This window comes from Cupressus sempervirens, chromosome 3, assembly GCF_028749045.1.
Source record: "Cupressus sempervirens isolate cs-2001-9-10 chromosome 3, ASM2874904v1, whole genome shotgun sequence".
NCBI classification, from domain to species: domain Eukaryota; kingdom Viridiplantae; phylum Streptophyta; class Pinopsida; order Cupressales; family Cupressaceae; genus Cupressus; species Cupressus sempervirens.
The window spans coordinates 363,080,769-363,369,126 of NC_143120.1; the positions used below are offsets into that span (position 1 = coordinate 363,080,769).

Sequence of the window (288,358 nt, forward strand, 5' to 3'; positions counted from 1 at the left end):
AAATTTTGGCTTCTAGGTTTTGCTCAAATGGGGTTTTAGATCACTTTAGTGTACTTATTTTCCCCCTTTTGATGATTTATACCTTCTTTATTGCCAAAAAATTTCATACATTTGAACTCCTTCTACCTCTTCTATCTAAAATCCCAAGGAACCTGTGTTGAATCGTGTCATTAATATTTGTGTAAGATGAGGAACCTATTCTAGTTTATGTGTACAACCTCTATATCTTTGATCTTTTTTTCTCTCCAACTGCTCTATCCTTCCTGGTGAGAGATTAGGTGATCTAGATTATCAAAAATGATCAAATGTTTAAAACTTTTTCACAATATTTTCTAGGCATTTTAAATGGCTTTTTCAGAGGTCTTCTACTCAAAATTTCAAGTTGAAACTTTCATTGGTCCCTAAAACTAGGCAACCAAAGGCTCACTATTTTAGAGATTAAAATTAGGTTTTTAGTTCTTCTTTCCAATGGTGTAAATGGTTATGAATTTTGAGCTCTAGGTCAAAAGTTATGACCCTGACAAGTTAAGGATGCCCTTTTATCTACACAAAAATGATGCCCATTAGTTCAAAGTTCAAAAAAATTATTAAATCACTAAAACTAACATGACAAAACCATAAAACCCTAATCCACCTTAACAGATAAAAAACCTAATTTTAACCCTTGATTGGAAAAAAAAAGAAAAAAAAGAAAGGCACACCTGATAGGTGTGCCATTATTTGTTTGGCAAACCTCTTAAAAATATAAGTGCACATTAGTGCACCTAATGGGGTGCGTTGATGCGCACCCAATTATGAACTTAGCACACAAATAGGTGCATAGTAGTGTGCCTAATCAGGTGCACTATTGCACACCTTGAATGGTTTTTTACTTGTTTTTTACAATTTTTAAGTTTTTAAAGCAAAAACTAAGGTGTGCAGCAGCACACCTAAATAGGTGCTTTGTTGTGCACCTTATTTTGTGTTTTAATTTTGTTCATTTTCATGAGTGCATGTAAAATGGAGGAGACTAGGCGGAAGTTGCACCTAATTGGGTGTGGTGGTGTGCTCAGTATTTAAGCTTAGAAATAATAGAGTGAAGGTGAGGGAGTGAGGAAGGTCTTTGCATATTCTAGCCTAGGGTCCAAAGAAAACCTTGGTGCTATGCAGCTCTGCATCACCATAGGTGATGCCCTAGGTTAAAGTTTTTGGTGCGCAAGCACACCTAATTAGGTGTGTTGGTGTGCCTTTCTTTTTTGCAAAAAAGGTCTTCTCCCTCTAAAACTCTAATTTTTAGAATCTGGGTTCTCCAGTTGAGATCTAGACTTTACCAAAACAATAGATAAAACCCTAAAAAATACTTAGAGCTTGGACTAGGGATCTAGAAAGCCAAAAAATAAAATAGGGGGTCCCCATTTCTAGGCAAAATGGGGCGTGCATTATGAAACTGCAACAAAAGTGATCCTCAAGGATTCACTCCTCAAGAGAAACCAATGTAGGGAAAGATAGCCATATGAAATAGGTTTTGGATAAGCAATGGATGAAATGAGAAAGATACCATATAGGATAAAGAAATGAAGCCAATAGCATGAAAGTGTGTAGTCCAAAAGAGTAGGCTTGCGAAGAGACCTATGTGAACCATGTTTTTCTATATTGTGATCAAGACCAAGGGGTCAAATAGATAGGATAGAGATGGGATAGAGCAATAATAATGAAGCTAGATATGAAGGCTATGAATGAATGAGAAGGATGGGATTAGTGATAGATAAGATAGCCAATGCACTTGGATAGCTCAACAATGTCAAGATCAAAGAGGAAGAGGGAATGTGTGGATTTTGAAAGAATTACACATGATGCCTATTTGCAAAGTTTTCATCATGGTATTTATCTAAGGCACCATGAGATTGATTTTGACCAAGGCACATTTTCAAAAAAAAAAAAAAAGTTAATTAATTTTTATCTTTTTGCTTTTTGAATTTTTAGAAAGATCTTAAGTTGTTTGAATGTAGATAGTGCTCCTATAGGAAAGATAAGTCATGATAGGCCAAGACCATAGAAAGGTATGCTCAAAGATGTTGATAGGGTGATGAAAGAGAAATGGTAGTAGGAAGAGTTTATGGAAGATGAGAATTCATGTATAGAAAGTAGTTGTAAGCTTTAGAGGATTTCATGAGTATAGCTGAAATATTGGACAAGATCAAAATTGACACACACCTTGAAGGGTGTTGGAATGATGGAGGAATCATGGATGAAATAGCTTGAGGTTTAGATATATGAGGTGGTAGAAGAGATTTTGAAAAAAGTGAAGTGGAAGGCTTTGGAATATTTCTAGGAAGATTTTTTGGAAGAAGATGGAATGGAAGCCTTTGGAAGCTTGAATGTCAACTTTGATTTCTTTTCAATGTTCAAGTCTTTTAAGAGAGACTTGGGAATCCATATAGCTTTAGATTTTCCTTTGGATACTTCAAAACATATTTCTTCAATAATGGGTTTACGAACCCATATTTGATTTGATTAAGCTTTTTTAATAGTGGGCCTTTGTGGTCTCTTGAATTTCTTCTTTGCATTCACATGTTGATTAGATGGAACATACTGATTCTAATATTTCAATGGATTCTTATGTTTATTCTTGCTTCCAAAAGACTTTGGATTTTTGGATTAAAAAGGTTGATATGACTATTTTAGATGGATAGATGGTGAAAATTCATCAAGGATGAGTGTCTTTGTTGATCTTGAGGTGTGATGGGAGAGCTAGGAGTGGAAAATGTAGGAGATAAAGGAACATAAGGTCCCAATATAGATGGAAGGTTTGAAGGCTTTAGCTTTGATGGATGAGGACCAAGGATAGAGTTAGGAGATGCAAATGGCTAGTGGAAAGGGATACCAACATCTTTAGAGTGAGCAATATGGTCAAAACCACCAATAGACTCATGAGTAGCTTTGATATGAAGAACATTTTTAATAGGAGCACTTAAAGCTTGAGCACAATTTTGAAGTGGATATGGAGAAGTAGAATATGAAGGGATGCTTTGATCTTGACAAGTAGCTTTAGATAGCATAGGAAGAGAACTTTTCTCATAATTTTCATTAAGCTCAAGGAAAATGGTGGAAGTAGTGTCTTAATCATACTAAGGAGGTGAAAAAGACATAGGATATGGAGGAGTGACATCTTGAAGGAGATGAAGGGGTTCTTGATCTTGATCATTCTTGACATTTTTATTTTTATCTTTTTGAGAGTCCTCTTGACATGGGGCCACTTCTAAGGACAAAGGGAGTATATGAGCTTTTTATGTTAGGATCTTGAAGGGGCAATGAAGGACTAGCTAAATTAGGCATAGTAGACATAGCACCACATGAAGGCTAAGGATCTTTAGTCTTAGAAGCATGATAAGGGTTTTCAGCCAAGTGTAGATTAGCTTGAGTTTGTTTAAGAGGTATCCCTTGAGGATAACTATAGGGAACTGCATGAAAAGCATTAGGACATTTTTTTGATGGAAGAATGTTGGATAGATTTAAAGTTTTGGGAGATGCATAAGTATTGGAAGAAATGGAGGTATCAAGGAAACCATCACTAGACATAGGTTCATTAACATTATCTTTCTCAAGAGAGGCATCTTCATTATATAGATCTTTAGGAATTTCAACATCAATGATTCTATCATCAATAAGATCTTGAATTATACATTAAAATGTAATACAATCTTTAGTTTTATGACTTTTTCATGTATGGTAGCCACAATAATAATCATCTCTCCACCAAAAAGGTTTTACCTCAGGTTCATAAGGTGTAGAATATTTGTATGGTAAAGTAATGATCTTTTTTGCAACTAAGGTCTCAAGCACCATGTCATATGGAAATCCCAAAGGGACAAAAGTTCTCTCAAAAGTATATCTAGGACCATTTTTGTCACTCTCAGTCAAAGATAGGCCTATCATGAAATATTGGCATATTATCAAAGGAGTTATTAATCAATTTCTCTCTTAGTAGGTCTTTGGATCTATAAAATGGAGACAATTGATATCTTGGAGTAGAAGATGTAGACCTAGAAGAAGAGGATGACCCTAAAGAAGGTGACTTGTGTACATATAGAGAACTAGAATGATAATCATTTAATAATTTTTTTTGTTCCTCAACCATTTTCTCAAATCTAGCATATATTTTTATCATGCCCTTAGTGAGACTAGTGTAAGTAGTGTCAAGGGTCTCTTCAAGTTTATTCTATTGAGTGTATAAGCTTTGTAATTCCCTCAAGAGCTCAAGCAACTCTAGAGTATCTAGACTTGGTTGAGATCTAATAGCACAAGATTTAGATCCCATAGTTGCAGATGCAAAGCCAAGCATAAAAGGGCCTAGAAGATAACTTGATGTTCAAGCTATAGGAGGCAGAATGTTCACTTGTGAAATAGAGGGTAGCAATGAGAGAATGGCTTGTCAAACAATGTGTCCAAGAAACTTACAACATGAATGACTCAATCCAAGAGTTAGGCAAGAATCCAAATATCCAAGTATCTGAGAAGATAAATAGGTAAAGACAAGTGAATGACTCTCCCAACCAAGCAAGACAATCAAGGGATCAAGGTAGTCCTTTTAGCAAAACATACTCTATGATGTAGCTTCTAGACCCAAGAAACCATGGTAAACCAAGTATAGATACTTTAGACAACCTAAGAACAAGTTTGGAGCAAGAGAAATCTAGTTTAGCAACTAGGCGAGACAATATAGTAACTCAGGTGATAGCTTGATAGTGTAAAATGTTGTATGATATTATTCACAGTAATAGATGACACTTTTTCTTGGTACAACACTTTTTCTTCAACAATGTGACATAACTTAGTATAAGTAGGAGATATTAGTCAAACTAACTAGGTGATAATTTTTTTGGACAAAAAATTTCATACGATATATCTCTAGAAAGGATGCGACAGTTTGTTAGTGAATTGTGAAAAAAAGATAGTGTTGACCCAAAATATTATGTTTTAGTTTGACAACCAAGTAGTTTTCAGATCAGAAAGTGTGAGTTTTTAGTTTGTGTCAAAACAACATGGTTTGTAGAGAATAAAGGTATTTTGCATGTCTCAATTAGTTGAACAAGGAACAAAGAAACCTTGCTAACACACATATCACATGATATCAGAAAAAATTTCTACCATGCTAATGAGATGTTTGATGTGAAAGAACATTTACATAGGTTGACACATTCAAAAAAATTAGCCAAGCAATCTACCTTAGAGTCACGGTTCATTACTCAACAACTTGGCCCATGCTCGATGCTTCTTCACCTCACACCAAGTGGTTGCTCACAAGAAATATTGGCTTTTTCATGAAAGTGCCATAAGCACAACCAAGGGAACACATATGGTGAGTGTAAATCTTGGGGTGATCTAAGTAGTCCACTAGGATCAATCCTTGCATCAAGAAGTTGAGTGAAAAATAGGGTAGATACTAACTTAGGGTGTTTAGAAAGGGCTTCCATTTGTAATTTTCCTCTTGCACCCAATTAAGGGACACCCCACCTTGTGGTGGGTAACAGACCTCATGGCCACAAGAGCACCTTAAGTATTCTTTCCTAGTGATCTCTTTATGGTCGAAATCCCATAAGTAATCACACTAAGTGAAGACAAACATTATGTCTACCAAGATTTTGTTTCCTTGATAGCCTTGAGTTTATAGTGGGTTGGAAGAGTTGAGCAATTTTCTTGTCCCCACTTGGGTCATTCCTCTTAGCTTGTCCAAGAGTAGGCCCTCTAAAGGATCCTAACTATAACAGATTGGATCCACTCTCAAGGGTCAAAATTTATGATTCACCTCAAGGGTGAAGAGCATACTCTCCTACCTTGATTGCTTCCCCCAAACATGCCAAGAAGATCCAATTACCCCTTGCTTTCAAAATCCAAAGGTGGGTCAAGATTTATGATTCATCGCAAGGGTGAAGAGCATACTCTCTTATCACTAAAGAACCCCAATCACAAGTTTAATGTGCCTAAGAAATGAAAGAAACTAGTAGAGTGCCACACATGAAAGTGAATTAACCTAGGCTAGATTTTGAAAATAAATGCCACAATTTAAGCAAAATCAAATGTTTAGGCTTACCTTGTTTGAAGCTAGCAAAGGCTAGGTGCATTTTTAAGGGTCACACTTCTATAGACCCTTATATCCAAGGTACTTAATGAATTAGAGAACTTAGATGACAGCCTATAGCTTCCTATCCATGACATGTGGGATATGCAAATACAGCTCTCAAATGAACCAAGCACACAAATACATCACAAGGTACACCACAAAATGGAAGATTCAAAGATGCAATGAAAGTAAACTATAAATGATGTGCATGATGCAAGCAAGAATGAGAGATTACCAAAAAATCCCCTATTTAGATTAGGTACCAAAAAAAACCTTATTTAGATTAGGTGTGTTAAGCTATATGCCTAAATAAAAGATAAAATGAGAAGCAAGAAGCATGAGAAATGAAGACTATAAGATAGAAGTTCTTCACAAGCATAAGTCTTCAATCCTATAACATAACAGTAGCAAAAGTGTGGATGTAAGAATGAGACAAGAAGCAAGAAGTTCTCCACAAGCAAGAAGGTCTTCAAATCTTGCAACATAATATTAGCCAAAATGAAATCTCTTTAAGAGAGGAAGAGCCTCCATTTTAAAGGAAAATGGACAGTTGAGATCAAATTTAGGGTACTCATGATCAAGGGTGGAGATTCATGCAAAGATGAGTGGAGGGGTCCATTTTTATTATTTAATTCAAAATGGAGGAGCATTTTTTAATTTTAAAATGAGCACTTTGAATATTAAAATATTAAAGTGAGCATTTTGATTATTAAAATGAGCACTTTGATTAAAAGAATATATTATGAATCTACTTTGAATATAAAATGAATATATGAACTCCACTTTGAATAAAATATTAATCTCCACCCACCATGAATAAAATATTCATTTCCTTAAACCCACCATGAATAAAATATTCATTTCCTTCAATCCACTATGAATAAAATATTAATCTCCTTGAACCCACTATGAATAAAATATTCAAAATCAAATAAAGGTCCTATTTTGAATATAAAATTCATTTTTATAGTTAAATGTCAATTTTCAATTTATTTGAAATGAATATTCATGTGTATTTCTCAAAAGGGGTTCAAATTTGAATTTGAATAAGAATGTATAGCATTTGAATAAATTCAAATGTCTAACATCTTATAGAAATGAATAAATGATCAAGGAGCATGAGTTAGATGAAATTCTATGATTATCTGAATTTGCTTGAGTTCATCAATAGAAGCAATGATTAAGCAATTTGAGATTATGGGTTAATTTTGGGTGATTACAATATTTAGTTTATTTAAAATTTCCACTTGCAAAAATGGACCAAAAGTTAAGTTCTCATTTTAATAATTTATAATAGAAAATATGGAGCTATAATAAACTCAATAAAAAAGATACAAGATCAAGGATCTAATCACTTACAATTAACAAAATAGGTCAACACAAACCAAATACTAAAAGTGATATTCTCACCCAAATAAGTTTTGAATATAGTAATGAATATAGAAACTTATCGAAAAAAATGCACTTCCAAAATAAATCACGTGTAAAAATTAGTCTAATCTGAGCCCAAAAAAAGCTTCTAAATTTGTAAAAATAAGAAGCATACATGTAGAATCATCAAAATTTGCAAATCCTTAGAGATTTAGGATAAAATAAAATAAAGTATCAATGAAAATGGACCCTAAATTACCAAGTTATGGCCTATCAAATTTTGACTTTCCAATAAAATCTGCATATTGTGAGGGGTCTAGATTTTAAAAAGTTGATGATATTTAAAAACTTGTAGGCTCAAATTTCACTTTTGCTGAATACCTAAGTAAAGTATTGTCAAATTTTACTAGGACAACCACATAGACACCATGGTCAAGTTGATATCACACATGAAGAAAAATGAGATAACAAATAACCTCATCATAAGTGTATTTATCCTATACCATGTGCTAAACTGTTATGGATAATATTATATGTCTACATGAGAACTAACATGAAAATTTAGTATCCTAAGTAAACTTAAGTAAAGTGCAATTAGTGAATATTTTATAAGAGTAATAGTTTCTTTATGCTATCATATTTGATTTATCATGTAATCACTACAAATTTAAATTTTAATGTGTTAGAAGATGATAAAGAATGGCTTATTTTTGCTATATCAATTAATGTAGAATGCATCTATGATATACATATGTTGGCCTTCCATTCTTAAGAAGGAAATTGTAGTCTTGTGAATTAAACTATTTTAAAAATTAAAAAACATCTTTCCTAGAGAAGAGAATTTGTCCAAGTAACTATATTTTTTATGATCAATATTGTATCCAAAAAAATTCCTATAAAATATATTATGTTTCAGTCATCTCAACTTATAAAAAACTAAAATAAAAATCTATTTTTTTAATTATCTACATATGAAAGGAAATCTTGTATATGTAAAGTTGAATTTCATTAAGTGATTTTTTAATCTTCAATGCTTAAATATTTTCTTAAATAAATGAAAAATTATATCCAACTTTTTCAAAAGTATTTAATAAATTCAAACATAAACTATACTAAGAAATTCATTATATCATTAGTTACTATAGTTTTAAATTTTTTAAGAAAGTATATTTGTTTTAGGTACTCCATGTTGAGAAAGATTTTCTTTTGTCATTTGTGTTAAAATTTATTGCATATTCAATGATCTTAAAATATAATATGGGATTGTTAATGGCAATATTTTCTCCCTTGTAAACATTATAGAGTTCAATTTTCTAACTTATATGTAAACTGGTATAGTTTACCTATTTGGCATGTGAGAAAATATCATGCAATATTATAACATTTGCATGTCAATTTGTAGACAGCCCAGATCTAGGTGGAATGTGAAATAGAAAGAGAGTAACTTGTATTACTTAAAAAATGAAATAAAAAAAGATAGCTTTAACTTGACTAGATTGATAATAATTACTTTGAATTCTGCTTATTTATATAGAGAATGTAAACCCATTGCAATGAATGAGACAATGCAAAGTGTAATTTTTTTATTATATAATATGATAATAATCAATAGATAATTGATTATCCAAGGAATGTTGAATAAAATGTCAAACATAGGTGGATTATTCTCCATTATGAAATAAAGAATGTGCAACAAGGATGGAAGGTGGTAAAGCAATAAGATCACAAAAAATGATATCTACATCTGTTATAAGTGGATATAATAAATAAATGCATGATAAGTCCACATAAATCAAAATTCTCTAATTAATATATTATATATAAGTAAGCTTAAATAAAGTGTAATTATTAACTAGATGTGATAAGTAGGTGATATTTTCTACAATTCAAAATTTGATATTGTTATTTTATTCAAGTAGAGTGGGTTTAACGATGGAGAAAACTTTATTGTTAAGCATGCTCAAGCTAGAGCAGTGTTGGGATGGGTGACCTCGTGGAAAGTCTTGATGTTTCACCTCTGTAAGCATCATCTAAATCCAATGGGTGCTACATGCTTTGTTTATTCTCATAAAAGATGGATTCATGTGAATCGCTACTCATGAAATACGGATCAATGAGTTTGGCTTGAAAACTATACAACTAAATCATGATAGCAATATCACAATTTGATTTGCTATGGAAAATATCTATAACTTATCAATTGATGAGCTTAAGAGGATTTCTAATGAATGGTTCATAAGGCACAACACTTGGTGAAGGTTTGCAAATGGGATTGTAAGTAGAGTGGGTTTAACCATGGAGGAAAATCCATTGTTAAGCACACTCAAGATGGAGTAGCATTGGGATGGGTGGCCTTGTGGGAAATCTCAAAAATTCTCCTCTTTGAGTATTACCTAAATCCAATGAGTGTTAAGTGTTCCATTTATTCTTATGAGAGATTGGTTCATGTGAGTCACTAGTTATGAAACATGGGTCAATGAGTTTGACTCAAAGACTACATAGTTAAATCATGATAGCAATATCGCAATTTGACTTGCTGTGGAAAATATCTCTTACTTATCAATTGTTATTAGGTTTCAATAGTTATTTGAGTAAACCTCATTGACAAAAATTCATGAGCAATGGTTTACATGAAAAACCCATTTCTAATGAGAATAAATGAAACACATAGTTAAGCACTCTCAAGTTGGAGTAGTATTGTCACAGAATCCCTCCTCAAAAGTCATGATGAATCACCTAGATTGAGTGAGTTATAAGTGAATCCTAATAGAAATATCACAAGTAGGTGTGAATTATCTAAGATAAAATACCTTAACTACACCTAGAACTATTATACAGCTTTATTTGGAATTCATGATTAATGCATATCTATTACATATTTCACTACTTATAAAACTCAAAATGAGAATCTTAGTGCTAGTATATGCCATTCCAATCAGTTGTATACAAGTAACACAAGAAATTAAAAGAGGGGGTGATCTATAACACATTATTTATGTAAATACAATCTAGATGTAAGCATGTAAGATATTGAAGAATGTGTAGTAATTTTGTAAAATGTGTCATGTACTAATCTAATAAGTACTTTTATAAATTATCTATAAAAATATTATCTAAAATAAATACTAGAGTAAAGAAAATAAGGCTACACCTAATGTGGAAAGTAAAAAATATGATGTTTGATTCCACCATAATCAAAGATATCAGTATAGGTGTATAGACCTCTAATCTAGAATTAAGAAATTAGGACAAGATTCTTAACATAAAGCAATAGGTCCATATTGTTGAAATAAATTCAGGTATGATATTTAAGTAAAATGGTGTAATGCATTGACTTGATTTAAATAAAATACAATAAATATATAGGAATAAATAAGTAGTAAAAATTATCGTCAAAGATGTATAACATATACATTATGAATCCAAAAGTATCAAGATCTTTCTTTTTCATTAATGTAGTAGAATCAATTAATTTTATCAAAAGAAAAAGGAAAATACACAATCAAAGAAAAGAAAAATAAAACTACCCTAACTAAGAAATTTAAATTATTCAATTGTAATAATGAAAAAAACTAATCATAAATTATATCTTTCACTTTAATTCTTTATAATCTAAGAAATAAAAACTAGAGACTGAATTCTAATATTTATCCTGAACAATAAAAATTTAGCATCACGAAGACCACAAGAGGTAAACCATTATTTAAATTTTCAAGTTCAAAATTCGCTAAATTTCTGAAAAAAACAACTTCAACATTTATACGAATAACCAGCTCATGTAAACCCTAATTAAGCTGGTTTATTAATGCCAAAAGAAATACATGCATTCTTTCAAATCAAAATATGGTAACGTTTGAAGGAGCTATATTAAAGTGACTAGAGTCACATTCCCATTCCATTCCTCGTTGTTTTGAACTCCAAGGCACAATAATTTGAAGGCAAAAATGGACATAATACTTGCTCCACCCAGAAGGAAGAGCACGGAAGAGATCAATCCAGACACAATACTTCCTCCACTCCAATCTCAGAAAACGAAAACAATCGTATTAGACTTGGACAACACCCTTATCAATGCAACATTAATCTCTGCCACACCTTCCCACTACGACTTCACTATTGTTGTCGAACAACTTCAAGAACACCCAAATCTCTGCTACGTCCAGAAGAGACCCTCTGTCGACACCTTTTTACTCCAACTGGCAAAACACAACTTCGAGATCATCATCTTCACTTCTGCCGCTAGAGATTACGCAGACGACATTCTGAACAGACTGGACATCCATAACACCATAAGACATCGCTTGTACAGAGACTCGTGCAGTCGTAGCAGAGGACTCGTTTATAAAGATCTCACTAAGTTGGGAAGAGACCTCAAGAACGTCATAATTGTTGATGATAATCCCCGAAACTTCAAATTGCAGCCAGAAAATGCATTTCCCGTTAAGCCTTTCTACGGGGATTTATCAGACAGGGAGCTTTGGAGGGTCATGGAGTTTTGTAACATGGCTGCAAAGTGTGAAGATGTAAGGGAGGCCATTGCTATACATTATGAATTGAGTAAGACAGCTGATGTAGAGATTCAGTACTTGAGGGCGTGTGAGAGGGAAAGAGAAAGGCCAGTGAGTTTTCTAGGGCTTAAGTGGAATCTCAATTTCAAAGCCCAAGAAAGAAGAAATCATAAGACAAAACCCAAAACAATTGTTGTGGGATTGTTTGATGTTCTGATCAAGGCAAGCCTTGAGCCTCTTCAGAGAAATGACTTCGTAATTTGTGCCCAGAATCTGCCATACCATGTCATGAAAAGGCCCGGGTTTGACAATTTTCTGTCAGAATTGGCAAAACTTTACGAAGTCGTGGTCTTTACTCAGGCACCCAAAAAGGATGCTGATGTTTTTCTGGATAAGCTTGATGTCAATATGTTTATTGGCCGGCGGCTGTATAGAGACTCTCCTTGGACCAGTAAAGATCATGTCAAGAGTTTGAGCAAGGGGACTCTCAAGAGTGTGTTGGATGTGGATTTGAAGGACGTTTTGGTTGTTGATCATGAGGGGGTTGGGTATAAGTTCGCGAAGGAGAATGCAGTTTTGGTAAAGAGATTTGATGGAGATTTAAAGGATGGAGAGTTGTCTGAGGTTTTAGAGATTTGTAACGCTGCTGCTGGGCATGAAGATGTGAGGGAATTTAGAAAGGAATTAACCATCAGATTTAGAAGCGAGAATAGACCTCAGAAAAGAGCTTCAAGTTGTAAAGTGCAGTGATTGGGCTTGTCTGAAACGTGTTACTACAGATTGTTATTATGTAATGTTGGCATGCACCCTGCCAAACCAATCATGATACTCGACCATTTGCCTTCTGGTTTTGATTTATAATGTCTACAATGATGAAATTATATACTAACTTCTAAGTTTTCTGTGCCCCTTGAGGAAATATTTCCGGCATTTTTTGAATTTGTTGACATGGGTCAAACTATAACGAATCATGGTTCTTTTTTCTGTTCTGGTTTGGTATGATGCAAATTAAATTAGGTAGTTTGAAATCTGCTTTTTAATTATATAGAACAGTATTAGTTTTTATATTTTTCATAGTCCCACTTTCTGATAGGGATGAGGTGTAATACTATTATCTTTTGGTATTTGGCTAATCTCCAGACCAATTGTACGAAAGACCAAAAAATGGTCAAACATTTTTTTTCAGTTATAGAAATTTTTATTATTTTTCATCACAAAATATGCAGATCATAAAAGATCAAATGTTAAAAAAAAATTGGCTGCTTCTTAGTTTCAAAAATAATACACCAAGTTTATTAAAAGATTTAGATTATAGACTTAAATATAGTTCCAATTTTATCCCTTTAATATTATCCAACTAGATTTATCTATTTTAGATCTAATTTCTCATCATGGCCCTCTACTATAGCAGCAATCCTCAAAAATTGTACAGAGTCAGCCTTCCTTTTTCCTGAGTTGTATGGTCTATGACTAACACCAAATAGAATATAGAGGGATTAACAACCGTGTGTCATTTTCTCTAATGTATTGGGATATACCTTTCATTGAACAAATTGCATATGAAGAATTGGGTATGTAATTTATTGTTTAGTGTATACTATAATTGGTGAGTAAATATTATCCCTTCTTATTTGTAGAGTTTTATATTGTCATCAAATATTTTGAATCTTTGCTTCAAATTGATGGTTTTGGTACAATTCCATAATGTTGAAGAGCCTCATGTTTCTAAGTGTGTAATTTATGGTACTATTCCATCAAATTTTCTTCATGTCGCCATGCAAAAATTTGACTTGTCCCATGCGAAGGGTTTTATTGGTGGGTCGTTCCCACGAATATTTTTTTCTTGAGAAGCCTTTGTTTGTTTATATGTATGAGAACATTAAAATGGCATTTAAGTTCTAAATTTTAGGGTAATAAAGGATGTTGATATGTACAATCATATAGGGTTACTAATTGTTGGTCTAGGCTTAAGTTTTATCATTTTCACTCTTTTATATTAACATGATAATGACCATGTTCATATTATACGAAATAGAGAGCTTCCTAATCTAAATGAGGAAGATTTTCATATTTAGGTCGTTGATGGCAACAATGGGAAGCTTAGAAAAATTATGGAAATGGATTCAATTGATGATATTCATGATGATGATTTGTATATGGCCATGTCCATTGAAGACTAGGTCATGATTATTGTATTTTTTGTTCATAGTCTCTTGGTCGTTTTCATAATGAATGATGAAATACTCCATAACAAGTTAGTTTAATGTAATATGGATGAGGTCATTATGCTTTGTATTAGTCCCTATTGTCTAAGGCAGGACTAATGTTTCCAAATCATTTATCTGTGTTAGTTGCAGCCTACAAAAATTCAAAATATTTGAGTTTATATGGTCTCAACAAAATTTATGGATTTTATTCTCTACTTCATTGGTTCTTCTCATTTTTTTCCTGGTAATTTTTTTAAATTTACTGTGCAAGAAATTCAAATAGATAGTAAGGCTTCCAAAGATTCATGTCACTTTGTAAACACGTCTCTTTCTCGGGACTTCCTATTGCGTGGTGTAGGCTACTCAATATGTCTAAAGAAAATGGCATCAATGTGGAATGGTATCTTATAGTCAAGACGGTTTTCTACATTTACTTTCCAAGTCTTTCATATTTTTTCAGATTTCTATTTGGGTTTTACAATTAAGGCTGAGTTAAGTAAAATAATAAAACCCTGAATTCGTGTTTCATTATGTTCTGTGGATCCCAGTTCAATGCACAAAATTTTTAAGCTGATAGGTTTATTTTGTATGGGACTTTGGTCAGAAAATTTAGACTTGCCGGCAATGTCGGACGCGGTCAAAATTGAAAAATGATAGAAAACTTTTGGGCAGGTAAACGAAACAGTGCCAGGACAGTGGGGTCAAAAAAAATGCTTGCTCAGAGCAAGTCGTTGAATCCATCTGTTGCGTCTGCCCCAACATCATTGAATCCCACGTTTAGCTTTAGTCATCTTCCTCTAACCATAACATCCTCTGGGTTAGTACACCTTAGATCACAAAAATTAGACAACAAAGAGAAGAAAATGACAAGAAATTTACCCACCATTAAAACATAATTTCAAGCTTTTCTTGACAGAAACATAGTTATCCAAACTATGCCAAATATTAGTGTTATTAGCAGTGTTGTGATGATTACCAATGATGCCCAGAACTGTATGATTTTTATCTGGTTACTCCATTACTGCAAATATATCCTAAGAAGATTAAAATTCTAAGACTATGAATATCTCCTCAAAGAGAGGAAAAAGAAATGGTTCTGTTGTTTTGGGTGGTGTGAATATGTAAGAGATGAGTGGTATATTTTTCTTAGTTATAACTAGATATCTAAATTGTTAAATTCTATATGCTTTTATTTTGCCACCAAATTTACTGTGAAAAATGATGGACAGAAGGAAATGCAAAAAGATAATAACCAGTTCCCATTCTGTCAGGTAGCAAGAGTAGAAACAACAAAGTCGTCTTATCAAAGAGTAGAAGCCCACATGAGAGCAACACTTATGTAATGCCACACATAGTGTGGATTTTCCAGGGGTGTGTAGCCCCTCTATTTTTTCTAAAACTCCACACCAAATTATTCACATCTAACAACCAGATCCTTCAAATACTACATCTTGGTCCATGTGAACATTGTTATTATTATTATAAAAAAATTTAACAAACAATGACAAAGCCTAGTTATAACTTCCCAGGCATGAGACTTCCAAATTACAATGTATATCAGAAAAAGAAGATAAGAAGAAGCATTTAGTTAGATTGTACAATTTACAATATGACTAGAATGTACAAGTATAAAGAAATATAATCTATATAAAGTGCCACCAAATATCATCTGAAGAGTGCTATGAAACCAAGCCAAAAACAACCAAACCATCTACTGATCAGAAGTCTAATGCAGCCCCATGAAAAAAACCTGCACACAAAAACTGTAAAAAACACAAAACCACCAAATACCAACCAAGAAAAAAACTTACTCCTCCATGTCCCCTGCCATAGGAACAAAACTACCCATCTTAAGAGTAAGATCGAGAGTGGCAATAGTAGGATTAAATGAAGTAGCAGTAGTTGGAATAGATGCCTCAAATGAATCATGTTCTAGTAGATCTAATAAAGCAAAAACAATCTAATGCACATTGTTTATACAATTTTTGGGTAACCCATTACCAAATTGCTGCAATGCATCTTTCACCAGACAAAAAGATTGCCTCTCAGGAGATTTTTTAATACTCTCATAAACCATGTAAACATTATGATTACTAAGGAGAGCATGGTGGTGAAAAAAACCCCCAATGAGGGAAACACCACTCCAAAGATCATATTTCTAACAAGCTTTAGTAAGCTTACCCTCATGCAAATAAACCAGTCTAATAAATCTAGTAGCTATTAGCTCCACATGAAATGGAGACTGTAATAAATACATAGCATTGAACAGAAAAAATGAGAGAATGTGGGAAGGATAAATTAATCTTCTACCAAAAGGAAATAAAACCTCATGACCAATAATCCTATTGATTCCTCTAGAATGTGAGGACGATCATAGAAGAACAATGTGGCTAACATCTTATCCTTAATATAGCCAAGAAAAGGTTGCTCCCAATCTTTCGGCTCCAAAAACATCTTAAAATTCCTAAGATTATATTCCATATGAAGAGAAGAATAGGTCAAAAAGACATCCACTGGGTAACTAACTCCAACCAGCGAACTTTTTCGACTCGACACGATGAAGCAACAAGCAACAATGAAGGCTGACACAAAGCAATAGAATCCAAAAACACCACCTAGAAGACCAGATAGCCAAAGAGGAAAGAAATGCTTCCACAATGATAATCAACTCAAAGAAATTGTAGACTCAAAAACAACCACCCAAAAAACCATGAGAATATCAAGAGCCAATACGCTAAAAAATCACAATGACAAATGATATACAATCGAGCTCATTTAAAACACCATTTTGGCCACACATGTAGAAGATATGAAATAAGACCTACATAATGAAAATACAAGAAAGCTCCCACAAATTGAGTACATATCACTAGAGTGATACACAAGAGAATAATTAACCACACATCCCAAGTAAATGAAATAGATGTTAGTTATGGAATAAAAAATAATAAGGCACAAAAACTTTGTAAGATTAAATCCCAAGAAGAACAAGAATCACAGACATGTGATGAAGAATGATACCATGAGGGAATATGACAACAACTATCCTGTTACATAATCAAGGATGTTACCAAAGCCATCTCACAAAAAATTCTAATAAGGTACAAGTGATAGATCCTCAAAAATTAATTGAGAACATACAACCCATTATTAAGACAAATTGATCTTCCCCACTTGATGTCAAATACTAAACCAATACTATAATGAATAATACAGAAAACTCACTTTCAATTAGGATATGCATAAAAATCATATCGAAGGGCATTGAACATTATAGCACTAACTTAATACTTCACACCAACTAGGAAAAACAAAATAACTCCTAACATACACCTCCCCTGCTTGATGCCAATTACTAGCCCAATGCTAACATGATTAATACCACCATTATATATGCACACATAAACCAAAAAAAGTTATATATGCATATGAAAACCATATCTAGTGATATTAACCATCTAACCACAACACTAGTAATTCCCACCAACAAGGAAATATTTAAGATTCATTCCTAATGATAGAAGCAATACAAGGAAATTTGTCTAGCATGCAATTAGATGAGCAAGAACCCAAGATTGTACCATCATAGCCAATATTTGCTAGACTATCAGCCATAACATTGCCCTCCTTGAACACATGAGATATCAAATAACTATTAAAAGAATCAATGAGATCTCAAATATGCTAGAAAGTATAATCCAAATACTAGCTATTGATCTTCCTATGTATACATGTATTAATAACTACAAAAGAGGCACCTTATATATGCAAGCAAGTAAAGGACATATACTTAGCCAAGATCAGCCCCTCCAATAGAGCTGTGGATTTTGCCATGTTATTGGTGGCAGCCATAATCAATTTTGCATAAAAATCTAGCAGTACACTGAATTAATTACGCAAGAAAATCCCAATGCCTGATTCACCAGGATTCCCTCTTGATGCCCCATCAAAATTAAGCTTAACAAATAGAGGATTAGGGGGCTTCCATTTAATAGACTTTATGCAAATTGGCATAGATCTAATGTGAGGAAACATAGGAGATAAAGGCAAAGAAATAAGCTTCCAATTATGAAGAATAAAGCTATCCCATGAAGAGATCATGCCATTACACTTGAAATGACTATTAACAAAGTTATTGACTAATTTAGAAATAAGCCGCTCAATTGTGTCAATCACACTACTGACATCAGATGTCTCTTTACAAAAAAATATCTTATCCCATTCCCACCAAATGGACCAAATGATAGATGAGGGGAAAATAATCCATAGACATGCAAAACTAGAATTGGAAAACAGAATTGACCAAGATTGGAATAGTTCCATAAAGACTTAGGAAGAGGTAGCTGAAGAGGCAATTTACCCAAAACTGAATACCAATATTGCATGGAAAAGTGACAATGCACAAAGAGATGGTCAGTTGATTTAATATGAAGACCACACAAGACACACTTGAAAGGTTCTACAATGTGTAATCTACTAAGTCTATCACTAGTCAAAACTCTACCCTGAATGGCCAACCAAGAACAAGCTCCCACTTTCAGCAAAACACTCTTATCCCAATGAAACTTGAAAGCTTGCTTTGAATCATGTTGTTCTGACATGCCCAATAAAGTCTCGTATCCTGATTTAACTGAGTACAACTATGTCTTAGCAGAACACCACACAATCCTATCACAACCTCTAGACAAGAAAACCACTCTGCTAGCTAGGATGACATCAAAATTCTTAGCCAATTCACTACCAGTAGGCAGCGAGAAAGGATCTTTCCAACAAACCTTATGAGACACAAGGTCAACATAATCCACATAGTCTACTAAATGAACTCCCCAAAAACTACACGCAATCTCCATAACTTCATGCAAAGAAGAGTTACAACACAAAAAAGGATTACCATTCCAAGAATCTTTCCAAAAGGAAACATCATAACCAAAATGAACTTGCCAAGACAAGAATTTAGTGACAACTACCCTAGATAACAAAATTGTTATTATTATAATAATTCATGCGAAATTTGTTATTATTATTATAATTATTCATAACAATAATGTTATTGTTATTAGTACTTTCCCATAGGCTAAGTACTATTGTGATACTTTGTAGATTTTATGCTTTAACTATTGATTTTTTTTTTTTGTTTTCTATGACTTGAAAATTAATTGATTTTTAAAAAAATTATCAAACTAATATTTTGCATAGCATAGATGCATGATACAATTTTAAGAAACTATTTTTCTAAGATTTGATTCATTGAATTCATTTAGCTCTTATATTGGCTGGGTTGAATTCATTTAGGTTGTATTAAGGTGAATATGATTCAATAATGTTTGATGTATTTTAGTATAAATGATTTGGTTTAAATTTTTTATATTTTAATATTGCATTTTTTTATAATCTAATATATTTTTCATTCAATTAAAAAATACTAAAATGTACCTTTTGCATATTATATAATAGTTTAAGAAATACTATTATATATTATTATTTTCATATTTCAATATATTTCTAATATAATATTATCAGATGACATATATACAATAGAATATATATATATTAATAATTATATTTATAAATAAAATTTAAATTTAAATTATAATTAATATCATTATAGAAAACTATAATTATTTAATATTTTTATTAATTAAAATATTTTATAAACTATAATAAATTTATTAAATTAAAACTATATAAAATTTAAAGGAAAGTACTAAGCCACTATGTGGCACTTGTTATTCATCTCTCAATCTCATGAAGTGATATAGATATGTATAGCCAATATATTAGATTTTTTGACATAGTTTATAACATTTATGGTCATAATTAATACTCTACCTTCGTTTTAGAGCTTTGACATATTGTTTGTCCCTATAGGGAATAAATTATTTTTCTCTAAGGAATAAACCATTATTTATTTATTTGGATTGGTAAATAGCCATAGCCATGATTAATTTTATTAAATTAAAACTTAGAAATACAAGTAGTCCCCTGTTCTGATAGGCACTGGTAGGAAAGAATAGGGGAAAAAACCTTCAATCTTGCTTAGGATCGAAGTCCTATATTATACATTAGTAAAATGGGCATACCCCAGTTATTACATCATAATGGTGTCAAAAGACAATATCTTTATCTTTCTTGAGGAGTTCCAAGAGATTGGAGAAAATGACAGTCTAAAATCTGCCAACAAGTCACCACATCCAACAACACATTAGGGGTTAGAGATAAACATAATCCTCAAAACCTCTTCATAAGATTGGAGTGAGCTTATTTCATAAAATATTTAAGTTAAGAAATTTTAAGGAACTAAGTAATTAATTAAATAACAAATTTCATTACAATTATTAATCATGGTTAAATTTGGTATGTTATAATTATAGATTGTGAAATTAATTATTAAATTAAGAGTTTGGGTTTAGGAATCATTAAAGCTTAATATGAGTAATAGTAGTGATACCTATAAAGAAGATAGTTATCAATACAAAAATAAATATTTTTAAAAACTGAATCCAGGGGGAGCAAATCGAGAATAGGGGCACTAGAATAATGAGAAGAACACCCAAGCCGTAATGTAGGAGTAATAAGAGAGACAAAATGAAGGGTGTGATAAAAGTAGTACTCATTCTCTATTTACCAATTTAAGTAAATTCTTAAAACTTAATGCATCAATATACATAACCCAGACAATTAAAGAATTGAGATAAACCAAAATTAATCTAGAAACTTAACCAAAAGAGCTGAAATGATATCTAGATCAAAAGTGAAAGCAAATCCATCTAATGAGGCTAGATTATAGCTTTAAAATTATTTTCATTAATATATAGATCGATATATACAAAAAAAAAAAAAAAAAGTTACACTATTTAATATTGATAGGGACACTATAGTTAAAATGTGCCCTGTATACTAATTTTGACTGAAAGTAAAGGTAGAAAGGCTATCTATAGTGGTATCCATACTAATGGCATAGCATTAATAACCAAAATTTTGGGTCTCAATTTCATAAAAAATGACCCAACTTACATATATTTATCATATTTTCCTAAAAACCATAATGATTTCTACAGCTTCATGCAGAGAGGTGGCCTTAGATCATGGGAGAAACTCAAAAGTTGATCTTCCCCTACTTGTCTTATCATAATTCAGTAAATAGAATTTTGCATCCTCCAAGTTATTGAGGTCTACATCTGGATGAATTTAAGCATCATATGCTTTCAGGTAGTTGAAGAGCCAATCCCTACCTAGGTCTTTGATAATTCCCCTCCATCTTAACAGAAAGTTGATACTTGATTCCATTTGCGGCCATTCCCAGAAGAACTAAACATTATCCCTAATTACCAAGCATGATCACCTTGGACTTCTCCCAATTTTAGGGCTACCCACTTCAAATTCCATGTAGGCTTTAGGGAGAGGGATATGAAGCCTTTCATCAATGTTTGCAACTGCAATTTCCAGCCTAGCTAACCAATAGGGATCTAAAATGTTTTGGGTGAGCCTAATAATATCTCAGTTTTCTACTCCAGCCCTAGCCAAACAACCTACCCAAAGCCCTACAATGTCGTTATTGGTCCTCCATGAGTATTCATAGCTAAAACTACCCTCTCCTAAAGCTCGATTGATTGCAACATGACTCATATCATCTATGGGCCGAAGGAGCCGATTACATCTCTCCTATTTAATCGGCCCACAGAATGCCATGGTATGATTTTCATAAGCATGGAATAGACTTATATTGGAATCCATAAAACCTAGCCCAAAGTGCTACCTATCTCATAGGTGAAATCAATTTGCAAGCTAAGATGAAATGCGAGTGAGTCCCAATTTCACTTATAAATATGTGAAGGTGAAAATTCTAGATGCATAATAATGGTGATGGCATTCTAATGATTAATAATTTTCCTCTCAAATTCATCATTTAAAGGATAATATTACTTGAGTGAAATATTTATCTCAAATTTGGTACTCTATCCAATACATTTGAAATCACTTCACACTCAAGAAATAAAGGGAAAGGAATTATACCAAAATCAATGAAGATTAAATGATATGATTAAAAGTTAAGGTATTAAAAACATCGGTGCCTAAATTGGCTAATTTAGCAGCCTCCTTGTTGCGTTCTCTATAAATGTGTGCATATCTTACTTCTTCAAATACTGAAAAGGATTTGATGATAGTTTCTAATTTGGAATTTAAGACCTAATTTAGGGTTACTCATTTTCTGAGAGCGTTAATGATAATTTGGGAGTCCCCTTCTATTATAAATTTTTTAATTTTAAGTTTAATACATAGTTTGATTCCCTCTTCTACTGCTTCAAGTTCAGAAATATTATTTGATGCCATATCTAAGGACTTTGATCTTTTTATAATCCACTCTCCTGAGTCATCCCTTAAGATACATCCAATTCCAGCTTTGCCTGGATTTTGTATTGATGCCCCATCAAAATTTAGCTTCTTCCATCCTAGCGGGGAGGGGGGGTTCCCATTTACATGTTTGTCTAGCTAGGTCGTTCTTCTTTTTGTAATATAGGGGGCTTGATTAATAGAGGCCATCATTTTTTTAATTTCTACATCCCACTCAGAGAAGGATCCTTCTTCTCTTGGTCTCTTCCTAAGATCACTATTCATAACTTCCAAAATTGCCACTTCTATTTTCTCATAAAGAGCTTGTTCAAAAAGACATTGATTTAAGAAAATTTAGTGATTTCGTTCTTTCCAAATTTCCCATAAAGAAATTTTTGGGGTGATATTCCAAAGCTTACCATAGATTTTCTTTGGATCATTTTTAGGCTAGCCCAATAAGTGGTCAATCCATTTTCCTACTAATGGGGAGGACCAAGATAATTTACTTTGGAGCCACCTCCAACATTCTTGAGAAAATTTACATGCATATAAGAGGTGTTCTACATTTTCCTCTTCTTCTTTGCAAAGAATACACCTTGAGGGCCCTTCGAATCCCATTTTCTAGATTTTATCTGTTGTTAGTATTCTCGTTTACATGGCTGCCCAGAGAAACATTCCTGCTTTAGGAAGACCAGCTAGATACCAACATAAGTTCATGGGGAGGGTACTAATTTCCCATTTTTTTGAATTTGTGATCATTTTGTATCCTTCTTTAACTTTGTATGTCCCATCTTTTGATACAGCCCAAATTAACTTATCCTCCCTATCTTTAAATGTAATAGTTTGATTCTTTAGAGTGTTTTCCAATTTCTCTTTATCCTCCCGGTTAATGCCATAGTCTGGTAATGATTTCCATTTCCATATCTTACCCATGTCTAAGTCAATTTCCTCTATGTAATCTTTCACCTTAGTTCCCCATAAAATTTTTAGGAGAGATATTGCTTCTAAAGATAAGTTTGTCCTAATCAGAGGGGGATTTCCATTCCTAGAATCTTCACAAAACAATGCTTCATCTTCATTCCCTATGTCCCAAGTAAGGTATTTGGAAATCAAACTTTGGTTATTCATAAGGAAATTCCAACCTGTGGATCCTTTGGGGGCGGGGGGGGGAGGGGAGGAGATTTAGTTCTGAATAATGAAGTTTTGTCTAAGGGGTTAAGATATTTATTAAATAATATTTTAGCCCATTTCTTATCCCTTTATTGATAAAGTCTCCAAACTTGTTTGGCACCTAATGCTTCATTCTGCTATTCTAAATTTTTTATTCCTAATCTACCAAATTCTTTCAGTTTGCAAATTTTACTCTAGCTGATTAAGGTTGTTTTTTTCTTGTCCTCTAATCCTATCCAGAAGAAGTTACATAGTTTACTTTCCAATTTAGTGTTGATATTTTTGGGTAGATGTGAGAAAGAAAGTTGGTAAGATGGGATAGCTACTAGGACTAATTTGATCTTTGTTGTTCTCCTTGCCTTTTTTAACCATCTTCCTTTCCAAGATTCAGTTTGGTTATCGATTTTCCTGAGGATATGTTCCCATCCCGATTTAGAATGATTACTCTTGTCAAGGTAGATCCCTAGGTATCTGAATGGTAATTCACCTTTTTTGAATCCTAATTTCTGATAGATTTGATCTTCAACTTCTATATCAGTATTTAGGAAAAAGATTTCTGATTTCTCAACATTGATCATTTGCCCAGATGCTTTTGTATATGTCTCCAGGATGTTTTGTATATGGTCTGCCTCTTGCAAGGTGCTAATTGTAGCAAGTGTAGTGTCATCAGCAAATTGTTGGTGGGTAGTGTTGTCAACTTCATTCATGACTTCCACCCCTTTGATTTTACTTTCCTCTTATGCTACCTTGATTGCCCTTCCCAATTCCTCTACCATTATGATGAAAAAGAATGGGGAGATCAGGTCTCCTTGTTTGATGCCCCTTAAGATATCAAAGAAACCGTTCGAGGTTCCATTAATGAGAATCAAAATTTTGGGGATTGAGATACATTGAAAAATAATGTTGATCCATTGTTTAGAGAAGCCAAATGCCTCTAAGGTTTTATAGAGAAATCTCCAATCTACCTTATCATATGTTTTTTGGATGTTTAGTTTAAGCAACATATAGGCTTCCTTATTTTTAATTATCGAATGAATAGTTTCCTATATAATTGAGATGCCATCTAATATAGATCTACCAAGGACAAATTCAGTTTGTTCTTTGGAAATGAGTTTAGGGAGGAAACTTTTGAGATGAGTAGCTAGGAATTTTTAGAACACTTTATATATAGTGTTACATAAAGCAATAGGCTTGAAATCCCTAAGCACTACACTTTCATTCTTTTTGGGAAAGAGAGTTAGAAATGTATGATTATTTTTTGTTAAAATTGATCATCCATTATGTGTGGCTTCTAAGCCTCTCCACAACTCCTCTCCTAGAATGTCCCAACATTGTTGAAAAAAGAAGGCTTGGAAGCCATCTGGACCCAATGATTTATCCAAATTCATACTAAAAAGTGCAGATTTCACCTCTAGAAGTGTAAAGGGTTCGTTAAGGAATTTATTATCCTCCACTAAGATCAACTTGGGAAAGTGATTTAACATCTCATCTTGGGCAGATTTGTTTGATGAGTCAAAATTATTGAGCATATCATAGAAATATTTGGTGAGTGTATCAGCAATTTCCTTTGGATTTTCAATTTGCTCACCCTCTGAATTCCTGATTTTGGAAATGCTTATATAATTTCTATTGTTAATAGTGCTATTATGAAAAAAAAAATTGCATTTTGATCCCCTTCTAGAAGCCATTTTTCTCTAGATTTTTGTCTCCAGAATATTTCTTATTTAAATAGAATTTCTTCATGTTCTAAAAGGCACTCTTTTTCTAATTGGTAAGATTCATTATTCATTCCTTTCAGGAGGATCTCTTTATTTAATTACTCATTTTTTCTTCAATTTTAAGTTTTTCTTTAAAAATATTTTTAAAATGTAGGTTATTCCATTTTAAGATCTTTTGTTTTATACTTTTCAGTTTAGAGACTAGGCAAAACATTTTTTAACCCTCAAATTGTTCCTCCTGCCACCAATCTCTAATCTGGTCCATAAAACCTTTATCCATAAACCACATTTTCTCAAATTTAAAGGGGTTTCTGGTAGGTTTTATCTGCTCTTTGATTTCCATTTTCACTGAGAAGTGGTTTGATCCAGCCTTTGGTAATATTTCCGCATTTATCAAATTATCCATACTGAGTTCTCCTTTTAGAAGAAATATGTCCAGCCTTTCTGCTATATAATAGAATCCTTTCCTTCGATTATTCCAAGTGTAGATGTCATTCTTTGTTTTAATATCCATAAGAGAGTCTTTTCTAAATCCACTTTTTAAAATCTTCCATAGCTTTGCTTATTTGATTATTCCCTCCTTGTTTTTCTTCCTTGCTTAAGATGGCATTAAAGTCTCCTCCTACAATCATTGTTTCTTGGTGAAAAAAATTAATAAAGGTACTGATCTCATTCCAGACTACAAGCTTGTCTTCTGTAGGTGTCGATCCATAAACATTAATTATAACTGCCTGCAAGTTATATTTTGTATTGACAACTCTAACTCTCGTCCAATTTATTTGTGAGGAGAGTACTTCAAGATTGATTTGCCGAGGATTCCATATTATACCAAGTCCTCCTGAGGCACCTTGTGACTACTAAAATTATGATTTCCATTTTCCTAATTTCTAACTCAGCTTTATTCCTTCTTCTTTGTTTAATTTAGTTTCTTGTAATAATGTAATATTTGAATCAAATAAAGTGAGATTACGCTTTAACAAGTATTTTTTGCTAGGGGTGTTAAGGCCCCTAGCATTCCAGGTTGTGATTTTCATTGCTCCTTGGGAAGGAACTTCCCCTTCCCACTACAAAGTATATCAAAAATCTTTTTCTAATCCTTGACTTGCCCTGTAGCCTCTCTGAGTTCTTTTAGTAATTTCCTGCCACATTTCTATTTTGATTTTCCACAAATTAGTGTTTTTATTCCTTCCTGATTTATTGTTATACCAATTCTTTCAAGATTTTGCTCTTCTAATACCTTTTCTGCAATAGCAGAGACCTCGCTCTCCTAGTTTTCTTCCAAGGTGATTTCCTTGATTAACTTTTTGTTGATTTTTTGGTCCTTTCCTTTTAATACCTTGGCCTCTTTGTAGCAATCCTTTTTGTTAGGACTCTCCATTGACTCACTCCCCCAATTTTGTTCTATGTCTATTGAATGTAATGATTCTCTTAAAGTTGATATAGTGTTATATGTTTCTACTGCAAACATATCTTTTCCATCATTAGGTGTTTTCCAAAATTTATAACTTTTCTTTTTCCCTTTCTTCTTGATGGTTATATTGCCCCACTGGGCAGAGTCTTCTGGTGGGATGATAACTGCTTGCTCTGTCACTCCCTCTTGAGTAGCCTCTTCTTGCAATATTTCTAAATCTTGTTCTACTCTTCTTTCTGGCCTTTGCTCCTTTTTTCTTGGTTCATTAGTTCCAATGTGGTCAAATTTGTCCTCCTACCTCTGATCCTTATTCTAACTTGCACAAATTCCTAATGTCTCCCCTATTATTATGATTTGAATCCTCTTCCCTTTATGTTCCTTATGTATTTCTTCTGCTACTAGACTTTGATCAATTAAGTCATTTTGAATGAAGAGGGATTCATGGAGGAGCTTGTTTAATTTGATGATATTCAAGTCCATTTCTTCAATGAATTCTTTTTCCAACTAACAGTCCTTGCATTTCTTGAATTTATTAAGTGAATGTTGGTAGCTAATATTATCCTTCCACTCTATTTCCTTTGATCTATCCAAAACCTTCCCATTATTTATTGGTTCTATTCTGCTATTTGTAGATCCTTTTTCAAGAGTGTCTGCTACTATTTCTTCATTCAAATCTTCTTTGAGGTTTGAAGTTTTTATTATAGCCTCATCCTTCCTTTCTAATTTTTTGCCTAGTCTTCTTTTTGTGGTTATATAGTCTTTGATGTTTTTTTTAATACAAGATTTTGAGAAATTTGCATCTAACATTTTAAGAATTTCTCCTAAATATTCTTTGAAGGTTAAATTGTATATAGATCTATTTGTGATGATCTTCTTACTGACTGGATTATTTTGGTCATTTTTAACCAAAACCCTAATTTTGTTGGTTTTATTTAGATTATCATCAAATCCAACTACACTTCCTAATGAGTTACCATTTTTTTTATTAGTGGTCTCCTCCTTTAATTCTGACAGAATTTTTGTGCTCTCCATCCATTTGATATTTTCTATATTTTTAATATGGTTTTGGTTAAAGTTTGGTTTCCATCTTAGAAATTTAATATGATATCCTTTATAGAAGAGAAGATTTGTTTTCCAAATTTCCTCTTTATCCTATGTATTTTGACATAAAATGAACCAAAATTTATTTGCAAATGAGTTAAGAGTACTTACCTTGTTGCCCCAAATCTTAGAAATGATGCGTACCAGCCTAGAACTTTTCCTTGACAGATCATTCCAATACATGTAGATGCCCTTATCCTCACAATTCATCCACTTTCTTTTACTGTGTGAATTGTTGATGATTACTTCTTATTTGAGAAACTTTTCTTTGACCTTTCTATTATTCTTCCTTTCGATGTTGTTTGATCTATCTTTCGGTGTGGCAGGATATAAACTGATTTTCCTTTATCAGAGTTATTAATTCACAGATTCCTATCATGTGATTTCTTTGATGGAGCCATGACATTTTTGGGGAAATTTTCCAGACCCTACCCTAAGGGGATAGCATTAGCTTCAAAAATCCATCATGGGCTTTCTGGCTGCTCCTTCTGATTGAGTTTTTTTCTAACTTGAAGCTAGGGTTAGTCTCTGGTTTTGATGCATATTTGGTTTGACAATAGAAGACTTTTTGTTTTTGGATTTTTTCTCCCATTCCTTCTTGTTCATGCTGAATTTGGGGCCACTTTCTTCTTCTATGCATAGATTGCCAACCATCTTCTTTTTTGTGGATTTGAATGTCACAAATTTCCAAGTTTTGTCTGGTATGTTGCTTGATGAATGATTCAAATTTGTTTTGGTCAGCATCACGAGTTTCTCCTTGATCTAAGTATCATTGTGAAAGGGCTTCATATTTGTTTTTAATCTCTAGAGGAGGTTGGGGATAAGTCTTCTGTTGATATGCAATGAATCTTGAAATGAGGTGACTAATTTTTTATTGAAATTTCACTTTTTTCGCCATTATAATAGAGCAGAGCATTCTGAAATTAAAATATTGGAGTAAACCATTTTAATATGAGTCTATTTAAATTTATTTATTTTAACAAAAAAATGTTTACAAGATTCAAAGATGTCATTTTATCAAGTGTCTTTTTCTATATTTTTTAAAATTAAAGTAAAATATAATAATTTGAGAAAATAAGTTTTATTTAGATTGGTCAAGTTTATTGAATTATTTTAAAATCATTGTTATGGATTTAGGGACTACTTTGTTATGCAATTTAATAAATAAAGCAGTTTCAATTGTCTCAATGTATAATAAGAAATATTTTAAGTGATTTTTAATATGTAATTTAATAAATAAAGTAATTTAGATTATTTTTAATATATTATTTGATAAAAAAAATAATTTAGATCCTCATTTTTAAGGTAAAAATTAATTAGTGATATCAAAAACTTATACAAAAGTTTGCTTAAAAATTGGTATGCATATTTTTTTTTGATTATTTAAAAAGTATTGATATTAATGATAGGATTACTTTGTTATGTAGCTTACCAAATATAGTAATTTAGATTGTAGATAAGTCATCTAATTGGAGTCTTGAAATGTGGTAATTTATATTACATTTTTAATTAAAAAGATATGATAAAAAAAATATTTAATGAGAAATAAATATAAAAAGACTCAAATTTTCATTTCCTAGGTGTATTTTATTAAGGCCTAAGCCAAGAATTTTTTTCAACATTTGTACATGATACCTTTATCCCACCTTAAGGGTTTTTGTAATTATAGTTTTCCAACTAAGCTACTCTTGATCCTTGACTGCATGATTTAGCCCACATACAATACTTTTTAGCCAAGATTGTTGTTAGCTTAGTCCATGAAACCATTAGAATATGTTATTAAGATTCCAATTAAAGGCCTAATCTAACAAAAAAATTATCTTATCCATATTCTCTTTAACAAAGCAACATCTTTTTTAAACAACATTACTAAATCTAAATAATATTATAGTATATCTAATCCCTAAAATCTCTAATATCATAGTAAACAAAAATAACAATATGAGAATGACATTCAGAATGTCTTTTATATTGATTACCTTAAAGATAAATAGGTAAGGTTTTCTTAGTTGAGAATAATATACATAAAATTTAAGTTTGAACATGTATTTTAAGTAAAAAAATATGAATATATTCCATCAATATATTTTATATAAAAATAATATATTTATAATTAATTCTAATTTAAATCTTTGTTCATTGGAAAGCTTTGTTTTATCAATTAGAGGATTTTTTTGTATTTATTTTCCTATCCCATACTTATAAAGAATTACATTAGGAGTATTAAAATTTAGAGGTACATATTATAAAAAGTGTTGGATATAACTCTAAGCTTAACTTTTGTATAATTATTATAATTGGACACTATAATATAATTTAATATATGTTAGAGTAAACATCAACCTTGGCCAAGCAAAAACAACTTGTGAACCATCATTGAGAAGCTGCAATTTATATCTAGGGGTTGTAGATTAAATTTTAGGGCCTGCAATTTTCCCAAGGGTTTGCGATTTGCATTTTTTATTTGGAAAAGGTTTACATCACGAATATTGGATGATTTGATTCAAATTCCATAGAGGAATAAAAGAGGATTAGTTAAACAATAAATGTAATTTTATAGTGAAAACACTGAAAAATGGAACCCAGAGCAATTTTTTTGCAATTTGCAAAATTAACGAACAATAACAAATAGTAAAGCAGACATGACCAACCTATGAAGAAATCAACAACTATGGTAAATAGCCCAAAACATAGTTCTCAGGTGCTCCATAATCATCCAGGGCATAAGCCACAAAATCCATCACAAGGACCTTGTAGAGAAATAGAGAAGTTTTGGGATCACTGCATCATCCTCCTCCTCATTCTATAGATTTAAGGTTTATAGTAAAAGTATTGAATTCCTTTGAGGGCCTAACTAGGCACAGTGATTTCAAACATAATATGATACAGTAGGAAAATCACAACCAGCAGGTTAGTAATAAATATTTAGGTGCTCCATTCAAGAGGTATCAAAAAAATCAATGGAAAGGTTAGGGTTTCAACCAGTGAAAAAATTCAATACGAATAATAAAGAGAGATCTAAATTGGAAACAAACCAGGGAAACACACTCCAGTTCTCAGCAATGCATATTAAGACAAGTAAGCCTCAGATTTTTTCTCAAAAAAGAGATGATTTCCCCAAATTAGTAACACCTCTATTAGAAAAGGCTTTTGCCCTAATATAATTTTCTCTACTAAAATCTTTGAGAAATGAATCTTTTTCTTTAACCAAACTAAATATGTATATCATAATAGATTACCTTTTTAATCCCAATACATAGGATTTCTATCTAAACCCGTTGTGAGATCCCTCAATTTGTGTGGAGCAAATCATCGAAAGAGTGAAAATTCTAATCCCAAAACTCCCCATAAACATTCTAATTAATATATCCTCACCCATCATAGGATTGGTAGCACCATGTCTCCTTCTCATCCCCCTAATCAACCCATGGCTCTCTAGCCCTTGAATAATAAAATTGAAGAAAAAATCTTGATTATTAGCAATCAAGATAGTGAAGATCACTAGTAGAAATGCAAGAATGTTGGTATATTCACATTTTGGAATGGGCCAAGACAAGAGATGATCAATCTCATTAACTAGTTAAAGGATTTTTGCAAAAAATAGATAACTACATCTCACCATTCAAATAGATTGTTATGTATACATTGCAATGATGAATGTGTTAAAAAAGATTTCCTCTTTGTCTCTAATTTTTATTTTAAAGGATATGTTGTTAAATTCTTTGAATGGATTCCAAATTGTAAGGAAGAACAGTTAAACTTCCTTATACCTACCTGGATCTCCATTCAATCACTCCCTCTTGAACTTATGCATGTAGAAATTCTTAGGAAATTTGGATTTTCAATTGGGAATTTGATAGGAAAAGATGCCTCCTATAAATATTGCAATAAAGTTAAATTTTGTATCATCATTAAAAATAATAATCAAAAATTCAATTCTATTAAGTTAATTCCAAATAACTCCATCTATAAATTGAAGCATTATATATTTGAAGGCAAAATCATGGAAATAGTCAGATTAAATAATGAGAGAGAGATCAGATTTAAAAAATTTCAACCTACATCCAATCTTAAAGATACCTTCCCTATGATTTAAATTATAAATAAAAAAGAAAGCCAAGGGAAGAGCATAAATGTGATAGATCCTTTGGTGTCAAGTAAGGCTACAATGGGAAAAGTAGTTGCAGAAATGGAGGATGGAGAAATCAAATTAGAAAAAAATAAAACCACAACTGTAACTACATAGATTAGTAAAAGTCTCATACATATCTCCAAGGAAGATCAGGAGAGAGAAATAGAAACAGTTCAAGATTCAAAAGAAAAATATTCTCAAAGCAAAGAAATGGAAAAGGTTTTAAATCTAGATAACAATAAAGAAATCACTTAATTGTTAGATATAGGAAAGTGTAAAGGTACTCATCTATAGATGAATCTAGATTTATCTATGAAGATCAAAACTAAAAAGAAATCAATAGCAGGATAAGAGGAATTAGAGCATATAATATGGAAAGGGCAATTAACAATAGTAGAAGACTAAACAAAAAATAGAAGAAAATACAGAAAGCTAAGAAAATAAAAACAATAAGATGGAAAGAAAAATTGTCAGAAAAAGGACTCAAGATCTCAGGATAAAAAGCTCCCAATAGGTACCAATAAGACTCTTGAAGAAACAGGAAAAAAAAAAAAAAAACTCTAATGTTCTCCAAAGTGAAGAAATGTTGAATGCATAAAAGAAATAATAGAAACTCCATTGCAAAAGATGGAAGAGCCATTGAAGGAGAACATAGAATCCAAAAAAGAGGAATTAAAATGATGTACCAAATTTTGGCAGACACCCACCACAATACAAGATTCTCCTTTTTTATAAAATGAGTGAGGACAATGCAAGGGAGAAGGATCAAAGTAAGATAAAAAATGAATTATTAGACAAGATTTTTAGGTCTTCCTGAATACAGATTTATCAAAGAATGATGATATAGAAATGGTAATTTTAGATGAGGCAGAGAAAGAGGATTTGGAAATATTAATTGAGGAATTGATCCAAGTTTTTAACTTCGACAATATTGATAAAAGTAGTGAATCGTAGAAAATGATTTAATATAGTGAGTTCTAAAATAGGTGGAGAGAATTACACTTTTAAAGATTTGAGTAGAGATATGTTAACCATTGAGGAGGAAGATAAAAGAAATAAAGGCCTACAGACAATCAAATCTAGAACAATAATAGTACAAGGAGATGGTATCGATTTGAGAAGTACACAGAAGTCACCAGATTTAGCAGATAATATATATACTGATAATTAGATAAGTCTTGTAGAATAGATAATGAAAGAATTAGTGAATGAAGAAAAAATTGAGAATGAAGAAATAAAATCTGAAAGTGCTTCAAATTCTCAAGAGAACATAGAACATCTGGGTATTTTGATGAATCAAGAAGGGATAAATACCTTGAAATATGGTAGATTGAAAGCTAAAAGAGAAAAGAAGTCTCTTAAAGAACTTAGAGAAGTAGATGGGCAGGCAAAAGAACAACAAAAGATCAAGTGGTTACTTAATAGAGGAAAGGGGAAGAACCTTCCCAAGGCAGCATGAAGATCACTACTTGGAATGCTAGGGGCTTGAATGCACCTAGCAAGAAACAATTACTAAAACATAATTTAAAATAATTTGATTATGGAATTATTATGTTACAAGAAACAAAACTAAATAAGGAAGAAGGATTTAAACTAGAAAATAAATTTGGTAGTTGGAACATTAAATTACATGAATCTAGAGGAGTCTGAGGGGGATTACAAATGATTTGGAATCCTAGAAAAGTAACTCTAAATATACTAAACTTAGACTATTCATGGATGAGTAGTAGAATTAAAAGCATAAAGACTAACATACAACTAATTCTAATAAACATATATGGCCCAATACATAACATAGATAAAAAACTACTATGGGAAGAAATAAGTCTATTAATTAATAATCATAGCAATGAATTCATTCTTATAGGTGGAGATTTTAATACTATCACAAATATAGATGAAAAATTTGGAGGCATCCAAAAAATTTCCTAAGCATCTTTGAAATTTAAAAAATGAATAAACCTTAACAACCTTTTTGATATTCCTATTAATAATGGTAAGTTCACATGGAATAATAGAAGGACGGACTTCTCCTTTATAGATGAGAAATTGGATAGGTTCTTTCTCAAAGAAGAACTAAGTGGACTAGACCAACCCTCAATCCTACCTATAGCCGGATCAGACCACTATCCTATCAGGATTGAATTTCTAGAATCTTCTAAACCCATAAGAAACCCCTTTAAATGTGAAAAATGTGGTTTTTAGACAAAAAATTTATGGAACTCATTAGAGAATGGTGGGATCAAGGCAATTTTAAAGGTTCCAAAATGCATATATTTGTCTCTAAGATGAAAAAGATTATAGAAAATACACTTAAGTGGAGTAAAGAACATTTCAACAATATATTTAAAGAGAAATTAGAAATCAAAGAAAGCTTTAAAAAATTAAACACAAAAGTAATTAAAGAAGGTGTGAATAATGAGAACTTCCTATTAGAAAAAAAAACTCCTCACCAGAGAGGAAAACATCCTAGCAAAGGAAGAAGTCTTTTGGAGACAAAAATCTAGAGAAAAATGGCTAGACGAGGGAGACCATAATACAAAAAAAAAAAAAAAAAAATCATACTACCACTTTATATAATAAAGCTTAAAAAAATATTATTAAAACTAAAGACTCCTCAAGATCTATCACTGAAAAACCTGATAGCATATCAAAGATTTTTGTAAATCATTTGAATATTTTACTAAACAATTTCAAGAGTTCAAATATGACATCTCAAGCAAAAATGCTTGAAGTTATTCCAAGAGTAATTTCTATAGAATATAATAAAGCATTAAACTCTCCTATATCTTTGGATGAAGTCCGATCTATCTTATTCAACATGAACCTTGATAGCTCTCCAAGTTCAAATGGATTCTAGGGTTTCTTCTTTCAAAAATGTTGGATATTATCAGAATTGATCTTTGGAAAGCCATTAAAGTATCAAGAAATAGTGGGTCACTACTATTAAAAATTAATATTATCTTTCTTACTTTAACTCCCTAAAAAGATGATTCTAAGAACCCAGGGGATTTTAGGCCTATAGCTCTTTGCAACACCATTTATAAAAGCATATCTAAAATTCTAGCCAACCAAATGAAAGTGTTTCTCCCTAAGCTTATTTCAGAAGAACAAACAAGTTTTGTACCAGGAAGATCGATTCCAGATGGGATACTCATTATACAAGAAATATTACACTCTACCAATAAAAATAAAATGGGAAGCATGTTCATGAAACTAGATATTAGGAAGGCATATGATATGGTTGACTAGAGGTTTTTATGCAAAACCTTAGAAGCATTCAGATTCTCTCACCAATGGATTAATCTTATTTATCAATGTACTTCAATAACTAAAATCTCCATTCTTATTAATGAGACCCCTAAAGGCTTCTTTGACACATCAAGAGGTATACTACAAGGAGATCCCATATCTCCTTTCCTACACATTATCGTGGCAGAAGCCTTTAGTCAGAGAATTACCAAAGCACACTCTATAGGAAAAATTAGGGGTATTACTGTAACCCAAAATGTCTCTAATATAACTCGCCAACAATGCGTAGATGATACAATTTTACCAGGAGAAAGTACAATAAAATTGGCCCTAAACATCAAGACAATCATTCAACAATATATTGAAGCTTCAGGTCAAAGAGTTAATGTTGTAAAATTAGAAATATTCTTCATTAACACCAAACCTAAAATGGAAAAAAAATCTGTAATATTATGGGATATAAAAGGGGCACATTCCCCTATAAATACTTAGGAATAGAGTTAGAAAAAGGTAGTAAAACTAACAAAGGATGGCACAATATCCTTGATAGGATGGATAAAAGGATAGGAGGCTAGAAAGATAAATGGCTTACAAAAGTGGGTAAAGTTACTAAGATCAAAGCAGTTTTATATGCCCTCCCAATATACACCATTTCTTGCTTACCTGTATCTAAAAATATCAATAAGTGGCTTGAGGCAAAAATCAAAAGCTTCCTTTGGAATGACACTAATGAGCATAAAAAGTTGACTCTTATAAAATGAGAAAAAATATGTAAACCAAAGGAAGTAGGAGGGCTAGGTATCAAAAATTTAAGCTGGAAAAATAAAGCTTTAGGGGCTAAACAAGCATGGCCAATTTTTCTCGAAAGAGATTTTTAAAATGGGCTAAAATTATGTATAACAAATACCTTAATGTAGCTGATCCCTACTCCTTGTTTAGAATGAGGATCCTTCCTAAAAGATTTGAAAGCTAGAATTTTATAGTAAAACAAAGACCCCTTATTAGTAAATATCTCATGTGGGATGTTGGTAATGGTGATGAAACTCTATTCTAGGAGGATTCATGGGATGGTCACTCCCCAATTGATAGCATGGGGATTCTAGCCATCCCTAAAGAGCAATTAGTCAAACTCTTGGGGTGTAAGGTTAGCAATTATAAAACTAAAAAAGATAATAATAGCAATATAAGTTGGGAATATAAAATATCTGAACAATATTGACTTAGAACTAGTAGTAAAAAAGGTTTATGAAAAAATCATCCATAAGAGGAAAATAAAGCAGTTAGAGAGAAATGAAAAACTCATATGGGTAGCATCAAAAGATGGCAAGTATAAAGTTAAAAATGGATATAGAGTAATCATCCAATCCCAAAGGTGGGAAGAAGTGAATATCCACCTTGAACTCTGTTGGGATTTGTTTTCTTTACCAAAGGCGGGCTTCTTTTTGTGGATTGCCTCCAAGAAGAGGATTTTAATGACAAACAAACTTAGGAAGATGGGCATTGAGGGACCATCAAGATGTGTGCTATGTAAGAAATACAGTGAAAATTTTGATCATCTCTTATATAAATGTCCATATACACAATACTGTTGGGATTGGCTCAGACAAATGTTGGGCTAGATGGCTCCTTTGCCAGAATCATTGGATGATCTCTTTAGGGGATGGCCAACTGATAGTAGTAATTGTATATATTACAAACTATGGAATATTTGCAAATCTATCCTTGTTTGGAAAGTTTGGAAAGAAAGGAACAGAAGAATATTTCATGATCAGGCTACATCTACAAGTGAGATTATTAATAAAATTGAGGCCTATATTGCTGAAGCCTTAAAATCTCACCTTAGGAAAACCTAGAAAGAGGAAAGATCATTTTCAGAATGGGATGATCTAATGAAAGAGAGTTGGAAAAACCTAATTAATCCCCCACTTATGTATAACCTAAAGAGTAAAGAGGAAAGGGAAAAATGTAGATAGATTCTTCCACCCAGTGGTTGGACCAAACTAAATTTTGATGGAGCCTCAAGAGGCAATACTCGTATCGTAGGAATAGGATGCATCATTAATAATGATTCAAGAAATTGGATAGTGAAAAGAACTAAATTTATAGGATTAACCACTAACAATATAAGTGAACTATAAGCCCTTCAAGAAGGTCTACAAATGTGTTTAAATCTTAGTATATCAAAACTCATTATTGAAGGAGATTCACAAATTGTCTTAAATGCCATTAGAAAAAGTGGGACTTCAAATTGGGTTTTAAATTTGAAACTGGGAGAAGTTTTTAATCTCTTGGATCTCTCCAAAGATTTTTAAATTCTACATATATTCCAGGAAGGTAATAAAGAGGTAGATCAGCTAGCAAATAAGGGTGTTGATGGTGAAAATATATTAACCTATAATTAAGTAATTTAACCAGAAATTAAATAGACATCTTAATCAAACTAAGTAATGTAAATCTCATTCTTATTAGCAAAAATAGCTTTGACTTTATGCTAAAGATAAATCCAAATGATTAAACAAAGCATCAGATTGTCAACAGATCTTAAGAATTTTTTTCAATAAGATATAAGATAGAATAGTATACCATCAAATATAAACATCAAGTGAGAAGTAGCTAAACTAATTTTAGAGTTAGTAAACAAAGGGTTAGGAAGTAGAAGTGATAATTTATGTAATAGTAGATGTTAAACAATATTGGCAAATGAGTCCAAACGAAACAAAGAAGAAAAGGAAATTATGTTTTATTATTCCCCATCTGATCTTGATCAAGTACTATCATCATGAGATGATATGCATCATATCAGAATGGGCAGAAGCATCTTTATTAAGGAAGCAAACCCTTACTCTGATAAAAGATAGGAACTTGTAAATTATAATGGAGAATGCTATCTTTAAGAGACATATCAAATGACTTAATACTTAGAAGTATAGAGTACTTTTAAACATTAGAAAGATGGAAATTATAGACTTGTTTATTTATATAGTTTTATAAGCCGACTTCTAACCTTAAGTGGAAATTAGTAGTGTTTTGGATGCAACTTCCAGCCTAATCTTGAAATCTAGAGAGCAAAAAAGTAGCTATGAATTCTAATTCCAAAAAAATCTTTCTAGTCACATTACAAGAGGGTCATGTTTCCATTTAGCAAGATATATTGATTCAGGTTGTAGAAGATAATCTATAAGAGTTTGTAGATTAAGTTGTGAATGAGAATATTTAAATAGTCATAGATGCAAACAATGTTCAACTCAATCCATTTTATTAGGATGGGAAGTGTTCTAAGGGATACAAAAGAATGTTAGAAGATGCAAGGAGTTTAAAACTTTTCAAAACTACATATTCTTTACATAAAGGTTAAAAATCACTAGTCACTAATTGTGTCCCTATGAAAATTGACAAAAGATAACCTACTAAAAAATGAATTCTAAAGAAGGAGTTGATACAAGTTTTCAACATGTGTTAAACTTATCATTTAAGATAAGAAAATATTTAATAATATTATCTAATTCTAATTCTCAACTAGTTATTGCCAACATGTATATCTAGTTAGTCTTCATTGTCTGATTACTTAGAATGTTATGGACACAAATAGCCATAAAAAGTTACATTTCATAAAATATAAAATTGATACTTGTGAGGTTGAAAGTCCTCCTCCAATAGATAAATATATTTTCTGAAGCATTATGTTGAGTGTTTTAGAACTTGGGATCTTTTGTCTTATAAGAAGAGTCGATCAAATGGATCGTCATTTTATGAAAAGGCTTAAAATTTTGAAAGTCAATGGTCAATACTAAAGATAATTAGATATTAGTAAAACTCTCAATTATGTATTTGTATTTAATTTTTTAAGTTCAATGCATACATTACATCAAATATGGTTATCAAAAAGAGGTTGTGTACTTCTTCTTTTATTGTAGCTGATTCACAATTAGGGTCAAATTAAGAATAAATTAGATGGATATTGCAGTGAAACATTATACTCTAAAGATAATAAGTTAAGGGTATAATTAATTTTTCAAAAATGTTAATTAATATTTTATCTATTTTGTGTCTTAAATATATTATTTGAGTGGATGTATAACAATAAAAATAATTACCTAGAGAAATCTTTCAAAAGGTCTCTCCCAACTATGCAACATTATAACCTAAAGATAATAAATTAAGGGTATAATATTTCTTTTTCAAAAGGTTAATTAGTGTTTTATTTACTTTGTGTCTTTAAAAAAAATTTGAGTGCATCTATAATAATAAAAATAAATACCTAGAGAAACCCAAAATAAGGTATCTCCCAGATTAGAGTACATTTGAAGAGATGGTGCAAATGTTACATATATCATGCTAGAAAAAGTTTCTTCTATATTGGACTACATTAGAACAAATTGTTTGTCAACCTATAATAGATTTTAGAAAAAGCTTGTCATCATAGATAAATTTTGGGTGTACGTAAAGCCAAATATTTTCTTCTCTTCAAATGTATAGTCAAATTAAGGTCTACTTTTAAAGTTGAAAGGATGTGGTTTAGAGGTCATTCCTTTCTTGCATTTATTAAACATTATTTTTAACATAATTAAGTTTCTTAGTAATTCTAAACACAGTCATCCTTTCAACTTTCATATGCCACCAATCTTGGACAAGAGAATAAAAAATGGGGTATTCGATACACATACTTTCAAACCTAAAAGGACAGTTACACTTGATAGCCAGAGGTTCAACCAATAGAGAAATTACAAAATGATCTGATCCTAACTTGGTGAGAGAAGACAGAGAATAATTTAAGCTATTAAACCAATCACCCAATATAAGAGCTATGTCTAATCTTACCTCAATCAAATTGTTACCCTTTGTTGGTCTCATATTGGTTTTGACAATTGAGTGTCAACACACTTAAGAAAATTTCTTAGTTGATGTCGAGTATAATATAGATGTTGAGTTATAGTATGTTCCGAGCCAAAAATTCAATAAGTGCCAAGTCAGATAGATAGTGTTGAGCAAATTTCAATTGCTAAGTGACTAATAGATGCTAAGAAAGTATATGTGCCAAGTAAAATATAGGTGTCGAGAAAGACAAAAATTTTATATATGTCAAGAATCAATAATTAGTAAGTGTCGAGTAACACATAATCAGCAGAAGAGTTTATGCCCTCACAAAGTAAGATGTAAACCATTTTTGGGCTGACATATGATAAATCTCAAAGGATTAAAGGATAAGATCAAATCTATTTGATTCCCTATGCAATCAACATGCAACCAATCAAAAAAATGGAAAGATTTGAGCATGAAAGATGGATGAATCTCAATCGTAGATTCATACCTAACCCTAAGTCATGAAAACTTTTTAAGGAGGTTGAAACCCCATAATTCAATAATGCATGAGAGAGTATGCAAGAAGAGAATATTAAAGAGAAGAATGACAGAGTGAAAGAGAGTGAAGAATAGAAGGGTGAAGAGTACATTCAAGGTGACTTAGAAAAAAAGAGGAAATGCTAGATTAGTGAACATCAGAATAGAGTATCAACACTTCATACAGAACCATATTAGATCAAAGAGGATCAGATCAGAATGGACTGAAGATTGATCTAAAATTAGCAATTGAAGATTGTAAGTTATCAGGTCAACACATTTTACTATAATTTCTAGCCATTGTATTAGGAGAATGAAAATCCTATGAAGATAGGTTGGTTTAATATCCATTTTGTAAATCCTTTAATAGGGTGACATTCCAAGTGAATGTTTTGTAAATCCTTTAGATAGATACACTTTTAACAGAGTGTTAGAGCCTTTAATAGGGTAGGCCTATCACAGGGCAGACCATTGATGATGGTCAAACTTTGTAACCTTGACAAGTTACATATTGTTGTAGTGATAAGTTATGGGTGTCATCCCCACCCTACTTTTACCTTCTCATTTTGGAGGGTTTCTAGGTGATCAAATATTGTGTTATCTATTTTCATGCATGCCTTTACTTTCATGTTAACTAGAAATGTTTGATGCATGTATTAGGGTATGTGCAGGATCATTGTGTGCCAAAAAGAGGCAATGTGAGAAAAATAGAGTTTGAAAATGTTTTAAAGAATTTCAAAATATGCTTTGACTTTTTTCCACCCATTCTGGTACCAAACTTGGAAAGTAGGCCCCCAACCCTTATCAGGTATCTGATTTGATATCGGATACTCGATATTATTAGATAATCGATATAAAATTGGATATCCGATAATTGTACTATTATTTTTAGAAAACACGACCCGAGGGTTGCTATTTTGACAGTAATTTAGCAATTTTCAAGCTTGGATATCCATTTTGGAATCAGATATGCAATAATAGGTTTTTTTTTTTTAATCAATTTTAGTATAAATTTATCAAATTTTATTATAAATCTATTAGTTTTAGTTAAATTTATTAGAATTTAGGTTTTTTTTATAGAAATTGTTAAAATTTAGATATTTTTAATATAAAGTATGTTTTGCAAATTAATAGGTATGGCTGACCAAAATGATGATACTATAAGGGAAGGAATATTGTTCCTTGTCACCCCCCACTAAACAATCTAGTGCCCCCACAAAATGATCCACCAAATGATCATTTATCCCCTCAAAACCCTCCTTGAATCGAGGATTTGATATTTGAAAATCTCACCAAATTGAGGGTTTTGCAAACAACATATAATATTGTACCTGCATTGGCTCCTCTGTTATCCACGTTAAACACCATAGTGGATAACATTGAAACACTTACCAAGGAAAAAAATGCCACTCTTCATTGGCATGACAAAATGCATGATATGTTTGATGATGGGTTGGACTATGATAAGGTTGCGGCCCTCAATGTAAGTAAAGATGATTTGGTTTCCCTTTTTGCAAACCCAAAAACCAGTTTACTAGTCAATCGCAAAAAGCCCAAACTATCAATTAAATGGTGCACAAATGACACCATACATGTGAATTCTTGGGATCATTGGTGGATGGTTTTTGACATTCCTCCACAGCAATTTAGAGGTGCCATTTTATTTCCTTAGAAAATTGTATGTAGAATTTTTGTTAAAACTCAAGGTGAACTATTGTAGCATGAAGCCCAAAATGCGTGTAGGACTAGGAGCTCCTTAGGATAGACCATCTTCCTAGCAGAAGAAAGCTGGCACTTTTGTTCCCCAAACTGATGTCTCCCCTCCTCCTCGAGTGCAGCATCTTTATATTATCATAGAGGCTAGCTCTCAAACCATTAGAGCCATCCATAGACTGAGTAACCTATTGATATCTCAAGCTAGGTCAATCCTGCCTCCTTGTGTTGATGATGCTGGCGCGAGTTCATCATCAACTAGCTCATCACATGTTTGTGTGCCTCATACTTGCATTAAATGCAAAAATATTTTTTTGTGTCCCATAGGTGATCTTCTTGAGTATCAATTTGTATTAGATGAGGATACACCAGATGCACATGCAGAGGCTACAGACCCTGATGTGAGATAGGAGGTGCATGCAGAGGAATGGACTCATTCTATGTCAGTACATGTATACATTTTTTTGTTATGACATGCGATTTAAAGTTAATTTTTATAATGAAGTAATTTTAATTTTTAAGCCATACTGACTTATACATGTATATGATCTTCATTCATGTTTAGTTGATGATGGAGGAAGAGTTGAGATAGGTTGATGATGCCATGCTCTCGGCTATTTCATTTGGCCTTGAGACATCTATGGTACATTATGTTATGTTCTCATTGTTTTTTTCTATTTGATATTGTAGCATATATAGTTTCTAATCTTTCTTTTATCTTACAGGTACCACCTGTCCTTGGGGGACAAAGTGTGAGGCATGAGCTAGGACCCATTGACAAAGGAAAGGTAATTAGGTGCTTTCTATTTGATTAAATATTGATGCATTCTTATAAAATTTTTGTGATAATGAAATTTAATCACATTATTTATTGTATAGGGCATGGCTACTAGTGATGAGCCCATGCAATTTCCTCATCGTAGACACTCAGGGATTTCCATTCGCACTGAGAGCCCCATTGTATGTATAAGTATCAAAAATTTATCTTTTTCCTTATCTTCATAAATAAATTCAAAAATGATTTTCGTGATATTAACAACTACTATTTTGTATCTCATAGGAAACTCCTAGTGCACACGAGGTTGGACAAGAGAGTTTTGTATCTTTGATGATGCAGCCACTATAACCTGAGGAGGAGCCTACACTAGTAAGTTGTAGTTTGAATTCTTGATTAAATATGTTATAAATTTAGCATGCTATGAATTATAATGTTCTAGTTTAAGTTGTAGATTCATCTGAAAAACATATTTGAACATACACAAGCCACAATCAGTGAGGTACAAGTATTGCCAAGGGCATACGAGAGGACCGCTGATTAGTGTAGGACATCAACAAGAGAGGTATTTATTATGAAGGTTTAATAGTATAAAAGATTATTTAAAAAATATATCATTATTCATTTGAGTAATTCAATGTTAGATACAAAGAATCATATAAATTTAGTAGTCTAACTTTGGATTTTCTTTTTTTGTTTATGTAGGAGGCATCCAATCCACCTAATGTAGCGAAGAGGTTGCATTTGATCATCCACCAGTAGCCTAAGATAGTATAGTTGTCATAGGATGCATCATAAGATATTTTGAGATGGAATATACCACATTGTTTATAGAAACATTGATATTATACACATTCTGATAGCATGATCAGCCACATTTTTTATATGGATCTATGTATTTTGATATATATTTGTGTAATTTGTCTATGGATACATGAACTTTGATATATATATTTGTATAATTTTTCTATGGATACATCTATTTTGATATATATTCTTGTCATTTATGTGTACAATGATATACATATTAATTTAGTATCTAGTATTGTTCAATTTATCGTGGATCATGTGTATTGTTCATGTTTATGGAATATCATTAATTTTGATCATGTTTGTTATATTCGATTCAAATGAAATAATTTGTGAATAACATTTTAACAAGCTTTATTATCAAATTTGGATGCAATGTTTAATTTGAAGTGCTATCATGACATAAACACACTTGTTAACCTCCTATACAAGGTTCACATAACTCCAAATCTAATTTTAAACTCCACCTTCAACCTTGAAACTAACTCTTGGCTTCAAATCTAATCTCAACACACTTAAGGACTCCACTTCTCAACCATGGAGTCTATTCCGAACCATGAACTCATTCCTAGACTCATAATCTTTAATAACTAGCCCTTCACTTTATTACTATCCTCACACTACAACTTTTCAATTTCAACATAACCTCAAAATATCCCAAGTTATATGACTTAATTGGATCAAACCTTTTTAATTTGGTTCCCCAATTCCATATCCATATGAATAACATCTATACATTTCTCAAATTAATCAAATTACCCATATTGATCCACTTAACAAAACTGGCTTCATTAATGCATGCTATCATTTCACACCTTATATAGGTGTTTCCAACATTGCATGGTCATGCCCAAACCCCTAACTGACTCTTTGCACTCATTTTCACTTTGCAAGAAAAAGTTGCAAAAGTTGCAAAATTGCAATTTTGCAACTTTTGAAATTTTGAGAAATTTTTGCTATAACTTTAAATTATTAATTAGAAAAGTTCACCAAAATTGGTAAGGGGCTATTGATAACCTGCACAAGCTTCAAGTTATGACCCTCAGAAGATTGACCTCGAAATGCACTTAGAGTACCTTAGAATCACCTCGGTACGAGGTAGTCGCGGATGATGGATGGTCTCCACAGCCAAAACAAGAGTGTCACTAGGGTTCACCCACCCATCTAGAGATAATGGTGCAGATGATTTGATGCCAAGATCAGTAGTTTTAAAGTTATGATATGGTGCACCTATGAACTGAGGCACACTGCAAGTTTTGCAATCGAGTGAGATCACTATGTTGAATCCAAATGGAATGTGATCTCTCAAAAATGACATAGGTTATTTTAGGCCTTAGCATCACTATCCTATAGAATTTGACATTTCATTGATAGCCCACATGAGCTTCAAGTTATGACCCTCAGAAGATTGACTTCAAAATGCACTTAGAGCACCTTGGAGTCTCCTCAGTATGGGGTGATTGTGAATGATGGATGGTCTCTGCAGCTAGAACAAGTGTGTCACTAGGGTTCACCTACCCATCTAGAGCTAATGGCACTAATGATTCAATGCCAAGATCAGCGATTTCAAAGTTCCATTGTGGTGCACCTATGAACTAAGGTACACTGCAAGTTTTGGCATCGAGCAAGATCACTGTGCCAAATCCAAACATAATGTGATCTCTCAAAAATGAGATAGATTATTTTAGGCCTTAGGATCACCATCTTATAGCATTTGATTTTTCATCGATAGCCCTCAAGAGCTCTAAGTTATGACCCTTGAAAGATCAACCTTGAAACGCACTTAGAGCACCTTGGAGACTCCTTGGTATGGGGTGGTTGTGGATGATGGATGATCTTCGTGGCCAGAACAAGGGTTTCACTAGGGTTCACCTACCATCTAGAGTTGATGGCACCAATGATTTGATGCCAAGATTAGTGGTTTCAAAATTACGTTGTGGTGCACCTATGAATTGAGGCACACTACGAGTTTTGGCATCAAGCAAGATCACTATGTCGAATCCAAAAAATATATGATTTCTCAAAAATGAGATATTTTATTTTAGGCCTTGACATCACTATCCTATAGCATTTGATATTTCATCGATATCCCTCATGAGCTCTGAGTTATGACCCTCAAAAGATCAACCTCGAAATGCACTTAGAGCATCTTAAAGACTCCTCAATACGGGGTGGCCGCAACAAATGGATGGTCTCTATGGATGAAACAAGAGTGTCACTAGGGTTCACTTGCCCATCTAAAGCTAATGGTGCTGACAATTTGATGCCAAGATCAGTGGTTTCAAAGTTATGATGTGGTGCACCTATGAATTAAGGCACACTACAAGTTTTGGCATCAAGTGAGATCATTGTGCCAAATCCAAATAGAATGTGATCTCTTGAAAATGAGATATTTATTTTACACCTCACCATCATCATCTTATAACATTTGGCATTTCATTGATAGCCCTCACGAGCTCTAAGTTACAACCCTTGGAAGATCAACCTCAAAACACACTTAGAGCACCTTGGAGACTCCTTGGTACGAGGTGGCCATGAATAATGGAGGGTCTCTACAGTTGAAACAAGGGTGTCACTAGGGTTCACCTACCTATTTGGAGCTAATGGCATTGAAAATTTGATGCAAAGATCAGTGGTTTCAAGGTCACGTTGTGGTGCACCTATGAACTGAGGCACACTGCGAGTTTTGGCACCAAGCGAGATCGCTATGCCGAATCCAAATGGAATGTGATGTCTCGATAATGAGATAGGTTATTTTAGGCCTCAAAATCACCATCTTGTAGCATTTTACATTTCATCGATAACCCTCACAAGCTTCGAGCTATGACCCTCGAAAGATTGACCTTGAAACACACTTAGAGCACCTTGGAGACTCCTCGGTATGGGGTGGCTATGCATGATAGATGGTCTCCATGGCTAGAAAAAGGGTGTCAATAGGGTTCACCCACCCATCTAGAGCTAATGGCACTGATGATTTGATGCCAAGATCAGTGGTTTCAAAGTTAAGCTATAGTGCACCTATGAACTAAGGCACACTATGAGTTTTGGCATTGAGCAAGATCACTATGCCGAATCCAAATAGAATGTGATCTCTCAAAAATGAGATAGGTTATTTTAGGCCTCAGCATGACCATCCTATAGAATTCAACATTTCATTGATACCCCTCACGAGCTCTGAGTTATGACCCTCGGAAGATCGACCTCAAAATGCACTTAGAGCACCTTGGAGACTCCTCAGTATAGGGTGGCCACAAACGAAGGAGGGTCTCCATAGCCAAAACAAGGGTGTCCCTAGGGTTAGTATTAAAAGAAAAAACATTATTTTTTACCTCTCTCAAGTTTTCGGCATTTGGCACAATGCAATTTTGGTGTTAATATGTATAAAAATCATCATTTTTTAGGTCCCACCACATAAATTACATTAAGTAAAATCATCTTTGTTTCTTACATTAAATCAAAAAGTTTACATTTAAAATATATCAAGTCTTTCATTATTATTACATCAATACACAACTACAAAAAATCACTGTGTCAAAAATAGTAGTGTCAAAAATCGTAGTATCAATAAAAGTATTGTCAAAAATTGTAGTGTCAAAAATAGAATAGATTTTTCTTCATTCTGCTCCTTATTTAGATTTTTATCTTCATGCATGGCTACTCTTCATGATGTACCTACATTCCAATATCATAAAAACTATTAGTCACTTATTTTTTTAAACAAGCTAATCATCAGTTCACTAAATCATTATGAACAAAATAACATAAGAAGTAAATATACCTAGTCGAGTGTTCCAGTAGGGTCCCCTCTTTATTTTAGGGTCTCCAATAGGGCTTCATGTTCAGCATTAGTAATACTTAAAAGTTCTTTTACTTTTGGTCTTCCTTTATGCTTCAAAAACTTTACATTTTTTTCTATAATAAGATGTGAATATATGAGAATTATTTTGTGCTTCTAATAATCTTTGAATGTAGAAATTCCATTCCTTCTAAGCATGTATGTTCACAGAAATGTTCCAGTGACACCCACTAAACCAGTAGGATATGTGAATCCATCATCATCTATGATTGATTGTGCAAGCTATTTTTTACCTCTTACACAACAAGCTAACCAATAATCAGATTTCTCATCATTCCCCTATGGTGCAACCAATGCAAAGACATGTCCTAGTTGAAGAAGATCAAATAGATGGTTATGCTCAAATGAACTTTCAATGTCATCATTTTTATAGAGGGTATGATAGACAATGGAGTAAGATAATGTGGAGCCCATGTGTCCACCCACTCACTCGACTCACAGTGATCCCAATCACACTAAAAACAACTAGGACAAAAGCAAGCTAGCTATCATGTCCAAATCGTCCATGTACTAGAATCAAAGCTTTGGAATGTATGCATTTTTAATGAGTCTCTCACTGTGGAACAATCTGATCTATCACCTATGAACCCTTCCTCAACCAACCAAAAGAACCTATGTACCACTGAATCAAGAGTCCCCCCTTTGATCATGTTAAACTATACCAATCAATAATGCTACGAGCATCAAGAAGCTCTGCTCCTAAAATCTTCAATTGCTCCTTAACTAGAGCTCTCTTCACACATGCCGCTACTCCATCATGTTCCCCTTTCCCATGTATAGACTCAAAAAAACTCCAAATATGAGGCACCCCCCTCTCTATGTGCATCCCACACAACCAATAAAATATGTAAGAATTCTTGAATTGACTTATATAGTTATCTGACCAAATGATATGTCTATCCATAGAGATTGCATGCTCCTGTAAGAAATTAAAATAATTTTTGAAATATTTTGCATAAACTCATGAGAGTGAGATCTATCATTACTCATATAAAAAATGATACTCTCTAATAATCTTTTGATTATCTTCTGCACTATCAGGGGCATACCTATATGTTATGTGGACAAAAATAGAAATCTGAATGGAGATGTAATACTGAGATTGTGTCTCATTTTGAGGTTGCAATGTGGAGTTCTCAACAAAGTCAACAACTGATATAATAGTGTCAATGAGAAAAGTCTCCTTACACATTCTAAATTGTTGATCCAACCACTGAGACCTATGACTATGTCTTGCATACTTGTAGAAAAGATTTGTCTTGAAATCTGAAATAAAACTAGCCACACTAATTTCTTTTGCAACCAATTCATGTCTAGAGCCCTCATCCCCACTTTTCAATGTGTATTTCACTATTTCATATACCTTTTTTTTAACTATTGTCTTTCCAAGATCTTGTTTGGACCCCTCATGGAAACATGTGTCAAATTTGAATAAGCCAACACATTCTAAACACCTCTGATCTAAGCAAGCATTTCTATAAAAGAAACAACCATCAACTCTATGACATAAAAATTGATCTAGCAAGTCTCTTGATGATTTTGGAAGCCCAGTAGCACCATGATTCTTTAACATTTCTTTACTATGCAAAGTAGAATGGATGGAGCATAATAGTTCATGGTGCATACAAAACTCAACATGATATTCGCAACAACATGTATTTCAAATTTTAAGTGGCACACAATAAAATGGCTTCAAGGATTCAAATTCCTTTTTTGATAAATGAAGACTTGGATGACTCTCTCTAAATTTTTTGAACAACATAGTTTGACTTATCTCCAAATAATGTTTAGGATGTGGCATGCGGTCTCTGATGCAAATTCTCAACTTTAACATGTCTTTAGCATTGGGTGATACTCTTGAGCTAAAGTGCCAAAATTGTGTAATTTCTTCCTTCACATCATCAGATAGCTTCTTTTTAGAATGTGGAAGTCTCCCACAAAAATTCCATGTTTCATTTTGAAGAAGATCATCAATTCTCCCTCATCTACTAAGTGCTCTTTTCAAAGTAGTACAATTTAGGTTCAAGTCAATACAAGTTTGTCTCATATATCTACCCTTTCTCAAATGATGACTTACCAAAGAGGTTGCAATAACCCTTCGAGAAGCTCTCTTATCCTTCTCCCTACTATCTTTTCCAATTCTATTGAGAGCACTAAAAAGATTCTTCACAATAATGGCATTTTTTTCCAATTTTTTATTAACATGAATCTTCAATTTGGAAAGCATAGGTCTCATCTTTTGCATCTTTACTAAGTGCATAAAAAGTTGAGATTGCTCCACCACTGTCTTGTTGCCAAAAAACATCTTATATAGTCTTGAAGCCCATAATCGAATGGTTCTTTTTTATTTTTTTCCTTCCAAATTGGTAATTATCATTTCATCAATTTCAATTATCCATTTTGGTGTTCTAGAACCTTTGTGTCAATTATAATTAGGAGATATGTAAGGTTCCTCTACATTGTCATGTTCGGCATGGTCGATCATGCAATTTACACTATGACCTGATAGCATTTCATCCTCCAAATTTTCATTCTCTAAATTTTCAATCCCGACATTATTGTTATCAATTGGTACATTTTAATTTCCCAACTGCATATATTCATTATCTAACTCTAAGATTTCATCTTTGACCAATTCATTATCAACTTGACTCACATTTAACATACCTTGTATTTTCCTTGAGTGATTTACTTTGTCCCTTTCCCTATATGCCACAATGTCTTCATTGGATACCTTCCTTTTGTGTTTAGCATTTTGATGACTACTCCTCCCCATTCAAATGACAATATTGGACACCTAATGATATATTATCGAACCTTTTTCAATCATTTGGGCCCCAAAACATGAGTTTTCCTAAGACCTATGAAAATGGCCCACAAAAAGAGATGTTGTCAGGTCTGAAGTGACAGGGAATATTTTGGAAAAATCATGCCAATTTAATTAAGTATCTAATCTAAGATTGGATACCCAATAATAAATTGAGTATCCGATTTCAAATCAGATATCTAATTTTAGATTGGATATCCAATATAGATGCCAAAATTTTGGAGGGAATTAAGGGGAATGTATGATGAGTAATATTATTTAGGATTATTGTTATGTATTATATGTTATTATGACATATTATTATTATTATATGTGATTATTATTATAATCTATAAATATAATAATAATATATATTATATTATAATTATATATATATATTATAATTATATTATAATTATATATATATTATAATATATATATATTATAATATATATATATTATTATTATAATATAAATATAATATATTAATATTATATTATTATTTTTACTATATTATTATTAAATATAATAACGCAATATATTATATATGTTATTATTATTATTAAATGTAACAACATATATTATTATTGTTATTATTATTATTATGACCTATGATCCATCTGGTTGGTTCTAAAATGTGTCAAAAACCTATGACCCCTATTGATGCATTTCATGACAGTGTATGTCCCTAGGGGCCCTAGGACCCCTAAGGACACATGTGGTTGGTTCTAATGCATCAAGAGGGGTCATGCATTTCATGAAAACGTATGTCCCTAGTGGCCCTAGGACCCCTACGGATGCATTTGGTTAGTTCCAATGCATTGAGAGGAGTCATGGGTTAACCTATGACCCCTCTTGATGCATTTCATGATAACTTATGTCCCTAGTGGCCATAGGACCCCTAGGGTTGCATGTGGTTCATTCTAATGTGTCAAGAGAGTTTTTAGGTTAACCTATGACCCCTCTCGATACATTTCACAATAATGTATGTCCCTAGGGGGCCTAGGAACCCTAGGGATGCATGTGGTCCATTCTAATGTGTTGAGAAGGGTCATAGGTTCGATGCATTTTACAAGAACGTATGTCTCTAGGTGCCCTAGGACCCCTAGGGATGCATTTGTTGGTTCCAATGCATCGAGAGGGATCATAGGTTAACCTATGATCTCTTTCAAAAAATTTCATGACAATGTATGTCTTGAGGGGCAATAGGGCCCCTAGGAATACATGTGGTTGGTTACAATGCATCAAGAGGGGTCATAGGTTAACCTATGACCCCTCTCAATGCATTTCATAATAGCCTATGTCCTTAGGGGCCCTAGGGCCCCTAGGGACACATTTGGTTGGTTCCAATGCATCGAGAGGGGTCATAGATTAACTTATGACCCCTCTCAATACATTTCATGAAAAAGTATATCCCTAGGGGCCCTAAGACCCCTAGGGAAACATTTGGTTAGTTCTAATGAAACAAAAGGGGTCATAGCTTAACCTATGACCCCTCTTGATGCATTTTATGAGAACATGTGTCCCTAGGTGCCCTAGGACCCCTAAGGATGCATTTGGTTAGTTTCAATGCATGGAGAGGGATCATAGGTTAACCTATGACCTCTTTCAACAAATTTTATGACAACGTATGTTCTAAGGGGCAATAGGGCCCCTAGGAATACATGTGGTTGGTTACAATGCATCGAAAGGGGTCATAGGTTAACCTATGACCCCTCTCGATGTATTTCATGACAATATATGTCCCTAAGGGCCACAGGACTCCTAGGGATGCATTTGGTTGGTTCTAATGCATCAAAAGGGGTCATAGGTTGACTTATGACCCCTCTCGACAGATTTCATGACAACCTATGTCCTTATGGGTCATAGGGCCCCTAGGGATGCATTTGGTTGGTTTCAATGTGTTTCTCGACACATTTCATGACAACATATGTCCCTAGGCACCCTAGGACCCCTAGGGACACATTTGGTTGGTTCTAATGTGTCAAGAGGGGTCATAGGTTAACTTATGACCCCTCTCAATGCATCTCATGACAATGTATGTCCTTAGGGGCCCTATGACCCCTAGAGACATATGTGGTTCATTCTAATGTGTTGAGAGGGGTCATAAGTTAATCTAGGACCCCTCTTGATGCATTTCACAACAACATATGTCCCTAGGGGCCCTAGGACCCCTAGGGACACATTTGGTTGCTTCCAATGCATCAAGAGGGGTCTTTTTTAATCTATGACCCCTCTCAATGCATTTTATGACAATGTATGTCCTTAAGGGTCCTAAGACCCCTAGGCATGCATGTGGTTGGTTCTAATGTGTTGAGAGGGTTCATAGGTTAACCTTTTACCCCTCTCAATACATTTCATGACAACATATGTCCCTAGGGACCCTAGGACCCCTAGGGACACATGTGGTTGGTTTCAATATGTCGAGAGGGGTTATAGGTTAACCTATCACCCCTCTCAACACATTTTATGACAACGTATGTCCTTAGGGGCCCTAGGACCCCTAGGGATGCATGTGGTTGCTTCTAATGCATTGAGAGGGGTCATAGGTTAACCTAAGATCCCTCTTAATGTATTTCATGATAGCATATGTCCATAGGGGCCCTAGGACCCCTAGGAATGCATTTGTTTGGTTCCAATGCATCAAGAGGGATCATAGGTTATCATATGACCCCTCTCGATGAATTTCATGACAACCTATGTCCCTAGGGGTCCTAGGGCCCCGAGGGACGCATCTGGTTGGTTCTAATGTGTTGAGAGGGGTTACAGGTTAACCTACAACCCACCTTGATGCATTTTCATGACAATGTATGTTCCTAGGGGCCCTAGGACCCCTAGGGATGCATCTAGTTGATTCCATTGTGTCAAGAGGGGTCATAGGTTAATCTATGACCCCTCTCAATGCATTTTGTAACAACCTACATCCCTAGGGGTCCTAGGGCCCCTAGAAATGCATGTGGTTGGTTCCAATGCATTGAGAGGGGTCATAGGTTAACCTATGACCCCTCTTAATGCATTTCATGACAACATATGTCCCTAGGGGCCCTAGGACCCCTAGGGATGCATTTGGTTGGTTCTAATGTGTCGAGAGGAACCTATGACCCCTCTCAATGCATTTCATGACAACGTATGTCCCTAGGAGCCCTAGGACCCCTACAGACACATGTGTTTGGTTCTAATGCATTGAGAGTGGTCATAGGTTAACTTATGACCCCCCTCGACACTTTTCATGACAATGTATGTCCCTAGGGGCCCTAGGACCCCTAGGGATGCATTTGATTGGTTTCTATGGGTCTAGAACTATCATAGGTTAACTTATGACCCATCTCAACGTATATATTATTCTAGGTTAACTCTATTATTCTAGAACATTACATAAGAGGAGGGGTGACCCAACAATGGTCTGGATCCATCCCAAGAAAAGATCTTAACATAAATATCATGATTGAAAATAAATCTCACAAGTCGGCTTGCAAAAATCACGTCCAAATGTTAACACTCGACATACACTGGGTAACTCGACACATGAAGAAACACTCGACATACACTGGGTAACTTGGCACATGAAGATTCACTTAGCATACACTAAGTAACTTGGCACATGAAGAGTCACTCGGCATACACTGGGTAACTCAACACATGAAGGAATTGCTATAGTAACTCGGCACATGAAGTATTGCTAGGCACATGAAGGACTTCTAGGTACATGAAGGACTACTAGGCACATGAAGGACTTGCTAGGCACCAACTTGCAAAATGAACAAAAATAAGCAGGATAACAAGGCAACCCAGGATGCTCTTGCATTAGAGTCTATCATGCTAGCTTATTTTATATCCTTAAGGATACAATAGTTAACTATAGGTATTCTAATATTTCTTTTAAAGAGTAATTTTAATTAGGGTCTTATCCCATAGTTCAAGAATCACAAATATGCTCTAGAAGATCATCTTTCAATGTCTATCCTCATAGATAATCAAGATCATACTTCTTCTAAGTTTTTCTTTGTCCCTACATTGAGGTAAATGGGGAGTCTTCTTCATATGAACATCTTCATGGATCTCTCACATGCATATATACTTTTTTTTAACTTTTAGGATGATATTCTTAGGTTTATGAAAACTTTTACATGATTCCTCTCAATCCTCATAGGTGAACTATTGTATGATAGTGTTGAATTCTCTTCATCCTTGGATTTTTATTTTAGTAGGGTGCTTGAGACCTTCATTTTATTTGTATCATCACAATCATGACCTCCCTCTAAAAATGATAAAGAGTCAGGGAATAATTATCTATTGATTGATGTTATATAAGAGTAGTACCCATTTATACATGTTTATATTATAGTATGTTTTCATGTGTTCTCGAATGCTTATATTTCACAATTTTCCCCTCTCAAGGGACCGTTGTACTTTATTAGTACCTAGAAATTGGATTTTCCTATTGTCTACATTTTATTTTTGTTTCATTCTTCTATCTATTTTGTAGTGTCCTACATCCCTTTAACTTAATACCATTGTCAAATTTTCAAGGAAGTACTAAATTTTGGTGTATTTTTTTCTTTCAGGTAAAGTAATGCAAGAAATAGAACATGATAAAATATAATAAATTCCTATGCATACATGAAACTATGTGTCAACTCATGTGAAAGACTACATCACATAACTATTTTTGTTTCTTTCCCAACTACTATTTAGCACTAATAATCCTGCATTTAATAGGGATTAATCAATCCATTTAAATGACATTAAAATGTCTAACACATTTATTTGAAGCTAGTGTACACTAGCATGCCTATTTTAACATTGCATCATGTATCAAATAAATTATATTTCCCTTCCTTTCATTACTATAATGGAATCTTACAAATAGTGGTTACAATTGAATTAGCAACATTTCTAGTAATAAATCTACAACTGCAATAAATTAGAATAGGGAATACATCATTACAACTATCTATTTGTCACATAAACTAAAAACTAGACTCCATATAATACTTGTCAACAAAACACCAAGACAGTACACTTAATGGGGAGACTCTCCCATTTACAATACACAACAATGGTTGAACTTTTGGCATGAGACAATGATAACATCAACATTCATCTCTTCCAATCTTCAAGAATCCATAAGATCCTACAATGTAAATACACATGTACCTATGAAAATTCTCTCATCCTAGACATAGGCTTTTTTAAGGATGCCCCTAATCTAGGAGAACCTTTACTGGACAGGGAAAACAATATACATTACAACCATTTACACAACCAAATTTACATACATATTTACACAATACATTCACATCAATACAATCACACAACTCCCAACCAACGCTTGCACTTAGGATCTATATTGATCCATTCAAGGGGAAGGTGAAAATGAACACATGGGGAGACTCCACTTTTCAAACATAACATATGTCTTCACAAGGCTACACATACACCTCCATATTCCTTCACAAGGTTCTCATCACAACCCTTATGGTCCCCAAGAAAATGTAGCATATGGGGCCCATAAAACCCTTATGACATCCCTCTCCTTCACAAGGATAGACTCTCCACCCACATGCATTCCCCATCATCCTTCCCCAACAAGGTTCTTTTCCCTCCCAAGGGTGAGGCTCACCTTGTGAACACACATACACAAAATCAAAAGCAAGAAAATACAAATATCACAAAAAAAACTTACATATGATGCGATAAAATTTATTCAATCTCCAAGGGAGAAACAACACATCTGAACAACATTTTACAAAACATAGATTCATAAGATAGTTGTACCAACCTTATCTCTAAGCTTTCACAAGGCTGGTTTTTGAGCTCCCTTTCCTTCTACCCAAGCTTTCCTTCCTTCCTCAAGCTTCTTCCCACACTTAGTCAAATCTTCAAGATATATAGGATTATCTAATTCTACTAGTCATCTCCAAAATTGGAGAGTGGACATTAACCTACCATTTCCTACAAAACCCCTCTAAGAAGGTCCTCAACCACTCTCACTTACTACCTATCATGAGACAAAATTTCCTTGGTTGTTTAAAAGATTTTTTTTCCTATATCCTAGATCATCACTCTCTTCTAAGGAAATTTTCAAATGTCATAATTGATCTCCCCTAACTCATATTGCACCCATGGGGAAGGTTAATTTTGGCCTAAACTACCCCCTAGAGTCACGTTTTACCCTTCAAAAGATCACCAAGAGTTGACCTACAAAAATGGATGATGGGGAAAATCTTCTTGGCTCTCTAAACAAGTCTTACCTAGGGTTTATATGTATCGTCACTCAAAGTTCATCTTACCTAACCATCCCAGCCAGGATGCCACATCACAACATGTGTCAATTACCACCACATTTAACGCATCACTTTTGCAAACACTAGGCATATCACATAGATTATTCACAATTGCAATTAACAAATTACATAATTCACACAAACAAATTTTCCATGATTGGATATTCAATTATGATTAGGTTGTATCCCTCCTTAGGGTCAACCTTGGCTTTACAAGGATATCACAACAAATCACTTAGCAAAGGTTCTATGTATTTTCATGGTCATACTACCTAGATACTTAGGAAAAATATCAATAGTCCAATATGAGGCAAATACATATATAAAATCAACATACATGCTAGTATAACCATTCTTTCCATAATCCTAATATCCATGATAAGATAACAATATGTAAACTTGCATCTAGAATATCTAGAAATAAATCACATAAATTTAACATTACATGTTATTTGTTCAATCCCATTGATCAAGATCATTTCTTCTTATCCCTACTATAGAGTTAATCATGTGCACCAATATGGGAAAATCAAATGTAAATACAAATTTCCAATTCTTCTCATTAAAACCATGACATATGAATTGTAATCCAAATGCATAAGTATGCTAGGACATGAGTGATTAACATCGTATGGCAACCATGGTGTAAATAATCAAAATACCACTATGAATGTATCAAGATAATAGCATCATGACATATAGATCATAGGTCGAAATATATAAGCATGTCCAAAGTAACACCACATGAAATCATCACATAATCTAAATGATCAATTAAGTGTCAATATTGATGAAATCTAAATGTATCAAAATAATACATTGCTAATATAATCCAAGTAAAATTATCATAAGTGCTAGGATGGTTCAGTGTGGGATGTCACAATTGTATACTTACTTTTGACATTTTGGGATGATGCATTGTCTTGGGGGTATTCGGGGACTCCTTTCATGTTGACCTAATTTATTCTTTCCTTTGTATGTGTGTGTTTTTCTTTAGATATGAACCATGGTTGGGAGCGATGATATATCCCCTTAGATCATGTATCATTTATCTTCTAGGGTCTAATATTAATCCATCAAATCCCTTTGTCTCTATGCAAATATTGTGGAATCATATGTCATTTATGAGTAAGTAGCATTCCATGGAAACAACTTGTATGTTTGCATGCAATAATGTCTCTTCTTTTCATTCCACTTAAAGGAGGGACTATTTTGTCTATGTGCTTGATTTTTCTTTATCTAATGATCATGACGTCTCTACATTAAAAGATTTTATCATTAAAAAAATAAAAGTTTGATCTAATTATGCCTTTGTGGTGACTAGTCCACTATCTTTAGGTGGAAATGTTTCCCTATCATATTATTATCTATCTTAATGATACACATCAATATAATCTTAAGTTTCCCTAGAAATTTCCTATCTATCTTTTGCTATACATATCGATGCATATGCCTAAGATTCCCTACCACATGCCTATCTAATATCTAGTATGCATGTAGGCACACTATCAAATCCCATATATCAAATTCATATTTTTCATTCACTAAACATTCTAGACCACTATAAAATACAACCCTATCATATGACTATCTATCATAACAAGAATTTCCACCTATATTTTACATACCATCAATGGTCTTATATCTATAGGTTATCTTCATGGTATATCACACTCACTTACAAATTAAGTATTGGATGTGGCTTAATAATCATCCAAGGTCTCATGTATATGGAAAACCCCATGTGATTGAATCTCCACAAGGAAGTCATGTAAGTATTTCTTACTTTATCTCACATCTCTCTATATGATATGATATGCCCGCTAAAGTGGTAGGGAAATGTAATGGGCTAAATTCTCATCCTTGTGTACTTTTACATTTACCATGACCCTCACCTTACCCTAAGATGTTAACTCCACATCATTCACTTGTATCTATTCTCCATGCCATATCATTATCAATTTCATCATCTCAATCATGCATCCTAAAAAAGGGATATGTATGCACCACAAAGACATTTGCATAGGGAGATTTTGTCTATGAATATATAGACATTAGGTTTTCTTTGAGGCATTATAAAGTGTCAACTGGTAATTATAATGCTTGATTCCATTGTGCATAGATATGGGATTCACCCCTGCATGAATATAATCTCATTTTGAATCATAATTTGATCTTCTTATTGATATTTTTAACTCTTCTTGAAAATGTATTAGACAAACTTTCTCATATTTTTGGTATTCCATTTATTGATCATCTACTTTCACAACTTAAGTATAGGGTTTTTGTGATAAGATATTTCTTTTAGGATATTTGGTATTTTCTCATGCCTCTATTTCACCTCACATGGTGTTGACAGGAGTTAATTCACTGTCTCCAATAATTTTTTTTTTTTATCATATCAACTATTATCTTGATCACTTTCTTAATATTTATTATCATATACCCTTAATTATCAATTAAATATCATCATTTTTTCTACTCATATTATGTGGGGGTGGAATCACCAAAGAATGGATCTAACTAAGGTTGGTATCCAAACAACCAACTCCAACACTTTTTTGTGTGTTGAGGCTCCTTGGGGGAGAGATCTCAAATTTTCTAATTCATCAAACTTTGAATTTGTGTTATTCCTTCCTTCTCTTTTGTTTTTTTTTATATCCATAGGAAGGTGGTCATCCTTCTTATTAGATTATTTTGTCACCTTTATTTTACTACATTAGTTTATTATTCATTTTATTTATTTTCTTTCTAAGAACATCCACTATACTCTATTTGTACATGATTCTAGTGTGTTGTATTATCATCCTTTATTGGATCTATCATCTACAACCTATGCTAGCATCTAGGATAGTGAGCTTTTGGATATTAGGGTGTCTTTTTTGTAGTCATCTATTTTCATTTTTTCAATCTAGATTGTAAATATTTTTATCATGTAATATGCATGAACTATTTTCATTTTCTTGTATTATGATTTTCCTTAGTCAAAGTTTCTTGAATGAAATACACCTTAGATTAGTTAAAATGTAGTAAACTCTTAAAATAATGAAACCTAATTCCCCTAGCTTTGTGTTCTAGTTAAAGTGAGGAGGTGCAAGTGAAGGTTTTCCACTTGAGACTTTAACCAATATCTAAGTTGATGCATTTTTTTCTTCTATACATTTTGGTTAACCCCATGTGAATTACTAACTTTTGTCTTAAGTGAAAGCCCCATTAGAGGCATGGGGATTAGCACTTTGATTTCTCCACCATCCTAGAGGATGCTAGAAACAACCATCACATTCACCCATCTAGATGAAACATATAGTGGAGATCCTTCTCCCCTGTATGTCTTGAAATTGATCGATGACATCTTATTTAGATATTTCTTGGTTGACCCTACTCACTAGGTTGACATGATTATAGTGGAGGTCCTCCTTGTCAATGGTATAAAGTGAAAAAAATGTAATAGTATTCTACAACCATAAAGATGCATGATTGGTTGTCCCTTCCCCCCTTTGGGTTCACCACCTTGATTTATCAAGAAGTTCTCGAAGTATCCTTAGAAGGGGACTATTCACAAAATTCAAGATACTAGATACCATCCCTTGGTAACTTGTGAGCTTTTGTCCTTTGACCATTCACGACATGTTCTACTAGGGCCCTCTATTTTCCTTTAAGATGTATCATTTATTTCCTATAAAGAATATACGGAAAGGGATATGATTTTATGATTTGTATAACCTTATCTTTCTTAGAACCCTCATAAGGCTTAGTGTGATTCACCTTTTATCTATTCCTTATTAAAGGCTCAAGGAAATATTGTATCACATGGGAGTCCTTTTTACCTAGCTCAAGCCACACAACCTTCAATGATCTCTTCTATGCTAAAATCCAATTCTAATGTATATAAAGGAGAGGAACCCATGTTGTCAAAGCTCAATGTGTGTCTTCCCCCTCATATACATATTTTTTGAAACATACCTCTCCCTATAATGTATGGCCCATGTATGAGATCCCATAAGATGATGCAATGCCCTCTAGCACCTTTTCCTTATCCTTCAAGGGAAAATTGTATTCCTTCAACTACCCAAAACTTAAAAAGAGGAAGGAAACCTATGAAATGGTTAATGCGGTGTTCATTAACTCTATCTCCTACTCCATTTGTAGGACCCCATCCTTCTCTATAGACTACATAAATGGCCTCTTGCATGGAGTAGGATGGTATTGTACACTTGCAAGCTTCCTCACCTAGCTTGTGTATACATCAAAAATATCTCATGTATTATCATAATACTCATTGGCAAGAGTGGCCTCTTCCTTGTGAGGCTATTGCAAGAGTAGAGGGTGTATCTTCCAATCTCATATATATTTTTTATTTGTCTTTCAACTTCAAATTCACTCTTTCTTTAGTTGTAGCTACATAATATCCTCACCATACTACTACCACCCCTATTATGTTTCACCCTATAATGGTAAATGGATATCAATGGTAGACTCCCACTTCACTCATATACATTGGAAAGGGGATCCTAAAATTTGATCCCTTTGAGACTAGATATTATTATCAAAACCTAAGTAGATGAAGGGGAATTAGTGCAGGATCTAATGTAAAAAGATATGTGAATTCTAGGGTTGTTTTCATATATATATGGATAGAAAAATATAGATAGAAGGAAGTGTAATGTATATCCAAGTAAATTAAGATAAAAACTCATACAATGACAAAATATAAGATATCATATCTAGTATATCAAAGTAGCTACTATGAAAGAAAGATGATGAAGGTGTACTACCTTAAGGGATAGTAGAGGAAGTGTTTTGGGGAAAATGGAAGAGGTGATTAATAGGGTAAAGGTCTCCACTTTTCATGCAAAAGTATTAAAATGTGTGTGCAGAGAAGGAAAATTTCCAAGCACAATCCCTTTTGGATCCAAATCAAATTAGCAATACCCAAGTAAAGGAGGGATGTCAATACTAAATTTGAATTATTAAAAGGAATGTAATGCAAGGAAATTTTCTTTCTCATGTGTGATATGTGAATGTGATTCTGTAATTGAACTAATTGACTAAGTATGAAATAAATTGTGGATTTAAATGTTAAATGTATGCAATCAATCCAATTAAATATGCAATTGTGTTTAAACTAGAAATTATAATGAATAATAGAGTACTTACTATGAAATGTGTAGAGGAAAGTGTCTCTTTTCTCTAAAAAGTGTGGATATGGGCTTGATTCTAAAACTTCATCTCCAAATACCAAAAAATAAATAAACTCAAAAAAAATTGAAATGATTTTTCCTGCCAAAGCTCTGGGAACAGGTTCACCTAAAGCAAAGGTGATTAGATGTCATTCCACAAGTCATCATGTTCCCAAGACCCTGTAACTAGGTTGGCCTATTTTTTTCAAGATCTCTTGGAGAGTTATTTCTAGATCTGCAACCACAATTTTGTTGTGATGTGGAGCCTAATTAGACTCAGAGGTTAACTTTTCCCTAGTTTTTTCCAATGTGATTTCTCCCCCAGATTATTACTATGAGGATTTGGGGGTAGCGTCCCCAAGATGGGGTCAAGGGGCAGAATCCTAGGCATGCTTCCTATCACAATACAGGGTGGGTGGAGGGGCAATGCCCTCGAAGCCAAAAATGAATTACTGTTATAAAAGGCATCAGCTGTTATTTTTCTATTGGTTGACTTATTCTAGCCCTAATTTTGTAAGTGACAAAAAGCTTGTATAAAATGGCTTAGGGTTAGGGATTTCATAATGTATGATGAGATTATACATAGCTTCTTTTGGCAGTATTGAGTTGTGAGGGATTGTGGATTGTAATCATTAGATAATAATAATATTGGACTTTTTTTTGGTGGACATACCCCAGGGATTGGGTGAACCACGTTAAATCCTTGTGTATTGTTTTCTCTTCTGTGCAATTTATTATTTTTTGATATTGGGTATATTTACATGTAATTGTTATTTATGTCCTTGGTTAATCTTAACAAATTTTTCTACCCTACTCTTGCACACAGTAAGTCTAATTTTTATTTTTGGGTAGATGAGGGCTTACCTTGGTTAAGCCCTAGTTTGAGAAATCAACCTTAAAATTGAAATGTAAATGTATATAAAGGAAACAAGATAATGTAAGTATTCACCTTTCTTATAGAACCCTTGTTAATCATGATTATGCATTTCTTGTGTGTTGTAAATGTTGAATTTTCTATGTTGAATGTAGGGTATCTCAATGGATCTAACAAAACCACATCATGTAATCATGGATGTAAATGTCCATCAATAAAGAATATGGTGAATGCTTCAATGTAGATCTCCTCCCTTGATGGTCAAAAAAATGCTAGATCTTGAAAAGGAAATGATCACAACGGATCCTTGAAACAATGAGTTCATTGAATGCTTGATGAAAACTTTCATGCTTGAATGCCTTGAGCATGTGTGTGGATGTATGGATGTCTTGGAAATTCATGGATGTCATAATGAAGACTCCAAGGCTCCTTTTATACTAGTTTCTTGGTAGGAAAACAAAGGAAGTCGACTGGAGATTAAAAGAAAATAATTGGAAACCCTGAGACACCTTGAGCCCCAAGGCCTCATTCCCATGAGGAAGAGATCAACTTGGTCAACCTCTTCCTAGGAATAGGTTGACTAGGTCATACTTATACCAAGAAAGGGCCTAGCAAAAGATATTTGAGGTCTCGGAGAGAGTGCAAACAAAATCAGGAAAGGAAGAAAAAAATAGGAGAATAAGCACATTGAGCATGGGTCCATCCATGGCCAATGAAGTCAATATGGAATGGGTGCTAAAAGGTCTTAAATGATGGATGTTTCCACTTTAAGGTGGTAGATTTAGTGCCCACTTTAGCAAGAGTATGATTTGTCTCAAACTTTGAATAAAGTAGATTAATAGAAAAAACCTAAACTCATCATGACTAAGGAGACAGAGAAACCATCAAGCCCCTAAGAGGCTTGAGTCCTCATCATATTGACAATCACAATAAGGGAGATGCCACAACAAAAAAAGTGTAGAAAACTCTCCCAATAAGGTTTGTCTACCTTATTGTGAATCACATGAGAGAAAAACAAAGAAAAAACAAGGTGTGTTGCATCAAGGGATGACATTGAACAATCTAACAAGTGTGTGTTGCATGCTAGTCAACTCTTCAAAGATGAATTTAATGGCCTAGAAATTGCATGTGACATAATAGTAAATCCATCAAAAAGGTCCATCTTCAAGGGAGCTCCATGTCCCAAAAAGGAAGAATTGGAAGATGACCCAAACATAAGGAGTTGTGTGTCCTTAAGGGATCAAAAATACGATCAGGCTTCCTAGACTGTCAATAGTCCAAAGAATGATCAAGCCTCTCAGACTATCAATAATCTAAAGGGAGATCAAAAGAAAATATTAGGCCTCCCAAATTATTAGCAATCCAAAGAGAGATCCCAAGTGAGTAATACTTATCAAGCCCCCTGTGAACTATTAGTAGTTCAATAAAGGATAACAAACTATCAATGTATGTGTGTGCGCACATGTAAGTGAGTAGAGTGTATGCCCCAACATTAAAGAAATTGAAAATTTCTTATTGGGATAATTATCTTTAAAAAAAATATACATGCATCCACTAAGAATGTTTCTATGATGAAATACCCCCAATAGAGAACATGTCAAGGGAAATAAGCACATGATAAAAGAGATAACAAGAATGGATCACCAACTTTGGGGTCAATATGATCATATGTAGTATTATAGGTCAAATATGAAATTTCATCATTCCTCAAACAAAGTAGAACTATAACACAATGGAGGGAAAAAGTGTAAGAAAGATAAAGAAGATTATTTTGGGCTAGCAACATAGAGACCAAAAAGAATTGGTGCTATGATCTTTTAAGAAACCAAGAAGACTATACAAGGGCACATGTAAAAATAATAACATATATGCAACATAAAAAGTAACAGCATATGGAGGAAGAGAGATACAAATAGAAGAATGTGTACAATGTGTTTGATTACTTTATCCTCTTGCACCAAGAGATAAACAAGGATTGTCTAAAGAAATCTAGATAAAATATATAACAAAGAACACAACACGAAAACAAAAAAGACTACAATGGTAGAGAAGTCAACTTCAAGTGTTGTGCACGGCCCCACCTCCATATTGGTCTGAAATGTTAGGGGAGGGATAGTGAATCATAAGAGGAACAATGTCTAGCATAGTAGGAACCACAACCATATCCAAGTAAGGACTTGTTGTCACAGAGGTTTGCACCCTTGTCCAAAGTCTTACCTAAGGACAACCTTGTGAAACATGGAAAAAACCTCCAAGCTGTGGGACTTGAACTGTGAGGTTGAATCTCTGGAGAAGGCCGGCTTCCTCTTACTATCAGGGTGCACCTAACTATTCTTGGAGAGGAAAAGGAAGAAGGAATGCATGAAAAGAAAATCTACCTATTCTAACCTAAGGGGGTGATGCACCAAAATAGAGTGTTCAAACCAATCTCTGCCCATACATGCACTATTGAAGCATTATGACATCAAAAGATATACACATTCAGACTTTTTTTAATCTAACAACCACATGCAGATCAAAAAAAACCAGAATGAATGACACAAGGAAAGAGAAGATTCACATATATATCATTCATAGACCAAAAATAGATATAGTCATGCAGATTGCAGATCTCTACAAAAACATCAATGAGAGGCAAAGGATTCTTGCACTTTCACATTAATGGTTGAAGGAGATAAGGCAAAATGTCATACAGCTCAAAGGCAAAGGGAATTTACACTAAAGATTTGCAAAGCAATATCAAAGAAATCAGAGAAGGTCTGACCTTTACAAAATTTACAAAATTTGCCTCTATAGTTCAGGCATAACTGAGATGTCCTCTAACTGAAGTTACTTCGCAACTACCTACCATTAATTCTTGCAGAGAATGATCATGGGGATCCAGATGCAATGATATCTAATCTTGTTGGAACAAGGTCCTGAGACGACAGAAATGACACCATTAAATCGTTTGGACAAGTAGATGGATCAAATCAAAGGTGGTGGAGTGTTCTCCTAGGGGTAGCATTCATTTCAGAGTGGTTGGGATCGATCACAAGGATCAGATTGTGCAGGAAAACTTAATTTCCCCTGTTTTAGCTTGTGGATCAAAAAAGTCAGCAGGTCAAATGAATCCTACAAGCAGAATGAGCCACATGGGCCAATGATCTTCCATTTTTTTGCCACCCTGCAAAGTCTCCACTTGGTTGACCAATCTTTTAACCAACCCTGCCACCTCTTCAAAACCCTGACTGTGATAGCCACATAACCGCCGGCCCAATTGTCCATGCTAACTGTTAATACCTTGGCTGGGTCTGCTGGGACATGTGTCCCTTAGGTACTTTCCCACATTTTAAACTTCCCTGCAACTCTAGAAAGTAGAAAAGCCTTGATCACTTGCCACTCAAAAATTCTAGGGGCCCACAAAACACTTGGCACAACCTGGCATCCAACTGGCACCACCCGAAACAAAATCAACCCCACAAAGACACGCGGCAACAAGGCGCTTGCCCGCATTTCTTATCTTCCTCGCATCTTGTTAATGCGGAGAAGTGCCAGCCCTTGATCTGTTTTGAATCTATGGTGATTAGAGATTTGCGTGACTACATACCTAGTCAATGAGATCGACCAATGAGATGCCCCTATTGTACTCTGACTCACCTGATAGATGCCATGGAAGACGGGCCGTCATTACCTCTTTTAGAAGGGTGGGCCCATGACGTTGCACCAACCACATGTCGCAAGGGCACATACCTGCATTGTTTAATTTCCTCGCAACTCTTTATTGCAGGTATGTGCCAGCCATTGATCTGATCACATCGAACGGTGAAAGGTGGAGCTAGGAACATGTGAGGTCATGGGACAGGTATCACCAGGGTGCATGCCTGCATTACTTAATCTTCTTGCAAATTCATACTACGGGCATGTGCCAGCCCTTGATCAGCTTGCATCGGACGGTGCACATAACTTGTAACTTCTAAACCTCTGCAACCATCTTTCATGACGTCACCTGGATGCATGTCACCAAAGCACTTCCTCGCATTGTCAGAAAGTCTGACAAAGTTCAAAATGCGGGAAAGCGGGCACCAATCAAAATGCCACCTCACCTTGCCACCCTACGGCCCATAAGAAGGACATGGACCCACCTGCCATGCATCGCTAAGGGGCTTTCCCACAATGTTTAAAGATCATGCATTTGGAAAATGCGAGAAAGTGCCTACCATGGATCTGGGTAAGATCTGACGACACGGAAAGTTGCAGGCCGATGGAACAAAACATAAGGTTTTATCATTTTATTTTTTAATATTTCCACGACATTTAAATAATGTAAAGATGGGAAGTAGCCATTGGGCGGGCTAAACTTTTGAATTCAAACTTTGCAGGGGGCAAAATAAGATAACAGGACTCTAGTGGCAGTCATAGTGCTTGTCACTAGGAGTGGGTTTTACTTACATAGAAAGCATGTTAGGAAAATCATAATCCATATTGATATTTTTATATTCATCATCATTAGAATGTGAATTAGAATTATCATCAAGAGTATCTTCCATATCAAGATTAATAGACTCAATACAAATAGAATCATTTTGTTTATCCATTTTCATATTTTCACTTTGATTAACTTTTTCCAAAGGTTAAAGCATGGGTTGATCAAAGGAAGGTAAAGGTTGAGATGAAGATGCAGTTTGAGAAGCAAGAGAGTAGACCATGGCCTTAGCTTGATGATTCTTGAGACACTTGTGAGCATGTTGATTGTGAATTATTTTAGGAGATAAACTTGAAGGACTAGGATTGACTATCATATGTTCTGAAGAGGGAACAACTAAGGGTTAAGGAATAGTAGTTGGAGGAATAGATGGCGTAGGTAAGATAATAATAGGAGGATCAACCTTAGGAAGGCTAAGCTCAAGAATCTTTTCTACCTTATATTTCTAATAGGATCAATAAAGATGATTAGGACAACTAGGTGGTGTTTAAGGGAGAGATGACTAATAAAAATCTATATCAATACAATCTCAAGGACATAGAGGTTTATAAAGAGAATGATTAATGGTAACAACTTCTCCATTGTGGGAAAATTTGATGCATTTAGGAATGGGGGAAGCTACAACTTGCATGGAAGAAAGCCATAGAATACTAAGTTTAACTTGAAATTGGTCAAAAGTAGGAATGACAACAAAGGTAGTATGAACCATCCTATTAGCAAGAGTAATTGTTACCACATTTTGTTTACCCCGCCAAGTTTCAAAATTTGAATGTTACCCCGCCCAACGGTCACCTCCCCAATTACTAATATTTTAATACCCATGAAGATATCAAAATTACCTAAGTTCCCAACCTTATGATATTTTTACGCCTCGCAAGTTCTCCGCCGTCAGATCAGGGCCGATCAATGGTTGTTGCCATCTTGCTATGATAAAGTTGTGCGAGGGTTACTATAGCGATGTAGCGACAGGGCGCCACGTGTCCAGTGGGTCCAGCTTGCAGGGCAGAGGATGGCACGGGTCAGAAAAGTTTTATTGTGGGTCGAAAATGTTCTGCGACGTCATAGGCGCTATGTCGCTATCACGCGTTGGCCGAGAAATTCCCATGGCGACATAGCGCCCGTCGAAAAAGATGTGCTAACGATGATGAGTCAGCAAGTTCGGCCGCAAGGTTTGGCGAGCCGGAGAAGATAGCGGCGAGGTTTCAGGAAAGCGGTTGGGTTACGTCAGGTACTTCATCTGCCCAATTGGCAAAGTTTGGTGTCACAAAGGTGAATAAGAGGGAGCCACGTGCGCCAGATCTTCAGTTCAGCCAGCACAGCACAGAGGCGAGTCTTCACGATCATCAGATCTGCAAAGATCTACGGCTAGCGCTATCTCGCCATTAGAAACTGCTCAGGAGATAACATCGGTGACGTAGCGACAGGGCGCCACGTGTCCTGGTGGGACCGTATTTTATGCCGCCAGTGTAGTAGGGATCAAATGACTGATAGACCAACAAGGAAGTGCCACATGTACCACGGGCCCAGCGAATTACGAGGAAAGTTACAGGAAGGTAGGTCTTCATGACCATTAGATTAGAGAAGATCAACGACTGTTTCCATATCGCCATGGTGAAGATGTGCGATCTTTACCATAGCGACGTAGCAACAGGTCGCCACGTGTCAGTGGGGCCAGGTCTCACCAGGGTGCGGTCACTGAGGTATTGCCAGGTGTCGGTTGTATAAGACAAGGTTGCAGAGGTGACACCAATTATGATGGGCCCGAGGTAGGGATAGCGTGGAGTATGACGAGTCTTCATGATCGTCGGATCTAGGTCGATCGATGGTCGTCGCCACCTCGCTATGGGTAAGTCGCTCAAGGGTTATGTTGGCGACACAACGCCTTGTTGACACGTGTCTCGCTAGCTCGATCAGAAAGGACGGTCAGTGGCTGGCGGTTAATGTAATCATCATAGTTAATATGAATATCTGCAAGGGTGGCGCGGTTAGTTCGATGATGAAAGGTCAACCACGAAAGACTCCCCAGGTGGCGGGACGAAGAAAGGTGATTGGCCCGCATGACCCAGCTGGCTCGTATAGCCTATTTGACTTTCTTCAACCCTGTTGATTCATGAACCAGGAAGCAAAAATAATCAAGGTTATCTTGAGATTTGATCTTTGCGATCAATTCTGACCTACCTGAAATGAATGCAAGGCATAGGGAAACACTCCACCATCTCAGTCGATCCATCTACTGTGTCAGGATCATTCATTGGTGCTGCTTCTGTCTACTCGAGGCGTTCTTTCAGTCAAATATCTGATTTTGTACTTCACAACCATGCTCAAGTGTGATCTTTGATCAGCTATTTTGGGGTTCAATGGCAGTAGTTGAGCAGTTAATGCAGAATCATTTCCCTCAGTTATGCCTAAACTATAAAGGCAATTTTGTAATCTTTTCCAAGGGTCAACTCTTCCTGATTTCTCTGATATTGCTCTGCAACTCTCAATGTAACATTCCCTGTGCCTTTGAACTGAATGATTCTCTGTTTTATCTCCTTTAGCCATCAATGTGTATGTGCATCCCATTTTGCCTCTCATTGGTGTATTGTCGAGATCCGTAGCCTGCATACTGTATCTATTTTTTGCCTACTAGATAATATATGAGTGACATTCCTCTTTCCTTGTGTTATTCAGTTTGGTTTCTTGGTCTGCATGAGGTTATTAGATCAAAACAAGCCTGTATGTATATATCCTTAGTTTCATTCTGGTTCAATAGTGCATATATGGGCAGAAATGGGTCTAAACACTCTATTTTGGTGCATCACCTCTGTAGTTTAGGTAGGGTAGAGTTGTTTTCTGCATCTCCTTCTTCCCCTTTTCCTTTCGAGAGTAGTTAGGTGTGCCCTGATAGTAAGAGGAAGTCGGCCTTCTCTGGAGACTCAACCTCGAGGTTCAAGTCCCACAGCTTGGAGGTTGTTTCCATGTTTCACTAGGTTGTCCTCGTGCATAGGCCTTGGACAAGGGTGCAAAACTAAGTGACAACAGTTTTTGGCATGCCCAGTGGGACAATCCTATTGAAGATTTAAAGTCTACTAGTGTCAAAGAAGGAAGAATTTCAGAGATTAATGTTGAAGAGGCAGTGTTGGCTTCAGTATTCAAGCCTTCGAGAGGTTGGTCCTTCAAAGTACTTGGCAACTCTGAACATCAACAAACCTGGTTCCAGGCCAAAGTTGTAGTGATTCATGCCCAGAGTTGAAACAAGGGCATCTTCTAGAGGTAAATTTCAATATCAAGAGCTTTCCCTTTCAAATCCTAGAAGAAGGAAGACTAGAATTTCATTATCACCAGTTAGGGGTGAAGAAATAGTTAATATACCTGTAAGGTTCGCCTCTACTCCTCCTACTACTCGAACTCAGCCTAGATTGCCATCAACGCTCATTAATAGAACACTTGTTTATATGACACAGCCAAGAGTTCATGCTTTTTCCACCTTTAATGGTGGAAGTCCTCTGTTGTTAGCCCAAAGACATGATATACTAGTATCTGCACTAAAAAGCATACCTGATTTTACTGGCAAGACTTCTATCTCCCCTTTAGAGCATATCCAAGAAGTAGCAAATGTTTGTAATATTCATGGTATTACAGAGGATGATCTTGCTGTCAGACTTCTAGCCTCATCTTTAAAAGGAAAAGCATTACATTGGTATAGGGGCTTAGCTCATGGTTCTATAACTAATTGGGATGAACTAGGAGCAGGATTATGCAAACAATTTGAGGATAAGAGTGACCATTTGTCACTATTACAATAAAAAGAGCCCCCCATGAGTGTATGACTAATTTTAATTATAGATTCCAAAAGACATGGGATAGAATACCTACTGCAGTGAAACCTACCCCTGGTAATGCCTTCTTGCATTACCTTATAGCTTTTAACAATGATATTGCCACTACAATCCAAACTATGGGAGGGGATACCTTGCCTAATGCTTATGAGATAGCCATAAAAGTTGAGAACATCCTAATACAAGGAGGAAAATTGGCTCCAAGGCCCCCTATGCCTTTCTTTCCTGATGTTCCTAATCACTAACCAGCAATGGCCCCTCTTCCTACAATGTCTACATCACAAACCCTTACTCCAGTCCCTCGAGCTTCTACATCCTAAAATGGGATAGATGAGCTCAAAGAAATGCTCCAAGGTCTAGTGTTGAATACAGATAAAAGAGAGAAGACCCTGGATAAAAAATTGCAAGAGCAAGGGAGGGAGTTGAAGGACCAGGGGAAGAGATTAGAGGATAGTCTCTCTATGATACAAAAGATGAGTAACAAGGTGGTGGCCTTAGAAAGGCAGCAAGCTCAAAGTGGCAAGCCTCCCCAACTGCAATATCAAGCTCCAAGTGGTGGTAGGCTTCCTAATCAGTGGAATAGCTCCTTTGATTAGGGTAGCCAAAATAGTCATGCTTCTTCTTCAAGCTCAAATCAGAACAAAGCCATAGTCCCTCAAAATAACTTGGCCCAAGATCAAGATTTCTGCCCTTGTTGCAACTATTCTTATACCTATTGCATGTGCCAGAAGGCAGAATCTTATATGGCCCTAACTATCCAAGAACTTGCAGCAAAGCAATCATACAAGGAGGATCATCCCAAGGAGGCATCATATATTCAAGGACGTGATGATTGCTCTTTCATGAATCATCAGGATGGGAAGCATTGTAATATAAACCAGGATTCTGTTGTTCATAACACAAGAAGCAAGAAGAGAGCTATGGAACATGTTGCCCCTCTTTCTCCTAAGCAGGCCTCAACTTCGAGTGCTACACCTCATATACAAGCAGCAAATGAACAAGCAAGTACTTTACAGCAGCAAGAGCAAGATCCAAGAAAGAAAGATGCAGGTGGCCCTTATGTTGCCCCACCTCAACCTCTTATAAGTGTAGCTCCCAAAGTTTCTACCAAAGTTTCTAATGCACCTTTCAGTGTGGTAGAGAAAATGAAGAAAACCAATGTGAATATCTCTATGTGGGATGTTGTTGCTACCATACCAATGCAGAAGAGGATGTTGCAGCAAGAATTAGAGAAGATTGAACTCAAGGATCAGCCATCTATCATGGAGAATGCCACAAGTCTAGTACAACCAGTTGGGGATGTGGAGACAAATAAAAGGGTTAGACCTCTCCCATTCTATGTTTCCCTGATTATAGGAGGCAAATTAGTCCACAATTGCATGATAGATTCAGGGGCTAGTAGCTCAGTAATGCCTAGGTGTGTTGTTGATGCTTTAGGGATGAAATATGAGCCCATTGTTAGGGATGTGTTACAACTAGATGGTAGTACTGTCAAAACCATAAGTATCCTTAGGAATGTGGAGATGGCCCTACATGCATGCCCCAGTTGCACTGTGATTCAAGATATATCTGTTGCTGAAGTCAAGCCCTATTTTGCCATCTGTCTTTCAAGAGACTTCACTGCTCAGATTGGTGGATTCATATTTGCTGATTGGTCATATATGTCATTTAAGACCAGATATGGAGCCAATGCCTCAATTAGAGCAGAACCTCAAGCCCTTCATCACACTGAATCTTACACCCCCAATTTCATCAATATGAATTGCCCTATTCTAGAGATGGATGAAAATGACATAGTAAAGGAGCCTGTCACTTCCATAGTAGGGATTCCTGATTTCTTCTTGGATGAATGGGCAAATGCATATCAGTTTGAGCCTATGTCAGAAATTCTTGAGACAAGCCTTAGTACATATTGCATAATAGAGAAATAGGCTCAAGCTCCTGATCTTGTTGGGACTAATGATGATATAAATGGAATATGGAGTATGTACTTTGATGGCTCAAGGAATAGAAATGGATCAGGGGCCAGTGTTATGTTGGTCTTCCCTACACAAATAAGATACTACTTCTCCTTTAGGCTCCAATTCAGTTGAACCAATAATGTGGCCGAGTATGAATCCTTGATTCAAGGTCTCCTACTTGCCCAAAAGAGGGGAATCCAAGTCTTGAAAGTATATGGAGATAGTGACTTGGTAGTGAATCAGGTGAGAGGCCAAAATATCATCAAAAATGACCTGCTCAAGTCTTACAAACACAGAGTCTGGGATTTGCTTCAGGGTTTCAATGCATTTAATATTCAGAGCATTCCTAGGAAAGAAAATAAACATGCTGATAGACTTGTAGTGGTGGCTGCAACTTATGATGTACCAGGGAATCTTGAGGAGGAGAAGAAGCAACAAATTAGGATGGTAGTGAGGCCTGCCATCCTTGACAAAAACACTCATTGGCAAGTGTTTGACTCTGATGAGAAAATTGTGAGTTTCTTGCAGAATGAGGCAGAATTCTCAGGTAGAAACCAGTCAAGGCTACAAGATCAGTATGGTGATCAGATCATTCACCTTAGTTCTAACAAGTTGCCCAAGGGTCTCATTACTTTGGAGAGTGTTTTTAATCCTGATGATCAAACAAGAGGAAAAGGAATAAATCTAGCTACAGAAAAAGATGATTATGCCCCAGTTACAATTGCTGATGGAAAATCTCTTAATATGGGGAAGGTATGTTGTGAAACTGAGCAAAAAAACTTCATTCAATTATGTCAAGAATTTAATGATGTATTTTCTTGGACATATGATGACTTAAAAGGGTTTGACCCTAGTTTGTTTCAGCATACTATAGATCTAGTTGATAAGGCCAAACCAGTGAGGCAAAAACAAAGACCAGTGAATCCTAACATTGAGCCCCTAATGAGAAAAGAATTATCCAAGTTGATAGAGGCCAATATAATATTTCCTGTCAAACACTCATCATGGGTAGCTAACCTTGTCCCTGTAAGGAAGAAGAATGGGGAAATCAGATTGTGTGTGGACTTTAGGAATCTTAATCAGGCTTCTCTTAAAGATCACCATCTTCTCCCTTCCATGGAGCAAATTCTATCCAAGGTCAGTGGGTCAAGGAGATTCTCTTTTCTTGATGGATTTTTTGGTTACAACCAAGTGCTGGTTAAAGAATCCGATAGACATAAAACAGCATTTACTACTAAATGGAGCACCTATGCTTACTACAAGATGCCATTTGGACTAACAAATGCAGGCACCACATTTCAGAAGGCAATGGAGATGGCCTTCAAAAAATTAATTGATAATTTTGTCTTAGTATACCTTGATGATATAACTGTATATTCAAAAGATGTAGAAGATCATTTTGATCATCTAAGGCAGGTGTTTCTAAGATGTAGAGAGTTTGGGGTTTCCCTCAACCCAGCCAAGTGTGCCTTTGCTACAAGCCAAGGAAAATTATTGGGACACATTGTATCTGAGGATGGTCTGACCAGTAATCTAGAAAGAACAAAGGCAATACTTTCCCTTCCTCTTCCTAAACACAAGGGGCTGCAAAGTTTCCTTGGTAGAATAAACTTTGTGAGGAGGTTTATCCCTAATCTCGCTACCATGGTGAAACCTCTTACATCAATGCTTAAGAAAGACATGGTTTTTCTTATGCACCAAGGAGGGGAAGGAGAGTTTTGAAGAGATCAAGACAGCCATAGCCTCAGCCCCTACTCTCATGAACCCAAATTTTGAGAAAGATTTCATCCTCTACACTTTAGGTGGTGAGTCGAGTATCTCTGCTGTCTTGACTTAGACAAATGGCAAGGATGAGGAGTAGCCCATAGCTTTCTTTAGTGAAGGGCTCAAAGAATATGAAGATAAGTAGAGCTTTGTTGAGAAGCAAGCCCTTGCAGTCATTAGAGCCTTGAAGAAATTCAAGCACCTCTTATGCCACAATAGGATCCATTTGTTGGTGCCCCATGCCAGTGTAAAGGATTTTCTGTTAAGCAAGGATATCAGTGAAAAGAGAGCTGGATGGATCACTAGGGTAATGGAATATGATGTTGATATTCAAATTACCAAGCTGGTAAGAGGGAGAGGATTGTGCAAAGAAATGTTATCAGGTCAGGATTCTGATGAAGAGGCTGCTATGGTATTAACAGAGAAGCGGGAGGAAGGAAATGTTAATGGCCCAAAGAGCTGGATAACTAATATGAAGAGCTTCTTATCAGGGGATGGATACCCTCAGGGATTGGACAGAGCTAAAAGGAGACAATATAGACTGCAGTCCATTCCCTACATTGTGATTGATAGTATCTTATTTGGGAGGGATTTTAATGGGACCTTGTTGAGATGCATTGAAGAGGACTAGGCTAAAAGGATGATTAAAGAACTTCATGATGGCCCTGATGGCGGCCATTTCTCTGCAAGAACAACTGCTATGAAGATCATGAGGGTTGGTTATTATTGGCCATCTCTATTCCATGATTGTTATAGGTATGTGAGAAAATGTGAGAAATGTGCTTTCTTTTTAGGCAAACAAAGGCTTGCAGCTCTCCCCCTTCATCCTATTTAGGTGGATCAACCGTTTACCCAGTGGGGGTTGGATTTTATAGGCCCTATTAACCCTCCATCTAGTGTAGGTCATAAATGAATTTTGGCTGCTACTGATTATTTCACTAGGTGGACAGAAGCAGTTGCCTTGAAGGATGCCGCAGAACCATCAGTTGTTGAATTCCTTGATGGGATTGTATCTAGGTTTGGTGCTCCTTCTACTATCATCTTAGATAATGCTAAATCTTTTTTTGGAACCCAGATTTGTGCATGGGCAATGAATCACAATATCTACCTGAGCACATCGTCAAATTATTATCCCCAGGGCAATGGTTTGGCTAAGTCTTCCAACAAGAATCTGATCAGAATCATGAAGAGGACAATAGAAGACAATTAGAGGGTCTAGCATAAAAAATTAAAGACTACCCTGTGGGCTGATAGAATAACACCCAGGAGATCTATTGGAAATTCACCTTTTGTGCTGGTATATGGTAGGGAGGCTAGACTCCCAATTTCACTGGAATTCCCTTCCTTGGAGTTGGCTCATCAGCTGGAATTGATTGAAGATAGTGCCATGTCAGTAAGAATGGTAGAGCTGATGGAGCTAGAAGAAAAAAGAGATAAAGTTATGAAGACCCTGGAGTTGCATCAGCAACAGGTGAAAAGGAATTTCGACAGAAGGGCCAGGGACAGGACTTTTAAAGTGGGGGATCTAGTTCTGAAATGGGATGCTGATAGGGCGAAACCAGGAAGACATTCTAAGTTTGATGCATTGTGGAGTGGACCTTACCTAATTGCCAGTTGCAAACAGGCTAATGCATTCCAACTGAGCAGACCCAACGGTGAAGTTTTGCCCATCCCAGTCAATGGGATTTATCTTAAAGCTTGCTTCTGATGAAGATTGTGAATCCATGTACATAGTTAGTCTAGTTCCTTTTTTGTTATTTCCTGCCTTTCAAGAAGTGCGCATGCACAGGGTTCTCCTTTTGAGTTGCCAGCTTTCGAAGTTTTGACAGTCTCAGGTTACAGAGGAAGTTTTGTTTTTCTTCAGTTACAGAGGCAAATCTAGGGTTTTTTAATGTTTTGATTTCCTTGCAAAAAAGGGTTAGGGTTTTGCAGTTCTAAAATTTGTACCTTTCAGACCCATTTTGGACTCCATAGCCCAATGGATTGTTTACAGGCACTGGTCTTATGCATCGAGTAGGCTCATGCCCCCTATGAGTCGCCAGAATGTTACCACATTTTGTTTACCCCGCCAAGTTTCAAAATTTGAATGTTACCCCACCCAACGGTCACCTCCCCAATTACTAATATTTTAATACCCACGAAGATATCAAAATTACCTAAGTTTCGAACCTTATGATATTTTTACGCCTCGCAAGTTCTCTGCCGTCAGATCAGGGCTGATCAATGGTCATCGCCATCTCGCTATGATAAAGTTGTGCGAGGGTTACTATAGCGATGTAGCGACAGGGCGCCACGTGTCCGGTGGGTCCAGCTTGCAGGGCAGAGGATGGCGCGGGTCGAAAAAATTTTATCGCGGGTTGGAAATGTTCTGCGACATCGTAGGTGCTATGTCGCTATCACGCATTGGCCGAGAAATTCCCATGGTGACATAGCGCACGTCGAAAAAGATGTGCTGACGACAGTGAGTCAGCATGTTCGGCAGCAAGGTTTGGCGGGCCGAAGAAGATAGCGGCGAGGTTTTGGGCAAGCGGTTGGGTTATGTCAGGTACTTCATCTTCCCAGTTGGCAGATTTCGATGTCACGGCGGCAAATCAGAGGGAGCCACGTGCGCCAGATCTTCAGTTCAACCAGCATAGCATAGAGGCGAGTCTTCACGATCGTCAGATCTGCAGAGATCTATAGCTGGCGCTATCTCGCCATCAGAAACTGCTCAGGAGATAACACGGCGACGTAGTGACAGGGCGCCATGTGTCCTGGTGGGACTGTATTTTATGCCGCTAGTGCAGTAGGGATCAAATGACTAATAGACCAACAGGGAAGTGCCACATGTACCACGGGCCCAACGAATTATGAGGAAGGAAGGTTGCAGGAAGGTGGGTCTTCGTGACCGTTAGATTAGAGAAGATCAACGACTATCGCCATATCGCCATGGTGAAGATGTGCGATCTTTACCATAGCGACGTAGCGATAGGTCACCACGTGTCAGTGGGGCTAGGTCTCGCCAGGGTGCGGTAACTGAGGTATTGCCAGGTGTCGGTTGGATACGACAAGGTTGCAGAGGTGGTGCCAATTATGATGGGCCCGAGGTAGGGACAGCGTGGAGTATGACGAGTCTTCACAATCGTCGGATCTAGGCTAATCGATGGTCGTCACCACCTCGCTATGGGTAAGTCGCTCGAGGGTTATGTTGGTGACACAATGCCTTGTTGACACGTGTCTTGCTGGCCTGGTCAGAAAGGACGGTCGGTGGTTGGTGGTTAATGTAATCGTCACAGTTAATATGAATGTCTGCAAGTGTGGCGCTGTTAGTTCGATGACAGAAGGTCAACCATGAAAGACTTCCCCAGGTGGCAGAGTGAAGAAAGGTGATTGGCCTGCATGACCCAGCTAGCTTGTATAGCCTGTTTGACTTGCTTCAACCCTGTTGATTCACGAACCAGGAAGCAAAAATAATCAAGGTTATCTTGCGATCTGATCTTCGTGATCAATTCTAACCTACCTGAAATGAATGCAAGGCATAGGAAAACACTCCACCGTCTCAGTCGATCCATCTACTGTGTCAGGATCATTCATTGGCGCCGCTTCTATCTACTCAAGGCATTCTTTCAATCAAATATCTGATTTTGTGTTTAGAACCATGCTCGAGTGTGATCTTTGATCATATATTTTGGGGTTCAATGGTAGTAGTTGAGCAGTTAATGCAAAATCATTTCCCTCAGTTATGCTTGAACTATAAAGGCAATTTTGTAATCTTTTCCAAGGGTCGACTCTTTCTGATTTCTCTGATATTGCTCTACAACTCTCAGTGTAACATTCCCTGTGCCTTTGAACTGAATGATTCACTGTTTTATCTCCTTCAGCCATCAATGTGTATGTGCATCCCGTTTTGCCTCTCATTGGTGTATTGTCGAGATCTGTAGCTTGCATACTGTATCTATTTTTTTCCTACTGGATAACATATGAGTGAGATTCTGGAGGTACTTTGGCAACCATACAAGGGGCATTGCCCTAGTGATTAGGAAGCTCTTGAAGGTGGGCCACCTCCAAAGCCACCTTTTTTGCTTGCACTTGGATCTACATCATTACATTATTACAAATGCACACTTTAGTGTACATAGCAATATTTATATCAAGAAAACAATGAGTGAAAAGAACAGCATTTCTATCTTTTCATAAAGTGAACAAAATCTCCATCCTAAAGATATGCCAGATTTAGGTAAATTTTCTAGGGATCTTGGGGGAATCACCCAAAATAATCATATGCCAAGAAAAGGGCTTAGGCTGAAATAGCTTAAAAAATCATGAATCCAATGCCAATAATTTTGAGCACGTCTACAGAACTAGAAAATATGTAGGAAAGACTCTAGTTGACCACAAAATGGACAATAAGGATCTAGAAACCCAATATGCTTAAGTCGAGGCCCAAGGGGAAGACCTTGAAAAGCTAGGCACCAAGCGAAATGAGCAATCTTGGGTTCTATAATGGCACTCCAAATAGTGTCAAACTGCTTTCTCCACTAAGAAAGGGAAGATTTCAAATGCCATCTCTGATTGAGGGTATCGACCATCGGTAGATGGGGAGAAATCCATCTATATCCCAAACTTGGCTTGTAGCTAGTGAAAGGAGTGGCAAGATACCGCTTCTAGTCAGTCCACCAAAGTCGAACAGACTGAATACCCACTTTATGAATTAAGTGACCTAAAATTGCAGAAAGCAACAAGTGAAAAGTCGATCGATTTGAATGCGCAAGACGTATTGGACTTGCATATCTTCCCAAGATCTGAGACTCATGGAGACCCTAGAGAAAAGACCTTTAGGAGTCTTGATGCCATGTTTGAAAAAACATAGAACACTAGCACCTTGAGTCTTGGCTAGGGAAATACCCTAGATGGAAAATAGAGGAGACCACCAAATATTCTGCTGGTTCAAAGAGAACCCATCACGGAACTCATCACCAAACAAGTGAAGCCAAAGCTTAACAGCTTCCCAAGCTTTCCATATGTTCTTGATAACAAAATAGCCTTGTATCTGCATGGGTTCTCGCATGATGAGAAGGGTTTGAAAGATAATCCCCTTCCATGCATGTCTATTAATAGGAAACCCAGAGGAAATGCAATGCCGAACCAAAATCTTCCAAGCTTCATCTCCAGTGATGGCACGAATAATCCATTTTGCACAAAGAGCAAGGCCTTACTTTTGTGTGGAGAGAAGGCCAAGGCCTCCAAACTCTTTGGGAAGACAACAAAAATCCCAAGAAACTCTGTGAAAGCCATGATGGTCGAAACTAGAAGTCCAAAGAAAATCACGGAACAGTCGCTCTAATTTATGATAGGAGGCTTTAGAAGGAGCCCAACAGAAAGAATAATAAACATGCATAGTTGCAAGAACTTAGAGAAAATCTGAAATTTTCCCATAAGAGAAAGTGGTTTCATAAGCCAATAGTCTAGCTTGTTCATAATCTTAGCAAGCATGACGTTCTACAGATCCAACGGCAAAGCCTGAAAGGAAAGAGGAATGCCTAAAAAGCAGAAAATATCCCTGTGTGTGACCCATTTCCATTCAAACCGGTTAAGCCAAGGTGGAGCTGGAAAAAAAGACTGGCGACAATAGAGCATTTTATGCCATTGAATAGCAGAGCTAAAGGCTTGACAAAAAGTGTCAAGGAAATTCAAGGCATTATTGATGTTTTCTTCCTCCTTCAAAAGAGTGAGAAAAGAATCATCAACAAAATGACCATTGACCTACTGCAAGAAGACTCTAGTAAAGAAATGCTATGAACCAAACCTGAAGAAACAAAGTGGGCTAGCAAGTAACCAAACCCTTCAACAACAAGAACATATAACATTAGAGCCAAAGGGCAACCCTGCCTGATGGAATGAAAAAGCCCAAAGGCGTCAGATTGGGAGTTATTGATAGTAATGCAAGCATTAGCATCTCCACAGACTGCAAAAAATTGGGACCGAAACCAAGAGCCTGGAGCATAGCCAAGATGAAAGGCTATTCAATCCAGTCATAGGCTTTAGCAAAATCTATTTTCAAAAAACTAGACATCTGATTGGACTTGTGAGCCCATTCCATACCTTCCCAGACATCAATGATATCAAGAATATACCTCGATTTGATAAAGCCAGTTTGCTCGAACCACACAATTAAAGAAAAAAGATGGTGAATTTTAAGAGAAATTACCTTAGCAATAATCTTATATGACACATTAAGAAGGGTAATGGGCCACAAATTACAAATATCCTCAGGGTCACTAGCTTTAGGTATGAATTTGATGTTTCCTTTGTTGATAATAGCTCCTAGGCTTTTAGAATGACTGGCTTCAAGATAAACTTTGTGCAGGTTGAGACTAATATACTCCAGAGGTGTTTGTAAAATTCACAATGAAACCCATCACACTCAGGGGACTTGTCATTAGCCATGGAGAAAACTGCCTCTTTAAGGTCTCGGAGGGTAAGTTGCTCACAAAAAGAACATTGCTCAACTACTAGGCAGTTTGGAGTAACAGAAATACACTTTATGAGGCTTCCTCTAAGCAACCAAATTTCCCTGCGAAGCAAACACATTTTCATAATGATGAACAAAAGCTTGCAAGATGTTAGGGAGACTGGAGAGAACAAAAGTGCCTGCCTTGATTTTTTTGATCCCAAAATTGGTATGACAAGCTCAAAGAGTCTGAAAGAACTCCTTCAAAGCTTTATTGCCAACTTCCAACCAATGGAGGTGAGCTTTGATTCGGGCCCCTTGAGTAGCATAATTATACGAAACCTACTTGTCATGGCACAATTTGGCAAGTTGAATATGCAAATCAATATCAAAAGGGTTAAGAGTGAGAGCCTTAGAAGCTTTCTTGAGAGTAGTGGTAGTGGATTCATAAGACAACCTTCTAAAAATTGCCAACTGCCACCCATAGATGTGTAGAAAGTGAGCAGTTCTAGTAATGGCATCATTCCACCACTGAATCCACCCTGTCGGAGAATGCAGACATGGCTCCAAATTCTAGACACGTAGGATGAGCAATAGTGGAAGCATGCATTGGCACTAACATATTGAGAAAAAATTGAGTCCTAACAGCTCGTTGGATAGTTGTGTGCCATGAAATAGCAAAATGAATGGGATAGTGGTCTAATAACGTCACATATGGCAAGGGAATGACAAATAAATCTCAATCCTCAGAAAAGGAGAAAAAAGATTGTGTAGTAATCATGGCACGATCGAGATGTTTTAAAATGCGGTCAAAGCCAACTCAAAATTTGAACCAAGTGTGCGAAACCCCACTATGTTGGCAATGGTTGGTATTGGGATAAAAAAGACCCAATTTATTATGCATGTAGTACCAAGCTTCCCTTTCCCCAATTGTCCAATGAAAAGGTAAAATGTCATCTTTATTAGAGGTCAACTTAACCATATTGAAGTCACCACACATAAACCAAGTAGCTGGAGGCAAGTTGTTAACCAGCCAACTCCACAATTGAGATCTTTCCACAACATCATTGGGAGCACAAACATTAATGACTCCAAAAGAACAATTTTTAATAGAAAGAAAATTCCAAATGATTTTGTCCATGGGATTAGAACCATGCAAAATAATAGCAGAACGAAGATGAGGTGATAGAAGAGTAAGTAAACCACCTCTGCCAGAATCGTGTTGAGAGAAAAACATAATGCCATTCAGCCAAATGATGCGACATGCAAAGGAAAGCATGAAACCAGAGATCTTAACTTCTTGCATATAGAGAAAATCTAATTACTACGTCTATGACAAGTATCCCTGACATAGTACTTTCTGGAAAGGTCTATAAGACCTCGCACATTCCATGATAAAAAATTTATGAAAATTCTTCCATATATTCTTCGTCCTCGAGAGAGGAATAGCTATTCTGCAAGAAAGTTGAAACTTGGTTAAAGCCAGAAGGAAAATCCTCTAGACTGATGGCTCGACATTTCTCCTCTAATTTTTGTTATCATTTATTCACCCGCCAAGGATTCAAATTTTAAATGTCCAGCCCGTCCAACGGCTAGTCCCAAAATTAATATTATTTTAATACCTAAGAGACATCAAAAAATCTAAACGATCAAACCTTGTAAAAGTTTCCATGGCCCGCAAGTTCTCTACCGTCAGATCTAAGTCAGATCTACAGTTGGCACTATATCGCCATCAGAAGCTGCTGGAGATTTACATTCGCGACATGGCACCCTTTCGCCACGTGTTCGGTGGGTCCAATGGGCCAAGCAACAAGTTTGGCGGGTCGAAAAAGTTTTGCGGCACCGTGGGCGCTATGTCACTATAGTGTGTGACATAGCGCCCAACGGAAAGGTCTGACGGCGGACAAGTTGCGTCACCAGAAAAGTTTTCGCGACGAGCAGTCAGTTTCACGGGCAAGAAAGTTTCAAAAAGCGGCAAGGCGCCAATGGAAAACTCATGAGTTTTTTGTTAGCGACATAGCGCCTGGTTGACATGTGGCGTGGCCAGGATTAAACAATACCAGAATCTGCTAGGTTGATGCTTCGAATGCCAATAACGAGATGTCAGGTTAGAATACAGTCAGCACAGCCAGTGCAGTCAAAGGTTAAGATCTCCACCATCGGATTTGTAGAGATCAATAGCAGGCGCCATCGCGCTATGGATAAGCCGCACGAGTTTTATGTTAGCAACATGGCGCTTGGGGGACACGTGTCCTCGTGGGTCCAGGTTCGAAGGCGTAGGAAATACAGACAGCGATACGTGGTCGGTTTCTATTGATCGATGCACAGAGGAGCAGTATATCTTGCTTGCCATCGGATTAAGTCAGATCGACGGAAGACGCCATGTCGCCATGGTGAAGTTGCACGACCTTTACCATAGCGACATGGCGCCCTCTCGCCACGTGTCAGCGGGGCCAGGTCTTGCAAGGGTACGTCGATCAGATATTGCCAGGTGTCGTTTGGGCGTAGTACGGTTGCTGATGCGACGCTAGATATGATGGGCCTGGGGTAAGGACAGCATGCCGCATGACAAGTCTTCACGATTGTCAGATCAAAGCAGATCAACAGAAGGCATTGTCTCACTATGGTAAAGTTGTGCGATCTTTACCATAGCGACATAGCGTCTTGCTGACACGTGTCTCGCTGGCAAGCCAGAGTTGATGGTTAGCGGCTGGCAGTTAATGTCGCGATCAGGTTGTAATCGCCACAATTAATAATAATGGTTTGGGGTGGTGCGGTTAGTTCAATAAAAGGGTGGTCAACATGGGAAGACTTAGCAGGGTGGAAAAAGGGTAAAAAGCTATTGGTCCACGCAGCTCATTCTGATGCCAAGGATACGTTGACTTGCCGGCTCTGCTAATTCATGCACCAAAAAGGGAAAATCGAGGGATATCTTGCTGATCTGATCTTCATGATCAATCCCGACCACCGAAAATGAATGCGAAACATAGAAAGACACTCCACCGTCTCAATCGATTCATCTACCTGGTCAGAACGCAGTTATGGTGCCGTTTTGTCTTCTCTAGGCTCTTTCTCAGAGGAATATCAGATTTTGGTACTCAAGGCCACCAGATCTTTGATTGGATTTTCAGGGTGAGAAGTTATTGCCAGTAGGTGAGAAGTAAATGTAATGAAAAAATCCTCAATTATGCCTGAACTATAAAGGCAATTTTGTGATCTTTTCTTAAGGGAGGACTCCTTTTCTGATTTCTCTACTACTACTCACAGGTCTGCAGTGTAAAAATTCCCTTTGTCTCTGAGCTATATAACATTTTGTATCATCTCCTTCAGCCATCAATGTGTATGTGCATCCATCTTGCCTCTCATTAATGTATTGTTAGATCTGTGGCTTGCATACTGTGTCTATTTTTGGCCTATTGGATAATATATAAGTGAAATCCTTTTCCTTGTGTTATCCAGTTTGGTTTCCTGATCTGTATGTGGTTATTGATTGACATAAGTCTGGGTGTGTATGTCTTTTGAATGTTATCTTGGTTTTGTAGTGCATATATGGGTAGAAATGAGTCTGAATACTCTATTTTGGTGCATCACCTCGTTAGATTAGACTAGGTAGATTCGCTTTTTGTGCTCTTCTTCTCCCTTTTCCTTTCCAAGAGTAGATAGGTGTGCCCTGATAGTAAGAGGAAGCCGGCCTTCTCCGAAGACTCAACCTCGCAGTTCAAGTCCCACAGCTTGGAGGTTGTTTCCATGTTTCACTAGGTTGTCCTCGCGCATAGGCCTTGGACAAGGGTGCAAACCTAAGTGACAACAATTTTTGGCATGCCCGGTGGGATACTTTTTCAAACAAATTTAAAGTCTACTGGTGTCAAGAAGAAAGAGTTTCATAAATTAATGCCGAAGAGGTAGTGCTGGCTTTAGTATTTAAGCCTTCAAGAGGCTAATTCTTCAAAGTACTTGGCGACTTTGAACATCAACAAATCTGGTTCCAGGCCAAAGTTGCAGAAATTCATACCCAAAGCTGAAACAAGGGCACCTTCTAGAGGTAAATTTCAATATCAAGAGCTCTCTCTTTCAAATCCTAGAAGAAGGAGGACTAGAACTTCATTATCACCAGTTAGGGGTGTGATAACAGTTAATATACCTGTAAGATCTATCTCTACTCCTCCTACTGTTCGAACTCAGCCTAGATTGCCATCAACACTCATCAATAGAATACTTGTTTACATGGCACAGCCAAGAGTACATGATTTTTCCACCTTTAATGGCGGAAGTCCTCTATTGTTAGCCCAAAGACATGATATACCAGTATTTGCACTAAAAAGTATATGTAATTTTACTGGTGAAACTTCCATCTCTCCTTTAGAGCATATCCAAGAAGTAGCAAATGTCTGTAATATTCATGGTATTACAGAGGATGATGTTGCTATCAGACTTCTAGCCTCATCTTTAAAAGGAAAAGCATTACAGTGGTATAGAGGCTTAGCTCATGGTTCTATAACTGATTGGGATGGACTAGGAGCAGGATTATGTAAACATTTTGAGGATAGAAGTGACCATTTGTCACTTTTAGAGTAGCTGACTACTATAAAAAGGGCCCCCCATGAATGTATGATTGATTTTAACTATAGATTTCAAAAGACATGGGATAGAATACCTACTATAGTGAAACCTACCCTTGGTAATGCCTTCTTGCATTGCCTTAGAGCCTTCAACAGTGATATTGCCACTATAATCCAAACTATGGGAGGAGATACCTTGCCTAATGCTTATGAGATACCCATAAAAGCTGAGAACATCCTGATACAAGGAGGAAAGTTGGCTCCAAGGCCCCCTATGCCTTTCTTTCCTGATGTTCCCAACCACCAACCAGCAATAGTCCCTCTTCCTACAACTTCTACATCACAAGCCCTTACTCCAATCCCCCAAGCTTCCACATCCTCAAATGGGATAGATGAACTCAAAGAGATGCTCCAAGGTCTAGTGCTAAATATAGATAAAAGAGAGAAGACCCTGGATAAAAAGTTGCAAGAGCAAGGGAGGGAGTTGAAGGACCAAGGAAAGAGATTAGAGGATAGTTTCTCTATGATACAAAAAATGAGTAACAAAGTGGTGGCCTTAGAAAGGCAGCAGGCTCAAGGTGGCAAGCCTCCCCAATTGCAATATCAAGCTCCAATTGGTGGTAGGCCTCCTAATCAGTGGAATAGCTCTTTTGATCAGGGTAGGCAAAATAGTCATGCTTCTGCTTCAAGCTCAAATCAGAATAGAGCTATAGTCCCTCAAAATAACTTGGCCCAAGATCAAGATTTCTATCCTTCCTGCAACTATTCTTATACCTATTGCATGTGCCAGAAGGCAGAATCTTATTTGGCCCTAACTGACCAAGAACCTGCGGCAAAGCAATCATACAAGGAGGATCATCCTGAGGAGGCCTCATATATTCAAGGACGTGATGATTACTCTTTCATGAATCATCAGATTGGGGAGCATTGTAATGTAAATCAGGATTCCATTTCTCATAACACTAGAAGTAAGAAGAGAGCTATGGAACATGCTGCCCCTCCTTCTCCTATGTAGGCCTCAACTTCAAGTGCTACACCTAATATACAAGCAGCAAATGAAAAAGGAAGTACTTCACAACAGCAAAAGCAAGATTCTAGAAAGAAAGACACAAGTGATCCTTATGTTGCCCCATCTCAACCTCTTATAAGTGCAGCTCCCAAAGTTTCTACCAAAGTCCCTAATACACCTCTCAGTGTGGTAGAGAAAATGAAGAAGACCAATGTGAATATTTCTATGTGGGATGTTGTTGCTACCATACCAATGCAGAAGAGGATGCTGCAGCAAGAGTTGGAGAAGATTGAACCCAAGGAGCAGCCATCTATCATGGAGAGTGCCACAAGTCTAGTACAACCAGCAGGGGATGTGGAGACAAATAAAAAGGTCAAACCTCCTCCATTCTATGTTTCTCTGATTATAGGGGGCAAATTAGTCCACAATTGCATGATAGATTCAGGGGCTAGTAGCTCAGTAATGCCGAGGTGTGTTGCTGATGCTCTAGGAATGAAATATGAGCCCATTGTTAGGGATGTGTTACAATTAGATGGTAGTACTATCAAAACTGTGGGTATCCTTAGGAATGTGGAGATGGCCCTGCATGCATGCCCTAGTTGCACTATGATTCAAGACATATCTGTTGCTGAAGTCAAGCCCTATTTTGCTATTTGTCTTTCAAGAGACTTCACTGGTCAAATTGGTGGATTCATATTTGTTGATTGGTCATATATGTCATTTAAGACCAGATATGGAGCCAATGCTTCAATTAGAGCAGAGCCTCAAGCCCTTCATCACACTGAATCTTACACCCCCAATCCCATCAACATGAATTGCCCTATTCTAGAGATGGATGAAAATGATAGTGTAAATGAGCCTGCTACTTCTATAGCGGAGATTCCTAATTTCTTCTTGGATGAGTGGGCAAATGCATATCAGTTCGAGCCTATGTCAGAGACTCTTGAGACAGGCCTTAGTACATATTGCATAATAGAGAAAGATGCTCAAGTTCCTAACCTAATTGGGACTAATAATGATATAAATGGAACATGGAGTATGTACTTTGATGGCTCAAGGAATAGGAATGGATCAGGGGCTGGTGTTATGTTGATCTCTCCTGCACAAATAAGATACTACTTCTCCTTTAGGCTCCAATTCAGTTGCAGCAATAATGTGGCCAAGTATGAATCTTTGATTCAAGGTCTCTTACTTGCCCAAAAGAGAGGAATTCAAGCCTTGAGAGTATATGGGGATAGTAAGTTGGTAGTTAACCCAGTAAGAAAGTAGAATATCACCAAAAATGGCCTGCTCAAGTCTTACAAAAACAGAGTCTAGGATTTTCTTGAGGGCTTCAATGCATTTAATATTCAGAGCATTCCTAGGAAAGAAAATAGACATGCTGATAGACTTGCAGCAGTGGGTGTAGCTTATGATGTACCAGGGAATCTTGAGGAAGAAAAGAAGCAACAAATAAAGGTGGTAGTGAGGCCTGCCATCCCTGACAACAACACTCATTGGCAGGTGTTTGATTCTAATGAGCAAATTGTGGGTTTCTTGCAGAATGAGGCAGAATTCTCAGATATAAACCAGTCAAGACTGCAAGATCAGTATGGTGATCAGATCATTCATCTCAGTTCTAACAAGTTGCCCAAGGGTCTCATTACCTTGGAGAGTGTCTTTAATCCTGATGATCAAATAAGAGGCAAAGGGATGAATCTAGCTGCAGAAAAGGATGATTATGCCCCAGTTACAATTGCTGATGGAAAATCTCTTAATATGGGGAAGGTATGTTCTGAAACTGAGCAAGAAGACTTCATTCAGTTATGTCAAGAATTTAATGATGTATTTTCTTGGACATATGATGACTTAAAAGGGTTTGACCCTAGTTTGTTTCAGCATACCATAGATTTAATTGATAGGGCCAAACCAGTAAGGCAAAAACAGAGGCCAATGAATCCTAAGATTGAACCTCTAATGAGAAAAGAACTATCCAAGTTGATAGAGGCTAATATAATATTTCCTATCAAGCACTCATCATGGGTAGCTAACCTTGTCCTTGTAAGGAAGAAAAATGGAGAAATCAGATTGTGTGTGGACTTTAGAGACCTTAATCAGGCTTCTCTTAAAGATCACCATCCTCTCCCTTCCATGGAGAAAATTCTATCCAAGGCCAGTGGGTCAAGGAGATTCTCTTTTCTTGATGGGTTTTCTAGTTATAATCAAGTGCTGGTTAAAGAATCTGACAGACATAAGACATCATTTACTACTAAATGGGGCACCTATGCTTATTGCAAGATGCCATTTGAACTAACAAATGCAGGTGCCACATTTCAGAAGGCAATGGAGATAGCCTTCAAAAAATTAATTGACAAATTTGTCTTAGTATACCTTGATGATATAACTGTATATTCAAAGAATGTAGAAGATCATTTGAATCATCTAAGACAGTTATTTCTAAAATGTAGAGAGTTTGGGGTCTCCCTCAACCCAGTCAAGTGTGTCTTTGCTACAAGCCAAGGAAAGTTATTGGAACACATTGTATCTAAGGATGGGTTGACCATTGATCTAGAAAGAAAAAAGGCAATACTTGCCCTTCCTCTTCCTACACACAAGAAGGAGCTGCAAAGTTTCCTTGGTAGAATAAATTTTGTAAGAAGGTTTATTCCTAATCTTGCTACCATGGTGAAACCTCTTACAGCTATGCTTAAGAAAGGTATGGTCTTCTCATGGACCAAGGAAGGGAAGGAGATTTTTGAAGAAATCAAGGTAGCCATAGCCTCAGCCCCTACTCTCATGAATCCAAATTTTGAGAAAGATTTCATTCTCTACACTCTAGGTGGTGAGTCAAGTATCTCTGCTGTCTTGACTCAAACAAATGACAAGGATGAGGAGCAACCCATAGCTTTTTTCAGTGAAGGGCTCAAGGAATATGAGGATAAGTATAGCTTTGTTGAGAAGCAGGCCCTTGTGGTCATTAGAGCCTTGAAGAAATTCAAACACCTCTTATCCCACAATAGGATCCATTTGTTGGTGCCCCATGCCAGTGTAAAAGACTTCCTTTTAAACAAGGATATCAGTGAAAAGAGAGTTGGATGGATCACTAAGGTAATGGAGTATGATGTTGATATTCAGATTACCAAGCTGGTAAGAGGGAGAGGATTATGCAAAGAAATGTTATTAGGTCAGGATTCAGATGAAGAGGTTGCTATGGTAATAATAGAGCAGCAGGAGGAAGGAAATGTTAATGGCCCAAGGAACTGGATAAATGATATGAAGAGCTTCTTATCAGGGAATGGATACCCTCGGGGATTGGATAGAGTTAAAAGAAGACAATATAGACTACAGTCCATTCCCTATGTTGTGATTGATGGTATCCTATTCAGAAGGGATTTTAATGGGACCCTGTTGAGATGCATTGAAGAGGATCAGGCTGAGAGGATGATTAAGGAACTTCATGATGGCCCTGATGGTGGCCATTTCTCTACAAGAACAACTGCCATGAAGATCATGAGGGCTGGTTACTATTGGCCATCTCTGTTCCATGATTGTTATGGATATGTAAGAAAATGTGAAAAGTGTGCTTTCTTTTCAGGCAAACACAGGCTTGCAGCTCTCCCCCTTCATCCTATTCAGGTGGATCAGCCCTTTACCCAGTGGGGGTTGGATTTTATAGGCCCCATTAATCCTCCATCTAGTGCAGGTCATAAATGGATTTTGGCTGCTACTGATTATTTCACTAGATGGATAGAGGCAGTTGCCTTGAAGGATGCCACAGAACCATCAGTTGTTGAATTCCTTGATGGAATTGTATCTAGGTTTGGTGCTCCTTCTACTATCATCTCGGACAATGCCAAGTCTTTTGTTGGAATCCAGATTTGTGCATGGGCAATGAATCACAATATCTACCTGAGCACATCATCAAATTACTATCCCCAAGGTAATGGTTTGGCTGAGTCTTCCAACAAGAATCTGATCAAAATCATGAAGAGGACAATAGAAGACAATCAGAGGGTCTGGCATAAGAAATTAAGAACTGCTCTGTGGGCTGATAGGATAACACCCAAGAGATCTATTGGAAATTCACCTTTTGTGTTGGTATATGGTAGGGAGGCCAGACTCCCAATTTCATTGGAATTCCCATCCTTGGAATTGGCTCATCAGCTGGAATTGATTGAAAATAATGTCATGTCAATAAGAATGGCAGAGCTAATTGAACTAGAAGAAAAGAGAAATAAGGCTATGCAAACCCTAGAAATACATCAGCAGCAGATAAAAAGGAGTTTTGATAGGAAGGCTAGGGCTAGAACCTTCAGAGAGGGAGATTTAGTTCTAAAGTGGGATGCAGATAGGGCAAAACTAGGAAGACATTCCAAATTTGATGCACTATGGAGTGGCCCCTATCTAATTGCCAGTTGCAAATAGGCTAATGCATTCCAGCTGAGCAGACCCAATGGTGAAGTTTTTCCCATTCCAGTCAATGGGATTTATCTTAAAGCTTGTTTCTGATGATGGTCAAGTTCCTATATATAGGTAGTTTAGTTTCTTTTCTGTTGTTTCTTGCTTTTCAAGAAGTGTGTGGGCACAGCTGTCTCCCTGTGAGGTAACAGATTTTGAGGTGTCTCAGGTTGCAGAGGAACTTCTGTTTTTTGTTTCTAGTTGCAGTTGCAGAGCTAGGGTTTTCAATGTTTTGATCTCCTCACAGACGGGTTAGGGTTTTGCAGTTCTCAAATCCATACTTTTTTGACCCTATGGCCCAATGGATTGTTTATAGGCACTGGTCATACACATAGCAGGCTTGTGCCCCCTGTGAGTCGCCAGAAATGTTATCATTTATTCACCCGCCAAGGATTCAAATTTTAAATGTCCAGCCCATCCAACGGCTAGTCCCAGAATTAATATTATTTTAATACCTAAGAGACATCGAAAAATCTAAATGATCAAACCTTGTAAAAGTTTCCATGGCCTGCAAGTTCTCTGCCGTTAGATCTAAGTTAGATCTATGGTTGGCGCTATCTCGCCATCAGAAGGTGCGCAAGATTTACGTTCGCGACATGGCGCCCTTTCACCATGTGTCCGATGGGTCCAACGGGCCAGGCAACAAGTTTGGCAGGTCGAAAAAGTTTCGCGGCACTGTGGGTGCTATGTCGCTATCGTGTGTTGGCCAAAAAATCTTCATAGCGACATAGCGCCCGACGGAAAGGTTTGACGACAGACAAGTTGCGTCACCGGGAAATTTTCGTGGCGGGCGGTCAGTTTCACGGGCCAAAAAGTTTCAAAAAGTGGCAACGCTCCATGGCGCCAATGGAAAACTCACGAGTTTTCCGTTAGCGACATAGCGCTTGGTTGACACGTGGCGTGGCCAGGATTAAACAATACCAAAATCTACCAAGTTGATGCTTCGAAGGCCAATAACGAGATGCTAGGTCAGAATACAGTCAGCGCAGCCAGTGCAGTCAAAGGTTAAGATCTCCACCGTCGGATCTGCAGAGATCAACGCCAGGCGCCATCGCGCTATGGATAAGCCACACGAGTTTTATGTTAGCGACATAGCGCTTGGAGGACACGTGTCCTCGTGGGTCCAGGTTCGGAGGTGCAGGAAATACAGACAGTGATACGTGGCCAATTTCTATTGATCGATGCACTGAGGAGCAGTATATCTTGCTTGCCGTCGGATTAAGTCAGATCGACAGAAGACGCCATGTCGCCATGGTTAAGTTGCACGACCTTTACCATAGCGACATGGCGCCCTCTCGCCACATGTCAGTGGGGCCAGGTCTCGCTAGGGTACGTCGATCAGATATTGCCAGGTGTCGTTTGGGCATAGTACGGTTGCTGAGGTGGCGCCAGATATGATGGGCTCGGGGTAAGGAGAGCACGGGGCATGACGAGTCTTCACGATTGTCAGATCAGAGCAGATCAACGGAAGGCGTTGTCTCGCTATGGTAAAGTTGTGCGATCTTTACCATAGCGACATAGCATCTTGCTGACATGTGTCTCGCTGGCAGGCCAGAGTTGACGATTAGCGGCTAGCAGTTAATGTCGTAGTCAGGTTGTAATCGCCGCAGTTAATAATAACGGTTCGGGGTGGCGCGGTTAGTTCAATAAAAGGGTGGTCAACACAGGAAGACTTAGCAGGGTGGCAAAAGGATAAAAAGCTATTGGTCCACGCGGCTCATTCTGATGCCAAGGATACGTTGACTTGCCGACTCTACTGATTCATGCACCAAAAAGGGAAAACCGAGGGATATTTTGCCGATCTGATCTCCATGATCAATCCCGACCACCGAAAATGAATGTGAAACATAAAAAGACACTCCACCGTCTCAATTGATTCATCTACCTGGTCAGAACGCAGTTATGGTTTCGTTCTGTCTTCTCCAGGCTCTTTCTCAGAGGAATATCAGAGTTTGGTACTCAAGGCCACCAGATCTTTGATTGGATTTTTAGGGTGAGATGTTATTGCCAGTAGGTGAGAAGTAAATGTAATGCAAAAATCCTCAGTTATGCTTGAACTATAAAGGCAATTTTGTGATCTTTTCTTAAGGGAGGACTCCTTTTTGATTTCTCTGCTACTGCTCACAGGTCTGCAGTGTAAAAATTCCCTTTGTCTCTAAGCTATATAACATTATGTATCATCTCCTTCAGCCATCAATGTGTATGTGCATCCATCTTGCCTCTCATCGGTGTATTGTTGAGATCTGTGGCTTGCATATTGTGTCTATTTTTGGCCTATTGGATAATATATAAGTGAAATCTTTTTCCTTGTGTTATCCAGTTTGGTTTCCTGATCTGTATGTGGTTATTGATTGACATAAGTTTGGGTGTGTATGTCTTTTGAATGTTATCTTGGTTTTGTAGTGCATATATGGGCAGAAATGAGTCTGAATACTCTATTTTGGTGCATCACCTTGTTAGATTAGACTAGGTAGATTCACTTTTTGTGCTCTTCTTCTCCCTTTTCCTTTCCAAGAGTAGATAGGTGTGCCCTGATAGTAAGAGGAAGCCGACCTTCTCCGGAGACTCAACCTCGCAGTTCAAGTCCCACAGCTTGGAGGTTGTTTCCATGTTTCACTAGGTTGTCCTCGCGCATAGGCCTTGGACAAGGGTGCAAACCTAAGTGACAACAATTTCTCAGCACATCCGGGAGGACTACGAGAACACCGCACATTTTGAGTCACTATGGAGGAAGCATCAAGAGGGATGTGAATCATAACCGAGGTGTTATCCCTGGCAGCTGCCTTAATCCCCTGTGAACCAAGTTTTGAAACCTATGAAACACCAAGGTTTGGTTCTGAAAAAACCGCTTGCATCCCTACAATGGATGGGGTTTGCACTCCTATTGAAATAGGAGGAATCGAAACAACGATCGCATAAGACTGTTTAGGAGCCAAGGGAGCCTTTCCCTTGTGCCCAATAGTAGTCCATTCTTCTTTTTGCTTCCCTTCTATCGATTTGATAGTGGCCTCTTTAGGTGGGGATTTAACCCTAGGCACAACCAAAGGGCAATCCCTAATCTTGTGTTCTGCTGACTAGTACCTATAATATGTGTTAGGTAGATTCAAATAAAGCACCTTTTAAGAGAAGGTTTGGAAAGCAATTTGTATCTCCACAAAATCCTTAAGATCCTTGGAGAGATCAACCTCAATGCAAACACAAATCTGAGGATGAGCGTTGAGAAAAAATTCATGTTCCTTTGTAATAACTTTGCCAAAAGTATTGGCAATGGACTCAATAAACGGCCAACATGGCAAGCGTAAACACGAGAACTCTACCCACACAGGAACCCTAAGCTTTTTCTTGTCAAAGACAGTGAAATCTCTCGACCATCTTTGAAAAACAAGCAGGGAAGAACACACAAACTAAGGACCATTACTAAAAACCATGTCTACCTGCAATAGGTTGGCAAAGTGAAATTTAAAAAAAAAAAACATTTGGTAAGGTTTTGCACAGCGCCAAGGTGGACTCCCGTCAAGGTGGACTCCATGAGGAGTCCATCTCTTGTTAACCCATTCTCGGAGCATAGCTTTAGAAGGAGTCCTACCCACAAAATACCCTATTAAGGTATGTTTTCTAACCAATCACAAGCAACATCAAATTCTTGCAAAGGATAATATTAGGATTACCTTGTGAAAAACCTTTGGGACGAACTTGCGAGGATGTTTGTTCAATGGAGGCACCATGGCTTTTCGAAGCAATAGCGTAAACACCAATATCAACAACTGGGTCACCATTGGCCAAGGCCATTATAAACTAGCCTAAAAACTCCCACAGTAAATGTGGTTTGACAGGTGGAAAACACAGAAGGAAAGCTCAGACAGAAAGTCATACGCAAGGAAACTCAAAAATCGCATGCAAACCTAGCAAAGCGAAAAAACCATACGATTACGTTTCCCTATATATCCTAGTATCTTGAATATAATAAATTATTATATAAATATTCACTAATAAATATTTGTCACTAATAATGCAAATGAAAAAAAAATCATATTTTTTTCCCATGAACTCTCCTGTTAAAGTCAAATTTGAAATATGATGATATTTGTTATTTTTTATATCCCTTTGCTCGTTTTGAATAAATATTAAAATTAAAATTAAAAAACTACAAGCAAAGGCAAAAGATTTTGACAATAAAAATTGTCTATTATGTTAGGTTCGAAATTGAAATGTGATTATATTTGTGCTTTCTCATAAATCTTTACTTGTTCTCAACAATATATATATATATATATATACACATACACACACACACACACACACACACACACACACACACACACACACATATATATATATATACATACATATATATATATATATATACACATACATATATATATATATATACACATACATATATATATATATATATATGTATACACACAATAAGGCTAAACACTAGGACAACAAAATCACCTAGTCGATTGAGACATTATTTTAAAACTGTTCCATACCCCTATTTTTGCCAAAATATTCTCAAAAGTGCAAATGCTTATTCTCAAAGATGCAAATGCTTATGTTCTGATGAATAAAAATCTCTCACAGGTAATGATGTCAATGGACAAAGTGACTCCCACTAGCAATGTAGTGTCAAGGTTGTTGATGATCATTATAGCAATTAACATAAGGTCTATTTCCAAGCTACAATCAAAATAGTATTGTCAACATTAAGGGTTGTGTCTAATGGGGTTTCCAAAAAACATTTAGTGAGTGTTGCTGAGAGTTTTTATTATTAGTAGCACTGATTCCACAGACTTTTAGTTCAGCTTATACTTCAAATTTAAGCTCCAAAATTTATGTACATGGGTGGTGTCATAGAATGTATTATTTAACATCAAATGGTAGAAAAAACTGGTGGACCAAATTCTAGTTCCCCACCTCTTCAACCTTGTTACATTTGCAATCCTAAAAATGGGAGCTGCTAATTTTGAAGAAATGATTCTAATTAATCTTTTTGGCATTTTTATCATCCTATGAGACCTCCTAATCCTTATAATAGATCCAGATGCCCCTCCATCAAACCCCGCCCTCAATTCAACCCAAAAAAGTCCCACTTATCTGCAGTTAAAACATTAGAGGCTTATATTATCAAAACTAGCTTTCACCAAGTAAAAGTAACATGATATGCCAGTTACCATAATGATTTCAGTTATCTCTAAAATTACTTTGGGCTGGTACTTTGAATTCCCTTTATTAGTTTAAAATTACCTCAGAATGATGCTGATTGTAAAACGTATTTTATTTTTAAAAAAGATTATGGTTTCTGGTCTTTTCTTGTACCTGAGTACACAGCATCTTATAGCTGCTTTTAAATCTATTTTGTTTCAAAATTAAAAAAATGAACAAACAGAAATAAATTCCTATATACATAGTATAATATCACCGAGTGAGAGAACAATCATAAATGGTAGCACTTTAGCAGATTAGTCAAGGAATACAACCTTTGCCTTCCAGAAAACTTGCCTTCTTTTATTTACAAAACAAAGTCCCATTTTAATGAATGCAATATATTTTCACTTTAGCCCTTCAGTTTGTAAAGGCTTTAAAATGTCTAATGAATATGACACCATTTCTGTTCAGAATCCCCCTTTCCATTTGTCTCTGAAGCATTTATGCTGATATTATGGCAACCCTAATCATAATCCCTGAGAAAGGAAGTAGCATGGGTTATAGCTTCACTGTCATTGAATCCATCAAAACACACCCTTAGGTGGTTGTGCGAAGCCCCAAATCCTAGCATTAAAATTTTCAAATCACAAGTGTGGGCTCAGGACTTGCCAACATCATACAATTGCTGCTTATAGATGTTGAGTCTTGGAAATGGTTATCAGGGAAGAAATTTGTATGCTGCAACTTATTCATTAGTAACAGATTGCATACATGCACAACCAACTGGTTGCTTCTGCCTGTGCTCTTCTTTTCCAAAGAGGAACACCCTTAATGAGGTTCTTACTCTTGGAATATATGCCTTCTTGCGTCGTTCAGATATTGATATTTTTGAATCACCTTGAAACTTCAGTAGAATCTTCTCCACCTCAAATTCTAAACCACGTGCTTTATCTGATCCAGCCCGTAGCAAATCTGCAATTTTGCTTGTTTGTTCCTGGATGCTTAACAGTTCTTTTTGTGCATTTTCTCCCTGGCCAAAGACTAACTCTGTATCTTCACTTTCCTCTGTTAACTGACCTCCTTCAGCAGCAACTTCTGCCTGCAATCTATTCGCAGAGGCAAACTTCTTCTGTGCCTCTTTAGTCAGCATGTCATTACATTCCAACCAGAGAAAAAGTTCGTCTTGCAACTCTCGAAACTGTTTCTCAATGGCATTATTTTCTGTTTCTGTTTGTCCGTCAACTTTACTTTTCTTATTATCTTTCCTTGTTTTCCATAATTTTTCTTGTAATTCTTGGAAAGTAATCTGGAGCTTCTGCAGTTGTTGAGTTGCAGAGTCTAAACGGGTCCAAAGCTTTTGGCTTTGTTCCTGCAAATGATACATGTCATGCTTGATTTTCTCTTGGAAACTTTGAGTACTCCATACTCCTTCGAGAAGAACCTCCTTTTCTTCTTGAACATCTGAGGATCCTTCAAGCATAAATTTAGCATTTTTTTTTGTAACTTCTGGATGATCTTTTCCCATTATGCTGCAAACTGCACTGTTCTTCCATCCCAGGAATTTCAGTTCATTATTTTCTTGGTGGACATCTCTCACTAAATTCTGTAATTCTGAGATCTGTGATTGTGGATCATATGCCTCACTCTTAGCTTTGGTACCATGCACAACTTCAGGTACTGGCAACATCTCCTTGGACTTTGTTTCCAACCCTGTTTCAAGTCCTTTTTGTTCTCCAGTCTTTATATTCAAAAGATCTGCATTAGACAGCTGAGATGGAAAATCATCTATGGGCATCCTTTCCTTGTGAAACTGAAGAGTTTTACATTTTGTTTCCATTTGCACATTATTGTTTTCTATGTGCTCTGAGCTGGCTTCATCATCACAGAGTTCTTTAAGTCTGTATTGACATCCATCTTTTGAAGGTTGGCTCATTTCTTCTTTTTCATTTGTGAACAGATATATTGCTGGAATATCTGACTGCCTCTTCAGCATGTTTTGAGCTTGAGTTTCTACCTCATGATTCACTCCTGTCTCTCCTTGTTGGAAATTCCTTACATCAGCTTGGAATTGCCTCCTCCAGTGGCCCTGAAATATGGTTCATTTTTATATGAAAAAATATTTAGCACTAAACCGGAGTATGCATGTAACTATTGTTAGAATTTGCATAAAGAGTTGTATTTAGAACAATAGTATTGCACAAAATTATTACCTGTTTTATTAATTGCAGAAACATTCTGTGTGTTCTTAGAACAAAAGAAAGAGCAGTGATCCAACAAGCTTTAGTAACGACAAAGATGTTAAATGGCATCTTTCCATATCTCAGGGAAATTGAAAAAGAAAAGTCATCAGTTTATTTAGGAAAGAATAGTTCTGCCAGATGCAAAACCGTATTACTGTAAGGCTGTGATGAATTGTTCTCCTAGCAACTCCAAAAACCAAACATACAGTCTGTGGTACCAGTGCAATTGATGTGACATGACATGTCTAATAATCAGAAGTGCTTTGGGAGTCCGCTAATTAGTAAATGATAGTTTATGTACTTTCATATTATTATATATTTGAACAACGCTGTGCAAGCGGCAAAATCCAAGCCCTTTGTCAAGTCAACCATCATATGGTACTTAACTGTTTAGAGTCTAGACCACATGGTACTTAAATGACATCTTCCCATATCTCAGGGAAATTGAAAAAGACAAGCCATCAGTTTATTTAGGAAAGAATAGTTCTGCCAGATGCAAAACCATATTATTGTAAAGTTGTGTTGAATTATTCCCCTGGCGACTCCAAATGCCAAAGATAGTCTGTGGTACCAGTGCAATTGATGTGACATGACATGCCTAATAATCAGAAGTGCTTTGGGGACTACGCTAAATTAGTAAATGATAGTTATAAGTACTTCCACGTTATTATATATTTGAACAGACGCTGTGCAAGTGGAAAAATCCAAGCTCTTCATTAAGTCAACCAACTATCATATGGTACTTAACTGTTTAGAGTCTAGACTGCATTTTTATCTCTTCAACCTTATTGAATGTACTGAGGCTATGTGATGATTATCAAAAAAATCTAATCATATTCAAAGGGAGATCTGTATTGTTCTTAAAATAACACATGTAACAGGACAGATTCAAAGCTAGAAAAGTGGTAAAATAGCTTTGTATTTGATGGGTATGAAGTAGGAGGCAACTATTTGACCACTCTTAATCATCTTTGAGCGAATGAATCATCTCTATTTTGTTTAGATTCTAGCATTGAATAGTAAACTCTATATGAAGAACTGTATGAGATCTCTGTAACATTGATAATCAGGAGTCTGTTTGCAGTATATTTGCATCCTCTTATAATTGTCTCTACTATTGACCCTGAACTACATCACATTCTCTTAAAATATTATTTTCCAATGAACATAAGTACATTTTCTAGATGTAGTTGTATTTAGTTATTGCCTTTGAGATGAAAATCCGATCTGGTCTTGCAAGGCTCAGAAGGCAATAGCATGCAGAAATGTAGGGAAGAGAGCCAAGGACAGAGACATTTATTTTCTTACAACACAGTTTGTCACAGAGTGAAAAACTGAAAAAATGAAAAATGAATTGTAGAAGTTTAGAGCAGTACAAAGTTCTCTGAGAAAGCCATGGACCAGCTAAGGCTCAAGTCTACGACCTCCTACACTATGTTCCATGTGGAGGGGTTCCCTGAGGGTAGCATTTCCCTTGGAAAACTGTCCCCCTCTTTGGATACCTATTGAGGGCATCCTGCCCATGTTTTTCCACCCATTCACTACACAAATGTCTCTTCGAAAGATACTAGGCTTTCTAGATCATTTAGAAGATAAATATACATTGCAGAGAATTGAGTTGCCTCAGTTGTGTGGCTCACTTTTCTCGAGACTAACCAATGCAGGAGCATCGAGGTGTATGTGTGATCCTCATCATTAAGGAAAAAAAAAAACATAGTTAGGTACAGTTGTGGTTTCAGTTTAAGTTTTGATTGGATTCAGTTATTAGTAGCGATTGGGAGCCATCAAGAGCAATCAAGAGGCTTTCGGAGCTGCAATCTAGATGGAATCAAGAAAGTTTCCTGAGCTGATTGTTCAGGGTTTCTGGGACTTATCACGAGCTGTTAGGAGCGATCCGGAGCAACTGGAAGATTTTCTGGAGCTATCTGGAGGTAGTTCAACAGAGCCAAGGCATTAAAATCAGAAAAATTAAAAATGTATTAAGTTTCAATTATTTGTGGTTGCTGGATTTCCTTCCAACTCTTCAATTCAACTTTAGAATGACTATTCACTTTCCTCATGTGTGTCTGTGTGTGTGTGTGCATGCACGAGTGATCAGAAGCCATCAAGAGCAATCAAGAGGTTTCCAGAGCTGCGATCTAGGTACAATCAAGAAGTTTTCCTGAGATTGTTCAGGGTTTATTTAGGAGTCATCACGAGCCGTTACTAGCAATCCAGAGCAATTGGAAGGTTTTCTCGAGCTGTCTGGAGGTAGTTCAACAGAGCCAAGGCATTAAAATCAGAAAATAGAAAATATATTAAGTTTCAATTAGTTGTGGTTGCTGGATTTCCTTCCAGCTCTTCAATTCAACTTTAGAATGACTATTCACTTTCCATGTGTGTGCGTGTATGTGCGTGTGAATTCAATAGAAAGAGAGTTCTTTTTGGAGAAAAAATGTTTCTTCCTGTTTCATAGGCTGTAATTCAAATATCTGAAAGAAGTTAAAATTCAAATGATTGTTCCAATTTGTTTGTGAGTTGTGTGTGATTTATTGTGAGTTTGGGCATATCTCTAGGCAAGACTGCTCCAAGTGGTATCAGAGCAGGTTTGAATTGAATCGACTGTGTCAAAAGCAGAGAAATTTTGAAGGAGATTTTGTTGTGGGTAAAAATGATATAACTATTCCTTTTGTTAAAACTTACAGCCTCTGCAAATTTTGATATATGATATGGTGCCTTTCATTGTTTCAATGAATTAGATCTACAAATTTATGAAATTGAAGATGCCATCCTATTTTCCTAATCTATGATGATTCAAGTTGATTCATTTGAATTTTGATGCTATGTAATTCTGAAATTCATGAATATATTTGAAATTTGAAATTTACTTGTTTACACACACACACACACACACATAGTTGCCCCCTGCTTCGGGAAGAAACAAAATTCTAGAACCCATTTTCTTGTCCCCCCATCCTGAAAACTTGGGCTAACATAAGCTGAGAGGAATAACGATAAGATACACACACACACACACACACACAGAGTTGCCCCCTGCTTTGGGAAGAAACAAAATCCTAGAACCCATTTTCCCGTCCCCCCATCCCGAAAACTTGGGCTAACATAAGCTGAGAGGAATAATGACAAGATAGAAACCATTGAAACATCACAAAATAGATGTATTCATGTCGAAGATCTAAGGGATGAGGAAGATGGACAAGTTGAGGCAATGAAAGAAGAAACACAACTTGGGCTCAACCAACGAGAGGAAAGGTTTATTTGAGCCATAACCAAAGTAAACACCAGAAACCCTTTTGACACTCCAAAGTCCAAACTATAATAGCAATTTGAATCCAGATGAGTTACTAGACTAGGTCTCTGAAATGGAGAAGTACATTGAATTTGAGTGTACAAAAGAAGTTAGAAAGGTGAGGTATGCATGCGCAAAGTTGAAAGCTCGTGCATCCTTTGGTGGGATCATTTGCAAACTGATAGACAACAAAGAGATGGGGATAAGATAAAATCATGGGATAAAATGGCAACAAAGGTGAAGGCAGAATTTCTGCCAATGGACTACCATATATGCTTGTTCTGAAAATTGTAGAATCTGAAACAAAGAGAAACAAGTGTCAAGGAGTACATAGAAGAATTATATTGATTGAACATATAAGCAGACCATAATGAAGATGAGGTACAGCAAGTTTTAAGGTATTTGAATGGTCTGCTTATGTCAATACAGGATGAAATAAGTTTACAAAGCTTGCAACATATTATAAAACTCTATCAATATGCTTTAAAGGCTGAAGAGAAGTTGAATAGAAAACAACAGAGTAATACAGAGAAAGAGGCAGAGATACACATGGTAGAGGTCAGAATAGTGATGGAAGTGGAAATTCTACCAAACGAGATGAAGTTGGTACCCCTCACACAAGTTCATACACTCAAAAAACGAGAAGTGGAGGAAATTTTAGAGGAAAAGGAGAGTCCTTCAGATGACATGAAAATTTTGGAAGAGGAAGAGACTTCACTAATACATGCTACAAACGTGGAGAAAATAGGCTCAAAGACTTTGAATGTCTACAAATACAAAGAGATGTAGGTAAAGGAAAAGAGGCCAAAGTTCATATGGCCCAAGTGGGAGACAAAGGTGCAGGAACCTTGAGAAAAGAAGAGGATTCGAAGCATGAAGAATCTTTAATTATGAAACAGATTTTGTAAATCCAGAGATGGCACAATCTGAAGCAGTTCAAAGGAGAAGTTTGTTTAGAACCAGATGTAAGTCAACTGGAAAATGTTGTAAAATGATTGTCAATAGTAGTAGCAAAGTCAATATTGTGTCCGAAGAGATGTTAAGGAAGTTAAAGCTGAAACTATTAAAACCCAGCCCATTCAATGTTTCATGGGTGCACAAGGAGCATCAACTGTTGGTAGGAGAACAATATTTGGTCGATTTTTAAATTGTTAACCATAAGGATGAAATATTATGTGATATAATGCCAATGGATGCATGACAGATATTTCAGGGTAGCCTGTGGGAATAAGACAAGCAGGTTGTTCGGGATGGAAAAATAATACTTATTTTGTCAAGAAGGATGAACAATCATTTGTGCAATGTCCCTTTTTTGGGGGTTTTCCCTAAATGTTTCCCTCAAATCACAAATTCCGTTAAAAAAGATTTGTGCAATGGTTTAAAATATAACTTTACCAATTAAAGTGTCTTTTAACAAGACAGATCCTGATTTAGATCTTGTAATCACCAAATAAGAAACAATGCACATATATTCATACATACAAATTAATTATATCGTTAGACTCTGTAATGTAATCAGTCCTAAGCTTTACAAATCCATATAAATAGATGTATAACTGTACCTAGTGATTTGGTAACAATAAACAATACATATAGCATTGCTCTACCCTACACACCCTATATAATTAGGGATCACAATAATTCTTTCATATGGTTTGAGGGAAGGATTACAATAGGGTACCCTTAACTTGACCCTAGGCCTAGGAGCGGAATCTCTTGTCCCTCTTTGCCTCATGCTTCATAAGGTGGTGTAACTAGTGAGCCCTTATTGCAATTACATCTCATCCATATGGACTATCCTTCACAAATAGTGTCTTTGTCTAATGGAGCCAATAACCATCCCACTGCTGGACTTATCCCTTTCCTTTGTATGATGTAGCATGCCCAATCCAACACAGGACTTATCCCTTGCCTTTTAATGATGTAGCATGGCTCATTTCACCTATCTTGGGAGGTATTAATATAATGCAATAAGTACACCCAAGTTGCATATTCCGTATGTCCATATATCAAACTGTAAATATGAATTAGCAATTATCTAATTGAATGCAGTGCATTCTTGTCCCTCTTTGCCTCATGCTTCATAAGGTGGTGTAACTAGTGAGCCCTTATTGCAATTACATCTCATCCATATGGACTATCCTTCACAAATAGTGTCTTTGTCTAATGGAGCCAATACCCATCCCACTGCTGGACTTATCCCTTTCCTTTGTATGATGTAGCATGCCCAATCCAACACAGGACTTATCCCTTGCCTTTTAATGATGTAGCATGGCTCATTTCACCTATCTTGGGAGGTATTAATATAATGCAATAAGTACACCCAAGTTGCATATTCCGTATGTCCATATATCAAACTGTAAATATGAATTAGCAATTATCTAATTGAATGCAGTGCATCCTATCTTAGAGGTACTATACTATATGGATGTCTATCATGAGTAATAAGAGCATTCACAAGTATTAACTACATGCATTGAGCAGTAATGATTATTGTGTCATGAATATCAGATAGTTGTACCAGATATCAAAGTCAATCTTTTCCCTTTCCTTTGTATGATGTAGCATGGCCCAATCCAACACAGGGCTTATCCCTTGCCTTTTAATGATGTAGCATCACCTATCTTGGGAGGTATTAATATAATGCAATAAGTACACCCAAGTTGCATATTCCATATGTCCATATATCAAACTGTAAATATGAATTAGCAATTATCTAATTGAATGCAGTGCATCCTATCTCAAAGGTACTATACTATATGGGTGTCTATCATGAGTAATATAAGCATTCACAATTATTAACTACATGCATTGAGCAGTAATGATTATTGTGTCATGAATATCAGATAGTTGTATCAGATATCACAGTCAATTTTTACTAATGATTATTGTTTGTACTTTTCCTTTTTTATTTCTATTCAATAATAATTTCCTTGTCTCTGGTGATGGTTCTCTTCTGATCTTTGATTAAATATGTTTCTTTGTTGTGTTTTCTGGATCTTCCCTGCTTAGCTTCCTGTCCTTTGGCAATGAAGTTCTTCTCTTTTATATCTCCTTTGAATGCAAGGAGTCACACCCTTGTATTTTTAAATGCCCTTATGATATTCGAATCTCCCAATATTTCCCCAATATCTTTGAAATTCATATTATGAAGTAATTGGTAAAATACTTGCTTGTTATTAATAGAGACCAAGAGGTCTATATATACAAGAGAAAAGACCGTGTGTCCTTAGGAAACAATCGTAAAGAATAGAAATTTTCTATTCTAGCTAAGGGAAAACTAATAGTTATCTACAGCTAACTAAATATTAGAAACATTTTAATATTTACAATAGATTACATTCAGATTACCATTAACTAATAATAAACATTTATCTGTTATTTAAATACCTCCCTTAATGGTTAATCTATCCACAACACCAAGTTGTCCTCTGAATTTGACAAACTTATCAAGACCAAGAAGCTTGGCGAGAATGTCTGCAGTCTGATCTGTGCTAGGAACATACTGCAAGTCTATTGTCTCGTCTTCAACCAATTGTTGTATGTAGTCATAGTGAACATCCACATGCTTGGTTTGTTCATGGAAGCTTGGATTTTATGCTAACTTGATAATGCCTTCATTATCAACAAACAAAGTAGCCAGTCCTATTGGTGACATATGCATATCCCCAAGCATCTGATGAAGCCAAACAGCTTCACATCCTACCTTAATAGTCCCTCTGTATTCAGCCTCTATAGAGGAGAAAGAAACTGCCTGTTACTTCTTACTAGTCCATGTGACGGCACCGGATCCCAAACTGAACACATATCCAAAAGTTGACTTTTTATCGTCAACAGAGCCTACCCAATCTGAATCTGTGAACCCACTAATTCTAGGATTAGAACTTAAAGAGTAAAAAAGTCCATAATCTGAAATGCCCTTCACATATCAAAGTACAAGCTTTGCTGCCATCTAATAATCAGCCTTGAGAGCTGTCAAAAAGTGTGAGATGTAGTTGACTGCAACGCTGATGTCAAGCCTATAGTAGTAGAGAGGTAGATGAAGCTGCCTACTAGTTGCTTGTCTGTAGTATCATCAACCGGAGGAGAATACGACTTGGCTGATAACTTGAGACCTTTCTCCATGGGTGTAGATGCAAGCTTGCAATCCTGCATACCCAAGATTTGTCATATCAAAAGACTGGCATAAATTTTGTTTGATTCCCTGAATCAAAGATGTCGAACTGCCAGTAATGATCAAATCATCCACATAAATAACCAGAAGGATGATGTTGCTGTCAGTAGTTTTAATGTACAAATTTGAGTCTAAAGAACTCTAGAAGCCTTGATCACTAAGGTACTTATCAATTTTTATGTACCATGCCCTAGGGGCCTGCTTCAAGCCATAGAGAGCTTTCACCAAATTGAGAATCTAATGGTCTTTACTAGGAACCTTGAAACCAGGAGGTTGCATCATGTAGACCTCTTCATGGAGATCACCATTCAAGAAAGCACTCTTTGTTGTCATAAAGGTCAATTTGTCTATCAGTGACTCAACACTTAGTCAATTGATTACATTGCTACCGAGCTCTACAGTTGCTATCGAGCTTATCATTCAGTTTGCAGTGTTAACCAAGTGATTTAGTTGTTCTCGAGCTAAGTAGTCTAATTCCAGTGTCTATCGAGCACCTGAGTTAGTTTGCAATGTTTGTCGAGCTACACCATATTTACTGAGCTTCAGAGACAAAGTTTAGTGCAAACCGAGCGTAGCAGAGGCTACCAAGTTAGTCAGTGGAAGTGAAGAAGATCGTAGTGTTAACCAAGTCCAACAGTGTCTATCGAGCTAACAGGGTTAACAAAGTGGACCTAATCTTGACCGAGTCATGTAGTGTCAATCGAGTGATCTAGTTGCTATCGAGTTTCTCAGAGTTCACTAAGTCACACAGTGTTGACAGAGTTCAAGCTACTTGGAAGTGATTAGTACGGACCAAGCTTCAAGTTCAACCAAGTGCCAAAGATTGTCGAGCATTGACAGTGTTTTCCATGTATTAGAACATCACCAAGTTTGTCTTTAGAACCTGAGTTACAGCAGTTGAGCCGACCTTGTGAATTATGATGAAATTGGTATTGTAGCTGACTCCAACAAGATGTAATTTGGATTGGTATATATGTAATACATTGTATCATATCCAAAAAAGATAAGAGAAGAGTGCATGATGAGCAAAAGTGCGAAATGAAGAAGGCTACAAGCAGTATAAGAGACAGTAAAGTATTATCTATCATAGTAAGGTGATCATTGTAATACAAGGAATCTCAACCAACAAATCAGAGTTGTAGATCAGAGATCAGCCACTGGTTCATCCTAACAAGTGCATCAGTCAAATCCTTTAGCAAGATAGACTTAACAATCTTTGCTAAATCTCTTAACCGAGTTCATACTTCATTGTATGTTTGTAAATCATTTTACAAGGTGGACCTCACAGTCCTTATTACTCCTAACAAGGTAGATCACAAAAAGTGGTCAATTGTAAACTTGAACAGGTTAACTTTATACTGCAATACTAAAGCTTGTGGGTATCATCCCCACCCCAGTTTTACTTTCTAATTGGAAGGTTTCCGGGTCACCATATCTAGTGTCAAATTGTTACGAATGTTTATTTTCTTTCATTCTTTCATGCATATAATTAGATCAGAATATTATATGAAGGATTAATTGGTAAATTAAGATAAAGTTGTATTGGTCCCTGATTCACCCCTCCCCTCACAGTAACCTTGCCTACCTTATATTTCCAACAATTGGTATCAAAGCTACTCAAGTTCTCACATCAGAAGTTTAACAACTTGAGAAAAGATCAGAGGCAATGGAGGTATACAGGCTAGATAAGGCTATTAACAATGAAAAGTTGGATCTTGAATTGGCCATTGGGCAACTAAAGAAAGAAAAGAAGCAACTCTCTCAATCATTGAAAAGAAAGAAAGATCTTACCATAAAAATGAATGACAATCTCTACACTAAAGAAAGAATTGATGATATATATCCTGAAAGAAGTTCAGATGAAGCTCATGAAGCAATCAAAGATCTATTAGAAAAGATATCCAATCTTCAAGAAGTCAGAAAGCTGAAAAGAGAACAAGAAATCCAATTAGTAAGATTATGTGAAGTCATGGAAGAAAAAGACAAAGCCAAAGAAGAGATAGAAGAAAAGAACAACGAAATTCAGCAACTATCCCTTCAACGAGCAGACTTCATTTATCAACTCATCAATGCAAATGAAGACTTCAGAATGATCTCAACACTGAAAAGCAAACCTATGAAAGAATGATGAAATCTCAGGAAAGAATGAATCAATCAAATGAACAAAGTCGGTACAGACACAAAGGCAAAGTTGGAATAGGATACACAAAAGAAAGTGAATCATCTCAGTGAGGAGCTCAAAAGAATCAAAGACCTACTTGCAGTCATTATGATAAGATAGGTTATACATCAAACAAATGTTGAAGTAATGACAAAGAAAATTCAATGGAAAGTGTTACAGTTGCAATAAGCAAGGTCACAGAGCAAGTGAATGTAAAGAGAAACCTAAGTTTGAAGATAAATGTCACAATTGCGAAAAACAAGGATACAAATCTTCGGAGTGCAAACCCAAGCAATGGAACTCAACAGAACAAATTGTGAAAGCAATATTTGGATGGGATCACAATACATGGTGCAGATGTCACTACTGTGGTGAATTTGGAGTCTGGACACATTGGAGCAAATTGTGTAAAACATCATATGAGAAAAAGAGACACTACCAAGAGATGTTTTATCTCTACAAAACTTGAACATGCCAAGAACTATATGAATACAGGTAGAATTGAAGAGGAAAAGAAAGCCAAAGCTAACAATATAGAAAGTAAATTTGGCAGCAATGGGTACCAAAATCGCCAGAGAATGCAAACCAAGATCATGAAGTAAATGACACCCAAGTCAATGACTTGGGTGGTCCAAACACTTCAACTTAGTTCCCTATGAAGATCACTAGAGCTGTGATTTGGAAGAAGAAATCTAACGTCAATTTCAGCCAGCAGGAAGAATGATCCAATCAGCATTCAAGATGCATAGGGATCACCGAGCATAATGAAACGCAGGAGACCTTATCAAGCAAGGTCAGGTTACATATTGTTGCAGACTCAAGTTGGTAGTTCCTACCGAGTGATGGTGACTCTACCGAGCTGTAGATGTCTTTCGAGCATTAAAGACTAAGCCGAGTGGATGACAGCCTATCACCAAGCATGAAGTACGAAGCATTAATGGTGACTGAAAGTAAAAATTCATTAAATGGAAGTAATTGAAGGCATTGCTTCATTGTGAATTTCCAGAGCTAGTTGAGAAGAGCGAATTCAGAACCCCTAAGCGATTTAAGTGTTTGTTGTTGAAGAATTTCGAAGTTTTTAGAAACCCTAACGAGCAATGGCATCTTCCAGCAACAAAAACAAGAAAGGTTCTGAAATGTTAGTTTGTGGAGTTGATTGCAAGGCACCAAAGTTCAAGTTGAGTCCAGCAATTGCAGAGGCAGTTGACTCAACTGGTTCACAATCAGAAATTCTGCCTAAGGTATTACTCGTGCACGACATCTGTTATTTTTATCATTGCTTAATCCAAAAACTTGGAACCCTAGAAATGAATGAAGCATTCAGGGAATTATGTGTGGATGGTGCATTAAAACCCGAACATCAGCATTTGGAAACCAAGGGCTTGACTCATATCTCTCATATGCCAAGAGACTTCTAGGTCAAATGGATGAGATATACTCTGAGTTGTGTGCATAATGGGTAGTTATGGTTGGAGCAACCTATTCAGATAACCAAGAAAATGATTCATAGAATCATTGGACTCCCAATGCTTAATAAAGAAAACCCTAGGTTGGGTAGAACTGGAAAAGAGAACTCTTGCCGAGTGGGATGGAAGAGGAATGAAGATTAGCAATGTAACTGACATGGAACTGAAGTTTGGCATTCATATCATTGCACATAAGATTTATAGTTAAAATAGACTAAATAGCGTATCCTATGAAGCTGCTGATCTCACATACAAGGTTGTGAAGAATAACCTATCCTTCGACCTTGCCGAGTTACTATTGAACCAATTCAACAAGAATATGGAGAGCATCAAAGGATCAAAGAATAATCCATGCAAGTTCGAATCTCTTCTAACATGTTTATTCTTCTTTACTCAGAAATTTTTCCCTTCCAAAGGTACAATAGTATGGAGAAAAGATGTTCCTATTTTGTATCAGATTAATGAGTATATAGCAGAGAAGGGTGAAAATTTGAAAGTATCATGGATAACTACTTTGAAACATTCAAGGAGAAGATGAATAATAGATATAGGATCCCCAAGAAACTTGTTGACGATTACAAGGATGATATTTGTTTTATGGTGGACTATGAAAAACTATACATTCAAGCAATCAGACCTAGAGTGGCATGGGTTAAGCCTCTAGAGTATGAGGTTAACATTGATGACACCAAAGATATCATAGAGGCTCTGTTGAATGAGCCTGTGGATCTCAAAGCTACATACTTTGGCACATATGATGAAGCTAAGGCAAGAATAGAGCTTGAGATTAAGTTACCTCAAGTAGTCAACAAAGGAAGGAAAAGAGTAGAAAAGATACTGAAAAGCACTAAGCAAGAAAGTTCCCCTTTAATGCTTACCGAGGGAAAAGGTGATGATATTGAAGAAGAGAATGCAGAGGATGAAGAAGAAGAAGCAAAATCTGAGGAAGAGAGCCTCTAAGGAAGAAAAGAAAGGTTATCATAACCAAACCTGCCAAGTCATCACCTACTATATTCAGAAGAAGGGAAGCCAAGTCAAGAAAGAAATTGAAGTTAGGTGAAGATGAAGTCAAGTAGATAATCTTCAAAAGATCTCCACCTACACTTTAGGAAAGATTAAAGAAAATGGAGGAAGGAGCTGGCATGGAAAATTTTTAATTCCTCAAGTATAATACAAGGAATGTGGATGAGAAAAGGTAGATTGAGGATGCTGTTATGACCAAGCTAGGTAGATGGAAGCACTCTCCAGATGAGCTTGCATAGCAGATTCCTAATGAACTTATGCAAGTAATAAAGCCAAGATGGAAAATGCACAAAAGACTGTCAAGGATATCTATGAACAGACCTTGAGGGAAGTGATGCCAAATCTCAGTAATAAGGAGGTCAAGGAATCATTGAAGAAAAATGAGAAAAAGTTCACTCTCAAGATGAACACATGTCTGATATTGTTAAAAGACATTGAATATGTAGTGAAGGCAGCAACAACTACATGGAAAAACATTTATAAGTTGCATCAACCTAGTGACTTTATTGTACATGTTGATGACAAAGATGACGAAGATGAGGAAGAGGACATAGAAATAAAAGATGATGAACTTGATGATGCCAATCTGGATGATGAGGAGGAAGAACAAAAAGCTACTGGAGGAAGTCTTCCAGAGATACAAGGTATTGAGGAGAATGGTGCAGAGAAAACTGCAACAGCTATCATGGCCTCATTTCCTCACTCTCCGAGAACAGCCTTAGTGCAATCTAGCTCCGAGATAGCTTCTACCGAGTTGGTTGTGGATAACACTGCTACACCAAGCACCCAACCAAGATTTGAATCTGTTCAGCTGAATGTTACAGTGAAAGAAGTTCCCAACACTTCATATGCCAAGCAGCAAGGTCCTCCATCATCAAGCTGAACCGAGCAGCAACAAGGTATTCATGTTGTTAATGCCATTTCAACTTTATTGCTAGTCCATCATTTTTAACTATTAATTATATTCCAAGTATATCTATAGCAAGTACAATGACAGTTGAGAAAGAGTCTCAACCGAGTACTGAAGTCCTAGACAAGGGGAAACAAATCGTTTCCATCATTTTGAAAGAAAAGGGCAAAGAAAAAGCAACTATTGATCTCGATGAGGATATAGTTATTCCAAATTAGGATATCTCTACTCTCACTCCTGATCAAATGAACACCATGAGCGGATTACTGAAGAAGAGAGCTAAGCAATAGAACAAAAGAAGAAAGAAAACCAAGTCTTTGAAGACATAAAGAGCATATTTGTTATATTTGTTGATGCTTTAAGTATTGAGGTTGATGGCACTCAACCTATTTTGGATCAATTAGCAAATATTGTCCACAAATTCAATAAATACTTGAATAGACAGGAGAAGCTACTTCAGAGAGAAAAAAGGAAGTTTGAGAATAGAGTGTTAGAATAAATTGCACAAAGAATTGCAATAGACCAAGTAGAGTTAGCTACTATTCTTGGTACACTAGAAACATTTGTTAACAATGTCGTATTATTATTTGTCAAGTGACACATCTATCTTTACCAAGGATATCAAGGAGAAATTGTCCAAGATAAATGAAGACACGAAGGCAAGTGCACACCTATTGTCACTTGACCCAGGCTATAGTTTTGCACATTATTCAAAGATCATATCTCTGACAAATCTGCAGGCAGAATTATTAAAGGAAGAAGCCAAAATCAGGGCCACACTTGCAGAAATCCAAGACATGATTCTTCGAAACATGGATGCATTGTAGAAACATATTGCACATGCAAAGACACTCATCCATGATAACAACTTCTCAATAGCTGATCACATGATGGAATTATCAGCAGAAGTTCATATTGCATTACATGCAAGCAAGGTACTACAAGAAAATTGGGACAAGACAATGGTACTCATTCTGAAGGTACATTCTAAATTCCTTTCACATTTTGGTATCAACATATAGTTATTATACACCTTTGGCATTTATGTCAAAAAGGGGGAGTAGTGTATATATATATAATATGTAGAGGAGAAATATACTATAATCCATGTGTATGTATATAAGGGAGATATATGTATGAGGGAGCAATATAGTGTAGTATGAATAAGCAAAAAATAGCTTTACAAAAGCAATTTTGAAAAATAAAAAAAATAGAGTATGTTACCGAGCCATGGCAGATGGAAATCAAAACTGAGTTGAAGACACAGAATGATGGCAAAGGAGGTTTTGACTTACACTTTTGAATGATCAGTTTTCGTTTTGATAAGTGTTTTTGTCACTAATGCCAAAGGGGAAGATTGTTGACATAAAGATCAATTTGTTTATCAATAACTCAACACTTAGTCAATTGGTTACATTCCTACCGAGCTCTATAGTTGCTACCGAGTTTATCATTTAGTTTGCAGTGTTAACCAAGTGATTTAGTTGTTCCTAAGCTAAGTAGTCAGAATACAGTGTCTACCAAGCACCTAAGTAAGTTTGCAGTGTTTGCCAAGCTACACAGTGTTTACCGAGCTTAACCAAGCGTAGCAGAGGCTACCAAGCTAGTCAGTGGAAGTGAAGATTGTAGTGTTAACCGAGCTCTATAGTGTTAACCAAGTCCAACAGGGTCTATCAAGCTCACAAGGTTAACAAAGTAGATCTAATGTTTACCGAGTCATGTAGTGTCAAACGAGTGATCTAGTTGCCACCAAGTTTCTCAGAGTTCACCGAGTCACACAGTGCTGACCAAGTTCAAGCTACTTGGAAGTGATTAGAATGGACCAAGCTTCAAATTCAACCAAGTGCCAAAGATTGTCGAGCATTGACAGTGTTTGTCGTGTATCAGAACATTACTGAGTTTGTCTTTAGAACTCGAGTTGCAACAATTGGGCTGACCTTATGAATTATGATGAAATTGGTATTGTAGCCAATTCTAGTAAGTTGTAGTTTGGATTGGTATATATGTAATACATTGTATCATATCCAACCAAGATAAGAGAAGAGAGTATGATGAGTAGAAGTGCAAATTGAAGAAGGCTACAAGTAGTATAAGGGACAACAAAGTAGTATCTATCATAGTAAGATAATAATTGTAATACAAGGAATCTCAACCAGCAAATCAGAGTTGCAGATCAGAGATCAACCACCGGTTCATCCTAACAAGTGCATTAGTCAAATCCTTTAACAGGGTAAACTTAACAGTCTTTGTTAAATCTCTTAATCAAGTGCATACTTCATTGTATGTTTGTAAATCTTTTTACAAGGTGGACCTCACAGTACTTATTGCTCCTAACAGGGAAGATCCCCAGAAGTGGTCAATTGTAAGCCTTAATGGGTTAACTTTATACTACAATACTAAAGCTTGTGGGTATCATCCCCACCCCAATTTTACTTTCTAATTAGAAGATTTTTGAGTCACCATATCTTATGTCAAATTGTCATGAATATTTATTTGCTTTCATTCTTTCATGCATACAATTAGATCAGAATATTATATGAAGGATTAATTGGTGAAGTAGGTGAAGTAAGATAAAGTTTTATTGGTTTCTGATTCACCCCTCCCCTCTTAATAACCTTGCCTACCTTATATTTCCAACACTCTTGACATCCATCTAATGGACCTTCTAGCCAAACTACACCGCCATGGCTCTTTGTAGTAGGAGCAAAGGTCTCCTCATAATTAATGCTCTGATGCTGAGAAAAGCCCTCTGTAACTAAACAAGCTTTGTACTTATCCAAAGTATCATCAGATTTGTATTTGATTTTGTAAATTCATTTGCAGTCAATGGGTTTCTCCCCTAATGGAAGATCAAAAAAGGACCCAAGTGTTATTCTTCAACAGGCTCTGATGTTCAAATGTCATGGCCTGTTCCCACTCTGGAATTCCTTTAGCATCGGAATATGTTTGAGGTTCAAACACACTGTGAATGTTGGCCATGAGAGAAAAGTTAACAGAATTTGTAGGTTTTCTTTTTTTTCCGAGCAGTTCTCCCATCAATGAGCTCATCATCATGAAGATTAGCAAGTGTCTTAGCCCAACACTTAGGTCGAAGAGGAGAATGTCCAACAATAGAATTAGGAGATGCTTGGTGATCAGTTTCCTTGTCAGAAGAATCCGGGTAAAACTCAGGTGAAGTGTCATGTCCCCACTCTAGTTCAGTCTAACAGAGACATGTGAGTCAGCTTATTATGGGGTCTTGTAGGCTGACAGGGTTGGATAGAGACCTAGTATGGTTATTCAGTGTTGGGGACTTGGTTTTCTGGTGGGTATTGATCAGTTGGGTGACGTTCCTTGTTTTTAGGAGGCAGTTCCTACATTTATGGGGTTTATTCCTACTTTTTAGGAGGTATGATCATGCCCAAGGCAATTTCCATGAGATGACCCTTTGGGTTCAGTTTCAGAGGGATAGGGCTTGTTTCCTAAATTTTAGGATCATCCCTAGATTTTAGGGATGAGACTGCCAGTGGATCCTTGATTTCCGACTTCAGTCACAGACAGGTGACAGGATGATTTTATGGTTTGTGATGTCAGTTGGGAAGTTTGTGGCTATTTGGGTTATATTTTTTATATTTCCTAAGTTAGCGTTTAATATTTAAATAAGGCTAAGTTAATAGCCATTTTGGAGTAATAAGGGAATTTTGGCCTCATCTGGATGTGTATCCCATGTTATGATAGCTCGTTGGAAAGGTCTTGAAATTCTCTAAATCTTCCTCTTTGGTCTCAGGGCAGTTTGATGAGCGGATTTATTACTATGGTGGAAAAGGTCATTTTCTAGTGACATGGTCACTTTAAAATAAGATTTAATTCATTTTTATAGCCAACGGCAATTGGGGGTCACTTTAGGGTTCGAATTGCTTTGCAAGGGGTTATAAGGAGATGGGCGCCATTTCTCATGATTATGCATATTTTTCAAACACTTCTTTTCAGATTTGCTCTGCTTGAGCGATTTGCATTCTAGGACGCAAACCCCAGGGTAATTGCTGGCTGGGACGTAACCCTCAGCAACATTGGGTATTGGTTTGTCAGTAGTTTCAACAGTATTCAGGAGGAAGGTAGACGCCACTTCAGCTTGGGCCTACAGTTTGTTTTGTTGGGCATGTTCTTTGGCGTATGGGAGGCGAATTCTAGCAGTCGTACACTGCCATTTCTTGCAGCCGTACTCTGTCATTTGCAGCACTTGGATACATAGAAAAATCGGTTACTCAGCAGCAGATTCTTGCATCTTATCAGCCCGTTTTCATCAGCCAATTGTGGCGTCATTGTTAGAGGAAATGTATTGGATCTTTTATTTGGCTCTATAATTCAGAGATCTGCCTGGTACGATTTGTATCAACTCTGACTTTACTGCATATTGTTATTTATTTTCAGACTCTTTTCTTGCCATTTTTACTTCTCATTTCTATGTGGAATAATCATCAAAAACACAAAAACAAACAAACTCTTCTGCATTTCCGTCTAGTTCTACAAGAAAACATTAATAAACAGGAAAAAACAAAAATAAAATAAATCTACAGCAGATTTGCAGCAGAGATCCATCAGGGATCTTTCATGAAGCATCTACAAATTTGAGTGATCCTACAAGAGAAGTTGGAGGTATTTGTACAAGGACCACAGGTATAACTAGAGCTACAGGAGCTACTGGAGCCCTCCCATCAGGTGGACCTAATGGAAGCCTAACTCTTGAATCATGAGCCTTCATAAGCTGGTTTGCTGGATCAGGAACAAGAGAAACAAACATGAATGGGCATCGATGCTCATCAAAGACTACATCACCATTGTATAGGAGACAAGATGTCTTAGTTTTCATCAAGCAGTAGGCTTTGTGAAGACTGTTGTATCCAACAAGCATGAGTTTCTGACTGTTGGCATCCAACTTGGTGCATGACTCAACAGGGTTCCAAAAAAGAGCAAGGGAGCCAAAAACCTTTAGGTGACTGATTATGGGCTTACAACCTGACAAGGCCTCTTCCGGGTTTTTACCTTTAACCGCCATTGTGGGTGACCGGTTCAAAATATAAACTACAGTGTTAACTGCTTCTGCCCAAAACTTCTTCAGAACATGTCTGTGTTCGAGCATAGATTGAGCCATCTCGGTGATTGTTTTGTTCCGACATTCAACTTCATTGTTTTGTTGTGGTGTGTGGCATGTGGTTAACTGGTGTTTGATGCCATGAGTATCCAAGAAGCTAGAGAACTCATAAGAACAAAATTTCCCCCATTGTCTGATCTAAGAGCAATAATAGATTTCCCAGACTCTTTTTCAACTAAAAATTTAAACTTCTAAAATATGGGAAATGCATTTGATTTCTTTTTAAGAAAATAAACCCACATTTTTCTACTGAAATCATCAACAAACAACAAAAAATACCGGGACCCGAGAACAGAAGTGGCCATAGGGCACCCGAGAACAGAAGTGGCCATAGGGCCATAGATATCGGTACAAACAAGCTGAAGTACCTGAGAAGCTCATCATGAATCGCCACTGGTGAAAGGTGAGCGATGTTGATTCTCAGCCCAGCATGCATCAAAAACTCCAAGCTGTTGAGTCTGAACCTCTGGCAAACCAAGTACAAACTCTTCCCAAGCAAGCTAAGAGAGATAATGTACATTTAAGTTCCCGTATCACTGATGCTAAAGTGTGCTAATAGAAGACCGCCAAGCAGCCATAGCTAATTCCCAAGAATGACCAGAATCAGTAAGTCGGAAAAGACCATGATCCTCAAGACCCAGTGCAACAATTGACTAAGTCACCCTATCAGTGATGGTACACTAATGTGAACTGCAGGTGACATCCAAGTGTGGAGAATGTTGCAAAAACTGAGTGACTAAGAGTAGATTTAGTTCCATCCCTAAAACATAGTACACATCGAGGAAAACAAGATTCCTCTCAGCAGACCGAATTTGAATGTTGCCTTTACCGACAACAATGTACTCTTCTCCACCACCAAAAATAACAGAATCTAAATAAGGTTGGTAGTCAGTAAACCAATCTCTCCAACAGGTGAAGTGACAAGAGGCACCTGAATCAGTGTGCTCAAACTTGTGGCAATAGTTGCATTGAATTGTTTTCTTCTAGGAGCCATTTGAAGCTGGAGCATACTACTGAGACTTGCCTTTATCCTACTAAAAGGATTTGGCAACAAAGGCTTTCTCTGTGGAGGTAGAGCTACAATTTGTACCAAACTATTGTTTCCACCAATCTTGCTGAAGCAAAAGTGTGTATAGATCAATGAACTTCAAATCAACACCAGAAGACATGATGTTGAGAGTCTCGATAAAATGCTCATAAGAACTTTGGCAAACTCTGGAGAGTGATAAACACAATGTCCTCTTCATCCATTTTGCGACCGATGGCAAGCAATTGATCATGTATTTCTTGAATCCTATTCAGGTGAGCCTGGAACGAGGTTCGCTCATTCGTGATAACAGAATACAGCATATTCTTCAAGAAGGCTTTGCTTTTGTCAGAAGTCTCATGAAGACCTTTGAGATGTGCCCATATCTTGTCTTGCCGGGTCGAACTTTAGAGAGTTGATCATCAGCCATGACTAATTTGAGAAGCATCACTGCCTCTCGATTATTCAGATCCCATGAATCCTGATCAGTGCCAAGGGCAGTCGGATGCTGTGTAACACCCAGAAAAATTTAATCAGTATTCAAATATTCAAAAATTGCTATGATCCACTTGCTTCCAAGTGCCATAATTTTGACAATTGAATTTTGATTTTCTCTCGAGAAGAGTATTTGTCAAAGATGCAATGGCACGTTTTCAAATGAAAAAGCATTAATAACTATGAAGGCACATTCTTCGAGGCAAAAAATGGACCCCAAAAATTTGAAGGATAACCCAAAAGAAAGCTCAAAAAACCTAGAAAGAATTTGTTGTCGATTTTGGATCTGTTGGCTCCAAAATTGAGGCACCCAGAAAAATTGAGGTAAAAAAATCTAGGGTTTCAAGCAAAAAAGCAAATTGGTGGCCATGGAGGTCAAATATGCAGAAAAAATGGCAGATTTTAGTACAGAATAGAGGCATTTGTGCAAGAAACGTGAAGGATCCGAATAATGGCAAGTGTAGTAGTCGAAAAAACCCTAGCATGAGACGCAAATTGGAGCAAAAAACCATATGCGATTTGGAGCAAAAACAAGATGCATTTCAAATGCGATTTGGAGCAAAAAACAAACCCGTTTTAGACGCGATTTGGAGACGTGTCTGATGAGAAACAATATTAGATGCAAACCAAACGTTTTGCACATGATTTTAGTCGTGATTTTAGTCGGATTTTACATAGAAAAACATTTTTCTTGTATGCTAATTTGCACAACAAAAGCATGATTTTTAGCATTCGAATTTCTCAAGGCAAAATCCCTAAGTGGGTAGTAGAGAAAGCGACTAATTTTATTTCAAAAAATTTGAATACATAATTTCAAAAGAAATTATAAATTTGTCGAAAAAAATTAAGTATTGGCTCTAATACCATTTTATGAAGTTATCAGTAAAATACTTGCTTGCTATTAACAAAGACCAAGAGGTCTATATAGTATATAATCAAAACAATGGAACGATATTTCCTTAGGAAACGATCGTAAAACATAGAAACTTTCTATTCTAGCTAAGAGAATACTAATAGTTATCTACAACTAACTAAATATTAGAAACATTCTAATATTTACAATAGATTACCATTAAATAATAATAGACGTTTAAACTTTATCTATTATTGCAATAATTCATGGTATCTTATATCTTATAATCTAAGCATTGCATTGTTTGAGGTGCTAGAGACTTGTCTAGTTCTACACAAGTTGGATCTTTACCTTGAAAATATCATAATCATTGCTTATTATTCTAGTGAACTAGTCATTAGTAAGATGTAGTTAAGGATGTTGTTCATATATTAGTAGTTGTTCTTAATACTATTTATAATATTACTAAGGATGTATAGTAATTCGTGTCCCCACTATACATATTATTCTCCCATATAATTTCCTTTGATAATGAGAATCATTATCAAATGAAAATGCAAACTACTCTTTACTTACCTTTCTTTAGTGATAATCTCCAATCTAACGGGTCTAATTATCATTTTCACCTTCATAACTATCCCAATGGTCTTCTTAAGTCAAGTCACCAATATTATTAATTTGACATTGATTATCATCCTCCATTTTTAGAATCCTATATGGATTATTAGTCCACTACACAAACTATGATGTATCTCTGGTACTAGTCATCGACTCATCAGTTTTCCAAAATCTAGTGGTTCATAGTTGATAGCTTAGTGGCTAGACTAAAATGTTGTTTATTATTTTTCCTCTTCATCAATGGTGGTCAAAAAGTCTTGGACCATAAGCGATGTCTTGGACTAGTCTTAGATTTGTTCAAGTCATGATTCTGTAACTCATTTAGGAAACGATGATATGTTTCAATATTAATAAAGGTTCTAGTTTTTGGGTTAAAGAACAAATACCTTTTGATTGTATCAACTTCTTATTAAAAATCACATGCTATGCTCAACAAAATCAATAATTATATATAATTGATTAATACCCTGATTAGGGCTAGATCAACGTTGTTCGTCCTCGGTCAATGGTAAACATAGCTTCTTTGTATTGTGCTCTTTTAGAGGATAATTAATAATTTTATTAATAATGTAGGTGATTTATATATCATTTATTTATATTATAATATTATTATCAATTAACAAATTTATAATATTATTAATTAATTAATTATTTGAAAATTTTATTTCTCTATTATAAGTTGAATATATCATATAATTAATTAATAATATATATTATTAGATTGTATTGATAATAGATTTCATTATATCATTAATAGTAGATTTCATATTTATTTGTTTATCTATTTATTTAACTTGATCATTTGTATATTTAATTTAACTATTATTTATTGAGATAACTATTATTAATTATTGTTTAACTTTAACCTAGGAAGCAACATTACAGTCCACCTTTCCAAATTGCTTGTCCTCAAGCAATATGAACCTTCGATGAGAATGTGTCTCTGGTTTCTCCTCAAACAATCTTGAAATTATAATTTCATCTTAGGGTTAGAATTGCTGTAGACTTACAAATATACATGAAAATATTTCATCATATTATTTAAGAATATTTCGAAAAGATGAAACTTATCTTGATTGGTTGTGGTAATTCTTTGTTGTAGATGTTGCTTTATTCCTTGATGAACAACCACATAATGTCATTGTTCTCGACACTCACTAAGAATTTCCTTGGCACTCACTAAGTGTGCCTTGAGAGTCACTAAGAATGTCGTGGATCTTGGCATTCACTAAGAATGCCTTGATTTGGTTTGACACTCACTAAGAATGTCCTTGACTCATGGCACTCATGAAGAATACATTGAATCCCTGACACTCACTAAGAATGTTCTTGGTGCTCACTAAAAAAATCCCTCGATCTTGACCTTCACTAAGAACGTCCTGATCTAGTTTCGACACTAACTAAGAATGTCTTGGATCTCAACACTCACTAAGAATGCCTTGATTCAATTCAACATGCACTAAAAATGTCTTGTATCTTGGCACCCACTAAGAATGACTTGATCTCTTTCTAGATGTTTCTTTATTACTCAATTCATCCATCTTTATCCACTGATGATTATGTCTCTATGGTTCTTTACATTTGAAACATAAAATCTTCTTTATTAATTCATCTCTTTCTTGGCATTGATGTTCTATAATCCATTTTCCATTACAACATAACATTTTTTTCCTCTCTTGTCCTTTGAATCTTCGTGCTTGTATTTTGTCTTGATTTTGAAGGATTTGATTCAACTTTCCTTGCCTTTTTGATGGCTTCCTTCGAGTTTTCAGGTTCAAATGGATTTACAAAGTTTTTGGTGGATTCTTTAAGTCCTATAAACATATAAGTGAGCCTATTTAAGGAAAGATTTGGGACCATAACGGATAATCCTTGAAATTTGTGGGCAAATTCTTCCATAGTTCCAAATTGTTTGAGGTGGGTTAGTTCTTGAAAATACTATTCAGAGTCTCTTTTGTCAAATCTACTAATAAGCTTTTGGGAAAATTCCCCATAGGAGTTTATATTCTTTGGCCTAGGGAAACAAACCCATGATGCCACCATTCATGTGTTGCCCCCTTCTAAATGAAGTATTGCAAACTGGAGTCCATCTTCTTCTTTCATGGTGCTTGAGGTGAAGAAGGTATTCAATTTCGGAAATCAAGCATGAACTGTGATTTTATCTGATCCAACGAAGTTTGCAAGTGCTACTTTTCTTACTTTGTGCTTAAGTTCTTTGTTCTCATGCCTTCTAGGTGCCTCTCATCTCTCATCTTCACAAAATTCTCTAAATTATACAACCTCTCTAATGTGAGGTTCTAACTCTGCATAGGTTCTTGCAGTGTTCTCAATTCTCGTCATTGGTTGATCTCTTCCATCCTCAATATTTCTTCCTTGGGTAGAAAGGGGGTATTGGGTCTCTAGATGAGGATGGCTCGTTATTTTCTGAATGGTTGGATTTTATATCTCTCTCATTGGAAGAATTGTTTTTGAGGTTGTTAATTGATTATCCTATATTTTGTAAGGCTTGTACTAGAGCCTGATTAAACCTTTCTAATCTTTCGTTTTGACTCATAATACTCTGATTAGGCAGATAGTTACAGATAATGCAGTAGATTATGTTGCTGCAGGAAAGCTTCTTATGGAGAGACACCCTCACATATTTTGGACCCCTTCTGCTGCTCACTGCATTGACCTCATGTTAGAGATCTTGGTAAACTCCCTTAGATAAAAACAATTATAGAGCAAGGAAGGAGTGTATGCAAATTCATATATAATCATACATGAGTCTTCAACCTCATGAGGAAACACAATGACCAAAAGGAGTTGTCTCATCCAAAGGTCATAAGATTTGTAGCCAATTTTCTCACATTGAAATCTTTGCTTGACTCAAAGAGAGGTTTGAGACGCATGTTTGTTAATGAGTGGATTGCATCATCATATGCAAAGACCACTGCAGGGATTGATTCAGCTGATCACGTTTTTAATGAAGCTTCCTTTTGGACACCGATTGCTAATATTGTGATGATAATTTTCCTTTCTGTCCTCATTTCAACCTTATTTTGTTTATGAAATTATGCTATAAATTATTGTTCATTTTTTAAAGAAAAAACTTAAAGCTAATTGTTTCTCTTCCAACTTTCATAACGATTGCAATTTGTAAAGCCGCTTCTTGTTCTCCTACGAACTGCTGATGGAGAGAAGCCCTCAATGGGCTAGGATAGGAGGGCGTGGATAGGCCATTCGCTCTTTTTTTGTAGGGAATTGAGATAGGTATGGGCCTATATGGCATGTCATTGATAGACATTGGCACAATCTACTTCACAGGCCTATACATTCAGCGGCCTACTTCCTTAATCCAACATACCAATTCAGCCCACGTTTCAAGGCTGATGATGAGGTGTGGAGTAGCCTCTATGATGTTGTAGAGAGAATGCCACTTGATTCAAGAGTTGGAACAATTGTAGTCCATGAGATTGAATTGTTTAAGAAAGCTCAAGGGGATTTATTTGCACAGGAGTTGTGCAAGAAATATAGGACAGAATTGATGCCTAGTAAAAATCTTTGATTCTACATCCTAATTTCTAATTCTATTACCATTTTAATTTGATAAAGTCAAATTTATTGATATGATTTTAAAAATTTTTGTTTCAAATGCATGGTAGGAGATGTTTGGCACTACGGTGCCAAATTTACAAAGGATTGCGATTCGCATCTTGAGCAAGCCAACTAGTGCATCAAGATGTGAGCATAATTAGAGTCTATTTGAGCACGTACACTCGACAAAGCGCAATAGGTTGGCAGTGAAAAAATTGAACGATCTTATCTTTGTTCACTACAACCTTCGCCTTCGCCATAGACAGATCCTAGGCACCGATACATCACCGATTGTATTAGAGAATGTTGATCCACATGTAGAGTGGAATATAGAGATTATTGATCCTGTCTTTAGCGATGAAGATGTGGAGTGGGTTGATAAGGTGGATCAAGAGGCTGAGGCAATAGCAATGGCAGTCGAGGAGGCTAGAGCACGAGGAGACAGAGTGCAAGACCCTGAGGCTAGGAGTGATGGATCTAAGTCTGATGATGAGGATTATGTAGGTGAGGATGAGGATGAGGTTCAACCTCAGACACAAGGAGAGAGGATGGCTCAACAGTCTTCCATTTCTTATCTTAGGCATACTCGTAGGCAAACATAAATTACTATGAGTCTTAGTCTTCTAGTTGTTATTTTGATATATGTTTTGAAATTTTGATACCATGGATTTCGTAATCCATGAATATTGTAGACATTTGGCACTACAATGACACTATGTTTATTACTTTATACTTTCGTTGTATTACTTCTGGGCAAATTGTGTGATATTTTTTTTTTGCATCAACATTTCGGATCACACTCTATGATCCATCATCAGGATGAAAGAGCTCAAGGAGAAATGTCAAGATGATGGATCATAGAGTGTGATCCGAAACGTTGATGCAAAAAAAAAAATATCACACAATCTGCCCAGAAGTAATACAACAAAGGTTTCTTATGGATTGTGGAAAACTGATATCTACTTTATAGTTTATATTGTGTTATTCAGTTTTTTTCCTTCAGAAATTAACTTTTATACTTATGTGATCTATGCAAAATTGTGTGTGTATTAAGTAGCTTCTATTTGTTTACTGTATAGGGTATTTCTCAATTATTGTGTATTTGATGTTAATTGACTAAAAGATGCATAAAAAAATCTTAAAATCCTTAAAAATCTTTGAATTTCATGAGTTTTTCAATTTTCCCAGTCTTTGCCGAGTCTAGTCGCCAAGTCCGAGTCCAAGTCGTATTTTGACTTTCTGAGTCAGAGGCTAGTCTGAGTCCTATAACTATGATCTTAACTCGTTAGTCATTCCCTTCATGGTAGTCTTCTTTCCTTTACTTTGATCAGTTTGCATAGGCCGCTATTCACAGGATGGCAGGATTATGCTTTAATACCATTGTAATGTCCCCTTGTTAAATCACTTACGATTTGGTCTTCTTTCTTATATTTCAATTACAAGAATGAAAGAATTATAAGTATATTGTTCCAAAATGTATATAAGACTTGGAAGTATATAATGTGCTACCTTTTCAAAGAGTTGAATGATAATTAATCTTATTGATGTGATATATTAATTATATATTCTTTGATATCCTTTTATTATGAATGAAACCTCGTCAATTAAAACCAACAGATGTTCCTGAGGTTTCCTTGTGTACATACAATGGGACATGTTGTAGAATGGAGTATATATTGTTCTTAAACTATTCTATCCACAAATTACGTTGCTTCCAATCAACCTGCTCTATTCATTTATCTGACATGGTATTCATAATTGTGATGACCTAGTTTTTGGAAGTTGCTGTTTTTTAGATGTATGTGATGATGCTTTATGCAATACTAGATCCTTGTCTCTGATGGGTCTTTTTAATCTCGTGCAACCTATCCTCAATCCACAATGGATTATCTTTGTGTGACCTTGAAATGATCCAATAATAAATCTAATACTGATTGAATTAGAACTGAATTGAGCTTAATCCATGCAATTACTATTCCAGAATTCTGATAGTACATTCATGCACTCTGCCTTTTGTAGGGTCCACCATGGTGACTCAGCAAGTCTTATATTAGTCATGGATTCTTACTGTTTCTAACTTTGGCTGGACCCATATGATTCAATTTGTTGCTGGTAATATCTCCTTGCTATCTGAGAAAAGTAATATTCCCATTATCTCTCTTTACTGATATCTGAATAAGACTATTCGAACCTCCCCGTATTTCCTGTCTTTGAAATTCATTGTATTTTATATCTTGTAATCTAAGCATTACATTGTTCGAGGGGCTAGAGACTTGTCTCTTTCCATGCAGGTTGGATCGTTCCCTTGAATAAATCATAATTATTGCTTATTATTCTAATGAACTAATCATCTGTAAGATGTAGTTATGTTCATATACCGGACGTTTTGTTTTTTACCACAAAAGGCGATCGCCTATATATGTTAATATTTAAAAAAAAGATTACAAAATGGCCATGAAGACCTATACTTGTAGTAGAATGTATCAAAGATGACTAAATAACCAGAGACAATAGAGATCGAAAGAGCACTATATCGCTCATATGTCCAAAGGTTAAGTAATCTAAACTTAACCTAAAAACTATGATACTTGTTGACATAAATACAAAAACAAACACCAAAATCCTCCATGAAACTGTTCATATTTGCAATCCACGAACTGGAGCAAAAAAGCATTGCATGGCCATTAGACTATCCTAATCATCCAAAGGCATTTGGGGATTCCTTGCAGATGATTCACCATGGCATGACTAATGATGCCCTTTACCATGACCTTGCAGCAGCTTTGAGCAGAATACAGGAGGAGCATGTTATTGTTGAATGAGAGTGAAGAAAGCACTCACTCTTGTTCGAATCTTCTCCACAAGTGCAGCTTCAATCTTGTCTTTGTGATGCACAAGAGTATGAGTCACATATCGGAAATCTGGACTTGGAGCGCATGCTTGATAGTGTCGTAGATAACATTATACGAGGAGCCCTCAGTGACATAGTCTTTGACCAAAACCCCACCAATTAGACCATTACCCGACTAGAGATTGTAGTTTGGGATGGCCATATGCAGGGCATTATTAGAGACAACACCCACCTGAACAGCCTTGTGTACTAAATCTACCATTTCATCCTCAGATTGTAGAAAATCAAGAACATTAGACAGGAATATGGAAATGAATTGATATGGGTAAATCAGTCTGTGAGTCAATGACACTAAAACCTCCTCCCCAATAACAATATGAATATTTCTCGCACATTCGTCACAATTCATATGAAACAAATGGTTCAATTCATCATCAAAAACTCTACCTATGAGTGCACGTTGTCCATGAGAAGGCTGAATCATGACATTGAAATTGTACGGCTTGTAGTCCATGATATGCCAAATGCAATGGGGGCAGCCTCTAATTTTCTTTTTGTTATAAGAAAACAGAATCCATGGATGCCATAGTTGAAAGCCAAGCAGAAGCAAAATCCCGTGCAAAGAGCTCTTGCCAATCTACCCGTAATTATAAAGGGCGAAGGTCTGCAGAGGGTAATTAATCCAGAATTTTGTAGAGGACAGCATGAAAAAGGCATTATAAGCAAAATCTGAGATGGGACACCAAACAAAGGATCCAATTGATCATACAAAGGACCGGAGGAATGTGATAAATGCAGTGGAAAGTGGAAACCCGAAATGGCCGATGGCCACCGGAGAAAAAGCGGGTAGGAGATGTGGCGCAACAGATTAGAGGATATGGCATTGGGGATATGAGAGACAATCTCTTCGAACATGGAAGACAAAGTGGACAGGCTGAGTTAATGAGTGACACTGACACATCAGCAGCGAAGCACAAGGAAATGTCAAGGCCAGTTGGATCGCAAAATCTGATTAATGTTTGGGAAATCTTTTAACCCTTCAGGAGTACCATCAAAATTCAAATGAAATCCATCACATCAATAATTTGCCAAAGCGTCTGCAACTCGTTTCCCTTCCCACTATGTGTGGAATAACATAGGAATGAAACTTGGACAATAGACCCCATCTCTCTACCAACAGATAGTGGATTCTCCAATTGTAACAACTCAACAATTAGCAAATTGCCTTCAATGTGGAGTTGGTGAATTCCCAGGGCAAAAGCCTATTCAAGGCCAAAGAGTAAAGCTAACGCCTCTGCATGATTGTTAGTACCATGAGGAATAGGCATTGCAGAAGTAAAAATGAGATTGCCACAGAAATCCCAAAAGGAGAAACCAATCACAGATTGTCCTGGATTACCCCTTGCAAATCCGTTGAAATCGAGCTTTATGAATGGATTATTTGGAGCTTTCCATCTAATTTATTTTTGTTTGCCTCCTTTTTGGCATTTGAGAATGAAGACCCAGGAAAATAGGAGATTGATACCAGTCCAACAGTTGAGAGCATCATTATCCCATGAGAAGAATAGTGAGAGGGTGTTTTCTCTATATGAGTAACAGAGGCCTCGGCCTCCTCAATGGCCCGATCAAGTTTCGTTAGAAACTGGGAAGAAGGAATGGTTTGGTGTATAAAAGAACATGATTCTCTCCCACCTTAAAGAGTGAATAGTAACTGCTGGAACAACAATCCTTAAACATGAAAAGAAAAAGTCAGTGTTCAATATAGGCCACTGTTGGAATAGGTCCCAGATTTTGTTCGGTGGCACCGTACAATACTTCAGCTTGGAGAGAACATGTAACAAGGCACAATGAGAAAATTCACATGTAAGAAATAGGTGATTTGCATCCTCAATATGTTTGTTGCATAGAACGCAAAGTGATTAGCAATGTTCATCTTAGCCAATCTAACACTGGTTAGAGCCCTGTATTTAATTGCTAACAACACGAAACAGTCTGCCTTAGGGGGAACCAAATGGGACAAGCAAAAAATACAAGGCCACTGAGAAACTAACCTTTCTTGAATTGTTTTGAGGGCAGTGCATCCCTGTTTGACTGAATATACACCATTTCCAGCAGGGGCCCAAAGAACTCTATCCTTTGAGCCATTAAGGAATACTATTCTTTCTCATAAGATGTTGGCTAGAATGCGTTGGTTTACCACTGGAATAGGCAGGTTTGATGTGTCTCTCCAAATGACAGAAGCAGTGTTGATCTCAATGACCTCGACATAGTTAATAAGCATTTCCCCCATGTTTGAATAACGATTGGAACAATCTGATTAAGTTCCTCAATGCTTATCAGTAGTGGATGCCCACCCCAAAAATCTGTCCAGAATATCACTCCCTCACCACAGTTAACTTCCCAACTGATATACCTAGTAATAACCTCTCTGGATTGAGAAATAAAGTTCCACATTGCTGAACCTGACGGGGGATTATGAAAAGTTAAGATTCTAGTACTCAATGGAGAGTCTAGGTATTTGGCTTGCATGAACTGGACCTATAGGGCATATGACAGCGAGTACATTTTCCATACTAATTTCACTCCAAATGCAATATTTCTAATGTGCATGTCATGAAGGCCAACTCCGCCCTCAAATTTACCATAAGCCATGTTCCTGATGGAGACTAAAGGAACCTTTTTCTTATCTGTCAAGTTTTCTCTCTAGATGAAATTGGAGATGATTTGTTCAATCTTCTTGATGATTGCAACTGAAGCTTGCAAAATTGATAGGAAGTAATTTGGAATTGTAGCAAGATAGGTTTTTACCAGTAAGATTTTGCCTAATAGAGAAAGTCATTTGGCCTTCCAGAATTTAGTTTGAGATTGTAATCTGTCTATATTGCTCTGCCAGTAGTGGATACGATTAGCACTCATGAAGAATGGGATGCCCAAACAAGAGCATGGTAATTGGTCTTCCTTAAAAACGCAGGCATTGATAATTTTCCTTTTAGTTGCAGGAGAAGAGTTAAAGAGAAATTTTGTTGAGTTAAAGAAATTTATTTTCTGATTAGAAGCAGTCTCATAAATATCTAGTTACCTTTTAATTTGCCTGGCTTCTTGAAAGGTAGCTTCCCCAAATAGTAATGTATCATCTGCAAATATAGTGTGAGTGATTATCAATTTTGTATCAGGGATTTGTACCCCTTTCCATAAACCCAAAGATTGAGAATGTTTGATCACTCTTCTCGGAGTTTCAGCCATGGTAATGAATATAAATGGGGAGAGGTGATCCCCTTGACACACTCCTTGAGTATTGTGGAACAAACCTACATGGCAACCATTGATGATAATGGAGAACAAGGCTTCCTTTAGACATGCCATAACTCACACCATTTAGGATGGAAACCAAATCTGAGAAGAACCTTGTTGAGAAAAGACCAGTTGACTTTGTCATATGCTTTCATCACGTCCATTTGACCACAGAAGCTGATAACCGGTAACTTTTGATTGTGCGCAAAACTTCATGGGCTACTATGGCTCAAACAATTCCCTAACAGGCACAAATCCCCCTTGTTGTGGCGACATCATTCTAGGAATGAGATAAATTGAGATGGATAGCCAATGTGAGTATGTTGTAGATTGTGTTACATAGTGCAATAGGCGTATATACTGCATATGACTTTGGCTGATTGTTCTCAGGAATTAGAACAATATTAGTTGAGTTGAAGTTACTGAACATAGCACCACTTTTACGAGATTCCTCTAATGCCATTAGCAAGTATAAACCAATAATATCCCAAGATTTTTAGAAAAGGAGTGTTGTGAATCCATTAGGCCCAAGGGCCTTCTCTAGTGATTGATGAAACAACTTTCTTGACCTCATCCAGAGATAATGGTTTGAGCAGGATACAACTGTCTTCTTGGAAAACAATGTTCAGGATATACCAGAGGAGCTGATTAGCTGCTGCATCCAATAAGAGTTGATTGGGTTGAGTTGGGGCAAGAAGCTTAGAGAAGAACCTAAGTCCTTAAGTTTGAATGTCCTTCAGCTTAGTAAGGATAACATTTGTGCCAGCGTGGTGGATGGAAAAAAATGGTGCTTTGAGCTTTCTTCATCTTTGCTACAGCATGAAAGTATTTCGTGTTTCAGTTTCCTTCCTGAAACCAAGTCTCCCTAGATTTTTGTTGCTAGTATATTTCCTCCCTTTTCAGCAACTCTCCCCATTCTTCTTGAAGTTCCTTATGTCTGTTGTAAGTATGGGAAAATAATCTATGTTGAATAATCTGCCCATGAATCAGATTTAGCTCTTTCTCCATTCTCTCTTTCTGATGGAAAATGTTTTTAAAAACTATTTTGTTCCATTGTATCAATTGAGATTGTAGATGTTGCAGTTTCATATGAAATTAATACATTTGAGTGCCCTGAACAAAGGGAGCTGAAATCCAACATTGATTAATCAAAGGGAGAAGATGTGGATGTCTAAGCCGATTTTTTTCAAACTTGAATTTGAACTCCTTGTACGGGACCCCATAAGGTTGCCAATGTTGAGTAATATCGGGTAGTGGTCTGAAGCAACACAGGGTAAGATGTCGGATGTAATTGAGTATTGGTTGCTTAAATTGGACACAAGAAATCTGTCCACTCTCTCGGCAATTTGTAAAAAAAAATTCTCTTGTTCGTCCATGGAATTTCCCATTTGAGGGGGAAATATCAATCAGTCCATTGTCTTTAATAAAAAAAAAACATACATGACTTCTACAAGTGGTAGAAACCCAACTTGTTTTTGGTAGGGGGAAATAATCACATTAAAGTCCCCAGCAATGTCGAAATGTTGCATAGGAAAACATTGTAGGACAAGGGATAAATCATTCCATAGTTGATCCTTATCTCCTATTGAGATAGGGGCATAAACATTTAGAAGCATGAAATGAGTGTCAATGTGGGACACCTTAGACAGTTGCCAATGGGTGTTGGAATCAATAACATCCATCTGAATGGTGGATGGATTCCAAAGCGTGGTCAATCCACCCAAAACACTTGTCCTGCCACATTGGTCGACTTCCAATTTTTCCACTTAGACAAATAATGAAGAAATGTATAGTCAGATAACTTTGTTTCCTGAAGGAGAAGGATGTTTTCTCTGCTCGAATCAAGCTGAGACTTGATAGGATCTCTCTTGTCAGCGGCATTAATGTCTCTGACATTCCATGAAATGATCTTCATACCACCCAAGGAGCATGGGTTGCACTTCTTATACACTTGCTGATGGAGAAATCCAATTCCATACTTGATTGGAAATCAACAACAATGTCATTCTCGGCCCTGTAATGTTCCGTTCCCAACGTCACCTCCACGAAGCTAAACTAGCCGTACGATGGTGTTCTATGCACAATTAAGGAGCCGTACAGTATTGTGGAAGCCAACATTGTGATGGCATCCAATTTTTAGGGACTCCATTCTATGCATTATCCTAGACCTTCTTATTGTTTGAGTAATGTGGTTGTTTTTATTTTATAAAGTTTTGCAGGATTTGTGATCGATCAGCTATTTTCACTTCTATCTTAACTCTGTTGTTATTTTCCTATTATACCTGCATCATGGAATTAGGCAATAAGTAAAGTGCCACTTACAGGCTTGTGAATTCTAATCCAGATTGCAGATGTAATGATATCATGTACAATGAAACAATGTTGTCACAGTGAAACAGCAACAGAGGTGAAAATGGTTTAAACATGCAAGGAAATAATTTTGACAATTAATAACAGGCTAAATCTGATGAGAAGTGAGCTTGAACACCTTTTTTTGAATCTGCTAAGATATTATCTGTACAAGAACACTATCAGTTGTATACAGATTTCAATCTTTTCATACGCAAGAACTTCAGCAGCAATGCAGAATCTGGGTAAGACTTTGTTGGTTCAAGGTTAATATCAGGAAATAGAGTAAAAACCAAAACATTGGAGCTACATCGGCGTATGAAGTCTATGAAGACCCTCTTGAATATCCTTGGATGGGGAAATATTGGGGGAGGGTTATTTCAGTCAGAGCCTGAAGATGATGTGATCAAACGAAGTTGAAGCTCTAATATTTGATAGCTGTATGAGGCGTGGCTTAGGAATTAGTAATGTTTGAACATCTAGCACTCATGAACAACAGATGAGCATTGATGATGGTTATTTTGCAAACAGCTTTGCTCTCCAAGCACTCAGAGTAGAGATTGACAGTTCAAACTTCAAGAGCTCACACAAAAAATCTCATCTATATTTCAGATACTAATATCGATTTTTATAAGAAGATCTAACTGAAACTTATGAGCATCAAAAATTGATAGAGCCTACATATTGGAAATTGTAGAAGGTGTGAAGAGATGCCTGAAGTAGTCACATGCGCAGTTGGAAACCTCCTAGGGCTCAAAGAGTTACACCTGTTTGGTGTATCATGAAACCGGCTTTCTCAATCCTTTTTCTTTTCATTTTCCAAATTTCTTTCCTTTTAAAATATTTTAGAGTTTCTCCACATTTTTTATTTGTATCATTGTGTGCAAAAATCACAGGTTTACGGGAGCACCATCACCATTGGATAGAGGCAAAGTATTTGGTGATATCGAAATTAGAAAATGCCCAGCAATCAAGGAGCGCACAGGCTCTCAGTCGGAGACATCTAAAGACGTGCAAAGAATGGCATTCAACAGGTTTTTCAGAGGATCATGCGGCTAAGTTCGTGAGAGAACGTAAAGACTTTCCTGCGGAAACGAAATTCATTTGAATAGTGTTCTACATCCCGTATATCTCCAGTCCGGGAGCATATCAAACTTATACGTGGAGGATGAGGGAATCTGCCTGTGCGTAAATGGAGAGGAGTGCGTGTGGAAGGATCAATCCAAACACAGAAAGCTCACGGCAGTCAGAGAAAATTGTATTTGGTTCTGCAAGGAGATTCAAACACATCCTTTATGAATTCAGACCCCAGACGATGGATGCAAAGGCTGTGCATTAATGCCAATGGAAAATATAAAGCACGAGAGTCAAATTATATTTTGATAAAACTAAAACATATCAAGTTTTTAAACATTGGTTAGTTTTATTTATGAAGGGTTGCAATGTTTGGTTAGGCAACCGATACCCTTTGAACATCTATAAATATAGATGTAAAAAATCAAACAAAGGGGAGAGACGGGAAGAGATAATATACACATTCATTTTTTCAAAATAATTTTCTAGCCTATGTACAAGGATATATTATATTATTCATTTGGTTGAGAAATGAGCAATTGAACAAAGCTTTTGGATTTTGGATTATCGAGCTGATTTATATGCGGGCCCAGGATTGAAAATTTGCAATAGGAGGATCATCCATGAAGAATGCTTACATATAATTTTTATTTTCCAGCAAAATCTATAAGAAGAATTTATTTAATATATTTGCATTAGAGTTTAACTTATTATTAATTGTGTCCTTTGTAAATGTCTTTTATTTATTCTTTATAAATATTTTAATATTCAAGATAAGTAGACAGGATCATTATCGCATTTTAAATTCGATAAACATAAATATTGTGAAATACTTTTGTTTCCATATTTATGTCTAATTTGTCTCTGTAAGAGTTAAAGTGCATTTTAGACTTATTTAAAATTGCATTTAAATAATTGATCCTTCACGTCTGAATATTAAAATTATTTATAATTTAGATATATTAGATTTTATAAAGTTGTATGTTTCAGTTGATAAATTTTGACTCTATTGCCCATCTAATTAGGCACTGGTCTTTTGCTCTTAATTCATAATCCAGATGCTGGCAATTGTTTGAATTCTTGCCTTTGAGAAAATAATATATTCATATATTGCATTAATCTATATTTATCCTTTATTTAAAACATTATCTCTGTCATTTTCTTTTGTTCTCAATTCATAAATCTCAAGTTTAAAGTTTTCCTATATTTCTTGCCATTTGGAAAATATTTATTGTGTTTGTGCTCTGATTGATCTGTTTTAAGCGTCTTGGATCTAAGTGTTTCATCCAAGATTAGGTGCACCCGCCTCGGTCTTGCAGAGCCGGAAGCGCAGGGGATTTAGATCACATTGATTGATCCCGTTAAGTTGGCCTTAACCAGTTGGATATCCCAGCATCGAGCAGGCAAGGCTCGTAGGATTCCAATCTGCGGTTTTGGGAACCAACACATTGCACGACAGGAAGGACCGTACGATGCTTGTGGAGTAATAGTCTGATTGTACCATTGTCACCCTCAAGGTGTACAGTTGTCACTAGACTGGTTGTACGGATGTGGTTAACAGGTCATACGGTAGTGGGATAGAGGTTGTATAGTAAGGAGAGAGGAGTCGTACAGTGAAGGATGGAGTGTACAGTGGCTGTAGGGAATGAGTGGCATCATACAGTGTATAGTGAAGGTCGTACAATGAGTGGATGGGATTGTCATAAGGTGAAACGGGCAGCCTTATGGTGAATCTAGGAGCTGAACAGATTGTGCAAAGGGCCATTGGGGTGATGGATTGAGCTGAGCTTTGAGACAACAGAACAAAGGAAATATATTTACCAAAAATGCCAATTAATGCCAGTACTGATATTGAAATTCAAATCAAACATATGTATAGATATATGAAATTGCAACAAAAGATGGTGCACGGAATTGCCAAATCCAAACAAGTAACACAAAGATGGAGTGAGGTGAGGGTTGAATCCCACCAAAACCGGATTAGCCAAGTTGGGAAGATCTTTCACTTCTGAAATAGCAAACGATACTAAACTCCAATAGGAGTTTACAGTACAAAAACAATAATCCAAATCGCATCTCAACTACTACCTACGTGTCATGCTTAAATACCCTTTGGCGAAACTTTCCAAGGGTTTACAAAGATAGTCGATTGTAATGACCCTTACCAACAGGCCACTAAAAAAAACCCTAAATTTAATACACTACTGAAAGTATATTGCTGAATAAAAGAAATTGTTCTACTTAAATAACTGATGTAAAATAGTGCCAATGTATTCATTCAATGATAACCAAGTGTTTTTACATATTCAATTTTCAGCACCGAAACATTACAACATGGCACATTACAAACAAACCCTAACTGGCTGAATTCAACTGAGAACTTGTTACAACTACAAACTGAAATGAAGAACCTGGATTGATCAAATGTTGGAGACTGAATGCTAAAGATAATATGATGAAAGTGCAACTCCAATTGAAACTCCAAACCAGCAATTAAGCACAAGTGAAAGGACTGAAATATCCTTCCCACAGCTGCAATAATTTAGGTGATCTTTCACACCCTCAAAATTGTGTACCAATTGAGAGTTTTCGTTCTCAATGGCCAATTGTGACTACTTGTAGAAACCCTAAGCTCCACAACGCACATCAGCAAATATCAATAATAAATATCGATGATAGGCAATGAGCCCTCAATGCCTATTTATTCTTTTTTCCTCGATAGGTCGGCCTCCTTTTTAATTTTTTCTCCGCTTCTTCCAGCAACCTCTAGAACATTATTTTCTTTAATGACTTTATAAAATATATCACTTTATTAAATTACTTAAATATAAAGTTACCTTGTAATATATTTTTTAATTGATAACTTTATAAATAATTAACTCCTCCAAAACGGGGACATTACAGGTCCGCCCCTCCTAAAATTGCTTGCCTCAAGCAATTTTAATGCTGGACGCTGCAAAATCACTTCTCCCTCCCAAGTAGCATCTTCAACAGGTAAATCTCTCCACTTAACCAGATACTCTCTGATTACTCTCCTGCAAAGCTGCTTCTCTCTACTATCCAGAATGGATTCTAGCACTAAGATCAATTTCCCCTCATCATCCAAGGGAGCTAATACTGCAGAAGGCATCGCTTTCTAACCCAACGCCTTTTTGAGGCGTGATACATGAAACACATTGTGCACTCTATTGTCTGTGGGAAGCTCCAACTCATAAGACACCTCACCAACTCGCCTAATGATCCTGAATGGTCCATAATAGCATGGCTTGAGTTTCTCTGCACCACTCTTCTTGAGAGTGGACTGCTTATATGGCTGCAACATGAGGTAAACCATATCATTTACTTCAAAACTACGCCCAGTCCTCTTCTTGTCTGCATACTGCTTTTGCTAGTTCTGAGCTCTAGCAATGTTGTCTCTGAGAGTAGCAACTATATCCTTTCTTTCCTGTAATAGTTCACCTGCACGGGGTACTTGACTGTCTCCCAACAACAAATCTAAGAAACTAGGTGCCTCATAACTGTAAAGTTCCATGAAGGGTGTCATTTGTATAGTCATATGGTATGTCGTATTGTAACAATACTCACAGAGATATATCCATCTGACCCAAGCTCGTTGTTGATCTGCCACATAATTCCTCAAATACCCTTCCACCCATTTGTTTACAATCTCTGTTTGACCATCGATCTGTGGGTGATAACTGGTGCTAGGTGTAAGCTCAGTGCCACACAACCGAAATACCTCCTGCCAAAAGTGACTCATGAAGCGGCTGTCCCTATCACTCACAATGCTTCGAGGCAAACCATGTAATCTGAAAACCTCCCTGAAGAAGACCTCTGCCACCTGAGTTGCTGAGTATGTAGTAGCGATAGGGAAGAAGTGAGCATATTTTGTTAGCCTATCCACCACCACATAGATACAATCATGCCCCTGGGCCCTAGGCAAGCCCGTGATAAAATCCATAGAGATGCACTCCCACTTCCTGTCAAGAATAGGAAGTGGTTGTAGGAGCCCTACTAGATAAGTGTGCTCTTGTTTGTTCTACTTGCAAACATGACATTCACGCACATACTGCAAAACATCAGCTTTAAGTCCCTTCCAAGTGAACCGCTCCCGTACTAACCTGTAAGTCTTGAAATACCCAGGATGGCATGTTGTAGGTGAATTATGGAATGCTCTCAAAATCAACTGCTTCACTTTCGATCCTGGGACTAAGTAAATCCTGTTCTTGTAAATGATCAAATCATCTATGAGAGTGTACCTCGTGTCGATCATTGTTCCCTCCACTATATCAGAGGCCCATATGTCTCTGGCATATTCTGCTACAATCAAGTGTCGCCAATCCTTTGATATTTGAATCATAGAAGTCAGGTGTGGCCTACGGGATAAAGCATCTACAACAATATTCTGTGTCCCCTTAACATATGTGATATCAAAATCATAGACCTATAACTTACCCACTTCTGCTGACGATCATTCAAGTCCCGCCCAAAAAGTGCCTCAAACTATTATGATCAATTTTAATACAAAATTTGCTACCCATAAGATACTGTTTGAATTTGGCCAAGGCATGCATGATGGCCAACATCTCTTTATCATATATGCTAAATGATCTCTCGGGCCCTCTGAGTTTCCTACTCTCATAAGCTATAGGATGCTTGTCCTGCATGAGTACAGCACCAACTCCCTCTCTAGAAGCATCACATTGAAGCTCAAATGGCTTCGTGAAATCAGGCAATGCTAATACTAGGCATGTAGTCATTATTTCCTTGAACCGCATAAAACAGTCTTGTGCCTCCCGAGTCCATACAAATGCCCCTTTCTTTAGCAAATCTGTCATGGGTGTTGCATGTCGTGAGTAGCCACTGACAAACCTACGATAGAATCCACATAGACCAAGGAACCCCCTTAACTGTGTAAGGTTCTCTAGTGGTGGCCAATCAACAATAGCACGGATCTTTTCAGTATCGATTCACACTCCTTTTGCACTAATGATGTGTCCAAGATACAACAGTTCTGTCATCCCCAAATCACATTTGGACTCCTTGGCATACAAGGACTCCCTCTGTAAAATGTTCAATACTGTCTCCAAGTGCTCTAAATGTTCCTGCCATGTCCTGCTATAGATCAAAATATCATCAAAGAACACCAGCACAAATTTCCTCAACTGATGGTGGAAGACCTTGTTCATAGTGGACTGAAAAGTGGCAGGTGCATTAGTCAAACCAAAAGGCATGACTACAAACTCAAAGTGCCCACAATGACATCTGAAAGCAATTTTCTCAATATCCTGCTCTCAAACTCTAATCTGGTCATAGCCTGATCTCAAATCATTTTTTGTGAAATAACAAGCCCCATGCAATTCGTCTATCAACTCATCGATGTGTGGGATGGGATACCTGTTCTTTATAGTTCTCTTATTCAACACCTTGTAATCAATACACATTCGTAGAGTACTATCCTTTTTTACCAAAACAACAGAAGACACAAAAGGTGACTTACTTGGTCTAATGTGTCCCATTGCTAGCAACTCCTTGATGGTCCTCTCGATCTCATCTTTGAGTCATTTTGGGTGCTGGTATGGTGTGATCATGACAGGCTTAGCGCCTTCCTCCAGCTTGATAATGTGCTCAATGCCTTTATCTAGTGGCCTGCCTAGTGGAATCTCACTGAATACCTTCTCATACTTGATTCTCAATTTCTGAATATTTGGATGATATTCAGTCTTATGTTGCTCCACCTGGGTAGTCATCAAGGCACATATTGCCACCCACTCTATATTATTATGCCTGGCCAATCTCTCCAACCGCCTAAATGAGATAGTCCTGACATCACCATTACAGATAGCCTTCAGCACATGAGTCCTACCATCCACCTCGAATAGTATCTCCATATCCTCCAGTCTTAGGGTAACCTCCTTCAAAGAATGTAGCCACTGCATCCCAAGTACTATGTGCATGTCACCCATGTTGACCACATGATAGTCCGCCTTGAACTCATAGTTGTTCAGGTGCAAAGGTAGACCTCGCACCATCCTGTCACAGCGAAGAGTATATCCATCAGCTACCTTGACTCTCAATCCTTCGAACTCCTCAATAATGAGTCCATGCTTCTCCACAAATCATGCATCAATGAAAATATGTGTGTCACCTGTATCCAATAGAGTAATAACCTTCTATCCTGCCAAGTCTCCCCAGAGTCTGAAAGATCCCTCTTTGAATACTAGACAAACATGCCTCCTGTAAATGTAGCTCTAGAGCCTCTTTTTTCTCAGCATTATCTACCTCCTGTTCACCCTCTACCTCATCATGGTGCTCTGAGCTATCTGAATCCGAACCCTTATAATAAGCCCACATCGCCCGATTAGCCTTCCTCTTAGGCCTCATAGAACAATCATGACCAAAATCATAGGGACCTTTGCAAAAGAAGCATAGCTTCTTCCTACGTAGGTCATTAAGTGTTTCCTTATCCAAAGGTGCAGCTGACTTGCCTTTTGAGTCACTAACCTTCTCTTTACCCTTGCTGAATTCCCCTTTGTTATCTCTAAATGATGAAGAACCCTCTGAACTAAACCGATTTGCTGGAGCTGCAAGTTCCATACTGCAGGCTTTCTTCATGGCTTCCTGTAATGTAGGAGGATCAAAGGCCTTTACCCACCCCTTGAGTGGTTCAGTTAATCCCTCTGTGAATAAAATGACTAGCCTCCATTCTGAAATGTCAGGCACCATCACTACAAGCTTCTAGAAGTCATTGATAAATTGTTCTAAACCTCCTGACTGTCTCAATTGGGCTAGCTCCCGGAAATAAACTTCAAGATTTTTTTTATCGAACCTTTCTATCAATCTATCCACAAACTCCTAATAAGTGGTTATCTGATTGTGTTGCAATGTGATCATGCCATGTGTCCACCAATCATGTGCTACCCCATCTAAGTGTAAAGTGGCATTCTTGAGTGCTTCAAATTTTCATAGTCTTCAGAGATAGGAAAGTATCCACCTTATGAATCCAAGCATGAGCAGTCATTTTTTCACTGCCATCAAATGTGGGTAATACCAACTTGTTGGTGATCTGTTGCAACTCACTGTGTTTATCTGCCTGCTTCTGCCTAGCAACTCTGTAGTTCAAGTACCTGTCAAATGTCCATCCATCTTGAACATATGCTGGTAATGAATCCCACTCATTCCTCGCTTGTTAGAGTTTATCTACAATATCTATTACCATAGCATCAAGTGTGCATGTTGGAGTTTGTTCCCTGAATGTAGGACGTGTGGGTCTGTCAACTGTTCCAGACCGTGTCCTATGTTGCGATCCTGCTATGCTCCTGTCATCCTGGTCATTATTATGATTATTTCTCCTATTCTCCCCAATCAAATGTTGCATCATAACCATCATTGCCTGTGTACTTGCCTCTATTGACTGTAGAAGCCTCTCCTGATGCTGTAAAGTCTCATCATTTCGCATAATTCTGGGTGGGCTCTGAGAATGTCTCTCAGCCATATTCTCAGTTATGTTGGTTCCCTGTGTAAATAGAGCCCTTTTGTTTTTTTTTACTTTTGTAAACTAAATTGGCTACATAAACCCTATCAGGTTGGCAGGAAACCGCTCTGATATCACTGTAATGACTCTTACCAACAGGCCACTAAAAAAACCCTAAATTTAATACACTGCTGAAAGTATATTGCTGAATAAAAGAAATTGTTCTATTTAAATAACTAATGTAAAATAGTGCTAATGTATTCATTCAATGATAACCAAGTGTTTTTACATATGATATGCAATTTTCAACACCGAAACATTACAACATGGCACATTGCAGACAAACCCTAACTGGCTGAATTGAACTGAGAACTTGTTACAACTACAAACTGAAATGAAGAACCTGGATTGATCAAATGCTGGAAACTGAATGCTGAAGATGATATGATGAAAGTGCAACTCCAATTGAAACTCCAAACCAACATTTAAGCACAAGTGAAAGGACTAAAATATCCTTCCCACAACTGCAATAATTCAGGGGATCTTTCACACCCTCAAAATTGCGTACCAATTGAAAGTTTTCGCTCTCAATGGCCAATTGTGACTACTTGTAGAAACCCTAGGATCCACAACGCACATCAGCAAATCTCGATGATAGGCAATGAGCCCTCAATGCCTATTTATTCTTTTTTCCTCTATAGGTTGGCCTTCTTTTTAATTTTTTCTCCACTTCTTCCAGCAACCTCTAGAACATTATTTTCTTTAATGACTTTATAAAATATATCACTTTATTAAATTAATTAAATATTGCCTTGTAATATATTTTTTAATTGATAACTTTATAAATAATTAACTCCTCCAAAACGGGGACATTACATCGATGGTCACACCTACCTATGGAAACAATTAAATAAAAATGGGTTCGACATATACTAAATCAATTGGCCTCTTAAAAACGGTTTGATTAATTATTTATTTTATAACGGGAACATTACAGTCCTCCCATTCCAAAATTTGCTTGTCCTCAAGAAAATGCAATGCTAGATGCTATAGAATGTGTTCACCTTCCCAAGTCGTGTTGTCCAATGGCAAGTGTTTCCAGCATACCAAGTATTCCCTCAAAGTACAGTTCCGCAGAGTCTTCTCACGTACATCAATGATCTTGGTCGGTTTCAATATGAGCTTCCCTTCTTCATTGAGTGGCAGAAGGTCTGTGATTACTATGATGTTCTGTCCCACAACTTTCTTCAGGTAGGAGACATGAAAGATGTTATGGATGCAGCTTCCTTCTGGAAGTTCTAGCTCACAGGCAACTTCATCGATGCGGCAAGCTACACAATAAGGACCGTAAAACCATGGCTTCAATTTTTCTTTCCCTTTTGCATTCAATGAGGACTCCTTGTATGGCTGGGGTCTGAGACAGACCAAGTCTCCTAATTCGAAACTTCTCTCAATCTATTGTCTGTCGACATACAGCTTTTGTTGATTTTGTGCCCTTTATAAGTTCTCTTTCAAGAATCTCAGGATGTCTTGCCCTTCCTGAAGCCAGTCCCTCGCCCTTGGTGCGTGACTCTCACCTAGCACCATGTCGATAAATGAAAGGGGTTCATACCCGTATAGTGCTTTGAAGGATGTTGTCCCAATGGACATGTGATAAGTAGTATTGTAACAATATTCTCCCAAATGCATCCATTTGCCCATGCCCATTGTTGTGCCAAAATGTAGTTCCAAAGGTAGCCTTCTAGCCATTTGTTCACAATCTTCATCTGTTTGTCTATCTGAGGGTGGTAGCTAGTACTTGGCGACAAGTCTATTCCTGCCAACCAAAACAATTCTGTCCAAAAAATACTGATAAACCGACCATCTTTGTCACTAACAATGTTTTGGGGTAACCTGTGCAGACGAAAAACTTCTCTGAAAAAATAAGTTTGCTACCTGCGTGGCCTGAAAGTCTGAGGGGATGGCGAGGAAGTGTGTATACTTCATCAGTCTATCCACCACCACAAAGATAAAACCCTTCCCATTTACTTTAGGAAGTCCAGTGATGAAGTCCATAGAGATACTTTCCCAGTTCCGTTCTAGTATGGTAACCCGACAGGTAAAGTATGTTCAGATTTGTTTTGTTGATAGATTGCACATTCACGTACATATAGAATACATCTCCTTTAAGTTCCTTCCATGAAAACCTCTCCTGGAGCTATATATAGGTTTTGAGAAACCCTAGGTGTCCGACCAAGGGTGAGTCATGTATTTCCTTCAGGATTTCTGCTTCAGTTTGGATTCAAGCACTAAGTATATTCGATCCTTATAGTAAATGATGTCATCCACCAACTTGTATCGGCCATCCTGAGTGTCGTCGTCCATTAGCTTACATGCAATTGTGTTTTTGGAATATTCTACCAATAAGTGTGCTTTCCAGTTAGATAAGGTATGAGATAGTAAATAATTGATTGGTTTTCTTGACAGGGTATCTGCAACTACATTGTTTTTCCCCTTCACATATTCAATATCAAAAATGAAAGCCTGAATCTTACTTACCCATTTTTGTTGCATTTCATTTAGATATCATTGCTCTAGAAAATATCTAAAACTATTATGATCGGTACGAACAACAAACTTAGCACCTACCAGATACTGTCGGAATTCGGTTAGTGCATGCACAATGGCCAACATCTCTTTGGCACAAATGGAATATAGACACTCTGCTTGTGTAAGCTTTTGACTCTCATAGGCTATAGAGTGTCTATTTGGCATTAATACCATGCCAATTCCCTCTCCGAATGCATCACACTCTAGACTGAATGGTTGTGTGAAATTGGGTAAGGAGAGAATCAGACAAGTGCTCATTACTTCTTTTAACTTATCAAAAGTGCATTGCACTCTTTCATTCCACTGGAAGGAGCTTTTCTTAGTCAAACCTATTAATGGTGCACTAAGCTGAGAGAACCTATTTACAAACCTTCGGTAGTAACTGCACAGTCCAGAGAGCATTTTTGGTAGGGGCCAATCTAGGATAGCTTGAATCATCTCTTGGTGGATCTGCACTCCATATTTATTGACAACGTGCCCTAGGTATAATATTTCTATCATTCTGAATTCACACTTGGATTGCTTGGCGAACAAGGACTAGGCCTTCATGATCCCTAGGACTTCATTTAAGTGTTTCAGGTGTTCTTCCCAAGTTTTGATGTAAATAAGGATATCATCAAAGAATACCAACAAGTACTTACATAGTTGCTTGTTAAAGATGTGATTCATGCAAGATTGAAAAATAGCTAGTGCATTCATTAATTTGAATGACATGACCAGGAACTCATAATGCCCGTAGTGACAATGGAAAGTCGTCTTCTCCATGTCTTCTTCCCGCATGCAAAACTAATGGTATCCGGAATGGAGGTCTATTTTAGAAAAATAAACCGCACCATGTAGCTCATCCAACAATTCATCGATCCTAGGAAAGGGGTATTTGTTTTTTATTGTCTTCTTATTTAGCGCATGGTAGTTCACACACATGTGCATCGTCCCATCCTTCTTTTTTACCAAAACCACTGATGATGCAAAAGGGATAGAGCTGGGATGGATCCATCCTTTCTTGAGTAGCTCCTGAGTTCTCTTCTTAATCTCATTTTTGAATATTTTGGGATGACAATACGGTGTGGTGATAATTGGTTTGGCGCCAACTTCCAACTTGATGGTATGTTCAAATTCGCGATGGGGGGGTATACCGGGAGGAATGTCTATAAAAACTTTATCAAAGGTACTCAAGATATTTTGAAGATTATCATCCCAGTGGGGTGTCTGTTGTCCTTTTATAGGTGCCGCCAAAACGAAACAATGTGTAGCCCATGCAATGTCAAAATGTCGAAAGATTGCCTCCATCCGCAATGTCGAAACTTCCTTTGGTCCCTCATTGGCCATCCCACAGAGAACAACCTTCTTCCTATCGACAACAAAAGTGAAGTACATCCATTTGAAGGTCTAAGTATATTCATCAAGTGTCTCGAACCACTGTATGCCTAGAATAACCTCCATATCATCTAGGTTCACTATAAAGAAATCCTCCATCAAAGTGTGGTTAGCCATGGTGATACTTAGTTGAGGAACAAGGTGTGTACAGGGAAAAAGTGTCCCTCCGACAACCTTGACCTGGAACCCTGTGTGCATCTCAGTAGGTAGATCTCTTCTTTTCACCAAAGATGAGTTTATGAAGTTTAGAGTGTCTCTGCTATCGAGCATCACAATGACCCTCTATCCTTGAAGGGTTCCCTGTACACCAAATACCATATATCTCGGGTTCCCAGCTAAGGCGATGGTTCCTCCACGCCATACTAATGCAGTGATTCTTTCCGTACGATTCAGATTAACCATTCTAGAGTCCTTGTGGGGGTGGTTGTCTTCTGTGGGTAGATCCTCTTGATTGTCCTCATCATCGGATACAATTTCAATGTAGTGTATTTTCCCTTTACCGAGGCATTTGTGCCCAGATTCCCATAGTCCCTTGCAATTAAAACATAATTTCTTCCTCTGGAACTCCTATATGGTAGCTTCGTCCAACGAAGGCTTCTTTGGCAGAGGTTTGTTATCTTTGTCACTTGGAAATACTAGCCGTTTGGAGTGTGAGTAACCTCGAGAGGATGATGTTGATGATGATGCCATGCTTCACGCCTTTTTTATAGCCTCCGAAAGGGTCGCAGGATTGAAACCTTTTACCCAACCCCTCAGTGGTTCCATTAGCCCGTCCATGAAGAGCACTATCCGTCTCCTTTTAGAAATGTCTGTGACCAAAACAGAGAGTTTGTGATATTCTGCGATGTACTAGTTGACCAATCCAATTCGCCTCAGTTGTGCCATTTCTTTGAAATTAAGTTTTGGATCTTTACCATCAAATCGACCTATCAATCTATCAGTGAATTCTGCATAAGTATTTATTTGGTCATGCCCCAGTATGATGATGCCATGATGCCACCATTCATGTGCCACTCCCTCTAAGTGTAGTGCTGCAAATTTGATTGCTTCTTTTGGCATTGGATTAAGTTGGAAGTAAGTACCAGCCTTCATCACCCATGCTTGGGAAAATATGGATCTGGATCTGTCAAATGGTGACAGATTTACCTTACTCAACTTTCTTCTAAGATCATCGTTAAAATATCCTCGATTTCCACCTCCAGAATATCTCATTCTCAATTCTGCGTAATCTTTGTAGGATATATCCTCCAAATTTGCATTCTTCTAGTCTTCTCTCAACTGTTCTTGAACTTCCTCAAAGGTTATCTGCTTTCCTCAGTGTGGTACCTTCGTCCGTGAAGGGAAAAATGGCATGGAAGGTCGAGAGCGTGCTGGATGAGGGCTTGCCTTACCCGACATCGAGTCCATGCTATTACCATTTTGTTCACCCAATATTTTATTGTCTGCCAATTTCCTAAGAGTTTCTTCCATAAGTTGCTGAGTATCATTGGTCTAAGCCTAATTCCTCAAAAGATCCCTTAGTAGCACCATGAGTTCAGCAAGAGTGGGTTCTTGATCCGCCATTCTATCAACTGAATGAGATCTTTTTCTCTTCTGGCTATAAACTCTCATTCACTGTCCACAGACTGGCATGATTGTTAGCTCGGATACCACTATAATGTTTCATCCCAACATCACCTGCAGGAAGCTAAATTGGTTGTATGATGGTGTTCTGCGCAGAATTAAGGAGTTGTACGATATTGTAGAAGCCAACAATGCCTAACAGGAAGGACCATATGGTTGTTGTGGAGCAATAGTCTAATCGTACGATTGTCACCCTCAGGTCGTACAGCTACCACTAGACTGGCCATACAGATGTGGTTAATTGGTCGTACGGTGATGGGATAGAGGTCATACAGTAAGGAGAGAGGAGTCGTACGGTGAAGGGTGGAGTGTACAGTGGTTGTACGAAATGAGGGGGATTGTACGATTTAGAGTGAAGGCCATATGGTGAGTAGATGGGATTGTCGTACAGTGGAACAAGCAACCATAAGGTGAATCTAGGAGTTGAGCGGATGGGTACAAAGGGTAGTCGGGGTTTTGGATTGAGCTAAGCTTTGAGACACCAAAACAAAGGAAATATATTTACCAAAAATGCCAATTATTGCTAGTACCGATATTGAAATTCAAATCACAAATATATATATATATATATATGAAATTGCAACAAAAGATGGTGCACAAAATTGCCCGATTTGAACAAGTAACACAGAGATGGAGTAGGGTGAGGGTTGAATCCCATCGAAACCGGATTGGCCAAGTAGGGAAGATCTTTCACGTCAAAAATGGCGAATGATATTGAACTCCAACACAAATTCGTAGTACAAAGAAAATAATCCAAATTGCATCTCAACTACTACTTTCGTGTCGTGCTTAAATACCCTTCGGATAAACTTCTCGAGGGTTTACAAAGGTAGCTGACAGTCACACCTACCTACGGAAATAATTAAATAAAAATGGGTCCGAGATATACTAAATCATTCAACCCATTAAAAATGGTTTGATTAATTATTTATTTTATGACGAGAACATTACAAGCCCCTCTTCTTTAGTGGGGGGAATTTTGGAAAGGTGTTTGTTGTAGGGATAATACTTTGGAGAAGTCAAACCCTAGAAGTGAAAGAGAAGGAGAAGCATGTGTGGTTTCTTGCATGATCTCTAGTAAAGGAGAAAAAGATAAGATGTTGTCCATCTCCTATTGTTTAAAATGAGGTCAATGAGTAACGATATGATGGCCTTAAAAAGACAGAGGATCAATTGGAGAATCAAGATGTTCAGTGGGCCTTGAGGGAACATTGTCAACGACATCTTTTGTTTTCCATTTGAAGAAGAGAGGTTTAGGGATGGACCTAAAAGTGCTGCATAAAACCTGACATAAGTTGAGAAGGTTTAGGCAAAAAAGAGGTGAAGGGAAGGTGTCAAGAGTGAAAAGCGTAGCAGAGGAAGGTAGATGGGGAACAAAAAAGAGGTTGCTCTCCAGGATATGTCATTTGACTTGCAAGGAAATGTAGGTATCAAGAGCAGCAATCATATTCTCCTGTGGAGACATAGAAAGCGCTACTAGAAATCCCTGATCCTGAGAATTGCCCTTGTTGGTAGGAGTAGGAATAGAATTGGCAATAGGAGGTAAAAATTGCTGGGGTAAATGACCAGGGTTATGACAGGAGTGACATACATTGTCAGGAAGTTCATATACCAGTAACTGTTCATATTATTGAAAATATCATTAGGGATGTATAGTAATTCTTGTGCCCACTATACATATTATTTCCTTTGATAGTGAGAATCATTAGCAAATGAAAATGTGAACTACTACTCCTTAACTGCATTGCTTCAGTGATAATCTCTTGTCAGACGGATCTAATTATCAATGTTGGCTTCATAACTATCCCAATGGTCTTCTTAAGTCAAATCACCAATATAATTAATTTGACGTTGTTGATCATTGTCCTCCATTTTAAGAATCCTACGTGGATTATTACCCCACTATGTAGAGTATGATGTATGTCTAGTACTAGTTGTCGACTCATCATTTTTCCCAAATTTGGTGGTTCATGGTGATAGCTTAGTGGTTAGACTATAATGCTGTTTATTATTTTCCCTTCTCATCAATGGTGGTCAGAAAGTCTCAGACTATAAGCGAAGTTTACGACTAGCCTTAGAATAGTTAATGTCACAATCCTGTAACTCTTTGAGGAAATGATAATATGTTTCAATGCTGATAAAAGGTTCTAGTTTTTGGGTTAAAGACCAAATACCTTTTGATTGTATCAACTTCTTATTACTAATCTCATGTTATGCTCAAAAAATTCAATGATTAGATATAATTGATTATGAGAAAAGATGCATATGTTTGACAGCTGCTGCCCTTTTCGCTTCCTATCTCTCACTTCTCAAATCTATGTTTACAACTTTTCAAATCTGCACATATCCCATTTAAGATCTGCACATCTTCTTCCTTTAGATCTTCATATATTATCTTCTTATTTCCTTCTCCATTCTTATTCCAAATCCTTCCCAATGCTACTTCTCTAAATCTGGTTTAGATTTCTTCTACTCTTTACACCCCCCTTCAATTTTTTATCTTTCTTCCCCTTTATATCTTCCTGTGTGAGGGAGACGCCACACCTCTTCATCATGTCTGACTTTGGCAAGCATCAAATCCTTCATGATTGTCCCTCTTTTGAAAAGTTTTGAATATAGACCAGAAAAAAAAGAGGCATATGGTTATTCCACATGATCATTTTAATTTAAGAGTTAAATTATCATTCTTAAAGGAAATTCTTGCATAAAGAAGCAGATTGAAAGATGCAAGATCAATCTCAATCCATTAAGTTCTTGGTCACAGCTGATAATAAAATATTTAAGGATTTTATAAAAATCAATAGATAAATAGATGGCTAAGAGGTGGCCATTCAGATGGAAAGCTTTGTTTTCATAATTTAGCTTTAAGTCGAACATATTACAGGTGAAGAATACTATGTAGCAGCAGCCCTGACTACATAGTAAGGGCTTTGTATATGTAAAGTTAAATATGTCTGAGACCAAATACAAATTAGGGAAGAGAACAAAAGAGCTGAATGGTCCACGTATAAAGAAGTATGGAGGAATCTTAAAAACAAATTCAAGAATTAAATTAGGGTGGGATGATTAAGTCAACAGTGCTTTGTGTAAGATCATTTATATATGTATCCTCCATTCTAAAATATGATACTTTACAGTACACATGGAGAATGGTCAGATTAAAAGTTACTACTAGCCAGCCTCATGCTAGATTCTGTTGAAACCTTGATTCGATCAATTCTTTCAATGGACCTCTATGTTTCCTTTTGCCCCTTCATGCTTATAGTCACATCGGGAAATGTTGAGCATGGTATTATGTTGTGCCTGTATGTTTATGATTTGAGAGATTCTTTCCAAATCTTGTGTTATGGTATTAGAGCCTCTTTGTTGATCTTCTTGCCTCTATTGTTCCTCATCTTTGTGACTAGGCCATTTTTCATTGTTCTGGAATCTTGGTAGCATGTTTGAAACAGAGCCTAAGTGTTTTCCTTTAGTCCTCATACTTCGTTTCTATTCGAACACTGACCCATTATGGGTGGTCATTGATAGCTTAAGTAAACTAGAAACCAGCTATAGGGACCCTTGTGCCAATGGCAGTTTTGGTTGGTGCAGATGCTTCTCATAGGCTATTTGTGAGCAGGATATGTTTCCTACCGACAACTAAACATATGGCTTGCATCTGTGACTGTGGGGTTTGGCTCTGGCCATTGATCTTCACTGACTAATTGAGGTCATCCAACCCGAGGTATTTAGCAAGCCTGGTAGTGGTAGTAAAAAGAAAAGTGACCAGTTTCAAATGAACATTGACCTATGTATCAGAGCTTCACTGATCTGGTGGAGATGATGTGGACAACACATGGACCCATGCCATGTGCGGCAAGTGTGGAAGGATCATCAAGGGCCCTTATTCTAATATTTGTGGACTTGCAGGTTTTGTTAAAAAGGCACGAGGCTTGTATGAGCTGCATGGAATATTAGAGGCCATGGTGTCATGGACCAGATGATCAGTTCAGGAGAAAATGGAATGCAACTGCTTGTTGATGGTGGTTCCCAGTAATCTACAAAGCAAAGGCCCAATGTCTGTCTTATGCTCCATACTACCATTCAAAAGGGCAGCATTGCATTCCCATTGACAAAAACCAAATAGCTGAAGGGATCAACCCTTATGCTTTTCCCATTTTTCCTTGGCAGTTAATGCAGTGTTTCAAAAAAATAAGATGGACACTTAGTGGCACATAAAATAGCTTCTATTGGTCTGAATACCCATGTGTAGAACTTCTAAAAGATCTAGCCCTCTAGCAATGAATGAAGGAGAGCCACATATTCTGAGGTGGCATATTTGGTGGGCCCATTATATATACCTGGTTGGGGACTATTTGGAAACCACTTATCAAAGTTTAATATAAGCAACTAAATGGCTGAATGAACCTGTGAGCAACTCACCTGTTGATTATTTGTTAATTGATATGAGCCACTGATTTGGAGCCAAGATTCAAAAACTTAACCTACCAAAGAAGCCTATGGGCTTTCTCAATGACTGCCATCACCTTTTGATTATTTAATATTTGTTGATCAATTTAAGCCATTGATTTGGGGCCAAATTCAAAGACTCTAACCTACCAAAGGATCCTATGGGATTTGTCAATGAAAACTGACAAGTATAGTTTTGCAAAAAGTAAAAAATATCAGTTGCGAGTAGATTCAAGAGGGTAAAAATATTGGGTGTCTGATTGGTAAAAGTTTATATGGCAACAATTGAGGCATATTATGGTGAGAAGGTGAAGCATATTATGGTGAGAAGGTGAAGACCAATTGAAGAAAATTAAATTTGGGCATTATGTTTTTTATTTGGAAGAGTTAGTTGGATAGTATATAGCAAGCAGATAGAAAACATGTTGTCTATTAAGCATATGAACAAAATTTGAGCCCCTAGAGGATAAGCTATTTGGCACATCACCAGTGTCATACACTAATTGGATTTAACTTCTATAGAAATGATAACTTGCAAATTTATAGATATTATCCCTAAAAATCAAGTCATTTGGTCTATGTGTTCTACTCTACTAGCAATATGGGGCTCCAACTGTCTGAGTTTCCACAGTTGAAAGAACCTTGGGGACGCCTCGATGATCTTTCTTTGCAATCTTTAGCATACATGGTGTCTATATTCAAGAGATAATTCATATTTGGTGTTTCATTCTAAAACATTAAGCATTTCATCCTACATGTTGTAGTGGCATAAAAGACACATGAACAAGAGGGATTTAGTTCACTTGTCTAACATGCAAATTAAGAATCACTTCCAATGCTTCTCAATCTTTACTAAGAGACGATCAATTAGGACCAACTTCCATCGTTTAGGAGAGTGTGTTGATGGTTGAATGTTTCCCTTTAGATTGATTATGATTGGAAATGAAGAAAACATGAATGATACAACAACTAGGTAGAATGCTTGAAAATTGACCAAACCAACATAAACAGAAAAAAAATACAATTGTAATACAAACTGAGACCAAATCTAGAAATGAGATGCAAAAGGAATGTGTCTGAAATCTAGGCCTAGGGAGTGAGGCACCTTTACCAGAGCTTTGTCAACTCTAATGTGTGGAATATAGATCAGGGTCCTCTATAGACTGTCCTCCCAAAATTTCATCAAAGAGGTGTCAGTCATTGGAGTGGTGCTCCTTGACCAAGGCTTTTTGCTTGTTGAAAATCTATAACCGTGTGCCTCAATCTACTCTGTGAATCTGCAACGCTCTGCTGCTGGATCTGGAGTTTACACAAAGAAAAGAGGAGAAACGTGGTGTGCTATATAGGGGCGTGCCTAAGTCATACCTGAGGTAATAATTAAACTCTACTACAAAACTTATAATTAAATAAATAAGTTATAATAAAATTAAAATATAAAAAATACAAAAAAAAATTGTGATATTGGATAACTCCGTTATAACTGTTCTGATTATGGCTATAATAAGTCAAGCTTATGGTGATACTTCATTGTTGAAGAGTTGATATAATTAGGAGCATAGTTGGAAAACTCAGACTTGGCAACAACTTGCCAAGGCCCCTAAAATTTTATTTGGAAAAAAATTGGCCATTTAAAATAAAAATAAAAACTCAGGAACCTTAAAAAACTGCTAAAATTTAATTCAAAATACATTTTTTTGCAAATTTCAATGAGAAGATGCATCTAATGAGTTAATTAAAGAGAACACAAAAGAAACAAGAAAATTTTAGATTTATATAAATGCATAGTGGGTACAAAAACGCATTCTCATGCGGAATGCTGATGGCAGGAAGCATAGTAGTAAATAGTTTGTGTCAAACTAGAAGTAAATACATCATTACAACCACATCTTCCTCTTCCCAGCTCTACTAGCATATTGTAATTCTCTATTTTACATAATATATATAGGCTTTTTGCCTTTTGTTTTTAACAAAAAATAAAAATTAAAGAGTTATTCTGAAAAACTCACCCATTTTTTGTAAAAACTTAGTGATTTTTTCACAAAAACTCATCTATTTTTTCTCTAGCTGAGTCGCAATTAAATCTGGGAAAAACTCATCGGTCCTAAAAACTTGGCGATAGTAGAAACTCACCAATTTTTTGGCAATTATGCCAACTATGATCAGGAGTTCATAAATGTTTTAATATTTAAATTTTAATAAAAGCAATTATGATATATTTGGCTTGTGGTGCAATGTTTAAATGGTTGCATTGTTAATGGTGCAACCACAGTTCAAATTTTCATCTTGCCCCAAATAAATGGTGTTAATGTCAATATGGGCCCACCTTCGCTGGGTTGGTATGAACGCAGGAAACCCTATTAGATTTACATGCTCGAGGTTAGTATACCAATAAAAAAATTATGTATGATATATATATATATATAGATATATACATAGATATATATATATATATATATACATAGATATATATATATATATATTTCTTTTGGAAAGCCCTGCCTAGGGGGCAATACCCTTTGTATTACTGAAAAAAAGAGATTACATTGTATGTAGGAGTTGTCTCTCCATTTACAAACCAGCTACAAACAAACTATGCTATCCATTTCAATGAAATAAATACCCAATCCCTTTGCCAACAGAGAGCAGCTTCGTTGATACTTCTGTTGGAAATAGGTTATCATTAGCTTGACAAAAGGCCCCAAACTTACTCATGTCATACTTCTTGACAACACAAGCCTTAAACAACTGCCTTCTTCATCAGTTTCTTCTTATTGTCAGCTTCCAAACAAAATAGGCTCAACATAAATCCACCAGAGAAGCTGGTGTCAATCAAATCCAGGGCAATAGTCACCTCCAAATAAATCTCTTCTACAATCATTCTCCGTATTATTCCATTTGCAGGCACTAGATGTCCCAATACTTGGATAATAGGCTGAAAAAGATCAAACACCATCTTCCCATCGTGCACATGGCCTCTTGTCCAATAGTCCACACCCAACAAATCGATCATGGTTGCCTTTTCTTGAACATTGGCATGCTTGAAAATTTTGGATACTTGTTCCTCCCGTGTCTCCACCAATGCCACATCCTGCATACACCTACATTTGATACCAAATACACTCACCATCTGTGTGAGACAAATGGATGAAGATGCTCCCCCTTAGAAAGAAATACTGCTACAAATTCAGTGCTAAAAAGTCTACAAATACGGTTTGACCCAGGATGAACAAGGGTCACATGACAATCTTCTACCAAGCCATTCGATCTAAGTGATCTCTGCTGTGAAATCTGAAAATGGAAAAGAAAGGATCTAAGTTCACGAGAAACTCCACATCCAGCAGTCGAAGCGCCACCTTCTGTCATTATCCAATGCCTTTACTCATGAATGACAGAATGTCCTCTGAAATAATCTCCTGCAAATACAACGGCATGTGATCACCATACTCAAACCCCATCACTTCATTGCAATCAATCCCCAAATTCGCCAGCATACTTGTCACCTTGTTACTTCTCAGTAAACATGCTGAAGCTGAAATTTGCCCATTGACCTCAAGTTTTCCGAGATTTTCGAGATCCAATCTGCCAGTCTCCACGATTGGAAATCCCTCTTCGCTACTCCATTGATGATAATCTTGGAATCTCCCTCGATTACCAAGTTGACTATTCTATTTGATGTACACCATCTAAGACTAATTTCCAACACAGAGATCTCTGCAACATTGTTTGAAAAGATGCCAGTGGGACCTACAATTGCTTTGAACAACTGCCCTTCTCCATTTCGAATGATCATGCCAATCCCGCTTCTACCCAAATTACCTCTACTAGCCCCATCAAAATTTAATTTCAACCACCCCTATTGAGGAGGCTGCCAAGTAACTGATTCTATGACCGCCTTCTTATTTCTCATGAGGTGATCCTCTTTGGATTTGAATGACCATAAACCTTCCATATCATGATCCCATGTAGATTGGAATCTATACTTCAGCCCTTGGGTTCTAATGACCTCTACTAGCCCCGTCAAACTTTAATTTCAACCACCCCTATTGAGGAGGCTGACAAGTAACTAATTCTATGACCGTCTTCTTATCTCTCATGAGGTGATCCTCTTTGGATTTGAATGACCATAAACCTTCCGTATCATGATCCCATGTAGATTGGAATCTATACTTCAGCCCTTGGGTTCTAATGCTAACAACTTCTTCAATGGCATCTTTAATCTTATCCTACAAAACATCAACTCCCATCTCTTTCTCTTCAAAAATCCTATGATTTCTCTCCTTCCACATATGCCATACTAGCATAGATGGACTTACTATCCAGAGAATTCCACATTTGGAAAATCTTCTATCTAATGGCCATGATAACAAAAAATCTCCAAACATTTCATTCTTGACCGCATACCAATTCAATCTACCTAATAACCACTCCCAACATTATTGCGCAAAAGGGCACCAACGAAGGAGATGGTCCACCGTCTCCTCAACTTTTTTTACACAAAATACACCAGCTCGGTCCCTTGATACCAATGCTCTTCAAACAATTACCAGTGAGAATCCTACCGTAAAGAGCAATCCATAGAAACACTCCTTTTGGAAGCAACCATTTTCCCCAACAAAGAATAGAAGGCCACTCAACATCTCTAGTTTTGAACCTCTGCAACTGACAACCGAGATTGACCTTATAATCCCCTGTTTTAGATGCACTCCCTACCAGTTGATCTTCAAGATCTGAGGGAATCACAATTCTAGTTGAAATTAGATTAGATAATTTCCTCTGATACTCCAAGGAGCCAGATCTAACTGATTCCCAACTTACTATACAAGAATTCTCCTGACTACTAAAATAATCAGCTACTTTGTCCCGCATCACTGCTTCTATTTCATTCACCCAATTGATATCCTTGAAATAAGTGATTAATGGAGGATCTCCATTCCAAGAATCACACCAAAACTTCGCTCTATGCCCATTTCCTATTTTCCAAGTAAGATGATCAATAATGAGATTTCAACTATTCCAAAGGAAATGCCACATATGAGATCCTTTGTTTGCGTTGGCCACAGTAAGAATTTTGTCGGGGTCAGCAGAGTCCAAGTATTTAGCTGACATAACTTTACACCATGGTTTCTCCGAATATTTATAATTCTTCCATGCCAATTTAGCTCCCGGAGCACAATTCTGCAATCCCATCTTTCTCAAACCAATACCACCATCTTTTTTGTATTTACAGGGCACGTCCCAACTTATGAGCGGGATCTTTTTCACTTCCTTTGATCCTTCCCATAAGAATTTTTTTAACAAACCATCAATGGGTGCTAATGCTTTGTTAGTCATTTGATAGATCGACATGTAGTATATAGGAATGGTTGTAAGCACCAATTTAATTATTTTTATTCTACCAGCCTAAGATAACCACTAATTTTTCCATCCTAAAGCCTTCTGTTGACATCTGTTTGATATATCCTCCCATATCTTGGGGTCAAACCTACCTGGGAACAGAGGGACCCCCAAATATACAATGGGGAATTCACCTGCTATGAATCCTAATACATTAATAATATTATTCTGAAGGCTCCTGCTGGAATTGAGAAAATAAATCTTGGACTTCAAATTGTTCATGCATTGTCCCGAACCCCTTTCATAACTATCCAACACCTCCTTGATGACCAGCACTTCCCTAACTGAAGCCTCCCCAAAAAGCACAGTATCGTCAACAAATTTTAAATACGAAACCAGTTCAAAAAAATTATGGATAAGACTCTGTTTCCACCAACCCAAATTTATTTGCTTTCTAATGTTCCTACCAAGCACTTCTGGCATAAAAACAAAAAGGAATGGAGACAGAGGATCGCCTTGCCTCAATCCATTGGTTGCTTGAAAAAAACCACAAAGAGAGCCATTGACCAGGACCGAGAAGCAGATAGATGATAAACAATAGATGATACATTTAATCCACTCTTACAAAAGCCGAATTTGGAAAGAACTTCACAAAGAAAAGACCATCTTAATTTATCATATGCTTTATTAACATCTAATTTGAACCTTGATAATCAGACCTAGTCTCTTGCCTGACTTCATAGAATGAATAACTTCCCCTGCCATTAGAATAATGTCTAAAATTTTGCGCTCAGGGATAAAACCATGTTGTTCAGCCGAAACATACCTGTCGAGTTTTGTCTCCAATCTATTAACCATTTCCTTGGAGATGATTTTGTAGACAGAATTGCAGAGGGAGATTGGCCTAAAATCTAACATTGACAAGCACTCCTATTTCTTAGGAATCAGGATGATGGCCGTATTGTTGATCTCTCTCACAAATCTCCCTTTTTTCTTGAAATCCTCCACCACTTTTAAAATGTCTTCCCCCATAAAACTCCAACATTTATGAAAAAATTTAGAAGGAAAACCATTTGGGCCTGAAGTCTTATCTGGTAGATTGTCAAAGGCGGCTTTTTTAACCTCCAGAATGGAAAAGGGACGCATTAAATCCAAATTGTCCTCTTCCGAAACCACTTTCGGAATCACACCAAGAAAATGTTGATGGTCCAAAAAAATAGAGTCAACAGATTCCCCTAATAGAGATTTAAAATGATCAACAGCTTCATTTTCAATTACGGCTTCATCCTCTAACCAAACTCCTTGGTCCTTTTGAATACGGCTGATCCTATTGTTGGCTCTCCTCAATTTAACCGAAGCATGAAAGAGCTTTGTATTGAGATCGCCAGCACAAATCCATTTATGTGTGGACTTATCCCTCCAAAACACCTCTCTATGCAAAATTTCTGCTAGATCATTTTTCAACCTTTGTTCCACAGGGAAATCTCTATTAGACATACCACCTACTATGACGTGATTGTTAAGAACATCCAATTTTGCTTCAATCCTTAATTTCTCCGCGAATATGTTTTTTAATGAATCCTTATTCCATCTTTTAATTTTTTTTAGCATTTTCAACCTTTGCGAGAAGCAATAACTCGATGTCCCAATAAAAATATTACTCTTCTACCACCAAGATTCCAAATTTGGCAAAAAATCCTTATCTCTCCACCACATGTTTTGAAATCTGATGCTTCCTTTGCCCCTTTGAGGAGATTCTTTAATAGAAAGTTGAACTGGGAAATGATCTGACAGAGAGAATGTAAGAATACAAGAATCCATGTTAAAGGAAGAATCAACCCAAAAAGAACCAACCAGAAATATATCCAATCTCTCCAAGATTCTGGTGAATTTCTCCCTTCGGTTAGTCCATGTGAATTTACTGTTTGCCAGGACTACATCAAATAAATGATTTTGATGCACAAACATTCTAAAATCCTCCATGATTTGAGAGGACATCCTTAAACCCCCAGACTTATCCTCTTGATCTAGTAAGGCATTAAAATAGCCTACTATAATCACCCTGTTGCTATCAATCAAGGCAAGCCTCTCATAAATCTCTATCCAAACCTTAAGTTTGTCACCAGATTTTGTAGGGCCATAGATATTAAAAATGGGGAAGTCTAAGTTAGCTTTCTAACAAATTACTCATCCAAAGATCCAATTGGAAGATCTTTCTAATTCTGTGACATTTATGAGATTTGGATTCCACAATATACCAAAACCTCCCGAAGCCCCAACCGCTTCCTGAATAAAACCTTCCCACTTATGACAAAACCTCAAAAAACTAAGAGCTTTATCAAGATTGATTTTCATCTCCTGTAAGAAAACCAAATCCCTTTCCATTCTATTTAACACTCATTTTACCAGGCGTTTCTTGTCAAGGGCCAATAATCCCTTGACATTACATATAGAGATTTTCATTTCTCACCAAGGGAGCATCCTACTCCCTTGGCTTTCCTTAAATAATCAAAAAAATTGATGATCCCTTTCTCATTAGCCCTCTCTTCTCTTTTTTGCCTGTTAGTTTTCCTTCCCCTACCACCTTCAGTTTAACCAAGAAGAACATTGGCAGATTGACTCACATTTCTTGGATCAACATTTTCTAGTTCGTCTGAAGTGAAGAAACTGTCATCAAACACCATCATAATCCACTTCTATATCTGATTACCTATGGGCTTGTACGGGGTTCTTCTCCACGTGTGACTTTCTCCTATCCACCATAATTTCTTTCAATATAGAATATTCCCCTTCTTCCAAAACTAGATTTTTCTTCGGAGAAACTATCTTATGTTCCATAGCAATAGGTTTTGTAACCGTTTTCTTGGGAACCCAAACCTATGTATGACATATTTGATTCCTTGACTTGGAGAAACAATTAATAGTAACTTTATTAACTATTTTAATGTTTTTAAATTATTATAACATTATCAATATGACAATTATAAAAGATATCAACAACAAACATAATGTGAGAAGAGAGAACATGGACATCAAAAGAAGATAGACCCAATATATGGAGAAACCATATATCTAGAACTGATGAAGGCTTGACTCAATAGTCAAACTATAAATTTAATGCTTGATTATGCCCAAAACCATATTCAAATGAAATATGGACCAATTAAGACAATGAATTCAAGAAAAAGATTGTTGATGTTAACTTTCATACTTGCCAGCTCAGCGGTAATGTTCAAGATGGAGTTTGGATAACTGACCCCCTGATTTAGAATATTATAAATAGACTTAAATGAGAAACACTTCATAGGGTGTAATGTCCCCTTTTTAGATCCATCAAGATTCATGTCTTTAAACAATTGTAGTAGTCATTTCAGTTATCAAACGGTGCTCCTATTTAGATTCACGTTCAAAAGATATGAACATTATCCAAGTTTCCTAGACACCATCTACGAACTCCCTCAGAGTTTGGATAGTCGACCCCCTGATTTAGCATATTATAAATAGACTTGAATGAGAAACACTTCACAGGGTGTAATGTTCCCTTTCCGGATCCATCAAGATTCATGTCTTTAAATCAATTGTAGTAGTCATTTTAGTTATCAAACGGTGCTCTTATTTAGATTCACATTCAAAAGATACAAATGTTATCCAGGTTGCCTAGACACCACCTATGGACTCCCTCAAAGTTTACAGGCCCAAGCCTGTTTTAGGAACGGGACGCTGACCCCTATCCTCTATTGGGATAATATCCACTAGATTGGATTTATACAAGCTTCTCCTTGGTAACACTATTCTCTTCTGATCATAAATTAAAATAATAATAATATTTATAATAATAATGTTCTAATAATTATAAACCTATATGTTTAGTTTCCATAATTGTTGATTGATATATAACAACACTAACTTGATATTGTATAAACCTATAATTACAATGTTTATAAGGGATACCAAATACTCCACAATATTTGGTATTGATTATATTTTAGTACTCTCAATTATATGCATATTTTTATCTCCCCACATACCCTTGGAGGCCGAAGACACTTTATAAGGGTGCATGTTATTTTGGGTTTGTTTGCATAGTTGATTGGCGGTACATTATTTATCACCCAATGCCACTTCTACCAATGTTGTTCGCTGCGTTGTCCCCATTCTTCGTGAAGATCCATGGGATATTTCCATTTTATATGTGTTTTGATTTCATTCATGCTTCTATACTATCTATTTAAGTGGGCTGAATCTTGGGCTTTCGCCCTTTACATGTCTTATTCTTATTGTTCCATCAAGTGTTAATGGTTTCATCCCTATTCAAATATTGACTTCCAATCTAACCAATGGGAATCACTCCATTATAAACTAGCTTTTTGTATTCAATATATTTGAATTTCAATTTGGTTCATTAATTTGTTGTCCTTGTTTTCCCGATTGGTGGAGGGCTTTCATGCCTCATTCTACTATGCAATGTTTTTAATTTGCATTCGATATATCTCCTTATTCCTCCATATTTATTTTTTATCCCCCATTATGTTATCTTTTTGTTATTGTTTATAGTTTATTAATTTATCTAATGTATAATATGTATTTAATATTTAGTTATAACTGTACCATAGACAATTAATCCAATACATATTGTATCACTCATAATCACTTAATCATTTCATAATATATTTTTAATTAACTAATTAGTTAAATAGGGATATTGATTATAATTAATATTAGATTTCATTATTATAGGGGGATATTACAGTCCTACCCTAGGACAAGCAATTTTCGTTTTGATTTCATTTGTTAAATTTAAACTGATCCTTAACTCTATTATACAACTCTATCAAATCAGATAAAACTGAGAGTTGAATGATGAATCGCTAGTTGCGAAAGAGTTGATGGATTAGATGGTAACATGATTAGTGAATAAGAGATTAATAATTGAATTATCATTCAATTTGTGTTTAATGACTAAATGATCATATTGATGAATCATAGATTTATTGATAGATTTCATAATATCGATGTCGATGAGTTTCCCAAATGATTCCAACATAATTTGATTGACATATTTATAATTCAAAAGATATGGTTTGATTTACCTTCTGAGTTTCAACATCCTTTCTTGTAGTTGATGATGTGTTTAACGGTCTCTTTGAGAATCACTAGTATGCATTTTGAATTGAAATATATTTAATAGTCAACATATTGATCTCAAGTGTTTTACTCATCTACGAATAGGCTCCCTCAAGGCATTAGGAATCACCTTCTTACCCATCTTGGATTCTTACCTCAAGGCATTAGAATTCATGTCCTTATCCTTCTCAGAAGCTACCTATCTCGAGAGGATTTACTTCGCTCTCCCAAATCAACATAAATCACTTATACTCATCATTTGTATAGTCATGTTTCTAGGCCTCATTATCACCTGTATTCAATAGTTTTATCTTTTATTGATTAAAATGCTTAAAATCGTATTTTCCCTACAGGATGGCAAGATCATAGCAATGATACAACTGTAATGTCCCTTTTCCAAACCCATCAAGATTCATGTCATTAAATCAATTGTAGTAGTCATTTCAGTTATCAAATGGTGTTCCTATTTAGATTTATGATCAAAAGATACAAATGTTATCCAAGTTGCCTAAACACCATCTATGGACTTCTCAAAGTTCACAGGTCCAAGCCCATTTTACAAATATGATGCTGACCCCTACCCTCTATTGGAATAATATCCACTAGATTGGATTTATACAAGCTTCTCCTTGGTAACACTATTCTCTTCTAATCATAAATTAAAATCATAGTAATATCTATAATAATAATAAAAGATTGTTGTTCTAATAATTATAAATCGATATGTTTAGTTTCCATAATTATTGATTGATATATAACAACACTAACTTGATACTATATAAACATATAATTATAATGTTTATAATGGATACCAAATACTCTACTCTATTTGGTATTGATTATATTTTAGTACTCTCTTATATGCATTATTTTATCTCCCCACATAACCTTGGAGGCCGAAGACACTTTATAAGGGTGAATGCTATTTTGGGTTTGTTGTTTGCATAGTTGATTGGTGGTACATTATTTATTACCCAATGCTACTTCTACCAATGTCGTTCTTGTGTTGTCCCCATTCTTGGTGAGGTATGGGATCCATGGGATATTCCGATTTTTATGTGTTTTGATTTCATTCATGCTTTTGTACTATGTATTTAAGTGAGCCAAATCTTGGGTGTTTGCCCTTTACACGTCTTATTCTTATTGTTCCATCAAGCGTTAATGGGTTCATCCCTGTTCAAATATTGACTTCCGATTTGGCCAACGAGAATCACTGCCTTCATTATAAACTAGCTTTTTGTATTCAATACATTTGAATTTGAATTTGGTTCATTAATTCGATGTCCTTGTTTTCCCAATCAGTGGCAGGCTTACATGTCTCATTCTACTCTACATTGTTTTTAATTTCCATTCGATATATCTCCTTATCGCTCTGTATTTATTTTTGATCCCCTGCTATGTTATATATATGCACCACAGGTTTGTGACATAGCGAGTGTAGAAAGTGTGGACCTCCACATTAGGAATTAATAGTAATTTGATAGTAATAATTTATTATTAACTTTATGCATCACATTCTTTTTGTTATTGTTTATAGTTTATTAATTTATCTAATGTATAATATTTATTTAAAATTTTAGTTATAACTAGACCATTAACAATTAATCCAACACATATTGATTCATTCATAACAACTTAGTCATTTCATAATATATTTTTAATTAACTAATTAGTTAAATAGGGATATTGACTATAATTTAATGTTAGATTTCATTATTAGAGGGGGGTATTACATGGGAGTTGGGTTTTGCGTAAGTGTTCTATATATTGTCGACATCATGAAAAATAAAGATAGCAACTTCAAAAGTGAACAATAACCACAATGACAACTAAGAGGAGTATAAGCCGGATAACTAAATATCCCTCTTGTGAAAGGTAGACACAACAAAGAACTGATATAAATCGATATATTCATAGCAGTAATATGAGGCACGTATACATGGCTGAGGAACAAATTCAATAAAACAAGCAATCTCATGTACTTATACCAACAAGTTGCTATTGACTATGAAAAATGATCCCATTGTGGCAATGACCTATTGTGTTTACAATAGCTATTAATATTAGTTAAGGATGAAAGGACATTTGGAAGACACGACACTCTTAAAGAGCGAATGACCACCAAAAAAGGATGCATAGTAGTAATACGAGGCGCATATCCATGGCTAAGGAACGAAATCAATAAAAAAAGGAACCTAATTTAATTATATCAAGTTGCTATTGACTATGAGAAATGATCCCATTGTGAAAGGGATCTATTGTGTTTACAATAGCAATAAATATTAGTTTGTAATGTACTAATTATGATGTACGAGTGGAGAATAGGTACATCTTTGTCAGAGTTGCCAGAAACTCCTCTATCCCTCCTTGGGCGCGCATATCCCCGTATCCAATTTGAAAACGTATCCAATACTGCCCGGATACACGTCAGATATTGTACCCATGTCTTCCTAATAAATTTAATTTTCAAACCATACCAAATACTATGGATTTTTTTTGTTTAAAAGATTTGACGTAAATCTTCCCTTTAATCAATGTAAAAAAAACTATACGGAGCAATTTTTTTAAAAAATAGTACAAACAAAACTTGTACCGAATGAGAAAGAGAAATAGAATGTTTTTCTATTGTAGCAACCCAGTTTTGGGTTACCTTCTGATGCAACTCTACTACGTTTACATATTGTAAAGCGTTAAATTAACTTATAAATATTTATGTAGCATTTATATGTCAATATTACTTTGAAGTAATGAAAATCTCCTACAATAACTTAGAAAACTATGTTAAATATATGTAAATTAGTTATATAATAATGTCGTGTCTAGCCATATCGATATTGGGGTCTTACAAAATTGTCGTATCCATAGCCAATACCGTATCTGTATTTGTATCTATATCCATATCCATGCAACTTTGGTTTTTGTTGTACGCTGTGAGGATAGGTCATACGACTTGTTGCTAGGAGGAAGATGTAGGGGGGTGCACGTGAGTGTAGTAATGTTGTGTACAAAAGAAGGTAATTGTGGTGCACAAAGAGAAGTTGTACGGTCCCCCTACAAAGTGGAAGAGGGGAGGTTATACGTGCATGGTGGAAGTGGAGAGGGAATGTATGGCGATGACGGGAAGGACAGCAGAGGGAGTGGTGATGACAAGCACTTACTGTATGGAGAGAGAGAAGTCATCTAGTGGGGCATGTGGCTTGAAGCCGTATGGCTGGAAGACCATAGAGTCGGGGGGAAATAGTTGGGAGGTCGTTGATGTGAATTCACTGATGCAAAAACAAATATTTATCACTGAGTGCCAAATATTCACCAAATAAAAAATGTACTCCAAACACATCAATGTAACAAATAGTCACGAAAACACTATATAATATTCACATACAAAGATGGCACTCGAATTTGCTAAATCCAAACAAAGTAGCACAGAGGATAGTATAGGGTGAGGATTGAATCCCAGCGAAACCATGACAGCCAAGTAGGGAAGATCTTGCATTTCCAAAATGACAGGATGAGAAGTACTCTAACAGAAATTGCAGTACAAAGAAAATAATCCAAATCGCATGCCAACAACCACCTACAAACTTGCCTTATAAAGGGACTCGAGGAAGCTACCTGAAGGATTACAAAAAGCACGACAGGTTGACAATATTAATTTAGGCTCCTTCATTATTTAAATTAATTCCAGGGACCAATTAATTAATAGATCATTAAATTAAAATTGGGGGCATCACATAGTTAAGGATGAAGGAACATTTGGAAGATACAACACTCTTAAAGAGAGGATGACTATAAAAAAGGATGCAACCATCCATTGTCAAGTAAAGGATATTTAAGGAAGAACTTTCATTAGAGGCAAGCATCAAATGGGAGATTATTACATATACATGATATAGGATTTATATATATAATGGAATGGGAAGATAATAAATTAAACAGTACAATTTGTACTAATCAGACAAAGAAGAATATGGATGCATATAATATATTTATCACTCTTCAGTAGGGAGAGAGAAGAAAAGAGTGCGTTTCTAATAAGTATTATGTGATAGATTAATGTTGATTTCTAGAATAAATATCTGAATTCTATTAAGGATAAAGAATTGTTAGTCGTCTAATATATATATATATATATATATATATATATATATATATATAATAATAAGATCAGAGTTGTAATTATATATATAGTTATATGTACATATGTATATTTTGTAAAACAAAGAGATAAAAATGTACATGTAGCCTACTCCTTAATCTCTTGCAATAGTAAGAAAGTACGATGGTGTTGTGTTGGGAGAGGCTGAGGAAATCCACAGAAGGTAGGTTAACCCCAAGATGGGATATGGACAGGATCCCAAAGCCTTGAGGGAATCTACTTGAGATCTGGTGTCAAGCATCCTACAAAAAATCAAACCACAATCTCCTTAGGGTTGAGTTTAAGAGATAAGTAGAGAATTATAGCTTAAATCATAGTTATGAGACTCTGACTCACCTCTGACTCGAAAATTCAAAATCCGACTCAGACTCGGACTCAGCCAGGACTCGGCAAGGACTTGAAAAATTGAAAAATCCATGAAATTCAAAGATTTTTAAGGATATAAAGATTTTTTCATGCATCATTTAGTCAATTAACATCAAATACATGATAATTGAGATAAATAGAAGCTACTTAACACTCATACACAATTTTGCATAGATCACACAAGTATAACAGTGAATTTCTGAAGGAAAAAAACTGAATAACATAATATAAAGTTAAACATAGTGTCACAGTCAAATGTCTACAATATATGAAATTCATGGAATCAAAAATTCAAAACATATATCAAAATATCAGCTAGAGTGTAGAAGACTAAGATTCATAGTAGCCTATGCCCTCCTACCAATATGCCTAAGATAAGTTATGAAAGACTCAAATATTGAGAAATATGTTTGTTACAGCTTATGTGTGCATTGTAGACAACAACAGAGCTATCAAGTATGTCTATCAATTTGCTTGGTGAAACACAACCTTTAACGGTAAAAGTCTTTTAATAACAATTATAGTTGGCTTACAAATTTTTGCCAAGAAAATGATCAAGGACATAGCCAGTAACACATCTACACGTAAGTCTGAAAGTTTATAACTTTATGTACAAATCTAGAGAGTTCTAACATTCATGAACATGTAAGTCTAAAAAAAAAAAAAAAAAAACTCATATACATCATTATAGAATTCTAACACAAATATATGTAAATCTGAAGATATCTGTACAATATTACTGAACTCTACAATGTTGAAAGCGACTTCTTCATAATGAAATCCAGATAGTAACCAATATTGGCAGTGAGCCGCACAACATCATTTTCAAAATTAATATACACTAAAAAAAAAATACGTTCCAAAAATCTCTATCTTTAAAAAAAATAAAAAATTTGGGAGAGTTCTAGCCCAGGACTCAGTGAGTCCTTGGACTCTTCTAGGACTCAGCCGAGTCCGAGTCCAAAGGCCGTTTGCCTTGGAAAGGCCACCTCTGCCTCAGACTCGCAAAGTCCTGAAACACTGGCTTAAATATGTTAATTACCAAATGTATTATGAATTATTCATTGTCTTCTTAAGTCGAAAAGATTTGGTTGTATGGTAATGTGTGTTAAACTTTGAAAATTGACAACCTCCTATTTGGGGACACTACAGCAGAGGCTAAATCTGAATTAAAATGAAATTGAAATATTACCTCATACTTGATAACAGTGGTGATGGAATGTTCTTTGGATAAGAACCTCTAAGATTGATGCAATAACATGACACGACAATATCAATCATGAAAACACACTTGCATTAAGATTATTGTAACTTGCTGCTCCGTAATGCTTAGTTCTGACGAAATTCACTCATAGTTCTTGCTCTAGGATGTAATCTAAATAATACTTGTTGTGGATGAATTAAATAAAATTAAGAAAGACCCCTTATGTAGGTTCTCAAGGTATTCCATAAATTAGGAATCAGGATGACTTCAAACAGTCACATTCAAATATCAAGATGAGATAAAAAAAATGGCAGGAATTGACACTCCAACATGTTTGAAATTGGGCTCATTTGTGGGGGGCCAATGGTGCTAGGCGCCTGGTCCTATAGCACTATGGTGCTAGGTGCCAAAGTACACCAAAACAGGGTGAAATGAAGGCATATGCAGCATTGTAAGTCCCAAGACATTGGATCTGGCCACCTCATGAGCGCATGATGACAGTTTGGTTGTGCCAAAGCTAAAATTAGGCTGAAAATGGAGTATAAGGGGGCAAACTAAAGAAAAGGCCCAAAAGAGTGTGAAATTGTAAGGGGTTATAATTTATGACACTAGACATATCATCTATCCAAGCAAATTATTCAAGTAATGCATTGGCTTAGCTTGATGATGGTAAGCTAGTTTCTCAAGACAAGGCTTTAGTAAAGCTAAAATGCAAAAGGAAAGTTTTTTGTGTTTTTTTAAAGTGGGCTAGGCCACATATATTAGTACATGAGAGTGAAACTTAAGACCTCCAATATGGAGGACAATCCAATTCACCGCTAGACCGCGGGTGGGCTCTCAATGGAATAGGAAAGTTATGCTAGGAATTTTCTAACAATTTTGAAAAATAATAACTTAGGGTAGCATGGCTCTTCTGATGGTGATGTAGAATATATACATCAATAATTAGATTTTTTCTTTAGACTCGATTATAAATTGTCATAAATAAATCAAATATTTTGTATTGAGAAGTTATTCAGATAGGAGGTTATTCACATGAAATGTAAGGCTTTTAAAGCCAATGAAATGTAACTTAAAAATTATCCTGAAGAATTCAATTAATAATATTTTATGTTTTTAGTATTTCTGTTCAACAATGGTGTGATCTGAGTTTTGTGTGATTACTATATCATTTTTCTACAGATAACTGAATGCAAAAGTAGAACATCCCTGGTTTACAAGTTTTCTTCAAAAGAATATCCTTGAGCCAACTCATTACTTTAATCCTACTTTGCACAGACATAGTTTAAAATTGAAACCTCACTGCATAATAAGTTTTCATCTACCTGCAAGGATGAACTTATTACCTGCCATTTCTGGATATTAGTCTTCTGAGCTTCCATTCGAGACAATATATTTGTGCCTTCTTCCCTGAAGATACACATATCTTCCTTTCTGCTGCTCAAAAGGATGGGTGACACTTTGGCTTCTGTCATTGTCTTACCTTCTTCCAAACCATTGTACGCTGCCTCAGACTCTCTATTATCTGCAGCCTTCAGTGCTTCCACTTGCTTGCCTCTATCATTTTCTAAAGAAACAATCCCTTCATTACATTCCTGTGCTCTCACTTTACGATTATCATAATATTTACTGTGTTTACACTGTTCATCTTCAACATATCTCATTGATGGTGAAGATCGTGGAGATTTATGAATTTTTTTAGAACTGACAACCAAGTCATGACCATTGTCTCTTTCCTTTCTGTGCTTCCTTATTTGTTCTTGGAGTTCTTCTGAAATTTCCGATGAACTCCATGTCTGACTGGTGCTGCACATTACCTTATCATCTTCTCTCTGTTGCTTTCCATTTATCTTGTCCAAAAAGCCATCTACTTTCCACTTGTCTTCTGTCATTACAGATACTTTTTGCTGAAACTCATTCTCCCTCGTTTCAAGAGTTTCATAATCTGGTTGGATAGATGGAAAAGATTTCAACATTTGTCTATATCTGTGTTGAACTGCTGCTTCCTGGCAAAATTCACCAAGACTTTCATCCCTTCCTTTGTCCTCGTCAGGCACCTTTTGATCATGCAAATCTGATTTTTCATCAAGTCCATTGACCATATTAGATGCACCATGGACCAGCTTTTCCTCCTCTTTTTGCAATCCACATATCAGCTCCTGATCTGGTAAGATCTCATCTTCTTGAATGTGCGGCCGTAAACAAAAGCTTTGCGGCCAATATTGAAGGTTTGCATCTTTGTTTTGGAAGTTATTTATTTGTTCTACCATCAGCTGCATATGAACATCGTTTTCAATAATCATGCTTTCAAGCACAGTGAGGAGACTAACCTGTGACAATGCTTCAATGAGAAGAATCTGATTTTCCTGCTCCATTTCCAAAAGTTTGCATTCTGAGTCTCTAAGGCATGCCTTAGTGGAGCTGTATTCTTGAAACAGTGTCTGATAGTTGCATTCTGAAGCCAAGCATTCACTGACTGAACTTGTCCAAGATTGTTGTAAACTCAGAATTTCTGAATTTAGAATTTTGTCACTCTCTAATGTAACCTTTAACTTCATATGAAGCAATCTGATTTCCTCCTGTAAATGAGATTTTTCTTGCTGCAGACACAATAAATTATCAAGTGCAAGGGCAGCTTCCTTCCTGATGGATTCCTTTTCAGAACAAAGGACAGAAATATCCCTTTGAAGTTGTTCTAGGTGTGTAGTCTTTGTCAATGAATCATTTCGAAACATCTCATTTTCCTCTTGAAGATGTGACAGTTCTTTTTGCAGGCTTTTGACTTCTCCCACTATACTTTGAAGCATATCTGTGCCATCTCCACCAGCATTTCCAATTTTCTCTTCAACCTTATATGGTATACAAAGGAGCATTTGAAGATTTTCAATCTCTAGTTCAAGATCCCTTTTGAATTTATCTGCAGATGAGATTTTATGAAGCAGCACATCATTTTCTATTTTCTGTTTTGAATTTATTTCTTCCTGCTCTTTCACCTTTTTCATTGCAGCACCATAATTTTCCCTTAGTCTATCATGGTCATCTGACAATGTCTGGTTTCTATTTTCAATTTCACATATTACTTTCTGTAACTTTCTTATTTCAATCTCTAATATTTGACCCTTATTAGTCTCTTTCTCTATTCTATATCTGAGATCTTCAATTTCTTTTTCCCGCAAGTCAACCTGTTTTTGTGAGTAGTTCATCTGCAAGGTGCATTCCCCAATTTCTTTTCTGAGTGCTTCTTTCTCTCCTTGTAAACTGCACCTTTGCTCTTCAAGCAGCTTCATGCACCCCATTGCATCTGCTAATTCATTCTTATTTTGTTGGCTCTCTCTGTGCAGTTGCGAATAAATATTGTTGATATCGTCCAGTTTTGCTTCCAGATCTCTGATTTGACTGTTCCACCGTTTCGATTCATCCATAAGTTCTGCTTTCTCTTTCTGTAAACCATCAATATGTTTCTCAAGAAGATTGATTGCAAATTGAAACCTATCTGCTCCTACTTGATGAGAAATCAGAGAATTTTCCAGGATTTCAATTTTCTGTAAGAGTTCCTCCATTTTGACAAGAATTTGTGGGATACTCACATTTTCATCATCTCCTAGTTGCCCATAGTCCCGCAGCTTCTGTCTAGTATTTTCCAAACTAATAGAAACTGTGTTAAGACTGGCTGTATCCAGTCCCAATAACTCTATTTGTTTTATGATCACCTGAAACTTTCTGTCAAGATCATTTCTATCTTCTTTCAAGCAATAAAGTTCTTGCTGTAGTGCGTCCCTCTGGTCCACCCGAAATGCAACCTCATTTAACAGATTGTTTTTCTCTTGTTTCAATTTGTAGACATCCTGTTCTAAATTCTTAACCGTGACGACTGCAGATGATGATTTCTGCATAATATCGTCATTTTCCCTGTGCAAAACACTATTTTCTTCCTCCAGAAATTTTATTTTATTTTCAGCATTCTTCAGTCTCTCATTCCCTTTTTGAAGTTCTTCTGATAACTTATTTTGTTCTTCCTGTGATTGACTCAATGACTGCTGACAATTTTTAAGAAAGGTATCAAAATTTAGTACCTGGGAAGCTTCATCAAGAATATTCATACCAGGATTATGTCCTACATCTTGCTTTCCTCTGAGTCGTGAAAAATCTGTCTGCTGGATTTGATACCAGTGATTTGGTTGAAAAGAAGAAGTCTCCCTCCCCAAATTTTGTCCACCTTCTGTAATCTTTGTGCGTAAAACTCCCCCTACCATTTCATCTTTGAGTCTTCTGTTTTCCTCTTGTACAAGAGCCATTTTTATCTGTAGGTCTCTTGCCTTATTTTCAGCAGATTCATACAATCTCAAACTTTGTTGATATTGCATAATCATAGTGTCATGTTCTGTTTGAGACTTTAGAAGAGCCTGATGCAATTTATGGATTTCATCATTGACACTTTGCAGCTGTTGAACACCCATCATGACTTGCATCCTGAGACTATGATTGTCATGATGTAACTTAAAATTTTCATCTTGTAGATTTGAAAATTGCCTCCCTTTATTTCCATGATCAGGACTTGAACATGCATGGTTTGCTTCAGTTTGGGTAGTTTGTCCCTCTGCCTTACTCAACTTTATTTCTAAACTCTGTATTTCCATGATAAGTTTCTTATTCTCTTGTGTTTCAAACTGTAGCTTATGCCTCAAGACCTCTGTTTCCTCTATATGCTCACTACTCTGTTTTTTAAGCATCGACAGTTGCTCCTCAAGCTCATTGATTCGTGCTACATGTAATGATGAAGTTTCAATAAGTTTGTGACTCTCTTCCTGAACATGATGTAGCTCTTCTTGCATTTGCAATAGCTGTTCCTCCATAACTCTGGATTCTTGAGCTCCTTTTTCATGTTCCCTTTTCAAAATTTGCCTCTCTTGATACAAACAGGAAATTTCTTTCTGCAACTCAATTAATTTATTGAAATCACTTTGTGGTTCCAATAATTGTGCACTTTTAGCAGGCTCATTTTTTGCATTTAGACTTTGGTTTTCCATTTCTTTCAAACAAGCTGAAGCATATGCAGTGTCCTTGTTTTTCATATATTCATTATCTGTGTCTTCCATAACACCTTCGAATTCTTCAAGTTCTTTCATTGTATTAAACTGACTTGGTCTGTTTAAAAGATAATCTTGTGGGGAAATGCTATCCATTCCATTATGTGGTTGGATTGGTAACGCATCTCCCATGCTGCATTGTGCATGATGAAGCTCCCCACTAATGTGGTCATATCTTTCTGCTAAAGCACGATAAGCCCTGTAGAATCCTTCAACTAGGCTGATAAGTTCTGGTCGCTTCTTGTAGTACATCTCTGCCCGCTTGGCAAACGTCTCTGCATCCTCTTCTATAAGTATCAACATGTCTTTTACTTTTATATCCATATCTGACAAAAAAAACAAAAATTACTAGGCATAAAACTATATTAGTTTTCTTACTTACAAAGAGATGCATTAAATTTTTTGGATATATTCAGCTCTGAAGTATCATGACTAACCAAGAGTTGAATCTAGCTCTTAAACCGATAAAGCATTATATGGATAGCACATCGGGGAAGCCATTAGCAACATGTAAGCTCCATGGAAAATAAAGCAAAAATTTGATGACACTTTCAGAAATTATATTGTGCAGATCCAGATCAAAGCCAACAATGTTAAAAAATTTCTTAAAAATCTTTTTTTATGCAATGCACCTTGCTACAATCAGCAGGATCCCATCAAGCACAGAAACATCAAATTAGATTCTCACTGTGGAGGTCAGAGAAATATATAAAACCTACCCTCAGAAGACAAGCCTCGCCAAACCATTTGTCCTCCTGGATCTTAAGATAAACTACGCTCTCAGATATGCTTGGCCCTGAAAAGCAAGCCTAACACATGATGAAATTATTTGTTTAATTATATATAATGATATTATTTAGAATATATATTAAATGTGATATTATATAGAGTATAAATTATATATATGTTGATGATATAATGATAATCTATCACACTTTATATAAAAAGACACATATATGTTATACTATTTAGTATTTTAAATATATATCTTTTAGAAAGTATTTTTTATTTTTTATTTTACTTTATAATTAAATTAAATTTTATGTATTTGACAAAAACTTTAACTTAGAATACTTGGTTTTGAAAACAAATTATTATTTAGGTTAGACTAATGCAGTTGTTAGCTTATTCTTTGGCCATTTCCACTCTATCGGACACAATAAAAAAGAATCATTGAAAATAATTAGTTGAAATATTTTTGGAGTTAAGAAATTAAAAAGATGTTGTAGTTCCATGGGAGGGCTTAAAAGTCTCTTGCACAATGCAGGAACAAAGAAAAACACCTACGCTAAGTCTCTGACAATCAAAATATTGCTTGACAGAGAACTATGAAGCATCTATACACATTGCTGAACCCTAGGAAATGATGCAGGAGCATCCAGAGGTATAAGGGCAATCCTGTGTCACCCAAAAAAATGTACTTAGACTTAGTTTCTGTTTTATGTCTTTACATTTTTGGATACCCATTTGGCTCAAATAAAGGTTCCAACTCTCATAGTTCAACTATCAGTGCATTTGAAAATCCCAAAAAAATAAGAGCATGCAATTTGACCATCATTTTGGTGACCTAGAAGGTGTAACTTGGCCAGATGAATGTAATTGAGATTTAGAGCATTCCAAAAAAAGAATCAGGTCAAAAGGCCCCACGGTTTGAAAGTTATTGCAGTTTTTCGGGTTTTGGAGACCTCCTAAGAATGCTTCAAAGTCAAGTTTGGGGCATTAAATGACCTCAAAAAGGGTCGAAAAATGGGGGACGAGCGAAGCTTGTCCATAGGGCTATAGAGCGCTTCGAGAGCTTTCCGAAAATGTAAACGGTTCGTCAATCGGAGCTACGGTTCAAAAGTTATGCCTCCCAGAAGTTCGGCTACCGTTTCTGGATTCTTCTAGATTTGCACCGACTTCTAACGCGGCTTCTGGAACCTTCTATTTTGTCGCTGGATGCCTACTAGCACTTTCTAGAATGTACTCCTAGTCCTTAACCCTCCGGGGTCTATTTAAGGAGATTTTTGGCATTGTAAAAGGCAGTTCGGATTGGAGCTTGAGAGGAGGTGCTAAAAGGAGAAATATTCTCCAGAGTTATGCTATAGTAAGCCCGTAGGGCATGTTTTGAAGTTTATTTTCTCTGCACTGTTTGTACTAGCATATTTTCTCAGTTAATATAATTCCCCCTTTCTATTGTGTCTATTCTGTTGTTGGGTTGTGTCCCCATCAGGAAAGCCCAGAGCCACACTCGGACAAGACCCAGACTCGGACTCCAGCCAAATCTGCAACCACACCCAACCTGTAACCCACATAACTGATTAATTGGACATAATGTAAGAAAAGAGATCTAGCATCCTTAGCCTTGGATTTGATCAAATAAGGATGCCCAAATGCTAGAGTTTTAAAGACAACACTCTGAATGGGGATTTGATTGTGTTGTATGTGTGTAGAAGTAAAATGGAGACAAGGGTTTAGAGAGGGAAGAATCTTAGAATTCAGAAAAAAGGTTAGATTAATATATGCATTTTGAACATAGCATACTCTCGATGGAAATGTATGATTGTGTATTTTCCGTTAAATATCTTCTATTTTCTTATGCTACGGGTGTATGTATCTTCTATTTTCTTATGCTACAGGTGTATATAATGGTGGAAATAAGGGGGTTGTGGAAGACAAAGCAATTGAGCTTCCATAGGTGATTGTTCATCTCCTAATAGTTTGGCAGCTTTGGCTTTTGATTACTCACTACATCAATAAATCGTGTGTTGTGAAACACTCAAAAGTGGCACCTAGTTAAAGTTTGAACAAACTAAAACATTGTACAATGTTATATCATGAAGAGTTATGGATGTGATCTTGCATCTGCTAGCACATGTAGGTGATAATATCACATGAAACTTATAAAAGGTTGTTGTAAAGTTGTGTAACATGATCCTTGTTGTATATGCTTGACAATGATGCAAGGGGCTATGCAAGAGCTAGTGTGTATCTTTTAGGCTGCACAACATGATTCCTAACACTGTGCAACTAAGATCAAACCAAGGGGTCGTGCTCAACTACATGATATAGTCTCTAGTGCTACATGAGTGACCTATGAAGCAAGGAGTTATACACGAGTTTGTACATTGTTTTGTGAGTCATGCAGATATGCTTGTCTGGTAGCACATGATTATTTACACCTCCTTGAGAGGCAATTGATCTGATTGCACTAACACCAATTTGTGTGATGCCATCAAGATTTATATGGCATGTGTGAATCATAGAATCACTTCAAAAATCTATGGCATATGCAAAGCATAGAGATCTCTTCAAAAATCTATATTTTTTTACCACCCACCAATATGTTGAAGCTTCAAGGAATAGCCACAAACAAACCTTGGCAACACTGCATGTAAGAGTGCCCAAGGATTGTATCAGTAGAATCAATTGCATTACATCACAAGCTAGTTCCTCCTATAATAGAGGGAAAGCATATCAGAAGTAATGTGTACCTTAGGTGTTGCATGAACTGATTTTTTCTAGACTATAAGGCTATAGATGAGGCTTGGTTGGAAAATTTAGGTGTGTAATGATGGTTTTAAAGATAAAATTCCTCATGTTCCCTTCATCAAAACAAAAATCCAATGTCTTCTCTTGTAACCACATCTACAGGTGGAATAGGCATTCGCTTCAATATATATCACAATGATTGCAGAAGTTGTGCTAAGATAGGAGCTTTAAGGTCAAGGATTCCCACTTTTGGCTTGTGCTAATCCTCTACTTCTACGTGTGTGAGCAAGTTTGCATTTTGAGTTCAATACAATGTTAGATTTTTGTTTGCTGAACAATGTGCATGTCTTGAAAAATTTTCTTGTTTAAAGAAGGTATCTCCTTTGGCATGGGAGGTGTGTCATGTTTTCTCATCAATTTTGATTCTTCTTCTAATGATTGCTACGTAACAATAATCTTCTACCATCATGTTGACCATGGACAACTTCAATTTAGAATGAATAAATGTCAGCCGACTTAATTGTCGTCGGTGTTTTTGTATTCTGTAGCCGACGTCGTCGGTAAAGATTTTGTAGCCAATGGGTAAATAGTTTGTGGCGGACATAATGTTTGTGGCCGACGGACTCCTTCGGGAAGGTTCGGCAGATAGTATTTATACCCCATCTGGGATCATTGTAAAGAATCATTCATCTTATGCAGCATAATGTAATGTTCTGGCATATGCGAATAATCTAAGGAGTTTTGCTGTTCGTGTTCATTATCTATGTGCATTTCCTAATTAACCTATGCGGTAAACATTTGGCGTCATTGCCTTATGAATCTAGAAGGTGGGAGGAATGAAGATTAATGCCAAATCAGCTTAACAAGGATCGAAATAAGGTCAAGGGAAAAGATGGAATCCGTACTACGCAAGAACATTTAATTCTGGCACAGCAAGCCGAACACCGAAGGAGATTCCAGAAGATTGTTGACGGAAACCAGAGCACGGAAGACTTTTTGGAGGAAACTCGACAGTGGGTGGAATTGGTGGAAGAAGCACGGAGGAGTTTTTGAATTTGTGTTCGCCAAGGGAAGAGAATCCAGACAGAAGAGCATCGACTCGCACGGCTCGGAGTGCCGACAGAGCAAGAGCGTGGAGTGAACTCTTCGTCCGAGATATACTTCCGCAGGGGACAACTTCATAACACCCTTCTTCACCAAGGTTTGTAGCTGTTGAGTCTGACGATGTGGGAAAAAAGTCCGCCGGTGTGGGAGAACAATCCGCCGGTGTGGGAGTGCAGTCTGCCAGTGTGGGAGACCAGTCCGCCAATGTGGGAGTGCAATCCGTCAGTGTGGGAGACCAGTCCGCCGGTGTGGGAGTGTAGACCACCGGTGTGGGAGTGAAGAGCGCCAATGTTGCAGGACCGAGCAACGCCTGTTTACAGAAACCAATTGTGATGGCAGGACCAAAAGAAAAACTGCCAAAGTTCGATGGCGATGGTACGGCCGATCCCATTCGACATTGCAAAACATGTGAAACGATCTAGAGGGCAAATGGATAACTGATGAAGACGACTGGATGAGGCAATTTCTGGCCACCCTATGGAGCGTGGCAATTGACTGGTTTACTAGTACAGATCCGCAAAAGCTGGACAGTTGGAATAATATTAAAATGGAGTTTCTAGCCGAATTTCAACTGTTACATGACAATAATGAAATTGTCGCAGAAATCTTCAATACCAAGCAAGGAAAAAACAAAACTGTCCGCGTCTACGCCAGGAAATTAAAAGATTTGATAAACAAAATAGAAAATAAGTCGGCGAACAGACTTCAGAAAAGGTGGTTCGTGGAAGGTCTATGCCCAAATTTGCAGAAGAAAATGAATATTATGCCACCGTCGTCATACACGGAAGCTTATAACAGAGCATTGAACCTCGAAAGTGAGCAAAAGACAAAGAAGAAGAAGACTAATTCGTATGATTCTGATGACGACGAGCCTTCCGACAAAAATAGCAACAATGATGAAGGCAGTAGCAAGAAGGTCTGCGCCCTAGAAAAGGACATGATCTGCATGATGGAGTTTAAAAACATGCAGAAGGAGCCAAAAAGCAATGAGCTGTGGTGCACGGAGTGCAAGACTGACGATCATACTAAAGGATCTTGTCCAAAGAATCAATTCTGCGACATTTGTCAAATCATGGGCCACTCGACAAAGGAATGCCCCTTCAACATGAAAACCAGAGGATCACCCCAAGTGCTTCTTACACAGGAGACTTCCCCATCGGGTAGTAGCGGGAACACCAATAATGCAGGTGCCACATCCGGAGGATACAGGAATAATAGGCGTCGACAGAACAATAATAACAAAGCAAACAATAACAATAACAATACTAGCAGAAGCCGAATCTAGTATGATGCGAACGAACGCCCAATCGTACAATGTCGAGCATGTAATTTGTGCGGGCATTTTGCGCGGGAGTGTCCAACGGCGAATACACCTAAACTATTGTGCCAATGGTGTGGACCCGACGATCACGACGGCTCCAAGTGTCCAAAATCCAAAGTTAACTTGATCACTATCGGGACGGATGAGGAAGAAGTTCTAGCAATTACACGGAAACAAGCAAAAGAATACCCAGACCCTACCGAAGAAAAAAGGAAATTTGCGAAAGCACGGGCAGAGGTTGAAAAAGTATCCCAAGTGGCAACACCTCAATTAAAGGACACCATTGGCACTTCAGCAAGGAATTGCGCAAAACAAAACATAGTATGGCAAATTCTGCAGACGGAAGTCCTAGTAAAGATAAATGATTTGCTCCTCACCATGCCTCATCTCCGATTCACTCTCACAAATATTACGCCAATTCCCAAGTTACCAAGAGAACCAAGTCAAGGGAAGGAAAAGGAGATTGTTGTAGGCAGAGAAGATTAGATGTTGCTGGCGTTGACATCAGGACGGCACCCTGTAGTCGTCGAGATGGGGATCCTCGGACATGTTCTCATGGACACAATAGTTGACGGAGGGTCCGGTGTAAATGTATTTCCGAAAGAAACCTGGAGGAAGCTTGGACAACTGACATTATGGCCTCTGAAATTTCAGCTGCTGATAGCCGATCAACATGGCATTAAACCGCTGGGTATCCTCATGGCACAACCAGTAACAATTGGCACTCAGTCGTTCCTGCTGGATTTCGTGGTGATTCCATTAAAGAGAAAATGATAGAATGCCATCCTGGGCCACGAGTGGCTTATCGAAGCGAGAGCCCGACATGACGGGAAGAACACTTTATCACTGGAAAGTAAAGGCTGCCGATTTGTCATTGATCTACACACCCAAATGGTAGGAGAAGAGGCCCTGTCATTAGATTCTGAGGAAGAGGAGGATGAAGGCAGACAACGAATGGAACCAGATCAGGAGGGAGTCCTGCAATTGGACGGAGGATCAGCGGATGATGACTTGGATTCAGTCAATGGTCTCTACCACTGGCAAATAGAGGACTACAAACTATTCCAAAGTTGCAATGTACTAACAATTGAGGAAGGTCTCAGGGGGGATGAATTTCCAAAGGAGTTCACCAAGGTAAACAAGGGGGATGCACCGTTGGATGTTACACCCGCCCATGCATTCAGTGAAGGGGAGACAATCAAGTATAATGAAGCTACACTACAAGCAATGAATTTGGGGGATGAAGCAGCACCGAAGAACATTTTGGTGGGAGATAATTGGGATCCGGTACTCAAAGCGGCAGCATTCAAGATATTCCTGGAATACAATGATGTATTTGCATGGACATACAAGGACCTCAAGCGAGTACTGCCAAAGTTGTGTGTGCACCGCATCCCGCTGATCGAAGGAGCACTACTTGTGCAGAAGCGACCCTATAGGATGAACAAGAACTATGCGGCACGGGTTAGGGAGGAAATCCACCAGATGCTGGAAGCTGGCATTATCTTCAAGGTGCAAACCAGCGAATGTGTCGCCGATAGTCATCTCCCTGAAGAAGGATACTACTCAAATCCGCATATGAGTTGATTTCAGATGCCTAAATGCAGTCACAATCAAGGATCCCTTCCTGATTCCATTCACAGACAGCATTTTGGAGGTCGCCGGACATGAAATTTACTCTTTTATGGACGGGTTCTCTGGATACAATCAGATCTCTATAGCGGAGGAGGACAAATTGAAGACAACCTTTGTCGTCAAAGATGGAGTTTATGCATACAACCGGATACCATTCGGGTTATGTAACGCACCGGCTACCTTCCAGTGGATTATACTGCACATCTTCGATAGGATGTCCGTGGGAAACTTCAAAGCATTCCTCGACGATTGGTCAGTATTTAGCAAGGAGGACAAACACCTGGCAGCACTTGGTGAATGTATGGAGAGATGTCACAGGGCACGGCTAGCATTGAATCCCAAGAAGTGCAGATTCATTGTTCCGCAGGGAAGACTACTCGGACATATTGTCTGTAAGGATTGAACACTGACCCCAACAAAGTGAGAGTCATTCTCAAAATGCAGCCATCTACTAATGTGACGGAGGTAAAGTCTTTTCTCAGGCATATAGGTTATTACAGGAGATTTATTAAAAAATTTGCCAAGGTGTCCTACCCGCTAGACAGGTTAACCTGCAAGGAAGAATCATTCAGATGGGACAAAGAGCAGGACGAGGCATTTGAAGGGCTGAAAGTACGATTGGCTACGGCACCCATTTTGGCATACCCAGATTGGAATAAAGAATTTCATGTTCATGTGGATGCCTCCAACTATGCGATCGGAGCTACCCTGGCATAGACAGGTAACCACGGACTAGATCACCCGATATACTTTGCCAGCCGGTTGTTATCAAAGGCGGAGCAAAACTACAACACGACCAAACAAGAAGCATTGGCAATGGTCTATGTTGTGCAAAAATTCTGTCATTATTTGCTCGCTACGCCATTTGTGTTCTATGTTGATCACCAAGCCCTATTGTACATGATTAATAAACCTGTCATCCAAGGAAGGATCAGCAGATGGCTACTCTTGTTGCAGAAGTTTACTTTCAAGATCATTATTCGACCAGGGAAGAAACATGTCAGCGCGGACCACCTGTCGCGAATCAAAACAAGGGAACCACCGGAGGGTGTGAATGACGACTTTCCTCACGCGCAGCTGTTTCAGATTGCGATACAGTCGGAATGGTATAGGAGTATCGACGAGTACCTGTCAATAGGACAGTTTCCCATAGGGATGCCACCAAGTGAAGGGCGCAAGTTGATAACCAGGAGCCATACCTTTCAATTGATCAACGGATTGCTCTACAGAATGGGGCCGGATCATATTCTTCGGCAGTGTGTGTTAGAAGAGGAGATATTGCGGGTGTTAAAAGAAGCACATGAGGGTCCCGTGGGCGAACACATGGGACCGGACACCACTACACGGAAGATATTGCTCGCAGGTCTCTAGTGGCCGACAGTGTACAACGACGCACGAGAATGGGTAGTCAGATGTGACACTTGCCAACGGGCCGGGAAGCTGCTGAAGAGAGATTTCATGCCACTTAACCCCTCCCATGCGCAAGAACTTTTTGAGCGATGGGGATTAGATTTCATTGGACCCTTGCAGTTGAGCAAGACTCGACGGTGTCGGTACATCATTGTCGCAACAGAGTACCTGACCAAGTGGGCGGAGGCATAGGCATTACCAGATAACTCGGCCGTCAGCACAGCAAAGTTTATGAGCAGATCGTTACCAGGTATGGAATTCCGTTGCAATTAACAAGTGACAGGGGAGGACATTTTGTTAATCATGTCATTCGACTGCTCACCACCCAGTTCACGATTATCACTCACTGTCGAGTCCGTACTACCTGAAGGCAAACGGAGAGGCCGAGGCTACAAATAAAATCCTAGTATCAATCATCTACAAATCCTGTGCAGTTGAAGGTGCAGATTGGGAGGAAAATTTACCCGCCGCCCTTTGGGCTTACCGCACGGCGTACAAGGTGACGACAGGACACACACCATTCCAGTTAATGTTTGGACAGGAGGCGGTAGTACCAGCCGAATTCATGATTCCAAGCCTACGAATAGCACTAGAAAACAAGCTAGATGACATTGAAAGCTTACGGGAGCGACTAAATAATTTGAATAAGTTGGAGGAGAAGCGATTGTTGGCGCAATGGGCGACAGAAGTGACACAGAACAGACGCAAGGTCTGGCATGATAAGCATCTGAAACATAGCAGGTTCCAACCAGGACAGTTGGTGTTGAAGTACGACTGCCGCAATGAAATCAAATCGGGGAAGTTCAAAGTTAGATGGGTCGGACCATACCAGATCTGGGAGGTTGGCAAGAATGGAGCAATCAAACTATCAACCTTGGACGGCCAAGAGGTATCTCAGGAGGTCAACGGTTCCAAATTGAAAATATATCAAGCTAGAAAGACGACGTCATCGCTTTCGCCGTCACCGAATGCCCACGTGACTCCTCTGTCGTCGTCAGACGATTGCGATGCTTCGACACCAAATTGATGTTTAAAATTTTTTTTTAAAAAATTGAAAAAAATTAAATTAAATTAAAAATAAAAATAAAAAATAAATAAATAAATTTGAGGAAAAAAATTTTTTAAAAAAAGAAAAAATAAAAAATTTTAAAAAAGAAAGAAACAAGACTCACGGACTTTGTATCTTCAGTGGACTGTGTAAAAGACCCGCGGACTTTGTCTCTTCTGTGGACTCTATCCTTCTCGCGGATTTTGTCTCTTCCGCGGACTCTGTCCTTCCCGCGGACTCTGTCCCACGGACTGTCCCACAGGGTCTCTTCTTTCCGCACGGGATCATCCCTTTCCATGGAGTGTTTTCCGCAGCGTTTTAAACCTTCCAACGGAGTGTGTAATTCTTTCCGCAGAGCCTTCTACAATTTCTGCGGCTCAATCGTAGCACTGGCAAACTAAATTCACAGGAAGTAAATCACCGATAGAGCAGGCAAAGAACGACAGCAGGCGGAATGGGGAGTAACGGGTTCGAAACCTACTTATCATCTGCCTCCTCTCCACTTTCCTCATCATCGTGAGCTCCAGATTTCGACTTGTCAGACTCTCCAGCTTGTTCATTGTTCTTGTGCAACAGCAGCTATGGATTCGAGTTTGGAGTGCGTGGTTGAGCTAGAGATTTGAGGCTTGAGTGAATAACAGTATTGTTAATTGTGTTGCACCCATGATGTTAATCCCATCAATCTGCGGATAATCCTAGTTTTGCACTGGCAAAGAGACAACAGCAGGCAGCAGTGAGGAAGAAAGTCCTCCAATGAAACTGCTCACAACAGCTTTACCCATGAATGGAAGAGGGTTTACATGAACTCTAAACAAACTTTTGTGTTCTTCGCAGACCCTGCGCACGTGTTGCTTTGATTGTTTGAAATCTATTATTATTTCCAGTGGAGGTATCTCCAAAGTAATGCTTGTTGGTGTATTGCCGCAGGAGACATTTCAGCCAAAGATTGCTTAAGTTTCTCATTTGCGGAGGTCAGAATTTCTCCCGCAATTATCTACTGCCCTATCTTTCCACGGGAAAGGTGTGTTTGGTTACGGCATCGAGGTGAGATTTTTTGTAACGGACAAAGGAAACTTATATAAGAAATAAAGAAGTCATTTTTGCATGGAATCAGCAGGCAAACAGAAGCAGTGGAAGAATTAGTTGGCAGCAAATATGGAAAAGAATGCAAGGGTTTTGGCATCCGGGATCCGAGTGGCAGGTCCGTCGGGCTCCAGCAGCAAGAAACAAAAGGTCAGGGACGAACTCACTTATCTCACCATCCAGTTCGAGGGTCTTAATGGCAGCGAATGCCGAAGATGGTGGCAGGAGACCTCGAAGGCAGATCAGATTAAGCAAATTCTGGTATGGGCACACGTGCATTGGGCCATTCAGCTTCCAATCTTCTCCATCCAGTTGTTCGAATCAGTATTGCGCACCATGATAAAGACATATAGTCGGTAGAGCAGAACAAGCATATTCATGTACAAAAAGCATCAGATGAAGGTCTTTTAAACCTAAGGATTTCACTAGGGTTTTCGGCATCCTTGGCCCCGATGGTAAGAAAGTGGAAATCAAGAACCACAAACTCTCACGAGAACAGAAGAAGCATCGGATAGACCTAGTATGCCGCAATCTTACACCCGTGGAAAGGGACGCAGCGGTAATGGGTCAAAATGCAGAGGGCTTCGCAGAGATTTCATTCGGGACGATCACTGGAGGTGCATTATTGACATCATCAAGAGCAAGTTGACAGGTGCCACTCGAGCTTCAGATATAGCGTTGCCGCAAGTTGTATTCATGAATGGCATCATGCAAGGTATGGTATATGATTGGGCTTCAGTCCTTGCTGACAGGATGGAGGAATTCATGACGCTTCAGCACCGTACATTTTTTATGCCGCATCACGCCATTGGGTTGTTTCTAGAGGCCACAGCTAGCCAAATACCGTTGGATGATTTTGAGACTCCTCCGAGGGGCAAGTTGGCAAACGGGGAACCTCCCATATTCTATTGGCACCATTTGGATACAGGAGAAACAGCAACGAGCTAGATGAGAGTACTCCGAGGACTGGACACTTCCGGAGATACAGATAGCAGACGGGAGGACACGTCAGAGAGTGACGGGGCTGAGTCCATGGAAGAGGAGGAGAGCACTTCGGCAAAAGTTAGCGGTGAGGCAGCGGGTAGTGGGTCCACATTCTTTACTCCTCAACTGTCAACTTCAGTACATTTGACCACCTCCACGTTAGTCATTCCCCCGTTTGGCCAACGCCATGCCTCGGTTGTGATGACTCCCCCGACGGTGGCAGATGTTCTCCCACAGACAATGACAGATGTCCCGCGGACAGTCACCAATATATTGCCGATGCTGTAGCGGAGGTGATTCCAGTAGTACCAGTAGAGCAAGCAGATGTCGTTACAGACGCAGTCTCACAGAGGGCACAGTTGCCAGCGCTGGAGCCTGAGCCTCAGGTTCATTTGGATGTGATTGATTGCAATGCAGTTGTCACTGTTTCGTCATCCTTATTAGTAGAGGCCGAGCCAGCCGAGTTAGCCCAGCCAATACAGCAGGAGGAGAGCATGGAGCCCACACAGTCAAAGCGACCAAAGGTGATGGATAGAGAGTATGTTTTTGAGGCAGCAATTCCGACTCACTCCTGCCAAGCAAGGTCCGTCCATTCAGTCTCACAGGCATTCAGGAGCATCACCTGCAGTACCAAAGCCCCAACCTCAGGAGGAGGGAATGCCACAGGCCGTGGTTACGCTGACATCAGAGGAGGCGGCACCGGATGTGGGCATGGCTCCCACTGATGAGGAGAAGAATAGTGATGCGAAATGGTCATTGGAGGGCTTTGCCTAGGAGGATTACGGGTCGGATGAGGATAGGTGCAGGGACTACCTCAGGACTATGAAGTTTGCGTTGAAGAAGGGACACGATGTGGCAATTCAGGCTATGACTCAGCAGAGGGAGTGGCATTTGATCCGAGCGTATATTTGTGGGGTCTGTCCTCAACGATTTCAGACTTGTTTTGTGGACAAAGGTTGGCCAATAGTTGAGACAACAGAGATGTTGGCAGATTGGGCCATTGAGACGGAGTTGGGACTGAGCGACACTCTGTTGATGAAGCTGGCACACGAGATCGTCGGACTGTATAAGGAGGTTTATTATGCTCGCCGGCGCGCGGAGGCAGATAGGGCAGCAGACAGTGTTGCAGCTCAGAGATCTTTAGCAATTGAGAGAGAGGCAAGAGAGAAGTTAGCTGCGGACTTGGCCGACCAACAGGCAACATGGGCAGCGGAGCGGGCAGCACTATTGAGGGATATTGCAGCAGTTGTGCAGGATAAGGATGCGGCTATCCGAGATGTTGAAGCGGCTATACAGGATAAGGATACGGCTGAGCACGAGTTGCAGTTAGCCAGGAGACAGGCTATGGATGTTGCACTTCTTCTAAAGGAGGCCGTAGAGGTTAATTCACAGATTCAGACAGATCTGCACATCAGGACAGAGCAGGTGTATGAGTTGCGTCGCCAGCAGCACTCTTCTGGGACGCCTCCTCCTTCTCTCTAGTATTTTTTTTCTATCTGTGGGTTGTCTCCTAATTTTGTTAGTCGTCAAAAGACGACTTTTCTTTTTGGGGGGGATGATGTCAGCCGACTTGATTGTCATCGGTGCTTTTGTATTCTGTAGCCGATGTCGTCGGTAAAAATTTTGTAGCCGAAGGGTAAATAGTTTATAGCAGACATAATGTTTGTGGCCGACGGACTCCTTCAAGAAGGTTTGGCAGATAGTATTTATACCCCGTCTGGGATCATTGTAAAGGATCATTCATCTTATAAAGCATAATGTAATCTTCTGGCATATGCGAATAATCTAAGGAGTTCTGCTGTTCGTGTCCATTATCTATGTGCATTTCCTAATTAATCTATTCGGTAAACAATAAATGGATGCAAACCTCTATAGTATGTAAGGACTCTATGCTTCTCTAACTCGAATATGCCCAATTTAGCATAACAAAAAGCACCGACATAGGCACAAGCTAACTAGGCACGTCCTTGTCACAATTGTTGCAACACAATATGGTAATCAATTTATTCTTGAAGGCCTTTAGGAATTTTTTGTAAGTTGCCCTAGAATTTCTTTCTAGTTGGCTCTACAAACATAGTGCATGGGCTAGCAACCACTTCTTGATGGATGAAGCAAATTTTAGAGTAGGGATCTTGAACCACCTAATCAACAACTCATAAAAATTAATTCAGCATAAGTGTTTGTTGTTCTTGAAGATCCTTGCAACTTCATCTTTCATCATCACATGGAATGTAGCTTGCATCTATTTTACGATCTTGTGGTGTGACAACAAGCATGAAATACTCTATTTTTGTTTAATGGGACATCCAAGATGCACTTCTCCAGTATCAACGCTCTGGATGATAATTCAGATGTGTCGTATGTGTACTAGAAAAATGGAGACAAAGGTTTAGACAGAGAAAAATATTAGAAATAGAACAAAAAGTAATATTAATTTATGTGTTTTATATATCATTCTCCCAAGGGAGATATACTTGTGTATTTTCTCCAATATATCCTCTACCTAATTATGTTAAATATATATAGAGCAATTTTCATGGAAGTTAAAACAGTTATTTTCCCATGTGACTCTCCAGTTCCTAATGGTTTGGTTTATTGTCACTCACTATGCTGACAAGTTGATGCAAGGTAGGAGGGGATAAAGAATACCTCCCAGCTACCCTTGCTTAGAGTTACACATGGAAGCTACCAAATAGGAGAAATCAAAAGGAATTATAGAGGGATCAATGCAACAATGATGAGATATCTTCAATCAACATGCCAAGCATAAGGCTTACCTGGTTGTAGCCATATACATTCAAATTTCAATCAGCGAGCTTAAGAGCTTGGGCTTTTCTGGGTGCATATTTTGCAATCGACAATTTCGTATGAAATCCACTCGCAAAATAGGTAGACCAGCCACAGCATGTGAGACCAAGTCTCTCCTACATTAAAGGGAAGGCTCCCCCTTGTCACTATTCCTTGGATGAACTCAAGGTAAGAAAGAAGTTGAAAGATTTTGTAAGGAGCGTTACCAATATTCTTTCCTCTTAAACTTTAGGAAAGAATCCACTTACCTGCAGAACAAGTAATGGGCAAGATCAAATCTCTAACTATACTCCTATCTAATAGCTGGAAACAGTGATATCGAAAGTTGATTGAAAGCATACCGGTTTGGCTCTAAGTCTCGTTTGCTCAATTTATAAGAAAAATCACTACAATTGGGGCACAAAGACTTCTAGAAATAGGAAAATTCTAACTATTTTTTGTGAATTTGAGACGGCAATATAAGCTACGGTCAAAGCTTCTAGTCTATGTATCACCACAATTACTCCCAGTCAAAGCTTTGACTCCAATTGCTTCTTAACTCACGACACTCTATTATTGAACACACAATAATAACATGAATCAAAGACAATAGGCACAAATTATAGTCAATGCTTCTAATTTGCTCTATCACAATTGCTTCCAGTCAAAGCTTCAAATCCAATTGCTTCTTTTATTCACTTTTCTCCCAAATTCATGCTACACAATCAAAGTTATGCTTGCACAAGTTTGGCAGAGCTTTCTTGCATACAACAAAAGATGATTTTTACAATGAGGGGGCCACTCCTTATATAGACAAAGGAGTTGAGAAAAAGATAGAGGAAAAAGTGGGAGCAACTCAACCAACTTTGACCCAATCTAACTAACAAGAGATATTATTGGATTACATGTCATTACACATGTAAGTCAAATTACATGTAATTACACATTTTCATGTTATATGTCCTCTTCAATTACAAACATGAAAGAAGAAGAAGAAAGATGGAAGAGAATTGAAACAATCTTAGGGATTGTTCTGAAGGACCTTGTACTTGGCGATGCAATCTCAAATGATAACAAGATAGGGAGTCCATATATTTCGTGCCACTACATTCAATTTGATAATTAGGGTGTTACGTCTTTTGATAAACTCTAACTCTCTTTGATGAATTGTCCATTGTCATTTGAAATCTTGATGTGATCAAGCTTTTTCTCGTTCAAGTTGACGTGAATTCTCCTTTCTAGATTGGCACATTCTAGAGTCTTCAACACTTTGAAGACTTTCTCAACGATGTCCAGATGTAAACTCAAAACAACTTTCCATCAGCACCTTTAGCTCTTTTTTTTTTTCTTTTTTTTTGAAACAAAGTGCTTGGCGCATTCCCACACGAACTTGGGTTCTCAGACAACCATTTAAAAAATGGAGACCAAATGAATTACCGCTTCTTTGATTCGAAGCACACCTTCTATACTAGATGTCTTCATTCTTTATAGAGATTCTAGCATTCCTTGACTTGCTGCAACATGAAAGTTTCAATGGGATTGAATCCATCATTAAAAGATATGGATTTTGACTCCATGAGAATATTGGCAAAAAGAATCTCTAAGGAATAGCATATTCAAAGTATTTATTAGATACTCATGGAACATATGCAACAAATTGAATGTGATATAGAAAGTACATGCGAAGGGCTAAAATGGGACTTACGAAGATGGATTGCATATAAATGGAAGCGAAGAATGAGATTACAGGTAATCGCAGATGGAGGATGAGATTACATGTAAGTGCAAATGGAGGGTGAGATTTCATGTAATCGCATATAAAGAATGAGATGCAGCGTGTCATGACATGGAAAGTGGAATTACATGTAATTGCTCTTGAACTGTAAGTGCATATGGAGAGAATGAATGCAATGTGCCTTGAGGCGAAGTGATCTTTATACATGTCTTTGAGGAAAGGTGAAGTCAAAGTACATGGGAAAACATGCACATGACATTTTTTGACCTTTGAAATGTGTTTCTTAGTAAGAAATAGGTTTTAGAGATACAATTACATGTAAAAGAGACTTTTCATGTAATCATTGTGTGTGATTGGGTGCAAAAAGTGAGATGAGTGAGAATGGAAATAGAGAATGAGATTACATGTACATGCAGATGATGGATGGAAATACATGTAATCGCATGTGAAGAATGAGATGCAGAGTGTTATGATATGAAAAATATTAAAAAAGAATAAAATGATGCTCTTGCATGAAATGGAAAGTGGAGTGAAATAAAACATGCTCAAGTTCTTGCAAAAGAACTTGCAACTTCTTCAAAATGAAGAGAAACCAAAATGCAAACAAACATAACACAAAAGAAAAACTCACCTTTGGCAAAAGACTCAAACATGTCAACAAACAAGCTACTTCAATATGCAAATTCAAATTTGGAGTTTGAGGAAAATCCAAAAACATGAAACTGAAATATTTCATCATTTTTAAAAGAAAAATACACTTGCCATGGCATCAAAATCAACAAGTATAAAGCTTCAAGCTAAAAAATGCATAAAAACAGCAAGATAAGCATTAAATTAATTAGCAAGAAAGAAAATGTCCATTTGATGATTATATGCAAAAAATGAATGAGAAAGAAACTCCAAATTTGAAAATCTTCAAACAACTTGAACTTCTTCAACCTTGCAAAGAGGAATTCCTAATGAGCAGCAAATGGGGCATTTTTCATGCCCAATCCCAAAAACATGCCCTTAAAATCCTCCTACCTCCAATGTTTTGCATTCAAACATATGCATTTGCCCTTCTAAAACCCATTTTTGGTCAAAAAGCACATTTTTAAAATATGTAATTGTACCTAAAAGGTGCGTTTTGACTAAAGGAACCCCATTGCATGTTTTTAAAACATGTAATCACCTCCAAAATGTGTGTTTTGCTTTCAAATTCATGTATTTGTCTTTGTAAAACCCGTTTTTGGATATTGAAGGAAAAAGTTTCATGCATTTGCCCTCCAAGAACACATTTTTGCTTGGAATCTTTAAATCTCTCTATTCAATGGCATGAAATCCTTTCCACAAGGGGCGTTTTGGCATTTCCAAGTGTTTTCATGCATCAAACGTTGAAATCTCTTGCAAAAAGCATTTTCCTTCACTCCATTCTAGGGCACGTTTTGGCAAAAAAGCCTAGTTTTTGCCCTTTCCAAATCATATTTTTGTTTCCACAAGATGCATTTTAGTTGTTGTATTGCATTTTGTCACCACAAAATGTAGGTAACAGTACAAAACTTTTTCAACTTAGTTTCATTTTTTGTCTAAGTTTAGTTCATTATTTAATTGGATAGTATTGATCAACCAATCAATTCCAATTAATATAATAAATCCTTTTACTAAAGGCATTTGTCAAGTCTTTTTCATTTTTCTGTTTGTCGAGCCTATGCTTGATTTTTGAGGCCTTCAAAGTCATTTTTCTCATTTTTGAGTGTGTTTGTTGGTCTTTAGTCTTTTGGTTTTGTTCAAGTCACTGCTATCGGTTTTCCCTTCGATTTGATCAAATCGGAGTTGGCAATCAAAAGATATGACCAATTTAGTACCCAAAAAGTGGACCTTTTAGGTGCAACTCTATGAATTAAAAATATCATATTATATTTTTAAGTTGACATTCACTTTTTAAAAAATATAACATGAATCCATTTTATGTTATGGTTTTAAGTTACTTTATCATTTCGATTTTTCACTTAAAATAACTATAGTGCACTTTATGTTATATTTTTAAGTTGAGTTGCTTTTAGATTTTTCACTTAAGTGAATATATTAACTATATAGTTTGATTTAATTTTTAAGTTTTAAATCAAATGCTCTAGTAAATATTACTTGTAAAATGATATATGCACATTATATATTAACTATATAGTGTAAATATTATTTATAACTCATTTGAATAATATTTATTCAAAAATTAAATTGACATGTTCTTATTTCATCACTTAAGTTGTGCAAAACATGTCTATAGGCACATTTTAATTCAAAATATGTCATTGCATCTAAAAGGTGAGATTTTGAATGAAAATGTATTGAGTGCATAAAAAAAATATGCAAATGCAAATTGCTAAAACATGCAACCACACCTAAAAGGTGAGATATGCATATTGCAAAAATATGTAATGACACCAAAAATGTGGGTTTTGCTTAAAAAACATGCATATGCATCTTGGAAACCCGTTTTTGACCAAGATGCACATTTTTAAAACATGTCAATGCACCCAAAAGGTGTGTTTGGATAAAAAGAAGCTCAAGGCATGTTTTTAAAACATGTATATGTATCTTTAAAGTGTGTTTTGCTCATAACACATACATTTGCATCCCAAAAACCCATTTTTGAAGATTCAAGGGCAAAAGACTTAATGTTTTCTTCCTCCCAAAAACACGTTTTTCATCCAAAAATGCTTAGATCTGCCCATATAATAGCTTGAAATCCATCACAAGAGTGGCATTTTTGAGTTTTAATGCATATATGTGCATTTGGGGGTAATGATTTTGCATATCCAAGACAAAAATGACACATTTTTGCATTTTTAAGCCACATTTTTTGTTGAAAATGCCCAGATTTGAGGTACTTTTGATCACTTTTTGGCTCAAATATAAGTCATTTGAGGTTTTAATCCATATATATATATATATAATTGAAGAACATGTTTTTGCCTTAAGATGTCAAAAATAACTTCATTTCATGCCTTTTATGAATCACGTTTTTGCTAAAAACACTCATAAAATTGGGTTTTTATCCACTTTTTTGCATTTTGAAGACACATTTTTGCATTTGGGTCCATGTATATGCATTTGGGAAAGTCGTTTTTGCATTCACAAGTCAAAAATGACTCAAAAACATGCATTTTTTGGCCACGGTTTTGCAAAAACGTCCCAAAGTTTTACATGAAAAGGGAACCTTTTTTTTTCAAAAAATGGCATTTCCAGCCCATACCTTTGTATCAATAGGGGTTGTTTCTGAGTTTTAATGCATGTCATTGCCTTTGGAGACCATATTTTTGGCATTCTCATGTCAAATTCAACCCTTCATTGCTCATTAATATTTGTTGAATGCAAGTACAGAAGTCAAAAAGTTGTTTGAAAATCCGGATTTGAGGGAGAATTGGTCTTCAAAATCTATAAACCTTGATATTTTGGCTCATAACCTCTGAGTAATTGAGCATTTTCAAACTTGCTCATCAATTCATGCTTATGTTGCTATTTCCATGCATATTATGGCTTGTTATTGCACATTTGTCCAAATATATGCCATGAAAAGAGCATTTTTTCTTTAAAAATGATGAAACTCTCATTTTCACAATTTTGGAATTTCCCCAAATTTCAAATTCAAATTTGCACTTGAAAGCAACTTGCTTGTTGACATGTTTGACTTCAAGATCAAAGGCACGTGTTTCTTTTGTGCTTCTTCTTGTTGTTGTTTGTTTGCTTGCTATCTCATTTTTCTTCTTTTGGAAGAAATTGCAAGTTCTTTCCCACGAACTTGAGCACGTTTTATTTCACTCCACCTTCCACCTCTTCGTGCAACCGCATAATTTCATTCCATATTCGCCATTACATGTCAAGGCACATTGCATCCATTCCTTTCATATACAATTACACTTCAAGAGCAATTACATGTAATTCCACTTTCCATGTCATGACACGCTGCATCTCATTCTCCACATGCGATTAGATGTAATCTAATTCTCTATCTACGTTTACATGTAATCTCATCCTTCGCTTCCAGTTACATGAAATCCATCTTCCTAAGTCCCATTTTAGCCCTTCACATGTACTTTCCATATCACATCCAATTTGTTGGATATGTTCCACAAGTATCTAATCAATACTTTGAATATGCTATTCCTCAGAGATCCATTTTGCCAACATTCTCATGGAGTCAGAATCCATATCTTCTAATGATGGATTCAATCCCATTGAAGCTTTCATGTTGTAGCAAGTCAAGATATGCCAAAATCTCTGTAAAGGATGAAGACATGCAGTAAAGAAGGCGTGCTTCGAATAAAAAAAAAGCAGTAATTCATTTGGTCTTCATTTTCCCAATGGTTGTTTGAGAACTTGAGTTCGTGTGGGTATGTGCCAAGCACTTTATTTCAAAAAAAGAAAGAGCTAAAGGTGCTGATGGAAAGTTGTTTCGAGTTTACATCTGGACACCGTCAAGAAGGTCTTCAAAGTGTCGAAGACTCCAGAATGTGTCAATCTACAAAGGAGAATTCACAACTTGAATGAGAAAAAAATTGATGACATCAAGATTTCAAATGACAATGGACAATTCATCAAAAAGAATTAGAGGCTATCAAAAGACATAACACCCTGATTATCATGGTGAATGCACTGGCGAAAATATAGAAACCCCTGATCCTGTCATCATCTAAGATTGCATCACCAAGTACAAGGTCCTTCAAAACAATCCCTGGGATTGTTTCAATTCTCTTCCGTCTTTCTTCTTCTTCTTTCATGTTTGTAATTGAAGAGGACATATTACATGAAAATGTGTAATTACATGTAATATGACTTAATGTTAATGACATGTAATCCAATAATTTCTCTTGTTAGTTATAGCAAGTCAAAGTTGGTTAAGTGGACTCTTTCCTGAAGATTAAGAGGAAAGAATATTGGTAACACCCCTTACAAGATCTCTTAACTTCTTGCTGATCCAAGGAACAGTGAAAAGGGGGAGCCCTCCCTTTAATGTAGGAGAGACTTGGTCTCACACGCTATGGCTGGTCTACCGAGTTTGCAATTGGATTTTATACCAAACTGTCGGTTGCAAAATATCCACCCAACAAGCTTACAGAGCCAAATCTTTGTGTTTTCCTTCTGTAGATGTTTGGTAGCTTTAATCAGATAAACCTAAGAATATATTTAATTATATATGATATAATTTATATAGATATAAGTTTATGAGAGAAATTAATATACTAATGATATATATAGATTTATAAATTAATTCTAATATTAATTATCAAATGGACATGTCCCTTGAAGGGGCGTGCCTCTTAATGGATTATGCTTATAAGAGAGAGAGCTGCCTTTGGAAAATATATACCTCACAAGGCAATAAAAGTACATTTGCAGTGATCATAAAACCAACACGGTATCAGAGTCAACCTACAAATGTAAGTTAAAACAAAGGGGTCAGAAGTTTCAAAAACATAAGGTGGAGATAGTTGAACAAAAGAAAAATCAATGAGGGCATTGACTGAGCATGGAAATTCGATCTAGGATCAATATGTAGAGAGAGATTGCAATAACAAGAATAGTTTCCACATTTTTTGTGTCTCGGTACATCTCTGAAATCCCAAATGTTCTATCACATTTAAGTTGTTTGTTCGAATCGTTGATATATGTTTAACAATTCTATTTTGGATGAGCCCAAATGCTAGCGGGCTATTCTTGGATTAAAGAATTAGTTCCATTTATGTTTATTGGGCATGTTCTCAATTTGTCATAGACATTTCTTGACAGCCAAAGTCTTTTTTTGGTTGTTAAAATAGTATAAATACCATAGAAACGGTTGCACAATTCAAGCTATAAAGTCAATCTTTTCTTGATTATAAACTACTGATATTTATCAGCTATAGAAGTGAAGTTTAGTGAATTTGAATCATTAAATTGATTCATACTAATTGTTATCAGAACCCTATGTATTGGCTTGTGCGATGTGTAAGGATAGAAACAAGTTCCACATGTTTCTATTGCTTGGTATCAGGTTGTATAACCAAACCCATCCTACTATGAAATATAAGAGCATTGACACATACTTTTGGATTCTACATCATGGATGATGCTGCCAGTCTTTGACAATTCATATCAGATTGAATTCAAATCAATATCCACTTCTGGTACTTTATTACCCAATCCCTTTTCATATAATTTCTCGTTCACACCACATTGTTGGCAAATGGTCTAGATGTGAAATGCACCCTTACACTGTGTTTATAAATTAATAAATACGTGCTGATCTTATGCTAATGTAACTCCTTACCTATGCATTTCATATGCTCTATAAGTGTGAACAAAATGAAACATTGAAATGCAACTACATATTCCATTTTATACGGAAGTTGATTATATACATAAAACAAGCTTCTTGAAATCCATATTAGAAGCAACCAATTGGAGATATGAATTTGGGTGAATATATTCATGGGAAAACATCATCAAACATCACCTTAGTTATAACATAAATTCAAAAAGTGGATTTCACATACCAAATAAATGAAAGATCTTGATGCTGAAAAAAATAAACTTGGAATGGTGACATAACAAGGAGAAAATAAACCCGAAAATATAGGGGCAAGGCATGTGAGGTATATGATATCATAAGTTATGTGTTTTATTAAATAGAAAAAACTATTTTTATTAGTTTATGAAATTACTAATATGATTTTATATATATTTATGATATGTGTATATCAAAAGAAATATATGATTGAACATTGATATTACTAATATTAAAAATTTAAATGAAATAATTATTAAAAAAAGAAAATAATATGTTGAAAATATAGATCCTCGTATATTTATAGAAAATGGATGATATGCTTATATGTTCAAAGCATATATTTATCATGTAGGAGCATCCTTGGTTGGCTTGCAATCCTACAAGATGGTGTAGTTCAACTTTGGAGTTTTGGAACTTGTTTGAAGAAGGAAGTGTGACTCGATCGATACTAAGTTGTTTTGGCTATTGTGTTAATCAAGTGACTCGGTTAATGAAGATGTTCGGCAAGGCTTGGGGCACTCGACAACTGAGAGCTCGGTTTGCTCTAGGAGCTCGTCAGTAGTGTTGTTCGAGTCTGCTTGGTCATTGAAGGGAGCTCGGAAGATACTTGGAGCTCGGCATACACTATGGTGCTCAGCATGCACTAGGAGCTCAGCATACACTGTGGTGCTCGGCATGCTTTGGGAGCTCGGCAATACTTGGGATTTGCTAATGCTCAACTTGGTCTTGGTTCCTATTGGTGCCGAGTTGTCTGTGAGCCAATTTTGGATATTTAATTTGTGTTGTAGCCGACTTGTGGCTCAGCATATATCTAATGTGAGGGATTTAATTTAATTTGTAATGAACTAGGCTGACTTGTGGCTTGGTTGGGTATAAATAGGGGGTTTTGTGGAGTCTTTAGGCATTATCATCCAGCTTAGAGAAGAGATGAATGGTAGATGTGAACTTTGAAGAGCTAGTAGCTGCGGCTTGAGAACCAGAGGATTGTTTGGTGGACCTGAGGGTACAAGTGTGGATTCTTCTTGGTGTTCTTATCTAGTTGTGGTTCTGGACTAGTTGGATTGAGATTGTAAGTTGGATCTTGTGGGATCTTGCAGAACTGATATTGTAATTTTTGTTTATATTTGGCCCTTACCCGGAAGGCCTTACAGCCCGACACATTGCATGTAATCATTTATTTTATGAATAAAAAATTGTGATTTGGTATCAGATCTTGCATTATCGTCACTTCTTGTTGTGTTTCCGTTGTGTGGTTATTTATTAGATATTCGGACATCTCTTTGGGGGATTCTCCTGCCTTGCACTGCATCAAGTGGTATTAGAGAAAAGGTTTCCCTAAGTGTGTGGACAGATCGCCGAAGCTGAGGCAGTTTGCACCAAGACATAAAGTGAAGGTTGATCTAGTGGAGTTGGTTGATCTTCTGGATTTGTGGATCTATTGCTTAGGGTTTGCAAAAATTTTGGAAGATGTCTCCAAGAATATTGGACCCTAGTGCAATTGATGATCTTAGTGATGCTATGGAAGAAAGGATCTTAGAGAAGATTAGAGCAGAATTCAGATCTGAGATTGCATTGATGAAGAGTGATATGATTACTGAAATTGTGAGTGCTTTAGGTGGTGTACCTAGAAATCTGGGTACTGATGTCGATGAGAAAGTTGTTGAAGACTTTGAAGCTGTTGGATCTAGTGGTGAGGACATAATTGATCATGTGGAGAGACCTATTGGAACTAGGGCTAGTCAATTTGCTAGACCTAGATCTCAATTGAAGCTAAAGCATAAGATGGAGGTTTCTAATTTCTTACGTACTTTGACTCCTGAAGACTTGATTGATTGGATTGGTGAATTGGAAGACTACTTTGAGCTTGAGGATATTAAGGATCTGCTCAGAGTGGAGTTGGCACACACTAAGCTGAAAGGACATTCTGCTCTTTGGTGGAAGGAACTACAAAGAGTCAAAGAAGAAGAAGGTGAAATGAAGATCCCTAGATGGAGGTTGATGGTGACTAAGTTGAAGGCTAAGTTCATTCCTATTGATTATGAACTTGAGTTGTTTAAGAGTTTGCAGAAAGCAAAAAGATTTGATTGTGAAGGATTATACCGAGGAGTTCTACAAGTTGACTATTCGGTCTAAGCATAGAGAATTGTCAAAGGAGAAGGTAGCTTGGTACATTAATGGTTTGAGATTCAATATTCAGGATGAGGTTGGTATGTTGAATATTTCTTTAGTCGAGGATGCTTATCAGTAAGCTCTAAAGGCAGAAGATAAGTTGAAGAGGAAAAGTCGAGATAATGCTAGAGGGAAGGAGAAGCAGGATAACTCAGCAAAGACTAAACTAAGTGCAGAAGGTGAACCAAAACCTATTGATCAGAAGAGGAGGACAGGTGGAGGTGGGTTTAGTGGTAATTGTTTCAAATGTGGTGAAGAAGGGCATATAGATCTTTTCAATGTCCCCATGGTAGGAAAGTTGTTGTTATGAATGAGGTTGCAGTCCAAGACAGTCAACCTAAGCAAGGAGAGAGTTTACTGACTCGGCGAGTAGTAGTTGGTCAGAGGACACTGGATTCTTATAAAAGGACTAGTTTGTTCAGGACTTGTTGTAAGTATGGTGGTAAAGTTTGCAAGGTCATTGTGGATGGTGGTAGTACTGATAACCTTGTTTGTGAGGAGATGGTTCAGAAACTTGGTTTGAAGAGAGTGAGACATCCTTATCCTTATAGGATTGGCTAGTTGCAAGGTGAGCATGTTTTGGAGGTGAGGGAGCAATGCCTTGTTGATTTCCAGATTGGGCAGTATAAGGATCAAGTGTTGTGTGATATTGTGGACATGAACAATTGTCATGTGTTGCTTGGCAGACCTTGGCAGTATGATTGCAAGGTTGTGCATGATTGTGTCAAGAATGTGTTTACTGTTGAGAAAGGTGACAGGAAGTATTCCTTGATTCCTTTGCAGAATGAAGAGCTCGGTAGGAGGAACCTGAGTATGTAGCCAAGTTAAGTTGGCAGATTCTGAGAAGGTCAAAGATCAATATAGAAAGCAAACTTGTAGCACACCAAGGATGGATATGAAGAAGCAAAAGAAGAACAAGGGAAAGAGTGTAGAAGTTGAAGACTTAGAGGATATGTATGTGAAGAACTAATTTGGGATTTATGTGCTGAATCCCAAAAGATGTTCTTCCAACTATTAAGAACATCTTTTCGAACCTGGGCTGTCTGATGCAGGAGCATCCCTAGTTGGCTTGCAATCTTGCAGGATGGTGTGGTTTGGCTTTGGAGTTTGAGAACTCAGTCGACGAAGGAAGTGTGATTTGGTCGATACTGAGTTGGTTTGGTTGTGTTAACCGAGTGACTCAATTAATGAAGACGTTTGGCAAGGCTTGGGGTGCTCGGCAAGTATAGGAGCTCGGTTTTCTCTGGGAGCTCATCAATAGTGTTGCCCGAGTCTGCTTAGGCATTGAAGGGAATTTTGAAGATACTTGGAGCTCGACATACACTATGTGTTTGACATGCACTAGGAGCTTGGCATACACTGTGGTGCTCGACATGCTCTGGGAGCTCGGCAATGCTTGGAATTTGTTGATGCTCGGCTTGGTCTTTCTGACGCTCGGCTTGGTCTTGGTTCATGTTGGTGCCGAGTTGTCTGTTAACCAACTTTGGGTATTTAATGTGTTGTAGCCGACTTGTGGCTCAGCATATACTTAATGTGAAGGATTTAATTTAATTTGTAATGAACTGGGCCAACTTGTGGCTTGGTTGGGTATAAGTAGGGGGTTTTGTGAAGTCTTTAGGCATTATCATCCAACTTGGAGAAGAGGATGAAGGGTGGATGCGAACTTTAAAGAGCTAGTAGTTGTGGCTTAAGAACTAGAGGATTGCTTGGTGGACTTGAGGGTACAAGTGTGGATTCTTCTTGGTGTTCTTATCCAGTTGTGGTTTTGGACTAGTTGGATTGAGATTGTAAGTTGAATCTTGTGGGATTTTGCAAAACTAATATTGTAATTGTTGTTTGTATTTGGCCCTAACCTGGAAGGCCTTACAGTTGGGCACATTGCATGTAATTAGTTATTTTATGAATAAAGAGTTGTGATTTGGTATCAGATCTTGCATTATTGTCACTTGTTGTTGTGTTTTCGTTGTGTGGTTATTTGCTAGGGGTTTGGACATCTCCTTTGGGGGTTCTCCTACCTTGCTCTGCATCAATTTAAATTAGACATTTATCTATATTATATTAGATTGATTCCATATTATTATGAAAATTTATTTATTGTCCTTGAGTAGTATCTCTTATATGTACTATAAGAGCTATGTGCCGAGATCTTTTCCAAGGATGTTCTTGCAGAAAAAGGAGGATTGACATTAAATTCAAAGGGAAACTAACACTCCATTAGAAGCATCATTCAGTAAGGAGCTCAGATTATTGATATTCAAAGGGAGTTCAAAATTTCATATATGTGATTATATGTTTTTAATGGGCCTAACCCCTGTGTACATCATGAGGAAGTGAAAACTTCCAAATGATTATACTTGTATTTGTAGGAGTTATTGAAAAGTGACAATCTTTCAATAACCTTATCTATTATGATAGACATCTTAAGGTAGATGAAACGGATCATGATAGATATTGCATGGTGGATTAAGTTCCTTAAATAGACCATGGCCTTCTATTGTGATGGACATTTTATGATGTCTAAGAAGATCACAATAGAAGATTATTTGTGTGGTGGATTAAGTTCCTTAAACAAACCATGGCCTTCTAATGTGATGGACATCTTATGATGTTTGAGTAGATCATACTAGAAGATTTCTTGAATGGTGGATTAAGTTCCTTAAATAGACCATAGCTATTCATTTGGTAAGTATTATTGAGAATGCACATGTACATACTTATGAATATTTTAAGTACTTGATGAATGTCATGTGATTTGATATTCAAGTGTCATTTCTATTGATATCATGAGGTGATATCTAAAATGTTGAATATCTTCTAATCAAATATATTCTTATATTATATTGAGGTAATATATAGTCATGTGTTTGTCCTCCCTAGCTAAAGGGAGTGTCGATGTTTGGTAGCTTCAATCGGATAAACCTAAGAATGTATTTAATTATATATTATATAATTTATATAGATATAAGTTTATGAGAGAAATTAATATACTAAAGATATATATATAAAATAATTATTATATTAATTATCAAATGGACATGTCCCTTGAAGGGACCTTGCATGGTGGATTAAGTTCCTTAAATAGACCATAGTTATTCATTTGGTAAGTATTATTGAGAATGCATGTGTACATACCTTATGAATATTTTAAGTACTTGATGAATGTCATATGATTTGATATTCAAGCGTCATTTCTATTGATATCATGAGGTGATACCTAAAATGTTGAATATCTTCTAATCAAATATATTCTTATATTATATTGAGGTAATATGTAGTCATGTGTTTATCCTCCCTAGCTAAAAGGGAGTGTTGATGTTTGGGAGCTTCAATCGGATAAACCTAAGAATGTATTTTAATTATCTATGATATAATTTATATAGATATAAGTTTATGAGAGAAATTAATATACTAATGATATATATATATATATATATATATATAATTATTATTATATTAATTATCAAATGGACATGTCCCTTGAAGGGACATGCCTCTTCATGGATTATGCTTATAAGAGAAAGAGTTGCCTTTGGAAAATATATACCTCACAAGGCAATACAAGTACATTTGCAATGATCAGAAAACCAACACATTCTATCTAACTTCAATATACCTTCCCTAATCCTAGGTCTCTACTTTTATAGCCAGCAAGACCACAAGTCGGCCTATCAGGTAATTATTACAAACGATATAGGTCTTGCCCCAAAGGGTAATTCAGCGACCTTCCAAACAAGCACACTAACTTCCGCAGGGACAAGGATAGGTCCACAAGTGATCCAAGAAAGGGTTCCCAAGTGCACAAAATGCCATGATGCTAAACAAGACCTCATCGAAGCCAAACCTGCACATTACTCAAGCTACCAAGAAAACAACACCACTCGAACAAAGAGAACGACTACTCCCACAAATGATGGAATTAGATTTTGCAAGCTTAAGATAAGGATCCACGATAGGTCCACATTACAAAGCTGATTGTGCAGAAAGGAAAAACATGAACAACAATGGCCATTCTCCAAATAGCAAACAGGAACAAAGAAAGGAAATCTTTTTGGTTGATGCAAGATTGCCAGAGTACCCAAGATGTTCCTCCATCAAAAACTTGGGGTAAATAAATTATTGATGTCCACATCAGGAAGCCTCAATGCTCTGAGAAGTGTCATAAAGATCCAACTTGACTTCTATTATCCAAGGACCGTCTTCAATAGGTTTATTCCGGCACTGAACCAAGTATTCCTTGTAGCCCTTTCCTCTAGTGCTCTTGCTTATTTTGGTATCGAAGAATTTATCAATTCCCTCTATCTTCTTCTTAGGATAATCAGGTTTATCAACTGTCTCTTCATCAAATTCATGATATTCAAATATGTCTAAAATATTGAGCATAGATGAAATATCCATATCTTGAGGCAACTCAACCTCAAAAGCATTACCACTATCATGTTTCTTCAAGATTTTACAAGGCCCAAACTTCTGTTAGAAAGTAAAGTCCACCAAGATAACTGAGAAAGGGTGGGGGTGAATCAATTATGCAATTAAAACAACTCTCAATATCTTCTTTATTAATTCTGAAACATGTAAATAGTAGATGCAACAACTATAGAATGATGACCATGCACAATAACACTATATTTGTTAACTAGGGAGACCCTTGATCAAAGGGAAAGTCCCGGTAGGGATGGTACCCACAAAATGATGTACTAATACAAAAGTTACTTGTTAAAGGATAGACCCTATTAGGAGTCAATGAAATACAATCGGTACATATGAATCTCTGTTAGGATACTTTGAATCTTTGTTAGGAGTTGAAAAAAAGACCAATGAACCCACTGTCCAAATAGCCTCTATACTATTCCTTCCAAATAATACAATGTAAAACAACAACTATCCAACCAACAATTTGTCTTGCCAAATAAAGTTACTTTTTAGTTCACCATGCCTCAACTGCAGCAAACTCTACTCTAATCTTCACAACTTCGCATACCAAGCTCGCACAATAGATATGACAAAGATATTACAAAAACATCTGCACTAGATCTCACTCTCAAGTTTGCATAACATGAAAATGATCTTACTAATGATTACAGCCAAGGAAAACATCTTTCCTTTATACCAGTCCTAACTCAAATTATTGATTCGGCCTTGAGGCTTTCCCAATTTACAATAATAATATAGGACCATCTTAAGATATTAAAATACACATTACATTAGGATTTTATACTTTAACCAAAATTACAATCAACCTATCAGCTCACAGTCTTTATAACTTTTCATGTGATGAACCTCTGATTATGCTAACTTAACCAAGTCATCTTCAACATGTCTTCAACCTCTATCTCATCTCGATCAACTAGATTCCATCTCTATTAGGAGATAAAATCCAAATAATAGTACCCAGTTTCCAGAAACGTTGTTCGAAAACTGCCTTTACTAAAATCTGCATAACTCTGTCCAGTCTTCATATTTCCATCTGCACACTTAACTGTAGCATCTAGGCATACTCTAAAACATAATCCCAGGTGCGCATAAGCTGATCTTCAATCCTCAAACTATGTGAAGTCAAACTCTCTCTGTTGTTTTGTCAATCTTCACTAAATAACTAGTATGTTGACATCAATGACAAATATTGTTATAAATGCAACACATAAGCTTTGAATCATGTCTCCGACAATGCTATTATACTCCCCCATAGGAATACCATCAGCATTCATGCTAATAACTTCTTCATCTTCAGCGTACTATATGTTCCAACTAGAAATTTATTCTTCTTGAAGTGTACTATTACCTCATCTCCAACCTATAAATTCTTATGTCTTCTCATTTTATCTACTCAATCCTTATATCCTTGATTACTTTCAGATAGAGTACTCTTCATTTCTTAATGCAAATTCTTCATAAAGTCCACAAATTCTTCAGCTTCAGCATTATTCTTCACTTCAGCATCCAACTATCTTAACTCAATAGTTCCTCTAGAACTCATGCCATTCACAATCTCAAAGGGAGTATACTTATTACTTCCATTCACGGAATTATTATATGCATAACTCAGCTTGTGCCAAGATCAAATCCCAATTAGCAGGTTTATCTTCAATCAAACATCTCAAAAGGCTACCCAAACTTCTGTTCACAACTTTAATTTGTCCAGCAGTCTGTAGATGAAATGTAGAACTAAACTTAAAACCAGTATTAAGCTTCTTCCAAAGTGTTCTCCAAAAGTAACTAGTAAACTTAGTATCTCTATCTAAAAGAATGATTTTAGGCAATCCATGAAGTCTCACAATCTCTCTGAAAAATAAATTTGCTATGTGTACTCCATCTGATGTCTTCTTACAAGGTATGAAATGTGTCATTTTAGAAAATATGTCAACCACTACAAAGATAGAATCATTACCTCTCTAAGTTCTAGATAATCCTAGAACAAAATCCATAATGACATCTTCTCAAGGTCTGCAAGGAATAGGAAAAAGTGTGTACAATCCAACATTTTGACTACTTCCTTTAGCAACTTGACATATTCTGCAAATGTTTACCATCTTCTAAGCATCCCTATATATCTGCTGCCAAAAGTATCTCTCTGAAACCATCTTCATTGTGTTATCAATCCCAAAATTTCTTGCAAGTCCCTCACTATGTTTCTCTTTAATGATATTTTCCTTCATAGATCCTCTAGGTATACATAACCAAATTCTTTTAAACAACATGTCTTCCTGGATGAAATAATCAACCCACTTATCTTGTTCATCAATCACAAGGTTCTTACAAGCTTTCCAAGGTTCTACAAAATCAGGGTCAGTTTCATAAAAGTTCTTCTAATCCTCAAAACCAAGCACGTCAACTCTCAATTCTGTCAACAAACTTCTTCTACTCAAAGCATCTACTACCTTATTGGATTGTCCACTCTTATGTTTCAGCACAAAAGAAAAGTTTTGCATGTATTCAACCCACTTCATATGTCCCTGATTCAATTTATTATAACTTCCCAAATACTGTAAAGCTTTATGAGCAATGTATAATACAAATTCTCTAGGCATCAAGTAGTGTCTCCATTTCTTCAAGCCTTGAATAATTGTATAAAATTCGTGATCATAGACTGAACATTTCCTCTTAATATCATTCAATTTCTCACTATAAAAAACTATAGGCTTACCTTTTTTACTCAAAACAGTGCCAATGGCATTACCACTAGCATCACAATCAACTAGGAAAACTTTGTTAAAATCAGGTAAAGCAAGCACGGGCAATTTGGCAACCTTTTCTTTTAATGTTTCAAAGCTTTTACTTGCTCCATGTGTCCATCTAAAATCCTTTTTGCCACCTCTCATAGTCTTTGTCATAGCATTACAAACTGAACTGAAATTTTCATATAAACTTTCTATAGAAACTTGTCAACCCATGAAATGATCTAACTTCTCCAACATTCTCAAGTGTAAGCCAATCAAGAATAGCCCATACCTTTTCAAGATCCATCTTCAAACCATCAGTAGGAATCACAAAACCAAGATACACAACTTCTTTCATAAAAGAACATTTCTTCAAATTTATCAACAACTTTTCCTCTTTCAATCTCTACAAAACTTGTCTAGTATGTTCAAGGCGTTGTTCTTTAGTCTTAGTCCAGATCAGTATGTCATTAAGGTATACAAGTACAAATCTACCCAAAGAATTTCTTCAGAACTTCATTCATCAGTCTCATAAAAGTACTAGGTGCATTAGTTAAACCAAAAGGCATAACCAACCACTCATACAAACCTTCATTAGTCTTAAAAGCGGTCTTTCATTCATCTCCTTCTCTAATTCTAATCTGATGATAGCCACTTTTCAAATCAATCTTTGTAAAACACTTTGCTTCGCAATATGTCCATAATGCCATCCATCCTAGGCAAAGGAAACCTATATTTCATTGTTATCTTGTTTATAGCTCCGGAATCCATGCACATTCTCCATTCTCCATTCTCCTTAGGCGTTAATACAACAGGTACTGCACAAGAACTCAAACTTTCTCTGATCAAACCTTTCTCAAGCAATTCTCACACTTGTCTATTCAATTCTTTATTTCTTGTCGGTGTTAATCTATGTGGTTCTTTATTAGGCAGACTAGCTCCACGTATCAAATCTATACAATGAATTATACTTCTCATAGGGGGTAATCTATCAGAAACATTATCAGAAATAATATCTTAAAATTCAGCCAACAAAGATCTCACCTCTAGTGCATGTTCAAGTTCATCTTGTTTCTCAGTCTTTCTAGGAATCAAAGCAAAGAAAACATTTGGTTTCTTCATAGCTTTCACAAATTGTTTTCCCTCAACCAAACAAACTCTCATAGAAGTACACTAACTTTCCTCAAATTTCTCAACTAAAGGCAACAATACTTGTTTCTTTGCATTAGCCCAAATAGTATATTGATTCAATCTATCATTATGCAAAGCTTTCTTATCATACTGCCAAGGTCTTCTATAAAGTATATGACAACAATCCTTAGGCATGATTCAAACAAAACTTTATCAAAGTAATTTCCAATTTTGAATTTCACAAGGCATTGTTCACTTATCAACAATTTATGTTCATCATTTATCCAAGCAATGTGATAGCAGTTAAGGTGCTCTAATCTCTGCAATTTCAGCTTAGTTACCAATTCCTCAGATGCCAAATTTTCAGAACTGCCACTATGAATAATCACTTTTCCACATTTGTCTTCAATCCTACATTTGGCCTTAAAGAGGCTTTTCCTCAAAACGGGTTCATTATCCAATTGCTCATTCCACAAAGTTCTTTTCATCATCCGGTTCTCTCCTTTCTCAAGTTCATTAGGTGCATCAACAAATTCAACCTGAATCAAAGCATTTCTGCTACTGCTTACCACTTTCTTATTAGAAAATGTACATTCAAAAGCTCTATGTCCTTCTTCACCACTTTTAAAACAAGTACCTTTAAACCAAGATCTATCTTCTATTTTTCCATTACTATTATTTATAGAGTAATGAGAATAATTACCTCTAGCGTAGTTACCTCTCTTCCAATGTCTTCTCTCGATCTAGATTTGCCTTTGTCATTAGGTATGCTATCAGATCTACTACTTTATCCATAAGATCTTCCTCTACTTCGCTGAAATCTTCCACCTCTTGCTCTTTGTCTGCTCTCTTTTTTCTTTGCCAACTTTTCTTCAACCTCCACAACGTACAAATAAGCTTCCTCTACACTTTCCATCTTTATAAAACTGATTTCATCTTGTATAGTGTTCTCAAACCATTCAAGTATCAAGCAACTTTCTCGACCTCATTATCAATATGTCTAGATCTAATGTCCAACTTATAGAATTTTGTAGTATAATCTTTCACAGACATGTCTTTCTATCTCAGATTTTGCATTCTTCTCAACAAATTAACTTGATAATCAGCTGAAAGGAATTTCTTTTTCAACTTACCAACCATCTTTACCCAAGTCTTAATCTTTTCTTTTCCTCTTCTCTGCCAATCAATTTGCAAGTGTTGCCACCAAAGAGATACATGTCCCTTCAACTTTGTAGTTGCTATTCTCACCTTCTTATCCTCAGTAATACTTTCATAATCAAAATATTTCTCAACCTCAAAGATCCAATCCAATGAAGCATCAGCATCAAGTCTTCTACTATAAGTGGAAAGTTCAAAAACAGGGCTTACATTCACTCTGTTCAAAGCTCTCAGAAGTCTTTCTTCATCTTGTTCCACCTCAAGTTTAGGATTCGGTGTTGTTGTTGCTTCTTCTTCATCACTAACATCTCAAGATGCACTCTTCTCTGAGTCGATTCAACAACTTCAAGACTAGCTACACTCTGTCTATCCATAATAGTAATGTCTACATTTCCTCTAGCTCAAACTATTTTGACAATAGTTCCCACAAGAATTGTAACCTCCTGCAAGTTATAGGTTGGAAACCAGTTTTGCCACCCTACAACTAATCTTCAACAAGGTTCTACGCGATCCCAACTTCACCTAGAATGAAACCTTCACTCTAATACCACCTGATGCAAGGCAGGAGGGGAAAAAGGACACCTCCCAGCTACCCTCACTTAGAGTTACACACAGAAGCTATCAAATAGGAGAAATCACAAGGAATTATAGAGGAATCAATGCAGCAATGACAAGATATCTTCATTCAACTTGCCAGGCATAAGGCCTACCTAGTTGTAGCCATATACATTCAAATTTCAATTTGCGAACTTAAGAGCTTGAGCTTACAGAGCCAAATCTTTGTATTTTCCTTCTATCTAACTTCATTGTACTTTCCCTAATCCTAAGTCTCTACTTTTATAGCCAGCAAGACCACAAGTTGACTTGTCAGGGCAATTATTACAAAAGACATAGGTCCTATCCCAAAGGAGAATTCAGTAACCTTCCAAACAAGCACATTAACTTCTGCGGGGACAAGGATAGGTTCACACGTGATCCAAGAAGGGTGTAATGGACACCCTAGAATTGCCCAAAAACTGAACCAATTGCTGATAGGAATTTAGCCAAATAATTTGCATCCAACTCTTAATTTCTCCATTAAATGTTTAAACCCCTTTATGGCTCTAGAAATAAAATGTTTGTTTGTTTTTATGTCTTCGCATAGATTTGAAACCACATAACATGAACAAGAAGGAATTTATAATAATATGCAAACTAAAGATTGAACTACTGCTGAGATAATATTAATTTTCAACTAATAAAATCAAATACATAGCAGACTTTTCAACTCACTAATTACTCCAGCATAATAACATAATTTTCTAGCAATGACTTCTCATCTTGCTGCTACGGTAATATGAATAGTGTCGCGCTACAGTGCTACTACAGTAAAATCTGCCTTCAATCAGTCCAAGACACTCATAAAATCATCCCTTCACAATGGCATAAGCATCGGAAAAGAAGCGAAAATGATATGAGCAAACACCCAATTTGCTTGTAGTTGGAAATGTGCCCAATCTGTCTATTAATGAAGCTGACAGCAATGAATTCCAAAGGCCAAACCACAAGGGAATGACGTCTAGAATGTCACAAGAGAGGATAGACGTCCTCTAATGCCAAGAACGAATCTGCAACTCACACATCAATTTTCTTCTCATATTCCACTTGTCGAATGAAGCTACTAATGCTCCCTTTTATTCTTTCTCCAAGAGTCGATTCAACTCACATGAGCAATGTGGGATAAAAGATATGCAATATAAAACATACTAAAATAATCACTTGTGTCTCCCTTAGGCACCCCTTTTTGATTTGCACACATTCCCATAAAATTTAATATTAAAGTAACACTTAAATATTTTATAACTAAATTAAATGTTACTTTTAGTAATACGTCAGGCATTAAAATATATTTGCTATCGAACTCCGAATAGCATGAGTGATAGCTCGTCGGAAAGCTCTCGCCAAGTAGTATCAAATTCAATCACCAAAACTTGTCTCCCTTGTGTCCTACTGACTTACTAAAAATAGTAAGTATGCTCGAGACTAAGTAAATCAACTCCGTTTTGGCCCAAATTGGAGATAACTAAGCCAAAACACTCTAAGATCCCTTTAAACCCTTTGTTAGCCCTCGAGACCATGTAGAACTAGGCTAACACACACACACTTGGTCGATTGTTAAAGTGGGGACATTACAAAGGGGTTCCAAGTGCGCGGAATGCCATGATGCAAAAAAAACCTCGCTGAAGCCAAACCTATACGTTACTCAAGCAACCAAGAAAACAACACGCCTCGAACAAAGAGAAGGATAACTCCCACAAATGATGGAATTAGATTCTGCGAGTTTAAGAGAAGAATCCACGATAGGTCCACATTACAGAGCTGACTGCACTGAAAGGAAAAACACAAACAGCAACAGCCATTCTCCAAACAGCAAACAAGATCAAAGAAATGAAATCTTTTTGGTTGATGCAAGATTGCCAAAATACCCAAGATGCTCTTGCATCAAAAGTGCTCCTATTTAGTGCTTGCAAGAATTGAAACAATAGACAATGTTCTAAGGTATTGCACAAAGTTTTGCATTGACCTATGGATGTGCACCTTGTGTGTGGTGCCAAACTTAGGCAAAGTTGTGCAGCATGATCCTTGGCATTGCCTAAATGATACATGGATGTGCAAGAATTGGAAAGTATCTTCTAGGTTGTGTGGCACGATGGAAAATGAAGCAAGGAGCTGCACGCTGGTGCACAGTATGGTTCCAAGCAATGCGCACGTATCACATTAACCAAGGAGTTGCATATGAGGTTGTGCATTGTTGTGGGAGTGACTGAGGCAAGCACAAATACAAATTAATGGATGAATCAGCCAGGCTTTGAGAAGTCTAATATGACAATGATGGGGAGAATAGGCACTAAGAAAGGAAAATAAAATTGCAGAGTCCATAAAAAGATATGATGCTTGGAGGAGAATCTCAAGTCTAGAATAAGTCCTCTTCTGAGAATATCAAAGAAAAGAACAGGAAATGGATTTAGTGACTTCTCAATTAAAAATTCTGATAAGAAGACAATTATATCAAAACAGCATTTTCCAATTTAAATAAAACTAATAAGGAACATCCATATGATTAGATCTCAAAGTGTATGGAGCCTCCATTGGCCCACAACCTACTTTATTTTTCGAATACTCAGTTTTATGGTCACATTCTGTTAGAGGAGGTTCAAGAACAACTAACAATGAGCCACAAAATAATCTGCCAATCGAAACTTCTATAGGGAAAAAAGGTTAATACAGAAGGGACTCTACATGCTTCATAATCAAGCCAAAAGCACCACGTTCAAATTATAAGTATGTTATCACACTTCAATATGAAGAAAACCCTTATAACTATTAAAATGTGTTACTAGAAGTTTTCCAAATGTAAAGCTTTTGGCTATGTCATTCAGTTAATATATTCAGTAGAGAATTAAATACTGTGTCAATGGCTTAGTGGCAGAGCAGACAATAATGAATATGAAGATTTCATTCCGACAGCATAGAAGTGATGCAATTCATTTCTAGAATCTTTGAGCTGAGGGCTATTTTGACATATAAAGGTACACCAATGCCCAGATAACTATTCTTCTCTACTTCTGAGATTAATACCACAAAAATTTGTTAACATGGGAACTTGTACTGATTATAAGTATAACCTTTGCAGCGCACACATCTTGTCCAATAGTCGGATGGGGAAATTACCCAGAAAATGGAAGACATACAACACCTTGGTATTTGAGTTTCAATTGCTCATTTTACCCAACAATATAAACTAATAAAAGCACAAAATACAAATACAATATTATGTATCTATCATGTGTTAGTAATCATGCATATGAAGACCTTTTGAGAATAATAGATTACCTTCTAAGTTTTCCTTGAGCCATTTTGAGTCTCTGGGACTTACGTGGCTATCCCACCACCAAGAATGTGAATGACTACTGGTGCCTTGCAACTTGACGTCTTTCATCATTTTACTCTAAAAAGTAACTTGGATTTACCACGTGTAATAAATCCGCTCCCAATACAAATTGCAGGTGTGTATGTTATGAAGTAAGCGTAACACCGTGGCCCTTTAAATTCTAAGAAATGCTGGAAATTCACTTGAGATAAAAGCCCAAAGGAAGCACCTGCTTATTGCACTGCAAGAAATATATCAGAAATGCACTCAGGGAGAATTGGATTAACTATCAATGCAACACCCCCTATCTCAGAAAATACTTTTATAAAGACTCACGGACTGCTTAGCTCCTATTTAATGACAGAATCACACTACCTAATAGGCTAGCTGTATACCAAAGAACAAGTCTGTATAGAATAAAAGAGAAAAGGTCTTACCTTTGTCCTTGAATCTTTATACATTTCATTGTTTATGAATCTATGATAATACAGATACTACTGTAGACTAGTTCCATAAATGCCCAACAATATTGCAAAACTACGTGCATGATCAGATTATGGAATGAAAGTGCCCAGTGCATATCTTAGCAATGTGAAGAAGTAAAGAAGTAAAATTAGGAAGCTTAAGGAAAAGTAAATATGTTAAACAAAGATCCTGACAGAGAAAAAGGGAAAAGAAAGACAGACATCTACATACATTGACTTCAGAACTTACCATGATTTTGAGAAATAATTTTACAGGAATTGCAAAAGTCAAAATTTTAGTAATAACGGAAAACTTACTAACCAGCATATTAGCAAGAGTATAAAAGAATTTGAAACAGGCATGCATGTGGAGACCGTTATTAATACCTCAACACTATAAAACTTATTCTGTTTGGTGCCCTTAGATGGAGCTATTTTTCTACTCTGCTTTATAGCTCATGGAAGAAGCATACAAAATCCATTTTCTATATCTTAAGGTAGCTGTACTTTTTCAGTTCCATTGACCTGTTTCTTTTTCTGTAGAAATGTTTCTTATATTATTTGAAAGATCGGAAATGTTACATCTATCTTAGTTACAATTACAATGTTGCTGTGGAAACTTCCCCAAGGTTAGAAGAATTCCCCAAAATCCCAGGTACTTGGGAGCTTAGAGGGGACGTTCCCTTTTTAAGGACCGGACAGCCTACTCATTTGGTGAATAAAAGTTGAAAAAGACAACTTTAAAAGAATGTAAGGGGAGGATTGTCATTGTAAATTCATCATAGTGCATTTTTTAAAACATTTAGTTGTCTTTCGTTTCTTTAAATTATAAAGATACCTATCCCCTGCAAAATCCCTGTCGTCCCAGGTCCCACGCTCTCCATCCAAAAAATCTCAAGAAACACTCCTTATAAGATTACATGGGTGGTCTCCACTTTAAAACTCATATTTATGGCCCAAGAAGCGATGAAGCAAACATATTTATTGATACTCTTGAATTTACCTTGAATTAGCAATGCCCATTCATGGGATTGTATGTATTCAACTCCCCTAGACCGCACTGAGAGTGGTCTTCCTGAGTTGCTGCCTTAGATGTTAATTTCCTATGAATAGGAAAAACCCATAACCCTCAAACGTATCAGATCGTGTTTTCACGTTGATATAGCCTCCTTGGTTGTTCTTTCTAGTAACATACCCAAATTACAGCTTTCCCGAAAGATTCTGAATCAGTACATCTTTGCCTTAGTATGTTCTAAAGTGGATTGAATTTTTATTCAAAAGACCGATCCCACAACTAAAGGGAGACAAAATACAAAAAGATTGCCTTAAAAACTCGAAAAAAACCTTGCTTGGTTAGTCTTAACAGAACTTCTCTTACAAGGAAAAAAACTGAAGAAAGCCAAGCGGAAAAGTGAATTCATAAAGAACAGTGCTTCTCTTTACGCGTTGTTGACAAATATGAAACCTTTTTGACAAGTTGATAAAGAAGCGTGCTCTGTAAAGCAAAATGAATAATTCGAACCGAAAAAGCATGCAAGCATGAAAAAAGTTATCCAAAGAAACGATCAAAGTTTCATTGACACTTAAGAGTTTATTAATAAATCAAATTGACCAAACAATCAAAACAGGACAGACTAGGCTTGTACTCCAAGAAATTAAATTGCAGCGCACTTGATTTCGATCATGAACGTTTCTTCAAGGCATTTTAATTACGGCAAACTTGATCTCAAACTTGAAAGTGCGCAAAAGTCAAAGATTCTTCCTTAAAACATCTGTTGGCTAAAACATTAGAATTTGAAAGTGAAAAGAGAAAAAATTGAGACCCGATACCTGGACCTGTTTCCAGCATATGCTGGCTACGAAATGAAATCCTTGGAATTGCGAACAGGCAGGTCAAAGGATCGAATCCTTGAGCACTTAGTTGCTCGCTGCCTTGATCAGCAAGCGAAAATGTTGTGCGTGCGTCAAAATGCTTTTCTCGTTTCCAATCTCAGCATCACCTTTAGACTTTAGCACTTATCCGTCCATTTAATTACAGAAAAATACCGTATTTCCCACTATAAGTTAATCTTCTTGTTTTCATTTGCAGACATTACTTGAATTATTTATGTATGCTTCCTAAATCTACTGTACTGCCAGGTGTGCTGAAAGCAACATTTAATAAAGCAAACAAACAAACAAAAATGTACCTGGATTTCTCAAGATTCGAACTGTGGACGCAATTCAGTAATAATTCAATAGAGAAGATTGAAACTTGAACTTGCATATCAGATTTCCAGTTCCTAACTGAATTCCTACCGCAAATAATGACGCTTATCATCCCCGCTTAGAAGATTATAACATCATCCTTTTGGTTGACGGAGGTAGCTTTCACACCTAACCTGGCTGTCTTACTTGATAAGGACGACGTCACTCTCGAATTTCCACTATATACATGAGATGAGATCCGACATGAATGTTGCAGGTAAAATGTGTACCACTAAAAACCTCATTATAGCGCAGTGCATGAGGAGTGACAGGGCTCTCACCATGTGACTCGAAGAAGTGTGCAAATGTATCTGGGTAAAAAATATCATAGATCGTTATTATTTATCTTTTCTAGTAAAAAAATAATAATGGAAATGAAATTTGAAGAATAATATTTGTATTTTTTTTTTTTTTAAAAGTTGTATTAATACTTTTATTTTTTTAAATAAAATTATGCAGATATCATGTAATAAAATATAATAGATGGAAAAAATTTGTTATTAGAAAGTTTGTTCTGAATTGATATTTAATGCTTCTTTAAAATGTGAAATAAAATATATGTGATATAATGATTAAGGGAAGAGATCCATTAATTAATAGGGGTCCAATAAGTGATAGTTTTGTTATAGATACTTTCAACTCTAGTTTGTAAAAGAGTTTTAAAAATGGAAACATTGTACCGATCACAAATGTACTAATAGTCCATCATTTATTAGCTTTTTTAGTTGGTGGTTGACCAATTTGTACACCTTATTATGACATTTCATAAAGACTAAAGCGATATTTAACCACAAGAAGTTTTTTTTGAGTGAGCGACTACTGGGGCATGAACATGGCATTTTGAAATGGCACTTTTGGACCTCTTTGCCCTCCATGGTCTCTAAATTCTGAAAAGGAAAAAAGAGCACTTTTACAAAATATTTTTCTTGTTGAATTTTAAGTAGGTGTTATAAAAGAATTCTTAATCATTGATGAACAAGTACCTTCAACACTTTGGTTAGAAATTAGCATATTCATGCATCAATTCTTTTTACTAGCACAATACTTTGACTACATTAAATCTAGTGTTTGCCTTGATAGAATAGTACCTATCTCATTCAATAGTAAATATTGTAGTTAATAGTGTACAACTTTTAACTAGTAAATATTGTAGTTAATAATGTATAACTTTTAAATAAGCCGTGATATTTGACTTGTGATCACTTTTTTTTTGTGAAGTTTTGTGTATATGTTCCATTATGATAATTAATTTTAGGATACATTACAAAATTATAAAAAGATAAAATGAAAAAAATTAAAACATCATATATAATTAGTTATAATGAAGATTATGTTTTGAGTGAAGCGAGGGGAATAATAAAAGTACTAATTTATTTTTTGTAATGTTGAAATTTTAAAACTTATTTAAAAAGAAATTATTATTATTTTTCTAAATAAAGACAATTAAACTCATGAAAATAATGTCTATGTCTTGAGAATACATGTTTTTTATTAAGTAAAACAAGTTTTAATGGGTGCATGAAACCCCATAGTAAACAAAATAAAACTGAATTAAAGTTCAGAGTATAAAGAAAACTACAAGCCAAGGAAGACCACTAGAACCAGTCCTACAGCCTCTTAAGGAGCAAGCAAGCACATAAAATAAAAAAACCAAGGGAAAAATAGAAAAGCAAGGGGAACAAATCAGGGCACCATTTCTTTGACCAACTCTATTGTCTTGAGCTCTAGCTTTTCCATGGTCTCTGTTGCTTTAGTCATCAATTGAATGTCATATGGAGTCTCCTCCATGTCCCTATTCCTCTTGTTTGATCTCACTTTATTGCTCGAGCTCTCATCCAGGGGGTTGACATCCTCTTTAGAAGCTATATTTTTCTCGATGTCTAGGTCAACTTTCCCACCTGTGCTAACCTCCATCATAGCTTGCATTTTTTTGATATTATCATTTAAGCCTTTGATCATATTTAGGCTATGGTTAGCAGAACTATGGAGAGAGCTCTCTGTCATGTCCAATCTCTTATCCATCTCAATAACCCTAGTTTCCAATATGCTAATTCTATCATACCCATCATCCCCTTCCTTCCATTCCAATCCCTGTAACCTATTCTTTATCTCTTTAGTTTTGTGGAAAATCTATTTGATTGACTAGAAATTATCTAGCATGCTATTGTGGGCATTGTTGAGGAGATTCATCCCCACCTCCCTAGCATTGTCGCTGAGAACCACCATTGTCAGATCAATAAGTTCCTCCAACTATATTTTACCATCATTTCCCTCTAAGACCTTGGGCTGGATAGTCTCTCTAACAATGCCCATTTTTTGTAGTCTGAGATTCAAAGTTCCTCCAAACTATTTTCCTACCCTTGGAGCCGAAAGAAAAGGTAGTTTTCTCCTTGCCATGACCCTCATTTATGTCCTCCTAGGCGTTGAGAAAACTTTGGGTTAAAAGTCCAGTCCTATACCCCAGGCTAGCGGAACAAGTACTTAACATGAAAGTCCTATAAGGGAAATTGGCGTACATCCCTTCTCCACTACAAAGGGAAGTCGAACCAGTGACCTCAAGGAAGTCTTAAGAATACATGTTAATTCATATGAACTTTTGAAAAATGTTAAATATGTATTAGAAATATATGTTCAATCAAAAGATGTAAAGTTTATAGAATTTAATTTAGAGAAGAAAAAAATGTTATGAGTTTTACTAAGTAAAATTATTGATAGTTGTTAAAAATTGAAGTGAGAGGATGCAATCAGGTGTTTCTTATTAATAAAAAATGGTAAATAAAATGATTATGTCTAAAGAATGACATGATTATATACATATAATAAAAGTAATGATAATTAAATATTATATTATTATTTTTAATTTATCTAGCAAAACATGGCTAGATTTAGAGGGGGATACTCAAAGAATGGAGGAATTTCTACAAAGGAGGAAGCAATTTTAAAGGGATAAATAGAAATCAAATAAGGAAGGTCTATAAAAGGAATATATGAGTTCCAAAGAATCATAAGTTTGTTAATGAGAATATGAATGTTATGGAAGATCAAGAAGGAATGACATATCAACAAAAAAATACAATGATGAACCCACAAGAAGAATAAGTCTCAACAGAGCATCAAGAAATTTTAACAAGAAGCAAAGAGTTGAGCATAACCTTTCCCAAAAAAGCATTGAACTCCAATATTTCTACTCTTGGTAAAAAAGCTTCAATATGTAATTTATAGAACTCATTATTAAAAAGAAATGAAGTTCTTAAATGGATTCATGAGAACTAGGTAGATGTTTATGATGTATCTTTGTTAGATCATGAACAGGGTTTCTTTATAGTTATTTTTAATTCAAAGGAAGCAAAGGAATTGGTTTCAAGAAATAAGTGTTGGTTTTATCATAGCTCAAGTATACATATGCAATTATGGTTCCCAATTTCAAAGTGAGTAGAGATAACATTAAATGCATTCCTTATTGGATAAAACTTTTCAATCTATCTCTAAAATACACAATATTGAAAATTTTAGAAAGTGTAGAAAACAAAATAGGGATTATAGGGATTTTCCTAAAAGATGACTCTTTTTTCCTTGAAAACCCAAACCCTCTCGAGTGCACCTATACAATAGGAATTGGGACAAAATGGGATCTTTGGATAATAAATCACTTCCTATTTTATAATTTCACATTAGGGAGGAAATGCCCTTAATCGACTCTAGAGGAGACTCAAGCTTTAAATGTAGAAAAGGTCCTTCTCTAAATATGTAATGATGAAAATGGAATTGATAAGACAATGAAAAGTAGATTATCTATTATGAAAATTGCTTGTAAACTAATAAAAATAGATTGATATGAATTGGTAATGAGAAAAAATTTATGAAAATGAAAATGGGAAGTAAAGTATAACCTGTGACATGAATTAAGCTCAAAATGGTAAGGAAATGATGATAATGGCAAGGTGACCTCAGGACATAATGGTAGTAGCGATGTTTTCCCAATATTTTTGTCTAAAGCTTTCACAAATCATCTAACTATTCTCATTATATCTAATCTAATCATATAACTCTATAACTTATTCTTGAACATGGAAAAATGTGGGAGAAGGTTGAAAAATAGATTTGCCTCAATCAAATTCCTATTTACTAATTAACCTTGAATAAAATGAAATAAGGAAAGAATGTTTTGATGATGTAGTAGAGACCAAATCTAGAAATGAAGCATGTCATTTTTATTGGCAATTTGCCTAGGTTAGATAGTATGATGTTGTTATTTATGGCAACATATATTCAACATGAAGTGAGCAAGATGTGAGGATATAGCTCTAACAGTTAGACTTAGAAAATTGTCTAAGTGTCACTCAGTTTATCTAACAACAAAGATAAAGGTTTTGATTGGTGAGCTTTACTAAGAGATGATCAGCACGCGCAAACTTAAGGTCAAATAGGGTAGAGTATTGATCATGCTTGTAAGTGTGGGAGGTTATATGAACTATACAAAAGAAGTTACAATAGTTTTCCCAGTTGAAATAATGATCCGACTCAAAGAGGATAAAGATGAGGAATCGAATATTTTGGGTTAAGGAATTATTTTGTTTACATTAAAAATTGCTTAACTAAGTAGGGAAAACATCCTAGATGTTAACCCTAATTGGGAAAATTATAATTTTAGGTTTTGGGACACGTGTGAAAGGTATGAAGGCTGACAGTACAGGTTATTTTGATATAACTTGGTATAAAGGAAAGAACTTGAAATGTGAAGTTGGAAGATGTCTATGACATTGATAAGATATTATTTTGAGCTGTGAAATTTTGATGTCAGAATAGAGAAGTGCAAATATATGATTAGTTTTATGAAGAGTAGCAAAGACAAATCAGATAATGAAGATATTAGAAGTAGTAAGAGGTTTTTGTATTTATCTCATGTATTAAAGAACATTATTGTATATTGTATTTTTGGGTAGTGGGCTCATCTTGCATACTTTGAGTAATTGTAATAACAACTCCTAATAGGGTTGAGGCTTCTAACAAGGCCTAGTCCTATAACAAGGACCAAGACATTATATAGATGTAATAGACTCCTAACAAGGTCAATATCTTTCACAAGATACTTTTGATTAGTGGATCATTTTGTGGGTACCATGCCCACTAGGGTTTTCCCTTGCCCAAGAATTCCCTAGTCAACAAACTATGGTGTTATGTGTTGCATTACTTTATGGTTGTGTTTACTTTTCAGCATAATCAGTTTACTTGCATATGCAAGTTATATGTTTGTTAATGATATCCATAAGTGGGTAAAAGTTTGTGAAATTATACCAATTCATCCCCCCACCCAACACACCACCTTAGTATTTACTATTTCTGACAATATCTTGTAGATGTAAATGTGATAAAATATGTTGATGCAATAACTTTGACTAAACACAAAAACCTAAAAGGAAATCATCCAAAACAAAACATCATGAAATAGACTTGATTGAGGAAAGGGGAGAGAAGATTCAAAAAGAAGATAGATGGATATGGATCTCCTTCCTTGGTAGTAGACTCCTTTTCTTTGCCTCCAGTATAGAAATAAGCTAAGTCTACAGAAGAAAACACCTTGATTGCTTGAGAAAAATGATTATTTGGATACTTGAACTTGATGGCTCATTAGTTTCTTGGTTTTCTTCCTTTTAAATTAATATTAATATCAACTTGAATGCTTGAATAACTAGAATACTTTGACAATAATGGATACCAAATGAGGAGATATAGGGGGTTTATATACATGTCACATCATATTTGGGATTAAGAATTGAGGAAGCTAACCACGAGACTCGATCCCCCCCCACCAAATCTTGACATGGCCCTTAGGGCCAAATTTGGGTCCCATTATTCTAGGACATGTTTCCATCAGTGACCTTTTTTGGGAGAATGTTCTCAGATTTAATTTGGTTGATAAAGATGTAACGTAAGTGTGGGATTCCTAATAACCAATCATTCTAGAGTTGAAGCATATCACAAAGGACAAAAATATGTGTATAGGGCCTAGGTAAAGAAATATATTATGGAATTGGATGAATAATGGAATAGCACACCTAGAAATAAGGTCCTGCCTTAAGTTAAAGAAAGATTGGAAAGAATGGATGACCTATATTTGATTTTAGGTATCCTTTAATAGTTGTATGAGGTCCTATGATAGAAAATACACTAAATTAGGCACAAAATGTTCCTCAAATTGTACACTCAAAGATCAAATAAATATAATTCAAAAGGATCATTCTCCCATGAGAATGGGTCAATTTTTTTGTGGAAAATTAAATGAAATAGAGACTTGGAAAGAGAAGTATAGTGAGGGATGTGTTGGTGTTTTTTGAACTACCAGGTACACAAGACCCAATATTAGGGTGCACAAGATATAAACAAGCCTAAGGATTAGCTAGATCCTATACTCAACAAGAGTAATCTTGGCTTTGAATGAACTTCAACAAAGTACACTAGACTCTCTACACTTTAGGTTATGCAGGGCCAAGGTAGGTGTACCTTAGAGATATGAATGTAATGGGTTATTGGATTTTCTCTTCTTACACTTGTTCATTTATACTTCTTCTTTTAAACTTATCCCTTATAGCAGATATGGTCCAAAATTCTTCTTAGTTTTGCAAATAGACTCTCTAATAATAAGAGCTAGTTATAACTAGAAGGAAGACTATTACAAACAAATGTTGACCTACAACTTTAATTATTCATTACATAAAATGGGAAAATGATTTTGATTGATATATTTATTTTGCAATTATAAGACCCATCAACTTGAAACTGATATCAATTTATCAGTTCCTTATCCATTTTCATATAGAGTCAAGATCAACAACTTTAGACCTATTTAACTACCTTACAATTAAATGTCAATAGTGAAATGTGAACTTCATTCTTATCATATCCTCCTGATATATCCAAAACCCTACCACTTACTAAAAGCAATTACTTAATTCTTTGAATCAAAGCAATCAATAAGAGATATACAATTCATCCAAATTGCATTAAATTGAAAGAACCTTATTCATTTCAATCTCAAGACAATAGATACACTAGAAAGGAAACAAACCTCAGATACACAAATATGCAAAGTTTCTTTTTGTATTACTTTCTTTAAAAATAAACACAATATTGGTAAGGACTCAAAATATAACTTAGAACTATACAACTAGATCATTCATGTGCACTATTTCATCAAGTTTACAAGACTGAAGGCATCCTATGATTAACAAAACTGGATAGACTGTAAAAATAACATAGAACTAAAAAATCTTCAAACTTCTGACCCTTACTCCACATCCTAGAAATCCTTATAAAGGATTGCAACAAGCTATAGATGGGAGGACTTGTTAAGTCTTACTAAAAAGCAGAAAAAAGCCTACAAAGATCACACAAATATTGTATTAAATATCCTTTGCATCAAAATGAGGACATCAATCACAAAATCGGTATGGAAAAATCTGCTACAAGAGTTTTACATTTAATTAATCTTGTCCTCCATTACCTTAATCATCAAAACCTCAACTACCTCTGTCGTCACGGTTATCAATTCTCCAATCAAGATATCAAATTTTTCTTGATAAGCTACCCAACATATAAGATTTCATCAAAATTCTCTTTATTCTACTTGAAGATCAGATCCAATCAGATCATGGACTTTGAGCATGGGTGCTTCCTTCATATTTATTTGGTGTTGATTTGTCCCTACAAATTTTCCATCAACCTTGATCAAAACCCTGCTAACTGTCGAATGGGATCCATGTGCACAATAGTTTGAATTTTTGTTGAATCCTTTTGAATCCCAATCTCATGATGGAATGATTCCATGATACACTAGAGAAGAAAAGCCCTTCGTATCATCTATGGAAAGAAGCATCAGCTCTATGATCTTGCGATCATCAGTTATTAAGCCTTTTATCACAGTGTTGCAAGCCTTGGAAATAGCTTCTATGAACACTCGATACCCAATTATCGTAACATTGAAACACACACTATAGTTGTTTTCAATCTCCCAATTGTCCTTATCCTTCACTGACATAACAACTTGTTTCATTTTCGTATGCCTTACAATCTTACAATCACGGCTTGGCTAAACCATCTTGTAGCTTCAGTGATTAACAAACTAACCCCTACGATGTCATGACACGGCTTGTCATAGCATTGCAACCTCATTCCATTCCTACTACAACCACACGATGATGGTCACCAAATTGTTTCTCTTCATCTAGAGCTGACATTTCAACCTCTATGATCTCATGGTAGTAGTTACCCTTTAAACATCATAGAATCATGAGCTTTGCAATTTACCCTTGAGATCATACGATGTTATTGTAATATTGGGTCATCAACCTTACCTTATGATCCTATGATTGTTTCCTTTATCACTCTGTTAGACACCCTCAGTTTTGCTCCCACGAACTTACGATCACCAACACTTCATATGGTCATGGGCCTTTTGTTCCTCTTCTGTGATCTAACAAAAATCTAACTGTTATTGTTGGAAATACAATAGGAAAGTAAATTTTGAGAGGGGGGGTGAATCAACATTTAAAAAAATTAACCTCTACAACTATTCACCACACATCCATCTCACAATCTATGCATATAAACTGAAATACCAATTAAACATATACATCCATAGCATGAAAGTGAATATTCAACACATGTATGACACAAGATATTTGGTTAACTAGAAACCCTCTAAGGAGAAGGTAAAACTGGGGTGGGGATGACACCCACAAATCTTCACTACTGTAGTAATAAAAGTAAATATTCAACACATGTATGACACAAGACGTTTGGTTAATTAGAAACCCTCTAAGGAGAAGGTAAAACTGGGGTTGGGATGACACCCATAAATCTTCACTACTATAGTAATAAAGTGTATCCAATGAAGGTTATAATGTTTGACCATGAAACATGATCTACTCTATGAGAGGTTTGGCTTGTTAAAGATTTACAAGATTGTTAGATCTTACTTTGTTAAAGGATTTAAACACCTTGCTAAAAGTGTTCCTAGTAAGAGGACTTTAACTTACAATGAAGTAAGCACCCTGTGAAAGGATTTACAATAGCCTATTAAGACTGCTCTATTAAAAGATTTAACTGATTCACCTATTAAAATGTCTTAGCAATGATCCTGTGATTAGCACTCTGTTGCTTGATGTCAGATCACCTCTATACTAATGTGTACTTGATCCTTTTTGATCAAATGTACCTCTATTGTCCTCTTATTCCTTTCCTCTATTCTCCTTTAACTAATTCTACAATGTAACTCAATTCATAACACCTTATATCACCATGAATGCTCTGTTTGTGCATACAGGCTCTCTTCAATTCTCCTTAGCATTCCTTTTTCTCTCATGGAGAGTTAAGGGTTTATCTTCCTTAAGAAGACCTAGGTGATTTAGGGTTAGGTATGAATCAATGGTAGTGATTCACCCATATTTTCACTTAAACCTTCCTTTTTTCTAATTGGATGCATATAATACATAGGGATTTACAATTAAGATTCATCCTTATCAACAAAATATTGTAAAACAATACTTAAGTCAACTCAAAAATGGTTTACATAGTAGTTTGTACCAATACAAATAACTATGTCAAAATTGTATTACTTGGCATTTCAAGTCCCTAGTGCTCAGTACTAATTGTAACTTCAATGTTGTCACTTGTCATCTGAATGACTCGACATGCACTGCTTGCTCGGCACTTGAATTACTTGGTACATATTATCTACTTGGCATCTGGGTGACTTGGCACTTGAGTGGCCCGAAACTCACTATTTACTTAGCATGCTCTATCTTATATATTATGCTTGGCATATGTTACTTGTTCGACATGAACTAAGTAAATGACTTAAGTGTATAAACACTCATTTGTCAAAACCAATCTGAGATCAACAATCTCCCCCTTTGATATGAGTGTCAAAAACACTTGGTCATGTATTAATTATCTTATCCTTACGAGCATAACGTAGATATCTAGTATTTATTCAACTTCTCTACAAAAATTTCAAAATGTCAAAATTTTGCAACACATGACTTATCAATCATACCTCAAAATTTCATAACTCCCTCTAAGTTGATTGTTCTGTGTTATACTATGTATGTGAACCAAAATCTTTCTCCTACTGAGTAGATTGTCTATTTGTTTATCTCTGTCTCTATCTCCCCCATACTCTTTCTCATTATTACTCTACTTTTTCTCTTACTCCCCCTTTTTCTTACTCCCCCTTTTTGACACTTATTTGAATGGGTTATACAGTAATAGTGTGTTTTTCCAAAAATGTTTTTTGGATCTCTAGTATAATCTTTAGAGTTGCATCCCAATTATCACAAGCTACATCCAATGACTTGATTTGGATGGCCAACTTGGTAGCAAGGTGTACTAAGGCTTCATGTGTAGAAAGATGAGAATCTTTCTTCATGAGAGTTTTAGCGTAGGCTAGTTCCTTGTGCAGTATCTCCATGTGTGGAGTCAATATAGACTGGATGCATATCAAATTAGCCTTGATGTTGGCTTCATTTGCATGTAATGTTGCCAACTAACTTTGGGATTATAGGAGGATACTAAAGTGTTTCTCACTTTGGGCTGGAGACTTTGGTAGAGTTATGCTAGATGTTTGCATAATACTCTCCAAGTTTAGGATATGACTCCTAACTTACCTTGTGAAGAGTGTAGTATTATTCAATTTCGTATACAAAGAGAAAATATTCTCTAGTATCTTCTTCACATTCTCTATTTTGATTGTTAATTCAACTTGTGTTAGTGCAATAGCACTTGATATCTTTTCATCAACCTTATGTTGGAACTTTCTCTTAGACCATTCAAGTAATTTGACATTAGAATCTAGGTTTGTATCATTTAGCTTCTCCACTAAGTTGATTAACTATTCTATTATTGGTTTGTTTTCCTCTAGAGCTAGCAAATTGAATGCATCAATAAAAATGTCTTTGATATCAATCAAAGCTTGCTTCTACCTATGCTCCTGTATGAGCAATTCTTGATTCTTCTTCTTTGTTAGGGCTTGCTAGAGTATGCCCATTTGCTCAATAGCAATAGTTGCATAATAAAACTTGGGTAACTCAATTATTTCAGCATATTTACATCAACAAATGATGTAACTTTAGCTTCCTTGGATGTGCTTGGACTCAGCCTTGAGGATTGTAATGGTGTAGTTTCTATGCTTGGCCTCTGAAGAGCTTGACTAGGAGGAGTGGTAGATTCAGGTAATGTTAACGGTGCTTGTGTTTCTAATTGCTCCTCTGTCTTTGTTGTCAAACTTGACAATTTAGATGTGTCCTTCTCTTTCTTTGTATTATTAGTAACACCTTGATTTTGTGTTGTAGGTGCAAGATTATCTACCTGGACTATTTGACTTGTGTTCCATCAGTCTTCTCTATCTCATCTTTTTGCTCTCCAACTGTCTCACCCTTGTCATGTACACTTTCCTCTATAGTGACTAAGATTGGAGTACTTTGTGCCAATGTATTGATGGTAGAAGTAGTTGTCTCCTTCCTTTGATATATCACAAGGAGTAATGTAGGTTGTATCATGATGCATTGAGGAGGGGATAAAGATGTAATTTGTTTATGTACTTCCTCCCCTACAAATAACTTATCTGCCTTCTCAATCTCATCAATACTCACCAGTACAAGATTCTCACAAATTTTGGCCTGGGTGGTGGATTCCAATAGTATCTTCTTCAAGTCATCATCTATGAGGGGATTGATGTTCTAAGTGACAATATTAGAAACATCCTTTATCTTTATAGTATCATCTTCTATGTTCACCTCATGTGGAGGACTAGCACTCGACACTAATGTATCTAGTACACTCTATTCTATTGGCTGCTCATCCTCAACTAGTGTCTGTGTATCTATGTTCATGTTCATGCCTTCCTCAACTGTATCTTGTTAGGTGCCTTCTTCTTTTTCTGCTTCTTTTTCTTCACCCACCTTAATAGGTGCCTATAATATTGCTTAGGATGTTATCAAGCCATATAGTGATTTCCATGTCAAAGTAGTCTTTTGTACAACATCCTCAATTTTATTCTGTAATATACTGAATGCCCTATATATTTGTACAAATTCTCCAATATGTTTCTTAATGGATTTTTCTATTGCACCCTTATTTAATTCTGGCATTACTTGGGCAAGTTTTGTTTCTCTTATTTATTTTTCAGTATCTAGACAATGGTGCCACTTTTGCTCAACTTTCTCATACAAGCTTTTGGGTATGGAGTTGGCAAGTTAAAGAGGAGCCTTTTTAAATATTTCCATCATGGCATATACTACCTCTTCAACTTGATTCTTTTCAATCTTCCCAAGATTGTGAAACTCAATGTGAGAGAATCCAAATGAATCAACATTATTTCTAATATTCTCACATAGATTATCTAAATCTAAAGAAGAATCATGACTTACCACTTGAAACTGGCTATTGTCATTAGATTTAGTCTTCTCTTCATCAGATTCAACTTGAGAAACATATTTTCTCCTTGGTCTCTTATGAGATGCTTCAGTCTTGCTAACTTGACTAGCTCTCTTCTCCTTTGGCTTTGGCTACTTCCTTAGCCTTTTTGTTTAGTGGCCCTTGTGATAGCCCTAGTTGTAGGTACTGTAGGCTAAGTAGGTTTTGAAACCTTCTTTGGTTTTCTTATTTTTGGTGCTTGGCTTTTCTTTTCTTCTTTTTAGTAGATGTAGGTGATTCAATATCTTTTTCTCACTCAAAACCTTCTACAATTTCTACTTCATCTTATTATTGGTCCTATCCTTGACCTTGGGTGATGGCAAGAGGTGTTTGGCCACGTGTAATCTCTTCTTCTTCATCATCATCATCATCTTCTTCTTCTGCCCCTTCACAAAATTTCTTGTTTAGTTTCTTTACCATCTTATTCTTCTTCCTAATGACTGAATTAGTCTTCAAGTCCATTGTGATTTTTGAATTAGCCACATTGTTGCTCCCAAAATTTGTAGCCTCCTTGTCCACTTCTTCTGCTAGTAACGTTGATTTCATATCCCAATGGTCTTAACCATCTAACTCTAGGAACTACTTCCTGGACATATGTATGGTTAGTGTCAACTAGGAAGAAAATATCATTAAAATGTTTCTCCACTAATGCAACTAGTATCCTTAGTCTTTTCTTCATTGTCTGCTTGAAGTCTTTGAAGTATCTTGTCATGAATGACTCAAAATTATCACCTAGTTGCTCAATGAATTCACCTATTTGCACTACAAAAGGTATGTTTACCTTCCATACAACTTTACCAAATGTAGGAAATGTATTATGTACATAAAAGAATATACATACAAGAAAGAGATCCAAATTTGCATTGTGCACTTTTGGTCTTCGTTATGGCTCCCAAATTCTCAGTCAATTATTGCAACTACAACTTGGCAAGATGATAAGTATAATCTTTCTTCACTATCTTGTATCCCACGTCTACTGCAATACATCAAACACTGTTAAACCTGTTGTATTGATAGAACTTATGTGCTATAATCCTCACTGCAAAAGTAATTAAGGTATCTATGATTGTATCTATTTCCATCCCTCATTTATTCCATATAGCCCCTGTATTCCTTTCAATTACCTCTTTTTCTTCACTTCTCATTATGTTGGGCTGATCTAGGGTTGGATACCCTGTAACTCTTTGCACAATTTTCTTGCTGATTTTTACTAGTCCATTCTTTGACCATACAGAATTGTCATGTATCCTACTCAAAACTATCTTTATCCATTTTGTCTTGAAGACATTGGGGAAATCTAGGGCACAGGTTAACCCTTTCTTCTCGACAATTTTGAATTCCTCCTTCAACGCTCCATTTTCACACAATTTCCCATATGTCTCCCTAATTTCCATGTCTTCTATGCTTCCAACCTTACATGTATAGCATCATCTAACATCTTGAATCATTAAGACTTGTGGTGGTATATTTGGCAATGCACCAGATGGATCTTGTTTATAAACTATGTTTGGAATAGGTCTAAAATTATGTTGTTTAATTTCATCACTTATCAATTGTACATTCAAAACTTCCTTTCCCTCTACAACCCTAGCTGCTAAAGGACTAGATACCATTTCATAAACTAGGTTTTGTGAAAATTCAAACTGCATAGCTAGACACATGATAAATACCTTTGTGAATCTATAGTGATGATGTCAAGCATCTATTAAATTTTTTTGCTAAAGCTCAGGATGATTCTCCAATCTGTCCTTAGCTCTTCATGCTCTCCTTCATATTTGAATGATGTCAAATGAGTAGAAATCGATCATATAGACCTCAAAACCTTGCAATTAATGCTTAGTGATTATACAACTATAAGTTCAGCTTCAATAAAGATTTCGACTCACTCGACTTCCACAAAGTTTCCTTTCCACTCAAAAACTACTAGAAACTCAGTCAACAGTAACAATTTTGATAACTTGACATCAACTAATATTTCACTTAGCAACCATGGTGAAACTTTTCATGCTTGGCAATAACATGAAACCTAACAAAACTTAAAGATTTCTTCTTAATTCTTAACAACACTTTGCATCTTTCTTCATGCATATGTAATCTTTTAAGAAACAAATTCTTGGAACTAATGTAAAGTATATCCTTTTAGATATTAGTCCCACTTACCTCTTGATTGCTTAATTGGAGGAGGTGTGATCACCTAACCCATTGGGCAAAGTGATCCCTTCTACACTTGATGTGCTACAATCTTCCTTTCTCTTTCATGTCTTGTTCATTTCATCTCTGACATTCTCAACATCTACCTTTCCTTTACCTTTGTTAAACTCACTGTTTGGTGCATTTGACCTTGTTGGACAATTTTTACTTATGTGACCAGTCTTCAAACAGCTAAAACATGTGGTTTGACTCAACCATCTATTGTAGTCACTTCTAAAATGTGTTCTTATGCAATTTTCAGTAACATGTCCATACTCTTGACAGTAGTGACAACTATATCTTGTATTATAATCCCAATTATTAGAGTTTCCATTGTGCTTTACCTTTGTTTTCTTGTGTGATGACCATTTAGGCTTGGATCTACACTCATATGCTCCATGTCCATACTTTTGATAGTTATAGAAGTATCCTTCAAATATTTGTGACCTTATGGTCTTGTTTTTGCATTCATGTTCTTTATGTCCTTGTTTGTTGCATTTATGGCAATAACCCATGAACTTCTGATTAGGATTCTAATTTGCAGTCTTACTCCTACAAACATTAGCACTATGACCTATCTTACTACAATTATGAAAAGTAGGTTTGGAGTTCTTACCTTTGTTACTTCTTTCTTCACCACTTTTTGATTGTTCTCCTTCTTTAGTACTAGTGCATCCCAATCCAAAAGTATCACTGTTGGATCTAGAGGATCTCATTAATTGTTCAAGGTATTTGATGGCTTCACTAGGTTTGTTGAAACTATCAAAAAACTCCTTTTCTCTTTTCAAATAATTTCTTAGTTGTTCATTCTACAACTTCAGCATTGTGATCTCAATATCCTTTGCATTCAGTTCATGATTTGCAATCATCATTTGACTCAAAGTTTCCAATTGCATGTTAGCAATCCTAGTTACCTCTGATGTTTTCTCTTCCAGTCTATTGGTCAAAAGTCATCTTCAATCATGACTTTTTCCTCTTCAACTTTCTTTTTCTACTCATTCACCTCACATAGCAACATTGATTGGACTTCTTGTTCTCTCTTTAGATTTTTGACCTCTTCTATTAGGATTCTGTTATTTTCCATCAGATTTGCAATTGTTGCATCAAATTTATTAGACTTTCCATTTGCAAATAATTTAGTGGTCTCATCTCTTGGTATTGCATGTCATTCTCTTGAATAGAAATTTCCTTCTTTCTCTTCACTGATCTCTTTAGCTCATCTCTTGCTTCATTCAGATGATGTAGGGCAAATTGTATTTCAATTGTTTGGTTCTCAATAGTCTTTCCCAGTTTGTAGACTTCCATCTCCAAGATCTTTCCTCAAAGCTGAAAAGCTTTTCTTTCAAATAATTGTGTTTTGTTACCAATTGTTGGAAATATAATAGGAAAGTAAACTCTAAGAGGGGGAGGGGGGGGAGGGGAGGTGAATCAACACTTAAAACTTTTAACCCCTAAAACTATTCACTACACATCCATCTCACAATCTATGCATATAAACTAAAATACCAAATTAAACATATACATCCAAAGCATGAAAGTAAATATTTAACACATGTATGACACAAGATATTTGGTCACCCATAAACCCTCTAAGGAGAAGGTAAAATTGGGGTGGGGATGACACCCACAAATCTTCATTACTATAGAAATAAAGAGTATCCAATAGAGGTTACAATGTTTGACCATGAAACATGATCTACCCTATGAAAGGTTTTCCCTGTTAAAGGCTTACAAGATTGTTAGATCTTACCCTATTAAAGGATTTAAATACCCTGCTAAAAGTGTGCCTGGTAAGAGGACTTTAACTTACAATGAAGTAAGCACCCTATTAAAGGATTTACAACAACCTGTTAAGACTACTCTGTTAAGAGATTTAACTGATTCACCTATTAAAGTGTCTCAGCGATGATCCTTCAGTAAGCACTCTGTTGCTTGATGTCACATCACCTTTGTACTAATGTGTACTTGATCCTTTCTGATTAGATGTGCCTCTTTTTTCCTTTGATTCCTTTCCTCTATTCTCCTTTAACTAATTTTGTAATGTAACTCAATTCATAACATATTAATCACCATGAATGCTCTATTTGCACATGTAAACTCTCTTCAATTCTACTTCGCATTCCTTTTTCTCTCATGGAGAGTTTAGGGTTTATCTTCCTTAAGAAGATCTAGGTGATTTAAGGTTAGGTGTGAATCAATGGTAGTGATTCACCCATATTGCCACTTAAACTTTTTCTTTTTCTGATAGGATGCATGTAATACATAGGGATTTATTATTAAGATTTGTCCTTATCAACAAAATATTGTAAAACAATACTTAAGTCAGCTCAAAAATGGTTTACATAGTAGTTTGTGCCAATACAAACAACTATGTCAAAATTGTATTACTTGGCACCTTTTCCCTAGTGCTCGACACTAACTGTAACTTCAATGTTGTCACTCGACATCTGAATGACTCGGCATGCACTACTTGTTTGACACTTGAATCACTTAGCACATACTATCTACTTGACATCTGAGTGACTCAACACTTGAGTGGCTTGGCACTCACTATTTACTTGGTTGTTCTATCTTATATGTCATGCTCAACATATGTTACTTGTTCAACATGAACTAAGTAAATGACTTAAGTGTATAGACACTCATTTGTCAAAACCAATCTAAGATCAACATGTCATATCATTGAAGATGCCTTTCACTATCCTTTATGTACTTATGACCATATGGCTACATGATCTCATGATCACATGACCCTATGAAGAGATCATAGCATCCTAGCTCTTGCAAATCATTATTTTGATCAGATGACAACATTGTAAGGTCTCAACCTTTATCTTTCAGCTAATAGTTGTCAGATGAATTCACATTTGTTCTTATGATCAAAACTCCTTTGACAACATGAACTAGCTCACCATGCAACCTTGCAACCTTATGATCTTACAATCATTACAACTTAATTGCTAAGTGCACTTTTTAAACAAGATATTGAAGGAGTAGACATACCACTTTATCGATAAAAAATCAAAGTTCACTTGAGAAAAGACCCAACCTTTCTTGTTGTTCCTTTGATCCCCTCCTGGAATATGCCACATGGTGGCATTTGATTTGTCTATCTTTGCTTTGGCACTTGGGACCACTAACCTCCACATGGTAGATTGTCATTATGTCACTTTGGTTATCCAACATGCATCTTTCATAAGAGACATAACAACATCTATTGATACTAGGAGATTTGACAGTTAGGAAAACATTTGCCATCATATAGCCTAAAAACTAAAAAGGGGGCCCACCTGGATATGTGGCTTTTAACTCAACCTAAAACATGTGGCCATGTGACAAAACCATTTATCATACTATAGCTCCAAACCATAGTTGACTTTAACCTTTGCAATCAGAGTGTAGCATAGCTTTGTAAAGCATGAAACCTACCCATAAGATCTTACGATGAAAAAGAAGTTGCATCATCTTATCACCATAACATCAAAACTTATGGTCACCCTACAATCTTATAATCATCCTATTTTTGTAGCTTCATAGCTCTCATGTTCATTCATTGAGATCCTTCAATAGACTATGTGTCATAAGATCATGACTTGAATGATCCTTGGCACTTCATATCTCTATGATCCTATGATCAGAAAGAATTTGCATGATCAAAAGCCACAAAATTTACCCTTACGACCACCTAACAACCCTAACATTGTGACATTGGGACAAATTGAATATCATTTGATTTCCACTCTTGAAAAAAACGTAGGGTAAGGGTAAGGGTGATGAATGTTTTCTTCACTGGATTTTTCATGGTAAGTGTAAAACATGATCATAGGCTAGCAAAGCAAATTCCCGTAGGCAAAATTATTCAAAGCTAGGCTAGGGAAAAATAACCATGCTAGGGTTTCTCCTAGAAATTAGAAATAAATTAAATAGAAACCCTAACCAGATAAAGTTCAAGCATTTTCATGAGGAAGTTTCAAATTTGTTGGCATAGTGAAAATGAGGGCTATCAGGATGGATGGACCTTTTATCTCTCAAAAGGGTTGGTCAAAGTGATCAAGCAAACTTAAATGGGCTAGAATTTGAAAACTTAATTCTACTAGGATGAAAAATAGGAAGTGAGTTTACAGATAGATTGAACTCACATCACAAATTATTAAAGAGAACCACAAAGGTAGTTTATTGGTTTCATTAAGGATGGTCACACACTATAAGAAATTGGGGGAGGTAATAGGTCTATATTTTTTGAGTCCCTAAAAGGAAAGGGGGTTAGGTAAATATTGTGAGTTGTAAGAACTAAGAAAAGGAGATAGAAATATTTCATTAGAATTAGAGATAGGATGTGATCATTTTGGATTGTTCGACCCCAACAATGAAGTGAATAAGGGGTGAATAATGAGATTTTAAACAAAAAGAATGGTCTAGTAGAAAAAATACTAAAAATAGAAGAGATAAAGGATGATGCGATGAAAATTCGTTGATTGGGGGGGGGGGAGGGATGATAAAAATAAGGTAGATGAAGATTTTGAGAAAAAGCTAAGAAGCTCTATGGATATATCAATAGCAAGAAATTAGGGACAAAGCAAATTGTGGCAAAAATTTAGGAAAAAATAAGGACAGGAAGTCAACATTAGAATTAAGGAAGTTGATGGGGAAGTTAGTAATCAAGAAAAAATCACACGACTTTAGAATGTGGGGAAGGGGAATCTCCTTCTAAGGATCTTTGAATTTACTAACTAGAATGTTAAGGAGTTGAATGATCATGAAAAGAAGCATCTAATTGAAGATTGTCACTCGTCCACTTAAGAAGAAATAATAATTCCTCAAGAAACTAAACTCAACATAGAGAAATGGGTAGGAAAGAAAAAGAAATTAGGGGCATAAGAAATAGGACAAGTAGAAGCAATAGAAGCATCAGGGAGATTGGTTATCTTTTGAAACCCAAGTAGTGTCGTCTTTGAGAATTTGGTTGGAAACAAAAAATGGAAAGGACATCTGGTTAGCAACATGAATAACACCTAATTTTTTGATAATAAAGAACTATGGTTCAATCTCAACAATGAATAAATTAGATATTTGGAGTAATATAGGCCTGATCTGAATTGAGAATTCAAACTACAATACTTGGTGCAAAACCTATTTTATTGTATTTAGTTGAAAACAGTTAGAAAAGTAACAATAGATTTCTACAAGCCACAAAGTAATCCAGTGAATTTGACAATAGAGTTTATACAAGTTTTATGGATCCCAAGGGTCAATACTACCTCTTGGAAATGAAAATGAAAAGTCCACAAGTTCTTTACTTATAAAATAAACTCTAAAAACAACTAAAATTATGAAATTTTATATTAAAAATTATGTCTACTTGTATAAGTCATAACTTTCTACTCATAGCTCAAAATCACGAATCACCATTGTTTTTGGAAATATCTTCAAGAGTTATACATTCATTGTTTGAAGGTTTAGGCATAGTGCTACACCTTCTTGATGTCTCCAAAGCCTAGAAATACCGGAAGGCCTTTGAAAATGCAAAATACTAAAACATATAATATATTGAAAAAATAGATTTTGTTATTTTCCCATTTCTTCTTGTGCCAACATCCTTGCCATCCTCCCAAACTATTTCCTAATCATTCCTTCCCCCTTGAGAGGAAATGGGCCCCATTTGATCCAACGTTTACAATAGACATGGAAAATGAAGCTTAATTTGTTCACATGTAAGTCACTTTCCCTATTGAAAAATTGTCCTACTTTCACCACATGGTAAAAATAGATTGACTGGTTCCTCAAATTATTCACAACAACCTCCATAATTTGATCACTTTGGAGTGGATTAACAACTTCTAAATCCAATTTTATATGATTGATTTCTTTAACAACATCTACAATGTCTATTAAAGGAAGGAAATATGGCTTCAATAATTCTACATTGAAGACTAGATGAACACCCAAAATGGCAATAAGTTGAGTTCAAATACATTTTCACCAACTTTCTCAATGATCTTACATGGACCATAGCAAAGAGGACAAATCTCCCTATGAGGGCCTTGCAATTGTTCCTTTTGGAAATTATACAACCATACCTTATCATTGACCTAAATTTCTCTTTTCTAGCTAGGTTGTACATATAGAAGGCTCTTATCCCATGTTTAAGGGTGTTTATAGTGATACATATACAAGATTTGAATAATCATTCAATTGAAAACCTCTTTTGACCATCTATTATAGGATGGAATGCAATGGAATTTGTTAGTTTGGTTTCCATCATTGTTCGTAATGAAGACCAAATTTTCTAAGAAACCATCCCTATTTGAAATAATGCTTTTTGGTAGCACAAAATGTACCCAAGCATTCTCAAAGAATATCTTTACAATTTCTTCAGCACAAAGAGCTTTGCAATTTCTTTTGACCATCTATTTGAGGATGGAATGCAATGGAATTTGTTATTTTGGTTTCCATCATTGCCCATAATGAAGACCAAATTTTCTAAGAAACCATCCCTATTTGAAATAATGCTTTTTGGTAGCACAAAATATACCCAAGCATGCTCAAAGAAGATCTTTACAATTTCTTCAGCACAAAGAGTTTTGCAATTTCTTTTGACCATCTATTTGAGGATGGAATGCAATGGAATTTGTTATTTTGGTTTCCATCATTGCCCATAATGAAGACCAAATTTTCTAAGAAACCAATTATCCCTATTTGAAATAATGCTTTTTGGTAGCACAAAATGTACCCAAGCATTCTCAAAGAAGATTTTTTCAATTTCTTCAACACGTATTGCCTTTCTATAGGCCATCAAGACAACCATTTTTGAAAATCTATCTACTAGAAGATATACACAATCATGTCCATTTTTATTGGTAGGAAGACCAAATAGAAAATCCATAGAAATTGAATGCCAAGATTTATATGTAATAGGAAGTGGTAAGTGTAAACCAAGCTTGTGATTTGCAAGCTTTGCAATGATACACGTTGTACATGCTTGAATGCATTCTATTACATCAATTTTCATTTTTGGCCAATTAAAATATCTTTGAAGTATAGATAGCCTTACCTATCCCAAAATGACTAGCAACCTTATTGTAGTGAGCTTCTCATATTAATTTCTTGCATTTTTCCTCAAGCACAAAGATTTGGCCAAGGTGGCAAAGCATTCCATCTTGCAAGTAATAATCATTAACATGTTTGCCTTCCACAAGCTGAGTATAAATATTAGAAAATTCATTTTCATGTCCATACAAGTGGGCTCAATTTTATGTTTGGTGACCACATGATTCTAATAGCATACTTATTCCTCCAGTTGGATGCTTGCTCAAACAATTTTCTACCTTATTATTTCTTTTTTTCTTATCATGAATGTTGATATGAAATTTTTGAAGATAAGATGACCACCTTTGATTCTTATCATTTTGTAAATTGCCTTGTGTTTGCAAAAACTCAAGGGGTTTGTGATCTATGTGGGTGGTAGTCTCCTTTCCCAATATATTATGCTTTAATTGCTTGCAATCTTGAGAAATAAGATATACATGAAATCAAAAAAATTCTCACTAGGGTAGGAAACCAAAGGTCCATGTTTCATGAGGATTGCTCCTAGGGTAGATTCTGATGCATTAGTATGTATTTCAAAAGATTGTTATAAATTGGGAAGGGATAACATTAGTGTAGATAATAACCTCTCTTTTAACTCCTCAAATGTTTGGTGATGAGAACCTATCTACTTGAATTTTTCTTTCACACCTCCTTGTAGTGACTGATTTAAAGGCCAAGACAAATACAAAAACCCAAACACAAATTTGTGATAAAAGTTATCCAACCACAAGAAGTTAAATAAGTCTGTGAGATTCCTTGAAGCATGCCAATCTTTAATTACTTGGATCTTTTCAATGTCAACCTAAATAGCCTCACTATTAATAACATAACCTAAGTATTTTATATGTTTCATACCAAAACAACATTTTTCCTTGTTCGTATAGAGTCCATGGTCTTGCAATGTAGAAAATACACATTCCTTATGTTGTAGATGTTCTTCCCAAGTTTTACTAAAAACAAGAATGAAATCTAGATACACAACTACATAAGAATCAGTGAATGGCCTAAATACGTCATTCATCATCCTCATAAATGTGGTTGGGGGCATTTGTGAGGAAAAAAGGCATTACTAAGCATTCAAACACTCCCTCCTTATATTTAAAAGCAATCTTCCATAAATCTACTAGATCAATTGGTACTTGATGGTACTCAAATTTTAAGTTAATTTTAGTAAAGAATTTGGCCCATCCAAGCTAATCCAAGAGATCATCTATCTAAGGAATTGGATATCTATTTTTCATATTATTAGGATAAAACCATGAACAAAAATAAAAACTACATGCAAATATAACCAATAACAGAAAATAATAGATCACACAGAAATGAACACAAGGCACCAAGATTTAATGTGGTTCACCCAATCCCTAGGCTATGTCCACCAAATAGCAAGTCCGATCTTATTACAATCCAGTGATTACAACCTTATTACAATTCATAATCCCTTACAGCTCGATACCGCCGCAAGAAGCAATTTTTGCATCACAACATAATAAAAAACACCTAACCCTAAACCCTTTTATACAAGTATTTTATGCTATTTTAGAGTTACAACATGTCGGCCATATGTCAGCTACAACGTCAGCCACGACCCAAAATCAGTATGAAGTAATTATGAAGTATGTCAGCTACACTAATTATGAAGTATGTTAGCTATACTAATTATGATGTACAATACTTTCCTTATCAGTCACCATAATCTAAAAATCTCCCACTTGGGGACTGATCAGGCTCCACACTAAACAAAAATCTCCCACTTGGAGACTGATCCTGTAGCAATACCACTACCAAATGGGGCTCCCACTGGATCAAACCACCCTGACTCTAGTGTTCTTTTATTCATGTTCAGTCTAAAAGACCAACTAAAGCTGAAGAGGAGTTCAGCTTCTCCCTTGTTACAACCTTTGTCAACATATCTGCTAGATTGTCATTGGTATGTATCTTCTCCAGCTTTAACTGTCCATCCTCCAAAACTGACCGAATGAAATGGTACCGCAACTATATGTGTTTTGTCTTAGAATGCAGAGCTGAATTCTTTGCAAGATGAATGGCACTCTAACTATCTATGAACAAATAATCATCCTTCTCAGGATGTCCCAATTCTTCCAAGAAGAATTGAAGCCATATCATCTCCTTGGCTGCCTTTCTAGTAGCAACATACTCTACCTCTATAGTGGATAGAGCATTAATCTTCTGTAACCTAGAAACCCAACTCATGGCTGCCCCACCAACAATAAAGACATAACCTGTAGTACTCCGCCTGGTATCGATATCCCCTGCCAAATCTGAGACAACATAGCCTTGTAAATCAGTAGTAGAGCCCCCAAAGTGTAAACACTTATTGGATGTTCCTCTCAAATATTTGAGAATCCACTTGACAATATTCCAATGCTCAAATCCTGGATGACTCATATACCCGCTAACGACTCACCACTACATGGGCAATATCTGGCCTAGTGCATACCATAGCATACATCAAGCTTCCTACAGCTGAAGCATAGGGTACCTTGGACATCTTATCCTCCTCTTCCTGTGTCTTAGGACACATTTCCTTAGTCAATTTCAAATGACTAGGTAAAGGTGTGCTGACAGCTTTAGCATTCTCCATAGAGAAATGTTGCAACACCTTCTCAACATAATCAGCCTGAGATAGCATCAATGTTCTATTCTTCCTATCTCTGCAAATCTTCATACCAAGGATTTGTTTTTCTGCCCCCAAATCCTTCATAGCAAATGCATGTGCTAATTGGCATTTCAGCCCCTTAATATGATCCATGTTAGACCCAGCTACAAGCATATCATCAACATATAAACATACAATAATATAGCTATCATCATCTAACATCTTAAAATAAACACAATAATTTGAATGACACCTATTATAGCCATGCTCATGCATAAACCTGTCAAATTTTAGATACCATTGCCGAGGTGCTTGCTTTAAGCCATATAAACTTTTCTTCAATTTGCACACTAAGTTCTCCTTACCTTTGACCTCAAATCCCCGTGGCTGAGCCATATATATTTCTTCATCCAAATCACCATGAAGGAAGGCTATTTTAACATCCAGCTACTCTAAATGCAAATTTTTAGTAGCCACAAGACTTAAAACAGTATGGATAGAAGTCATTTTAACAACAGGAGAAAATATCTCATCAAAATCAATTCCCTTTTTTTGTGCAAATCCTTTTACAACTAACATGGCCTTAAATATTTTTTGACCTCCTTCCTCTTCTTTCAACCTATTAACCCACTTATTCTATAAAGCCTTTTTACCTGTAGGCAACTTGCACAAATCCCATGTCTTATTCTTGAGCAAAGAGTCCATTTCATCTTTCATTGCAGACTCCCACTGAATCTTAGTATCCACCCGCACAACTTCATCATAACTTTTAGGTTCACCAGCATTAGTAAGTAAAATAGAATACAAAGAGGGAGAAAATCTTTGTGGAGGTCTAATTTGCCTCATTGACCATCTAGCATTCACTAGTGTGTGTGGTATTTGTTGTTGCAGCTGTTGCACATGATGAGGAATGGTTGGAACATCAGCTTTTGGAGTATCATCCAACACTACATAGTCATCTTCTTTCTTCCCATGTTGTTGCAATAGATCTTTGTACAACACTTTCTCATTGAATATGACATCCCAGCTTCTAACAATTTTATGATTTTCAAAATCCCAAAGCCTATAACCAAATTCATTAATTCCATATCCAACAAAGACACATTTCTTTGATTTAGCTTCTAGCTTGGTTCTATTTTCAGAGTCTATATGAGCAAAAGCTTCACAACCGAAGGTCTTGAGAAAAGAATAACTCACCTTCTTACCAGTCCATGCTCCCTCTGGAATATCACAACCCAAAGGAGTAGAGGGACCTCTATTAAACAAATATACTGCAGTATTGATAGCCTCCACCCACATGTGTAAAGGCAACCCAGGATGCAACCTCATGCTCCTTATGCGCTCCATTATAGTCTTGTTCATGCATTCAACCACTCCATTTTCCTATGGAGTCCTTGGAATAGTTTTTTGTCTACAAATACCATTAGTAGAGAAATAATTTTCAAATTCATGATTGTAATACTCACCACCATTATCAGATCTGAGACATTTTAATTTCTTACTAGTCTCATTTTCAACCAAGCATTTCCATTTCTTAAAAGTTTGAAATACATCAGATTTTTGTCCAAGGAAATAAACCCATACTTTTCTAGTTGCATCATCAATAAATGTAACATAATAATGAGATCCACCAAGGGAAGATACCTGAGCTGGTCCCCATACATCTGCATGCACAAGTTCTAATTTCTCCTTTTTGTTTTCCTTCCCAGTCTTTACAAAACTCACTCTCTTTTGTTTTCCATACACACAACTTTCACAGAAATCCATATTAACACATTTTAGACCTGGTAAGACTTTCTTTGAATGAATTACTTTCATACCTTTCTCACTCATGTGCCGTATCAGAATCTACAACAACTATTTGTTCTCCCTGCTCAACTGTAGCAATTTTTCCTGAACATTCATTTTTCTTTGGAATAATCAAAGTAGAAGGAACAATATGACCTGTACAAAGATATAAGGTGCCTACTTTCACACCTTTTTCTACTACAAGGGAACCTTTTGAAACCTTTAAATTTTTATCATTAAACGTAACTACACAACCCTCATCACCGAGTTTCCCTGCTGAAATTAAATTCCTACTCAGCCTTGGAACATGTCTTACCTCATGTAGTAGCCAATGATTCCCATTCTGCAACTTAATCTTAATTTTTTCCTTTCCAATAATTTGACAGGGTTCATTATCCCCTAAATAAACAAGCCCAAAATCCCCTTGGACATAATCAATGAAATAATCTCTATGAGGTGTAGTATGAAATGAAGCACCAGAATCTAAAACCCATGAATCATCAACACTTTCTAAAGATAGAAGAAAAGCATCCTCTTCGGATTTGTTACTTACCACATTTGCCTCCTTATCTCCATTTGATTTATCTCCTTCATTTTTCTTTCGATTCCAAAAATCTTTCTTTTTATGACCTAGTTTCCCACAGTACCAATAGTTGTTTGGTCCTCTTGATTGAGAACTCTTCCCCTTTGACTTTCCTCTTGATTTTCCATGATTTCCAGAGTTACTTCCTCTCTCAGTCATTCTGCCCCACTTTGTGCATTCAAAGCACTTCTTGATGTAGATCCACTTTAGGATTTCCTATGAGTTTCCTCACTCAAAACAACACCGATCACATCATCATATTTTAGGGTACTAGATACAGGAACAAAATTACTCAAAACCATTACCAAACCATTCTAGCTTTCAGGCAAAGAATACAAAATTAAGAGAGCCCTAATTTCTTCATCAAAATTGATACCCACAAAAGATAACTAACTTGAAATTGTATTAAACTCATTTAAATGATCTGCAACAGATCCACGTTCTATCATTTTCATACTAAATAAATGCTTCATGAGAAATACCTTGTTTGAAGTGGAGGGCTTTTCATACAGTGTCGCTAGGGTTTTCATCAACTCTTCTATCGTCTTCAGTTTTGTAATATTAAATGCCACTGATGGTGCCAGACATAACCGAATGCTTCCAAGTGCCTTTCTGTCCAAAAGATCCCATTCAACTTTTGACATACATCCCTGATTCTTGGCTTTTCCTTACAATGGCTTCCATAAATCCTTCTGATAAAGATAATCTTCCATTTTCATCTTCCATAACTAGAAGTTCTTCCCATTAAATCTATCAACCCTCAGCTTGCCCTCATTTTCCATCGCTCCCACTCAACCGTGAGACTCCCACTTAACTGTGAAACTTTCCTATAGAGGATAACTGAAAGACAACCTTGCTCTGATACCACTTGTTAGGATAAAACTACGAACATAAATAAAAACTACATGCAAATATAACCAATAACAGAAAATAAGAGATCACACATAAATGAACAGAAGGCACCAAGATTTAATGTGGTTCACCCAATCCTTGGGCTACGTCCACCAAACAACAAGTTTGATCTTATTACAATCCAGTGATTACAACCTGATTACAATCTATAATCCCTTACAGCTCAATACCGCCACAAGAAGCAATTTTTGCATCACAACATAATGAAAAATACCTAACCCTAAACCCTTTTATACAAGTATTTTATGCTGTTTTAGGGTTACAACATGTCAGCCATATGTCGGCTACTAATTATGAAGTATGTGCAGTACTTTCCTGATCAGTCACCATAATCTAACACATAGTGATATTATTCAATGATCCATAATCAATATAGAGCCTCCATGTACCATCATTTTTATTTGCAAGCAAAATTGGGCTACTATAGGGAGATGCACTTGGGTAGATATGTCATTTTTGAATCAATTCTTATATTTGTACTTTTATCTTATCGTTTTCTAAAATTGACCTCCTATATATTGGCTCATTAGGCAATGAAATTCTTGGTATCAAATCAATAGAGTGTCTAACTTAGCAGCATGAGGGTACCCCTGTTGGTAACTCAAACACATTCTGATATTTTCTTAAAATGTCATCCATTGACCTTTGTTGTTTTGTTGTGATAGACACCATGGAATGGTAATTACAAATATATATTTTTTGTTCCTAATGAAGGATCATTAAAAACACAAATATATTAGTTTGGGCTATTAATCTTCTACATTATTTTGCACCAATTAAAGGTGCAGAGTGTGCAAGACTTACCTCTTGTATCCAATACTTTATCCACCCAATTTAATTGTCACACTGTGTGGCCTACAATCATCCACCCCATGGTGTTGATACATATATGGCTACCCAAATAAAATGTCACACACATCAAGAGGTGCTACATCAAAAATCACCTCATCTTTGAATGGTTTTATAGAATATGACAGATGGCATTGTTTGTTTACTTGAATATATCTCACTTGGCTCACCCACCCCAAAAAATATGGTTGAGGGTGTGATGTTGTCTTCAGATTCAAACCTTTTATAGTCTCAGTAGATATCAAATTATTTTGAATACCACTATCAATAATAAAATGCAAAGCATTTCCTCCTACCCACATTTGTGAATGGAATATCCTATCTTCATCTTCCTAAGAAACTACCTTTGTAGTGACTACTATGGCATATGGGTCATCTTCAATGATTTTTTCATCTTCCTTTTATTTTCCAAAATCTAACACCTTGGGTTCAATAGCTTCTTTATGGGTTTCCATCATTAAATTATTTATACTTCTGCAATCTTTAGTGTTATGGGAGGGACTTTTATGGACTTCATGCCACATACCTAATTCTTGGCCTATTTGCTTCACATCCCATGTCTTCTTTGTTGGTGAATTTGGAATTACCTACAACTTTTCATTGGATTTTCCCTTCTCCCTTTTTTTAAACTTCTCCTTAATTTTTAATGCATATTTGAAAGCACTCGACAATTTCTCTATATTGAAGAAATCCATTTTGGTCTGAATGTATCTATGAAGACTACTCTTATACTTCAAAACTTGATTTTTTTTGAGTCTTTGATACCAAGCTTCATAGAGAGAGAATAAAATATGTTAGTGTACTCCTAACCTTTTTGGTCCTTCTTCTATCAAAGTAATTTCCATTGCATATATTTATGTTCATAGTTATCTTAAGGGTAATATTCTTGCTTAATGTGCTCCACAAATCCTTCCCATGTGGGTGTACTATCCAATAATATAAAAAATCCATGTTCATCTTGGGAGACTTGGCCTTCTTTAGTTTCTTCATAAACTTCCCATGCCAACTTCACGTGATTCTCAACTTTGAGGAGCACGAAGGTGATTTTTTCAATATCTGAGGAATTATTAAAAAAAAGTACCTCTCTAATTTGAACAACTATTCATCAAAAATGTCTCCATTAATTTTACTTTGAAAATTTGGGATATCAAAATTTACTTGCACTTTAAATGGGGTTTTCCCACCAAATGTTGAATTCCTTAGGTTAGCTTGCGACTCTTATTTCCTAGCATATGTGAAAACTGCTTCATTGTTTATTCACAATGTTTTTTCAATACCTCTTCCACTAGTGTATTGAAGGATTATTTCATCCCATCAGACTATTTTTTTTCCATTAACAAATGTATGTGTCTCAAAGGAAGATAGTCTTAAGGGCCTCTCATATCCAATCCCAATCTTTGGTAAGATGATCATGTATGATGGAATATACAAGAGCAAATAGGCTATGATACCACTAATCTAAATTAAGAATTTAGAGTACAATACCTGGTGCAGAAATTGTGATATTGTGACTAACTTTGAAAATAGTACAAAAGAAACAATAGATTTTTGCAAGCCAAAAAGTAATCCATTGAATTCAAAAATAGAGTGTATACAGTTTTGATGGATCCCTAGGGTCATCACTGCCCCTTGGAAATGAAAATGAAAAGTCCACAAGTTCTTTAATTAAAAAATAAACTCTAAAAACTACTAAAACTATGAAAATCTATATTAAAAATTATCTCTACTTGTATAAGTCATAACTTTCTACTCGTAGCTTGAAATCACAAACTGCCAAATTTTCTAAAAAGCTCTTGAAAAGTTATGCATTTAGTGCTTGAAGGTTTAATTGTAGCACAACAACTTGTTGACTTTTCTAAAGCCTAGAAATTCTCCAAAGGCCTCCAAAAATGCAAAATACTAAAATATAAAAATACCAAAAAAAAATAGAGTTTGCTATTTTCCCTTTTTTAGTTGTACCAAAATCCTTTGCATCTTCTTGAAAATGTGTTCTGATTAGGGTCGTTATTTTAAATAAAACTATTATAATAGGGGGAGACTTTAATGCAATTTTCCATGTGTCAGAAAAGTAGTGGGGGTATTAAAAAATAATTTCAACCCAAATGGGTATAAGAAATTGGGTATTATAGAACCATTTGATGGAATTTGAAATGGAGAATGGGGTATTCACATGGAGCAATAGAAGATAACATTTTATTCATATAGAAAGAACTTGATATAATATTTTTTAAAGAAGATTTAGACTCGTTTCTTTTGGCCTCAAATCCTTCATACTAATGATCTCAAGGTTGAACCACCTCCCAATTCAGCTAGAAGTTCTTGGGAAAGGAAAACCAATGCAACGCCCTTTCAAGTTTGAAAATTTGTGGATGAAAGACATAGTTCGTGGATTTAATTCATGCATGGTAGAAAGAAGCCTAATTTGAGAATTGAAATTCTTATGTTTTATTTCCAAACTAAAGATAATAAAGAATAACCTAATAGAAATAGGGAACATTTTAGAAACAACTTCTCCTCCAAAAATAATATTAAATAGACTTTAAATTAGTCAAAAGAAGAGGCAATTCATCAAGGGATGTATTATAATTATAGAATTCTTAAAGAAAGTGAATAACTTAAGGAATATGAGGAGATTTTGGCTAAAGAAGAAACCTTTTAGAAGCAAAAATATAGGGAAATCTTATTGGAAGAGGGTGATAACAACTCAAAATTCTCCCATAATAATACCAAGTAGAGAAGAAGTATTAACAAAATCTATAAGATAAAAATGGATATGGGAAGATGTTACATGATCTAAGGGTGATAGCTAAGAACCAATTACCTTTCCAATAGAAATTTTAAATAATTGGGAAAGATAAAAATTTTATTCTTAGTTCCTACAAGGAATTATGGAAGAATATAGTCAAGAAGAACTTGATAAAAGAGGCACAAATACCTTAACCTTCGATGAAATATTGAAAATGTGTGTTCTAGTAGAAAAACAAAAAATCAATCTACCACCTCCCAAGAACCTCCATGGTATCAGAATCTTGGTAAGCATATGACTAATTATTTACAAAATATGGGAATCAATGAATCTATTTAGGATGCAAAATGTGAAGGACATCATGTTGTTATGCATCCTTGTTCTTTGGATGGGGAGGTTTGTGGTGTTCCCAATTCAAATCATTACAATTAGCAGCACATTGGTTGTCCTTTCCTTGAATTACCCAAGAGAAAGAGGACTACACCATCATTGGATAAATATTAGATTCTTTGGCTTGTTCTCAATTCTAAGATTAAGTTGAGTGCATGTCTTATTATGCAAATTAAGTGAACTTAAGTTGTTTTAAGTGAACCTACTCATTCAAGTTATGTGCATGTCTTTTTAGGAAACTAAAGTGACTTTTTATGTGCTTTAAAAGATGTTAAAAAAGAATGTCACAAAAATGGGAAAATGTGTGGGTTTTCAATGAGCATATTAGCATAATTGTAGTGTTCCAATATGGAGCATGAGATTAAAAGGTGGAAAATCAAGAGTTTAGGTTAATGTATCTCTTTGGGAGCTATTATATAACTCTCTTGAGCTTTTTTGGATCTTATTATGTGATGAAGATTTATATTTATTATTGTTGCTACTTGGCTTGAGGATTCAAACCCTTGAGTATCCCTGAAATATTCAATTTTCTATCAATTTAATTATTAGATAAATTATGTGTTAATGATATATTCAAAATTTATTGATAAAAAATAATATATTAAAAATATTATTGCATTGTTAAATAAATTAACTATTGTATTCACAATATAAATTAAATCATGATATTGTAATTTATAATATAAATTAAATTACAATATTATAATTTAAATAAACTACAATTTGAGATTTTGCAATTTATCTAATAATTTAAGCTATATTATTATAAAAGTTTGAAATAAATTATATATATTTTAATTTAATAACAATAATTTTAATATATCTTAAATTAGTAAACAATTTATTATTTAATATATTATATTATTATAAATTATTAAATATAAGAAATTGAAATCTCTTTCTTAAAATTAGACTTTCAAATAGATACTTGATTGGAGGCCCATCTTCAAGCCTTGAGGACACCTCTTGGACTTCTCTAAGACATGTCTCTAGTATTGGAGATCTTCTCAGAGATGTCTTCAATTGCAATAAACTTTCAATAGAAATGAACTCCCTCACAATTAAAAAACAAATCTCTTAAAAATAAAGATAAGATGCATTAGAAACCTAAAATCTAAACACACAAAAGAAGGGAAAATATGAGCCAACACAAGATAACAAGACCACGAGTATTTGACAAATAACTATTCACATCTTGGTGAAAACCTCAAAAGATATTCGTAATATCTATATTCATATTGTTTTTTTTTTTATTCATTTATGTATACTTTACTATATACATAATGAGGGTGAATTCTATTAGATTTGTGAAACTCAGAAATTTACTTATGATATATTCACATTTTCATATATAATGGATTTGCAACATTGAATTGGGTCATTGTCTTCAATTTCTTTGTACAATTTGTCTATATTCATTTTTATTTTTACAAATATACACTTATTTTCAGATTTTTTATAACTTTGTATATGACGTCTCCTATTTTCAAAAATAGTCATACTAGTATCAGTACCAATCTTAAAGTACCCTTGTCTCCATGCAACCTTGATTTCAAATATATAATAATTAGAATTTCCCTTTCTAATTGTAAATTATTAATTATTTGTTTCATTATTTCAAGATCAACTTACCATTCCATTTATCTAGGTAAATTTGTAAGCTTGTTATTACTCTTTCTATTATAGGTAAAATCAGATTAGTAGGTGAAGGAAGATTATTCATTAGTAAAAAATAATGGGTTTAGTTGTTCATTTATTTTCTTCATAAGCTTATAGGTACATATGTAGAGCTCCTATTTTAGAGATATATCTATACTATTAAATTTGCTATGAATGAATCTATGATGATGCAAATATTGTTAAACTTAACATAATAGAGTTTTTTTATTTTTATTTTTTTCAAATCTTTACCTTTATTTGTATAACTAAATTTACCTTGATTTTTCTAAAACTCGATGTTCCACTACTCATTGGGGATGAGATAATAGGGGGATGTTGGGGTGGGTTTTTAGGATGGGGGACAAAAGGCCTAAATTTTGGGACATCATGGGGATAGTGATGAGGTGATGTTTCTATACATATAGTACATGAAATTGTAGTTATGAAAAGATGTATGTAATTATACAAAGTAAAGTAGGAAATTTTCAAATTTCACATACTAAATGCTTAAATTTTAATTTTTCATTACTAATCATAAATTAGAATACTAAACAAAATTGTTAGATTGGTGAATGAAATATTTTTATTATATAAAAAATATCATAAAGATGATTATAATGAGTAACATGATATCAAAACAACCTAAAGGAAGTCTCCCCATCACTGGAGCTACTGAAATGCACATGGTCAAGATTTTTCAAATGAACATCAATTAACCCTACATTTGAAGGAACTATCATTATCCTCATCAATTTTTGATGGCTTGTACATCTCTACATCCCTTCATACTATTGGGCTCTCCTTGTACACACATTCTTGTTGTCAATAATACATAAGACACTATCATGTATAACCACTAGCTTATTTTCTCTCCTAGAAATATGCTTGTTTCTCTTAAGAGAGTGGATGAAGTTATAAGTAGACTAATTCATCTCTACAGATTTAGAAATATAAAATTGAGATAGAAAATAAATGCCTAGCATTTTTTTTGTATTGCATAATAGTTTTACTAAAAAATTAGGTCCTCTTGTGGCATAGTTCTTATATCCATCTTTGTTGCATCTAAATAACCCAAAGAGTAGAAATTTTTGTCCAATTAGTGAAAATTTGACTAGAAATTTCAATAATACTTCCTATAAATGCACTTGAAGAACCTTACCTTCATCTCATCAGTTTTTGTAATTCTACCAAGTCTAACTATGTGCCACTTTGAATTTAATGAATAAGCAACCATGTACAAGGAAATATTTAGCTTGTACCAACTTTGCTAAATGATTTCCCAAATGTTTTCATTGTAGAATGCTAAAGTGGGACCATCTCACACAAAAACCCTCATTTGGTCAAGCATAATGTTGGTGTTTTAAAACTATAGGTTCTAAAAATAGCACTAATATGCAAGAAGAGGGTGGTTTCCTAAGGATTAACTACTTCCAATATTAAAAAAAAAACTACTCAGATCTAGACCAACATAACAAAGCACAAGGAATTTCTACTCATTAGGCTTTACAGGGCCAAGGCAGGTGCACCTAGGGATTAGATTTCTTATTTACTAGTTTTCTTTATGCAATATTTATCCCTTATAGCAAAAAATGGTTAAAAATCTTCTTGAAATTGAAACTAACCATTGATTTATAGCAGCTAACTATAACTCAACAGTTATAATAATAAGTGGATGGCCAACATATAGTTCATTGTACAGAATTTAGATAATTGATTTGGATTAAATGAGTATTATGCAACCAAATGGCTACATCAGTTTGTCTCTTAAACATGACCAATACCTTATTCATTTCTAGATAGAGTCATATTAGTAGATCTTGACCTATTTGATTGACTTGCAATCAAATTTATTAGCTGCTAACCATAAATCACATTCTTATGATATCCCTCCCATATACTTAGAAAGGCCTATCAATTCATGAAAGCATTTGGTTAATTTCTTGAATTAAAAGAAATAATGAAAAGACATACAACCTATCCCAGTTGCATTGAATTGAAAGATCGTTGCTCATTCAATCTCAAAGTAACAAGCATATAAAATGGAGAGAGAATTTAGAGACACAAATATTCATAACTTCCTCTTATATTAATTTCCTTGAAATAATGCACATTGGATATAAAAATTAGAGTAACTCAGAACTTGATAGGTTTATCATTCAAATTTCATTGTGTTCTTAGGATACAAAATTTGAGACAACATATGATTTACATAAAGATTGGATCGACTACAATAGAATAAGTACTAAAAAATAATAGAATCAATCCCTCGCTCCACATCTTGGAAATCCTTTTATAGAAAATGATTGTAACAAGTTTAAGATGGGAGGACACATGTCAAAATTTGATTAAAAAAAAAATACAAAAATATTTCAAGATACATTTTCTTTTACAAACATTCTTTGTGTTTGGACAAATTGGGGATGTACTTTTGAAACTGTAGGTGGCAATTTCCTTCAAATGTCTTTAACATGAATTTGTTTGCACTTTAACAACCTATCATTTTCATTGTCTTTTCTCCACTTTGTCTCTTCTTCCTTTTAGATGTGACTTTAACTATTTAATCACAATCCTTGGATGACAAGCCTTTATTCCAACTATAAATTCCTAGATGGCTATGCTAGTTTCTATATCTAGAAAAGTGGCATCTCTGATTCCATTTAGTTCCTAAGGCACTTAGTCCACTTAGCATCTATGATAACTTTAACCTCTGTAGTCACCTTTTCCATCTCTACTTTGCATTTATACAAAACATCAATTAAATCGTAAACCATCACAACATCTACCTCACCATTGCAATAAGCCAAAAACCTAGCATGATTTAGAATGTCATCAAAAGAAGATGACCATACTTGCCATTCTTTTACTCCTCTGTTTTCATCTAATATGCTAGGCACAAAATCTGGGGTTCCTGTAACAATTATTTTCATCTTATTCTGAATTAATTGTAATTTTCCCACAAAGAAACCATACAATTCGTTCACATATTCTAAACACTTAGATTCAATTTAGTGGTTGGAGCTCTATTAGGTGGGAATCTAGAAGGAGGAAATTCAGTGGTAGGGACTAATCTTGGAGGGACTAAGATTTAAAAAGTAGGGATCTCGATAGGTTCTGCAGGGACTGATGGAACTTTGGAAGAAATAGACAAACTTACAAGTTCTTGCTCCACAAGATGTGGGGACAAGAATGCTCTTTCCATTCCTCTATTTTCCTGTCACATGATCAGAAGAGACCTAGAGCATAAAAATATGTTGAAACCTTGGTATTTGGTCTTTGATTGTTTTCATTGATGTCAATAATGAGCATATGGTATGGCTAACATCATGTAATTATCTTATTTGATGTCCTTCAATATTGTTCAAAACATATTCAAGACAAATACTTAAGTGTTATACAATTAACACTTAATGTTCACATTGTTTTTGAAAACTAATATAAAAAATAGTTTTGGTCTACTAAAAATTTGACAAGCTTTTTTATCAGATAGACCCAAACTATCATACCTTTTTGAAAAAATCTTGGAGTTAGCTAAAATGGGTCTTCATTAGTTTTTGCATAGCACATGTATGGAAGGAGAAAAAGTATGTTTATCAGAAATGGGTACCAAATTCTTATGACAGTTTTGGTAGTTTTGAGCGGTTTTGGTCTAATGGAAGTTTGGGGTATGTAATTGCCTCCAAAATTTCAACTTTATTGGTTTATAAGTAGAGGATACATTCCTCTAAAATATTCAATAGGTGGTTTTGATAGAAGATGCAGAATTGGTGTGGAATTCCTTGTAGACCAAACAATTTGCAGGCATATTTTTAACAGCAAAGAAGAGGGTAATGCTTTATGTTTCTTTCTCATATTTGTGATTTGATTTTTATTGAAGAAGTTTATTAGAGGTAGAAGAAGGTTTATATATTACTACTTCTTTCATTCATATCAGTATTTGATTAGATCTTTTAATAGAAAAAGAAAATATATTTGAATATTGGATGTTTTGAGGAGAATAGAAGTAACAAGAAGTTGAAACTAGTGATTCATTAATTGTGTTGTAATAGAGATGATCCTCTGATTTTGTATCTTATTTTTTCATTTTGGAAGTTGGTGCTTCAAGTGTAAGGGATTGGTGTCCCTTGAAATCAATGTTTCTAAAGCAGGGTGTTGGTGCTTCCCAGAGTTGTAGCTCTAAAAGATTTTCCCGAGAGGCTAATAGAGTTTCAAATTAAAAGTGGTTTTTTACCCTAAGGGGTTTTCCACATTAAAATATTGTGTCACTTTGTTATTCATTAACTATCTTACTCATGTGTTAAATTTTTATAACTTGTAATTGTTTCAAGTTTTTCAAAGTATTTTAAACCACTGATTCACTCCCCCCTCTCAGTGGTGTTTGTATTCCAACAAGTGGTATGAGATAAAGGTTCCCTCTATCAAGTTTAACAACTTTGGGTAGATTTTGGTTGAGTGGAATACTTATCTTTTATGGCTCAAGATAGTTCTTCAAAAATTCCTATTTTTGATGGATCAGATTATGCTTTTTGGGAAGTAATGATGCAAACATATTTGTTATCTATTAATGTTGATGTTTGGGCTTCAATTGTTAATGGTTATAAAGTTCCTAATACTTTACCTATAGATCTTGATGAAAAGAGGAAGTATGAAAATGATATGAAAGCTAAATTTGCTATACTTAACAATTTATCTAAAGATGTTTTTGTTAAGATAATGCATTGTGGTTCTTCTAAAGAAGTATGGGACAAATTGAAAAACACATATCATGGTAATGATAGAGTTAAAGAAGCCAAGATAAAATATTTGAAATCAAGATTTGAAGACCTTGAGATGGATAATGATGAAAAGGTAGAAGACTATGTCCTTAAGATAGATGAAACTATAAATGACATAAGAGGACTTGGTGAAAAAATTGATGATATTGATGTTGTAAAGAAAGTTTTGAGATCTTGTCCTAATAAATTTGATTCTAAGATATGTTTTATAGAAGAAACTAGAGATATTAACAAGTATACAACGGAAGATATTCATGGACCACTTGTAGCTTATGAAATGAGAAATTTTGGAAAACAAGAATCCACAAGCAAAGAAGCAACATTCAAGGTGGAAAAGAAAGTGAAGCAAGTCTCTTCAGAATCAAAAGATCTTGATGTTCTTGAAGTGAATTTATCAAGGAAATTAAATAAAGGAGCAAGTAAATACAAAGGTAAACTTCCTTTCAAATTCTTTAATTGTGGTAAAATAGGACACTTTGCATCTAAATGTCCTTATAATAGTCATGATGAAGTAGATGATGAGAAAGAGAAATCAAGTAAAAAGAAATTCTATAAAAAAAAGAAGTTCTTTAAGAAGAAGAAGAGTTTTATTGCTGATGTATCAGATAGTGAATCTAGTATTTTTGAATGTGATGAAAATGAAGTTTCATTCATGGCTATAGAAACTACTTGTCAAGAATCAAATAGTGATGATGATATTGAACTTGTTGAGGCTGATTTAGAATGTGTATTTCTTAGTGTGCTTAAAAAGATCAAGGAATTAAAAAGGAGTTTAAGTGTTCAAGAAAATCAATTCTTAAAAGAAAAAGAGAATTTTGAAAAAGAAACTAAGGACTTAAATCAACAACTTATAGAATTGAAATTACAAGTTGAGGAACAAAAGAGAATTGTTTTTGTCACTAAGGAAGAGTTAAGTTCTAAAGATTGGGAATGTACAAGGTTAATGAATGAAGTAGTATCATATAGAAGAAAGTTAGAAAAATATGAGAACACTACTTTGGATGATATGTTAAAGAAACAAAGAAGAGCTGATGATCTAATAGGAATTGGTTTTGAACTTGGACAATGTTCTAGTGACAAGAAAGATAAATCTTTATTCGAGATATTTAAATTTGAAAGTAAGGATACAAATCAGAATGCTACCACATCAAATGCAGGTAAAAATGCAGATTTTAATCAGATTTCTAATGATAAAAATCAGGTTACATCAAACACTTCATTCATTGGTAAAAGATACTCAAACAACTTCACTTCTTTCTTTGATGGGTATTACTTCATGTGTCATCAATATGGACATAGAATAAGTAATTGCAGATACTTGTCAAAGAGGTATTCAAAGTTTCATTTTTGGTTATTCCTTTCCTAAAATGAATAGTCTAAGATGTTACAAATGCAATCTCTTTGGTCATGTTATGAGTAATTGAAAAACTAAGTCAATTCAAAATGATCAATCTTATGGTAGTCTACAAGTTGATAAAGAATTTGATACTAAAGTGACTAAGATATGGAGGCCCAAGATTAATAAGTCTATGTGTGTTCAAATGGCTCTACATTCTGAAGAAAAATACTTTTGGATAATTGATAGTGGTTGTTCTAGACACATGACAGGAGATAGAATGAAGTTTAACAAATTGATTAACTACAAAGGTGGCAATGTTAGTTTTGGTGATGATTCTTCAAGGAAAATTAAAGGTTTGGGTTCTTTGATACTTAGTGGAAAAATGTCCATTCATGATGTGTCTTATGTTGATGGATTAAAGTACAATCTTCTAAGTGTTAGTAAAATTTGTGATCATGGATATGAAGTTGTTTTTGATGACCATGGTTGCCAAATCAAATTAAAATTTGGGCAGTTGATTGCATCAGGTAAAAGATCTAAAGGAAATGTATACAATTTAAAAGATATCACAAATACTAACAATCATGAAGATGTTTGTCTTATGGGATAGGTGAATGAAAGTTGGTTATGACACAAAAGGCTTGGGTACTTGAATTTTGACAACTTGATAAAAGTTAGTAAGCATCAGAAAGTAAGAGGTATGCCATGTATAAGTAAGCTAGAGAATGTTATTTGTGAAGGGTGTCAAGATGGTAAACAAACAAAAGCATATTTTCCTTCAAAATAATATTTTTCTTCTAAACCATTGCAATTAGTACATACTAATTTATATGGTCCTACAAGGACAATGTCATTAAATGGTGAAAAGTATTTCATGCTTTTTATAGATGATTATAAAAGAATGACATGGGTAACATTCTTAAAACATAAATTAGAGGCATTTAGCAAGTTTAATATTTTTAGGAAAATGGTTGAAAATGAGTCAGACATGAAGGTTAAATGGTTAAGACAATATGCACCATCCAGGACACCTCAACAAAATGGAGTTGTTGAGAGAAAGAACCAAACCGTGAAAGAAATGGCAAGAACTATGTTAGATGAATCTAAAGTACCAAATTGGTATTGGAAAGAAGTAGTTCAAATAATAGTATATATTTTAAATAGGGCACAACTAAGGGTAAAAACTAAGTACACTCCTTATGAGTTATGGTATGGACATCTTGCATCTATTAAGCATTTTAGAATTTTTGGAAGTAGATGCTTCATTAAGAATTCTGATGATAAAATAGGAAGCTTTGATTCAAGATGTAATGAAGGAATCTTTTTAGAATATTCCTCTCAAAGTGAAGCTTACAAATGTTTTAATAAAAGGTTGAATAAACTCATTGAAAGTGGATGAAGTTGTGCTGGATAAAAAGGAAATACAAATGGATAATACTTTACAGTACTAAAAGATAGTGATAAAGAATTGAAAGAAGTTGGCAATAAAGTTGGTGAAGGAAAAGAAGTAGATAATAAGGTTGATGAAGGTGAAGAAGAGATAAAAGATCAAATAGAAACACCAGAACCTATAGGTACAAAGGCTACATGAACGAGATTGAAGAAGTATCATCCTCAAGATTAGATTATAGGGGATAAACATGTAGGTATTCAAATGAGAACAAGAACTACATCTAGTGAATGTGCTAATCTCTGTATGTTATCTCAAATTGAACCTAAATCATATAAAGAAGCTAGTATGGATGAATTTTGGGTTAATGCTATGAAAGAGGAATTAAGTCTAATTGAAAAGAACAAAACTTGGGAATTAGTGCCTAGACCTAAAGATAAAAATGTAATAGGTGCTAAATGGGTCTTTACAAATAAACTTGATGAAAATGGAAAGATATCAAGGAATAGGGCTAGATTGGTTTGTAAGGGTTATGCACAAATAGAAGGTGTGGACTTTGATAAAACTTTTGCACTAGTGGCTAGAATTGAAGCAATTAGAATCTTTCTTGCATATCTAGCTTTCAAGGGCTTTAAAATGTACCAAATGGATGTTAAAATGACATTTCTTAATGGATATCTTGATGAAGAGGTTTATATGGATCAACCTAAAGGATTTGAAAACAAAGACTATCCTAATCATGTCTACAAGCTTAAAAAGGCTCTTTATGGTTTGAAACAAGCTTTGAGGGCTTGGTATTCGAGGTTGGATCGATATCTTATGAAAAAAGGCTTTAGAAGAGGTGGTGTTGATAGCAATTTGTATATATATATGGTACATGTGATGATGTTCTCATTGTTTTTGTTTATGTTGATGATATAATATTTGGATCTGATGATGATGCTTTAAGTCAAGGTTGTTCAAAGCTTATGCAATCTGAATTTGAAATGTCCGTGCTTGGAGAACTATCCTATTTTCTTGGTTTGCAAATTTCTCAGTTGGAAAATGGTATATTCCTATCCCAAACTAAGAATGCAAAAGAAATGTTAAAGAAATTTCGTATGGAAGATTGTAAGCCTATGGGAATACCAATGATAACAGGATGTAAACTTACTAAAAATGATGATTCTCCTAATGTTGATCAAACTACTTATAGATCCATAATTGGTAGTTTACTATATCTCATAGCTTCAAGGCTTGATATCATGCATGTTGTATGTTTGGTTGCAAGATTTAAATCTTCACCTAAAGAATCTAATGTTATGGTAGTTAAAGGAATTTTTGAATATATTTAGGGTAATTTGGATTATGGGATTTGGTATCCTAAACATGAGGATTTCAGATTTGTTGCTTATACTGACTCAGATTGGGTAGGTTGTCTAGATGAAAGAAAAAGTACTTCAAAAGCAACATTTTTCTTAGGTAATAGGCTAGTGTGTTAGCATAGTAAAAAAAAAGAATCTACTACACTTTCTACTATGGAGGTTAAATATATAGCTGCATGTTCTTGTTGTCAACAAGTTCTTTGGATGGTTCAAACTTTATGAGATATGATAGTAACAATGTCTAAACCAATTCATATCTATTGTGATAATTAGAGTGCAATCAACATTTCTAAGAATCTAGTTATGCATTCACACACCAAGCACATTGATGTTTGTTATCATTTCATAAGGGAACATGTCTTGAATGGTAACATTGAATTAGAATTTGTTCCTTCTTCAGATTAGCTTGCTGAAATATTTGCAAAACCTCTCTCAAGAGCCACATTTGAAAGGTTAAGAACAATATTGGGGGTTTTATCCCTCTCTTCTCTTGCATAAGTTCATAAATGAGTGATAGGTTTCAGGGGGAGCATATTTTGCTTATCTTTTTGTTACATTGAAACCTTGGTATATCTCCTTTGTCATTGATGTCAAAGGGGGACAAAAATGAAGAAGATGTCTACATGTTGGATATACAGGTATATAGGTACATATACAAGATATACAGGTATGCATGGATATATAGGTGGAAGTTGGTATTGACATCAACACCAAAGGGGGAGTATGTTGAACCCTTGGTATTTGGTCTTTGATTGTTGTCATTGATGTCAATAATGAGCATATGGTATGGCTAACATTATCTAATTATCTTATTTGATGTCCTTCAGTATTGTTCAAAACATATTCAAGACGAATACTTAAGTGTTATACAATTAACACTTAATGTTCACATCATTTTTGAAAACGGATATAAAAAAATAGTTTTGGTCTTTTAGAAAGTTGACAAGCTTTTTTATTAGATATATTGCAACTATCATACCTTTTTGGAAAGCTCTCGGAGTTAGCTAAAATGGGTCTTCATTAGTTTTTGCATAATACATGTATGGAAGGAAAAAAAAAATATGCTTATCAAAAATGGGTACCAAATTTTTATGATAGTTTTGGCAGTTTTGAGCAGTTTTGGTCTAATGGAAGTTTAGGGTATGTAATTGCCTCCAAAATTTCAAATTTATTGGTTTATAAGTAGAGGATACATTCCTCTAAAACATCCAATAGGTGGTTTTGACCGAAGTTGTAGAATTGGTGTGGAATTCCTTGTAGACCGAACAATTTGCAGGCATATTTTTAACAACAAAGAAGAGGGTAATGCTATATGTTTCTATTCTCATATTTGTGATTTAATTTATTGAAGAATTTTATTAGAGGTAGAAGAAGGGTTATATATTGCTGCTTCATTCATTCATATCAGTATTTGATCAGATCTTTTAATAGAAAAAGAAAATATATTTGAATATTGGATGTTTTGAGGAGAATAGAAGTATATCTTGTATTGTGTTTTCAACAAGAAGTTGAAACTAGTGATTCATGATTTGTGTTGTAACAACGATGATCCTCTTATTTTATATCTCATTTATTCATTTGGAAGTTGGTGCTTCTTGTATTCATGAAGTTGGTGCTTCAAGTGTAAGGGATTGATGTTCCTTGAAATTGGCATTTCTAAAGTAGGGTGTTCGTGCTTCCCAGAGTTGTAGGTCTAAAAGATTTGACCAAGAGGCCAATAAAGTTTCAGATTCAAAGTGGTTTTTTACCCTAAGGGGTTTTCCACATTAAAATATTGTGTCACTTTGTTATTCATTAACTATCTTGCTCATGTGTTAACTTTTTATAACTTGTAATTGTTTCAAGTTTTTCAAAGTATTTTAAACCATTGATTCACCCCCCCCTTAGTGGTGTTTGTATTCCAACAAAATAATCTTTTGAAGAATGCAGATAAAAATACTAATGTTTGTAGGATAGAGGAGTAGACAAAGGAGAAGTTGCTAGAGGATCAAAGGAAGTGGTCTTCTTTGTTTGGGAGAAAACCTGGAGGAAAATCATATTTTCCTCTGATTACATCAAAACCCTATTGGGAGAAAGGTGAGTTTCAAATCTTTATTCCATATTCAATTGTTGATTTCTCTGTCTTGACTATGGATTTTACTCTAGTTGGAAAATTTTTAGGGGCTAGGCCTAATATTGATGCTTTGAGAAATATGAGGAAAAGAAAATGGATTATCCATGGTCAAGTTGACATAGCACCTATGTAATGGTTTCCTCTCCTTTGTGTTTACTTGTAAGGAAGATTTGAATATGGTACTTTGTGGTGGACCTTGGTCATTTGGTAATAGTACGCTAATGCTTAAAAATGAAAGCCAAATATGGATCTATCCGATGCTTTCTTCCTTACTACTCTGGTATGGGTAAGACTTCCTAGTTTACCCTTGGAGTTTTGGCATGAAGATATTTTCAAAGGAATAGCTGGTTTTTTGGTGAACTTGTGGCTATTGACAATGTTACAGCTTAAAAAAAAAAGCTTCAACATTCTAGAATCTATGTGAAAGTTGCTCATTTGAAGAACCTTCCTGAGAAGGTGGAATTGATTTCAAAACTGGCAAAAGGATGCAAGAGATAATCTTTGAAAATCTTCCAAATGCTTTTTTTGTTTGTAAAAAACAAGGTCATTTGGCAAAAAATTGCCCTTTCAAAAGTAAAAAGCAACCTAAGTTGGCCAATGTGGAGAAAAAGGCAGAAGTTAAAATAACAAAAAAGGTATGGAAACCCAAAGAAATGCTTGGAAAGGTGGTAGAGGAAAAAGATATCCTTGTAAATTAGGACTCAAGTAAGCAGATAGATCTAGAAGAGATCTATAGTATGCAGAGTAAAGAGAATATTGAAGATCCTATGAATCAATTGGTAATTTATTAGAAAAATGAATTAGAATGGGAAGATTTAGAAGTATTAGAAGAGATAGAGGAAGGTGAAATTCTTGAGGAAAGGAGTCACATTCTAGATTTAGAGATTTTGCAGGTTGTTGATCTTCAGTTTCAAGGGCCTCCCCTCTATCAAGAGATTATTTCTTTTGAGAATATCCTTGAATCCAAAGAAATGGATGTGAATTTAGAAAAGAAGGAACCTAAATAGAAACAAACTCAAAGAAAGAAAATAGAGAAGAAAGATAATTCTATTTCTAAAGGAATGGAGACTTGAAGCAGTAAATTGGAGTTGTGTTTTCCAAAATTGAAACCAAATGTTGGAACTCTAGAGAAACCTAGAAGGAAAAAATCTAAAAAAAATAGAGAAAGTGAAAGCTTATAGAATATTATTGATGGGAAAAAAGTAATTATTTTGGATTTTACCCCAAAAAAGTTATGATGAATATTATCAATTGGAATATTATGGGGTTGAACAGTATTCATAAATTAGTTATTATTATAAATTTTGTTAGAAAGCATAAACCAGATATCTTAATGCTTCAAGAAACCAAAATGGATAAAGAGAAAGCTGAAAAGCTTAAATCTTTTATTAATTATTGCATAATGGCTAATAGCTCAGAAGGAGCCTTTCAGGGTACAGTGATTATGTGGAAGCATTCTTTGTTCTCAGGTACCTTGTTGAATGCTAATAAACATTTTATGGTGATCAAGATAAAGAGTATAGCATAGATAAAGAATGGTATATTGTCAATGTATATGCACCTAACATCAAGAGTGCAAGAAAAAAGTTATGGGCTACTCTTTCTAACATAAAGAGTAATTATTACTGTGGTAGATGGGATTTTTTGGGGGATTTTAATATTCCACTATATGATCATGAAAAGAGGGGGGAAATGCTAGTCTGCTGGATGGTAGACTAGATTTTATGGATTTTATTAACAAGGAAGGCTTAATGGACTTAGATCTCCAAGGTATTTAGTTCACTTGAAGTAACAAAAGGATAGGTGATGAATGTATCCAAGCTCACTTGGATAGAGTTCTTATATCTTCTGATTGGACAAAATATTTCGTGTGTAATCTTAAGGCTATTAGAAGATTTGTTCATACCATTTTCCTTTGATTTTTTTTGCTGAGACTATCCATAATAGAAAGAACTTTCCTTTTAGATTTGAGAAAATGTGGTTGCAACATCCACAGTTTGATGATAGGTTGGCTGAATGGTGGAACATAAATATTAAAGGAACAACTCTTCTTCGTGTGGCTTCTAAACTTAGAAATGTCAAAAAGAAAGTTAAAATTTGGAATAAAAGATGTTTTATTAACATTTTTGATAACAAGTTTAAAATTAAAGAGCATTTGAAATTAATCCAAGATAGAATTCAGAGGGCAGGGTATTCTATGGAGTTATGATGGAAGAAAATGAGAAAATGGTGGATAATCATGATATTGTTTCTAAAGAAGAAATTTACTAGAGGCAGAGATCTAGATCTATTTGGCTTGATGAAGGTGACAGAAACACTAAATTTTTTCATTTATCTACCTTAAAACATAGAGCTAAAACTTGTATTTCAAGTTTTAATAAAGGTAACACAAAGTTAACTAAGGAAAAGGAAATCTTGGAGGAAATGGTCTCATGTTTCTCTTCTTTGATGTCTTTAGATCCTAATATTGATTTAACTCATCAGGAAAAGCTATTGGATATTATTCCTTCATTGGTTATTGAAGAGAAAAATAGAATGATGTTTTCTATCCATAAGGAAGAGGAAATTTATTAGGCTATCTGCTCATTATGTGGAGAGAAATCACTAGGGCTAGATGGTTTTCCTATGTTGTTTTTCAGAAGGAATGGAATCTGGCTGGGAAAGATGTCTATGATGCTGTTAAAGAATTTTATGGGGCAAAAAGGATGTTGAAGGAAGTTAATTCAACTTTCCTATGCCTTATTCCAAAAAAGGTTGGTGCATATTCTTTGGATCGTTTTAGGCCTATCAGTCTATGTAACTCTTTCTATAAAATTATTTCAAAAGTCCTGACTTTGAGGTTTTTGCTTCTACTGTGTTCTCTTATTTTTGAGCAACAAAATGGTTTTGTTCCTGGTAGAAAAATCCTTAATTCTATTATATTTGTGCATGAAAACATCTACTCTTTATCTCCTTCTAATAATCAGGGCTTTATTATGAAAGTTGATATTACTAAAGCCTATGATAGAGTTGAATGGTCCTTTCTTCATAAGATCTTATTATCTTTTGGTTTTAGAGTCAAGGTGGTGAAGCTTATTTTGTAGATGATCTCTACTTATTTGGATGCTATTCTAGTTAATGGATGTTCGTTAGAGTTCTTTAGACCAACTAAGGGGTTGAGACAGGGAGATCCTTTATCTCCTATCTTCTTCACTGTAATGACTAATTGTTTGGGTAGATATATTGGGAAGTTGGTTTCTCAAGGGGAAATCAAAGGTTTACGGCCCTCTTCTCATCATCTTATTTTTTCCCATGAAAAATTTGTGGATGATACAATTTTTTTGGGAAAAGTTGAAGTTAGGGAAGCAAGGAATCTCAAAAAGGTCCTTAACCTCTATTCTACTGCTTCATGTCAACTGATCAACTAGAATATGAGTTCTACGTATTTTATCAATACCCGTATTTCCAAACAAAGAAAGATTTCTAATATTCTTGGATATTCCATAGGGTCTTTTCCTTGTATTTATTTAGGTTTCCCTCTGGGGCCTATTCCCTCAAACTCTTTTTGGGAAGATTTTATTAAAAAATTCAACAAGAAATTGGCAGGTTGGGAAGGTAATTTGTTGAGTCAAGATGGAAAAATTACTCTTCTCAAGGCTTGTCTCCAAAGTATTCCTACATATGATTTGAATCTCTTCAAGATTCCAGCTAAATATGCTGATTCTATTGACAAAATCCAAAGGAATTTTCTCTAGTATGGTTCTAAGGATAAAAAGAGAATGGCTTTAATTGCTTGGGATAAAATTTGTAAGCCTAAAATGGATGGTGGTTTAGGGATCAAGTTTGTTAGGAGTATGAATAAAGCTCTTCTTGCTAAGTAGGGTTGGAGAGTTTATCATGACAATAAGGAGTGAAGTACTATATGGAAACATAAATACCTCTTTGATGGTCCTTTTTTAATCTGATTTTCTTTCTTATACTATTGTTTTATCTCCTTCTACTATTTTGGGAGTTGTGCAGGGAGCTAAAAATATTCTAATCAAAGGTTGTATTTGGAAAGTGGGTAATGGACAAAAAATTAGGTTTTGGGATGATGTTTGGATCCTAGATCATCCTCTAATTGAGGATTATGAGGATAGAACTCTTGTTGACAGATGTAAACAAAATTTTGGTATTCTTTTGGAGAATTATTGGATTACTAATGAATGAGTTAACCTTGTTGAATGTAACATGGCCTTTTATAATATTTAGTTAATCCTGAATGCCTTTAGCCTTTATCCTAATATTGAAGATAAAATGGTTTAGGGTTTGGATTCTAGAGGTTGTTTTGAAGTCTCCTCTATTTTTCAAACCGAGGAGAAGGGAATTAGACCTTTGTGGACTAAAGATTTGATTAAAGGTCTTATTCCTAAAATAAACATATTTTTTCTTTTGGATACTACTTCAAAATAAAAATTCAACATTGGATAATTTACAAAAAAGAGGGGTTTATGTGGTTAATAGATGTAGCCTATGTAAAATAGACTCTAAAGATAAAAATCCTCTTTTCTTAAATTGCAATTATAGTCAAAAGGTGTCAAGTTACATTCTTAACTATTGGAATTTAGATTGGGTACAACAAAATAATATTGGTCAATGCTTTTAAAGCTAGACATGTCCTTCTAGGGAGGTTAATATTGGTTTTCTATGGAAAATAACTTTACCCCATCTTTGGTGGGGAATTTGGAAAGAGAGAAATAATATAATTTTTAGAGACAAAGAAATTATTGAGTGGGTTCTTGGTCATAATATAATTAGAGCTATCAAGGAAAACTTCAATTCTCACATAAAACTAAGTGATGATATCCAAATCCAAAATTGTATACAGAATAAAGGCCATAAAATCAAAATTGATGATCAGAGGTAGAATGTTAAATGGGAATCTCCTCCTATGGGTTGGATTAAAGGTAACTTTGATGGGGCTAGTAAAGGAAATCTTGGAAAAGCTAGTTGTGGAGGATTTTTGAGAGACCATACTAGCAAAATTGTTGATGCTATTGCTACCCCTATTGGGATTTCAACTAGCCATAAAGTTGAAGCTATGACAACACTGTATACTATGAGGTTGGCTATGGAAATTTGTTATCAAAATCTTTGGATGGAAGGAGATTCAATTAACATTATTAATATGCTCAATAACAAGATTTCAGTAACTTGGACAATTGAAGGAAGTATTATGGAAATCAAAAACCTTATTAATAAATTTGACAATGTAATATTTTCTCATTTTTTTGAGAGGGTAGTTTAGTTGTTGATTGGATTTCCAACAAAGCTATCTATATAGAGAGAAAGTTGAGGTGGCATGATGACCTATGCAAGGATGTGGAGCTAACGGTGATAATTAGTTATGACAGGACACATGCTAGAGAGGGAAAGATTTTCTAAGATTGGAAAATTTATGAAGAAGAGTGGTGGGCTTAAGAGGACATTTTGAGATTCCCTAGGAAGTAACTTTTCACAATAATGACTTGCATTTGGCATGTAATATTATTAGCTCATTAGTAATCTTCAATACTTTATTACCTTTTCTGTTTCTGCTACTCTAGTGTTTTGTAGAGAAAATCAGGTTTTTGAGATGGGTGGGGAACCAAGAAAGCAAGAGCCAATAAATTTTAGGGTTTGGAAGGCTAAGGCCTCTATGTGAGAGATTTTTTAGAAGGGTAAAGTGATGACCTAAATTGAGAAACTCCATGGGTTTAAACCTGACATTACAAAAGCCTTCTTAAATAACTAGTTTGAAGATAGGGTCACTTCACATGGAGTCACAGTGAAACTAACTGAAGAATTTATTGTTGAGGTTATGGGGCTCCCTATGGAAGGGATTAAATTCAGCAAGGAGACTAGTATCTCCAATGTGGCCTTCAATAAATTTCCAAAGATGAAAGCTGAAGAGAAGAATTTGGAGAAAAATGGGGACTTCTATGAATTGAATTAAATAAAATTCATTTGGAGGGATGTGTTGTCTTGTATCTGTGAGTATTTTATCCTTGATAGTAGAGCTAAGAGAGTCCAAAAATTTCACTTTGTTTTCCTAAATCAAATTTTAGGCACAAAGATAGGATTTCATTTCCATTTTTTATGAGATACTCTCTTCTTTTAAGCCTTCATGCACATAGGAAGAAAGAGTCCCATCCTATGCTTCATGAAGGTTTAATTTTACTTATTGAAAACTATTGTAAAAGTAAAGCTATAAATCCCTCACCTATTCTTGAGAAAAGGAAAGGGTCTAGTAATACTCCCCACTCTAAGAGAATAAAGGTGGAAGAAGGGGCTAGTGATAGCATGAAGGTTTTCAAGTAGGAGAGGATGAAGAAACATGTGGAGGAGATTACTAAATCTAAGAATTTGGATAATGATGAGAAAATAAAAATGGGGGATCATAGTTCTAACTTGGACGGTTACTTTGGAAGTAAAGGGGTGTCAATTGGTAAATACAATGTGGAGGGAAGTAAGGATAGAAATATTGACTCAAATGTTGGATCAGAAGCCCTTAGGGAGGATGATGAAAAATAGAGTGATCACCCTTCTCATAATGCCAGTGAGGAGAAAATGGAGAAAGATATTGGTAAGGAGATTGAAGAAAAAAGCCTTGTGTGTAAGGACAATAGCCAAAGAAAAGGTGAAAATGAGGAAAGGATGGAGAATCTAAACATTAACATTGATTCCCAAAACAATATTGTGACCACTGCAGTTGGTTCTATTCCAAGGGATGTGGATGATAGGAGGGATGACTCTCAAGATGCTAAGATCTCCTTACTTCACACTACTAAACTTAACGTGAAAAATTCTCTTCATAGTGATTCTTGGTTGTATAATGAAATAATGGGTCTCAAGAAGAAAATGGGGGTTATGCAAAAAGAATTGGATGTTGAACGCATTGGGAGAATTTAGATGGAAGTGCAAATTGGTAAGATCCCTAATAAGCTTAAAGAATATGAGTAGGAGCTTTATTACCTTATAAAGGAAAGTGGTCAAAAAATGGAACAGGTCACATCTAGTCTATGTGTTGTGGTAGTTAGCCTGGTTAGGAAGAGTAATGAAGAGATAATGTCTCCTAATAATGTAGGGATGGGGAGTCCAGGTGCTTGAACTAGGTAGAGCATAATGAAAAAAGTTGTTGAGGCTCTTCTTCTTTCTCCAACAGACATTATCCAAAGTACTGCAAAAGTAGGTAAAGAGGTGGCAAACATTATCAAAGAGTTGTTGTAGGTGTTGGCTGTGGAGTGAGTGTGATGGTTGCTGGTCTGGGTGGTTTTTCTGGTTTTTTCTTTTTGCTTTCCAACTTGTTTAAAACTAGGTTCTAGGTCCTTGTAAAACCTATTCATTTTTCATTGTTTAAACTCTTGGTTTTAGGTCCTTGTAAAACCTAGTTTTGTTATTTTTAAACTGTAGGTTTTAGGTCCTTGTAAAACTTGGTGGTGCTTTATTACTTATCTTTACTTTTTTGTAAAGGGTTTTGGGTCCCTTCAAGACTTGCTTTTACCATAATCTAAAGTCATTCAATTCCTTCACCCTATTAATCAATTTCATGAAAGAAATAATTACCCCTTTTGGTAAGTCTTTCTTCTATATCAACATGAGTACAAGACTTTCAAAAAATTAGGTGTATTGGCCCCATGTGGTGAATAAGGGAGATAGAAAAGAAATTGCCTCAGAACACTAATATTCTACCCCTTGCAGAACAATATTATTGCTATGTACATTTTGAGAGGCATACATCAAAGAATTTAATTTGTGAGTCAACAAATTATTTATGGTTTTGATCTCTATCTCTTTTCTTGATTCCAATTCCTCTTCATCAGTAGCCATGGCTTGGCCCATTACATCCCCTATTTCAAGTGCATAGCTCTCTATTTGCATACCTTTTATCTTCAATCTCAATTAAAGGCCTAGCAATATTATTCAAGGTGACTATCTCATTTTCTAACTAGAGGCTACTCTGTTCTAGGACATATGTTTTAGTCATCTCCTCCTCATAGTGCCTACTTGTATTAATATACCTCTCATAGGATTTATCTAGCTGTTCTTCCAACACATCAATTTTTTTCTTTCCAAGCAGTGATGCTAAAGTCATTAGTCCATAAATTTGGCTACTGGATGTAGAGTGGACATTCCAAAAGATAACATTCCCTCTAGGGGACTCTTTTATTTCCATGAGAGTGGGCTTTTCATTTTTTGGAGCCAAGCTCCATATGGCCATGGTTTAAGCATCAATGTTATAACTAGATCGGGCCTTAGCTCTCCTTGTTGGTCCACATCCTCAAAAGAGGCAATCTTATCCTATCTTCTTAATTGATCAAGCAAGAAAGAAGAAATGACATTCCATCCTAGGAAGACAATCATGCTATTTCTTTGTATCAATTCTCTTGTCTCTTCTATAGTCAAAGTTTCACTTGCAAGATCATACTCCTATAGCTTTTAAACCATTTATACTACTTTTTCATCGGAGTCACCTAGCTTCATTTGTAATGATAGTTCATTTTTCTTCAATTTCAACAAGAAGCTTTTGAATTCTTCTATTTTAAAGAAGTTCTCATCATTCATGAACTCCCTAGCTTCAATAATTCTATCATCAACCATTTTGGCTTCAAGTTCCAATTTCGTTGCCCTCTACTCATCCATAGTAGCTTGGGCCATTAGGAAGCTTCTCCTTGTATTTTCAAAATACTGGTTCTTCCTTAGAAAATCTACAAGGCTTTCTTTCTGGCCTTTTGGGAAATCTCTACTAGTTTCCGCTTGTTCCTCTTCAGATGAGTCCATGCTAAGCTTTCAAGCAAGTCTTCATCACCATTGACTTCTACAATAATGTCTTGTTCAGGAGACCTAGGATCCAATCAGTACTTCATTTCTTCAAAAACTTACACCAAAACCTCATCCAATGTTTCAATGCATTCATTAAATCTTGGCCAATACCTTTCTTCATGATAAAAAATTGTTGAATGATGTATCAATCTTCTAAATTTCTTCTTTTTAACTCATCACATCTCTCCATTTTATCATTCATTCTCTATAAACATTTTCATCCAAAAAACCCACAATCACATATTCTTCCCATAAACCCTTGGTTGGAGGTAGGTTGTATCCCCTCATTTGTTTTAGTGCATTTCTAACTACACTAAAAGGTTCATATGTTCTCATAGGAACAGTTGGCAACTTGTAATTTCTCAAGAAGCATCTCTTTCTTCAATTGCCTTTTTGTCAATGTCAAAGTCTCCAATTTTGGAGCATCTACACAAAAATGTGCCTTTCCTAACATTTTGACCTAAGTACTCCATATTTAATGAAACTAATTACCAGAAAAACTTGACAATTCCTAGTCCATTTGGAACAAATTTTGGCAGAAGATGAGGTGGCTGAGGGTATCCAAAAACGCTAATGACCATGTAATCTTCAAACATAAATATACTTCCCCAGTCATGCCCTTGTTGTTTTCCTTCGTCATAACATCTAGAGGGCTTAACCAATTTTCTAACATTTCTACATATCCTTTCTACTATAGCTCCCACCAAATTCAAAATAGGGTATACAAAATCATTATAAAATGAAATAGTATTTGAGTAAGGCTAATATCTTTGCCATACCCTTGTCCATCATTGCATAGGCAATTTCACTCCCCATTCGTCTATGCTTTCAATGTAGCTTTGATTAATGGATTGGATGTTCTTGTACAAAATTAGATGTATAAGCAACAAATAGTGATGAAATTGAAAATTCTCCAATCTCCCTTCCTAAGCTACAATGATCTCATCATGAATTGTGTTTGCTATGTAGGTGACATAGTCATACCCAACATTTGTGTATGGATCCTGTATATTTAGTGCTATGATGTAATGTCCACCAAGAGCATTCATAGTCCCATCCAAGCCTAGAACTTTATCCAGACCAAAAACTTAATTCTGAAGGTATCTCTGAAAAAACCATAGAGGCATAACGTCTCCCACCTTTTTAGCTATATCTCCCTTCTCCTAATTTGACATTGGAATGTTTCTTGTCATGGTTCTACTAGTGTAGAAGCTCCCTTGGTTTTTGAAATCTTCATTCAAACTATCCATGTCAATTGGTAATGAAATAGGACCTCCCAAGTCAAAGGCTTCAATGAACATTTCTTTATCAAGCACATAGAGTATACTTTAGTGTCTTCTGTGGAATGCTTTGTTAATAGGGTTGTATGCTTTGATCAACATCTTTACCAGATCAGCATCAACAAAAAATTTAGGTACGATTAATTTTCCCAAATTCCTATGTCAAGGGTTGGATATAGGGAACTTTTTTGTCCTATTCTTATAAAAATACTAAAATAACTCACTTCCATTTATGTCAGGCACCTCTACATCTTTACAAAAATTGTATGCATTTCTAAATGCATGGTCATTTGTAGACTGAAGGTTTGAGGAACCTAGTAAAAATGGAAACCATTCATAAGTGAAAGGGCTACAACTTTTCCCTTTGGATGCAACTTCTTCAATTTGAGCCTGGGTAATCAATTCGCCTTCTCTTTGTGTCTTGGCTTCAAAAATATCACAATAACTCTGAACTTCATATACTAGAATTCACATTGTAATTCAAATTTCACTCTAAAACTAGTAATGAAATCTTTGTTCTTCTTAGCATTTATCCTTTTTTTGCAATTTAGAGCATGACATTAATGGTATTAAACTGGCATGCTTAAAATCTTCTCAGTCCTTTTTTTAGCTTCCCTATCTTTGCTTTTATATTGTTTGTACTTTAGCTCATCATCCCTTTTTCTAGCTTGGACATGTTCTTTTTAGCTCTAAGTTTTTCTTCTAAAATTGAGAGTGGCAAAGTAGTGATCAATTTCTTATCTCTACTTCTTGGCAGCTTTTTTTTTTCTTTATTTCTAGCCATGACTGTGTGAAGATGGTTACCTTGACCATTTTGTAGGTTCGCTACATGATTTTCTAACTGCCAAGTTGACCTTGCAACATTGCGCTCCACATGAATCCCTACTTCACAACCTTATTTTCTTGTTTCCCACATGGACCTGTGAAGTAGCAAAGTCTTCATTTAACCCTTCATCACAACATTGCAACTATTAGAAGCTTACTACTCAATACAGTAGAGATGTGGTGATAAATATCAAATTGACCTTATTGCTACATCACAAAGTTAGAACAAACCACTTGCCAACACCCTATGATGTAGTGAACTATATCATTATCTTACCATCTTGTAGCTTTGCAACTTTTTAACTCTTTATTTCACTAATCGCAATGACCCAGGGAAATGATTATTAATTGGCCTTTTATCACAATATCTCTTCCTTAAAATCTAACTGTGGCTTACCACTTACAAAGGTGAAAAATTGCCTATCTCCAAATCGTGGCTTTCCTTCTTAACTCTCCTTTTAGTCTTGTGAAGTGTCAAAACCTTTTCTAACTAAATACTTTGCAACTTATCCATAGTTTAATACTTAGCACTCATGATAACTACAATGTTGTGAAAGCTTCTACTTTGACCTTCTTGCCATTTCACAATTTTCAGATACATAACATTCATAAATTTGTGTGATGATGCGATAACTACTTCAAGGTTAGCTATCACCTCTTTTCACGGCTTCACAACTTAAAAACTTAACCCATGATTTAACCTTTTGATGTTGCACTGATCAGTTATCTCCACTTTGCAACTCTAACCTTAGGTTATCGTTAACTACAAGAGATGTAGCGATGACTTAAATTTGATTACCCATGGTTACCTTTCTCATCTTTGTAACTTAAAATCTCTTCAACCAAACACAAGCCATAACCCTACAATTGTTAGTTAATCTCCTCTTTGTGACCCTAACTTGAAAGTCAATATTAATGCCCGCAATGTTGAGATGACCTTGAGATTGACTATTTGGCAACTTCGTAGCTACCAAAACAATTAGAGAACAAAATAGAGAGACGAAGTGATTAAGAATATTTTGTGACATCGCAACTTTAAACATTTAGGGACATGACTTTATAATATATGAAAAGATCACAAGACTTAGAGATATGAAGAAATCCAACATAAAACCAAAGTTTTAATGTATCCCTATTTCATACTTTGTAGATCAATTTATGAATATTCTCGCACAACATAAGGTATGACTATTTTCCTAGGTTTTTTTCTTGAGGAGTGAAAATAATTTAATAAACCTATGCAGTTGAAACACAATTTTTTTTCTAATTTTCACAGAATACCAATATTTAAACTGAGTAAAAATTCAGACCATCAGTGGCTCTATCTGGGGATTATGGATAACTTGTATCCATGCACAAATATATAATTTATGGGTTAAGAAGACCACATACATGACACGACATGACAACATTAGAGAGCAGTGCCTGAAAAAATAGGAGAACCAACAGAACAAGTAGAAACAACAAGATTGTCTAGAGATTTACATAATATATAAAATGCTAGACTATTGTTCATGGAAAAACAAGCATTTCAATAGAAATACCTTTTCAGGAATTGTCCATGAATTGGTAATTCTAGAATATCCCATGATGGTTCCTTTTATAAAATAAGATTCTTCTCCCCAATTTTCATAAATTAGATATGGGCCTTACAAAATGGGATCAAACTTTCCATGTTTGCATTTTTATTCTAATCTGGCATTCCATAGCAATATCATATCTTCAAGATAAAACTTTCTTGTGTTGGAAATATATATGATAGGCTAAGTTATTGAGAGGGGAGGGGTGAATCATTAACCAATAAAACTTTAATCCTTTATTAGCAATTAATCGTTTATTCTGATCTAATTGTATACAAAAATAACTGAAAACATAAAAGCATTCACAACACTTTTGACACACAATTTGGTGACCCAAAAAACTTCCAAATAAAAAGTAAAACTAGGGTGGAGATGATACCCACAAGCTTTAGTTGTTGGATATAATTGATTAATTGTGTGTTGTGTTTGATGTTACACAAATGCCATATCAATTGATAGACAATGCTTACCGAGCTCACTTGGTTAGTGAAGATAGTTTTCCTTGTCTACGGAGCATTCAAAAGTTTACTTTGAATAGATGACAATGTCTACCAAGCTCACTCAAGTGTCGAAGGAATTTAGGCAGAATAGAGCGTTAACCGACTTCACTCAGTTAATGAAGGGAAAGATTGGATAGAGTTAGTATCCACTGAGTTCACTTGATTGCCAAAGGATTTATGCAAATTCATAGTGTTAACCAAGCTTTTGATGGTTAACACAAGAAATTGTTCCAAAGGTAGTTTCAACTGAGCAGGGTCAACTTATGAAAGATTTTTCTTATTTTGGCATATGATGCTTAATTACTTTATGTATTGATTCTAGCCAAGTATGATGATAAATATCGGTTATTATAATTTGAATTTTGGCCACTTGACAATCTGGAAGGTATAAATAAAAGGTCAAGTTGAGATTTCTAGTGTGTGCAAGTGTGTTGATTGAATTGAAAAGAAAAGAGAGGGAGCGAACTTGAAGGATACGTAGGTATCCTTGTGGAGCAGAAAAGTAATATTTGATTAGGAAGGATCAAGTTTAAGCAGAAAAGAGATCTAGATTCAACAATTTAGTTGCATCACAATCAGGTCATTTCATTGTTACTCTCTAACCATTGTAGCGGTGATCTAAAATCTCTTAACAGAGTAGTTTAATAGCCAGTTGTAACTCCTCTAACAAGGTGACAATTCCATTGAATTTTTTTAAGACATCTTGCAAGGCCACTCCTAGTAGGGTGATTAAATCCTCTAACAAAGTCACACCTAATAGTGTGTTTTGTAACCTTTAACAGGGTTGGCTCCTAATAGGGCTCACTTCAGAAGAGTGAAAAATAGTAACTAGTTACATTGGTGGTTTTTCCCAAATTGGGTTTCCACATTAAGTCTTGGTATCTCATGTGTTAATTTTATTACTCTTATGCTTGCAAGTTAATTACTATTAATGTTTTAAGATTTGTTGAAAGTAATTCACACTCTGCATTTATCGAGTGACAACATTTTTTGTGTGTTTGCCGAGTAACAATAGTAATCAATTTTCTCAGTCTAAATTTTATTATTGACATCTAAGGGATCTGGGATTTATTTTAGTGGTAATTGATTCACCCCCCCCTTAGTTACTCCAATATTTCTAACATTAGTATTGCAGTATAAAGTTTTCCTGCTAAGGATTACAATGATCACTTCTAATGAGTTGCCTTATTCGGAGAAATAAGGACTGCTAGGTCCACCTTGCAAAAGGATTTACAAACATATAATGAAGTATGCACTCTGTAAATAGATTTACAAAAGACTATTAGGTCTACCTTGTGAAAGGATTTAACTAATCCACTTATTAGGATGAAACATTAGTTGGTCTCTAGCCTACAACTTGGTTTACTGAATGAGATTCCTTGAGTGTAATGATCACCTTGCTATGATAGATAAATCCTAAAAGCTCTAATACAAATTGTTGGAAATATATATGATAGGCTAAGTTACTAAGAGGGGAGGGTGAATCAGTAACCAATAAAACTTTAATCCTTTATTAGCAATTAATCCTTCATGTGTATTCTGATATAATTGTATGCAGAAATAACTAAAAGCATAAAAGCATTCATAACACTTTTGATAGACAATTTGGTGAGCTAGAAACCTTCCAAATAGAAAGTAAAACTGGGGTGGGGATGATACCCACAAGTTTTAGTACTGCAGTATAAAGTTGGCCTATTAAGGCTTATAATGATCACTTCTGATGATCTGCCCTTTTAGGAGCAATAAGGACTGCTAGGTCCACCTTGCAAAAGGATTTACAAACATACAATGAAGTATGCACTCGGTAAAGAGATTTACAAAAGACTGCTAGGTATACCTTGTGAAAGGATTTAATTGATCCAACTATTAGGATGAAATAATAGTTGATCTCTGATCTACAACTTGGTTTGTTGAATGAGATTCCTTGAGTGTAATGATCACCTTGCTGTGATAGGTAAATCTTTGCTGCTCCTTATACTATTGTAGCCTTGTATTTCACTCTTCTACTTTTCTCTATTTGTTACATTACTTCATACTATCTCTTTGGATGTGATACAATACATTACACATATACCAATCCAAATTAAAAATCAACAAAGTTGGCTACAATAAAAGTTTACACAAAATACATAAAGTTAGCCCAACTACAGGAACTCTAGTTTTGAAGACTAACTTAGTGAGGTTCTAATACTTGGCATTCACTGTCAATTCTTAGCATTGTCGTGCACTTGGTAGATGTAGAAGCTTGGTCCATGCTGATCACTTCGAGTAGTTTGAACTTGGTCTACATCAGTGACTTGATGAATATTGTGAAACTCAACATATAAATTGAGTGACTTGATTCTAACTACATAGCTCAGTAAATACTATCACTACGAGCTTGGTATAAACTAAGTCACTTGGTTAACACTGAGTGGCTTGGTCAATACTAGATTCACATCATTGTAACTACAAGCTTGGTAAGCACTTCACAACTTGGTTTGAACTGAGGAACTCAATAAACCTTATGAAGCTCAGTTTACACTACTGATCATCATTATAGTAGAAACTACTCAGTGGAAATTTAATATTTTTTCTTGGACTTGGTAGCAACTATAGAACTCGATAGAGTCTGAAATGCTTGGTTAAACTATTAATTGTACAATATGCTTGGTAGATACTTACAATTTGAATAAGTGTATGTCACTAATAACAAACATCATTGTAATGTCAACATATTATTACTATCCTTTTGTCATATTAGAGTTTAACTTGGACTTGTAACTTTGCATTTTGGGCAAAAGCATCTCTTCTTTTCTCATCCAATTTCATAATGTCATCCATTAGATTCTTTCTTCTGGGTAAGATTGTGTGAGAATTTTTGCATCAACATTTCAGATCATACTCAATGATCCATCATTATGATGAGAGTGCTAAGAATGTGCCAAAATATGTTGTAGACCTAGACTAAATAAAGAGAGGAGGAAAAGGGGTAGGGATAAGCATGCAAACCCAAGGAGAAAAATAAACTAAAATAATGGGAGAAAAACTAAGGGGGATAATTAAAGAGAACAAGACTAGGGGAGATGTAACATACAAGTTAAAAGAGACAAAAAAATGAGCCCCAAATATATATACATATAAATATTTTTAAATAAGTGAAAAATAAAAAATAAATTAAATGTAAAAAGTGTAAATGTATAACCATATATGTACAATTACAAATGCAAGTAGAAGTAAATGAGAAAATATGCAAATGAGCATACATACACATGTACATGCATATATACATACATCTATATATCTACATGTGTGTGTGTGTGTGTGTGTGTGTATGAATTCTTTTATGTATGTGTATATATATACACTAAAAAAGGCAACAGAAGGCAGTAAAGCGATAAAACAAGAAATATATAATAATAAAAAATAATAATAATAAAAAGAGGAAGAAAGGATAAAGAGCCCTCGATAAATAATTAAATTTTAAATTAAATAAACATACATTAAAAATATATATAAATAAATAATAAAAGTGATAATAATAATAAATACAACACCCACCAAACATAAACACAATACAAGACCCAAATAAAACAAAAGATAAATAGATGCACTAAGGAGTCCTCATGCGGCTTTGCCTTCTTCCCCTTTTTGTTGCCCACTCCCTCTCACATTACAGCATAGAAAGAACATCACTACAGTGCCCTTTTCTGATAGAGATTTCTCTCTCCTGCAATGGTCTAGCTCCAACGGCCCCAACATGCCTCAGTCTCCATCCAACGGCTCCTTGGTCACCTCACCCATAGACTATCTTCCTTTGTTTGTGTAGTGGGTCACCAATTGCATGCGATATAGAGACAAAAGAAGAAATTTATTTCCTTGCTCTGTAAATGCAGAGGTAGGAGCTTGGCTCCTTTGTCCTCCCCCTAAGCATGCATCTCTTCCAAATTTTCTCCTTGTCATAACCCTTCATCCAGCTGCCATGTCACTCCACAGCTTCCTCGCCCCTCCTTCTCTTCCCATTCTCCACATCCTCATGTAGGAACCCACACCAACTCCCTTGCATCATCCAACTTCTATCGACCCTCTTTCGTGCACTCAGCCTCTTCCCTAACCATGAGCTCTTCTTGTCATCTCTCACTGAGGAGTCCTCATGTGGCTTTGCCTTCTTCCCCTTTTCGTTGCCCACTCCCTCCCACATTACAACATAGAAAGAATGTCACCACAGTGCCCTTTTTCCACAAAGATTTCTCTTTCCCATAGTGGTCCAACTCCAATAGCCCCAGTGTGCCTCAGTCTCCATCCAACAGCTCGCTAGTCACCTTGCCCATAGACTGTCTCATCTCCAATGACTCTTTAGCAATGTCCTCACCTAATTGCATTGCTCCTATTTCACATCACATTTATTGTTCTAATTTTTCTTGTAAGTTCTACCAACCTCAAGCCCCTCCCTCACCTATCCATAGAGCTAAGTGTAGGGATGGCGTGATTTCTTCATTTTCCCCCACACTTAGACATTCTTCCTTTCGTGGGTCCCCCTCTTCTTGCTTGTCCATAGGCTCTAATGGGCATGTTCTAACCTCCTTTCCTCATTCACTTTCTCCTCTTTTTTTTTCACCTCCTCCCTCTTCCCTCACTCTGTTGTCTCTTTGTGCCCATGTTTCTTCCTTGTCATTAATAATCAATGTTCTTCCTTGAGTTGTCCCACCTTCGACAGGTCTTCAAGCTGAATGGGTATTCTAACAAATAGATATCCAAAGCTTTTCATCAAGCTAGGACCTTTCACTCTTTCTTGAGACTTGTCCTCTCCCAGCTGGTGTCTCCTCGCACTATTGTCTTTCCTTTTATTGAAGACATCTTGCACAAAATTTCCAAAATTCTTCTCAAAAAAGGGGTTAGATGTGCCTTCAAACCTCTCTCCACTATTAGGCATCAACTGCCTTCTCTTAAGGACTCTAGAGACACCATATCTGATTCAAAGGTCTACAAAGTGTCATGCTCATGTGGTGTGCCTTACATTGGTGAAATAGGTAGATCTTTTTCCATGAGAATTAGGGAACATAGTGCTAACATCAAGCATGAGAGGGTGGTCAGATCCACCTTAGTCGAGCACTCATCTTCTACCAAACATCACATATGTTTGGAAAACATTCAGATCCTTGTGAAAGAGGACAATTACCATAAGAGGAAGATGAAGGAGGCTATTGAAATGTTTAATCACCCCTCTAATCTCAATTGAGATGAAGGTTGGGCTCTCACTATTTCTTGGCATCCGTTATTATCCTCCATCAATAGTCCCAATAATCCCCCTTGATTTCCTTCTCTCACCTACCGTTTTGGTGCCCTCTTGTCCCTCCTTTCAGTCTAGCCCCCCTTCTTCCCTTGGTGTCTCCTTCTCTTTCTCACCCTCCCTCCTAGCCCTCCCCTCTCTTTTTTCATGCCCTTACCCTCTTCCCCCTCGCTTCCCCTTCCCCCTCTCCTAGCATTGTGTCTCGGTTCTTGTTTTAATTCTGGCTTCATGGTTTTTGTCTCCTTTCCCCCTTTTTGATTTAGGTACTCATAGTTTTTCTTCCTTTCTCATCCTATTGTTTCTTGTCTTTTTATTTCTACACACCCATTCATATATAATCACTTTCTTTTATGCTTTTATATTTAATTATATAGATATATGTACACACACACACACACACACACACACACACACACACACACACACACACACACATATTGATAGATATCCATACCATTAATTATATATATATAGGCTGATATATATTTATACATATACACATGAACATATATATATATGTGTGTGTGTACTTAGATATATATGCATGCATACATATCTAGCAATATATATATATATATATATATATATCCACACACACACACACACACACATATACATACATATATATATATATGTGTGTGTGTGGGCGTGTATATATATATATATATTTCTTTATTTATTTTATATTTAATTATTTGTCGAGGGCTCTTTATCCTTTCTTCCTCTTTTTATTTTTATTTGTATTATATATATCTATATATACATATATGTGTGGACATGTTTATATAGATATATATATTATTATAATTGTTATTTTATTTTTCATTTTTTTATCATTATTACTTTTAAATATATATATATATATATATGCGTCTATTTATCTTTTATTTTATTGGGGTCTTGTATTGTGTTTATGTTTGGTGGGTGTTGTCTTTATTATTATTATTACTTTTATTATTTATTTATATATATTTTAATTTAATTTAAAATTTAATGATTTGTCAAGGGCTCTTTATCCTTTCTTCCTCTTATTATTATTATTATCTATTTCTTGTTTTATTGCTTTACTGCTTTCTGTTGCCTTTTTTTAGTATATACATACATACATACATGCATTCATATATATATGTAGATATATATAGATGTATGTATATATGCATGTACATACATATATATATATATATATATGCTCGTTTGTATATTTGTTCATTTACTTCCACTTGCATTTGTTATTGTACATATATGGTTATGCATTTACACTTTTTACATTTATTTTATTTTTTATTTTTCACTTATTTATAAATATTTATATGTATATATATTTGGGGGCTCATGTTTTGATCTCTTTTAACTTGTATGTTACGTCTCCCCTAGTTTTGTTCTCTTTAATTATCCCACTTAGTTTTTCTCCCATTATTTTAGTTTATTTTTCTCCTTGGGTTTGCGTGCTTATCCTTGCCCCTTTTCCTCCCCTCTTTATTTGGTCTGGGTCTGCAACATATTTTGGCACATTATTAGCACTCTCATCTTGATGATGGATGATTGAGTACGATTCAAAACATTGATGCAAAAATTCTCACACAATCTTACCTAGAAGTAGGAATCTAATTATCGTGGATTGTGGAAATTTGTTGTCTTTAATCTCATCCATTCTAATCTGCATTTCATCAAAAGTATCATCATCATATTGATGGAAAAACTTGTACACCCCCCTTAAATTGTTTTGGGGCAGCCCAACTTGTATCCCATAGACCAAATCAAATGGTGCACATCCTATGGACTTCTTTATTGTTACCTCGTCAGCCCATAGTGTTAATGACAATTTTGAATCCCAAGCCCTTTTATTCTCATCTAAGATTCTCTTAATAATCTTTAGTAGGATCTTATTGGTTGATTCTACTTGTCCATTTCCTTTGGGATGGTATAGTGATGAACTAGATCTAGTAATTGCATACTTTTCATAGAATTATTTTATTCTTCAGATCTGAAACACATTGTATTGTATGTGACTATCTTCTTAGGGAAACTAAACCTAATAATGATATTATTTAAGATAAAATCTGTTATTACTTTTCTAGTAGACTTCCTAGTAGGGATTTCCTCTACCCATTTTGTAAAATAGTTAGTAGCTACCAGGATCCAAGCATGTCCCCCACTTGAATTATTTGTAACCTCACCTATAAAATCAATCCCCCATTATGGGAATAGTACTTGCACCTCTACTGGTTTCAGTGGCATACTTCTAGAAAACTTTAACTTTTCACTAAATCTTTGACAACCATTACACCTTTTCACAAACTTATGAGCATCTTTAATAATATTAGGCCACCAAAATATTGCTCTGATCACATCGTGTGCTATTTTCTTAGCCATATAATGGCCCCCACATATTCCATATATGGCTTCCACATATTCCACCATGCATCTCATCCAATATTGTTGATGCATGTTTCTCATCAACACACTTGAGTAGCACACCTTCCATACTTCTCCACCATAGTTGCCCACTCACAATGACATACTTGATAGCCTACATCTTTAAGGCTTTTATTATTATTATCATTTAGCCCAGTGGAGATCTCATATGTTGCAAGTAAAATATTATATCTTTATATCAATCGCATATGTCCATATCACATAGTTCATTTCTGTAATCAACATCAAGTTGGTTTATTTGATTTGCTTCAAGGTTAGCCTCTACCATTAGCTTAGCAAGTCCTTGTCCTCTCACCAATTTGGTAATCTAGATATCTATATTGAACTCTTGAATCCTATTGATCCATCTACACCTTCTATTAGAGACTTCTTGCTGTGAGAAAATATCCTCCACTAAAGCACTCAGCACAAATGCAATCATAGTAGCTCCCATTAAGTAACATCTAAATGCTATCATAATTTTGACCAATGCATAAGCCTACTTTTCATTTATGTCATATTCCAATTCTGTGGCCTGCAAGGATTTACTGAAAAATGCTATTGGTTGTTCATATCCCTCCTCATTGTTCTGCAATAATACTATTACAATAGTATGGAATGAGGCAAAGGAGAATATATGCATTGGCTTAGAATAATTAGGTGCCCTTAAGATAGGAGTAGCCTTTATTGCTTGTTTTATTTTTTGAAAAGCCACACTTGGTTCATCATCACATTTGATCTCAGAGACCTTCTTTAACATCTTAGAAATAGGTCTACTTATTTCAAAAAAAATTGTAACAAACCTCCTAAGGAAATTGATTTTCCCAAAGAAGGATTGAATGCCTTTCACATTATTGGGCTTCTAAATTTTTTATATTGCCTCCACCCTCTCTAGATATATCCTAACTCCTTCTTTTCCAATCAAATGACCTAATAACTTACTTTTAGTGATAGAAAAAGCACACTTCCCAGGATTCAAAGAAATACCATACTTAAGAGCTTTGATAAATACCTTCTCAAGATGCATGCAATGGTCACTTTAATTCTTTGGTATGTTGTCAAATCATCTTGGTACACCACTAAGAACTTATCAATTATGTCTAAAAAGCCCACATCCATGGCTCTTTGAAAATTAGCACCACCATTAGTTAAACCAAAGAGCATTATGTTGTAAACATATATTCCACAAGACATTGTAAATGTAGTCTTGTATTGCTCTAATTCCTTTATAACCACTTGATTTTATCCAAAGAAACTATCCATCATAGACATTAACTCTAATCCAGTGAATCTTTGCAACATGGCTTCCATGCTGGGTAAACCATAATTGTCCTTTAATGAATAAATGTTTAGATTCCTGAAATCAACGCATGATCTTGTGTACCCATTCTTCTTCCTTATAGGAACCAAGTTTGATACCCAAGAATAGTGTATGATTGGTTTGATGATTCTTGCATCCCTCAACTTTATCAGTTCTTCTTACATCTTTGGTGCAAGAGTTGGATTTATAGGCCTCTAGTTTTCTTCAAAAATTTTAGCTCCCTCTTTCAATAGAACTTCATGTTGAAAGAGGTCCTCTCTATAGGCCTTCAAATCATCATATGACTAGGCAAACACATGTCTGCACTTTCTCAATAAATTAACCAAGTGTTATTGATTTAGGAGATAAATTCTTCCCTATATATACTTTCTTTAGCACTTCTTAGGTTCCAAGGTTGATCTCCTCTAAGTCCTTTGCATCATGTTCAATTTCAGTTCTGTTGATTCTATCATGGTTATCAAAAATAGTCTCCAATACAACCAAACCTTTGGGAATATTGTTCATTTTTAATTGAACCACCTCTTTACCAAAAATGGTATCCTTACCATTTACTATCTCCAGAAGTGTTGGACAATCAATTTCTTGTCCCCAAATTTTGGTCTTCACAATTTAACAACCTTATAATATATTTTCCTTCTTCAACGACCTACCAATTCTAGATATTATTAGGGGCTGAGGGTCTAGTTTTCATTTCTACTTTTGATAGACCAACAAAAGTTATATCATTAGGTTCTATACAAATTTTTTCCAACAAGTCAACCATCTTGTTATTACTATGTCATTCTATGTTATCCCAAAGGCATCAAAAATCTCTATCATATCCCAAACAACATTTCTATATTGTTTCAATCTTTTTTTCTTGGAGACATATATTCCTCTTACTTGGGAAATAATAATGACATATAAGCACTTCATACAATGTTTGTGAGCCAATTTTAATTCTAATAACAAAGACTCCTACTCTCCTATGTTATTTGTACATGGAAAGTTCAGAGTAAAAGAGAAATTATAAGTGCAAGCATTAGGAGAAATCAAAAGAATATATATCCTTGATCCTTCCTTGAAGCAAGCTCCATCAAAGTACATTGTGCATAAATCACCCCTTTTTGATTCTAACTCAACTTCCACTACAATGGGTGGCTTAACTTTTTCTTTCTTTAATACCAACACTTCATGCCTAAATGCATTAACATCAATGTCTACAAAACATATCACATTATCTTCAATTTCTTGCTCAATCATTTAGACACTCTTAGGCTCTCTATTTAGTTTTACCATCTTATCATTAATTTAAAAAGTTGCATATGACAGATCACACTAAAGAATTCCTCCCATTGCTGCAATCCATTTGCTAAATAATAACATGCCATACTGGGGAGTGATATCTACAACTAATACACTCATCATTTGTTCTTTATTAGGATAAGCAAATAAATTATAAGGCATTGCATTTATTGTTCCTACATTAGCAACTTCTCTTTTATCCATAACACAACATCCACCCCGAGGAGTGTCCACTTTTAATCCCAATTCTTTCATTACCTCAAAAGGCATTACTGTATTTGATGCTTTAGTATCAATCATACAATTCTTCAATGTTTTTCCATTCACAATAATGCATAAGAAAAAGGGGCCAACACTTCCCAAATACTAATTTATTGAATCATCTAAATACATGGGTGGGATTTGAGATACAACAACTTCAATTTCTATTTCTTTCTCATGACTATCAAGGATCTAATTTGAATTACAATCATGAATAAGATTATTATCTACACCTTTGGCCCATGCTATGACTTTATTCTTATGTTCAAGAATTCTTAACAACTCTAACAAAGGAACTTTTATTGTGATTTGAGATCATTCTGACAACATATCAATTGGATAAACAATTGGATTATGAATATACATACCTTTCACCTTTTTGTGCTTGCCAGATGAATTAGTAACATTCTGGTTCTTCTATTTATCATTCATAGTAGTGACCACAAATGATTTCTCTTCTTTTTTATTGTCATCAATTTGAACTTTAGGATCTTTTGCAATATCTCCTTTCTTAGCTTCCCACTTTTTACTTACAGACCTAACCTTGATATTACATTTATCCTTAGGCTCATTGACCTCTCCTCTCTTTGGATTAGTTTTCTTGATAAATACACTAGAAACTTTATTTCCTTCAGTCTTTTGTAACAAACATCTAGTTTGCACTTGGGCACCATATTAGTAATAATTTCATCAGTTTGCTCCTTAGTAGGCATCCTTAGAATCACCTTATTTTTTGATGACATCATATTACAAGTTGTGTCTTCCCTTCCATCCTCATCTAAAAATATTTTCTGGTGCATTATGTTGTGGAACTATCTTTTCTCATGAACATCACTATCATTGCCATCAAATTCAAAAAGATCATCATAATATGACTCAAACATGTTACATACAACATCTTCAACATTACTCTCAAGATTAGGTTACTCCTCACTTCCATCTTGATTAGTAGCAAATGATAATGCAATAGCACAATATTCTGGTTCATGGGGTAGCTGACAGATCATACACCATTAAGGGTCATCAACCATGTTTATAGATGCTTTTTATAATGGATTAGGAATATTTTTCTCTTTAGCATTCTTAGTAAGAGGTACAATAGGTTTCCCATCCTTCCATTGGGTGGTATAAGGGAAATTTTACATTCTATTCTATCTGCTGAAGTTTTTGAACTGTGATTTATCAATAGTGTTTACTTTGTGGGCATTTCTAACTTGAGGATTCAGGTTATTCAATATAGTTAGCATCTGATCTACCTCATCTTCCTCAAGCTTCTTGTTAGTAGGAGGATTATCCCCTTCTTTCTTGTTGCTACAAGGACTGAAAATCTTAGGATCATCTCCTCTTACTAATTTTCTAGAGGGCTTCCTATTGTTTTCAATGTTCACAGCCATTCTAAGGGCATCTGTCAATGTTCTAGGATCTTTATCCCTTAAAATGTATGCCATTTTTCTATCAAAATAATTGAAATGGGTAGTAAGGAAAACATTCTCCTCTAACCTCATTACTTGGTATAATTTATACATCCCCTTTTAAAATTTGACATTAAAGTCAAATGTAGACTCATTTTGATTTTTCTTTATATTGTTGAACTCATTCAATATAAAGCTAGCATTGGTATTATCCCCATAATATTCCTTGAAACACTTCTCAAAATCTTCCCAAGAACTAACACTATTATCAGGCAATCTTCTATACCAATCTCTAGTATCTTCTATAAGGGAATACACAAATAGTTTCATTAACATATCTTTATGTTCAACTTCATAATTATTCAACATATCCTTAAGCTTCCTAAGGTGTTGTTCATCACTAACAACATTATTTCTAGAAATTTTTAAAGCCTTATCCCTCAAATCATTTGGAATAGGGTTTGGATGACTAGGGATACATAAGAAGGATATTTCTTATATCTCTCCATATACATAGGTCTCTTTGTAAAACCTACAAGACTAGTAGAAGTAGATCCAACAACTTGGGTCTGAGTATTTATTTTGACTTGTTGAAAACTAGTTTGTTGTGTTGCTATGGTGGAAGAAGAAGAAGGGCCAACTTGGGAAGTAGTGACATTGCTAACTATGGGCCATAGGCTCTAGTAGAAGGATTCCCTAATGAGGGTTTACTTTGGTGGTATTTAAACTAGAAGTAGATGTTAGAAATTAAATTTCTTCCTCATTTCTATTCATTGGGCTTCATTCTCCACCTTCTCAAGTTCCTTAGCTATATCCTCTCGCTCCTTCCTAGCTTTCTCCAATTCTAGGTCTATTTTTGACATGTTAGGGACATTCTTGGATGTAACAGTGGTTTCATTTATCTTGACACTAGTTACTTTCTACTTGTCTTTATCAATGGCTTTAGTGGTAAGATCAACTACTTGGATGTCACTTTCCTTTTTGATTGGCTCATTTGGCACGATCTATAAAACCACCAGATCTCCTTTTTCTTGAATAGTCCTCTCATATTCATGAACTTTAGTTCTCATCTCTTCAACATCTCCAAATGAATCTAGATGTAAAGAAGTAGACATACCTTCTAACTTCTTATTTTGTTCCTGCAAAGCAACCATTCTCCTAAGTAGGTTATCTCTCTCAGTGATAGCATTCATGGTGATTTTCTCTTTTCCCTTTTCCAAATGGAGGCATTTGACATCTTATTCAACAAATCTTTTCCTAAGTTCTTCTACTTTTGTCAAGAGATCATTAGGATCGGTAATAGTTATTTCTAACTTTGTAGGGTCACTTAGGTCAATAAGGTTTCTTTCACTAAAAGGAATATGTCTAGGGTGAGATCTACTTGATCAAATTATTCTAGGTCTCAAATGTTGGTTTATTCCTCCTAAACCACCTAGTCTATAAATAGTATATCCCATGGAAGACACCATTTTATCTTGGTAAAGCCAATCTTCTTGAAAAGGAGTTGTAAAAAGATTACCCAAAAGCCTAGTACTCTCAGGTATAGAACTATGCGACAAAACTTATTTCTCAACTATGGGTTGGTATTGTAGATTACCTCTGGGCTTCCATGTATGATTGGAATCCCCTTTCTTTTTAGGCCAAACTTGCTTACTAGTTTTTGGTAGTTCAGTATACAAAAGAATTTATGAGTTTTCCCTCACATATGCTCTCGTGTTTTTTCTTCTATTAGCCATCTCTTACTTATAATATTAGCACTAGTTAACAAAACCTTGACCGAGTCACCACCCACTAGGGGAAAAGAACATTACTATGGATAGAGAAGATAAAATTTCATCAAAAAAGAAACTTCTAAAAACAAATTTGATATAAGGGCTTGACCTAAAAGACTTTAATATTGTATACTTTGGGAAATGTGAACTGAACTTTGCAGACAAGGGATCATTTCAAGCCAAACACATGTCATGATCCTCCTATTGATTTGGAATTTTCTCTTTAAATTCTTAAGATTTGTCACTAGAAAGGAACCAGTAATAACATGGGCAAAACACAAAAGACTATAGAGGTCTAGAACATGGGTTTCTTCGAACAACTCCCCAACAGAGTCACCATTTTGTTGGTGTTTTAAAACTAAAATTTCTAAAAATAGCAACAAGATGTAGGAAGAGGATGGTTTCCTAAGGATTCACTACTTACCATATTCAGCAAAAAACCTATTTAGATTTTGACCAACATAACAAAGCATAAGGGTTTTCTACTCTTTAGGCTATGCATGGCCAAAGCGGGTTCACCTAGGGATTAGATTTCTTATTTATTAGTTTTCTTTATGCAATATTTATCCCTTATAGTAGAAAATGACTATAAATCTTCTTGAAATTGAAACTAACCATTGATTTACAACAATGAGCTATAACTCCATAGTTATAACAATAATTGGATGACCAACATATAGTTTATTGTATAGAATTTAGATAATTGATTCTGATTTAAATGTGTATTATGCAACCAAATGACTATATCAATTTGCCTCTTAACTCATGACCATTGCCTTTTTCATTGCTACACAAAGTCATATTAGTAGATCTTGACCTATTTGATTGACTTGCAATCACATTTATCATTTGCTAACCCTAAATCTTATTCTTATCATATCCCTCTTAATATACTTAGAAAACTCTATCAATTCATGGAAGCATTTAATTAATTCCTTGAATTAAAAGAAACAATGAAAATACATACAACCTATCCTAGCTACATTAAATTGAAATAACTTTTCTCATTCAATCTCAAAGTAACAAGCATATAAAATGGAGACAAAACTTAGAGACACATATATTCATAACTTCCTCTTATATTAATTTCCTTGAAATAATACACATCTAATATAAAACTCAGAGTAACTCAAAACTTGACAAGTTTATCATTTAAATTTCATTGTGTTCTTAGAATACAAAATTTGAGACAACATATGACTTACATAAAGAATGGATCGACTGCAATAGCATAAGCACTAAAAAATAATAGAACTCAGGCCCTCACTCCATATCTTGGAAATCCTTTTATAGACAAGGATTGCAATAAGCTCCAGATGGGAGGACACATGTCAAACTTTGATTAAAAAACAAATACAAATATATTTCAAGATACATTTTCTTTTACAAACATTCTTTGTATTTGGAAAAAAATGGGGAAGTAGTTTTGAAACTAGTAGGTGACAATTTCCTTCAGATGTCTTTAACTTGAATCTATTTGCACTTTAACCACCTGTCATTTTCATTGTCTTTTCTCCACTTTTTCTCTTCTACCTTTTAGCTATGACTTTAACTATTTAATCAATGTCCCTAGATGGCAAGGCCTAAATTATAGTAATAACTTCTAATAGCTCTTATTTTCACTAAGCTCAATTTTCAAATTTTTCGTGAACATACTGAATTGATTGTTAGGGTTGCATATTTCTTGTTTTCAATTGCAGAGGAAACCCTAGCATGTTTTTCCCTGATCCAATTATTTTTCATTCTTGTTCTAAGTGTGAGGCCCTAGGGTTTGAATTTCATCCCACATTGCAAAAATCTTCATGAAATTGGTTTAAGCCCTAACCCTAGGTTTCATAACTAAGCAGGTTTTCATTTTTCCTTGTACATCATCTTCTATAATGTTATGATAAACATGGTTAGTGGAGCACTGGGAGGAAGTGTTTTCAATATCTTGATCATAAAAAAAATGTGTTATCATTGTATCATGAATGGTAAATTTTATCTCCATGATCTTTCAATTTTCTTTGTGTCGTAAGATTGTATCACAGTTTAAATGATTTACTTTTCAGTTATCTCTAATCTTACGACAAGGGAGGTCATCATGGCATCAAGAACAATGAAAAGGGTTGCTATAATATTATGAAGTAGTGAACATCATAGGATTGTGAAGGGAATATTGGGATGTTGTGATGCTATGAGGTATCTATAGTCATAAGATCATAAATATATTAAAGGAAAGAAATGGTGATGGTGTGCTAATGGACAGGTGTCCAATTTCTGATTGGCTAGAATAGAGGTACGAATGTAAGATGTATGCTTAGTTAGGATCAATGGGATTGGAAGGGAATTTTATATTATTATTATGTGGTATGTGGTATCTTTGACCTTACAATAAATGGTTCATCATAAGATCTCAAGTTAATAAAAGATGTGTTTTGATTTTACACCAAAGCCATGGTCATAAGATCACATGTGAAAATTGTAAAGTCTATGATGCTATGGTGCAAAGGATTAATTATTTTTCATGATATCATAGAAACTTGAAAGTTCACTGGAGATGTTGTAAAGTGATAAAAGTAACCACAATCATAAGATTGTATGTTGAGAAAGGTCAAGCTATGATACTATGAAGCTTTTTTCTATGAGATTGTAGAGAAAGATAAGGTTAGTGTTGATGCCACAACAATGAAGGAGCTGTAAGATCATAGAAGGGTTTTGCTATTGTGTTCAACTAGTCAAAAAGGGTTTTTCAAGGGTTTTCTTGACATTGAGAGAATGATTTTCTAGTTGTAAGATAATATGAGAGGTCTTTTCATTAGTCATGGTCATAGCATCATAGGCCCTATTTTTTCATTAAAAGTGTTAAGTCACTTTTTTGAGCTGGAAACAACAATGAAGTTCTTGACCAATAAGATTCAAGTATAGTACAAAAAGTGCATTGCTACATAGTAATGGTGACACTCCACTAAGCTGGAAAAATGGGTTGATATTGTGTTTCAAGCATGTTAAAATCAATGCAAAGTGAACATTGATTTGCATATATTAATTTGTAAATATTTTCCTACTTTACAATTATAATTTTCCATTTGTAGAGAGAAAGAATTTGAGCAGTTTCAGAGTTTCTAGTGCATTTCGAGTTGTTATTTTTAGAGCTTTTGAGAGTAGAGTAGTTTCCATATCTTGTGTTTGCTAACATAGTGTCAAGATGTTTGACAAAGAAGTTGAACAAATTCAAGCATTAGACATGGAAGCTATAGATCCTTCAACCTCTAAAGGTGGGAGAACCAAGCAGAAGAAACCAAATAGGTTTGTTGAGGAATGGATGAAGCTTTTCCCTAGTTCTTCCAATGCCAATGCTATAGATGACCAAGCTTTCATTGATCCATATGCCCTCTGTAGAGATGTTGTATGCCCTAGTGTTACAGGTTTGGAGCTTTTCAAATATTTCTATTCTAATAGGGAGAAGAAAATTCCTATGTGCAACCCATGGAAAAAGAATCTCACCAAATTGATATTTCTAGAGGTCTTTGTAGATGTAGACTTGATGAAGGCTGTATTTCAATATTATAATCCAGCCACAAAATCCTTCCATAGGAAAGATTGAACCATCCTCTACACTCTAGACCGAGAGTCATTCATTGAGGCCTTTGGACTGGATGGAGCTATGGGTCAACCTATAGACTTAAAATATTTACAAAGGAAATTTGAAGCAAACATCAAGGCATATACTAGGAAATCTATGCTACAACATATTCCCATGGATTTAAAGGAAGTGGGTGATTACCCTAAGAAGGTGGAAAAGATGATGCCATTGGACAAATTCAAGAATTATTTTGTAAAGACTATATATGGTGTCCATAAGGTGGTTGGGAAGGATGGGACTGATATGGTCTATGAAGTAGAATTTATAATTGCAAGAAATGTACAAATCCTATCATGGTGGGGAGTATGATTATGTCAATTACATTCTAGAGGTAATGAAATAGAATGTCGCTAGGGGTTAGAGTGGGAAGTTAAAAGACTTCACATTCCATCATTATTCACTACTGATGCACTTGATTCTCTACAAGAATGTAGGATATATAAGCTCTGATTTTATTGATCACACTTTTGATGCAAATGGAGACTTACTAGTGCAGATTTGGACATGGATATGGACATCAATTACCATTTTTCTTATT

General features: G+C 35.8%; 1 protein-coding gene across 4 annotated transcripts; it reads right to left on the minus strand.

Annotated features, from left to right (window-relative positions):
- Nucleotides 1-96,869: 96,869 nt before the first annotated feature.
- On the minus strand, nucleotides 96,870-213,497 carry LOC149566497 (uncharacterized). Of its 4 annotated transcripts, XM_089819817.1 has the most exons (5): nucleotides 213,127-213,497; nucleotides 212,768-212,952; nucleotides 210,437-210,714; nucleotides 168,107-172,173; nucleotides 96,870-98,622 (listed from the first exon to the last, which is right to left on the minus strand). In XM_089819817.1, the coding sequence occupies exons 3-5, from the start codon at nucleotides 210,543-210,545 to the stop codon at nucleotides 97,282-97,284; spliced, it is 5,517 nt and encodes a 1,838-aa protein (XP_089675943.1). In that variant the 5' UTR covers nucleotides 210,546-210,714; nucleotides 212,768-212,952; nucleotides 213,127-213,497; the 3' UTR covers nucleotides 96,870-97,281. The 4 variants fall into 4 exon arrangements, with proteins under 4 accessions (XP_089675943.1, XP_089675942.1, XP_089675941.1 ...); XM_089819816.1 differs by lacking the exon at nucleotides 213,127-213,497 and having other exon boundaries at nucleotides 210,437-210,551; nucleotides 212,768-213,021; XM_089819815.1 differs by lacking the exon at nucleotides 213,127-213,497 and having other exon boundaries at nucleotides 210,437-210,702; nucleotides 212,768-213,021.
- Nucleotides 213,498-288,358: the final 74,861 nt, after the last annotated feature.

Coding starts and splice junctions, on each gene's coding strand:
- LOC149566497 (XM_089819817.1), bottom strand. CDS start 210,545: ATGATGAAAGACGTCAAGTTGCAAGGCACCAGTAGTCATTCACATTCT. Junction 172,174..210,436: donor GCTCAAGGAAAACTTAGAAG/GTAATCTATTAT, acceptor TTTTTTTGTCAG/ATATGGATATAAAAGTAAAA. Junction 98,623..168,106: donor CTAATATCCAGAAATGGCAG/GTAATAAGTTCA, acceptor ACCATATTTCAG/GGCCACTGGAGGAGGCAATT.